General features: G+C 43.5%; 1 pseudogene; it reads right to left on the bottom strand.

Annotated features, from left to right (window-relative positions):
- Positions 1–34,381: 34,381 nt before the first annotated feature.
- LOC126355384 (uncharacterized) lies at positions 34,382–165,846 on the bottom strand (annotated as a pseudogene).
- Between the last annotated feature and the right edge of the window lie 122,512 nt (positions 165,847–288,358).

A 288,358-nucleotide genomic window follows, 5' to 3' on the forward strand; every position in this document is an offset into this window, starting at 1 on the left:
AACGTGAAATTACCACTGACACCGGTCTTGACTGGCACATTTTTCCACTATCAGAGATCATGAACAGGGTGTTATGTGCTTCAAAATTAGGACTCCTACAAGAAACCTAGCAATTTCTGGAGCGTCAGTAGTTGGCACAGCTTTGTTGACAGTGGAGGTAGTCAGTGCAGACTATTATTCATGGATTCCTGGTTTTTGACACTGAAATCGTCCCCAAGTGGTTGATTCCAATCCTGTGGATTGGCATTGCTGCAGGCGAACTTCTTATCAGATAACTCATTGGTAATTGGGACATGTATTTCTGCTGCTGGTATTCCTTACAGTAGCTAACATAGCCACTGACAGTTCACTAGAGACCTGACCTGTGTTACCTGCATCTCATTATGTGTAGAGTCTTCACAAACCCCAGGTGACCAGACGCTGGAGAATCATGGAAATACCTCAGGACAGTTGTCTGTAGATGAGATGGGAGGATAAGCAACCATTTCTGCCCAGCTGGATCATAGTTCCTCTTATATAATATTCCATTTACTGCTATGTTCCACCAGATCGTTCCTTGAAAATCAATCGTGTCCCTGTTTTTCCATCTGCTTTTGTTTATCATTGTGACGTCATATTCCTGAAGCCGAGGCCCACGAGAAAGACAAGTCGCGACACGTACGTCACGAAGGCAGGCCTGAACTCGCTCGCTCGCTCAAATCAGCAGAGAAAATGTGGTTCTAAACCTGTTAACTCGCATCTGGGCAACGAGAATTTTATCTTCTACTGGCATCTGCTAATTTAAGATCAATACTCGATATAAATGGTGTAACGGCTTGTTTGTGACATTTAGTCTCTTCTGCTTAACAGTCTTCATTTCATACAAGAAGTGGTGCTTTATGCAACTGATAACCATTTTGGCGTGATTTTAATTTTATTGTACCCCAGTACAGCCGTAACAAATTACAAGTACGCCTATGGACTTCCGATTATTGTAGGACTAATAACAGTAAGACTCCATAATAGCGTATTCCAGTAGAAGATGCTGTTCTCGTTTGTACATACACACCAAGTTACGAGTTAACAGGTGTAGAAACGTAGTTTGTCTGCTGAGTTGAGCGAGCGCAGATCTACCTCCGTGACGTAAGCGTCGTGGTCTGTCTTTCTCGTAGGCCTCGCCTGTCGCCTCATTGCCCATTTCACCTGTTAGTCTTTCAGGCTAGTCAGCCAACAAAGAGAATGCTGGTCCAGCACAGTGGTGAGTAGTTTGCCAAACAGATACTGTCAGAACATGGTGATACCCAAACAGGTTCAAGGCACTCTTTTCTTGTTGTAGGATTGTTCATCTCTACCACATTTACAGCACCTTCATGAATTTTGCACTAAAATTACACCTATCCCATGTCAAGTAGCATCGGCATAAAGTTCTCGCCGTACTGTGTTAGGATTGAGCACGGTTTGTGCCTCTTTAGGGACAAGAAAAGAGATTTCTTACGGCTCATTCCTTGAAAATACGGTGTCTCCCTGAAGTATTTATTTCAAGAGATATGTCTTGAATGGATAAACAGAATCTAGACACCTCTTTGAATCTGTAGCATGAAGGAATCATTAACCAACAACAACTGTACCAAGAGAAAGAAGAACTTACAACAAATAACGAAAAATTAGATACGATGCAGAATAGTATGTACAGATACTCTTGCTCTCTACTTTATGGTTGGTTTGTTTGTCTGGAGGAGGGGACCAAACATCGAGGTCATCGGTCCCATAGGATTAAGGAAGGAAGGATGGGGTAGGAAGTCGGCCGTACCCTTTAAAAGGAACCATCCTGGCATTTTCCTGAAGCGATTTAGGGAAATCGCGGAAAATCGAAATCAGGATGGCCGGATACGGGTTTGAACTGTTCAAAAAAATGGTTCAAATGGATCTGAGTACTATGGGACTTAACATCTATGGTCATCAGTCCCCTAGAACATAGAACTACTTAAACCTAACTAACCTAAGGACAGCACACAACATCCAGTCATTATGAGTTTGAACTGTCGTCGTCTCGAATGCGAGTCCAGTGTGCTAACTGCTGTGCCACCTCGCCCGGTGCTCTCTACTTTATGCTTTTAGTAGCTGAGGGCTTATAATATCTAATACACACGCAGTAATTGCATAAAATTTGATTAATTAACAACATTTTAATTAGGTTTTGCCACTTTTTAATGTACTAGAGTGAGTAGAGGGATCATAAGGACGACTCTAACCGTCTGCAGCTGAAACTAAAATCGTTTGCGATTGACTGATTTGAATAGGACTGATGACCGATGTGATGTTTGAGGTCTTGTGGTGTAGTAATCAATCAAGTTTTTTTTTTATCTCTGCAGTAGCGCTACAACATACCTAGGACTTCCACAGTGGAAGCATACTTGCATGTTGTCTTCCACCTGCCAAATGTCTGTTCTTCTGTGGGGTTTTATACTTGACAGAGGAGTTGATTTTACATGCATTGGTCAGATTCCGGGATATCGTTTAATGATTGTGGCATGAATCCGAGTTGACAGAGTCCATCGTTACTAGTTTTTGGCTGGTGGATGAGACTGGTGCTAAAAGTCGATACACTTCTTCTTCAACATTCTCCTTTACTCCCTGGAGTATGAGGTCGACATCCAAGGCTGCATCTCTTATGTGACTTGGTCTCACATTTCTGGCTGCCATAAACTGCTGCATATCTTCTCGTACTACTCGGTATACGAAGAGGCGCGGTTGTAGTGGTCTTTCACAACGGCCGTAGGGACCTCTTCTGTCTGACTCCTTTCTTCTGCACATCCTCAATACACTGACACTTGAGGAATTCCTCTTTTATTGTGACGTCCTTAACAGAAGTGCTCGATACGCGTCTTCTGCGACTTCTTTAATCAATTGTGAGATTTCTGTCATATTCCCATTCGAAATCTGGCATAGGCCCAAAAGATTCTGTATGAAGCACTGTGCTGTTTCCTCACGATGTTGAACCTTGTTCTTCAATTGTTCTTCCCCTAAGTGAAATTGCTGTTTATTGTCACCAAATATTTTCTTCGGTTCGCTGTGCAATTCGCCCAACTATGAAGCTTCTCTTCATTGTTCTTCAACCAACGCTGGGCTGAGCTATCCAAGTGAAAGTATACATTTGCCAAACACATCATGTCATCCCATTTGTTGTATTTGCCAAATCATTCGAATCGTTTCAGGTATTTCGTTGGATGCCCAGCAGCGTCTCTGAAAAATGCTGTTTAATTTCTGATATGCAGACGATTCACTGCTGATTGGGAATCCACTGGTTTCATGAACTTATGGATTTTGGGAACTATGTACTGCTTGTACTCCAGTTCCCATCAGCTAGGCTTTAACGTTGCCAAATTGGAGCTACGGTGATGTAGATGTTTTAAGGTACCCAGGAACTCCAGTGAACGTTGTGAAGTCGTAACCACAATTAAATCCTTAGCATTGAAGTCACGTTTATTACGGGCACCAATGTACAGTACAAAGCTGCTGTTTATACAAACACATAAAATATAGTTACTTGCTGTGATCGGATTTGAAGTGGGGACCCTCAGCACACCAGCTCCGCTACTCCACATTGCATGCACCACTATGTGACAATGTTGTGGTAATGTAGGGCTGATGACATAAGGGAATTTATATTTTTTCTCTATAACCACTTCTCCAAGCTGCCTCTGTTTATTGCTCATTAAACAAGTGAAAATATACAGGGTGGTCCATTGACAGTGACCGGGACAAATATCTAACGAAATAAGAGTCAAACGAAAAAACTACAAAGAACGAATCTTGTCTAGCTTGAAGGGAGAATCCAGATGGCGCTGTGGTCGGCCCACTAGATGGCGCTGCCATAGGTCAAACGGATATCAACCGCTTTTTTAAAATTTTTCATTACTTAGCCGAGTAGTGCGTAAAGAAATATGAATGTTTTAGTTGGACCACTTTTTTCGCTTTGTGATAGATGGCGCTGTAATAGTCACAAACATATAAGTTCATGGTATCACGTAACATTCCGCCAGTGCGGACGGTATTTGCTTCGTGATACATTACCCACGTTAAAATAGACCGTTTACCAATTGCGGGAAAGATCGATATCGTGTTGATGTATGGCTATTGTGATCAAAATGCCCAACAGGCGTGTGCTATGTATGGTGCTCGGTATCCTAGACGACATTATCCAAGTGTCCGGACCGTTCGCCGGATAGTTACGTTATTTAAGGAAACAGGAAGTGTTCAGCCACATGTGAAACGTCAATCACGACCTGAAACAAATAATGATGCCCAAGTAGGTGCTTTAACTGCTGTCGCGGCTAATCCGCACATCAGTAGCAGACAAATTGCGCGAGAATCGGGAATCTCAAAGAGGTTGGTGTTGAGAATTCATTTTATTAACAGTACAGAGTAACCCACCACCTTGAAATGTAAGGTGGTTCGTATGCTTCTGAATCTAATAGCAAAGTCTTAATGCTACATCCACATCGATTCCACCCGCACCATATTTCTATGCACCAGGAATTGCATGGCCACGACTTTGAACGTCGTGTACAGTTCTGCCAATGGACACAAGAGAAATTACGGGACGATGACAGATTTTTTGCACGCGTTCTATTTAGCGACGAAGCGTCATTCAACAGAGATAACGTAAATTGGCATGATATACACTATTGGGCAACGGAAAATCCACATGGCTCCGACAAGTGGAACATCAGCGATCTTGGCGGGTTAATGTATGGCGCGGCGTTACGGGAGGCAGGATAATTGGCCCCCATTTTATCGATGGCAATCTAAATGGTGCGATGTATGCTGATTTCCTACGTAATGTTCAACCGATGTTACCACAAGATGTTTCATTGCATGACAGAATGGCGATGTACTTCCAACATGATGGATGTCCGGCACACAGCACGCGTGCGGCTGAAGCGGTATTGGATATATTCAGGTGGATTGGTCGTCGAAGCACCATACCACGGCCCGCACGTTCACCGGATTTCTTTCTGTGGGGAAAGTTGAAGGATATTATCTATCACGATCCACCGACAACGCCTGACGACATGCGTCAGCGCATTGTCAATGCAGAAAAAAATAAGGTAATAACCACAACAGAAATAAACGGTATCTAGGCCTAAATTCGTTAGAATAGTCAATACTTAATGCACGTTTGTATTTTACAGAGCTGAATAAAATTACGAATATGCTGTAACATGTCCAGGTTTTTACAAACACCAGTTGTTGCGTAATAGACGGACCAGAAATTCAGCATAGTATCAAACAATATTTAAAAATTAGAGTTTCTCAGGAGAATTTATGTGAAGTAGGGAAGGTAGGAGATGAGGTACTGGCAGAAGCAAAGCAGCAAGGGCGGGTTATGACTGGTGCTCATGTAGCTCACTTAGTGGTGCAGTTGCTCGCGAAACGAAAACGTCCTGGGTGCGAGTCCCGCTCCGACACACAGTTTTAATCTCCATGGAATTTTAGAGCCTGTATTAGATGATAAAACGAATGGTTGATATGTGTTAAAGAAAAATAGCATTCATATGGTTATGTCCTAGCTGATAGTGGAAGTCTAAGAGTGTTCCATAAATTTAGTAACATTACGACACCTTTTCGCATGAGACAATTCCAACATAACTCAGTTTAATAAACACAGACTCAAAGTGCGCAGTTTCTGTTATCTTTACATTTAAGCTAGTGTTACATTCTACTTTTCAGTGTTACATTTTACTTATTCCAAATTATTCTCTTAACGCGAATTTCTTGGCATCAGCTGTATACGTGTAGATGTATAACCCAATTATGACATATGGAAATTTGTGCCGGTCTGAGACTCAAACCAGGATCTCCCGCGTATCGCAATCGGTCGCCTTAACCATTTTGGTCCGGCACAAATTTTCGTGTTTCACAACTGGGCAATCCATCTACACTCACGGCAGCTGATGCCATGAAATATTCGTATTCAGGGAATAATTTGGAATAATATTTCACACAGCTACTGTTTTTCAAATCATATGTAAAGACGGTTAACTTCAAAAATACACACTATATTTTAGCAGCATCCACGTAAAAGGTATACAGAGTTCTTAGTATATTCTGGGCTGAAAAACAGCACACACATCTAACAAACAGAGTCACATTCACGTACTGTCAACATCAGGTTTTGAAACGGCGAAATCTCGTTAAATGACAGCTGCTGTCGAGCCGTTAATCCTGAATTATTTATCCTGTCGTACGTTTCTTGTAATTTTTCGTTTGTTTCTTGACCAGAGGAATTTGATGCCCTATGAGTCAGATGACGAGGGTCCAAGCGCTTTTTGACAGTGCTTAGACATGTAAACGCAGTTTGAGCCTTCAGTAGTATTGTTTCTAATGAAATTCGTATATGGCTTCAAAAAATTTTATTTCAGAAGATCCGATTCGCGGGGCAGTGTTGTTATTTTTAGACCTAGTTCCCGTGCTGTGCCGACAGGAGCCGCTATTTCATCACCGACGAATCGCAATAAGGAACCCATTAAGGCTGATAGACGTGAGAAAAATTAGGGCCCGATCAATTAAGCAATCTTGCACAAGTTTGTTTGCATCAAGCTAACTGCCTTTATGTCTCGAACAAATGCCTTCCCCGGTTGAATACTACGATGGTGTCAACAAACAACTGCCTTACTACAAACATTGTAAGTTAAAAGTTATACTTGAAAACCATTAAGGGCTCTTACTGGTTTAAATCTTTGTTACCTACGGGTTTACATCATCTTCAAGTCTTATAGAATTATTTACTGCTGCCTTTATGTCACTGTGGCGTCAAATATAGTAAAAAACATTCTGCTTAAGAGATGTCAATAGCAAAATGCATTAGGCAGCCAACATTGTATTACTGACGACAATGCCACTTGATGGATTTTATTTCTTTAACCACACTATCGTGGAGGCTTTGTAAATAAATGCATGAGAGCTGCAAGTTGATCCAAAGCGGTTATTAATATTTATTTCATCAATAACTCCTGCAAGTTCTTAAATACGACTTTCTTTAAACATATATTAGAGCTTGAGTATTTAAGTACACACACTGTTTTGTTGCATTATCTTTTCATGAGTCAAATATCACATTTACTTGTCATTTATGTTTTCTTTTTCCGTTAGTAGGTTACATAGGGCTTTCAGTGGATAGTAACAGCACTCAAAGCAAAATGTTAATTTTAGATACTTTCCTACCGATCTGATGATAGTAAATGATAGAAAAAGTGCAGTAACTAAGTTAGACATCGTTTTATTGCAACCTAAAATGGATTACTAATGGTTGCAGAAAAATTTATAAAAAAATTAAAAAATTACGAAATGAAGTAAAATTTATTTTTTCTGGAAGTAATACACTTTAATTTTCGAATCAACTACCATCTGAAAATTCGAAAAGTCAGAGCTCATTCAAAATGTTCAGATTTAAGTAAACAAACAACACCACTTAATTCATTTTAGACTGGTTGACAGTATTTGAGTAATCCAAATAACTGAACCAGATTCGCAGTGTATGGTTTTAATTTAATTTTTTCGTATGTGTAGACCCAAAGCAATAGTCCATTTGAGAAAGCTTATCTAAATTAAGTACACTGAACGACAATATTGCAGGAAATTATCACCTGTGTCATTCTTTCAATGAGGAGTAACATTTTTGCTTAATTTATGTCATCATCATAAATTCAATAATTGTCAGTACTGACGTTAGTATAAAGTGTGGCAGCTGGGAGGCACAGTCTTTTGTGCAGGAGCGCAGTTTGTGAAAGCTTTCAAAACATTAGTAAGCATAAAATAAAAGGAGAAGAGTAAGAGCTACACAGGATGGAGAAAATGAAGAAGTGGAAGAAGAAGAAAAGGATAAAAGTGAGAGGGAAGGATTGGAGGGCACTAAATTGGGATGGGGACTGAGATGTGTGAAGCAAATTATGATGATATTCGGATTAGACTGTGTTGAGAAAAAGTTCCATAAGAAATATTTCTCTCTATTACGAAGACGCTTCATATTTTTTTTCTGGCTGAGGTCACTCTCGTTATGCAATGGAAGCCAAAGCTTCGGAGGTGTGAAGAGCATATTTTGCGCGTGTTGTCTTGCTTAATACAAGCAATGTGATTTTAGAGTGTGTGTCTTCATTTTTTAATTGTATCTTACGAAAAACAATTAGTGAAATATGCACACTTCATTTCGTACTAAAACTATGTTGATCTCAGGTTAGACAGCAATGAGAGTGAAATAAAGAACGCGATGACGGCGTCCTGTGAAGCGGAAAGGGCGAGAAGTCGAAGCTTGTCCTGGGCACCGGTTGTCCATGTTAAAATCACTGATTATTACCAACTCGGAAGTACATTCATGAGCAACGAAATTACAGAGAACTACACCTTTGGACAGGGGGCGCAGATGTCAGCACGTCACCACGACGTATGGACTAGAACACCACGTCACGCGACTGCGATGTCAGGTACTGTACTCGCCATCGGCCAGACAGTCGAGCACGGAATGCGAAATGCTCTTGGCATCCATCCATTTGACTGTGGACGGTTCGTGAGTGTAGGTTGCATCGGACACTATCTAGGATGTACACAGTAGGGCCACTCTTCTTTACTAATTTCTCAATTTCTTGTAATTGTCCTTGAGCTATCGCCAGTTTCGTTCCATTCCTTCTAAAACTGTGCTGACTGGAATATGGGAGCAGAAGAATAAGGAAAATTGGTGCCCTTGGGTCTTCAAAGTTGTAAAACACAGAAAAAAGGAAAACTTTCAACTTAAAAAATTGTTACCTGTGTACGACAATTTTATTCAGTCTCCTTAATGGAAAGCGTTCTCATTCGACACATGGCATAGGAAGGTCGGAGTGATGGGTCGCTGACTGCAAGCCACGTAGAGAGAGGCAGAATGAGCCAAACTGTTCCTGCTTACCACCCAACTGGGACGACAAGGTGTCCTTCACTTTCCAGCGAAGGAAGCTGTCTGAGCAAGTATAGTGTCTCCATATGCACTTCGTTTCTGGAAGATAATTTAGTTTCTCGATTATTACGTTCTTGGAAGTAGGCATCCATTTACAAATATAACTTAATAGTTTCCTTTTACAATTTGTGGGTGTAAAATTAACTAGGCATCAAAATGTCTCTGCCTGTAAGGAAAGTGACGATTAGTTGGGAAAAAGTACGAAACCCAGCACAGGACGTAAGGCACTGCACACCAGAATTATAAGATGTGTATCAATAATAAAGGTTTTACAATAACTAAATAATCATTTTATGGTATCTATCTCCTGAATCAATAGTATTGGCATTCCTTCATCATAATTTACCTTTTGCATCGGGAATGCAAATGGACAGTTACAAAACCATCAGATGAAGTTATTAAAAGGGTTAACCAGGAACCGAGCAAATCCCAGATATTTTCAAAAATGGGATAGAGCTTTTGCTTTTAAAGTAGTTTCGGTATTAAAATTTGGAAAGAAGAGTTCCTTTCGAGTTATCAATTGCAGCCATTTCATAATGAAGATTTCTTCAATGTTATACACCCAGTTCACAAATAAATCTATAAATGATCCAGCTGACACACACGTGAAACTCATGGGGAACTACAATAAATTACTTGTATTTATAAAAAACCGGACAAGTGCGAATACGACTCGCTCGCTAAGGGTTCCGTACAAACTTAATTACGCATCTAGATGGTAATAATAATAATAATAATAATAATAATAATAATACAACCTTTACGTGTGGCTCAATGGTCCGGTGCAAATCTTTGTATTGGACGCCACCACTTTACCGACATGCATGTCATTAATCTTCCCCAGTTATCGTGGAATCCGAATGACTGGTTGTTTCTGGAGAATCCTCTCATCCCTAAGAGATGAAGGGTAAGTTACATCTAAGACTGTAAAATCCGCTTTCCGACCGAGATTCGACCCCGCACTCGCCTTACCGCTAGACCACGAGTATCGACATGTACACTCTGTGATCAAAAGTTTGCGGACATCTGGCTGAAAATGACTTAAAAGCTCGTGGCGCCCTCCATCGGTAATGCTGGAATTTAATATGTTGTTGGCCCACCTTTAGAATCGATGATAGCTTCCACTCTCGCAGGAATACGTTCAATCAGGTGCTGGAAAGTTTCTTGGAGAATGGCAGCCCATTCTTCACAGAGTGCTGCACTGAGCACAGGTATCGATGTCGGTCGGTGAGACCTCGTACGAAGTCGGCGTTCCAAAACATACCGAAGGTGTTCTATAGCATTCAGGCCAGGACTGTGTGCAGGCCAGTCCAGTACAGGGATGTTATTGTCGTGTAATCACTCCGCTACATGCCGTGCATTATGAACATGTGGTTGATCGTGTTGAAAGATGCAATTGCCATCCCCGCATTGGTCTTCAACACTGGGACTCAGGAAGGTGATATAAAACATCAATACAGGCCTGTTCTGTGATAGTGCCACACCATAACACCACGGCCTCCGAATTTTACTGTTGGTATTATACACGCTGGCAGATGCCGTTCACCGGGCATTCGCCATACCGACACCATGCCATCGTGATTCGTCCTCCATGAAAAACACGATCACACCATAACACCACCGCCTCCGAATTTTACTGTTGGTATTATACACGCTGGCAGATTACGTTCACTGGGCATTCGCCATACCCACACCATGCCATCGTGATTCGTCCTCCATGAAAAACACGACCACACCATAACACCACCGCCTCTGAATTTTACTGTTGGTATTATACACGCTGGCAGATGACGTTCTCCGGGCATTCGCCATATCCACACCATGTCATCGTGATTCATCCTCCATGAAAAACACGACCACACTATAACACCACCACCTCCGAATATTACTGTTGGTATTATACACGCTGGCAGATGACGTTCACCGGGCATTCGCCGTACCTACACCGTGCCATAGTGATTCGTCCTCCATGAAAATCACGACCACACCATAACACCACCGCCTCTGAATTTTACTGTTGGTATTATACACGCTGGCAGATGACGTTCACCGGGCATTCGCCATATCCACACCATGTCATCGTGATTCGTCCTCCATGAAAAACACGACCACACCATAACACCACCACTTCCGAATATTACTGTTGGTATTATACACGCTGGCAGATGACGTTCACCGGGCATTCGCCGTACCTACACCGTGCCATAGTGATTCGTTCTCCTTGAAAATCACGACCACACCATAACACCACCGCCTCCGAATTTTACTGTTGGTATTATACACGCTGGCAGTTGACGTTCACTGGGCATTCGCCGTACCCACACCATGCCATCGTGATTCGTCCTCCATGAAAAACACGACCACACCATAACACCACCGCCTCTGAATTTTACTGTTGGTATTATACACGCTGGCAGATGACGTTCACCGGGCATTCGCCATATCCACACCATGTCATCGTGATTCGTCCTCCATGAAAAACACGACCACACCATAACACCACCACCTCCGAATTTTACTGTTGGTATTACACACGCTGGCACATGACGTTCACCGGGCATTCGATGTACCTACACCATGCCATAGTGATTCGTCCTCCATGAAAATCATGACCACACCATAACACCACCGCCTCCGAATTTTACTGTTGGTATTATACACGCTGGCAGTTGACGTTCACCGGGCATTCGCCATACCCACACCATGCCATCGTGATTCGTCCTCCATGAAAAACACGACCACACCATAACACCACCGCCTCCGAATTTTACTGTTGGTATTACACACGCTGGCAGATGACGTTCACCGGGCATTAGCCATTCCCACACCATGCCATCGTGATTCGTCACTCCACACAACGTTTTTCCACTGCTCAATCGTCCAATGTTTACGCTCCTTACACCAAGCGAGGCGTCGTTTGTCATTTACTGGCGTGACGTGTAGCTTATGAGCAACTGCTCGGCCTCGAAATCCAAGTTTTCTTACTTCCCGGCTAGTTGTCATAGTACTCGCAGTGGATCCTGTTGCAGTTTGGAATTCCTGTTTGATGGTCTCGATAGATGTCTGTGCTGTACGTGCCCCTTCACGCTTCCATTTCACTATCACATCGGAAGCAGTGGACGTAGGGATGTTTAGGCAGACGTATGTCACAAGTGATACCCAACTACTTGACCACGTTCGAAGTCCGTGAGATACGCGGAGCGCCCCATTCTGCTCTCTCACGATGTCTAATGACTACTGAGGTCGCTGATATGGAGTACCTGGCGGTAGGTGGCACCACAATGCACCTAATATGAAAAACGTATGTTTCGGGGGGTGTCCGGATACTTTTTATCACGTAGTGTACATAGATAGCTCACCTTTGGCAGGGGCGAACAGATTTGCTGGTATCGCGAGTTGCGAGCCCCTCACTATTCATTACGTACACGTAAGGGCTGCAAGTTCAAAAATAAAGTGGCGTGAGACAACTTATTATTGCGAATTTGTATCCCCTATGCCCAATGCTAACTAGTGTGGCACAGAGGAAGTACTACAAGGAACCACTCTCTCCTATTCCAGAGGGAGGAAGATGATTAAAAGAAATCTTACAAGAAAAAAACGGTGAGGGGCGGGCTGCCATCAAATCAATGGCACGACGCATGTGGCCCGAGGGCAGCGGTCTGTGCATCCCTGGTCTATAAGTTTTGATGAGTGGATTTGCGACTGTCAAAATATGTGACGTATCTTTTGACAGCATTGACTTAAGAGGTTCAGCTATTTACATCTCCAAGGAAGCGTAAACCTTAGTATTTGACATAATTTTCAACTTGATATCTCTCTCCGTTCCTAAAGAAAGTGGGTCTTAACAGGCGGACAGACAGACAGAAAGATAACAAATGGCAGAAAATAGCATTTTTAGGATTTTGTTCCTGTACTTGCACTTGCTACTCGTCAAATTTCATGATTCTAGGTCAACGGTAAGCACCCTACAGGTTTCGATGAGTGGTTTTGCGAGTATCGAAAATACGACAAAAATGGCCGTGCCTTTTGATTGCATTAACTTAGAAGCTTAAAGTTTTCACATCACTAAGGGACCGTAGACCTTAGAATGTGATGCCAATTTCAGCTTGATATTACCTCCCGCTCATGAAGAAACAATGTCTTAACACTCGCTCCGACAGACAGGTCTTGTGGATTGTTGCTGGACACTTGCGCGTTTCTTGAGCACCACGACGATAAATTTTCCCGGACTAACAGTTAACAGAAACAGGGACGGCTGCAACGTTTGCCATGCTCCAGCCACTTAGAGGTCGTAAAGAGCGTTTGATGTCTACTGCTGAACAGGTTTCTTTTTTACGGAGTTTCAGAACAGTTTCTGCGAAACTTTCAGTACTGTTGGAGTGAGTTTTTACAATCAACACCCGGTATTCCGTACTGTATCTTTCCATGCTGATATTCCACAAACACTGACCTCGACAACGAAAGCACAATATCAAAACGTAACCTCTATGATTACTGATGACAAAACATACATAAATAATGTTGCCAACAACAATAGGTAAAAATAACAGGCTTTTCAAACCCGGCGTTGTTTTTGCGAAATCTATTATTAAGTCTCGCCATCACTGTCCAGCCAGCTATTTGGTTCCAGAAGCTTGTTTGAGAACTTATTAACATTGCCGGTCAACTACCATGTTTCTGCACGTACACACAACATTTTTCTGTATTGGTTGCACTTTATTATATCTGATTACGCTTTTCGGTAGTCAGCCATACTCGCATAAAAACTTAAAGAATTACGTCAAATAGACCATACGGATTATCTACATACGTGCAACCAGAAATAATAAAGTGGGACCAAAACAGAAATATTTAGTGTATAAATTGCTGTACTGTTCCTATTGAGCATGTCCACACCTGCTAGACGGCAGCACTCGTCTATAGAAAGTATAAACCTGTTGACCACTCCACACCCACGCACGGGCGATGCACAGAGGCCACGATTTAAACGACCAAGAGAGCTGCCACTCGACTTCCGAAATGATAACCATTTACTTCTACTCACAGGGCCCACAACTTTCCACCTCAAACTCACAGGAGCTGTCGAACCATGAGTTTTGCGAGTACCAAACAGCTCCATGAAATGAAGAGGTCTGTTCAAAGTTAACTTTCTACTGGCCACTAAACAAGAAAAAACAGAAAAAAGATACGTTATATACAGCCTGTACTTACATACTGACGTTAGGGCCTGCTTCTCCACACAGTCGCTACCCAAAGTCGAATGTATGTCGTACCGTAACACCGGCTTCTGTTTCTCTGCATCAAAGACTGTTGCATTCTGGTATTTCAGCCAGTTGTTGAAGGCATCCTTGAGCTCAGCATCGGTCATGAAGTTCTGCGTAACCAGCCAGGACTTCATCTTGGAGAAGACTGTCCGGACAGTGGAGAAGGTGGCGAAACTCTGCCAAATCCTTCGTAGCATTGCGCATACTTGTGAAGGAGAATGTTTCCTTTGGAATAGTCCTGCGCAGTCTGTTTTGGATTGACCTTCTGAGTTTCGCAGGAGTATCGTGCTAAATTTGTGGTATCTCTGTATTCTCACACGCTATTCGCAGGGGATCAGTTCTTAAAATTTCTTTCCGGTCCCAAAACACTATATCCCTTATTTTGCGTTTTCTTAGAGTCCACTTGATTTTTTTGGGTTTATTGGGAGCATGAGTATTCATCCACTATGTACACTGTTCCTTAGTTTGAGTTCACACACTGCTCCTATGTGTCTTCCCCAGCCATGATTCTGTTCAGGAATTCCTCCCCCTCCTTTGCAGCGCTGAATGTGTGTCCAGATTGAACCCATTCTTTTAGTTTTGTTGTAAAGTTCTTAGCTTACTTTTGGTATTCGATGAGAGTGATATGAGATATGAGTTTTCTTATTATTCAGTGAGTCATTCTTCATACTGGTACAATACATGCTTCCATGGAGGTAAAAAAAAGAACGGAAGTGGCACTACAGTCCTACGCTGTACGTTGTTTTGAAGCCAAAGAGGGGCCTACCTCCATTTTAAGTAGCCCAAAACATTGTTAGACTACTGTTTACGATTGCTTCTTGCACATTATTTCTGTCGTGTGCAAGCAACAACTGTCTTAGATACTAAAAATTACCGTGCTTGCTTGAATAACATACATCTACATCTACACTTATACTCCGCAAGCCACCCAACGGTGTGTGGCGGAGGGCACTTAACGTGCCACTGTCATTACCTCTCTTTCCTGTTCCAGTCGCGTATGGTTCGCGGGAAGAACAACTGCCAGAAAGCCTCCGTGCGCTCTCGAATCTCTCTTATTTTACATTCGTGATCTCCTCGGGAGGTATAAGTAGGGGGAAGCAATATATTCGATACCTTATCCAGAAACGCACCCTCTCGAAACCTGGACAGCAAGTTACATCGCGATGCAGAGCGCCTGTCTTGCAGAGTCTGTCACTTGAGTTTGCTAAACATCTCCGTAACGCTATCACGTTTACCAAATACCCCTGTGACGAAACGCGGCGCTCTTATTTGGATCTTCTCTATCTCCTCTGTCAACCCGACCTGGTACGGATCCCACACTGGTGAGAAATACTCAAGTATAGGTCGAATGAGTGTTTTGTAAGCCACCTCCTTTGTTGATGGACTACATTTTCTAAGGACTCTCCCAATGAATCTCAACCTGGCACCCGCCTTACCAACAATTAATTTGATATGATCATTCCACTTCAAATCGTTCCGCACGCACACTCCCAGATATTTTACAGAAGTAACTGCTACCAGTGTTTGTTCCGCTATCATATAATCATACAATAAAGGATCCTTCTTTCTGTGTTAGTGCAACACATTACATTTGTCTATGTTAAGAGTCAGTTGCCACTCCCTGCACCAAGTGCCTATCCGCTGCAGATCTTCCTGCATTTCGCTACAATTTTCTAATGCTGAAACTTCTCTGTACACTACAGCATCATCCGCGAAAAGCCGCATGGAACTTCCGACACTATCTACTAGGTCATTTATATATATTGTGAAAAGCAATGGTCTCATAACACTCCCCTGTGGCACACCAGAGGTTACTTTAACGTCTGTAGACGTCTCTCCATTGATAACAACATAGAGCCAGCAAGGCAATTTTGAACGTTTTTCTGTTCTTCAACCCGTGTTTTGCTCTAGTAATACGACACAGTCACAGTTAGGCTGGGGTCAGAGGGAAGTGTCAGCGCGGTTACCCATAGGGGTATGAATCTACATCTAAGTCTACATGGATACTCTGCAAATCACATTTAAGTCCGTGGCAGAGGGTTCATCGAACCACCATCACAATTCTCTGTTACTCCTATCTCGTACAGCGCGGAAAGAATGAATGTGGTGAACCTGATGTGTTGGGCTAGTTATGATGACGGACATCGGCTTCAAGTTTGTGACGTAATGCCACCACTCTTCTTTTTTTACCTCCACGGATATTTCCCAGACAGAAGCCTTTAACAGTCGATATGTTACGCCATAGGGGATGTGAGTATGAACAATGTGATCTTTGGTTTTCAGTAATATTGTCGTTGCCTGTATAGCATCCGTGACTTAAGAGTCGGATGCTGGTCACGCTGCTGACCGGTTGAGAATAATTAGCAGGATACAGACATGCAAACGCAGAAGACGATTGTTTTTACAAATATAGTTGTAACTAGGCTGTTTAGGTTTTTTATTGGTAACGCCACGTAGCGCTCTGTATGAAAAATCACTGGCTGTGCTGTCTGCAGTCTGTGGCTGGGTGGCATTGTTGTAATACTCGCCATTGTAGCGTTGGGCAGCTGGATGTTAACAGCGCGTAGCGTTGCGCAGTTGGAGGTGAGCCGCCAGCAGTGGTGGACATGGGGAGAGAGATGGCGGAGTTTTGAAATTTGTAAGAATTGGTGTCATGAACTGATATATATATTATGACTATTAAGCTGGCAGTAGTGGCGCTCGCTGTATTGCAGTAGCTTGAGTAACGAAGATTTTTGTGAGGTAAGTGATTTGTGAAACGTATAGGTTAATGTTAGTCAGGGCCATTCTTTCGTAGGGATTTTTGGAAGTCAGATTGCGTTGCGCCAAAAATATTGTGTTTCAGTTTAAGCACAGTCTTGTATAATTGTTATAAGGGGACGTTTCATATGTCGACCCTTAGCCAAGGATACCTCACTGGAATCTTCTGATTTTTTTCTTGTAGTTTGTGTAATTAGTGTAGCTTTTGTTTATTGCTAGCGCGTAATCATAGAGAGAATTTCCTTTGTAGTTGCAGTCTTTCATTGTTGTACAGTAAAATTGTACAGTAAAACAGTTGTGGCATGCATGTAATTTTGCACGAAGTATTTCGCAGCTGCGCTTGCAATTAACTAGATATTATTTTTAGTGCTATGTTAATGTGTTCTCTTATTTTTGTTCTTCAAATTGTGGTTTTCTGTGTTATCGTGTGAAATATTGTGACAATAATGGCGTGTGAAAAACGTAATACTAGGCTCCAAAGTAAACTGAGACATGACAGTGACGACGAATGCAGTGTGTTAGCGCCACCATGTAATGAATTAGCTAATGTTCGAAGTAGTAATTTGGTAACTATGCATAGGGAAATGGAGAGGGCGTCAAATAATGGTGTAGACAGTGAAACAGTTAGTGAACAGGGAAGCATTATCGATCGATCAGTCGGCAACAGCTCGCCTCAGGAATCGGGAATGACAGGACACAATCTTGCAAATACTGCAGATTCAGGTTTTGGGTCCTCACAGTTTTCTAAAATAAGTCAAGACACATTTTATTCTTGTCAAAATGTGAATGTTGCCGGTGCAACTTCGCTGCCGAAAAGCACTGAGGAACATGTTTCAGACACCAGTGCACTGTTATTACAGTTAATGCAACAAATGGGACAAAGGCTACAAAAGTTAGACCCAACGCTTGAACAAAATCAGAAACAAATGGGACAAAATCTTCAAAAGTTAGACACAATGGAACAAAATCTTCAAAAGTTAGACACAATGGAACAAAATCTTCGAAAGTTAGACGCAATGGAACAAAATCAGAGACAAACACAGCAAAAGTTAGACGCAATGGAACAAAAGCTTCAAAAGTTAGACTCAGTGGAACATACACTTGACAAACACGTGAAGATTTAACTAATGAATTACATAAAATCGAATCGAAATGTCAAAAAGTCTGTAATGACGTAAAAACACAAATTTGTGAGCATTTCCAACCTATTTTTTCGCGGCATGAAAATGCGTTACAGAATCACGAAGCAGCCATAAAAGAACTGCAAACTATTGTTCATGAAAATCATAAGACCTTGCAAGCTAAAATTGACTCAGTTGCATCTACCGATTCGGTTACGCAACTTGCAAAAACCCAAGAAAACTTAAAGGACACAGTAGATACTCTGAAAATTGGTTCAGAAATACACATGGAGGAAATTAGTTCATTATCAGAGAAAGTAGTTGAAGTTTCGGATCAGCTAAATAATTTATCTACGAAGGTAGATGATAATCTGAATGACACAAAACCGGTAGTCTCTAATGACAGAGAAGAGTGCGAACAAATTAGGAAATTCAAACAAAATCTGAATCAAATTAATACGCAACACCAAAGAGAAATCCGGGAAGTACAAGATCAGCTGACACAGGTATTACAAGAATTACGCATTCCAGAGGACACTCACACTCCAATACGGGAAGAGGGACATAGAAATACGGAACTGCCACAAAATAACAACACAGGGCACTTCGGAGATTATGAAAGACATTGGCAAGGTGCACCGAATTTTGAAGTGGAATCGCAGACACCACGTAACAATGACCGATATGCTACTCGCCGACACTATGATTTTGACTATAAGCTGTTCATTACTACACGTAAATTCACAACATTTAAGAATTCTGGCAACGACATTCATCCACAAGCGTGGATCCATCAATTCTCTCATTGTTTTCCTCCTAGCTGGTCATTAGAGCACAGATTAGAATTTATGTGTGGCTACTTAGAGAATGAACCAGTTGTAAGAATGCGATCGGTCATTCACGATTGCTACAGTGAAGGAGAATTTTACCATGCCTTCCTCTCAGCATATTGGTCTCAAGCCACACAAGACCGAATAAAACATGGCATCATAATGATGAAACATTTCGAACAATCTGAATTTTCCAGTCTTGTGAAATATTTTGAAGACATGTTACATAAGAATCAGTGTCTTTCAAACCCATACAGCCCGTCAGAACTCATCTGCATTTGCTTAATGAAATTGCCTGAACATTTACGGCATATTATTTTGGCAAGCCGTTGCAAAGACGACATTGAAGCTTTTCAGGCACTCTTACAAGAATTAGAAATTGACACTGACAATCGCGGAACGCGAAAACAGGAACACAACAATTACAGGTCACATCCGACGCTATTCCGCGATGAAAGAAATATTAACTGGACACGACAAGGCTATTCTCACAATACAAATCGTGACCAAAACAGACACCACCCGTATGACAACCGTTGGCAGAGTAGTAATAATTACAGTGGAAGATCACCTCTCTGCGGTAGTGACTATCACAGAGACAATCAGAGAAACAGACAATATGGGAACCAAAATAATTATTATCAAGGGAGACAGAATAACTTAAGACGCAACGGTCTAGCGTGCAGTTACGATACAGAGAGAAATTCTCCACCACGTGACCGACAAGAAAGAAACTATGGAATCTACCGACATGACAGACTATATGATCGTAACGACAGACCTGAATTGCAGCAGAACTGGCGGGATTCAAACAGAGCAGGGCCCTCTCGACAAGGTGAATTTGTAGAGGTTAGGTCTCCAAATCCCAATAACGACGCGTGCCAACAAAGACACAATAGGCAATGACTCATACCGCTGGCAGCTACAAAACGTACTTATGAAACTGACGACTCAGCTGTCGTAGCTAGTAATTACATTAAAATGGAAGACATTAGGGACATCTTACTCCAGGAACACGACGTAAAACATAACAACATTGCATATCCTGTGATTCACATTACTGTAAATGACGTAAAATTTACGGCAGTACTTGACTCAGGCAGTCCCATTTCAGTAATTAGTGAAACAGCTTTTAGCAAATGCAACAAATCGAAAGATTGCCCCACACTTCCGTTACGCAAGATTAAATTACAAGGTGCAGTCATTGGAAAAAGTGTAGACGTACGCCAACAAACCAACTTAGAATTCTTTTGTCAAAGCCACAGCTTCTCTATGAACTTTCTTATTGTTCCATTATTGTCGACGGAAATTATACTGGGAGTAGACTTTTTGAATGAATACTTTCACGATGCTGAAATAAGTTTAGAGAAAGAAGGTAAGTCAATTGCTTTGAAATTTGAAGATTGGCTCTCAAACCATGACGAGGAAATTAATCGGCTTTACCTTCTGTTAGACAACAGTTCGGAATTTTCTACAGAACTAGATACTAACAATCGCTCTGCAAGTACTGACAAGGATGATATTGACGGCATATTTGAAACTAATGAGTTAATTCAGAATAAAATTCAAACAATTGAGAACTGTAATGAAACTGATAGGCAGGACCTTTTTGAGATTTTACAAGCACATTCCACAGTTTTTACTCACAAAACAGGAACAATCAAGGGATTTCAATACCAATTTCGTGTTCATGAGCATACTAAATTTAGTGTTAGACCATACGTAATTCCAGCACATTATAGGGACCGTGTTAGAACAGAAATACAATCTATGTTTGACGAGGGCATTATTGAGCCTGCAGTAAGCTCATACAACAATCCATTACATGTTGTTGAGAAGAAAACTGGATCGATCAGGCTTGTCTTAGATTCGAGACAAATCAATACTATCATTATTCCTGAAACAGACAGGCCGCAAACGTTGGAAGAACTTCTTCAAAATTTTAATGGTGTATAAGTGTTGTCTTCCATTGATCTCAGATCCAGCTTTTACCAGATCGAACTTCATCCAGAATGTAGAAAATACACAGCTTTCCTTTGTTTCGGCGTTTGTTATCAGTTTCGGAAACTTCCTTTTGGTTTGAACATTTCTTCGGCAGCATTCATTCGCGGGCTAAATTCCATATTACCTGAGCTCTTAAAACGTCACATCACCTTATATGTGGACGATATTCTGATAGCAGAAGCCTTATGGGAACAACATAATCGCATCCTCAACAGCGTATTACATATTTTTGCAGAATCTGGAATTACAGTTAACTTGGAAAAGTCTGAATTCGGTAGGAGAAAGGTGAAGTTTTTGGAACATATTATTTCTTCTGAAGGCATTCAGCCGGATCCTGAAAAGTTAGAAGCAATCAGAGCCATTCCAGTTCCATCCACAAAGAAACAAGTCCGCAGTTTTCTAGGTCTCGTAAATTTTTATAGTCGTTTAATGAATATGCAAATTCTAGTTACACCAAAACTTTGTTCTCTCACTTGAAAAAATACTATTTGGAACTGGGACGAACAAACACAGTTGGAATTCAATTCTTTGAAAGAATCGCTACTTAACGCGCCAATACTAGCTCATCCAGATCTGTCACAAGATTTCTGCCTTAGCACGGATTCTTCTAAAGTCGGTCTTGGTGCCCATTTATTTCAAGAAGCCATAGAAAATGACACTACCGTTCAGAAAACCATTGCTTTTGCTAGCCGAGTGCTAACAAAATCTGAAAAAAATTATTCCGTTACTGAATTAGAAGCTTTAGCTATCGTTTGGGCATTTAACAAATTCCGTTTCTTTCTTTATGGTAAGCACGTAAAAGTATACAGTGATCATCGTGCATTACAATTTCTTATGTCTTCAAAATTAAATCATGACAGGTTAAAACGTTGGGCATTGTTTCTGCAAGAATTCCATTTCACCATAGTCTACATTCCCGGCAAGGAGAACATTGTTGCGGACGCACTGTCACGTGCACCGGCTGAGCTTGAGAAAAGTAACACAGAAAGCAACCTCGAGAAAAATTTCAGTATTTTTTACATTCAGAAAGTCGCCTTTGAAAACTTCATCACCACATCTTTAAAGGACATTACTCATGAACAAGATAAAGATCCGATTTGGAAAGACATCAAAAGTAAATGGCATGAAAAGACACAGACACAGATTCGGCATTATTATCTGGTTAGAAACAACATACTGTTCAAACGATGCACTGTTGATGACAAGCTATGGGTACTTTGCATTCCAGACGATTTTGTTAATAAGCTCATTTGGTACATTCATTTCAGCTATGCACATTTTAGTCCACGAAAATGTTATCATATTCTTCGAACGACTTGTTATTTTAACAATATGGAAAAGAGAATTCAAAGAGTCTTGTCTATTTGTAAACTTTCTCAAAAGGCGAATCCATCTACTGTCTCTCATCGTGCTCCATTGTTTCCTATCATTGCTTCTAAATTAAAAGAATTTGCTGCTGTTGATCTCTTGGGACCGCTTGTCAGAACATCTAATGGATTTTCGTACGTTCTAGTCGCTGTTGAACTTACTTCAAAAATTTGTTCCTTTCACTCCATTACGTAAAGCCACTGGACGGTCTGCATCCAACGCCTTTGTTAAAAATTTCTTACGTGAAGTTGGACACGTTAGTAAAGTAATTTCAGATAACGGACCGCAATTCAGATCTGCTGTTTGGTCACGCATGCTTCGTAACCATAAAATCAAATCTGTTTTTATTTCATTGTACTCACCACATTGTAACCTGTCTGAACGGATTATGAAAGAAATCAATAAGCTTTGCAGACTTTATTGTCACAGAAAGCATCAGCATTGGGACAGATATTTACTCTTATTTCAAAACGTGCTGAATGAAATGCCTCATGACTCCACTGCTTTACCACCTGTTCTTGTACTGAAGAATAAAGAACCATAGAACAGAATCAGAGAGCTTTATGTGACAGCTACACGATTTTATGACGACGCTACTAATGAGTGACAATTTACAATGTTGCTTTTGCACTGTATATGTTTTATATCTGCACAGTTTTTCTGTATTATTCTGGAAAGTAAAACATGTCTTAGTAGTAACGTTTGTGGTATAGCTACAATGAGACAGCCTTTTCTGTAGCACAACAATACGTACAGTACAGTACTTACTTCATCACGGCAATAAGCGTAATAACTAAGATATCTATACGCAAAGCATTTCACTTTCGTTTATCATGAGGTAAGTACATTGACTTCTACAGAACTTAGCTTTCGGAGGACAATAACTACGACACTTCCACAGAGATTGTCTTACAGCAAGACGCACATTTAGCGCTACAGGACACCCATTAAACCATTTATTTTTCAACATATTTGAATTACAAAGAAAGTTTTCCGTGATACATTTTATTCCATTGCTGTAATCTGTAACACCTGAGGATATAATTACATTAGTCCTCAGGGGGGTACACGCTTACTTTGTGTACCATGTGTATGGCAAGCGCAAGGAGCCCTAGCTAATATGGTATTTGCTTATACAACTTTACACATCGGTACCATATTTCTCTAACACATAAATTACACAGCTATCTGATTATTTAACTGAGAGAGACAAACATTTATTTTACTACATCAATGACAGATGTTTACGTAATTACACCGTTGGATAACTTCACACTTATGAAATTGTATTTGTCTGTACTTTGTGAACTGTTCATATTTTTTCGGTTCCGTTGTGATACTATCAGAACTTTGAATGTCGTATTTGGTATGAGATCATGAGTTTTAAAGTACGCTTGAGGTAGATGACAATATTGAAATGAGCAGAGAATTTTTTAGGTTTTGACATTATTCCAGAAAGCTACAACGTTTTTGAGAATTGACTGAGATGTTATGATATTATTACGACGACGATATGTATTATGCTGTTGAAATATGTTTATGATAAATAAGATGATGCTACCGTATGAGTTATTTGATTATGCTACGTATCTGTTATGATGAAATATTGAAGAAGTGTCGACGAATAAGGTAAGGAATAATGAGTAGTGGTTAGGGACTCTGGTCTGTGAAAAAGGTTGTTGGAAACCAAGAATCGTACTTTAAGAGTTATGAAATGTATGTAAATGCGTGAAAGTATCACAATGCCGACGAAATTTTTTTGGACACTATTATATTTATAGGATTTTGTTTCTACAGATTTGTAACGCAAATTCTTGACCTATGAAATATTTTTATATGAGACTGCAACTGTAGCGGAAAATGGTGTCGTTAATATTTCGATAAGACAGTTAAGTGACCACCTGCACGTAATGCGTCGTGGGCACCCAGCTGCGCGACAACCACCTGACAAAAGAAAGCCATTAGTGTTTGCCTGTCAAAGGCACAGGTGAAGAGAAAAAAAGAGGCCATTATCCTCGCTATTGACATTCCTTTGTAGAAAGCATCGCAAATAGGACACCCTCAAACTTGAAAACATGATTACACTGTAGAGTTCTTAATTTATGATATTTACTGAAATGAAATGATGAGAAACGTTTCATGTCTATTGTCTTGGTAGTTGAAAGATTGTTTACTGCACTATGAAACGCCATATGGCTAGCAAATGACGTTTCACGCCTTGCTTTGCCTATTTTGTTTAATATCTAGTTTCTAGCTGCACTGTAGCATTGGTTACAATAAAAATTAATGGATGTACTAATATAAATATTTTATGCCTACAGATCCAGTAAATAGTAACTTTATGATGTACTTAAAAAAAACGAAGGAGCTCAAAAAGACATTTCCCTTGGCAGGAATTGCACACAGAATTTTCTTTTCAAGTACCTGGTAATATTTTTTTTTTACAATATGTTTTTGTGGTGCACCACTTTAATCATATAGACATTAAGATGTGATTATACATTTCCCTTATCTGCATTGTTATCTTTAGTGTAAAATTTTTTCTGCTTGAGCTTTGTCATGTTTAGCTATAAGTTATTGTATTTGCTGCTGCTGTTTGCCAGGCATAGTGCTGCTAAATTTCATTTTGTATTACTCTGTTAAGCTAGTTTTACTACTGATTTATTTTTCACATCTGGACATTGGTTCATATCAGTTGTAATGTTGCATTGCTTGGTAATTTAGATTTACTGTAGCTTGCTATGCCAATTGCCATTTTTTTTATCATTGTGTTAATTGTTTTGTGCTGCTGCATTGCCTCATCCCTTAGTTTAGCATCTGAGCTCAGTAGGTTTAAGTTAGCTTAAGAGGGGGTAGACTATAAAAAACTAACTATGATGAATTGGAAGAAAAGCATTGAGAAGCTATAAGAAAATGGTTTGGTTAAAAAAAGTAGTGTACAGTGGAGAAAAACTATTTTTGAAAGAGAATGAGAACAGAATACAGAAAGCATGCTTGGATAGGATTTTTTTGGCAGGAGCAAATGTTGAAATAAGAGGGACGATCTATGGTATGAAGTTTTGGGTTGGACTGTAGTACCAAATGTTACCCTGAAAACAAACCCTGTTCTTTCCTTTTGTGTTATCCCACTATGTGTTTGTGTACCCTTGTGTATTTGTTTTCTTCCTGTCTCTGTGTACTGTTTCATAGAATTTTTTCTCTTCTAATACTAAGCTACATTCACTATGATGAGGAATACTGTTATCCTCAAATATAATTTGCATTAATAATTTGTTATTTACTGCGTAAAGATGCTTAGACATTATTTATTATGTTTTGTTTTAATGCTCATGTGTGAAGTTGATGTTTCAAAAGTTAATCTGATCGTTTATGTATTTACTAATGTCATAATTCCCGTAACACTGATGTGTATGTTAATTTCTATTGTTTTGTAAAGCCTGTATTACTACAAATGTTATCTGTATTGTTATGTTCTTTAATGATGTATTTTGTACCTTTGTTATTGTATTCTCATGTTATAAAATTGTAATTGACACCAGTTCATTAAATTAAGTAACTTGTAAGCTACATTTCACTGCACACGTTTCTGTTGGTTATAGTATATGGACAATGTGTGAGAAGTAGGGACTGTTAGTGTTTGCACGTGTGTTGATAATTCACCAAGGGACTGGTTAACAGCATTGCTGGTTCTAAGGACAATTCCAAAAACTTTGTGAGTGCACAAGTGGTGGTTTATAAACTTGCTATATTCTCCGCAAGACTCTTCGATGGTGATTGTGCACCTGCACAGTCGCAACAGTTGGCTGCTGGCCGTCTCTACAAGGACTACAGTGGGTCTGCATCTTTGATGACTCACCCATACCATTATTTCTACAAGGACTGCAGTGGGTCTGCACCTTTGATGACTCACCAATACCATACTCTCTACCAGGACTACAGTGGGTCTGCTCTTTGATGACCTACCTACCAATATTCTTCAAAACTTCGACTGACTCTGCTGTGGGTTTGCTCTGTTGTGGCCCATTACCTGTCAGCATGTCTTTCCATTGGAAGGACAACAAGACTTCTTCAAGACTGCATGGAAATCCACTACTTCTGTGTGCATTTTCTTTTACTGTTCAGACTTTGAAAAAAAAAAAAAAACACTGCAATTTTACTCTGATGAATGATCAGGACTGTCTTTATGGACTATGAGAAAATTTTAGCTTTTAACCAACATTGTATCAATAAGTGTGTGCATTTGATATCTTTGTTATTGTAATTATGAAAAATTTTAGCAAATCATTATTGGCCAGTGCCCAAAACAATTTGTAAAATTTTTTGTGGGGAGCATGGGGGCTATGGAACTAGGCTGTTTAGGTTTTTTATTGGTAACACCACGTAGCGCTCTGTATGAAAAATCACTGGCTGTGCTGTCTGCAGTCTGTGGCTGGGTGGCATTGTTGTAATACTCGCCATTGAAGCGTTGGGCAGCTGGATGTTAACAGCGCGTAGCGTTGCGCAGTTGGAGGTGAGCCGCCAGCAGTGGTGGACATGGGAGAGAGATGGCGGAGTTTTGAAATTTGTAAGAATTGGTGTAATGAATTGATATATATATATATTATGACTATTAAGCTGGCAGTAGGTGTGGCGCTCGCTGTATTGCAGTAGCTTGAGTAACGAAGATTTTTGTGAGGTAAGTGATTTGTGAAACGTATAGGTTAATGTTAGTCAGGGCCATTCTTTCGTAGGGATTTTTGGAAGTCAGATTGCGTTGCGCCAACAATATTGTGTTTCAGTTTAAGCACAGTCTTGTATAATTTTTCATAGGGGACATTTCATATAGTTTTGTAAAGATTGAATTTTGAGGTATGAAGATATTCACGTAATATTGTCGCTGCATTGCTTCCCCGCGAGCAAGGGCGTTCCAGGATCTGAACTGGGGAGGGGGGGGGGGGGGCAGGTCATACTAGTCTCAGGAAACAAGGAGTCGAGACAACATACAGCACTTCTTATTAAATAAAACAGTAAACTAGTGAAAAACTGCTTTCAATAAACATTTTAAATATAAGAATGCACTTGTTTAAAAATACAACTTTTTAATTCAGTAACAATCTTCTAGGATTTTCCGACAGTAACGTGCCGAAGACGAAAAAATTACTCCCAGATCTGCGCGAACGAGTTCGAATATCTTCTATGGAGGGCGGGGGGGGGGGGGGGGGGAGCAGCTGACCCTCCCCCCCCCCTTGCCCCTCGCTGGGTACGCCCATGCTCGCGAGTAATTTATAACGAGTATGTGAAAGACAAATTTCCTGTTTTTTTATAATTGCTGGTGGTTAGTTCGATTGTCGAGATGAGATTAAGCAAATTTATCTGCTCACATGGCTCAGATTCAGTTATAGATTCACCACTGCTTTACCACTTCATTAACGACTTACATGACAGAGTTATATTTTATATATATGAAGCTAATTTTGTAAAGATTGTTTTAATAGATAAAAGTCAGTTTCATAATACAGTTTCTAAGTGCTAGTCTCTTCTTTATCATTCAGCATTTCAGTTTCTCACCCCATCCCCTTAATTTTCTTGTAATCGTGTGTCACTGCACTTAGCAGAACATGTTACTCGGGCAAAACGTATGATGTTTTTATCATAACTGCTTTCCTTGCACTGCACTTGGGCAAAGTTTTCTTTAGCTGGTTTGCTGCTGCGCTGCATTTCAACCTTCGCCACTTTCGAGCAGTACCGAGTTTCCGTTGCCACATGATACGTTACGAAAGATTGTTAAAGCCAGTTTAACATCACAATAAGATTGCTTACAGTTAACGATTCAGTTTTAAAATTACCATCAGGGTGAGCTATAGTTTGATTCAGATCTCATTTCTTTTGTCAGACATTCCAACACTTACAGTATAGTGTTACATATTCGCGTGTGTATCATTCTGAGTTCGGAATTTTACTTAGTTTGAGTATGTAATTTTGCAGGACATTTTAACAGCAGCATTTTGGACGTTTATTATTTCAAAGTTCAGTTTGTAATTATATGCAGGGTTTTTACTCTCTTAGTTTTCATACCCATGCACATGACATAATCGACTCCGAATGTTGGCAGCGTTGGCTCTTTCTGCTTGCACGAAACGAATGACAGAACGTACATTCAAGTGGCGGGAGTCGCAACAGAGTCCATTTCAATCGCTGCATGCTTACACACAGCCGAGCGAAACAGACAGCTGACTGAGGCTACGTGATCTTCAAAATCTCCTTTTCCAACCACGAAAGTGCCACGAAGCTTCATGCATTTATTTATTTTTAACAGCTAATCGGAGGCCAGTTTATGAACAACCCTCATGTTTAATACATATATCATAAAAAGTTTTGCATCACCCCAGTTCCCAGAACTCCTGAAGATAGACGTACACTGTGGATATTGTATCACAGACAAAGTACCTTTGACTGTTCAGAGATGTCACTAAACCCGCCCAAAGATGTGATCAGCCATCCATGGAAACTGATATGAGCGTTTGGCGTCATTGGCCAAGAGACTTCTTACGGGGCCGGTCCGGCTGCCTTGGTGCAGGTCTTATTAAACTCTACGCCACATTGGGCGACCTGTGCGCCGGATGGGGATGAAATGATGATGAAGACAACACAACACCCAGTCTCTGAGCGGAGAAAATCCGCGACCCAGCCGTGAATCGAACCCGGGCGCGTACGACGGCAATACGTCACGCTGACCACTTAACTATCGGGGCAGACAACGACCATGCATGAGCAGCGCCTATTAGACGGAGGGGGTCCGACAGCCGATCAGTTCCAGTCATTCCGCCAGGAAGGAGGTACACAGCTCGCATTGTCTGTAGTTTAACCATGCGTAGACGGTCTATACCGCGGTTCGATTGCGTCCGCATTGTTACTTTGTGCCAGGAAGGGCTCTCAACAAGTGAAATGTCCAGGAGTCTCTGAATGAACCAAAGCGATGTTGTTCGGACATGGAGGAGACACAGAGGGACAGGAAGTGTCGATGAGAAGCGTCGCTCAGGCCGTCCAAGGGCTACTACTGCAGAGGATGACCCTACCTAAGTATTATGGCTAGGAGGAACCCTGACAGCAACGACACCATGTTGAATAATGCTTTTCGTGCAGCCACAGGACGTCTTGTTATGACTCAAACTGTACGCAATAGGCTGAATGATGCACAACTTCACTCCCGACATCCATGGCGAGGTCCATATTTGCAACCACGACACCATGCGCCAAGGTACAGATGGGCCCAACAACATGCCGAATGGATTGGCTTCAAATGCTCTTCACCGATGAGTGTTGCATATGCCTTTAACCAGACAATCGTCGGAGACGTGTTTGGAGGCAATCCGGTCAGGCTGAACGCCTTATACACGCTGTCCAGCGAGTGCAGCAAGGTGGAGGTTCCCTGATTTTCTGGGGTGGCATTATGTGGGGCCGACGTACGCCACTGGTGATCATGGAAGGCGCCGTAATGGCTGTACGATACGTGAATGCCATCCTCAACCGATAGTGCAACCATATCGGCAGCATATTGGCGAGGCATTCGTCTTCACGGACGATATTTCGCGCTCCCATCGTGCACATCTTGTGAATGACTTCCTTCAAGTAACGACATCGCTCGACTAGAGTGGCGAGCATGTTCTCTAGACATGAACGCTATCGAACATGCCTGGGATAGATTCGAAAGGGCTGTTTATGGACGACGTGACCCAGCAACCACTCTGAGGGATCTACATCGAATCGCTGTTGAGGAATGGTACAATCTCGACCAACAATGCTTTGATGAACTTGGGGATAGTGTGCATCAATGCAAGATGTACCGGTGTGAACAGCAATCTGGACCACCACCTCTGAAGGTGACGCAGTATGGTGATACAACATGCAATGTGTGGTTTTCATATAAAAAGGGCGGAAATGATATTTATGTTGATCTCTATTCCAATTTTCAGTACAGGTTCCGGAACTCTACGAACTGAGGTGACGCAAAACTTTTTTTGATGTCTATATTTGGACCTACCAGACAATCAGAATCAGTAGTATAATGTAAGTGTTTTCACTGGCTATTTTCTGCTTCTGCCTACAGCACTTCTGGAAGGCCAGGGCTTACAGTAGTTTCTCTGCAAAGTGTGTTGGAAAACACCTGCCGTTATAGGAAAAATACTCGCCCTTGAGATCAGACTAGTCGTTGCTTACCGCTACCCAATTAAGAAGACTGAGGAAAACAGACTTACCATCTTCAAGCCGAATAAAAACGTCCTTTTCACTGGAACTTGCCGCGACAATGACGAACAGGACTAACACACAAACGCGGCTAAGAAATGAGATGTTAGAAAATCAGTGCGCTCCCATATCACTCAAGAACTGTGTAATAATGGTTTGAGAAACAACCCAGATGCATAAAGCTACTTACGCTAGTCGCCACTTCCCCTGATCGCACTTGTTTTAAGCACACCTGTGTGCGCCTTGGATCCATCTGGGATTAAGCGCAGAGAAGTTACGGCGGGGATTAAGCGACGATGGCTCATTGTGGCTCCCAGGCGGTGTGAGTGTATGCGTCAGTGCATACACTCACCCCGCCGTCATTCTGCAAGGTAAGCGTTTCTAATTATATTATTCAATAACGTCCTCCGAGAGCGTAATTGAACAAATAGTTCCATTATTACTCTACAAAGCGAACCGTAGACCAGGCCGTAGTGGAAATGAACATGATCACGTGACCAGACACATCTACATCGACGTCCACATCTACTGAAGTTTTCCGCAAGCCACCATACGATGGGTGGCTGATGGTCCCTTGTACAACTGCTAATCATTCCTGTTCCGCTTCCAGACTGAGTGAGGGAAAAACTGTCTATATGCTACCGCGTGAGGGCTGATTTCTTTCAGCTTATTTTTGCGGACAGTGCGCAAGATGTATGTTGGTAGCAGTAGGGTCGTTCTGTAGTCTGCCTCAAATGCCGGATCTCTAAATCGTCTCAATGGTATTTCGCAGCACGACTCTGAATTTCTTCGTTTTTTTTTCACTTTAATCGGGACTGGTGTGGCCCCAAACACTCGAGAAATACTCAAGAATAGGTCATACTAGTTTACCGTACGCTGTGTCCCTTATAGATGAGCTACACTTTCTAGAATTCTTCCAATAGAATGGAGTAGATCAGTTCCCCACCCCTAGAATCAATCTTACGTACTCGTTCCATATCCCGCAACTTTCTAACATTACGCCTAGATATTTAATTGACGTGACTGTCAAACATCCTCCACTAATACTGTACTCGAATATTACAGCACTGTGTTTACTACTCATCTGTATTAACCAAGATTAATACACATTCACAACAAGGGGAATCTGATCTGTATGTTGGGACCTTCGCTAAGAGTCTGCAGTGTGATGCTGGGTTGAACGCTTTTCGAAAATCTAGGAATACGGAGTCTATCTGTTGCCCATCAGGCATTGTTCGCAGGGTATCGTGCGAGAAAAGGACAAGTTGTGTTTCGTACGACCGATGGAGACGAAGAAAATACAGATAACAAATATCCCCTTGATGATATTGGTAAATGAGTTATTAGGCAGCAATTTCTGCGCTATTTTGAACGATACAATGAAATATCCACTTTGCAAGAACTTCACAGTTTTATCTTACACACGTGGATTTCAACATTACAAATTCTTCCTTCTATGCAATTTAGTTCAAAAAGATAGCAAAACGACTCACGCTGCAGCTCAAAGTACTGTGTATTGTTACTTCACAGTGCAAGCATGCAATGTGAACGGGAAAATTGTCTCCGTGGGCAGCTTCGACGGCTTGCTGCTAACGTCGTTAAGCTTACGAAAGACAAGACGGAAAAATAAGTGGCATCGACCGACAAAACGTGTAAAACTAATTCTCTAAGCTAGCAGATGTGACCAATCACGAAAGGAGGAACATGATACCGAAAATAGTAGGATTTCAGGACACAGTGGGAAAAAAACGCACACAAGAAACATCCCTTTGACGACATTGATAAATGTGTTGTTTAGGATCAGTTCCTGCGATATTATGAGCAATACAAAGAAACACCCGCCTTACGAAAACTTTGCGGGTTTTATCGCACAGAACTGGGCCTCGAGCCTAGAAATGAAACGCCGAGAGAAATAGTTATTTCTGTGGGATTTAATTTTAAGACGTGCCAGAATTAAATCGCCATCATGTGTGAACGAAAGCAGCACTCTCAACCAACGCCCTCAATTATTTGTTGAGCATATTCCAATCTCTGTTTTCACCTACAAATTTTACCTTCTGCTGATCCTTTCAGTAACGCGGAAGTTAGTCCGTGATGTTTCAAAACATGCCTTATCATCCTGTCCCTCCTTCTTGTCAATGTTCCCCGTATGTTCCCCTCCTGGCCGATTCTTCAGAGGTCCTCTTCACTTCTTATCAGTCTATCTAATTTTCAATGTCCTTCTATAGCACCACTCCTGAAACTCCTCGACTCTCATCTTTTTCGGAAATCCTACAGCCCATGATTCACTACTATACAAGCTGTGCTCCAAACGTACATTCTCAGAAACTTCTTCCTCGATTTAAGGTCTATGTTTGATGCTCTTAGCCCCTTACTTGTGCTATTGTGCTTTTTATAGCACCCATACTTCGTCCTTCAAGTGTTATTTTGCTTCCAAAGTAACAGATTTCCTCCACATCATCTTAGTAAAATGTATCTGTTGTTTTTAATACTAGCAGAAATAACTGACAAACACTTTACTGCTCAGACACGTATGGTAATATTTCACAGAGTGCTTACTGCACACGGACAGACGATAGAGATGCGTAAAAATTTTATGCCCCATGTATGAAGTAAAAGTAAGGGGCAGGAGCGCGAAGGAGGGGGAGTGGGGAGGGGGGGGGGGGGAGGCAGTAAGCAGCACTCAGGTTTATGCTGTGTTCCTTGACTTCAGGAAGGCACTTGATACCGTCCCGTACTACCGTTTTAGCGTAAAAGAATGCAAGCCTACCGGACCAGATTTGTGGCTGGATTCATGAGTTCCTTGCAGATAGAACCCAACACGTCAGTTTCTGGAGTATTTCAAGGAAGTGTGATAAGACCATTCCTGTTTACTACTTATATAAACAATCTTGTAGAAAGTGTAGTAAGTTCCTTAAAACTGTTTGCAGATGACGTGGTTGTCTATAAGAAAGTAGCCACGGCAGAAGAAATTATCGATTTTGAGAATGGCATGCAGAGGATTAATGAGTGTTATACGGACTGTCAGTTGACCCTGAACGTAAATAAATGTTTGAATAGAAATGAAAACATTGGCCGCCATTGGACAGTGAAACAAATTCCGCGGTGACAAGTGAAAATTTGTGCCGGACTGAGACTCAAACTCAGATTTCCTGTTTTACCCGAGCTATCGCCTTAAGCCTTAATCGCCTTTTTTTAAAAATTAATGAATACAAATTTAATAAGAATAACAAAATATCTGCATGGATCAGTATGTGTATATCGAAATTTGCAAACAGGGCATATCATAGGTTTTAGTGCTCCTTTTTTTATTATTTTAAATGACAGTGTCTACAAAACAAATGCTTTCAAGACAAAATATATAGAAGCTGGTTTCCATAACAATCGATGCTTGCAGTTTTTGTGTGCTTCGCAGGCTTATCACAATTTACAAATGACGGACGATTCGCTAATGCTAACTTTACAAATGGCTCTGAGCACTATGAGACTTAAAACCTGAGGTCATCAATCCCCTAAACTAGTTAAACTTTACTAACCTAAGGACACCACACACATCCATACCCGAGACGGGATTCGTACCTGCGACCGTAGGGGTCGCGCGGTTCCAGACTGAAGCGCTTAGAACCACTCGCTAACTTTACAGCTGCATTTAGTTTCGATTCCAAAATCTCATCAAATGACACACTTCCTTTTCCTTCTCCCATCTTCTGCCCCTTCTCATTATTTATTTGTGTTTTTATCGTGTTTGCTTTTTCAGAACAGACCTTAAAGGTGGCATCATTAAAACTGGTTGGGAAATAATTAACAGGGGTGTTAATTGCTGAGACTAGAACAGTCTCCTTGTCAGTAACTGCACATGCTATTTGACTTAAATAGTGTGCCTTCCGTCTTCCATTGGCTACTGGTACTAGCTACTGTAAACAGTTCCTGGCAATGTGCATTATCTACAAGAAATTCGCCAGTTCTTGCTTTTAATGCTGGAGCTAAAGCTGGATGACTGTTATTTGAAAACAGTTTACCAGTGAAAGGGTCATTTGGTGGGCGGCCCCATCTGGCTTCATGTATTTCATGCTTTTCAAGTGTGCTTTGAGCCATAATTTTTCCACATGCTAAAATCATTGGAACACTCATTATATCTACCGTAATTTCGTTCTTAAAGTCGTCTGGTATGATTAATCCACTTGTGTCTGCAGGAACTGCGTGATGATGTTTTCCACCTTGTAATTTGCATAAATTCACACAACTTCCTGAAATTTCGGTTAGTTTCCTGTCTGTCCGTTTGCTATATGATTTCCTGACTTTCTTTTGTCGACTGACTACACGAACCGCTGACTATTCTCCACACTTCAATGCTACATTGCTGCAAGAGTGATACGTTTTATAGATCTTGATTTTCAAGCAGTCAGAATTGGAAGGTACGTTCTGTTTGTTTATCCAAGGAAGTGTAACAAACTGTGTTGGAACTGATAACTCATTATCACCACAGTCCCTTCTTAAAAACGCGATGCCAAAGCTACGCTTTCGTGTTGTAACAAATCCATCGACTCCTTTTCCATTGCTGTCCGTTATCTCGATTTCAAACCCACACGACTTTTGATTGCCGACTGTCGGCCGGATACAAATATGACTCAAATTAATGTTACATGTAAACTGCCGTTATTTCAACCGGTGGTTTTACAGCACTATAAACCATAAAGACTCTTCACCTTTCCTAAGCATCTGATGATGGTAAGTTTGTTGCTTCGTATCCTTCACTGCATGCTGCATTGCATGAAACATCTGGTAACTGTGTGCCTCGGCCATCCGGATCCGCTTCCCATCCCACCCAAACTGAGCTTGTCACATGCTAGCAGAGTCCACTGTTCACTACCCCCTTTGCTCGCAGCTTTGGCAGAGTACCACAAGAGGTAGGACATAGAGTGCATTGGCATTGAAATTACCGTGAGCCGTCTGTGCTCGTAGATATTACTATACAGATTTGTGATTCCGCTTCATATCTTGTGTATACATACGGATACTGCATAACAAAGTGATGTCTGTTCTGTCAATAAATGTAAATAAGTGTAACGTATACAGAGTGGTCAAAAATTCCAGTTACAGACTTCTACAGCTTGTAGAGGAGAGTGAGTACATCGTATTTTCAATAGCAACCCATGTCCGGAAACGTCACCCAACGAGACCACAGAGCGTCAAAGTTATAGGCGCAGGCGTCTGTAAATGTACATATACACGGGGTAATTCCGTGATGAAGTTAAAAACTTTCTAGGATGATGGAGAACGATAAATGTATTAATTTGAAGTAAGGATCCCTCTACCGGAAACGAACGAGTCGAACGTCATAAACGAAAACCGTTCCTATACCTCTGACAGTTGAATACATGTACCGGTTCTTTTGTTGCGAAGAGTGTGGAATTGGTAACTTTCAGAGGTGGTAGTATGGACAAAAAATGAAAAGAAAACTGTTCAATAAACGTGGGCTCTAAAGTGCGTACGTTAACAGCTGTAAACACTTGCTCAGTAGAGGAGATTTGTTTCACTTTAATCAAAATGAACGAATGGTCATAGCTCCTCAGGTATGCAATTTAGAGCCCACGTTTATTGGACATTTTTTCTTATTTTTGTCCGTACTACCACCTCTGAAGCACTGAAAGACCTGAGTCGAAACAAGGCCCCCGGAGTAGACATCATTCCATTAGAACTACTGACGGCCTTGGGAGAGCCAGTCATGACAAAACTCTACCAGCTGGTGAGCAAGATGTATGAGACAGGCGAAATACCCTCAGACTTCAAGAAGAATATAATAATTCCAATCCCAAAGAAAGCAGGTGCTGACAGATGTGAAAATTACCGAACTATCAGTTTAATAAGTCACAGCTGCAAAATACTAACGCGAATTCTTTACAGACGAATGGAAAAACTGGTAGATGCGGACCTCGGGGAGGATCAGTTTGGATTCCGTAGAAATGTTGGAACACGTGAGGCAATACTGACCTTACGACTTATCTTAGAAGAAAGATTAAGAAAAGGCAAACCTACGTTTCTAGCATTTGTAGACTTAGAGAAAGCTTTTGACAATGTTGACTGGAATACTCTTTTTCAAATTCTAAAGGTGGCAGGGGTAAAATACAGGGAGCGAAAGGCTATTTACAATTTGTACAGAAACCAGATGGCGGTCATAAGAGTCGAGGGGCATGAAAGGGAAGCAGTGGTTGGGAAAGGAGTGAGACAGGGTTGTAGCCTCTCCCCGATGTTATTCAATCTGTATATTGAGCAAGCAGTAAAGGAAACAAAAGAAAAATTTGGAGTAGGTATTAAAATTCATGGAGAAGAAGTAAAAACTTTGAGGTTCGCCGATGACATTATAATTCTGTCAGAGACGGCAAAGGACTTGGAAGAGCAGTTGAACGGAATGGACAGTGTCTTGAAAGGAGGATATCAGATGAACATCAACAAAAGCAAAACGAGGATAATGGAATGTAGTCAAATTAAATCGGGTGATGCTGAGGGAATTAGATTAGGAAATGAGACACTTAAAGTAGTAAATGAGTTTTGCTATTTGGGTACCAAAATAAGTGAGGATGGTCGAAGTAGAGAGGATATAAAATGTAGACTGGCAATGGCAAGGAAAGCGTTTCTGAAGAAGAGAAATTTGTTAACATCGAATATAGATTTATGTGTCAGGAAGTCGTTTCTGAAAGTATTTGTTTGGAGTGTAGCAATGTATGGAAGTGAAACATGGACGATACCTATTTTGGACAAGAAGAGAATAGAAGCTTTCGAAATGTGGTGCTACAGAAGAATACTGAAGATAAGGTGGATAGATCACGTAACTAATGAGGAGGTATTGAATAGGATTGGGGAGAAGAGAAGTTTGTGGCACAACTTGACTAGAAGAAGGGATCGGTTGGTAGGACATGTTTTGAGGCATCAAGGGATCACAAATTTAGCATTGGAGGGCAGCGTGGAGGGTAAAAATCGTAGAGGGAGACCGAGAGATGAGTACACTAAGCAGATTCAGAAGGATGTAGGTTTCAGTAGGTACCGGGAGATGAAGAAGCTTGCACAGGATAGAGTAGCATGGAGAGCTGCATCAAACCAGTCTCAGGACTGAAGACAACAACAACAACAACCACCTCTGAAAGTTACCAACCCTACACTCCTCGCAACACAAGACCCGGTACATGTATTCAGATGTCAGAGGTATCAGAAAGGTTTTCGTTTATGACGTTCGACTCGTTCGCTTCCAGTATAGGGATGCTTACTTCAGATTAATACATTTATCGTTCGCCATCATCATAGAAAGTCTGTAACATCATCACGGGATCATCCCGTGTATACGAACATTTACAGACGCCCGCGTCTGTAACTTTGACGCTCTGTAGTCTCGTTGGGTGACGTTTCCGGTCATGGGTTCCTATTCGAAATACGATGTACTCACTCCCGTCTACAAGCCCTAGAAGTCTGTAACGGGAATTTCCGGCCATCCTGTATGTGTTTTAAGAAATTTCTTATAGAATGTAAATGCTTTAGAATTAAAGGAGACCGCTCACCGAAAAGCAGAAGCGCCGAGTTGTTGATAGTCACACAAAAAAAGAAAACTTGGGAACTTTCGGACATATCCTTCGATGAGCTAGAGTACACAAACAGACACGCACTAGCAGCCAGCACTTTGTAAGGGCATAAGCGCCTGTATGCGCGCGCGCGCGCGCGCGCGCGCGCGCGTGTGTGTGTGTGTGTGTGTGTGTGTGTTAAAGGATAATTCCTAAAGCTTGAACGTTTTCGTTCTTCTGTGTGTGCCTATCGACGACTCGACGCTTGTGCTTTTCGATGAATGGTCTCCTTTAGTCCTAAAATATTTACATAAATGTAACATACTGCGGGTACATAGGATAAGAAATCCACTACTGTACAACACGCTATTGAGACAAATTGCTGGGAAGAGTATGTACGATAAAATATCTAGAGCGAACTTAAGTGGAATGACCACATAAAAGAGATAGGAGGAAAAACAGGTGCCGGGCTGTGACTCATAGGAAGAGTCTTACGGAAATGTAATTCGTCCACGAAGAATGTGGCTTAAAGGGAGCTCGATCGACCTACTCATCAGTCTGGAATCCTCACCAGGTGGGACTCATAGAAGACACAGAGGAGGTCCAACGGAGAGTGGCGCATTTCGTCACGGGATCGCTTAGTCGGAGAAAGGACGTTACACGAATGCTCAACAAACTCTAGAGGCTGGTGTTACAAGAGAGGCGTTGTGCATCAGAGAGAGAGCACTTTCCGGGAAGAGTACGAAAGTATATTACTTCCTCCCACGTACATCTCGCGAAATGACAACGACGAGAAAATCCGAGAAATTAGAGCTAATATAGAGGCTCACTGGCGATCATTCTTCCAAAGTGCCGTTCGGCAGTAGAAGAGGGAAGGGGAAACAGTTAGTGGTATCAGAAGTACTCTCTATCACACACCGTTAGGTGACTTGCGGGGTATGATGTAGAAATAATGGCCTTCATGCGACAGTCACAACGGGTCAGCAGTTACCAGCATATGGGAAGTTACAAATGTGGCGAACGTAATAAAAAGTTGTGGTTCTCATACTCATTCACAACGGTCTGTGACAAGAAATTTATGTCATGGTAAGATGCGGCGTGAGTACATCTCATTGCGGGATGCATTAATTATGAGCTTGTAGCAGCAGCGAGAAGCAGGTTCGCGCTGTTTCGCAAGGCCCGTGGGAAGAGCGCGCTCAACTCTCCCAGCCCGTATGGCACGCAGTGTGCGCCGCGGAATCGCCGGCTTGCGAAACAGCCCGGCCGGAGAAGAGCTGCGCCGCTGCCGGCTACACAATGAAATGTCAGCGCAAGGCTGATAAATACTGTGATGGGAGTAAACCGACTGCTTCTGAAATAGTACGGGGGGATGTATCGAGGACACTGGTGGCAGCATGCGACTTCTAAGCTTTAGGGCAAATATAAAGGGTCGGTTACTTGAAAGTCCGATTTTACAGAATAGTAGAACATACCGTAATCCTGATTTGACTTAAACGAACTTGATTTGTAAGACAGTCAGCACAAAACGTATTATTTTCGGTAGCAGTATTAACCCTTTCGTTGCTACACTCTCTGCATTCCGGCTTTGTCATAGCCGTACTGCTCTCCAAGCGCTGCTACCTGTGCGGCGTTCCGGCCGCTACGAAATATTATCAGATTTTAAGAAAACTATTCGTTGAAAAAATTTGATTTTTGTAAATTTTACAGTCTGATATCTTCGCTCGATAAGTGACTGAATTTCGTTTCGTTACACGTCATAGTTACTGCGTTGCGTCAAATTAAGTAAAACATTGCACGAAATTTTGAAGATAATTTTTTTTGACACTTAGCCAACTGTCATTTAGTCAAGATGGTATACACAGTGAAAAAACAAAGCAGTAAGCTTTACTAGAAATATCGACCCTTAGACAATGTGTCTGGCAGTGTATTTTAAATACGACAGTAGGCTATCTTAGGCACTGTATAACACTTAAAACACTTGATAAGAGCGCTTTGCGGCCGAAATCATGATCGTGTAAATGTAACACTGAAAATAAAAAAAACAGTCTAATGGCGGTACTGACATTAAAGAAATTTTGAAGAATTTGCAGACGTTAAACCGCATTGCCTAAACTTTGCGTGTGGTTTATTTTATCTCATTTATTGCAGTGTACGAAATAGAGATAAGATAGCACAATTTTGTTCAAAATTGAGAGCAGTACGATATCTCATTTCATCGTCGAATTACTGGTTCTTATATCCAATAAAGGCCGGCCGGAGTGGCCGAGCGGTTCTAGGCGCTACAGTCTGGAACCGCGCGACCGCTACAGTCGCAGGTTCGAATCCTGCCTCGGGCATGGATGTGTGTGATGTGCTTAGGTTAGTTAGGTTTAAGTAGTTCTAAGTTCTAGGGGACTGATGACCTGAGAAGTTAAGTCCCATAGTGCTCAGAGCAGTTTGAACCATTTATATCCAATAAACAGTCGCGCAAAGCGACCATTATTGTCCCTGTGCATCGCATATCGTGTAGTCATAACAATATATCACATTTAATAAACGGTTTAAGATATTGAAACGAGGTTTTTAGCAAACGCTGACATGCAAAGAGCCGTGTATGTTGCAAGACAAATACTCGAAACTATTTTATTGACCGAGATATGGAACTAAATCGTCGGCAGCAGTGCGAGGTCGACAGAGTGGGATACGTAAACGTGTCAGTAGCCCAGGGGCCGCTTTTAAACACGTACTCAGCACCTGGAAAATGGCGGTGCATAACAATTAACGCATCCACAGCAGTTAGGGGTCTAATTACAGAGATATCGGAACAAAGTCTTTTTTCTTCATTTTGCAAACGGAACAATAGTACTTTCTACTGCTATTATCATAGATCTGAAGAAGATGAATGCAATGAGGTTCCATTGTTTGAGAGGTTTATAGAACTTATTCGTAAAACTTCAATTCGTTTTCAACATCAGACTGATGGCTGTTATATCCGCTTGTTCATGACATCATACGGAATTGCTGTTTCCGATATAGCTAAAGTCCTGGTATTCAATGAGCCTCGGCATGATGACCTCTGATTCAAATGATGGCTGTCAAAATAATGTCATACCTCAGAATTCCATTGATAGTATAAAAAACCTGGAAGAGCAGAGAGATACAATATTCAATGTACACAAACGTTGTCCCTAACAGATGACTTCGATGAAAGAGTTTTCCCGTAAGTAAATGGGTTAAATGCCCTACTAAGTAGCGCGTTTATGATAACACTGGCGTCACACGAAATAAGACTTGCACTCGGCGGCTGAACTGCCGCGGACGTGGCCTCCCGGCCAACAGAGCCGCATTATTTCATTTCATCACAATGTGACACCACACTACCCAGTCGTGTTCATTCAATGGATGCACTGAAGACCCAACTCATGCTCCGTTTGGAAAGGAGCTGGTGTGTGCGTAGAAAGAAAATCTTTTCGGGTTAGATAGCTTATTTCTCCTAAACCAGACACAATAGGAAAAAATATTTGCATTCAAAGTTTCTTATATAATATGATAAAATATAATCAAAAGCGAAGACCCTACGAAAAACAAGAATCTGAGGCATATTCGAAAAATAATCGGCATTCGATCATAAATTTATTCATTAGAAAAAAAAAATTATTTGTGGGTTTAGTTTCATAAAAACCTACTTTATCAGGTTATATTCCGTTCAGAAGGCTGTTACACGCAGCGACTGTTATCTTGACTTGTAAATAATAGATTTCAGCTATCAGTTGTCCTTTTGAAATTTTATTGGCAGATCTAGATTTCAGCTAGAAACTAGCCATTCTCAATGCACTATCATTTTTGATCAGTGCATGTAATGTCTGTTGGTCGGGTTTCATCCACAGTTCATTAAATTAGTATTCAATGAACTGTGGATGAAGCCCGACCAACAGGCATTACATGCATTGATCAAAAATGATAGTGCATTGAGAATGGCTAGTTTCTAGCTAAAATCTAGATCTACCAATAAAATTTCAAAAGGACAACTGATAGCTGAAATCTATTATTTACAAACCTACTTTACTTTTCCGACAATCGTTTTTCACTTCGAAGCACATCTCGCAACGTTGCACCGCCTTTACAACCCACCTGCATACGTGTTCTGCTCTTAATAGTCGCCGGGTATGCGGTCGAGTTTGTAGGGTGGGCGACTGAAACGCTAGCAACGGCAACGAGAGATAGAGGATGACAGAGAGAAGGAATAAATACTAAACTTTTTTCCCAGAAGTGTTGTGCTGAGGAACACGTAACTGCAGTTCCTCCTTTAAGCCAGACCACGGGACAGCAAACTGGGACCTCAGCTCGCACTTCTTGATTACTGTCAGGTTTCCAGACGAATCTAAAACAGGCGAAAATATAAGAAAGGAATTTTTGAGACGGTTTATCTTCCTTAGTGTTCACGAAAACAGTCTCAAAGATGTGTCTTCTACGACTGATGAAGATTCCAACATCATTGCTGTTCTTCTTACATTTCTAGACTGAATTATTTCTGTCAGATGCTGAACACAGTGCTAATAAATGCATTTAATTTTCAGCACATGTCATCCAACTGTCGGCAGCTTCGTTTTGTTCTGACTTCAGTGAAGGAACTTGTGACATTTGTAAGGAAATATGGCCTTGTTCATAGCCTAGATGGAACAATGATTGCCGGCCTGGGTGGCCGAGGGGTTCTAGGCGCTACAGTCTGGAACCGCGCAACCGCTACGGTCGCAGGTTCGAATCCTGCCTCGGACATGGAAGTGTGTGATGTCCTTAGGTTAGTTAGGTTTAAGTAGTTCTAAGTTCTAGGGGATTGATGACCTCAGAAGTTAAGTCCCACAGTGCTCAGAGTCATTTGAACCATTTTTTTACTCTCATATCTCTAGCAACGAACTTTTTTTTTTTTTTTTTTTTTTTTTGGAACAATGAATCAGTGGAACGACGCTCGCTGAAACACACGGTTCACCATGCTTGAATCGGCAAAAAGGCAGTATTCGGTATTGTGTGAAATGTTCTCTGAGGAATGAGAAACAGAGTAGGAGGAATTGACATCACGTTGCCAGACGAATCGATTTCTTTTCTGGCGGTATGTATACTGTTGTGTTTTTACATTAAACTGATATAAGTTAGCACGTAAATTATTTCAGGAATTGTAAATCAGAGATTTACATTACAGCCCTTCAAGGAAACCTCAAAAGTATTGGAAACGAAGAAATCGCCCACACTGCACCTCCTGTTGCAATGGAAGATGGCGCTCCTGAAGAACTTAAGTAAAGAACGTCAGCCGGAGAAGCTTTTGCAATTTCGCGAATTCACTTGAAAAATTATGTAGAGAAAAAGGCATCACGGGGTAGCAGCTTTCCTGCGGGCACCATTTCGCCATCCGAAGATGATGTCTGAATCTCAGAGGCGTGAAGTCACGGGACGGCTGAAACATAAAATCCGCTAACTGCTACGTCAATAATTTCGAGTGGCCAGTCATAAAAGGAGGCTGTCTCGTCAAGCAAGTGTTTCAAAGAGAACTAAATTCGTCCGCAGAGAAGACGATCACCTCAGGTATATTCTCACATAAACAGTAGCCAGACACATGTGAACTATTTGTCAGATTGTCCAGGTAGAATCTGAGAGCGACTTTGGCGTCGTCCTGAAATGCAGAAAAATAATTCAGAAAATTTTGAATAACGGAAAATTTAGTTTTGTTTTCAGTAGTTTGTATTCTGATGATTTTCCAAACATCTAATATTCCGCGAGCCTCTAATGGTGTGTGGTGGACGGTACTTTTTGTACCCCTAACTGTGCACTCCAACCTTATTTCACTGGCGAACAGCGCGTGGTAAAAATAATTGCCGGTAATTCTCTGTATTGGCTCTAATTTTTCGAATTTTCTCCTCATGACGTATGCAGGAGGATATAATATGTTCTCCGACTCTTCCGGGAAAGTGTTCTCTCGAAACTTAAATAATAAATCTCTCCGCGACGCACAGCGCCTCAATTTAACGTCTGCCAATGTAGTTTGTTGAGCATCTCCGTAACGCTATCGTGCCGACTAGACGATGCCGTGACGAAACGTACGCTCTTCCTTGGGTTTCTCCATATCTTCTATCACCCCTATCTGGTAGGGATCCCAGATAGATGAACAACACTCAAGAATGCGTCGAACAAGCGCCTTATAAGGTACTACCTTCATGGATGACTTACAATTTCGTTACGATTCCTCCTATGAATCTGACTCTGCTATTTGCTTTTCCCAACTACACTCCTGGAAATTGAAATAAGAACACCGTGAATTCATTGTCCCAGGAAGGGGAAACTTTATTGACACATTCCTGGGGTCAGATACATCACATGATCACACTGACAGAACCACAGGCACATAGACACAGGCAACAGAGCATGCACAATGTCGGCACTAGTACAGTGTATATCCACCTTTCGCAGCAATGCAGGCTGCTATTCTCCTTTGGAGACGATCGTAGAGATGCTGGATGTAGTCCTGTGGAACGGCTTGCCATGCCATTTCCACCTGGCGCCTCAGTTGGACCAGCGCTCGTGCTGGACGTGCAGACCGCGTGAGACGACGCTTCATCCAGTCCCAAACATGCTCAATGGGGGACAGATCCGGAGATCTTGCTGGCCAGGGTATTTGACTTACACCTTCTAGAGCACGTTGGGTGGCACGGGATACATGCGGACGTGCATTGTCCTGTTGGAACAGCAAGTTCCCTTGCCGGTCTAGGAATGGTAGAACGATGGGTTCGATGACGGTTTGGATGTACCGTGCACTATTCAGTGTCCCCTCGACGATCACCAGAGGTGTACCGCCAGTGTAGGAGATCGCTCCCCACACCATGATGCCGGGTGTTGACCCTGTGTGCCTCGGTCGTATGCAGTCCTGATTGTGGCGCTCACCTGCACGGCGCCAAACACGCATACGACCATCATTGGCACCAAGGCAGAAGCGACTCTCATCGCTGAAGACGACACGTCTCCATTCGTCCCTCCATTCACGCCTGTCGCGACACCACTGGAGGCGGGCTGCACGATGTTGGGGCGTGAGCGGAAGACGGCCTAACGGTGTGCGGGACCGTAGCCCAGCTTCATGGAGACGATTGCGAATGGTCCTCGCCGATACCCCAGGAGCAACAGTGTCCCTAATTTGCTGAGAAGTGGCGGTGCGGTCCCCTACGGCACTGCGTAGGATCCTACGGTCTTGGCGTGCATCCGTGCGTCGCTGCGGTCCGGTCCCAGGTCGACGGGCACGTACACCTTCCGCCGACCACTGGCGACAACATCGATGTACTGTGGAGACCTCACGCCCCACTTGTTGAGCAATTCGGCGGTACGTCCACCCGGCCTCCCGCATGCCCACTATACGCCCTCGCTCAAAGTCCGTCAACTGCACATACGGTTCACGTCCACGCTGTCGCGGCATGCTACCAATGTTAAAGACTACGATGGAGCTCCGTATGCCACGGCAAACTGGCTGACATTGACGGCGGCGGTGCACAAATGCTGCGCAGCTAGCGTCATTCGACGGCCAACACCGCGGTTCCTGGTGTGTCCGCTGTGCCGTGCATGTGATCATTGCTTGTACAGCCCTCTCGCAGTGTCCGGAGCATGTATGGTGGGTCTCACACACCGGTGTCAATGTGTTCTTTTTTCCATTTCCAGGAGTGTATTTGTTTTATATGGTCACTCAACTTAAGGTCGCTCCGGATAGTTACTCGGCTCCGGAGCATGGGTGTATGTGCTGTGCTTAGCATAAGTTAGTTTAAGTAGTGTGTAAATCTAGGGACCGATGACCTCAGCAGTTCGGTCCCTTAGGAATTCACACAGATTTGAACATTTTCAGACTGTTGTTCTTATTTTTGTTTTTCTGTTCTTCGGAAGAGGGTAAACAAGGCAGCCTTTTGGCAGGTTCAGTTACTGCAAGTATTGGGGCATTTCATCCAAATAGTCAGTTTGTTTTCGAATTCGGTTCTGGATGTGTCAAATCTATTGTGTGTCCATATTTAATTTATGTGTTTAATGTCTGGGAAATCTGCATGAATACAAGACATCTTTTCACTGAAAATGGAAACATTCGAACTGTAAAGAAAGGTATCTTATCAGATGCATTAATAACTGCATGTGTACATTTTAGAAGCATATAGCATTTCACAAAATTACACTATTGGCCATTAAAATTGCCACACCAAGAAGAAATACAGATGATAAACGGGTATTCATTGGGCAAATATATTATACTAGAACTGAGATGTGATTACATTTTCACGCTGTTTGGGTGCATAGATCCTGAGAAATCAGTACCCAGAACAACCACCTCTGGCCGTAATAACGGCCTTGATACCCCTGGGCATTGAGTCAAACAGAGCATGGATGGCGTGTACGGGTACAGCAGTTCATGCAGCTTCAACACGATACCACAGTTCATCAAGAGTAGTGACTGGCGAATTGTGACAAGCCACTTGCTCGGCTACCATTGACCAGACGTTTTCAATTGGTGAGAGATCTGGAGAATGTGCTGGCCAGGGCAGCAATCTAACATTTTATGTATCCAGAAACGCTAGTACAGGACTTGCAACGTGCGGTCGTGCATTATCCTGCTGAAATGTAGGGTTTCGCAGGGATCGAACGAATGGTAGAGCCATGGGTCGTAACACATCTGAAATGTAACGTCCCCTGTTCAAAGTGCCGTCAATACGAGCAAGAGGTAACGGAGACGTGTAACCATTGGCACCCTATCACGCCGAGTGATACGCCAGTATGGCGATGACGAATACACGCTTCCAATGTGCGTTCACCGCGATGTCGCCAAATACGGATGCGACCATCGTGATGCTGTAAACAGAACCAGGATTCATCCGAAAAAATGACGTTTAGCCATTCGTGCACCCAGGTTCGTCGTTGAGTACACCATCGCACGCACTCCTGTCTGTGATGCAGCGTCAAGGGTAACCGCAGCCACGGTCTCCGAGCTGATAGTCCATGCTGCTGCAAACGTCGTCGAACTGTTCGTGCAGATGGTTGTTGTCTTGCAAACGTCTCCATCTGTCGACTCAGGGATCGAGACGTGGCTGCACGATCCGTTACAGGCATGCTGATAAGATGCATGTCATCTCGATTGCTAGCGATACACGGCCGTTGGGAACCAGCACGGCGTTCCGTATTACCCTCCTGAAGTCACCGATTCCATGTACCGCTAACAGTCATTGGATGTCGACCAACGCGAGCAGTAACGTCGACCTACGATGAACCGCAGTCGCTTTAGGCTACAATCCGACCTTTATCAAAGTCGGAAACGTGATGGTACGCATTTCTCCTCCTTACACGAGGTATCACAACAACGTTTCACCAGGCAACGCCGGTCAACAGCTGTTTGTGTATGAGAAATCGGTTAGAAACTTTCCTCACGTCAGCACGTTATAGTTGTCGCCACCGGCGCAAACCTTGTGTGAATACTCTGAAAAGCTAATCATTTGCATATCACAGCATCTTCTTCCTGTCGATTAAATTTCGCGTCTGTATCACGTTATCTTCGTGGCGTAGCAATTTTAATGGCCAGTAGTGTACTTGGAACGTATTGTTGAGCATTTATTTGGCTTGCATCGTGTAAAATGAAATTCCTTTAACAGAGAGAAGTATTGCGGCCACATCAGTTTCGTGTTAGATGCTTTTCACGGTACATAGGGAAATCCCTCACTGAGAGAAGGTGGCAGAACGTCTAGAGCGGTAGAACTCGGTAAGCAGAGCGGAATGTGCAGAGTGTCTGACAGTCAGCTCAGCCCACTCAGCGCGGCGGGCTGTGCAGCACAGTGCTGCGGGCCGTCAGTGGAGTATTTGACCCGAAATCCTGGCCAAAAAGGCAACCATTTAAGGTCGCACAAAAACGTTAGAAAATGCATTTTGTATTAACTGACCAATTGGTGAGTCGATGGGTAAATTTTCACGAGCTCCTGCCTAGCCCCTCGCTGCGGTCGCACGTTCGAATTCTGCCTCGGACATGGATTTGTGTGATGTCCTTAGGTTAATTAGCTTTAACTAGTTCTAAGTTCTAGGGAACTGACGACCTCAGATGTGAAGTCCCATAGTGCTCAGAGCCATTTTTTTTAGCTCCTAGCCTCGTTTGAAGATCGGCTTTTTCTGCCAGACGTCACGTTCCTTGATTGAATTCTCAGTTTGAATCTCAATTTTTTGCCGCTAAAATGAGGGTTCGAATTTGAAACAGGTTTGCGTGGTAAGGAAGATATTAGCTTCTTTTTAAACTTATGTATTAATTTAAATTCTTTTATCGTAACCTTACAACAACATTTCAAAGTTCAGTTAAACAAGATTTTTCGATCGTGTACCATATTGACAAGCGTTTTTAAAGGTGTGTGACATCTTGTCGCGCCATTTCTAAATTATAGTCGCAATTGGTGTAGCGTTGCGAGCCCATTTCAGAAATAATAAATTGCGCAAACTTGTACCATTTTTATTTATAATTTTTTAAATGCCACGAAACTTTCGTATCTTCCCTGTACTTACACTGTGTTCATGTTGAAAATTAGCTTACTATTAAACATATAATATGCATAGCTGATGATAACAAAGTAAGCATTAAATATCACTACCTTTAGAGCTGTAAAAGAGATTCTTTTTTATTTTACTACCATACGTTACTGTTGTGTGTACTGTGACGGCTGCCATTGAGAAACGGATTTAATACGACCGTTTATCGTTTTTTTTTCTCTTGAGTGTAAGCTTTGTTAAGTTAACACATTGTTAATATTTTCAAATGATCTTTAAGTTGCGTGCGTATTATAACAAAAACCTATTAAAGTTCATTTTTGTCAATAATCAATCTGCACTTTATTTTGATAATCTCATATTTGAAGTGGCCTTAGCAATATTTAAATGTTTTACATTTTAACCACCCTTTCTGCAAAATATAAGTTAGAATTTTACTTATGTTTTGCAGGTCAGCATTCTTTCGTTTTGCAACCTTTGAAAATGGAAAACCAATTTTCGAACCTCGCTTTATTCCACCTCCTTAAGGAATCTCCAGGCAGATCATTTGTTGAGAAACTTCAGTTTATGGATAACGAACTGCCCTGGGCTGAGAGAACTTTACTCAGTCGTTCACCCCAGTATTTCAAAACGAATTTTAAAAAGAAATGGATGTCTGCAAACAGAGAGGAGGAGAGGTTCCTGCAGAAGAATCGTGACTGGTTGGCAATAAACGAAAGAGTACCTGTGTTTTGTTTCACTCCTGTAGGCACAGGCTGCCCTCAGAAAGATTTGAGTGGGTCAAGTGAAAGGAGGAAACGCAGGAATACTGAAGTCCTACGACAATATTCAACTCACGAAGAGCTGACGTTTGCTGCAACTATGAGTCCCAGAACGGCACGAAAGGCTAATGTGGCCGATATGATTTAAAAAAAAAAAAGTAGAAACTTCAACAAGTGCAACAAAAGTAAAGCAAAAGCTTTCAACGTCTGGAGAGAAGAAGATAATAAAACATACTCCTGAGGAAGCATTGACAATTTTTATTATTGCAGAGCTGACAAGGAATCAATATGGAGTCATCCATAGTGCAAACAACGCTGTATGCCCGTGCTATTCATTGCAAAGAAAAGCGAAAACGCAAAACTATCCTAAATAAGACTGAATTACTGTAGCTGAAACTTCAGCACAAGTAAAGTTGTAAGGATTGTTAGATCACACCACATTAAGATTGTGTAAGTATTTTGAACTGTTGTAGGTCATAGATTTAGAAGAAAAGCACAGCTTAGAGTTAATATCAAAATCAAGTTGTTATGGCTCTCAGCAAATCACAATTTAAACAAAAATTTCAAAATTTAAGTGACAGTGATACTAATATATTTCAGAATTCATTTGTACCCATTAAATTATTCAGCAATGTCAATGAAAAAAAAAAAAAAAGATTCTCTAGACCAATCTGCAAAAGTCAGCTCGCTGTAGGTGATTACCTCGTTTCTTTCATACTGTGGTTGTTCCTGAGTGCCTCCCCTATAATCTCCTCACTGTACTTTCCGACGTACGCCCGCAAACGTTTCTGAATAGTGCGGGAAGTAAGAATAATAGCTGAAAGTGGTGTAAAGAATGGAATACTACAGGATGTAGAGGTCGTAAGCAACCTTGTGTCGCAAGATCTGAAACACCAAGTCTTCATAACTGAAACACAATATGCACTCTCACAAATAGAGTTCCCACAAATATCAACTCGTAAACGTCCCTTTTCCTTGTTCAGCCTTATTTGTCAGCCGAGCATTATCGTCCTGCAGTGCGCAGCCAAGTTTATGACACCGACTGTAAAAAACATTTGTGTCTCGGATTGAGTTAACGTACAAAATGAGTTCTAACTGCGTATGTTCTACAGTGGTATAACAGAAACTGTATTTTTCTCTCTTGTCTCCTGAAGAGTGGCAGGAAGCTATGCTGTTCATTACCGGCCAAGCATATCGTACGGAAATGAAACGCAGCGGACGGCCGTTTCATCACCAGGTGAAAGTGATGAGTTTGAGAATTCCTTCGAAATGGGAACAGAAGGAAGCTAAGAAGCATCGCCGGTCGGCTTAATATCAGCTGTTTGTATGACAGCACATCCAGGCAAACTGAATACGGAGTGCTGACATCCTACGCCTCGCCTATTGTAGATACGAATTCAAATATCCCCGTCTCGTGGTGGCCTTCCGTGTTCCATAGAGTACCACTAATTATATAATTATCTAAATTAGATCAAATAAAAAATTGCAATAACTCTAAAATGTTGTTCAAAAATGGCTCTGAGCACTATGGGACTAAACTGCTGTGGTCATCAATCCCCTAGAACTTAGAACTACTTAAACCTAACTAACCTAAGGACATCACACACATCCATGCCAGAGGCAGGATTCGAACCTGCGACCGTAGCAGTCGCACGGTTCCGGACTGCGCGCCTAGAACCGCAAGACCACCGCGGCCGGCTAAAATGTTGTAGCTGACACTATAGTTGGGTGTGTGGTTTTCAAGAACTGCGGCTAATAACTACGACCAGTGCTGCAAATTGCTTGCGTTATATGTGAATAGCACACAAGTCTACGTTTAAGAGCAGGAAGGTAGTTGCTGCTGTGGGAACGAAATACACCCGCCATATTTTGAGCTAGCTCACCAACAGCAAAGGAGGTGCATATACAAACTGCTGACAACTCCAAATAAAAACCGAGCGGCGTAGAGCAGTGATTAGCACACTGGGTTCGCATTCGGGAGGATGAGGGTTGAAACCCCCGTCCGGCCACCCTGATTTAGGTTTCCCGTGATTTCCCTAGATACCTTAAGGCAAACGCCGGGATGGTTCCTTCAAAAGGGCAAAGCCGCTCTCCTTCCCCATCCTCCTCTAATCCGAGCTTGTGCTCCGTCTCTAATGACCTCGTCGTTGACGGAACGTAAAACGTAATCTCCTCCTCTTCCTCCTCCTCCTCGTTCTCCTGTTCCAAATCAAAGGCAGCTTTACTGTGACAGCTAAAATACGTACTACATCTAAATACATGGTCAGAAACCACCATACAATGCGTGGCGGAGGATACTTTTTACCAGTACTAGTCATTATCTTACCTGTTCCACTCGCAAACGGAGCGAGGGAAAATGTCTGTCTGTATACAGACATACGAGTACTAATTTCTCTTATCTTGTCATCACGATCCTTATGTGAAATGTACGTTGGAGACAGCAGAATCGTATCGCGGTCAGCAATCAGTGTCGGTTCTCTAAATTTTCTCAATAGTTTTTCGCGAAAAGAACGTCATTTTCCCAACAGCAATTCCCATTTTTTACGAATTAACTCCGTAATACTCGCGTCTTTGTCGAATCTACCGGTAATAAATCTAGCAACACGTCTTTGAAATGCGTCAGTGTGTTCCTTTAATTCGATCTGGAAAAGATCCCAAACATTCGATCACTATTCAAAAATTGGTCGCAGTACGCGATCTCTTTTGTAGATAAGCTACTCTTTCCTAAATTTAGCCCAATAAACGTAAGTCTCCATTAGCCTCCACTGCAGCTTACATACTGGTTCCGTTTGACACCGCTTTCCTATGGTACGCCTAGACATTTAATCGTCGTGGCTGTGTCAGTTAGCACACCCGCCATCAGTACTGTATTTGAACATTCGATGATTGTTTCTCCTACTCATCTGCATTAACTTACATTTTTTCTACACTTAGAGCAATCTCTCATTCATCACACCAAACAGAAATTCTGTCTAGACCATCCTGCATCCTCCCCACACCACGGGGACACTTTCCCACACACTACAGCGTTATCAATAAACAGTCGCAGATTGCTGCTCACTCTGTCTATCAGGTCACGTATGTACTTCCCAGGTACTGCATGCGTTCGCAATACGGAAGGTTAAGTCGAGGTCGTCCAAACGTTTCGCCGCCCTCCGATGGCCAGCAGTTGCTAATTTGCACTCGAGGAGTGCGACATAGACTCCATTCCAGCCTACTTTGGTGCAACCACTGGAAACGTGAAATCGTAGAGTACTTTATTTGGGAAGCCTCACGCTAGTGGTCTACACATGGGTCACCTGTAAACTGGACACCGTTCGTCACTGGATAGAGAGCCTTTGAGTTGCAGGACAAACTGAAGCTCTTTGTTACACGGTTACTTCTCGTATCACTTGTAAAGTTTCAGGGGCACTTGTTTTTAACACAATCCGAAACCCGATATGATCCACCGAATATCCGTGGACAGGGTGCCATCGAAAGAAGCAGGGTCAGGACGCAAAGCAATCCAGAGTAACAACGTGAGCACACAACAGTGTATTTCCATGTGGGACCCTGATCATTAGGTGCATGAAGAACCAAGGAACAGACTCTACCTACATTAGTTTGTTGAAGAATGTACATAACAACGCTACATAAACAGCATGAAAAATTACAAATTGCTAAAGCAATTAGTCGAGGTGACTATTTGATCAGAACTATTTTCTGCAGCGTTGCTACAGATCCTTAGATTATTGAACTAATATGAAGGAGAAATATGCACAAACTGATCTGTCTGAATTACTTTCGGTTTCCAGATGCCTTTATTTTGTACACATCACATCCAATTGACAGAAATTACAGCAACAGTTGATGATTTTGAAACGTCCACTTAGAAAAATTATACAAGACTATGCTTAAACTGACACACAATATTTTTAGCGCAACGCAATCTGACATTCAATAATCCCTGCGAAAGAATAGCCCTGACTAACATTAAACTATACCTTTCACAAATCACTTACCTCACAAAAATCTTCGTTACTCAAGCTACTGCAATACAGCGAGCGCCAATACTGCCAGTTAAATAAAAGATTCAAACTACTGAAGGCACTAACTAAGGCATAGTTAGCAAATGAAAGATTTTGATAGAGAAAAAAACAATGTGTGTATATATATATATATATATATATATACTCCTGGAAATTGAAATAAGAACACCGTGAATTCATTGTCCCAGGAAGGGGAAACTTTATTGATGACACATTCCTGGGGTCAGATACATCACATGATCACACTGACAGAACCACAGGCACATAGACACAGGCAACAGAGCATGCACAATGTCGGCACTAGTACAGTGTATATCCACCTTTCGCAGCAATGCAGGCTGCTATTCTCCCATGGAGACGATCGTAGAGATGCTGGATGTAGTCCTGTGGAACGGCTTGCCATGCCATTTCCACCTGGCGCCTCAGTTGGACCAGCGTTCGTGCTGGACGTGCAGACCGCGTGAGACGACGCTTCATCCAGTCCCAAACATGCTCAATGGGGGACAGATCCGGAGATCGTGCTGGCCAGGGTATTTGACTTACACCTTCTAGAGCACGTTGGGTGGCAAGGGATACATGCGGACGTGCATTGTCCTGTTGGAACAGCAAGTTCCCTTGCCGGGCTAGGAATGGTAGAACGATGGGTTCGATGACGGTTTGGATGTACCGTGCACTATTCAGTGTCCCCTCGACGATCACCAGAGGTGTACCGCCAGTGTAGGAGATCGCTCCCCACACCATGATGCCGGGTGTTGGCCCTGTGTGCCTCGGTCGTATGCAGTCCTGATTGTGGCGCTCACCTGCACGGCGCCAAACACGCATACGACCATCATTGGCACCAAGGCAGAAGCGACTCTCATTGCTGAAGACGACACGTCTCCATTCGTCCCTTCATTCACGCCTGTCGCGACACCACTGGAGGCGGGCTGCACGATGTTGGGGCGTGAGCGGAAGACGGCCTAACGGTGTGCGGGACCGTAGCCCAGCTTCATGGAGACGGTTGCGAATGGTCCTCGCCGATACCCCAGGAGCAACAGTGTCCCTAATTTGCTGGGAAGTGGCGGTGCGGTCCCCTACGGCACTGCGTAGGATCCTACGGTCTTGGCGTGCATCCGTGCGTCGCTGCGGTCCGGTCCCAGGTCGACGGGCACGTGCACCTTCTGCCGACCACTGGCGACAACATCGATTTACTGTGGAGACCTCACGCCCCACGTGTTGAGCAATTCGGCGGTACGTCCACCCGGCCTCCCGCATGCCCACTATACGCCCTCGCTCAAAGTCCGTCAACAGCACATACGGTTCAGTCCACGCTGTCGCGGCATGCTACCAGTGTTAAAGACTGCGATGGAGCTGCGTATGCCACGGCAAACTGGCTAACACTGACGGCGGCGGTGCACAAATGCTGCGCAGCTAGCGCCATTCGACGGCCAACACCGCGGTTCCTGGTGTGTCCGCTGTGCCATGCGTTTGATCATTGCTTGTACAGCCCTCTCGCAGTGTCCGGAGCAAGTATGGTGGGTCTGACACACCGGTGTCAATGTGTTCTTTTTTCCATTTCCAGGAGTGTGTATATATATATATCAGTTCATGACATCCAGCCTTACAAAGTTACTGTCTCTTCCAGATCATCCGCTCTCACAACTCCGCCATCTCTCTCCCCACATCCACCACTGCTGGCGGCTCACCTCCAACTGCGCAATGCTATGCGCTGTTAACAGCCGACTGCCCAACACTACAATGCAAACCAGCCACAGACTGCATGCAGCACAGCCAGTGATTTTCATACAGAGCGCTACGTGGCGTTACCAATATAAAAACCTAAACAGCCTACTTACAATTTTATATACTTACTATTACTGATGGCAATGACACTCGAACAAATAAAAGGGAGCGTACAACTGATTTGGAATTCACTTGCCAAACACAAAGCAGTATTTAAAAGTTAATTCACACCATCCATTAAGCAGAAAGTCTTTAAATGGGATATACTAAGAGGGATAGCTTGCTGTAGTGAAACAGCCATGTAAAAATCGCGAACAGTACAACAATTAAAATTAAATTTTGCTAGAAGAGAAAGCTGAATGTTCAAGTAACAAGAGGCACATAAAATCGTGTAAATGGATAAGAGAAAAGACGAGAGTTGAGGAAATGGCAGTGATTGTTATGAAACCGAAAAAGAATTTGGCTGGATATGCACAGACATGAAATTTTGAGAGACAGACGACAGAGATTCCCTGTTAAATTCCTGACGATAAGAAACGACCTAGAGATCGATAAATAATGGACGATGAATTGACGACAGTAAGAAAGTGGAAGGACAGACGTGGATGTGAAGAGCTGAAGATTATAATGTATGGACAAATCTGGAGGAGGCTTATATCCGGCAGTGGATGATGATGATGATGACGATAATGCTATGTCGCGTGTCAGCAGAAAATGATGGCTAATAGACGAAAATTCGCTGTGCATCATACCATACTATTACTCACTTAGTTAACTACCTGACTAAAATACACTGTTTGACAAGAGAAAAAAACAGAAACATGGAAAAAGGGGGGAGGTAACCAAGTGAAACTTCACGGTTTGAGAGGGTACGTGATGTTTTTTCTGTGAATATAAAAATGAGTCTAATTTACAAAGAACTTGGAAGTATGAGCCCCCTTATCAGTGTGACGTTGCACTCCTCTGGCCGAGATATAAGCATTGAATTGGTTGGGAAGGATTTCACAACGTAGTGGTATCCTCTCCTGAGGCCTGCAAGCTGGCCCACAACTGTTGTAACTGGTTCTTGATATCCTGAATACTGGCAGTGGGACGGTGTTGATATCTGAGCTGGTTCCACCCATGTTCTATTGGGGACTCAGCTGGGATTCTTGCTGACCACAGAAATACCTCAACATCATTCAGACAGTTCGAGAAACGTGCATTTGCGCATGAGCATTGTTCCATCGAAATGGGGCATCAAAATCATGTCGAATTAGAGGTAACATACGAGGACCGTACCGTTGTCCTGTCAGAGTTAACTGACTACTAGCCGTGACCTAAAGTCGTACCCTATGGCTCCCCATACCAGCACACCAAGAGTAACAATGCTGTGCCTCTCCAAAACACCGGAAGAGTGGGATCTCGACCCAGGTCGCCACAATACTACCCGACGATCATCGTCCAGAGGCGAGATTCATCACTGAACAACCTGCGACTCTATTCATCAGTACTCCAAACTTCCCAGACACGACACGAACCCCCGGAAGCTACACATCGGGCAGTAATTCCCTATTCTGCCTGCTGCTAGTCTCTGACCAATGGTTTGGGATGACACAGAATGTTAGAGAGAGTTCACTACTTGTTATCAGGTGGCATGCGTAGATGTGAAGCAGTTGCAATGTTAATGATGCACAAAATGGCGTCACTCCCTAGTGATGGTAAGATGTAGTCGACTGGAACCTTGACGACGAGTATGCCTCCCACCAAATTTCTGTGCCTTCCAACATCACTCCGCTGTTACATCCAGATGACGAGTCGTTCAAATGGACATACAGAATCAGGCCCCTTTCAAACTGTCAGGTGCTGATAACGTTGTCTCATACGAGCACGCGACATGTCCTCGTCATTTACAGTGATCACTCAATACGTGACGCTCTTCACGATCTTTATACACTGAGGTGACAAACGCCATGAGACACCTACTAATATCATGTCAGACCTCCATTTTCTCGGCGTAATGGAACAACTCGACGTGGCATGGACTCAAATCGTTGAAAGTCCTCTGCAGAAATACTGAGTCATGCTGCCTCTACAGCCGTCAATAACTGCGAAAGCGTTTACAATACATGATTTTGTAAACCTTCAACATTGCAGCGCGTCAGCAATCGTTTGTTAATATATTAATGGACTGAGATCCGCCTCGATTGCGAAAAAACACCTAGTGTTTACCTAGGTTTCGGTGTAGATAACTACACCTTCTTCAGGACAATAAACTCAAAAGTGTCTATAAAGACCTTTGTCAATAATTAAAAGCTCAGCATAGCTATATATTTATAAAAGTAAAAGATGACACATAATAGTACATGTGAACAAAGTCAAAAGAATAACTTAACTTAATGGTGTACACTCCACCTCACATCAGCATGTGTTCGATGGGCCGTGTCCCGTCGCAACCTGCGGCAACCAAACGGTCGCTCGCTTACCAGCTAGACACGCTATCTATGCACATGCGCAAGAAATAGGAAGTTACTTAATGCGCATGCGCATAAAAATACGAGAAAGCCCGTATATTCCCAAACGTGGATCAACGTATACCAAAATTAAAATGGACATAACCCGAGACGAGCTAAATACAAGATAAAACTTAAAGATCAGACAGGGTTACTGTATCTCGGAAGAGTAACATACATGATTGCTGATTATGACAATTTTTTTTTTTTTTTTTTTTTTTTTTTTTTAGAAGCTGTATGAGAAGTCAGTAGTTAGTCAAATGAAGGGGGGGGGGGGGGGGTTGAGGGGACGTAGTCTAAAGACGTCGTGGAGATAAGGATATAGGGATAAAGCGTGAGATGTTCACCGGGCTAAAACCACCTACATCGTAAAAAGAATAAAAAGATAAAGAAGATGAACAGCTTGGCCAACCGCGCTCGCCATATCATCAAAACTACGAGTGAAAAGAACGAAGTAACGGCGCAAAACCATCAAAAAAAATTTTTTTTATTTCTTAGTAGGAGTTGGTCATTGAGGATATTGTCTCTATCATGTTGCAGATGCTTAAAGATCTGCATTTCTTCTAAGATATCTAATTTTAAGCCCTTGACCTCAGCATGAAGTAGCTCAATGTTAACTGGAGGGCTCGGCGCATGAGCCGCTTGCACAAGATGTTCCGCATAAGTAGAGCCTTTAGTACCGTCACCGCTTCGCGTAGGAATATGCTCTTTATATCTGAGACCCAGAGCTCGCCCTGTTTGCCCGATGTAAAATTTTGGACAATCCCCGCATGTAATTTTATATACTCCTGATTTGGAAAGTTTATCGCTCTTCCTCTGCAAGGAGTGAATTAAATTCCTATGTGGACTGTTGTTAGTAGAATAGGCGATTCTGAAATTATGGGCTCTGAGTAAACGCCCCAATTTGTAACTTATATTGCCTATGTAAGGGATAGATATTGTTGCCACCTGTTTGTCATCTACCGCATCCCCTAGGGTGGAAGACGTAATATTTTTTTCCATTTACTTTCTTATTATACATCTGTCTTACCAACTGAGGTCTATAGCCATTATTTATAGCAATATGCGCATGCGCATTAAGTAACTTCCTATTTCTTGCGCATGTGCATAGATAGCGTGTCTAGCTGGTAAGCGAGCGACCGTTTGGTTGCCGCAGGTTGCGACGGGACACGGCCCATCGAACACATGCTGATGTGAGGTGGAGTGTACACCATTAAGTTAAGTTATTCTTTTGACTTTGTTCACATGTACTTTTATGTGTCATCTTTTTCTTTTATAAATATATAGCTATGCTGAGCTTTTAATTATTGACAAAGGTCTTTATAGACACTTTTGAGTTTATTGTTCTGAAGAAGGTGTAGTTATCTACACCGAAACCTAGGTAAACACTAGGTGTTTTTTCGCAATCGAGGCGGATCTCAGTCCATTAATACATGATTTTGTGCATGAAACAACCTCTCGATTGTGTCCCATTTCGAGCGATATTGGTGGCTAAATCATCCGTTCGAATTGTCCTGAATGTTCTTCAAACCATTCTCCATCGATTGTGGCTCAGTGACCTGACATCGTTGTTTGGGAACATGAAGTCCATGAATGGCCGAAAATGCTCTCCAAGTAGCTGTACATAATCATTGCCAATCAATGATAGGCTCAGTTGAACCAGAGGATCAGTCCACTCCGTGTAAACATAGCCCACACCATTATGGAGCCACCACCAGCTTCAACAGTGCTTTGTTGACAACTTGGCTCCACAGCTCCGTGGCGTCTGCACCACACTCGTACCTTACCATTGGCTGTTACCACCTGAAATCGGAACTCATCTGAACATACTACGGTTTTCCAATTGTCTAGGGTCCAACCAATACAGTCTTGAGCCCAGAAAGGAGGTTCAGGTGATGTCGTGCTGTTACGAAGTCACTCGTGTCGGTTGTGCGCCGCCAAAGCTCATTAGCGCCATATGTCGCCACACTGTCCTAACGGATACGTTCGTCGTATGTCCAACTTTGGTTTCTGTGGTTTTCACGCAGTGTTGTTTGTCTGTTAGCACTGACAACTTTACGCAAACACCGCTGCTACAGGTCATTACGTTGTTCATAGTGTGAGGTAATGTCTGAAATTTGTTGGCACATTATTGACACTGTGGATCTCAACATATTGAATTTCTTAACGATTTATGAAATGGAACGTCCCATGCGTCCGGCTGCAACCTCCATTAAGCGTTCGAAGTCAGTTGTTTCTCTCCTGCGGCCATAATAACGTCGGACACCTTTTCACATCAATTACCTGAGTACAGATGACAGCCTCGCCAATGCACTGCCGTTGTATACGTTGTGTACACGATACTACCGCCATCTGTACACGCGCATTACGCTATCCCATGACTTTTGTCACCTCAGTGTACACTCTACCAGGCATGGTAACAAAAACAAACACGGATAACACTAATACAATCTGGTGGCCTTTCCGCCTGTAACAGAGAACAGGTCCTCTTAATTGATCAGTTACGTATTCACTAGTTGTATGAAACTGAAATCCGACCATGTCTTAGGGTGCTACGCTTCCTTTGTCAGACAGTGTATTTCAAATATTCGTGATATTTGTGATCTACACTGTATGATCGAAAGTATCCGGACACCTGGCTGAAAATGAGTTATAAGTTCGTGGCGCCTTCCATCGGTAATGCTGGAATTGAGTATGGTGTTGGCCCACCCTTAGCCTTGATGACGGCTTCCACGTTCGCAGGCATACGTTCGATCAGGTGCTGGAAGGTTTCTTGGCGAATGGCAGACTATTTTTCACGGAGCGCTGCACTGAGGAGAGGGTACTCGATTGTGTTGAAAGATGCAATCGCCATCCCCGAATTGCTCTTCCACACTGGGAAGCAAGAAGGTGCTTGAAACATCTATGTAGGCCTGTGCTGTGATAGTGCCACGCAGTACAACAATGGGTGCAAGGACTCCTCCATGAAAAACACGCCCACACCATAACACCACCGCCTCCGAATTTTATTGTTGGCATTACACATACTGGCAGACGACGTTCACCGGGTATTCGCCATACCCACACCCTGCCATCAGATCGCCACATTGTGTACCGTGATTCGTCACTCCACACAACGTTTTGCCACTGTTCAACCGTCCATTGTTTGCGCTCCTTACACCAAGCGAGGCGTCGTTTGGCATCTACCGGCGTGATGTGTGGCTTATGAGCAGCCGCTCGGCCATGAAATCCAAGTTTTCTCACCTCCCGCCTAACTGTCATAGTACTTGCAGTGCATCCTGATGCAGTTTGGAATTCCTGTGTGATGATCTGGATAGATGTCTGCCTATTACACATTATGACCCTCTTCAACTGCCGGCGGTCTCTGTCAGTCAACAGACGAGGTTGACGTCTACGCTTTTGTGCTGTACACGTCCTTTCACGTTTCCACTTTACTATCACATAGGAAACAGTGGACGTAGGGATGTTTAGGAGCGTGGAAATCTCGCGTACAGACGTATGACACAAATGACACCCAATCAGTTGACCACGTTCGAAGCCCGTGAGTTCTGCGTAGCGCCCCATTCTACTCTCTCACGATGTCTAATGATTACTGAGGTCTCTGATATCGAGTACCTGGCAGTAGGTGGCAGCGCAATGCACTTAATATGAAAAAACGTATGTTTTTGGTGGTGTCCGGATACTTTTCATCTCATAGTGTATGTTTCTTTAGCTAGTCTTCGGTTGCGTCACTGTACTACTCTTAGCACATTCATGTCAGTAAGCTACATTATCTTGAAAAGTGCGGAAAAAAATTGTCGCAGGGGGTAACAGTATGGATTAAATTGTGGTTGAATAACATGGAAACAGTAGACAGACGCGTCACGCAAGCCTGTGCCAGCTTAAAATATATTGTGAATACTGTATCTCACTGCATCTTGTGCCCACTTTGTGCGCAATATTCGATGTGGATGTCTATAGGACACAGTTGGATGACAGTAGGCGTGGCTGGAACATTGGCTACTTAGAGGTCAGCCGCAGACAGTGAGAGGATGCTGAAGATACACAGATATCCATACCCTGTAAAACACTCTGTAGTGCATGGAAGAGGGTACTTATCATTGAACCACCATGAAAGTTTCTTCCCGTTCCATTGGCTTATGGATGGTGGGGAGGAATGTTGTATAAATGGCACTGTATACGCCGTAAAAAGTCTGATCCTGTCTTCGTAAGCCCAATACGAGTCATACGTAGTGGTGTCTGTCTTCAAGAGTCTGCTATTTCAAGCTTTTCAATACCTTAGTGACACTCTTTCTTCGATTAAACGAACCTGTGACTATTCCAGTCGTCATTCTTTGAAAAAGTTCAATATCCCCTGTTAGTCCTTCTTCGTACTGGTTCCACACATTTGAACACTGTTGTAGGATGAGTCGTGCGAGTTATTTGTAGGAAATATTCCTTGTAGCCTGATTGCATTTTCTGAGTATCCTGCCAACTTTCCGAAGTCTGCCAACTGTTTTATCTACGACTGACTCTATGACATTTTTCGTTTTGTAAAGTGCACAATTTTGCATTTCTGAAGACATAAAGTAAAATATCAGTCTTTGCACAACTTTGGAATCTTATCCAGATCTGGTTGAATATTCGGGCATCCTTTTTCAGACATTCTTTCGTTATAGGCAGCTGCATCATCTGACAAAAGTCTGAATATACTACTTATACTGCCTACTTGATCATTAATACACATCATGATTAGCAAGCATCCCGAAACACTTCACTGGGACACTCCTGAATCTATTTCTACATTGCAGATGACTATCCATCCAAGATAAAAGGCTGGTCCTCCTAACAAGAAATTCTCAATCCAGTCAGAATTTCGTTCCGGACTACATATGCACATAGTATGGTTGATAACCTACCTGGGGTGCTCAGTCAATTGCTGTTCAGAAGTCAATGAATCCTGCATCTACTCCACTTCCTTATTACATGGCTTTCAGGGAGTTATATGAGACATGGGCGACTTGAGTTTAGAATGATCGATGCTTTTATAATCCAAGCTAGATGAGATCTTTCTGGTCGAGAGACGACACTACTTTTGAGGTCAGAATATGTCCTAACATTGTATGACACACAGATAGAAAATATATTCCACAGTAGTAATGTGAATCACTTCAGCTACGCTTCTTGTGAACGGGTGTAACCTGTGCATTATTCCAACTAATGGTCACAGTCCCGCCTACTCCCTCCACCCCCCCTCCCCCCCCCCCCCCCCCCCACCCGAGGGATATGGGGATTTATTATTCCACGTAGGATAATGTCACAGCTGTGTAGAAGATTTCAGGAGAAATATTCAATGGAGGTACAGACAATGTTGCTTCCATACGACACATCAGTTACAGGATAATTCTTCCTGAAATGTACAGAAAGGTCATAGAAAAGGCCGTGCGCAGTCTAGAGACCTGACGGCGGTCACTGGGTCAGACGTCTTGATCTTTCTCTGCACGCTCTGGACCCCGTCAGATGCGTTTCCCTCACACAAGGGATTGCATGAACTGGAGAAAGAGTTTAGTTGTCCCACCCAAGAACAGCGACGTAGTACCCTGCCCGCAGCTGGCACGCGCGTTACCTTCGAAGGTGACTGTCACCAACTGTTAAAATGGCGCAACTGTTAACATACCTAGGTAACATGGGCACATTACGACCCTGCTGATAATGTAAAAGACCAATATCACACTTCTGTTCTCATTTGGAGAGGCATCTAATTAGGAGAATGTAAAAGACCAATATGACACTTCTGTTCTCATTTGGAGAGGCATCTAATTAGGAGAATGTATACTGCTCAAGGTGTTTCCTTATTCTTTTTCTTCTTCTTCTTCTTCTTCTTCTTCTTCTTGCCTATTATCTATGACTGGCTCTGCATCTCGGCTCCCAGTCTTGACTTTCCTCAACATTCATACTCCTTGCTTGCATTGTCTCCTTCACATCCTTTTGCCAGTTACATCGTAGACGATCTCTTTTCTTCCGCTGCGGTGGTATCCGTCGTAGCATCCTATTTGGTATCCTATCTTCTTTCATGCTGTTCACGTGGCCAAACCAGATCAGCTGTTTTTATTGGATGTCATTACAGACATCCCTATTCATTTTCACACTATGTCGGGTTAAATCATATCTTATCCTATCCATCGTAGTAAAATTTGAGTTTCGACTTAACTGGCAAGGAGTTTTATTTCTGCTAACGTCCCAAGTTTCTGCTCCATACAAAACTATACTCAGGATTGGGGTTGGGTTGTTTTGGGGAAGGAGACCAGACAGCGAGGTCATCGGTCTCATTGGATTAGGGAAGGACGGGGATTGTAATCGGCCGTGCCCTTTCAAAGGAACCATCCCGGCATTTGCATGGAGCGATTTAGGGAAATCACGGAAAACCTAAATCAGGATGGCCGGACGCGGGGTTGAACCGTCGTCCTCCCGAATGCGAGTCCAGTGTCGAACCACTATACACAGGACTATAGTCTTATAGATTCTCTTCTTCGTTGTTCTTCTTATCTTTTTGTTCCACGGAAAGGAATTCATTTCCCTTGTTACAGCTCGTCCTTTATTAATCGTACTAGCGAGTACATCATTGCTTGTGCTGTGTTTATGAAATAATACCCCAAGATATTTTGCCTTTTCCATACCTACAAATACTTCTCCACCTACCTCCACATTATTTAATTTTTCTCTTCCAACAGCCAAGTATTCATACTTCATCTTCAGGCCAGCCTTATCGTACTCCTCTTTAAACTTTCTTATCATATAACTCAGATGATCTTTATCTTCTGCTAGTACAAACTGGTCATCTGCAAAGTGCAGACTAAATATCTTGCTATCCTCTGCTGTCACTCCTATAACGTGGTACTGTCTATGCCAAGTCTGCAGGATTGCTCCCAGATGCAGCTTAAATAGGGTCGGTGACAGCTCACATTCCTGCCTTCGACTCTTATTCACCTCGAATTCTTCTGTTCAACTCTCCCAATCCTTACCCTAGCGTTATTTTCGTATAATTTCATAACAGCCTTTAGCAATCCTTAATCTCACTCTATCTCTTTCAGCTTTTTTCACAGTTTGTGGGTGGATTCATTATCGTATGCTTTCTGTAGGTCAATCAATGCAGCATGCATCTGAAGTCCAACCTTTGTTCTTTTTTCACATATTAGTATCATTGTGAATAAGTTGTCCATTACTGATCTTCCAGCTCGGAATGCTGCTAACTCATCTTGCTGCCTGTAACTTGTTTCTTTCTCTACCATATCTTCCAGTACCTTCGAGTATAGTCTTACAACGAAAGGGATCAATGCCAGTTCCCTATAATTATTTGGATCATTGCGTGACCCTTTCTTATGCACCGGTCTTATGCAACATGTTTTCCATTCCGATAGGACATCTTCTCCATTTAATACTCTTTCAGATATCCTTCTTAGCATCTCCAACAATTTTGACAGATGAAACTTCACCAACTCTGGTGCTATTTGATCCATATTTTGGTGCTTTCTTCATCTTACAGCTCCTCATACCCTGTTGAAGATATAAAAGCTTTTCAAGATGTTTCCAAAAGTTTTCTAATGGCAGCATTCTATACAGGGTGACATTCTGCTACGGGATGTGTGACTCTTGTCACTTTAATTTGGTTTCCATCAGACAAATGATGATACACTGCCAAACAGGATCTGGTGGATGAGTATCTGCATGTATATTGCGTCTGTAGAGTCGCCGTATCGCTCTCCAGGACGGATACCGATGTGGGCCAAGAGATACGCCGCGGAAATACACTCATGTTCCAAAACTTTACAACCATTACCGTCTGAAAGACAGAATACCCCCTGGCGGCTTTCCGGACACCTAACTGTACGCACAGATATTTAGTCGGCGTGGCTGTGTGAAGCAGCATATTACTGATACTGTATTCGAACATTATGGGACTGTTATTCCTACTCATCTGCATTTACCGAGCGAGGTGGTGCAGTGCTTAGCACACTGGACTCGTATTCGGGAGGACGACGGTTCAGTCCCGCGTCCGGCCATCCTGATTTAGGTTTTCCGTGATTTCCCTACATCGCGTCAGGCAAATGCCGGGATGGTTCCTTAGAAAGGGCACGGCCGATTTCCTCCCCCATCCTTCCCTAATCCGAGCTTGTGCTCCGTCTCTAATGGCCGATTTGTTGACGAGACGTTAAACAGTAATCTCCTCCTCCTCCTAATCTGCATTAATTTACTTTTTTCTACCTTAGAGGTAGCTGCCATTCATCACACCAGCTGGAACTTTTCTCTAATGGTAAATCATTTGGATCATCCTACGGTCGCTCGACGACGTCACCCTCCCGTACACCGCTGCATCATCAGCAGACAGTCATAGACTGCTGCTCTCCCTGTCTGTCAGCTGATTTACGTGTATAGAGAAAAATAGCGGACCTATCACACTTCCCTGGGGCACTCCTGACGACACTCTTGTCTCTGATGAACACTCGCTGTCTAGGACAACATACTGGGTTCTATAACTGACAAAGTTTCTGAGCCACTCTCGCATCTGGGAATCTATTCCGGATGTTCGGATCTTTGTTAGCATACTGCTGTATGATATGTGTCAGATGCTTTCCGGACTTCTAGGGATATGAAATCCATTTCCCTTCATTCATGGTCCCCAGGGTATCATGTGAGAAAAGTACAAGCTAAAGTTCGCAAGAGCGGTGCTTTCTAACACAGTGCCGATCTGCGGCAAAATCTTTCCTCTCTCAAAGAAATTTATTGTATTTGAACTGAAAACATGCTCAAGACTTCAGCAGCAAACCGATGTTAAGGATACTAGTCTGTAATTTTTTGGGTCCGTTTTACCCTTCTTATATACAGGAGTCACCTGCGCTTTTTTCCGGTCACTTGGAACTTTGGACTGGGCGAGAGATTCGCGATAAATGCAACTAAGGTAAAGAGTACTCTTTGTAAAACCGAATGGGGATTCCTTCCCGACCTGGCTACTTATTTGTTCCTCGAGTTTGGACCATGGATCAATGGAAACGTTTCCTTTGGTTGGATGAATCACGTTGCTTGTTACACCATGTCAACGGTTGTGTCGGGATACTTCATCATCCACGCGAACGGCACTGCGCCAGGGGCGTAGCTCAGTGGGGGCAGTGTTGTGCTATGGGGACATTCACCTGGGCTTACGATAGTAATCGATGGCATCATGACTGCTGTGGACTACGTGAACATTATTGTGGGCCACCTACATCATTTCATGCATTACGCTTTCACCGACGGCGACTGCCTCTTCCAGCTAGATAACTATCTGCGCTGCAGTGGTTTCAGAAGCATGATAGTGAACTCATATAGTCTTGATCTGAAACCAGCTAAACACATCTGGAATGCTGTCGCGGGCTGACTCCGTCCCCACAAACAGCAGGCTCGTAATTCATTGGAATTGCATGACTTGTGGATAAAACATGTGGTGCCACATACCTCCGTAAGTCTAACAACGACTTGTCGATTCCATCCCACACAGAATCGCATCTCTCTTAAAGTTCCATAGGCGGGCCACCACGCTATTAAATAGGTGATTGTAATGTTTTTGCTCATCAGTGCAGCAATGCTGTTTGGTGCCAAACCTGCCTTACATGCAGACACGGGAAGCAGGACCACATGGTCACTGAACAAGGTAGCAAAATTCCTCATTGGGCTCTGATGTCTCAATGTATGCTGCATAGGTCCAGTGACTAGACGCGCACCTTGCAGAGCTTCGCGGCTTTACATGACCAACCAAACAGGAGTGTGCTTTCAGAAGTTGTTGACAGTTCTAATAAATAAATAACAGATGGTGCTTGGCTCCCATCCTGGAACAAGCGTTCCTATCTATTGCCATTCTGGCGGATTTCGTGTCAGTTTCGTTTAATTTATCAAGAGGCTGACGATGCTGAGCGCAAAACCGTCCCAGACGTTTCCACCACAGAAAAATCTGAAATGATCACCGGTCACCGGGAATCGAGCCCAGGTACATCACAGTGATATTGTAGTAGCTAAACCACGGAGGATCAAATAGCGATGTCAATAATATTGTTAATTTCTGTACGATTAATTACATTCTGAACGTTCCCTTGGCGTAAAACGTGTACATGCACAATACATGTAATATTAACCAGGATAGTGCCGTTTTGGGGAGTGGTCGGTGGCTCACCGTTTTTTCCTCATTAAGAGTAAATAGTGGTGTTCAAAAAGATTTCGGGCTTGTACCTGGTCCTCGTAAACTTCATTGCACGATATTTCGGCTGGACATCTGCCAGCCATCTTCATGTGAGCCGAACGAGGACTGACGAAGATGTTGTGCGCTCCAACTTGTATAGTGAGCTGATAGTACTGCCGCGCATGCGTTGCAGTCGCGGAGACAGAAGGGCCACACCGCCCGGCGACAGCGCCCTCGCTGGTGGAACTGCAAGACTCAGCTGCCGTCGGTATTGTCGCTGGCCACAGCTATCGAAGTCTTCTGGCGTCTTCGACTCAAGCAAATTTCGAAGATGACGGGATTCCATGTATTATTTAATTGGTAAGCACTGTCACGTATCATTAGATTTTCCGCAATGCGTATTTCCATGGATTCTTTGATAATGGAGTCTCTACCGTGCCTTCGTCCACACGCGTGACCCGGACACACTACGACGCCACCGGCATCTCCAACGACACATTCGTAATTTGCTCGCGGCCAAGAAACGCCGGGACTGGCGACAGACATGCACCCGTTTAAATGCTACCCTCATCCAAGTTCTGGTCCGCCTTTCGTCGCCTTACCGGAACTAAACCCTCCCCCTACTAACTTCTTCTCCATGATGATCACCCCTTCCCTGACCCCCTAAGTAAGGCCAATCACTTTGCCTCCTACCTGTCTGATGTCTTTTCCATCCCTGATGATCCCCAGTTTGATTACTCCCTCTTCCCGGATGTCCGCGATCGAACTGACACCTCTATCCCTCCCCTCGCACCTGGTTTCCAGTACTTGGACAACATTACACACACGGGACTCAATGCCCAATCACTACACAGGATCTAATATCTACACTCCGCACAAAACGCAACACCGCTCCTGGTCACGATCGTGTCACCTATTGTCACCTTCGCGAAGCTCCTGCCTCTTTCCTCTCCACCTTGCCCAGGCTCTACAATGTAGTCCTGTCCACCGGTTACTACCCTGACCTGTGGAAAACCTCCCGTCTTCTGATGTTCCTTAAACCTGGCAAACCGCCGTCTGCCGTCTCCTCCTACCGTCCTATCAGCCTTACCTCGGTCTTCAGCAAGGTCCTGGAATCTATCCTCCCCCGCCGCATCCGCCAGCATCTTCGCCAGCACCGCCTCCTTCCGGTTACCCAGTGTGGCTTTCGGCGGTCCTTCTCTTCCGACGACCTTCTCCTTCACCTCACTCATCTCCTTTCCGACCAGCTTAATTCCCGTCGATCCGCTATCTTCCTCTCCCTGGACCTCGAACGAGCTTATGACCGCGTATGGCATTCTGGTCTCCTCTTCAAGCTCCAAACTTTCGCCCTTCCCATTAACTACGTCCATCTGATCGCCTCCTTTCTCTTCCACCGTCCTTCCTACGTCACCATGCAAAACACGGATTCCTACACCTTTTTTCTGTCCGCCAGTGTGCCCCAAGGCTCCGCCCTCTCCCCCCTTCTGTACCTTTTGTATACGGCGGACATGCTGCCGGCGTCACTACCCCGTCCACCTTCTCCAGTTTGCTGATGACACCGCCATCCTTGCGCTTGCCCCCACCCTGCAGCGCTCCCAACACCTTCTCCAATCCCATCTTGACCGGTTCACCGCTTGGTGCAACCAGTGGTTGCTCAAGGTCAATCCCTCCAAAACCCAGGCTATCATTGTAGGAAAAAACCACCCCTTCCTTCCGTCTCCTTGATTTCTATCTCACCATCTATGGCCGTCCTGTCGCCCTCACTCCCACCCTCAAGTACCTTGGCGTCACCCTCGACCGTCGCCTCTCCTGGACCCCCCAATCCAAGCCAAGGCACACTCCCGACTCCGCCTCCTCAAGCTCCTTTCAGGCCGTACGTGGGGTCTGGACCGCTCCACCATCCTCCACACATATAAATCCCTCATCCGCCCTATCCTCTGCTATGCCCATCCGGCCTGGATCTCCGCCCTCCCAACCTTTTATAAATCCCTTCAAATCCTTGAACGCCATGCTCTCCTCCCCGCCTATTGCAACCGTCTCCCCTCCCCCACGTGGATCCTGTACGATCTCATTCCTTTCCCCCACCTCCTCCTTTTCCTTGAAAGGATACGGATCCTGTACACCTCCCGCAAACTCGACCCTCCTCACCCACTTGTCTCGCCCATACTTCCCAACCCCGCCCACTGCCACACCTGTATTCCCATGTCCCACCCGGTCTCCATCTCTCCACCCTCCTTACCCTCTCCCAAGGTGGCTTCCAGCAGCTCCCCCACCCTGATGAAGTCCTCCTCCCCTCCATCTACTCCTCCTATCAAATTTGATCCTACCCGCCCCCACTTCCTGTGGCCTCTCCACTTGGCACCCTCCCTCCCTTCTCTTTCCTTTTCCCCCCGTCCCCTTCCTCCACCCCTCTTCCCCCGGGCTCCCCCCATTTTTTCCTCCCCTCCCCCTGTCTCCCTTGCCCATGGCATCTGCCCTCCCCTCTCCCTGTCCCACTCCCCATCCTCCACCCCCTCCCTTGGCAGGTCCCCAGACTCGCAGACGCTCAGTGAACATTCGCGCGCCGGAGAACATTGCCATCAGTGTCTCGTGTGTGTGCCTTTGTTTTGTGTTCAGTGTCCTTTCGCCGTCACGCCACCACTGTTCACGTGTGCCGTCGGAGTCATCCATGTTATGTGTCAACAAGTGTTAGTGTTTTTCCTCATCCAGCGTGAACGGCTTCATGTTTACTGTTTTTTGTATCTACATTTTTTGCCCGCCGTTTTTATTGTATTGTCTGTCATGTTATTGTACCACTCAAGGCTGAAGAGCAGGGTAATGTGCTGCTGCCAGCCCGCCTTGTATGAGGTGATTAAAATTACAATAAAGAAAAAAAAACCTCTTCGTCAGTCCTCGTTGGGCTCACCTGAAGATGGCTGGCAACTGTCCACCCGAAATATCGTGCAATGACGTTTACGACGACCGGCTGCAAGCCCGAAATTATTTGAACAGTTGGTTTGCAGGGAAAATTTCAAATTTTACAGTAAATAGTGGTGTTTAATGTGTAGCCGTAGAGAAGCTCTGCTCTTTTCTTTCCTGTCGGCCTCTCTTGGTCAACTCTTGCTCCTGACGGTATTAAGCTGCGAGGCCCGAGGGTGTCTTCCATTTTCATTCTCTACTCTTATCTTCCACGGGGGAAGAAGGACTCCTCAGGCGTGGCGAAGCCAGCCTTCCTAGGGGAAAACCATTATGACAAAGCCTTGTCCTCCAAGTTCGAGTTACGTCACAAGGCTGGTAACCTATCCATCTGAAAATCTTCATATTCACAAGCCTCAAAATAAGCTTCGGATAAAAGCTGGAAACCATGGAAAACGACCAGGCAAGGAAAAGGTTAAGTATTACTGAGTAAGACATACTCTATGTTTCCACGTGAAACGTACAGTGTCTGGGACAAATAAGACCAAACTTAACATAACATTCAAAGACTATATATCAGTACATCAGTGATTACAAGACCAAAAAGTGTTTGAAAGGTACTGAATATCTAGAAGGTTACCTTATGTGAATGATGGAGTGGCATCTGAGCGAAGAACGAGTAGTGGACTGGCAGTACTGATAGACAGAAAATGGGAAGGTGACGTACGGGAGTATATACTTGTAAATGAAATGATCATCTCAGTGAGACTGAAATTTGATGAAGGACATTTAAGATGTATAGGAACTTACGCACCAGAGGAAGGAAAGAAGGAAGAAATAGATCAGCACTACGAAAAATTACAGGGCCACGTGAATAAAATAAACAATACTAACCGCATCATCTTGGCAGGAGGCCTAAATACAAGAATACGTAAAGGAACCATTCACCAGTTGATCGACAACAATGGAGAAGATACCGTTAATAATAACGGAATAAAACTAAGGGAAATTTCTGTCTTTAATGAACTGAAAGTTACCAATACATTTTTTTGAAAAGAAAAACACACTTAAATAAACATGGTCTGCACGAGGCCATAAATCTCTTATTGATTACATAATAGAAAATAAAAATATAGTTTTAAGGACGATGGACACACAAGTACGTAAAGGGAGTGTGTGTGTGTGTGTGTGTGTTGTGTGTTGGGGCTTATGGGCGCTCAAGGTCAACATGAATATGGAGCATTATCTTGTTATGTCAAAAACGGGACGTGAAGAAAAATAAAAGAAACTCAAACAAAACTTTTAAAACGCATCTGCTTCAAGAAAGGAGTCAACATGGATATGGAACATTATCTTGTTACGTCAAAGACGGGACGTGAAGAAAAATGAAAGAAACTCAAACAAAACTTTTAAGACGCGTCTGCTTCAAGAAGAGAGCTTAAGGAAGCTATATCATTGCAGGTTAACGAAACTACTCCACCAAATACCATCAAGTGAAGACGTAACTGAAGAATGAACAAACATAAAAAATATAATAATACAGATCGCTAAAGAAGTACTAGGTGAAAACTCAGAAAGCATCGAAAAAGGGGACTTAGAATTTGGAGTTCTCGCAGAAACAGACTGAGGAGTCCAAGTACAATAAAATCAGAAATGAAATCAAAAAGATCGTAAGGTGATCACAAAGATCTTCATGGGATACGTTTATACGCAGAGCTGGAAACAACATCCATGGCAGACAGGAAATAGCATATGAACCTGTCTAAAAAGAACTGATAAATAACTGCAAATATAACTATCATTCCTTCAGAAGGCTTTGTAAATCACTATAAGAAATTATGGTGTAATCCACATGCAAAATAACCAACGAAAGAAAAAGCAGAAGAAGGGGCAGATCTAATGAATCTCACAGCATTAAACGGTCATTCAAGAAATAAAAAAATTGGGAAAACACCTAGATTACATTGAACTAACGCAGAAATGGTACTATTTGCTGAAACGTATCTATAAATCAGAATGCTCTGTTTCTATAACGACTGTTGGCATAGAGTTAAAGTACAAGAAGAATGCAGATGCAGTAAAGTTATTTCATTCTTAAAGAAAGGATACAGAAGTAGCATAAATAATTAAGGGTAATCAGTCTTCTCAGCGCTTCTTATAAGATACTGTGTCGACAATATTTTCACACTGAAACAAATTATACAAAAAAGGCGAGAATTCAATTTGGAAACAAACCTAGCATCAACTACTAACTGACAAAAAGGGCATTACCTGGCATTCATTTTGTCAATTTTCTATGAGGAACGATAACAAAAAATCAGCTGTGTTTGTAGTTAAGTTCGAAGAAGCGTAATTTCCATATTCTCATGAAAACACTTGTGAAATTATGAAACAATCGCACAAAGAATTATGCCTAATGTAACAATGTGTAAGTACAGTATCCAGATTAAGAAGGATGACCCCGAATAGTTTCTGTACTCTGAGCACAGATGCTTCGGGTCTAGTGAAGCACGGGATGCAACCCGTCAGCTTTGACCAACGACGTCATACATTACTCATAGATAATAATGTCTTCACTTTCAGCCATAGATAATAAAACAGTTCTGCGTTCTGGATCAGCGCTATCATTGTACATTAAAATAATTATTCGTAATGACATTGAGGTAATTTTGAGTATTACTTTGTTATTGTGGAACAATTTTTAGTGTATTATTTTCGTTTATAGGAATGGATTTGTCTGTTTGTGGGTATGTAATTTTCGTTACTGCCTGTCTAGGCGAGCTTCGGTCATTGCTCGATATTTCCGTGTGGTAAGTTCACTTTTCCATTTACTTCTTTCACTGTATTTCACTATTTTGACATATTTCACTGTTTTATTCCACCAATATGTGTATTTTCGTGTTGTGAAATACGTAATAGAAATTTCTCAGCTGTCGATCTTCTTTCGTTTCACAGTACTAGTATCAGTACGACATTTTCGAATGTGTACTTGCTATATTACAGGCGAAACCCCCGACACAGTTAAAATTAGAATCCCGTCCTTCACTTCGCCTTTACCCCGACGACACAACTAAAATTCGTATCCCGTCCTTCACTTTGCCTTTACACTGACACTATATATGTCAATTGGTGAGCAAGATACAAGTGTCGCGTATAGCTATATAGCTCAAGTAACGAATGGGATACTATTAGCATCCAAGGCAACAAGAAAACTTTACCCCATAGCGAAGTACGGGATACAAATTGTACATGTGTCGTTTTCTTGTCTCCGTGTAGATCAATTGAGGTAAGGTTGCAAATGTAACGTACGTCTATTTCCACCTTTTCGTTACCAGTGTACATATATAGAGGTCAACGGAAGTCCGGTATACATATATTACATACGAAGGTCCTTCTGTCATCAGTAGTACTGATATGTACGTAAGAAAAGACTGTTAGTAATAGCGGACACGAAATAAACAACACATCTACTATTTGTATCCCGTGTTACTCTTAAGGTTTACTGAAGCGGAGGATACATCGTTCAAGTGAAGAACAGGACAGTAATGTTAGTGAAAACGAAGAAATCGAATTATGACAAACTCGTATTCGGTACTGTACTTAGGCAACACACTTCGAATGAGCTTTTAATTTGTATCGGGTGTTTCATTTACGGTTTAGTAAAACAGTGGATACATAGTTCAAGTGAACAACAAGACAGCAATGCTAGTCGAAACTAAGAAATCGACGTATGCTGAACTTGTATCCCGTACTGCACTCAAGGAATACAGTTCGAAAGAGTTTCGAGATACACGTGACATACATGTAACGTGATGTATTCTTTACTAGTAATTTCATTCATTTCTTTCCATTGTATTTTGCGGAGAAATACTAAGATACAAACACTCGATATCGTTAACGTGAAAATACTACTGACCCTTATGTATGGAAGTACAGTTTTTCTCTCTTGCATTCCTTTGTTCCTGAACATTCTTCTCAGCTCTTTCATCTTTGTAATACATGCTCTCTGGCCAATTCTGACGTCATTGGTCAAAGCCGACGGGTTGTATCCCCTGCTAAACTAGACCCGAAGCTTCGGATGTCTACAACGCAATTTTGTAAACGTCCCTATGGCAACGCTTCTTTGCAGCTCTATTGACGGCTATCGTTTCCGCCTTCAGCCGTTTGCGCTTCACAGCTCAAAGCTGTCAAAAGCCCTGCCACTTGTCAGGGATTTCATCAGAATGAGATTTTCACTCTGCAGCGGAGTGTGCGCTGATAGGAAACTTCCCGGCAGATTAAACCTGTATGCCGGACCGAAACTTGAACTGGGGACCTATGCCTTTCGAAAGCAAATGCTCTACCAACTGAGATACCCAAGCACGATTCACGCCCCGTCTTCACAGCTTAACTTCTGCCAGTATCTCGTCCCCTACCTTCCAAACTTTACAGAAGCTCTCCTGCGAGCCTTGCAGAACCAGCACTCCTGAAAGAAAGGATATTGCGAAGGAGTTCGAGTCTCGGTCGGGCACACAGTTTTAATCTGCCAGGAAGTTTCATATCAGCGCACACTCTGCTGCAGAGTGAAAATCTCATTCTGGAAACATCCCCCAGGCTGTGGCTAAGCCATGTCTCCGCAATATCCTTTCTTTCAGGAGTGCTAGTTCTGCAAGGTTCGCAGGAGAGCTTCTGTAAAGTTTGGAAGGTAGGAGACGAGATACTGGCAGAAGTAAAGCTGTGAGGACGGGGCGTGAGTCGTACTTGGGTAGCTCATTTGGTAGAGCACTTGCCCGCTAAAGGCAAAGGTCCCGAGTTCGAGTCTCGGTCAGGCACACAGTTTTAATCTGCCAGGAAGTTTCAGGGATTTCATCAATCTGACTCGACTGTAGGATTTTCTTAGTAGTAAAGAATGAAAGTACTAAAACTCCACGCATGGTGCGGCATTTTTTCACGTAAATCAGCGTTTATGAAGTCGTATCTCTAAAACTATGCGTCGTGCAATGATATATTTGGGTAGGCAAGCGGCATAGTAGATATCGTCAGCGAAATATGTTTCGAATAGAGCTAGTAGCAAAGAAGCAATACATTTAAACGTCATGCATGATGCGGCAATTTTTCACCATCTCTGTGTTTATGAACGCTTTTCTCCTGAACTACGTGTTGTAGCATGATATACTTTCGTAGTTGCATTTAACGACATATATGGATACTGCCGGCAATCCGTTAGTACCACAGAAATAATACATTTAAACGTCATGCCTGGTGTGGCAGTTTCTCACGCATCTCATTGTTTATGACGTCAAAATGGTTCAAATGGCTCTGAGCACTGTGGGACTTTACATCTGTGGTCATCAGTCCCCTAGAACTGAGAACTACTTAAACCTAACTAAATCCCCGAGGCAGGATTCGAACCTGCGACCGTAGCAGTCGCGCCGTTCTGGACTGCGCGTCCAGAACCGCTAGACCACCGCGGCCGGCGTTTCTGACGTCATATCTCCTGAACTATAATAGGTAGGCGTCACTTACTCCCACGGCGATTGCTACCTGAAAGTAAGGGATGTACAAGGATACGTCAAGTATTACCCGCAAAGTAGTTTAAAATTTTATTGTAATCAAACAGGAAACTTACAAGAACATCATTTTTCGACATAGTGTCTTTGCGCTTCAACGCACTTGGTCCATCGTTGTAGAAGCTTCCTGATGCCCTCATAAAACAAGGTTCTCAGTTGAGCTGTGAGCCAGGAATGCACCGCTTCTTTCACTGCTTCGTCCGAGACAAATCGACGGCCCATTAATTCCTTTTTGAGTGGACCAGGCAAGTGATAATCAGTAGAGGCAAGATCGGGAATATATGGAGGATGAACCAGTACTTCAAATTCGAGTTTCTGGAGCGTTTCAGCAATATGGGCAGCAGTATACGGACGGACATTGTCGTGCAGCAACACACCTTTTGACAGCAATCCTCGGCGTTTGCTTCGAACTGCAGGCTTTAGCCTGGCAGTAAGCATCTCACTGTAACGTACACTGTTTATTGTTGTGCCCCTTTCCCTATAATGTGCCAGTAGTAGACCCGTAAGCATCAGTTTTCCTGCGGACGGTTGGGTCTTCAACTTCTTCTTGCACAGCGAATTTGAATGTTTCCATTCCATACTCTGCCGTTTACTCTCCTGCTCGTAATGATGAAGCTATGTTTCGTCACCAGTAATGATCCTGTGTAAGAAGTTGTCCCCATCGTTACCATAGCGATCCAAATGTTTTTTTTTTTTTTTTGCAGATGTCCAAGTGCGTTTGTTAATGCAGCTGCGTGAGTTGTTTTGCGATCCACCGTGCACAAACTTTATGAAACCCAAGTGTATTGTAGATTATTTCATAGGCAGAACCGTGACTAATTTGCAGTCGATGTGCCACTTCGTCAACAGTTAATCTTCTGTCTGAGAGAATCATTTCACGTAAACGCTCAATGGTTTCTTGTGGCGGTAAAAGTTCGTCCGGCACCTTCATCTTACGTAACATTTGTGCGACCATTTCGGAATTTTTCAATCTATTCGTAGGCACTCCGTTGTGGCAAAACACTGTTCCCGTACTGTACCGAAAGTCTTCAATGAATTTCGGCCCCTGATACGCCTTCCGACCGCAAAAAGCGGATCACTGAACGTTGCTCTTCTTTGGTGCAAATAGACAGCGGGGAAATCCATGATTAACAGCACGGCAGCGATAACGAAACTAACCTATCAGCTTGAACTCTGCAGAGATATAACAACAAATAAATAAAGCATGCGTCATCAACGTAAAATGACAGTACTACCAAAATAAACAAAAATATAAGTGAATTGCCGATAATTATTAACATACCTTCATATGTACCAAGGTTGGTTGCACCACACACACACACACACACACACACACACACACACTTTCATTTTTATAATATATGTGAATGAACAAGCATTTGACCACATCCACAGAAAAAAGTTCTGGTCAGTCCTGAAGAAAACAGGTTTTCCCGGCATCGGTAAAACTATGCCAAGACATATATAAAAACACTAAAATAACAGTAGAGACTGGCAAAGAGATGACACCAGAAATAGATAAACCAGGGGCTAAGGCAAAGCTGTAGTATGTCACCTACATTGTTCGATACTACATTGCGACCTTGTCGAGAAATAGATGAAGGCCAAAACATCTTAAGGTATAAGAATTGTGGTACATAGTTTTTTTGCTGAAGAGTAGGTAATCTCACAGGACAGTGAAGTCAAATTGCGAATAGGATACCTACATACAACAATATAAGCTTAAGGTGTAACCTGAGGATAACTACAACAAAAACAATAGACTTTTCAGGAAAATACCACATAATGTCCAAGATAGTCAACAATAGCATAACAATAGAACAATTTTACCATTTGCAGAGTATAGGATGTTACATAACTTTTGGAGAACAGAAAGATGTAAATAAGAAAATTAATACCCATCGATATATATGTGGCAGGATAAGAACGTTGAAGGGTAAAACGAGAAGAGAAACTCAAACGACATTGTACAGTGATAGCACTACCCAAGGTACTATATGGAAAATAATGTTGGATACTAAGACCAAAAGAACTAAATTAACTTGAAACATCAAAAATAAGTTTCCTTAGATCAGCAAAAGGCCGCCTAAGAGAAACAAAATAAAAAATGAGGAAATAAGGAAAGACTTGTGGGGTACAGCCATTAAGAGAAAAAGCAGTCCAACGAAACCAGGATTAGAAGGAACGTGCACTGTGTATGCCACTCAGAAAATCCCTCGACAATTGATGGAATACAGTCCCCATTGGAAAAAGGAACTTGGAAAGGCCGTGGAATAGATGAGATCGGAAAAGGCCTACTGCTGGATTGGCAGAAGAAGAAGAAGAAAAGTTCACTCATCTTTCCTTCCAGGGTCAGAGCGTATTATTCATGGATTCTATTTTCATATTAGCCTAAATAAGATAGCTTTAGAGATAGGGATGACATGTTTACATCTAATTTAATTCATGACTGAATGACAACCCTTTTACAATTTTAGTTCTAACGTTCCACTACTTGCCTTCAGCAGCTACATATTCCAAATGGTAGGTACCATCCACTTCTATATGATTACCCTGCAGTTCACGATTAAGAGCCTGGCAAAGGGTTCATGGAACCGCCTTTAAGGTAATTCTCTATCGATCCCCTGTCGGACAGCGCGCGGGAAAAACGAATACTTAAATCTTTCTGTGCGAGCTCTGATTTCTCTTATTTCATTCTGACGATCATTTAACCATGTCTCCCTATGTTTGTCGGCGCCAAGAAAATATTTCCACACTCTGAGGAAACAGTTGCTGATGGAAATTTTATGCGAAGATCCTGCTGCAGCGAAAAACTCCCTTCCTTTAATGACTGCCACTCCAATTCGTGTATCATATCTGTGGCACTCTCTCCCCTATATCGCGATAATACGAAACGAGCTGTCCTTATTTAAAGTTTTTCTATGTCCTCCGTCAAACCTATCTGATGCGGATCCCATACCCCACAGAAATGGCAGTTGTTATTGCTTCGAATTCTGGAATTGTCACTTCGTCTCCTTTTGTAAAGGAATTTCGGAAAACCGTATTTACACTCTGCTTTTGTCGCGCTGTCATCAATAACATTACAATTGCTATCGTGCAGTGAAGGTATTGATTGCGTCTTACCACTGGTTTATTTTACATACGACCAGAATCTGTTTGTGTTTTCTGCTAGATTTCTAGAGAGAGTTTCATTGTAGAAACTAATAAAAGCATCTCGCACTGGTTTTCATGCTGAATTTCGAGCTTCTGTAAAAATTCGTCGGTCATGGGGATTTCGCGTTCTGTTAAATTTGACTTGCTTTTTCGGACACCAAAACAATGTTCTTACCTGTTTTGTGTACTATGGGGAGGGAGAGGTGGGGAGAGATCAGAACCATCTCTTATAGATTCTGTATATATCTCTCAACAGCCGTAGACGCAATTTCTTTGGATTTAAATAACACCTGGTCAGCGCTTACATATTCAGATTTGAAGGAAAGGGGACTGTTTATTATGAAGGTGTCAAGTGAATTTTTATCTTTTTTTTTGAAACAGATGTCTTTAGCGTTTATTTTGGTGGGTTTGAATGTTGTAGTATTCTGTTTGGCTACAACAACATAGACGTGACTAATCCCTACAACTGTCAAGACGCTCATTATTTGGACAGCGTTATTTATTGCTAAGACTTCAAGTATTTTTTCGTAACTATTTACACATCAAGTGGGATTGTAAAACAATAGTTCAAACTAATTTTATGAGAACGCGTTTAGAACGATTTCGGGCGACGTAATATGGCTACCATCGACTTTAAATATGTTTTTCGCCAGTGTATCGAGGGAAGACTAAGGGGTGAAAATAACCAGTTATTAATTTATCCCACTTGTCAAGTAGAACCTCTACCCATACTAACTCACAATAAATATCTATTTCAGTTTCACTATAGGGTAAACTACTTCTGACAGCAGTAAACTCTTGACCAGTAACTGTGTTTAATCTGTCCTTTCTGAACACGGTTAAGTACTTTGTAAAAATTTCAACCGAATACATTTATGACTTATCCAGATTTCTGTACGTATAAAGATCTGAGATTCTGTGCTTTCTGTTAGCTCTTGGAGCTCTATTCTTTCCCAACACAACTACGACAGTTATAATAACAATATTGGCTGTTGCTACGTCTACTCTCCGCCTCGCGTCGCTCTGCACCCTTTGAAACTGTAGCCTTTTGTGCACTTTCCTGAGGCTCTCGAACTTAAAAAATTTCCCACTCTCCTCCACACAGTCCTCACTTCGTGTCTGTAATGGACCCCTGATCTATTCAGCGGAACCTGAAAATCCACCGCCCTATGGCGAAGTCGAAGAATCTGCAACCTGCATGGTCGCAGAACCGCCTGAGCATTTGATTCACTCGGATCTGTATCAAAGGACCACAGTCAGTTCTGTCGATGATATTGTAGATGGTGAGTTCCGCCTTCATCTCGCAGTAAAGACTGGCAGTCTTTACTCCTTCGGCTATCCGGTCAAAATCAAAGAGAATGTCTACTGATCCAAAACGACACATATGATTAGTATTAACATGTTCTGTGCTCTTATAGACGCGCGGAAGCAGACATCCCACATCTGGAATGACTCTTACCGGTATTCACACACAGTGTACATTGGATTCCTTCTCCTCCTTCGCAGCAGTTTCTGAATTGGGCCCCATTACCCGCCTAATGTTGGAGCTACCAGCAATCCCACCTGTCTGAATTCCCATACCTCTCAGACCAAGAGGATTTCCCTGGAACAGGGCGAGCGACTTCTTCTGCCTCAAGGACTTAGTCAGCCACAGATAGCGCCGGAAACAAATCTTTCGCTGCCAGCCACACCTTGGAATGACCTTCCACTTCACCACAGGTGAGGGGTCAACCTCAGTGCGGGCAGTACCCAGGGCGTCCACAGAAGTGGACCTATCGGGAGACACGTGGGTAGTGCTGGACATCACACCATCTGGCTCCCCATAATGATGCCCCTAGCAAAGGCTTCAAGCTACGTGACCAAAGCCAATGCCGCCTGAAGCTGTGAGCGAAGGGTCACCACCCAGCTCACATCTGCACAAAGATGTCACAATTACTATCCATACTAAAGACAGCCTGATAAATACACAGGCACGCACGAAATATGGGAGCTGATGCTAAAGAACACCGACGAGACACAGACTGTCGTGTGGCCGTCCAACGCAGATGTAAATCGTAGCAATGACGTGGCGTGTGTTTATCAGTCGGGCGTATACAATCAGAAAGATGTCTTGATGTGGAGGCGTGACAGAACGGCAGAAAGGAGCTATCATGTCTGAAAGTGCCCATGAGCACATCGTGAATGAAGTTGCTCGATTTGATGATGTATCAATGCGTACTGTCCCACGTGTCGACGAGGAATGTCGCATCCATATAACGAAGCTTAACAATAGTTGTCGTAAAAAGACTCCAACCGACAGGAGAAGGACAGGAGTTGCAGCTATCTGTGAGTGCAGGCACATCTCAATCAGTTTCCCAGCGAACATTGTGAAGGGAACTGCATGTACACTACTGGCCACTAAAATTGCTACACCAGGAAGATGACGTGCTACAGTCTAGAAATTTAACCGACAGGAAGAAGATGCTGTGATATGTAAATGATTAGCTTTTCAGAGCATCCACACAAGGTTGGCGCCGGTTGCGACACCTACAACCTGCAGACATGAGGAAAGTTTCCAATGGAATCTCATGCACAAACAGCAGTTGACCGGCGTTGCCTGGCGAAACGTTGTTGTGATGCCTTGTGTTAGGAGGAGAAATGCGTACCATCATGTTTCCGACTTTGATAAAGGTCGGATTGTAGCCTATCGCGATTGCGGTTTATCGTATCACGATATTGCTGCTCGCGTTGGTCGAGACACAATGATTGTTAGCACAATATGGAATCGGTGGGTTCAGGAGGGTAATACGGAACGCCGTGCTGAATCCCAAGGGTGGCGTATCACTAACAGTCGAGATGACAGGCATCTTATCCGCATGGCTGTAACGGATCGTGCAGCCATGTCTCGATCGCTGAGTCAACAGATGGGGACGTTTGCAAGACAACAACCACCTGCACGAACAGTTCGACGACGTTTGTAGCAGCATGGACTTTCAGCTAAGAGACCATGGCTACGGTTACCCCTGACGCTGCATGACAAGCAGGAGCTCCTGCGATGGTGTACTCAACGACGAACCTGGGTGCACGAATGGCAAAACGTCATTTTTTCGGATGAATCCAAGTTCTGAATGCAGCATCATTATGGTCGCATCGCTGTGAACGCACATTGGAACCGTGTATTCGACATCGCCATACTGGCGTATCACGCGGCGTGATGGTATGGGATGCCATTGGTTACATGTCTCGGTCACCTCTTGTTCGCATCGACGACACTTTGAACAGTCGACGTTACATTTCAGATGTGTTACGACCCGTGGCTCTACCCTTCATTCGATCCCTGCGAAACCCTACATTTCAGCAGGATAATGCACGACCGCATGTTGCAGGTCCTGTACGGGCCTGTCTGTATACAGAACATGTTCGACTGCTGCCGTGGCCAGCACATTCTCCAGATCTCTCACCAATTGAAAAGGTATGGTCAATGGTGGCCGAGGAACTGGCTCGTCACAATACGCCAGTCAGTACTCTTGATGAACTGTGGTATCATGTTGAAGGTGCATGGGAAGCTGTACCTGTACACGCCATCCAAGCTCTGTTTGGCTCAATGCCCAGGCGTATCAAGGCCGTTATTACGGCCAGAGGTGGTTGTTCTTGATACTGATTTCTCAGGATCTAAGCACCCAAATTGCGTGAAAATGTAATCACATGTCAGTTCTAGTATAATATATTTGCCCAATGAATACCCATTTATCATCTGCATTTCTTCTTGGTGTAGCAATTTTAATGGCCAGTAGAGTAATTGGCATTTGGAACTGGGTACTTTGTAAACAGTAACACTTAAGGCTGCGTAACCTCAATGGGCAAACAACACAGAAGCTGAAATGCGTGACTTTAACTGGATATGGTATTGCTGAAGAAACTTGTGGGCCGTCTTCCTCGCTGAGTTGAGGCTAGGTGATGTGTCATGGGAATCGTTCTCCAGTTTGGTTATTCCCCTGTTACGCGAGGTCTCTCGGTCCGCCACACAGTCGTACTGAGGATTGCGCTGGAGTGTGACCTACCAGCTGGACTCGTTGGTGCCACAGGCAGCGGCCAGCGCGGCGTGAAGAGCGGACGCCGACAGACCGCAACACGGCGGCGCTGCCTGCCAGACACTGCTCTGGGATTCTGGTGCTCTGGGCCTGCCCTTCAAAGAGCTCCACCTCTCAGAATACGTACGACAACGCAAAAGATGTATGCCAATGACAAGCTGTGGTTGACATACGAGGCTGCACTGGCTTACCAATTCCACTTTTTGTTCTTCTGATGAAACTTACGAGAGGGTAAAGACACATTTTGTAACCGAAAAACGCTCACACAGTAATTGCATTCACTCACTCGCTTTTTTATCCTTACTATTTAGATATTCGTATTTTTATACGACGATGAAAGGTAATACATGAGAGATTCCTTTTTAGGTTTCAGAATGGCTTGATGCGACACACCATGTAATCCACCCCTGCGCCAACTTATTTATCTCAGAGAAGCACTTGCACCTAACGTCTTCAATGGAAATGAGCGTTCTGCGCCAATGGCCGGGAGGCCCCTTGCGAGGCAGGTCCGGCCGCCTTGGTGCAGGTCTAATTACATTCGACGTCACATTGGTTGATATGCGAAATGGGGATGAAATGATGATGAAGACAATACAACACCTAGTCCCTGAGCGGAGAAAACCTCCAACCCAGTCGGGAATCGAACCAGGGCCCGTAGGACGGCAATGCATCACGCTGACAACTCAGCTATCGGGGCAAACAACGTCTTCAATTATTTGTAGCATATATTCCAGTTTCTGGTTTTTCCTACCATTTTTACCCTCTACATCTCCCTTAAGTACCGTGGAAGTTATTCCTTGATGTATTAACAAATGTCCTAACATCCTGTCCTTTCTTATCAATGTATTTCACAGGTTGCTCTCCTCGCCGATTTTGTGGAAAACCTTCTCATTTCTTATCTTATCAGTCCACTGACGATTTATATTATGAGACGACTTCAAAAATAAGTTACACATTATTACAGTCATAAAAAGCAACTTTTTGTAACGCTGCACTAGTCTACAAAGTGTCGCACATACATTACACTATTTTTCAATAAAGCCACCAAGCGTCTATCAACAACGGGCAGACGTTCAACAAATTGTTCAGTTCTTCGACGAGAGAAATGCGCTCGTTGATTACATAGCCATTCATTGATCGTTGTGTGAGCGCCCTCATCCTTGGAACCATTGGAATATCTTGCCAAAAGATGGAACTCGCATGGCACAGGCTCGTCTTACCTTCCTGACCAGCATCACCCACTTCTGTACAGCCTTAGTCAAATTCCTAGCACCGTTGCAGTACGGATGGACGCAGCATTGCACCTGTTTCACATACCGCCAGAACTGTACAGTGAATCTGTTTGCAATATAAATTTACTTTATGAAGCCCCTCCTTATAATAACTAGCTCAAATTGTAATATCTACCTTACTTACAAGAACTCTGATTCTATCAAAGTTCACAAAGAGAAGAAGATAATAATGAAATAAAAAATAAATATAGATATAAAAATAAGTCAAGGAGTTAAATGTGCTAAGATTTTGGTAACAATATTGACACTGAAAAATGTATCGTTCCATGTGGGCTCAGAGTGAACGGAGAGGTACCATTGTTTATATGTGGTAAACCTTTCGTACAGTCTGCAAACTGAGAATATTTGTAAATTCTTGGGATTATCGAGTGGTTGCATGACAGGACTTGACATATGTACTTGTAGTATGACGAGGTGCAGTAGAGCGGCTCTTGGGACTCTTCTTAAAACTCAGGACACCGATGTCGGCCTTCAAAGACCCTTGCACGCCAGTACCATGTGTACAAAATACACTAATGTTATTATCCTCTTAATTGCGTGATTATTTTTCGAATTTCAATTTAATTTTTCATTTTACATTGCCAGGTCTGGCCTTAGAATCCCGCGCTTTTGAATCCCTAAGAAAATTTGTGGCTGTCACACGTTTGGAGTACAATACTAAGATTGTGGCAGGCGTAGCCGAGAATTTTGTAGATTTCAAGACGTTCTAGGGTGAAATTTGCTTACTGGAAAACATTGGTCAAAGTGTATTCGACTAGAAGCGAACTACGTCGAAAAACATGAGCTTTATTGGTCTAAATTACGCTTCTACGGGGGACCAACTGTGAGGAATATTTCCACAACATTCAAGGAAAAGTGTCGAGCTTTCCGGTTCAAAGTTAATTAATCTGTCGAAAATAGATCACAAAATTGACAACATGGAAACAGACTTAAAGATAACCATGTTCAAGTCCAAGGCTTCAGACCAGATGTATTCAGACCCATAGAAATACAGCTCGTGTCACACCCTCACTCCATCCTGATTGGAAATAAATCCGGTGGAGCCCTAGCAATGTTCCCGCGTGGCACTGCCTCTCTCGTGCTATCCAATCACATTACATATATGAGTATATTACTAATAAACACTGTTAATTCCTCATACTCATAAACGGTTATTGCATGTTGTATAAAAGGTTCGTGCGTATTGTATTCCTGCACAGTACACTAGTAACAATGAAATCTACATGATTGTCTTTTGTTAACTTCCATACTAATACTCATATTTAATTTCAACTATTGAAAGAATTGACGATATTGTTACCTTTTCTGTAAAATATGTATATAAAAGTGTTAAAAGTTTATATTGTGTTGTATAGCGTATGAGTTATACCCTGGCAGTCCAAGATATTTCGAGAATGGATTAATAAAAACAATGCAGAGACGTTAAGAGGGTAGTTTTAGTGCTTCAGATGTTCTAAACAATCTCTTTAGCCGGCCGGTGTGGCTGTGCGGTTCTAGGACCTTCAGTCTGGAACCGCGTGACCGCTACGGTCGCAGGTTCGAATCCTGCCTCGGGCATGGATGTGTGTGAAGTCCTTAGGTTAGTTAGGTTTAAGTAGTTCCAAGTTATAGGGGACTCATGACCACAGATATTAAGTCCCGTAGTGCTCAGAGCCATTTGAACAATCTCTTCCACTTGAATACAATGCACAGAAGGTTCATATAACCACGTGAAATGGTCAGAAAAGTCCTTCTTTGTGACCTTGTCCAGTTCGCGCATCACAATGATTATGTCGTCAAAGCTTCGATCCCTCAAAGTCTCGTCATACAGAATGATTTTTTCCAGAAAAGAATTGAATACAATTTGCATTTAAATCAAATCGCAGCAGGCGTTCACTCATCGTCGTTTTTGTTCGGGATAAATTTTGCATACGCTTTACTCTTCTTCCAAATATTCTGGAGAATATATTAACTCTTGATTTAGAGATGCTACATTGCGATTTGTGGCGCAACAAGGTTGACACACTACGGCCGCAACACCCATTACTTAACATTGCCTGCTTACAACTGACTGGTCGAATGCATGTCTGTTGTTTACTTTTGTTAGTTCAAGCTGCTGCCATAATACTGCGCTGACGTCGCTCATACGCCATGAACAGAATAATTATCGGAACGTTTTGCCACTATTAAAGTTCCTACACTCGTATATTATCTGGCCATATTAGTGTCCATGTCTGTGGGCTCTGCGTTTTTAAACGCCTGTTCTACATGCACAATAAAGACAATGGCTGATAATGCGCACCGTCGTCGGGGGCCTTCTCGTATCTGCGCTTCTCCTTACTTCGTTCTTTCATCAGTAACAACTGTCTCATATTTGTAAATGTTCCATATTACTTTCCGACCTTTACAGCACATTTCTGCTTTTTTCAAGACTTGCAACATTTTGTCCCATTTGTCATCATCAAAGGCTTCCTCTGCATCATAGAAACCTATGTTTGTAGGTAAATTCCTTTTCAGTCGTTTCCCTACAGTTAATTGTAGGGCTAGTATTGCTACTTTGGTTCGCCCGTTTTTCTGGAATCCAAGCTGATCTTCTGATCTTCAACTTACTGCTCTGCGCGGTTAAGAGCATTACGCGGCCCAGTCACATTAATGTGACCACCGTCTGTGTTCGACGTCAATGTGAAATAACCACTCACATAGCTCAGGTGACACCACTAGCAGTGGAGGATATATAAAACTTGTAGGGGGATGAGGAAAACAGAGCAGCCGTTGTTTTAATGCGCAAACGAAGCTATTTATCTGACGACCGAAGAGACTGATCCTTGACTTTCAGGCCAAGGGTAGAAGCATTTCCGAAATGACTACTTTTGTGACCCGTTCGCTTGCCGCCATGGTTAAGGTATACCGCGCGTCGCAAAATGGCGCTATCCAAAACCGGCGCCGAAGCAACTGTAGTGCGCCACGGGCTGTAGACGCTAGGGGTGAGGGACAGCCGCGGAGATGTGTGCGGGCGAATAGAAGTGTAACTGTTGATCAACTGACCGCTCTGGAGAACCAAGGGACTACCAACAATGTCTCCTTAACAATCGTTCAACGAACGTTGCTGCGTATGGGCCTCCTTAGCAGGCTCCTGGTTCACGCATCCATGCTGACTGCTGTTCATCGGGGCGACGAAGGCTGCAATTTGCGCGCCAGTACCTCAACTGGACGTTGTGGTCTAGGGAGCTTTTTCGTGGCACTCCTGGGTGAGCCGGCCAAGGGGCCGAGCGGTTCTAGGCGCTTCAGTCTGGAACCGCGTGACCGCTACGGTCGCAGGTTCGAATCCTGCCTCGGGCATGGATGTGTGTGATGTCCTTAGGTTAGTTAGGTTTAAGTAGTTCTAAGTTCTAGGGGACTGATGACCTCAGATGTTGAGTCCCATAGTGCTCAGAGCCATTTGAACCATTTTTTTGCTCAGAGCCATTTTAACCATTTGAACTCCTGGGCGATCTCGTCATTCTCGAAGGAGCTATGGATCAACCCAACACATGCCTCTGTCCTTGGGGACCACCTTCGCCCACACATGCAGTCTGTTTTCCTCGCCACTGTGGCAGGACCAGCAGGATAATGCAACATGTCATACAGGTGGTGGTGTCTGTACGTTGTTCGAAGAGGAACAGAATGAGTTTACTGTATTCCCATGGCCACCAAATTCCCAAGGTTGAAACCCCGTCGCGAATTTGTACATCCACCTCGATCTGGTTGTTCAGGCCACGGATCCTCAACCGAGAAACCTGTGGCAGCTGGTTTGGTTCCACATACTGTCTGTACCGTCCAGAACCACTACCTGCACTTCTCGCAGAGATTCGCGCTGCAAAAGGCGGTTTTTCAGACTTCTGAAAAGTGTTCACATTAATGCAATTGGGCAGTGTATTTTGTATATACGCTACTACTATCAGAATCCTACAGCCTCCACATTTTATCGCTTTCTCTTCTTGGGGACGAGTATCACAATATTTTTCTAAAAGTCCGCCCACGGTAGGTGAGTGGTCAGCACGACAGAATGTCAATCCTAAGTGCCCGGGTTCGATTCCCGGCAGGGTCGGAGATTTTCTCCGCTCAGGGACTGGGTGTTGTGTTGTCCTAATCATTATCATTTCATCTCCATCGACTCGCAAGTCGCCGAAGTGGCGTCAAATCGAAAGACTTGCACGAGGCGAACGGTCTACCCGACGGGAGGCCCTAGCCACACGACATTTCAAATGGTTCAAATGGCTCTGAGCACTATGGGACTCAACTGCTGTGGTCATTAGTCCCCTAGAACTTAGAACTACTTAAACCTAACTAACCTAAGGACATCACACACACCCATGCCCGAGGCAGGACTCGAACCTGCGACCGTAGCAGTCGTAGGGTTCTTGACTGTGCGCCTAGAACCGCGAGACCACCGCGGCCGGCACACGACATTTCAATTAATTTCTAAAATCCCGTGGTCCTCTTACAAATTGCACAGTAAGGTACGCATTTCATTTTTCATTTCAGTTCATCAGAATTTCTTAAACAATATAAACTGGATGCAATCGCATTTGGCGCGATTAAGGAAGTTCAGAGACTGTTTGCTGGCGCCAGCTGACAACAGTTTTTTAGCGCATTCGGTTGCTGGCGCCGCTGTGGCGCGACGCACCGCCTTAAGGATGGCTCGCTTATTCTTACGACCCGACGCGGAAATCCGGGCCCGCTTTCCCAGCTGCTCGCTGTTACATCACGTCACGTCCCACGGAGGAAACAGTCGGCGCGTGGCCATTGTTCTCCGCCTAGGAGGATCTCAGGCGTTTCTCGGTACTGACCCAGAGATGATCCTCCTGCCCGACTGACTGCCAGAAACTCTGCCTGCGAGACTTCCTCCAACCAAGGTCCAGTAAAATCAGTTGGTCTCCCAAAATGCGAAAAAGAATTTCTGGTATGTAAAGCGGTAGTCTAACAATCGTACCACAACAAAGATCAAAAATTAATTATGATTGTAGTGTTGCTCACGGTGCTAAATATTGCATTTTCGGGCAACAACAAAGTTACATTATGTGGCAGGTGTCATTAGAGCACAGTTAATAAAGTCATTTCTTGAAATAATGGATAAACTAGGCACTCATCTTTTCGTGTTTCCCATGCTGGTCTCGTTGTGAACTCATGGCTCAATCGTCGAAAATCTAGGTAGTGATGATTCCAAGCTCGGATGCAAAGAGGCCTAGGTGTTATTCTGCGACATTCAAAAGTTTTATGGATGTGTTTCAAAAACCATTCTTGAAGATTAAATCTTTGCAAGTTAGGACAATGGTGATGTAAAAAAGTAACCAGCACTCCGAATTGAAGTTACGCTTCTTTTTTTATTACTTTTGTTGCAACATCACTTCACAATAGAAAACATACTTGAAAATATCTTCCTCACTGTTAAAGTTCACATTTCATAAGCTGACTACAATTTGCGTCTTTTCAACATGACGACCAAGACTTGACTCTCTAATAACCGCTTACGCGCCCAAAATTCAGAGTTGCAAGTATGTCAAAGAGTATAGTGACAAAAGAAAGAATACACATAAGAATAATGTCATTGAAATATAAACATATTTATGTATCAAAGTACCTCTACATTAAGGAAATCAAATCTGAATGTTGTCACAGAAATGAGAATGTCCCGTACTCCAAGGACCTTTTCTCAACTTAGGTCATTGAGTGCTTCTTCCAGTATCGTATCTCTCATATTATCTGGATTTACTTCCTCTTACCTTCCATAATATTGTCTTCAAATTCACTTCTCTTGTACAACCCTCCCCTTCTTTTCTTAGTTTGGCCTAGCCATTTGAGCTCTTGATACTCAGACAGCAGTTTCTATTCTATCCCAAGATATCTTCCACTTTCCTATCTTTAACCTTGTTTTGTTTCTACAACTTGGCATTTGTCTTCTAGTCATTCCTGCTTGGCCGTTTAGTACTTTCTGTCTCTGTCACTGCCATTTTTCAGACGTCTGTATTCTCTTTCTCCTGCTTCATTTGCAGCCTTCCTGCATTTTCTACTTTCGTCAATAAAATTCATTATATCACGAGTTATCCAGTGATTTTTTACCAGGCCTTGTCTTTTTACCAATGTGATCATCTGCTGCCTTCCCTATTTCATCTGTCAGAGCTACCCATTAATCTTTATTGTTTTCTTTCCCGTGCTTTAGTCCTTCGTTGCCTAATGCCCCTTGTAAAACTCGCAACAACCTCTGATTCATCGGCCGCGGTGGCCGTGCGGTTCTGGCGCTGCAGTCGGGAACCTCGGGACTGCTACGGTCGCAGGTTCGAATCCTGCCTAGGGCATGGATGTGTGTGACGTCCTTAGGTTAGTTAGGTTTAAGTAGTTCTAAGTTCTAGGGGACTTATGACCTAAGATGTTGAGTCCCATAGTGCTCAGAGCCATTTGAACCTCTGATTCCTTCAGTTTATCCAGGTACCAGCTTCTTAGTTTCCTACGTTTTTGCAGTTTTTCCTTTTTTAGTCTGCAGTTCAGAACCAATAACTTACGTCTAGAGTCCTCATCTGACCCTGGACATCTTTTGCAGTTTACAATCTGGTTTCGAAATCTTTGTCTTGCCATTATATAATCTGAAAAATTCTGGTGACTCCAGATCGCTTATACGTATGCAACCTTCTCTCATTATTCTTATACCAAGTGATGCCAGCAATTACATTATGCTGTGTTCATAAGTCTATCATGCGGCTTCCCTTTTCATGCGCTTCCCTCACTTCATGTTCTCCTACTACAGTTTCTTGCGCCCTTTCCCTAGGTTCGAATTCCATTCCCCATCCCATTTAAATGTTCACCTCCCTTAACCATCTGCATAATTTATTTTATTTCATTGTGCATTGTTTCAGTCTCTTCGTCATGTAGCAGGTGTATAAATTTGTACTAATGGAGTTGGTGCTGGCTTCGTTTCTATCTTCGTTACGACGATGCGTTCACATTAACTTACCCTCATTCTTATTTTCTTATTCATTGTTAGACCCACTCCAGCGTTACTGCTGTTTAATTCTGTATTTACAGCGCTATACTCATCAGGCAAGAAGTCACATTGTTTCTGCTACCGTACTTCCCTCATTCTCACTACATCAAACTTCAACTTATTAATTTTCCTTTTGAGTTTTCCAACCCATCTACCCATAAGGAATCCATCATTTCACGCTCCGATCCTTAGAACATCAGCTTTGTTTCTCCTGATGAGCATTCTGCATCTGGAGATCCAAATGGGGGACTATTTTACCTCCGCAATATTTTACTCAAAAGGATACCATCATCATTTAACCATACAGTAGAGTTGCATACGCTAGGGAAAAATAACGTTTGTAATTTCACCTTGCTTCCAGCCGTTCGTAGTACGAACAAAGCAAGGCCATGATGGCTAATGTCACAAGGTGAAATCTGTCAACTATTCAACCATCCCTCCCCCACGGACCACGCATATTCATACGGTGTGTGGTCTGTGTGCTTCAAACGTACAGCTAGTCAAACCATACGTGCAATTATGAACAATTTTTGTACGGAATTTGTGGAAAGAACAAACCAACTTAGCCTTCCTGAAGGTGTGGCAGCAGTCTTTCCAGTAGCTGCACGGGCAACTGGCCAGAAACAGTACCCATCATGGCTTTGCTACAGAAACTGGACAAAAATATGGAAACACCGCGAGAAATGCATGCTTCAGCATAAATGAAGAAGCTAGGCAAGCGTGCAGGTTGCGCAGTTGTATCTGACCACGAAATGACCTGTACAACGTTCTCGATACGATACAACTGTCAGTCGTGGTTAGAATGGTGCTCTGTATAGTTGTGAGTGCTTTATGTGGGAGCTAAGTGACTTCGAACATTGGAAAATTGTTGCTGCTCGTAAACAAGGTTGTCAGTGTTCTTGGTGTTTCAACTTATCGACGACGAGAAAGGGATAAATATCAGCCTCGTAGACGTCTGTTGTGGTCGAGCGGTTCTAGGCGCTACAGTCTGGAACCGCGCGACCGCTACGGTCGCAGATTCGAATCCTGTCTCGGGCATGGATGTGTGTGCCGTCCTTAGGTTACTTAGGTTTAGGTTGTTCTAAGTCTAGGGGACTGATGCTGAGTCCCATAGCGATAAGAGCCATTTGAACCGTGAGCCACGTAGTCACACCACGGACGAAATGTGGGTTGAGTGGTCGTGACGGACCGTCATTGAACAGAATGAAGACGAAAAATAAGAGGATGGCAGATGCAAAAGTCACTTAAAAACAGAATGTCGCAGTCGCTAAACCTGACAGCGCCGAAACATCACGAAGGTAGCTCCATAAGCAGGGAACTGCAAGGCAAGCTGGAACTCCAAACCCAGTCATCGGTCATGCAAATGCCCTTAACAGGAAAACATGGCGCCGAAGCTATAAAAGCTGGACTGTGGAACAATGGGTGAAAGTCATTTGGTTGGTTGGTTCTTGTTTCCCACTGTTTCCAACTTCTCACCGAGTTTACTTGCCAAGAATGAAACACAGCGGGGGTTGGGTGATGAATTGGACACTCATATCGTGGTAGTCCATGGACCCCACGCGTACTCTGCAAGGTCACGCTGCTGCCGAGGATTATGTGACCACTTCGGATGATCAGCTCCATCCCATGTTAGCATGTTTGTTCCCCAATGGTGATACTGTGCTCCTTTTCACCCATATGTCATCCAGGACTGATTTCGTGAATACAAGGTTACCACTGCCACCAGATATCGATATTATTGAGCCTTTGTGGTCTCCTTTGGAGAGAAGGACGCATGACCGTTAGCCACTTCCATCGTCGTTGCCCTTACTAGCCACTATTTTGCAGAGATAATGGTATAAGATTCCCTTGAAAACCATACGAGACCTGTATTTATCCGTTCATAGACTACTGGAAGCAGGTCTGAATGCCACTGGTTTTATTACACCGTATTAGGAATGGTAATATTTTGTGTTTTTTGGCGATTCCATGTGCAGGGTAGCCGCATGGTCTAGGGCACCTTGCCACGGTTCGCGCGGCTCTCCCCGTCGGAGGTTCGAGACCTCCCTCGAGCATGGCGTGTGTGTGTGTGTTGTCCTTAGCTCAAGTTAGTTCAAGTTAGATTAAGTAGTGTGTAAGCCTGGGGACCGCTGGCCTCAGCAGTTTGGTCCCATAGGAACTTAACACCACCACCACCACCGGCGATTTCATACTTTTCTTAATCCCTTATATGTTGATACTGTGAACGGCGGAAAGCAAGGGGGACTATAGCCGTTATATTTACCGAGTGCATGTAACTCTACAGTATGGATTAACAATGATGGCGTGCTCCTAAGTAAAACATTTCGGAGGTAAAATAGCCACCATTCGGATCTCCAGGCGGGAACTACTCAGGTGGATGTTGTAAACACAACAAACAAATCTAGCATTATAAGGCTTGAAAAGTGTGATGTTAGATCGCGTTTATTGTGTAGAGACAGTTGAGGTCCTGAACAGAGAACGGGCAGGTTAAAGTTAGATACACTAGGATGTAGTGAAGTGCAGTGACAGGAAGAACAGTACTTATGATCGGGGATGTAAAAGATTATCAACACAGTGTCAAACAGAGTTATTACAATTTGAGTTATAAGGATGAACGATAAAATAGGAACGTGAGCGAACTATTATAAACAGAATAGTGAACGGATTGTCATATTCAAGGTCACGTAGAGATGCGGCCTACCACATCAGTATCAGTGTCCATGCTAATGCATCTCATTTCGTGCTGGATGCCAAAATATCATGCTTGTAATCGCTGAGATAAAATCACGTGTCTGTTGAGGTGCCTTCCATACACAAATGTTCTTATTAAATGAAAAGCTCATTGGGGCATAAAATTACGTGACACTTAATTCGTATGGGATTGACGAGTTTCTTGGGGTGGCTATACTTCACAGGAAATGAATACAAATTGCGGTAGCTTGCAAGGAAAAAGCAATTTCCATGGCGTACATTAACGTTTTTTATTTGTGCTCCGCGCAGAGTTTCTTCTTGTTAATAAGTCATCTTCAGTATATGTCCTGGAATGTTGTTGTTGTTGTGGTCTTCAGTCCTGAGACTGGTTTGATGCAGCTCTCCATGCTACTCTATCCTGTAAAAGCTTCTTCATCTTCTAGTACTTTCTGCAACCTACCTCGTTCTGAATCTGCTTAGTATATTCATCTCTTCGTCTCCCTCTACAATTTTTACCCTCCACGCTGCCCTCCAATGCTAAATTCTAGATCCCCTTACGCCTCATAACATGTCCTACCAACTGGTCCCTTCTTCTTGTCAAGTTGTGCCACAAACTCCTCTTCTCCCCAATTCTATTCAATACTTCCTCATTCGTTATGTGATTTACCCATCTAATCTTCAGCATTCTTCTGTAGCACCACATTTCGAAAGCTTCTATTCTCATCTTGTCCAAACTATTTATCGTCCATGTTTCACTTCCATACATGGCTTCACTCCATACAAATACTTTCAGAAACGACTTCCTGACACTTAAATCTATACTCGATGTTAACAAATTTCTCTTCTTCAGAAACGCCTTCCTTGCCATTACCAGTCTACATTTTATATCCTATCTACTTCGACCATCCTCAGTTATTTTGGTCCCCAAATAGCAAAACTCATTTACTACTTTAAGTGTCTGATTTCCTAATATAATTCCCGCAGCATCACCCGATTTAATTCGACTACATTCTATTATCCTCGTTTTGCTTTTGTTGATGTTCATCTTATATCCTCCTTTCAAGAAACTGTCCATTCCGTTCAACTGCTCTTCCAAGTCCTTTGCTGTGTCTGACAGAATTACAATGTCATCGGCGAACCTCAAAGTTTTTATTTCTTCTCAATGGATTTTAATACCAACTCCGTATTTTTCTTTTGTTTCCTTTACAGCTTGCTTAATATACAGATTGAATAACATCGGGGAGAGGCTACAACCCTGTCTCACTCAATTCCCAACCACCGCTTCCCTTTCGTGCCCCTCGACTCTTATAACTGCCATCTGGTTTCTGTACAAATTGTAAATAGCCTTTCGCTCCCTGTATTTTAGCCCTGCCACCTTTAGAATTTGAAAGAGAGTATACCAGTCAACATTGTAAAAAGCTTTCTCTCAGTCTACAAATGCTAGAAACGTAGGATTGCCTTTCCTTAGTCTTTCTTGGTTCTAGGCGCGCACTCCGGAACCGTGCGACTGCTACGGTCGCAGGTTCGAATCCAGCCTCGGGCATGGATGTGTGTGATGTCCTTAGGTTAGTTAGGTTTAAGTAGTTCTAAGTTCTAGGGGACTAATGACGACAGCAGTTGAGTCCCATAGTGCTCAGAGCCATTTGAACCATTTTTTAATCTTTCTTCTAAGATAAGTCGTAAGGTCAGTATTGCCTCACGTGTTCCAACATTTCTACGGAATCCAAACTGATCTTCCCCGAGGTCGGGTTCTACTAGCTTTTCCATTCGTCTGTAAAGAATTCGTGTTAGTATTTTGCAACTGTGACTTATTAAACTGATAGTTTCTTTGGGACTGGAATTATTATATTCTTCTTGAAATCTGAGGGTATTTTGCCTGTCTCATACATCTTGCCCACCAGATGGTAGAGTTCTGTCAGGACTGGCTCTCCCAAAGCCGTCAGTAGTTCTAATGGAATGTTGTCTACTCCCGGGGCCTTGTTTCGACTCAGGTCTTTCAGTGCTCTGTCAAACTCTTCACGCAGTATCGTATCTCCCATTTCATCTTCATCTACATCCTCTTCCATTTCCATAATATTGTCATCAAGTACATCGCCCTTGTATAGACCCTCTATAGACTCCTCCCACCTTTCTGCTGTCCCTTCTTTGCTTAGAACTGGTTTTCCTTCTGAGCTCTTGTTATTCATACAAGTGGCTCTCTTTTCTCCAAAGGTCTCTTTAATTTTCCTGTAGGCAGTATCTATCTTGCCCCTAATGAGATAAGCCTCTACATCCTTACATTTGTCCTCTAGCCATCCCTGTTTAGCCATTTTGCACATCCTGTCGATCTCTTTTTTGAGACGTTCGTATTGCATTTTGCCTGCTTCATTTACTGCATTTTTATATTTTCTCCTTTCATCAGTTAAGTTCAGTACTTCTTCTGTTACCTAAGGATTTCTACTAGCCCTCGTCCTTTTACCTACTTGATTCTCTGCTGCCTTCACTACTTCATGCCTCAAAGCTACCCATTCTTCTTCTAATGTATTTCTTTCCCCCATTCCTGTCAATTGTTCCCGTATCCTTTTCCTGAAACGCTGTACAACCTCTGGTTAGTTTATTCAGGTCCCATCTCCTCAAATTCCCACCTTTTTGCAGTTTCTTCACTTTTAATCTACAATTGATTGTTGTCAGAGTCCACATCTGCACCTGTAAATATCTTACAAATTAAAAGCTGGTTCCTAAATCTCTGTCTTATCATTATATAATCTATCTGATACCTTGTAGTATCTCCAGGATTCTTCCATGTACACAACATTCTTTTACGATTCTTGAACCAAGTGTTAGCTATGATTAAGTTATGGCAACAGTAATCCAACCATTACCCGTCTCTTGCACGGACATAGCCAAACTAAATCTTGCAACAAAACCCATCCACCTGTGGGCACCAGAGAGTATAGAAGCCTATATTCACCTACTGAGTTTCCTTCTCTCCCTTTTCCTACTCTCGAATTCCGGTCTCCCATTACTATTAAATTTTCGTCTCCCTCCACTACCTGAATAATTTATTTTCTCTCATCATACATTTCTTCAATTTCTTCGTCATCTGCAGAGCTAGTTTGCATATAAACTTGTACTACTGTAATAGGCATGGGCTTCGTGTCTATCTTGGCCACAATATTGCGTTCACTATTTTGTTTGTAGTAGCTTACCTGCACTCCTGTTTTTTTATTCATTATGAAACCTACTCCTTCATTACCCCTATTTGATTTTGTATTTATAACCCTGTATTCACCTGTTCCTTCTGCCACCGAACTTCACTAATTCCCACTATATCTAACTTTAACCTATCCATTTCCCTTTTTAAATTTTCTAACTGTTGTGGTTGGCAGGAGAGCCAACACAGGGTTACTAAAGGAGGCCGAAATGCACGCGTTTTAGCTCACGCAGGCTGGCGTGACGTCTGGAACATGACAAGGGAATTAGAATTGAGAAAAACGGGCGTAGCTGGTGGAATACTTAACTTTAATCCATTAATGACGAACGTCGCTCTTGACGGTACATGATTTACAATATCAATAGAAACTGATCATGGCGCCTTGCTAGGTCGTAGCAAATAACGTAGCTGAAGGCTATGCTAACTATCGTCTCGGCAAATGAGAGCGTAATTTGTCAGTGAACCATCGCTAGCAAAGTCGGTTGTACAACTGGGGCGAGTGCTAGGAAGTCTCTATAGACCTGCCGTGTGGCGGCGCTCGGTCTGCAATCACTGATAGTGGCGACACGCGGGTCCGACGTATACTACAGGACCGCGGCCGATTTAAGGGCTACCACCTAGCAAGTGTGGTGTCTGGCGGTGACACCACACTAACCTACCTGCCCGATTAAGGAATCTGACATTCCACGCTCCGATCCGTAGAACGCCAGTTTTCTTTCTCCTGATAACGACGCCCTCTTGAGTAGTCCCCGCCCGGAGATCCGAATGGGGGACTATTTTACCTCCTGAATATTTTACCCAAGAGGACGCCATCATCATTTAACCATGCAGTAAAGCTGCATGCCCTCGGGAAAAATTACGGCTGTAGTTTCCCCTTGCTTTCAGCCGTTCGCAGTACCAGCACAGCAAGGCCGTTTTGGTTAATGTTGCAAGGCCAGATCAGTCAATCATCCAGACTGTTGCCCCTGCAACCACTGAAAAGGCTGCTGCCCCTCTTCAGGAACCACACGTTTGTCTGGCCTCTCAACAGATACCCCTCCGTTGTGGTTGCACGTACGGTACGGCTATCTGTATCGCTGAGGCACGCAAGCGTCCCCGCCAGGTCCATGGTTCACGGGGGGCGGGGGTGGGGGGTGGGGGGGGGTCGGGGTCCTGTAATATTACATCATTCTTTGTTGTCTCATATTGGTTATGGTTTAAAAACATTTCATAGAAGTTTTTTTACAATAAAATGGAAAGATACTACAGTACAGAGTGTAATTCATCACCTGAAAACGATGCAGCTCTCGCTCTCATCTGGCAAAAAGGTTGAAAGCTGCCTCTTTTTCATGTAGTCACTGTGGACTCATAACATAAATTTTAAGTTGCCGTTTCTGTGTCATTTGTTTCTACAAGTTTTGCCAACTTTTCCAGTTTTGCTTTCACTTGTTTCTTGCTGACTGTATGCATACATATACGGTATATGTAGGAGGATGAGGCCATACACTGCCGTAGAGAGCTTCTGCCACTACCCGAAAACACACCGCTACCTGCGTGTGCACGTTGCCTTGTCCCAAATCTTGTAAGCTTAAACAACATCTATGTCTGGTGTTATCCAGAAAAACCATCGCGGGAGAATCATGTTTTCTGACCATCCACCCAATATTTCTTTTCCTTAGTCATCCATTCAGTCGTAAAGATATTACCATTATGAAAATTTCTGGCAGATTATAACTGTGTTCCGGACCGAGAAAGCCCTTGCCCGCGAAGGTCCGGGGTTCGAGACCTGAGCTGGCACACCAGTTTTAATCTGTCAGGGAGTTTCATACCAGCGCACATTCTGCTGCAGAGCGAAAATTCATTCTGGAAACCATCCTTCAAGCCGTGGCTAAGCCATGTTTCCACAATTTCTTCTCTTCCAGGAGTTCTAGACCAGCAAGTTTCGCAGGGGAACTTCTGTGAAGTTTGGAAGGTAGAACATGAGGTGCTGGCGGGGGTAGCGGTGTGTGAAGGGGTCGTGAGCTGTGGTTGAGTCGCTCAGTCAGCAGAGTACTTGCTTGCCAGGAAGTTTCATGTCAGCACACATTCCGCTGCAGAATGATAATTCATTGTGAATATTATCCTTCTGTTTTGCTCGTTCCAGCAGTAAATACATAGACTTATCAAGATTAACACTTCATTGCCTGATACCTCTCATTACTGTATTACATTCCTAACACCTCTTTCACGATCCTACAGACAGAGCAGAATGTTTTCACTGGCCGTAATAACCAGCCTGGTGCCCAGATCAGTGAACTGATTGAACCTCCTAGGCATAAACTAATCGCACCCACCCTTACACACACACACACACACACACACACACACACACACACAGACAGACACGTGCTCTAGCCTTTGCCGTGTATGCTTTCAACACGTATATTGATTGCATCTCTTCCCCTTCTTGCACTTTTCCTCCCACTACTGTCCATCTGATCCTCGTACATCTCTCTCTTCCTTCCCTCTGTCTTTTCATCTCTTCCTCCTCCTCTCTCTGACCTGATCTTCTTACTCCCCCCCCCTCTCTCTGACCATATCCTTCTTCCCCTCTCTCTTTCCAACTCTCTCTCCCCCTCTTCCTTTACCACTGGCCCATTACCCACCAACACCTTCCAGCTGTCTCATACATCTCTCCCTCTTCCTCCCTCTCTTTCCACTTCCTCGTCCCCCTCACCCTATCTATACCATCCTCTAACTATTTCAATCTGTCCCCAGCCATGCTGCTCGGCACATGGAGCCCCTGCAATACAGTTCAATAAAACTGGCCTATACTACTTCCACAACACACCTGTCATGCCGAGCAGGTAACAAGTCAGGGACTTGAAAAACATATGTTTGCCTCTGATATACAGACCACCATGGAAAGTAGGTCGACAAAGCAGGCCAATACTAGTTTAACACAACATGCCTGTCATGCAGTGCAGCCTACAAGTCAGGGACCAGAAAACCATTTCCTGTTCCTGATGTGTAGGCTGACCATCAAAGCAGATTGACTTAACTGGTCAACACTGTTCCCGCATGATTTGTCTGATATTAAGGGCAGCCTATATACAGGGTGTTTCAAAATGACCGGTATATTTGAAACGGCAATAAAAACTAAACGAGCACCGATAGAAATACACCATTTGTTGCAATATGCTTGAGACAACAGTACATTTTCAGGCGGACAAACTTTCAAAATTACAGTAGTTACAATTTTCAACAACAGATGGCGCTGCAAGTGATGTGAAAGATATAGAAGGCAACGCAGTCTGTGGGTGCGCCATTCTGTATGTCGTCTTTCTGCTGTAAGCGTGTGCTGTTCACAACATGCAAGTGTGCTGTGGACAACATGGTTTATTCCTTAGAACAGAGGATTTTTCTGGTGTTGGAATTCCACCGCCTAGAACACAGTGTTGTTGCAACAAGACGAAGTTTTCAACGGAGGTTTAATGTAACCAAAGGACCGAAAAGCGATACAATAAAGGATCTGTTTGAAAGATTTCAACGGACTGGGAACGTGACAGACGAACGTGCTGGAAAGGTAGGGCGACCTCGTACGGCAACCACAGAGGGCAACGCGCAGCTAGTGCAGCAGGTGATCCAACAGCGGCCTCGGGTTTCCGTTCCCCGTGTTGCAGCTGCGGTTCAAATGACGCCAACGTCCACGTATCGTGTCATGCGCCAGAGTTTACACCTCTATCCATACAAAATTCAAACGTGGCAACCCCTCAGCGCCGCTACCATTGCTGCACTAGAGACATTCGCTAACGATATAGTGCACAGGATTGATGACGGCGATATGCATGTGGGCAGCATTTGGTTTACTGACGAAGCTTATTTTTACCTGGACGGCTTCGTCAGTAAACAAAACTGGCGCATATGGGGAACCGAAAAGCCCCATGTTGCAGTCCCATCGTTCCTGCATCCTCAGAAAGTACTGGTCTGGGCCGCCATTTCTTCCAAAGGAATCATTGGCCCATTTTTCAGATCCGAAACGATTACTGCATCACGCTATCTGGACATTCTTCGTGAATTTGTGGCGGTACAAACTGCCTTAGACGACACTGCGAACACCTCGTGGTTTATGCAAGATGGTGCCCGGTCACATCGCACGGCCGACGTCTTTAATTTCCTGAATGAATATTTCGATGATCGTGTGATTGCTTTGGGCTATCCGAAACATACAGGAGGCGGCGTGGATTGGCCTCCCTATTCGCCAGACATGAACCCATGTGACTTTTTTCTGTGGGGACACTTGAAAGACCAGGTGTACCGCCACCAGAAACAATTAAACAGCTGAAGCTGTACATCTCATCTGCATGTGAAGCCATTCCGCCAGACACGTTGTCAAAGGTTTCGGGTAATTTCATTCAGAGACTGCGCCATATTATTGCTACGCATGGTGGATATGTGGAAAATATCGTACTATAGAGTTTCCCAGACCGCAGCGCCATATGTTGTTGACAATTGTAACTACTTTAATTTCGAAAGTTAGTCTGCCTGAAAATGTACTGTTGTCCCGAGCATATTGCAACATACGGTGTATTTCTATCGCTTCTCGTTTTTGAAACACCCTGTAAGAGGAGCTGAAAAAACAAATTTTTGTTCATACGTCCGGCTCTATGGGATGTAGGAGGTTATAAACTGCACAGTGCTGATACTTGTGAGCCCTGCCATCTGCATGCCAGATTTGGTTGAAATCAGTCTAAGGGTTTGGGAGAAGATCCTCAACATACACACATGCACTGTGCTTCATATATAACAATATATATATGTATGTGTATACGTAGCATGTATGTATAAGGAGCTGTCCTGACAGACTCATAATCCCTCAGCCAAAACTGCTGATGGTAGAAACGTGAAATTTGGTGAGGATGCTGATCTTATACTGTAGGCCTCGTTTCAGAAGAATTTTCCAAAATTCCACCCCTAAGGGAGTGAAGTAGGGGTTGGAATGTTTTTTGAGAGTATGTCGGTAAAGAAATGCATTGCAAGCCTTCCTTTGCTTTAATCATAAATATATGTCTGATTGATGCTAAATGTTATGGTTCAAATGGCTCTAAACACTATGGGACTTAACATCTGAGGTCATCAGTCTCCTAGACGTAGAACTACTTAAACCAAACTAACCTAAGGACATCACACACATCCACTCCCAAGACAGGATCCGAACCTGCGACCATAGCAGCAGCGCGGTTCCAGACTGAAGCGCCTACAACCGCTCGGCCACAGTGGCCGGCGCGAAATGTTATCTTTACACAAAGACAAGTATTATCTTCTCAGTATCCTGCAAGTCATGAGCTACACCCTTAATTTTTATATATGAATTCAGTAAATTTACTCATGGCACTTTTGTTGCTATGCCTGCAGTCACTTTCAGAATTCAAATTAATAATCAAATGAATTAATTTAATAGGACAGAACCTTGAATTGCTGGTGCACACATGTACTACAAAATAAAATAAAAACACTGAATAGTTGAGGGAGTATGAGTCAGAACAATGTTGTATTTAAGTCTGCAAAAATAATGACAAGTTTTATTAATCCTTCTATAACTACAAAAAGCTGATAAGACCATAAAAAATACAAAGAGAAATCAGAAAAGGCGTGGTGCTGTGTTGGCAAAGCATTCATTGGGGTGAAAGCTATAAAAATTCTCCCCTGAATTAATTCCTCTTACAACACAATCTGACATTGTTCACATGAATCAACTGTGAGGCCCAACTCTATTCAAATGGAATCAACTATGACCACATATACCACAAACTATGGTTCACTGGAGAACAGGTAGCCGTGAATCTCATCTAGCAACCCTACAGTGGAGCAGCAGTAGTCTACCCTTTCACCTTTATTCCAGCAGCGACAGAAAAAGGCATGCTGTGGGCGAGGAGCGATGCGCTGCAGCAGCTGTTATGTTCTGACGTGTCAATGAAAATTTGCAAACTATGCTGACCGGTGTTCTGATTATCGGAATGAGGAGAAACTTCACGATCAGAGCCCTGTCAGGTGCACACGTTCGCTGGTCTGACCAAACCAATTTGACTCACAGGCACAGTGATGCATACTGGATTTGTCAAATGTCACACGATCAACTCAGGACGAATAAGATCACCCTCATGACATACTATATGTCTGAGATGATACCAGTGGCACTGTCAGTACACTTAGAAACTGACACTGGCTCTTAGTCCACCACAAGATACAGACCACAAGTCTGTCAGGGAAAGACCTGAAGTTCTCCTGGGGAGGACCAGAAGACAAAGAAGGCAAAGAACCACAACCACTTCCCACCAAGTCTCAGTACAGGAGCTTAGTAAAAACGAAATCACCCCCAGATTGTACAAACCAATCAAACTATCCTCATTGAATTTCCCTTCTTGACTTTTCTGTTGGCCTGGTAGCTAATAGAGATATAGAACTGGAGCTACCACACTGGGAAAGCAAGCCTCTACTTTGAATACCTTAAACAGCAACTCAAAATCTCTCTTGTCTGAAAAAGAAGATTTTAGACTAGAGGGGCCTCGTTCTTTACGTAAGCATGGCCAAGTTATTGGCAAAGAAGATGGAAGCACAGTCTCTCATTTACGGAGAGATCTAATCTTTCCAACTTCCCAGTTAGTCACACCGATGAAATATATATATATTTGCTACTTCCTTGGCAACTTCCTTGGGTCAGGACTGTGAAATTCTTGCCTCCCCTAAACATGTGCAGCAGCCACTCTGTCTGTATCATCCCAGCTTTTAACATGGGAATGTACAGAGCTTTACGACCTTACCACCATTTGCACAAAGGCTCAGTTTACAGCAGCCGCTCTTAAATGCCTTCCTAAATAAAGGTTCAAATGGCTCTAAGCAATATGGGACTTAACATCTGAGGTCATCAGTTCCCTAGGCTTAAAACTACTTAAATCTAACTAACCTAAGGACATCACACACACCCATGCCCGAGGAAGGATTCGAACCTGCGACCGCAGCAGCAGCGAGGTTGCGGACTGAAGCGACTAGAACCTCTCGGCCACAGCGGCCGGCTAAATGGCTTCCTCCACCCACTCACCGCTAACCTGCCACCTTCACGACGGACTGCCGCCTGGCCCAGGTAAAATGTTTTGCGAGCCAGCGCCCTCTTGGTCTAACCCTAAGCGGAGAGAGGAGAGTGCTACAGCCACAAGCCCCTCTGCAGGTATCATCCACAGAGCGCTGCTTCCCAGAGTCACTCACACAGCCTAGTCGCTGCACTCGGCATTTATGGCCTGCAATCCACGTCTCTTCCTGTTCTCTGTCGCCTGCACTATAGCCCATTGGGTACACGTTCTCTACAGGCTGCACATGCACTTATATGAACATTCTGCCCACAGTTTCCTCATGTAAAAAGTCATAAACAACACAGAGATCAAGACCTAAAATATGAATGTTACTCTAACTGACAATTTTGTTAAGCTGAGAGAGTGGGATAGCACCTCTTACTACCTCCCTGTTATCCAATCATTTCTCCATGGGGAGTGTCACAGTCATACATCTGTCTCTCTCTTTCTTCCCACTCTATCTCTTTATCTCTTCCTCCTCCTCCTCACTCTGACCTGATCTTCTTCCTCCCCCCACTCTCTTTCCAACTTTCCCTCCCCCTCTTCCTTTTCCACTGGCCTATTACCAACCTACACCTTCCAGCTGCATCATGCATCTCCACCTCTTCCTCCCTCTCTCTTTATTTCTTCCTCTCCCTCTATTATGAATATTACTCTAACTGACAATGTTGGTAAACTGAGAGAGAGGGATAGCACCTTTTACTATCTTCCCATTATCCAATAATTTCTACATGGGAAGTGTCACACTTCAATAAAGATCTTAGTGTGACTTGGAGCAGAAGAAATTACAACACTCTAACTGGGTTTTTGAGAACAACATGCCAGACCATGACAGTTTTGCCAACCAAAAACAAAACAAAAATACCACACCCTGTATTGACCTCATTCAACACACTCACTGCTGCATGCTTGCAAAAGTTTTGTGATTTACTGGGTGTCGGAATTGTTCCTGCGCACCCTGAGGTCTTTGGCAAACACCCCCGGCCATAAACACAATGACTGAACAGTTAAAAGGTAATACAGACGTTTACCTAACTTATTCACACCAAACTGAGGTCAGAGATGATTGTTTTCCCTGACCCAGTGATCGCTATACCACCTGGGTGTAGATCCCCGATCTCAGAGCATTAAATATCGGCAGGCCTGTATTTTCTAGTCATCTACATAGTTTACCATGTTGGAGTTAGGCAAAAAAAGTTCCACCCATCTGAACACGATGAAGAGTTCTTTACATCTTTCTGTCCTTGAACATTATATCAATATGCAAAGTAATAAGCTGATGGAGCAGAATCAAAAAGTAATTTCATTTTTCATTGTTGTAACATTGCTTGGCAGCCATGTTGTAATTAGGCGAAATGAAATACGCCTTTGGTCAACACGTTCAAACAGATATAGTTTGACATCCCTATATATGGAGATCAGTGTCCTAACCACAAAAAATATCGTTGAGCAACGAGCATTTTCTGCCGCAGAGATTTTGTTACTCCTGCTCAAGCATTTCAATGAATCTGTCTTCCCTAGAGTTAAAAATATGACAAATTCTATCCAAGCATTCAGCAAACCTAGTTCTTTTAGTACAATGGAATAAATGGTGTTAACACAAAATAAACAACATTTAAATGACATGTGTAACATAGGGAGACTTTACACAAATGATAAAGACAAAATAAAAACTTTAGTCAGTTTCAAAAAATGGTTTCAATATTAGTGTGTTTGTTGTGTGTTTTCTTTCTTCAACCTTAGATTTTAGATGAGACTGACGTTTTACCCCAGTAAACATCTAAAGATAGTGTTGTCCTTCACGACAAACATAGTATGAAAGAAAAGTAAAATTATTACATTTAACCTAGTAAAATAAACGCAGCAAAGCACACAAAATAAAAGTTAAAAACATAAACATATTCAAAATCTCCTCCCACTCTCTCCTCAAGAGTCTTTAGGGAGTCCAAAAATTAGCTTTAACATTATATACACAAATAGACATAGCATTACACTCAATAGGTGTGTAAAATATTGGACGTGGCAGGTGCAGTGAGTGAGTTGCCGCTAAGAGAAGAGTTATCCTTTTAGTTAACGTTAACGGCTGTGATAGCGGTGTAAGGGGCAGAACCTGTCTCCAGGCTATGGCAGCAACAGGTAGGCATCTGTACTATTGACAGATCAGAGATGGGGCAGCAGATGACGAACTGTTGCTATTGTTGAAGACAGTCTTCCAGCAGCAGTTGTGAGTGTGGCACCAAGTGTCCGGAGACGTCAGTCACTTAGTCCGGCACTCTCTAGTCCCTCCTTTATGGTCGGCAGTGACTTTAAATTCATGTCAGGTGCCTCAAGACACATCAAATAGCGGTGGTCCCAGGTGGTCGTGTGATGTTAGGGACGAGTCTCCGTTACCTGATAACTGTAGGTGAGGCACCCCTATGCTTGCACTCTCCAATGGCATGAGTGAAAGGGACGAGCAGGACTACGTGTGCGCCTCCATCGCCCTTGAACTGCCCCAGTGTTATCACGTCAGCGGCTGACTGCCCTTTCGCCTCAGGGTGGGGGACAGGTCGCCTTTAGCCGACAGCTGCTGATGTAGTCATGCGGTAACATCACATCAGCTGGTCTCTCAGCCGAGGTGGTTCTGCTATGACATCATGACAGCAGCTGTGTCTCAGGTAGCCGAGTGACATCAGGTGCGGGCCACCGATAGCTACTGGCTGCCTTCCCACCATTCAGCCACGTCTACTTCCTAGCTCAGTATTTGAAACACTGTAGTCCTCTGCACAACACTAAGGTCACAATTTAGTGCCGCGTTTTTACAATGAATGTTTACAAAAAAAAAAACAGAAAATCGCAGTAAAATTATGACCTGTTTGTCATTAAACTTCACCATATTGTTAATGGAAAAAAGTGCCTAATTGCTTTCTTTCATTTAAATAATGTTGCTACTACTGTTCTTTTGAGGAAAACTCCAATCGTTGAAAATTAATCGCTTATCTAAAAGACACAAACTGATCATTTTCTAGTTGTGAAGCCATGTTGCTGTTGTGTATGTCAGTGTTTTGTTAGTTCCCCAACACCACGCATGCATCCCAATGCGCTAAGCTGGCACAGCCTGCACATTCGTACTTCAAGCACTCTCACACGAGGCTACACTTCTAATTATTCTCCCACCACCAAGTTTAGCTACCTCTAACCCTCTCTACTTTACGCTACTCTGAACTTTGATACATCTCCTGACGCCATCTTATTGGATGGTCACGCTGATGCGGATATCTGGCGTAGAATCTGGGTCGAATACTGCTCACCGCCGTCTGTACACTCCACTCTGCGCTCTCAGGATAGATGAGACATCGGCACGAATTCACCTTTATCTCTGAAAGCGACCAATAACGCTCAGAAATCGACTTACAGATATCATCAATTAATAGCCGCTGAAATGACGTGCAGTACCATGTTTTTTAATAATATTTAGCGCAGAGGCATTTATATCTCTCTTTTTCATCTGGCTCCATTCGCCATTTCCTTCCTATTCATCTAAAAACATACTACCGTGACACGCAGTCCACCTGTTGACGGCACATAACACAAAACATTGTCGTTGACGCACCTCTGGGGCTGACAAACCACAATCGAAATAACACAAAGCAAACATCATCGCACCACTGGAGATAAACGATAACCGATAATCAAGACGAAAAAATACCACCAGCGAAAAATATCGCACCATAGGCGATTACCCATGAATATAATCACACTCCAAAAACCACGAAAGAGAGCATATCGGCCCACTGGCGACAACCCTAATGGAACCACAGCGAGAAAAATAACCACACCCGAACGTCAACACGCCTCTAGCACGGACAATCAATCTCCATATCGCAAGATCCCCCATCGGTATCGGTGGCAAGATCCAAATCACGCCAAGATCCACTATCGGACCACAACTCAACTTCTGCGGCACCACTACCGCCTCCTCACTCCGAATGGCGGAATAGACCGTGCATAAGCCAGGCCAGCAATGCACACAATATCAACGGAAGAAACCAAACCATTACTACATTCCAAGATGAAATCTGAGAAGAATTTTGTCTCCAAGACTAAGCCAATGTAGCGTCTCCTGGGCAGTCGTCATAAAAAGCGTGTGTGCAAGACCAGTTAACATGTATCGGCAAAAGAGAAATAGTTCAAACACGAATAAACATGACCAAGTGAAGCAATAAAGCAAGACTGTGAAAACATTTCACGAATATATTATGTGTATATGCAGAACATTCATAATTATTTGATGTTTTATGCATTTTTTACTTTGAATCCATGGCATATTACTATCTTTGAAAATTGTATTCTTGTTAAATGAATTAGTGATAATGATCTGTGCCTCAGATAAAAAGGACAATTCAGTATATGTATAAATAGTAAAAAGCATTGTAATAATCTCTCTGTTCTCTTTGGGTTTCCTTACGAGTAACACTTGCTTGTTAAGCATATGTATATGCTGGCCGTGAGTCTTTTGTTCATGAAGCTTGAGATCCGCCATTACGCGAGTTCTTGTAAAAAGGTGTGTAAAATTAATGATTTTTGTTTGAATATATAATGATTGAGCAAATACGTTTTTAAAATAATTTGTAAAGTTGCCAGCCATTCGTCCCATAAATAATTTAGACATTTTCAGCATTTAATTTAGCGGAAGCTGCTGTACCAATCTGAGAGGGTAACGGCCGCAGACGCGGCACATTTAAAAAAATATTTATTTCAGGCAACGCAGTCGCCTCGCCTGTAAAGCGAGGTAACATAATAATATTTAACATTTTGTTACAGCTTCCAGCAGTGCCGGCAGACTATATTATATTATTAAGTGCAGTTCTCAGTTTGATTTGGAAAGTACTGTGCGACATGTTCTATGCGGACAAAAAATATAACGAATAACTGTGTTACGACTTAAGCATTTTCACATTTTGTGGCAAGGTCTGCTCTGTGAAACTAAAACAATATTTTACATTTTTTTCCCTGAGATTAAGAGAACGCGGGCTAGCCGCGCGCCTGTTCTAATTAACAGTATTCAAAAATCCACTGCATAACGTAACCAACATTCAGTGCTGTAACGATCATTTGAATTTCATTACTGACTTTTCTGAATACGATGCAAGGTGGTGAGTTCAGAAACAGTTTTCTTTCTTTCTTGATTACGTTACAGTAGCAAGTGAATGTTCCCTACATGATTATCGAGAGCAGATGTGGAAAAGCAATAATTTGATCCACGGTGTGCGACATTTATGATAAAAGTGCTTATTCCCTCTCCCACTCCATGTTTGAACATATGTGTGCTAGTGTGACTCATACAGCCAAAGTGAAATATTTACTCAACATGAATCAAAGTTACTTGCTTTTATGAAGAAAGAATTACCAAGTAAAGATAGTGTAATAATATTGAATCAAAACCATAGCAACTCGTTACAAATAATTTTGTGTATTGACATCAGCTCTCAGTTTCAGTTTTATATCAGTCTGAACATTGCAAATCCAAACTTTAATATCGTAAAGCAAGGTTACTAGTTACCATGTACCAACTTACTTGCTGCTACACATATATAATCATATCTAAATAAATAAAACCACAAGCTGAATAAAATCCAGTAGTAAAAAAGTGAGAGGCGGAGTAAGGGAGACGGAATAGCAATTATTTCTGAACCAAAAACGTAATTTTAATATTGTTACAACACATACCTTTGCTGTGGCGTACAATGTGAAAGTGTTGAAGCAACCAGTTTTGTCATATACTCAAGATGATTCCGCATTCCTGTCCACGAAATGAATTTCTGTGAAACATGAGGGGACACCAGTACAAATTTGCGGTAAATTATCAAAAGGCAAATGCTGAACATGAAACTACCAACGCCAAATTCAGTGATCAGATGTAACAGGAGAAGATATTATCCACTAATTTTAATAATAAATAACCGAAAAAGTGTAACTACAAGAAAATAAAGAACAATACAGAAAGTGATTACCTAAATAAATTGTAAACAAATGATTCTTAGCACTACCTTCACGATATAACTGTAAAAGGTTGTCTGCACCGATATTATGTGCGCCTTAGTCTAGGGGCTGAGACCGCAGTGGCTGGCCGTCAGCTCCTATGCGGACCTCTTCTGCTATTTCTGTGTGAGGGTTAGGTGGTTTGACTTCCACTGCGTTATACTGGTGATCACGTTTCGGCCTTCGCCTACCAATCCATGCAATATTCCTTGTTTGCCCCGAGTTCCAGACCAGCTGCATGAAATGGTTAGAATTTTGCATTTCTCTCCTGTTGCTAGGCCGACCGGAGTGGCCGTGTGGTTCTAGGCGCTACAGTCTGGAACCGCGCGACCGCTACTGTCGCAGGTTCGAATCCTGCCTCGGGCATGGATGTGTGTGCTGTCCTTAGGTTAGTTAGGTATAAGTAGTTCTAAATTCTAGGCGACTGATGACCTTAGAAGTTAAGTCGCATAGTGCTCAGAGACATCTCCTGTTGCTAAGTCTATTTTCGTGAAAGTTACCACCATACGACCCCCATGTGTTTCTATCATTCCACTGACTCCCATTATTCAATCTTTGACCTTGATATTGATTTCTTGTTGCACTATTTGTATTCTCCCCGTCATTATTTCTACCAGATGCTCCTTGTGAATTTCGTTTTTTATGTCTCATTAGCTCCCACGCGTTTTGTGCTTTCTTGACAAAGTTTAACACTCTTAGAGCGCCTTTGAATGATTCTATCGTATCGTTACATTTTCCAGTGAGCAGTTCCTGGTATCTCAATGGCAGTTCCATGTAGCAGTGTGGTATTATCGCCTTATCACTATACGGCAGGTCCAGGTAACTGTTATTGTTGACAAGCGTCTCGAAAGGCTTTGGCTCAAATGGCTCTGAGCACTATGTGACTTAACTTCTGAGGTCATCAGTCCCCTAGAACTTAGAACTACTTAAACCTAACTAACCTAAGGACATCACACACATCCATGCCCGAGGCAGGATTCGAACCTGCGATCGAAGAGATCGCGCGGTTCCAGACTGTAGCGCCAAGAACCGTTCGGCCACTCTCGAAAGACTTTACCGGACCGCAGAACATTGATACTTCGTAGTCCTTCCCTATCATAATCTTCTATTTAGTTCTTTCTTGTGCGTCCTGTGACCAGTACCTACACTACTGGCCATTAAAATTGCTACAACACGAAGATGACGTGCTACAGACGCGAAATTTAACGGACATGAAGAAGATGCTGTGATATGCAAATGATTGGCTTTTCAGAGCATTCACACAAGGTTGCCGTCGGTGGCGACACCTACAACGTGCTGACATGAGGAAATTTTCCAACCGTTTTCTCAAACACAAACAGCAGTTGACCGGCGTTGCCTGGTGAAACGTTGTTGTGATGCCTTTTGTTAGGGGAAGAAACGCGTACCATCACGTTTCCGACTTTGATCAAGGTCGGACTGTAGCCTATCGCGACATTTCTGCTCGCGTTGGTCGAGATCCAATGACTGTTAGCAGAATATGGAATCGGTGGGTTCAGGAGGATAATACGGAAGGCCGTGCTGGATCCCAACGGCCTCGTATCACTAGCAGTCGAGATGACAGGCATCTTATCCGCTTGGCTGTTACGGATCGTGAAGCCACGTCTCGATCCCTGAGTCAACAGATGGGGACGTTTGCAAGACAACAACCATCTGCACGACAGTTCGACGACGTTTGCAGCAGCATGTACTATCAGCTCAGAGACCATGGCTGCGGTTACTCTTGACGCTGCATCACAGGCAGGAGCTCCTGCGGTGGTGTACTCAACGACGAACCTGGGTGCACGAATGGCAAATCGTCATTTTTTCGGAGGAATCCAGGTTCTGTTTACAGCATCATTATGGTTGCATCCGTGTTTGGCGACATCGCGGTGAACGCATGTTGAAAGCGTGTATTCGTCATCGCCATACTGGCGTATCACCCGGCGTGATGGCATGCGGTGCCATTGGTTACACGTGACGGTCACCTCTTGTTCGCATTGACGGCACTTTGAACAGTGGACGTTACACTTCAGATGTGTTACGACCCGTGGCTCTACCCTTCATTCGATCCCTGCGAACCCCTACATTTCAGCAGGATAATGCACGACCGCATGTTGCAGGTCCTGTACGGGCCTTTCTGGATACAGAAAATGTTCGACTGCTACCCTAGCCAGCACATTCTCCAGATCTCTCACCAATTGAAAACGGCTGGTCAATGGTTGCCGAGTAGCTGGCTCCTCACAATACGCCTGTCACTACTCTTGATAAACTGTGGTATCGTGTTGAAGGCGCATAGGCTGCTGTACCTGTACACGCCATCCAAGCTCTGTTTGACTCAATGCCCAGGCGTATCAAGGCCGTTATTACGGCCAGAGGTGGTTGTTCTGGGTACTGATTTCTCAGCATCTGTGCACCCAAATTGCGTGAAAATGTAATCACATGTCAGTTCTAGTATAATATATTTGTCCAATGAATACCCGTTTATCATTTGCATTTCTTCTTGGTGTAGCAATTTTAATGGCCAGTAGTGTATTTAGGTAAGCCTCTCTGAATTCGTCGTAACTGCGGCAGTTTGCTGAAACGCTACGCATATGATCTGCTATTGAACCCTCCAAGTATTCACAGAGAAATTCCATTTTGTATGCTAGTGGCCATGACTCGGATAGTACCCTATGATACTGAGCAATTCATGACTTAGTGTGTAATGAAGTGTGGTTCTCTTAGTAAACCTGAAAAGTTTGAATTGAGAGGAAAGTTGTAAGTTGAAATGTCTATAATTTTTCGCCACTGGACTTTGTCTAAATTCTGACTTTCGTGCGCACAAAATTTCATAGCTAGCTGATCCCTCAATGTCATCAGAGTCATGTAGTAATGTGTCCGTACGTCTGACAAGGGAATGGTCCGATAAGACATGTCGAAACCCACCCTGAAATATTTTACACAGGAAGAAGACAACGAAAGAAATGCACTGCCAAAATTTTATCTGCTAAGAGGCACTGCAAGTATTTTGCAAAAATGTTGAAGTTACAATTTTTACCGCGCGAAGAATAGCTTATAACAGCGGTTTGTACAGCCCTGCCCGCCTAGCGGGACTCCGGAATTATCCAAGTTCACAAACACGAATTTTAAGCACCTAAAGCCTGGTTTACAATGTATTTAATGGAAGCGAACACGTGTGAATGAGCAGAAAAGTCACTACCATTCGCTTCCATATGGTTTGAATCGTTTATACTAGAGGGAACGGAAGAGAACACGAGGTAGGGAACATTGTCTATTAGTGCTGTGTCATTAGATTTTGGAGCTAATATTCGGCATACAGAACATAACCCTATCTTGTTAGAGCCACAAACCGAAATTTTTCTGTTCACTGAGGATTATTTTCCATGGCGAGCGCACTGTTCTTGACGGAGTATGCCAAATCGCGAAGGTAGGAAAAATTCGAACTGTCACAATCTGTGCACTTTACACAGAATTGCATCTTCATCTCTCCTTAGCACTGGTCCAAAATTTTTCTTGTATGTCGGCTGCCACTTTCCCTTGGCTTCTCGTTACCATTGAGGGCAAATTTATAAACAGAACACTAATTACCGACGTCGAGCATCATCTCAAGAGGTGACACGGCTAACTTTTATACTATGCGTTAGGGTCTAATGGTCATATTCTCCGCTTTTTTCTATCTTTCCTAGCACAAAAAGGGCCTAGTGGCGAAGCACGCGCTTCGTGATCCAGAGAGCGCAGGATCAAATCCTGTTCAGACCACAACAGTTTCACTATCGTTTTTAACCGAGCATTCACTTCTCATGACAACAGCCTTGCCGCAGTGGTAATACCGGTTCCCATCAGATCACCGAAGTTAAGCGCTGTCGGCCTGGGCTACCACTTGGATCGGTGACCATCCGGTCTGCTTAGCGCTGTTGGCAAGCGGGATTGCACTCAGTCTTTCTGAGGCAAACTGGGGAGCTACTTGATTGAGAAGTAGCGGCTCCGGTCTCGTGAACTGACATACGGCCGGGAGAACGGTGTGCTGACCACATGTCCCTCCATGTCCACATCCAGTGATGCGTGTGGTCATGAGGATGACGCGGCGGCCGGTCGGTAACCTTTGGGCCTTCCAAGGCCTGTTCGGACGGTCTTATTCACTTCTCACAGATGTTGGAATGGCCACGAAAGACATGTGGTTCGCATTCCACATTAAACTGCAGGTTCTCCATTTTCCGATTAGGTAACTGGGGAAGGTTAGGGACACGCAAGTAGTTGCAGTGGCGTTCAGTTGAAAGACCTGCCAGAGGTCTACCGGGTGCACCAAACAGAATTCTCTTTTGTTCGTGCTTGTTAGCTTGTGTGCTCTGGTGAAAACCTGACTTAAACTATGCAAACATTTTTTTGAATAACTTCATATCGAGAGTTCAATTCTTGCACATGTAATTCTGATAAAAGTAGCTAACAGAGAAAATAAAATCTTGGCATTGTCTGATGTCACAGACGACTTCCATCAATGAGGACTTGTAATTTGTTGAAATGAAATGCGACTTGAAGTACTACATTTCATAATAATTCTTGTAGGCGATTCCTTATAATAATGTTTGAATGTTGTGTATTTGACTATCAGTGCTACAGTTCCTTTGTTTATTCCCTGTAGTGATCACAACAACGCTGTCTACTGAGTGACAAAAACAAACATTTTTCTGGCACCAGGCATATCGGACAAAGAAAAAATCGATGCAGTCAGGCACTTCACAGTAATCACTAGTTTTATTTAGACAGAACTGGGATGGAGTCATAAATGGTGTCGGCCCTTGTTCTGCATATTGTGCTGCATACCAGGCATACTTGATCAAATTCGTGAAGCGTGGCGAAGGAAACTGGTAATGTACAAATGACTGGAGCTGAAGAATACTAGTCCGTTGATAAACCTGAAATGAGAGAGAGGTAACGGAAATTATGTTGTCTGATAATTTCCTGAAAAATGCTTTCCACCCTCGAAACAATTCTTTATCGAGAGGTTGAATCGCACCAGTAGTTCCAGGTGGAATCCACATTACATCTATAGATTTTTCGTCTCGTCCACAAAAACAGAGGCGTCATTATGTCCAGACCATGAATCCAACAAAAGCAATGAATTAGTTACTGCAGCTGGTAGGAATTCGTTTCGAACTAAGTGTTAAAAATTATTCTTTCCCATTTTTTCAGCTTTTGATATGTCGATTACAAGATTTTTACAGCTAAACAGTCCGTTTTTTATTTGTGGTCCTAATTTGCCTCGTGGTTATTGAAGAAAGATACACATCTGCAGAAACAGTAAACCGCACATACTTATCTCTGGCGTTATCATATATGAATGTCTCATCCCATTCATTGCTTGGACAGCCGACTCGGTATTTTTTCGCCCCGGAACCATAAAGTGCGGTGTGCACGCATTTCTTTCATGAACCCTTACGGATCAGCTTTATAAACAATAGTTGCGGGGATAACACCAAGTTTCGCCTTTATGTCAGCTATGAATTTCTCTATAGCATTGTCTATCCCTGGCAGTTGCTCTACACGTTATGTGACGTAAACTTGGTAATTTTGCGACTTCCTATTCTGTACGATTTCTTGAACCTGCGTAGCCAGGTCGACCAAGCCTGGAAATTAGCAGTGTTCTGTCAGATGCAATTCGGAGGGCTCGGTCTCGTAGGTCTCCATTCGTAACGGTGCATAGCCTCTCACGAAAAGTTTTAAATCTTTCGAACAGCTTTTCTTTCAAATGGTTTCGGGTTACCGTTCGGCGCATATTTTTTACTTCATGTAATTCAAAAAATGGCTCTGAGCACTATGGGACTTAACTTCTGAGGTCATCAGTCCCCTCTAACTTAGAAGTAAGTAAACCTAACTAACCTAAGGACATCACACACATCCATGCCCGAGCCAGGATTCGAACCTGAGACCGTAACGGTAACGTGGTTCCAGACTGTAGCGCCTAGAACCGTTCGGCCACTCCGGCCGGCTCATGTAATTCATTCTTCCATTTGTACCGGTCAGCTCCGATTTTACGAAATGAAAACGCCTTTGCACACTCTGTAGCTTCAAGTGTTTTTTCCCTCCTTCGTTTAACCAATATTTCACTGCCTTTTCTTCATCGCTGAAAGCTCTTGCAGTACCGGATTGCGTTTTTTTTTTTTTTTTTTTTTTTTTTTTTTTTTTTTTCTTGGATATATTCTTCTTCAGAACTGTTACTGGCACAACTGACGTCGTCGACCCACAATTCATGGAATTATTTCGTATTTCTTCTAACGTATCTACAATTTCAAACGAAATGTATATATCATTCGAATGAATGTCAAAGAAATCAAATAACAAATTATACATATGTACATCCTCAAGAGACGTAGGTTTACATAGAGAACAGTATTATCTTCTCAATAACTTTCAAATCGTGAACTACACCCTTAATTTTTATATATGAAATTACTGAATTTACCCATGGCACCTTTGTTGCCTACGCCCTCAGTCACTTTCAGAACTCAAATTAATAATCAAATTACTTAATTTAATAAGATTGCTCCTTGAATCGCTGGTGTAACCATGTCCCACCACAATAACATTAAAACTTTGAATAGTTGAGAGAGTATGAATCAGAACAGTGTTGTATTTCATTTTACAAAAATAATTGCAAGGTTTATTTATCCTTTTATAACTACAACGAGCTGATAAACCTTACACAAAAGAAGTAATAAACACAAATCAGAAAAGGGATGGTGCTTCATTGGCAAGGCATTCGTTGGGATGGAAGCTATACAAATTCTCCCCTGGATTGCCCCTTACACAACGCAGTCTGGCTTTGTTTGCGTGAATCCACTGTGAGGCCCAACTCTGTTCAAATTCACACCACAAACTATGGTTCACCGGAGAACAGCGAGCTGTGAATCTCATCTAATGTTCTGTATTTAACTCCCCGGTGCTACTGGTCACGGGAAAAAGTTCCTTCTACGACGGCGAGGTTCCCGTGGACTCGCTGTTTTCCAGTGCCGTCTTTGGCGCCTTTTGTTCTGCGATGTTGCAGTCGTTCTCCAGAGACTGGCGTTTCCTGCGAGCAAGTGGATAACCTAGGGTTTAGAGAGGTATGGCGAGCCATCTGCAGACACAAAGTTAACGGGAAGCTCTCAACAAGACTTCATTTCCTCGTAACGGGAACCCTTCCTTTTTCGCTGTCTCTTGTTGTGAGCTAAATCGTAGACTGCATCTACACCTTTGTATTGAGTCAGATCACACGAGAATATAATCACCATCATGTTGAACACTTTACTCCTACATTTAGTACGTAATATATACTTTTCTGTCACAGGAAGACAGAATTGCTTCAGTGCTTCACAGATAAGAATGTGTTAGAAAAAAAATGAGTAACGAGAAAAACATTATATATTATCTTAAGAGTGCAAAAAGTAAATGTTATGAAGTGACTGGAATTGGCTAGTGGTAAAATAAAAAGAAGGGGAAATAGTGGAAGAATGTGGACTTAGGAAAAGGCAGGCCACTAGGTTGAAATTTACACAGACTACAAATTAACTCTTGTCAACTCTTGGATTGACGATCAGGAAGGAAGTCTGTATACGTGAGAGAGACCCAAAGACGCTGGTAGGCACGAAGTAGATTTTATAATTGTCACAATGCAAAATACCTGAAAGATTTCTAGCCACAGTTCATTAAATGCAGACTAAAGTTCAAGAAATTTGCAAAAAGGTACAAAATTATGGAGAGGGAATCTGCAGAAGTTGAAACGTCCCGAGATTGTTGAGAGTTTAGAAGTGAGCATGGAGCAACAATTAACTGAAGCAGGAGGCAGGCATACTAGAGCGCCTCTAAGAGTTGACGTAGAGAAGACAGAGGGATGAAGTCAAAATATCAAGTGTCAGTAGCAATTCTTGGATGACAATGAGATGATAAAGCGATACTGAGAAAAGATTTTGACAGATCGATTAAAGACCTAAACTGAATGAAGGCACCTGGAGTAGAAAATATTTCTTCAGAATTATGTAAATCCTTGGTGAATTGAACCATGGAAAACTATTGCACTTGCCAAGCAAGCTGTATGAGACAGGAGAAATATTCTCATAATTAAAGAGAAATTAAACAACCCCAGTACCAAAAAATAGGTGCTGACGGGTGTGAGTGTTACCGTAAGAAACTGTTGTGTAATATTAACACGAGTTATGTATAGAAGGATAGAACATATGATGGAAATCGGTCTGGGGCAAAACTGGTTTTCAGAGAAATGTGGGGTTGAAGAAAGGCAAGATCTCGTCTATAGCATTTGTACTTTTAGATAAATATTTTGACGACACTGACGAGAATATATTCTTTGAAACTCTGGAATTATGAGGGATATAACACAGGGAGCGACAGGTTGTCTGCAGCTTGAATAGAAACCAGACTACGGTTACAGAACTCGACAGAAGTGAATGGGAGGATGTACACTCCTGGAAATGGAAAAAAGAACACATTGACACCGGTGTGTCAGACCCACCATACTTGCTCCGGACACTGCGAGAGGGCTGTACAAGCAATGATCACACGCACGGCACAGCGGACACACCAGGAACCGCGGTGTTGGCCGTCGAATGGCGCTAGCTGCGCAGCATTTGTGCACCGCCGCCGTCAGTGTCAGCCAGTTTGCGTGGCATACCGAGCTCCATCTCACTCTTTAACACTGGTAGCATGCCGCGACAGCGTAGACGTGAACCGTATGTGCAGTTGACGGACTTTGAGCGAGGGCGTATAGTGGGCATGCGGGAGGCCGGGTGGACGTACCGCCGAATTGCTCAACACGTGGGGCGTGCGGTCTCCACAGTACATCGATGTTGTCGCCAGTGGTCGGCGGAAGGTGCACGTGCCCGTCGACCTGGGACCGGACCGCAGCGACGCACGGATGCACGCCAAAACCGTAGGATCCTACGCAGTTCCATAGGGGACCGCACCGCCACTTCCCAGCAAATTAGGGACACTGTTGCTTCTGGAGTATCGGCGAGGACCATTCGTAACCGTCTCCATGAAGCTGGGCTACGGTCCCGCACACCGTTAGGCCGTCTTCCGCTCACGCCCCAACATCGTGCAGCCCGCCTCCAGTGGTGTCGCGACAGACGTGAATGGAGGGACGAATGGAGACGTGTCGTCTTCAGCGATGAGAGTCGCTTCTGCCTTGGTCCCAATGATGGTCGTATGCGTGTTTGGCGCCGTGCAGGTGAGCGCCACAATCAGGACTGCATACGACTGAGGCACACAGGGCCAACACCCGGCATCATGGTGTGCGGAGCGATCTCCTATACTGGCCGTACACCTCTGGCGATCGTCAAGGGGACACAGAATAGTGCACGGTACATCCAAACTGTCATCGAACCCATCGTTCTACCATTCCTAGACCGGCAAGGGAACTTGCTGTTCCAACAGGACAATGCACGTCCGCATGTATCCCGTGCCACCCAACGTGCTCTAGAAGGTGTAAGTCAACTACCCTGGCCAGCAATATCTCCGGATTTGTCCCCCATTGAGCATGTTTGGGACTGGATGAAGCGTCGTCTCACGCGGTCTGCACGTCCAGCACTAACGCTGGTCCAGCTGAGGCGCCAGGCGGAAATGGCATGGCAAGCCGTTCCACAGGACTACATCCAGCATCTCTACGATCGTCTGCATGGGAGAATAGCAGCCTGCATTGCTGCGAAAGGTGGATATATACTGTACTAGTGCCGACATTGTGCATGCTTTGTTGCCTGTGTCTACGTGCCTGTGGTTCTGTCAGTGTGATCATGTGATGTATCTGTCCCCAGGAATGTGTCAATGAAGTTTACCCTTCCTGGGACAATGAATTCACGGTGTTCTTATTTCAATGAACCGCTTGATCAATGACAATTTAAATGCAGCTCTGCTCTTGTCTAAGATAAAAATCGAGCCAAATATCAAAGAAATTGTTAAACCAATGAAGTGTCGCGTTCCAAATTAAATTGTGTACATAATGTTTCTGTAGAATTACATGTAATTATATTTGTCAATTAAAGCGTCTTTTTATTAAAAAAATGAAATTAATATACATAAACTGGGTGAACTAAAATTCTGGGTATGGGACGCCACATTGCGATTCCTTGCATAGTTCAAATGGTTCAAATGGCTCTAAGCACTATGGGACAGTCTCCTAGAACTTGTTGTTGTTGTTGTGGTCTTCAGTCCTGAGACTGGTTTGATGCAGCTCTCCATGCTACTCTATCCTGTGCAAGCTTCTTCATCGCCTAGTACCTACTGCAACCTACATCCTTCTGAATCTGCTTAGTGTATTCATCTCTTGGTCTCCCTCTACGACTTTTACCCTCTACGCTGCCTTCCAATATCAAATTGGTGATCCCTTGATGCCTCAGAACATGTCCTACCAACCGATCCCTTCTTCTGGTCAAGTTGTGCCACAAACTTCCCCAATCCGATTCAACACATCCTTATTAGTTATGTGATCTACCCATCTAATCTTCAGCATTCTTCTGTAGCACCACATTTCGAAAGCTTCTATTCTCTTCTTGTCCAAACTATTTATCGTCCATGTTTAGCTTCCATACATGGCTACACTCCATACAAACACTTTCAGAAATGATTTCCGGATACTTAAATCTATACTCGATGTTAACAAATTTCTCTTCTTCAGAAACGCTTTCCTTGTTATTGCCAGTCTACATTTTATATCCTCTCTACTTCGACCATCATCAGTTATTTTGCTCCCCAAATAGCAAAACTCCTTTACTACTTTAAGTGTCTCATTTCCTAATCTAATTCTCTCAGCATCACCCGACTTAATTCGACTACATTCCATTATCCTCGTTCTGCTTTTGTAGATGTTCATCTTATATCCTCCTTTCAAGAAACTGTCCATTCCGTTCAACTGCTCTTCCTAGAACCGTTCGGCCACAACGGCCTGCCTTTGCATAGTAAAATTACGAAAATGTCTCCACCAAACTTTCGTTCCGTGCACATTTTCGGTGGAAAATGGACGTTGAAGACAGGCAATCAGGCAACACTGTAATCCCATATAGGCCAAGTATCTTGATCAACACTGGGTAGCTATGCTGCACGCTTGTTAATAGCGCCATGATAGCCGGTAAGTGCGGTTGGGAATAGATTGTTTACACAGTCATGAGTACACCTAGCTTTGCTTAGCACGAAGACAGAAATTCCAAGAACTGTATTGCTATTTACGAGGGCGTAATGAAAAGCCACGCCTCCGAGTTTTTTATGGGAAAACTATTCAAGATTTTTTAATAAAAAGAACTGTCTTTATTCTTCGTGTCTACATATTTCCTTCTCAACATAGTCAGCCTGGCGATGAACACACTTCTCCAACGAGAGACTAGTTTGATTCCGACACTGTAGAATGTTAGACTTTCTTTACGTCTGCTTGCACATCTTCGTCACTGTCAAAGTAAAATCCTCGGAGGCGTTCTTTAAGTTCTGAAAACAGATGGAAATCGAATGGAGCTAAGTCTGGACTGCATGAGGACGAACTATTACTGTGAACCCGTGGCGTCGGGCTGTTGCAAATGTCGCTGCACTCATTCGTTGTTTGGCGCTGACAAGCTTAAGGAGAGGGTGCTCCATGTGTGAACGAACTCTTCGAATTCGAAACTAGATTATGGAACTATGTTTTTCACGCACCCTCATAGTTATGTTACACACCGCCATGTTATACGCTACAATCCGGAACCCTCCGGAGGCAGAGATATGAAGAACAAATATATAAAACGTTAATAACGTTTGTGTTATATGATACTGATAAGTGGCTAGCAGAAGAAATTCATTTACAGGATTCACAAGTTTCAGGACTGACGTACAATGTTATGCAACGAACGTACATTCTTAGAAATTTCTTCTTCAAATTAAGACCCATGCTTGACACTAGTAGACTTCAATACCTTTGTGAGAACTTTCAGCAGTAGATTGCAACCTATTTAATCTCTCATTTAATCTCAAATTTTTTGGCCTTATCAAGCCAGCGCGTCGCCTGTCGTTGGTAGTAAATAGTTTAGCTGAATACAGAGATCTAGTACACCTAACTTGAACGTGTAAAATTAAACTAGCGATGGCTTTCGAGATTTTGATAAAGTCTGTAACCGGATTGGTCATCAATTTTTGTTAGTAATGAACCACATGGGCCTTTGTCTGTCACTGTTAGAAGCGATAAGAAATTGTGTTGCTGGAACATATTTTAGGATCAATATTAGTGGGCTCCTGAAAGTACCAGTAGCTACTACGCTAGCGACACGAGAAGGCTGTGTGCTTTCCGCAACACTGTACGCTGTGGCCACAGAGCCCCACCTTAGAAGGCTACATGGGACATCATTAGGGGTTCAGATACTTAGCACCAAGACATTACGTCAAGTTTATGCCACTGTCGGCCTGCTTCTAACCAGCGACGAAAGAGGTGAAGTCACCAGGCGAATCATAAATGAACATACAAATAACATCGGAGTCGGAGATAAAACTGAAACTGACCATATCGACACTTCTTCCTCTAGATTCAGACACACAGTTTAAAACCATCCTTAGGTCCCGAAAGTAAATGTTAGGAAACAATTGGGCATGTTCATACCGCCAAGCCCACAGGACCAGAAAAAACAATCGATTACAGCGACGATTGTGGAATAGAACATATGGGAGCTGGATCACATGCATAAAGTGTTTTACGCCAACAATTATTGCATCATACTGTGCCATAATCCTGCACTGGCAGTGATCGCACAAACTGTTCGAGTAGCGTACTGCTTGTCTACATTTACATTTTTGCAAGCAACCGTACGTCGCGTGGCGCAGAGTGCCTCGAAGAAAAGTTTCCGTTACAACTACAGACATTGCATTCACTGTTGGAGGATAAGTATTAAAGAACATAGCTTTTTCCCGAGACATACATGTATAGAACACCCATAAGACCATTTCGGAAAACCAAGACTCCCTGGGCGAAAGACTCTATGAAACACTCCAGCTCCAGAGTAAGAGCCCACAATCAATCTTGCATTAATTAGCCAACCTCTTATATGTATCAGAATGTACTTTTTTAGAATTCAGTTATATAGAAGACGCAGATCTGGAAGGGGAAAAAACACAGACTTACTAACACCTCATGATGCATGCAGCCTCAAACAAAATAGGATCAAAATACCGGAACAGAGAGTGACCATCTATCCAGAGCAACACACACAACGAACTACCAGTAGAACTGTGAAAGTCGTTTGGTATAAAGTTGTAATGCAAACTATCCCTACTGGGGAACGAGTACACAAAGTAAAATTACGACCTAACCTCACAGTGAAAAGTGCACAAAGATCGAATTCATAGCTTCTATGAAACAAACAATAATAAATATAACTGCACTGTGGCGCATGAACTACTTAGGTGGGAGCAAGCAAATTTCTACACAAACTAGTTGTACCCGTCCACACTTTGCTGTGACTCAGTCTGCTTAAACGGAGAAGGAATAAAAGAGAAAGCGCACGTTTGCAGTATGTATGGCAACTGGATGTACACCCTAATCTCCTTCTCTCCCCTGTACCTGTCCATCTCCCCCTCCTCCTTTTTTGTACTTCTCCTCCTCCTCCTCCTCCTCCTCTTCCCCCTTTCTCTGTCCATCAGCTCCTCTCCCCTTCTCTCTACATCTTCTCCTGCCTTCTCCTCTTACCCCCTTTCTCTGATCTGGCGTTGAGCCTTGTATATTGTCATTGCAATTTCAGATTCTGTAATGGTATTCTAATCATCAACCGATAAGCCATAAGTGCAACTTTCCATTTTGTTAGCAACATTTTACCAAAATTTAAAAGTAGTCCACGACAAACTTCAGAGATTTGTGATTCTGAAGAAACGAACATCTGCGTTTGTACTTATATGGAAGATGTAGATATTCCTAATGACAGATCTCCGAAACTTTTTGGTCGCTTACTTTGAAATTTTGACACAACGTTGCATTCGAACACGCGTGTTTTATATGCTTATTTTATATATATATATATATATATATATATATATATATATATATATATATATATATAATTTTTCATAAATTTTGTAATAGGCAAACGTTGATCCAAAAAGTCTCACAACATTACACACACACACACACACACACACACACACAACACACACACACACACACACACACATCATATATATACACACGTTTCTAATATGTATTAATTTGCATGGTAATTGGATGTATATCTAAATCTCCTTCTCTCCTCTTTGTCTGTCGATCTTCCCCTCCCTCTTTCCTTGTCCATCTCCTCCTCTTACTCCTCTCTCTGTCCACCACATCCTCCCCCTCTCTGTCAGTCCTCTCCTGCCCTTTAAGTATACATAATAGATGTAGGAAGACTACTTAAAACACTTCTGCGTTAAAATGCAACCTTGTGTCAGAATTTCAAATCAATCTGTCAAAGAACTTTCGGAGGTACACAATGTTGAACAGATGAATATTTACATTTTTATTTATATGAATTGTGTGTGAGTGTGTGTGTGTGTAGGGGAGGGGGAAGCAAAAATTCATTGATATCGCGTAATGTGAGTCAGATATACATCTTGCAGCAAAACATTTAAGCAGTTAGGCATTGACATAGCAACAGTTTATTAATATTAAAAGTAGTAAACATGGCCCGGGGTTGCAGGTAATGCTTCTTGGAAACTGTTTCCTATCCTTATTTTTTTTTAAATACTTTAGGTTTGTTTTTCCCTCAGACCAAGAACAATAGATCAGATTTGCTGTAGAAGGCAATAACAATTGTCCATTCAAAAATCTCTTATGATTTTTGTTATTACTATTTTAGAAACACTGTGCACTTCATCATAATGAATTTGAAAAAGAGGAAGGCATTTATTTGTTTCTTTTTACACTCCAAAAATTTTACCTTACCTTTCCACAGTTCGCGAAATAAATTTTTTCATGGCACGCGTAAGATTAATTTTCTCAGTCCTGTCTTGATGAAAATGAAGAAGCTACAGCTGGCTAACTCTCAAATCTGTCTGTGTTGAGCTGAGGCAAGTTTAAATCGTCGCAAGGTTTTGAATGCCCGAGGGGCAATGTTGGCAATGTTATAATCGGAATGCTCAGGAGAATAACCTCCTAAACAGTTTCTTCAGCCTGCCGCGTTCAACATGAAGTTGTCTTCGAAGATGGGGCTCATTACACGGTTGTAGACCAAGCGTAATAGTTCACAGCATCTAGAGCTGTGTGTAAAGGTCTGTGCATGTTAAATCCTGCTGCTTATGTACTCCAAACATCTCTTTTACAAATCATGTAGGTGGCGGAAGTGTTTGGGAGGACGTAACAAGTGTCTCTTATAGATGGAATAGTTGCTCTTCGATCAGTCTCATTCAGAAAGAGATCAAGAATTTCAAAAATACGTCTCTTAAAGTTCTTCCATGAGTCTTTCAGATTCAATTACTTAGAGTAATCCTTGTCATTCTCTAACAACATATCAAAAGATTCTGCAGTCCTAAGATTCGCAAAGAACTGTTTTTCAAAGTTTAATTAACGTATCACTGCATCTGCATTAAAATCTGGATTTTCTAGAGATCTGTCCAGTTTTTCACATAGTCCAAACACTTTAGTACCGAATGTCTTATACAAAATACACTCCTGGAAATTGAAATAAGAACACCGTGAATTCATTGTCCCAGGAAGGGGAAACTTTATTGACACATTCCTGGCGTCAGATACATCACATGATCACACCGACAGAACCACAGGCACATAGACACAGGCAACAAAGCATGCACAATGTCGGCACTAGTACAGTGTATATCCACTTTTCGCAGCAGTGCAGGCTGCTATTCTCCCATGGAGACGATCGTAGAGATGCTGGATGTAGTCCTGTGGAACGGCTTGCCATGCCATTTCCACCTGGCGCCTCAGTTGGACCAGCGTTCGTGCTGGACATACAGACCGCGTGAGACGACGCTTCATCCAGTCCCAAACATGCTCAATGGGGGACAGATCCGGAGATCTTGCTGGCCATGGTAGTTGACTTACACCTTCTAGAGCACGTTGGGTGGCACGGGATACATGCGGACGTGCATTGTCCTGTTGGAACAGCAAGTTCCCTTGCCGGTCTAGGAATGGTAGAACGATGGGTTCGATGACGGTTTGGATGTACCGTGCACTATTCAGTGTCCCCTCGACGATCACCAGAGGTGTACGGCCAGTGTAGGAGATCGCTCCCCACACCATGATGCCGGGTGTTGGCCCTGTGTGCCTCGGTAGTATGCAGTCCTGATTGTGGCGCTCACCTGCACGGCGCCAAACACGCATACGACCATCATTGGCACCAAGGCAGAAGCGACTCTCATCGCTGAAGACGACACGTCTCCATTCGTCCCTCCATTCACGCCTGTCGCGACACCACTGGAGGCGGGCTGCACGATGTTGGGGCGTGAGCGGAAGACGGCCTAACGGTGTGCGGGACCGTAGCCCAGCTTCATGGAGACGGTTGCGAATGGTCCTCGCCGATACCCCAGGAGCAACAGTGTCCCTAATTTGCTGGGAAGTGGCGGTGCGGTCCCCTACGGCACTGCGTAGGATCCTACGGTCTTGGCGTGCATCCGTCCGTCGCTGCGGTCCGGTCCCAGGTCGACGGGCACGTGCACCTTCCGCCGACCACTGGCGACAACATCGATGTACTGTGGAGACCTCACGCCCCACGTGTTAAGCAATTCGGCGGTACGTCCACCCGGCCTCCCGCATGCCCACTATACGCCCTCGCTCAAAGTCCGTCAACTGCACATACGGTTCACGTCCACGCTGTCGCGGCATGCTACCAGTGTTAAAGACTGCGATGCAGCTCCGTATGCCACGGCAAACTGGCTGACACTGGCGGCGGCGGTGCACATATGCTGCGCAGCTAGCGCCATTCGACGGCCAACACCGCGGTTCCTGGTGTGTCCGCTGTGGCGTGCGTGTGATCATTGCTTGTACAGCCCTCTCGCAGTGTCCGGAGCAAGTATGGTGGGTCTGACACACCGGTGTCAATGTGTTCTTTTTTCCATTTCCAGGAGTGTAGTTCCAAATTTTTTGGGTCACGTCGCGTAGTCCCGCGGTGCCGATCGTCTTCCGTCTCTGAATTTTGTGCATTCAGCACTTGCGCCACTGTTTTCTGCGCTTGGTCATAGTTTTCTCTGAAACATTTGAAAGAGTGTACCCTTACGGTTATCGTCGAACACCTCAGTTTCAGTTGTAGACGTCAAGTATCAGGATTCGTCTAGTCGACACCGGAAACCACTTACACATTTCTCATGTTCGTGGATTCCATAATTACATTTGAGACGTCTTTCACATGTACCAAGTCATCACACCTTAAATCACAGAACATCGAAACTTCTGTAGTGCAACAATGATAATCGCAGTGGATGTAACAGCTGTTTGGCTGGTACTGAAGAACGATTTCCTTCAAATCTTTGTTCCGCCAAGATACATTGACTTCATCAACGAAACCGTGGGCACGTAGATACCCGTTCCTTGCTTAGAGTCTTTGAAGGATGTATTTGACGCCAGTGTTTGTGCCCTGCTATCTGGCGGGTACAAACCCAATAAAAGTTATTGTTCGAGCGTCTCAGGGTTGACGGAACATCCGTCATTGAATCTGCCACAATACCGTGAGATGAAGAATTTTAGTTTTTGTTTGTTGCATAAAGTCATATGTGAGCCATAATTTTCAAAATTACGTTTTGTTTCTCACGCGCCAAGCAGGTGTCGTGGCACATAAGCCAGATTTTCATTTTTGTATTCATCGTTCTTCCTCTCATCGACAAGTTTCAGGTTTCCAAAGATCGTTTCATGACTTCTCAGTTCACCTCCTGTTTGATCCGGGAACCTGAGTGAACTGATAGTTACTGGTAAAGCGGATGTTGCTCTCTCCTGAATTGCCAGCAGATGTTGCGCCAGTTCGCAGATCACGGGGTGCTACTTTCACACTGCTGAAAATCCTGACAGATTCTCGATAAAAAAGATTCTCTCTTGTGTTCTGTGCTTTTCTGCAAATTTTTCTTGTTACAGAAATCCTTCTGAAAAAAAAGTGTCGTTTGTTCTGTGGACTTCCACCGCCCCACTATGTGGATTGGCCAACTGCAGTCATGGCAGATTATACTGTCAGTCTTTTATTTGTAACGTAGCCACGGAAGACATAAACCATTCCGATTTACAAGACATTCCATTACTTCGTGGAAACGTGTGACAGGACAGAACGGAACGTAGTTGGAGTTATAAGAAGTTTAACATTATCTGATACATACTAGCTTCTAGGATACGACAGACTGATGCAGTGATACACTGAGGTGACAAAAGTCTTGGGATACCTCCTAATATTGTATCGGACTTTCATTTTGTCCGGGGTAGTGCAGAAGCTCGATATGGCATGGACTCGTTGGAAGTCCCCTGCTGAAATACTGAGCCATGCTGTCTCTACAGCCGAGCACAATTGCGGAAGTGTTGCACGTGCAGGATTGTATGCACGATCTGGCCTCTCGATTATGTCCCATAAATGTTCGACGAGCTTCATATCAGGCGGTCTGAATGGCCAAATCATGCGCTAGAAATTTCCAGAATGTTCTTTAAACCAAATGCAAATAAATGTGGCCCTGGACAATGGCGCACTGTCATCCATAATAATTCCATCGTTGTTTGGTTTCAAGAAGCCGAACATAACCGTTTACAGTCAATTGTCATTTCTGCTGGAGCAGAGGACCCAGTGCATTCCATGTAAACACAGCCCACGCCATTATGGAGCCACCACCAGCTTGCACAGTGCCTTAGTTGAGCCCATGGCTTCGTGGGGCGTGCACCACACTCGAACCTTACAATCAGCTCTTACCAACCGAAATCGAGACTCATCTGACCAGGAAACGGTTTTACAATCGCCTAGGGTCCAAACAATATGGTAAAGAGCCCAGAAGAGGCGTTGCAGGCGATGTCGTGCTGTTAGCAAAAGCACTCGCGTCAGTCGTCTGTTGTCATAGCCTATTAACGCCAAACTTCACAACGTTGTCCGAACGCATTCAATCGTCTTACGTCTACATTGATTTCTGTGGTTATTTCACGCAATGATGTTAGCACAGACAACTCTACGCAAATGCCGCTGTTATCGATCGTTAAGTGAAGGTCGTCGTTGTCCGTGGCGAGAGCTAATGCCTGAAATTTGTCATTCTCGACATTCTCTTGACACTGTGGATCTCTGAAGTCCCTAACTATTTTCGAAATGGAATTCCCATCCGTCTAGCTCCAACTAGCATTCCACATTCAAAGTCTGTGCGGCCATAATCACGTCGGGCACCTTTTCACATAAATCACGTGAGTGCAAATAACAGCTTCCTCAGTGCATTGCCCTTTTATACCCTGTGTACGTGATGCTACCGCCATTTATATATGTTCATTTAGCTGTCCTACGACTTTTGTCACTGTAGTGTAAGTAAACATTGCAGTCAACCAAAATAATAATCACGTATATGCTGACGTACCGCGTAATTTATCCAGAAAGGCACGTGGATCTTTGGGGAAAAAACATGTTTATTTAGTACTTGGAATTGCACGCATGGACTGGAGTCGAGCTCGCGGCCGCAGATTATATGTACCTGGCGCGCCAACGTTCATGGGCTTTTCCGCGGTGATTTCCGGTCTTCTCTTGCAATCTGCAACGGTCGTTCGCTGCAGCATGGGAATCCAGGATCCGTTCACCTTGAGGCTTTCTTCTTTCTTGTTATAACTGTTCTCAGATTATGTATTTCTATAGCTCCTCTGAAAAAGCGGGTGTGATAGCTCTTCTCCACAGGCAGAACTTCCGTGTCGGCGCATTTTACTATGTGATCGGCCTCATACAGAGCGTGCTCTTTCACGACTGATTTCTCCATGTGCTCCAACCTGCAACGCCGTTTATGTTCTGTGATCCTGGTGTTGACAGATCGCCCAGTCATTTCAACATAAACTTTCCTGCGTGTGCGTGATACGCGGCATATTCCCGACATTGCAAGTAGGTCCCGTTTTTTCCTTTGCCGATCTGAGACCATATTTGATCTTCTTTGTCAGTTTATAGTCTTCACGCCGTTTTTGCACTATATACAGCCGATTCTGTCCGTCACTCTGCGAATGTATGGCAGAAAGGCCGTACCCTACATTTCTTTTTCCGATGTGTCACTTCGCCGAGTGTTTGACCCTGTTACACTTATTATAAAACGTGGGGAACCCGTTGCTCCTTAGAACGCTTTCCGGGCGTCGCAGCTCGCGTCTTAAGGCGCTGCGGCTCACATATTCGTCTTACTCGCGTCATAGCGTATTAATCATGCCTCTTTTCTGACTCTGGTGGTGATCTGACAGTTTGTGTACGTATCTGCCTGAATGTGTGTCTCTTTTCGATATATGCTGTGCCCCAGGTTTTCTCCATCCTTTGTGATCAGCATGTCTAGGAAGGGTAGCTGTTTGTGCTTTTCTACCTCCATGGTAAATTTAATGTTGGCATGGAGGCTGTTCAAGTGTCTTAAGAAGTCAGCGATCTGTTCCACAACATGACTCCCCACAATGAAGATATCATCGACGTATCTGTGCCACACCTTAGGTTTACAAGTTCCCAATTCCAGTGTCTGTGCTTCGAAATATTCCGTAAAGAAATTGGCCATGAATGGACTTTGGGGATTACCCATGGCGACGCCTTTCAGCTGTTCTTAGAAGTTGCCATTCAACGTGAAATAGCTCTTGATGAGACATGGATGAAAGAGCTTGGCGATGTCTTGCAGGAATATAGAACCGATATGTTCCAGAGAGCCACACTCTGGTAAACAAACAAACATTAAAGCTGACTACGACGTCGTTTGGTCCAAGTTGTAGTTTCTTCAGCTTTTCAATTAAATGTCCTGCGTCCTTCATGCATGTGTCAGCTTTCCTTACGTGAAGCTGAAGCAGTGAAGCCAAGTGTGGCTTCCATGCCACGACGCGTCGTCGCTGTTCAAATGGTTCAAATGGCTCTGAGCACTATGGGACTTAACATCTATGGTCGTCAGTCCCCTAGAACTTAGAACTACTTAAACGTAACTAACCTAAGGACATCACACAACACCCAGTCATCACGAGGCAGAGAAAATCCCTGACCCCGCGGAAATCGAATCCGGGAACCCGGGCGCGGGAAGCGAGAACTCTACCGCACCACCACGAGCTGCGGAAAAGCCAAGTGTTTTTTCAGTTTATAAGCCGATGAACCAGACGGCTAACAATAGGTCTTAATGGAACGTTATTCCTGTGGATCTTCGGTAGTCCATACAGCCCACGTGGTAGGGCTTCTGTGTTGCGCAGGTTCCTCTGTATGTCCACCGAGAGAGCAGACCCCTTAATGAACCGATTCGTATTCCGTGTGATCCCCTGCGTTGTATCTGCACTTAGTTTTCAGTACGTCGTCAGATCTAATAGGCCCAGGATCTTCTGCACATAATCTTCGGTCTTCATTACAACGGTCGCCTTTCTCTTACCGGCAGACTACCAATCTATTCTTATAGGCGTTAAGACTCTTGATAGCTTGTACCTTTTCTTTCTTCTGGTTGTAAACTGGTGGTTTTCCTCGGCACGGTATCCTGACTGTTTCAGCGCGTATTTCCTCAGCTCCTTCGCAAGGAAGGGTCAGAATGGCCGCTTTGGTATTAGCAATTATGTCCTCCATGGGTATAGTTATCGGGATGATAGCGAAATTCTCTCCCTTTTGAAGGACAGACTGTTGCTTTTAGGTTCGTTGAAGATGACCACTGTGCTCGACGCGGGAATCGCCTGTATCGAATTGGAGAGCAAAGGTATTTATGACACAACTTGACTAAAAGAAAGGATCGGGTGATAGAACAGATCCTGAGACAGCAATGAATTGTCTATTTGGTAATGGAAGGAAGTGGGAAGAGAGGAGGGGGGGGGGGCAGGGATTGTAGGAGACCGAGGCTTGAATATAGTAAGAAGGTTATAATGGATGTAGGTTTCTGTAGTTACGCAGAAATGAAGAGGTCCGCAATAGCATGGGAAAGCTGCATCAAACCAGTCTTCGACCTGAGTACCATAAAACCCAAAATCAGTGACGGCCTCTCAAAGGATAAAAAAAAGCATAGAGGAACTTTAATGCGTGGAAGAGAAGAGAATAAACGTTTTCAAGGTAAAATTTGTCTTTAAAAGTAAAATAATGGAAAGTATTGTAATGTACTCTCATTTCTGTGTTAATATAAAATAACTGCACGTATTTGGTAAAAGACCTTCTGCAACTGCTGTATAACGATTATGGAAACACATACAATGAAACCTGAAACCGAACTCGAGCGTGAATGACGATACCTGTGCACGCTATTACAGTGTTGCCACATTGTCTTTCTTCGACGTCTAACTTCTACTGAAAATAAGCATGACACGAAATTTTGACGTAGACATGTTTTTGTTCTGCCATTGAGCACAGAATCGCACTGCGGCGTCCGAGTCTTCATTCTTTCGAATGATTGCTTCAAGGCAAGCAGCGTTCCCTTTTCTTCAGCAGGTAAATTTTCCTCCGTCATAAAATAGCTGCTAGATTCCTATTCTGTATATTTTCTGTCCAACTTGTGTAGTGGTAGTCTAGTGATAGTCTGCTTCAAGTCGTCCGTCTACGCGCCCGTTTCACTGAAAAAGAAAGGACAATTCTCATCATTCAGTTTCTGCTTTCCCCGCGGATTTTACGCCATTGAATTCATAAAAAAACCGTAGGCTGAATTTCTCTTCTACCCTAATTATTCACTGAAGCTCTCGTTCCGAATCACCAGACAATATTGGAGGAGAAAGACGGCTGAATGCACGCCAGATGTCCGAGGAAAAAGTGCGTTACGGTGTTAACGTTCGAAGAGTCGTGCTGCAGCAATAAAGGAGCCTGTTGGTAGGTCTGTAAGCGAAGGTTTGTTTCTTGCTTTATGTTTCGTCTCGAAGCTAATGATATGCGGAAGAGTTGGCACGTAAAAGCGGCCGGCAAGCTAATAACAAGTAAAGGAATATTTCTTTTTGATTTACGACTGTAGCATGTAGTCTTCCTCAGATTTAACCTGGTTAAAAAGCTACGAAATCAAAGGAAGAGACTCCTTCATAGACAGATAGTGATACTCAAGCAATAGTCTCGTAACCTGGAAGAGATAAATGGACTTCTTATTCTTCGCTAAGCTACACGTAAACGAGACTACGGCGTAGTAGAATAAGTACAGAAACTAATTATAAGTATAGTCTTTCACATTGGGTGAATCATTATATTCACAAAAAAACGTAATGGAGTAATAACCGACAGCCAGGAAAGCGGCCTTGAAAAACAAGTCGTATAGTTTATCAGAATATTTCTGAATTCCGCTTAGCCCCAATGTTCATATTAATCAGATTTTTACTTTGCCGGTGTACAGATATGCTTTTGTTTTTATATGTAGAATGCTTTTGTTTTAAATATTAGATAAACACTGCAGCTGAGTGGTACAACAGGGTGAGCAGTGGCTTTTTTTTTTCAAACTACTCGCGTTTTCCCTAATGTTCATAATTTTTTCCTGCGTATAATAATTCTGCTTCTACCTGTCGATGTGTAGCCTGAGTCGTTCACCATCTCCAATGGCTCATTCTAATGGTGAGATTTATGGAACACGAAATGCGAATGAATGAATGAATAACGAACATCGTACAGCACTTGACTTGCATTCTATTGGCCGGACTGCGCTTCTAGTCTTGCAGGACTTGCTAAGACAGGCGTTACGTCAGACAACATTAGTCCGCACTTTACTTGTCTGGAGAAAACGTGTCCAAAATTCATTTCACTAACAATCATCAACATCGTCAGAGGTCTTGATGGACACAACTGTCTGCTTTCAGTTTGTGCTCTGGAGCTGTGGGTTCCTGTTTCAATCCTTTCCTGTGCGGCAGTGAACATAGCAGTCTCTCTCTGCCGTGTGCACACGTAGCCAGTAAGTTTGCTTTGGGAGTCATTGTCTGCCTGAATGTGTCTTTCCCTGGCTAAAATTTCCACGGTTCTACCATGAGTCAGAGGGAGATGATTCGAATGAAGACAGAGGTTTCCCTCCGTCTTTTATTTATTTATTTATTTATGTATTTATTTACTTTGAGACAGAGGAAAACCTCTGCCTTCATGCGAACCATCTCTCTCTGGCTCATGGTAGCATTTTATTATATTAACGAAAGTTGTGATCAGTTTGAGTAGCGAAGTAACCCAAGACGGAAATTCTTTCATCAGAGCAGAAAGTCAGAGCAAACAGCGAGGCAGGGTCGAAGAGTGACATACAAAGTCGAATCTTAGCAAGCGACAGGGGTTATAAAGACTTACTTCACCATTCACTGCTGAGCAAGCGACAAGTTTTCGGCAGTTCATGGAATGGGTAAGAACTGATACTGACAACGATTCACTACTTCATCGTTTATGGGAACTGGAGAGGAAATTGAAGATTATTCCTATTCCACTTTATGCGGGTATTCATTATTCTCTATGCCTGTGAATGTAAATTGTGGACGTGAGTTGTGATATAGAAGTAAGTCACAAATTTCGATAGAGTTCTTTAGGAGCTTTCAAGTATTTCTTTAAAAAAATAATGTTTATAATCCTGATGATGACGAAGTTATTAGGGACGAAGCACGGGCTCTCATTTGGAGAAGAACCCATCCAGTTATGACGTTCTGATGCACTCTGAACCACAGGCGTCCAGAATGGGAGTCGGACAAAATAAAATCTGGTCAGTTACTGCTTATAATTAATCAGTTTTTACATGTGTACTCCAAAAGGAGTGCACGCTACGCCGCAAAAATACATTTTTTATTGCAACAACCAGATAAAGAATTCATTTGTCAGTTTTAAATTACAATGAATATTTTCTGCAAATAACTTTTTGATAAACCAAAGATTGCTGATTGTAACAGTAGAACCATCAACAAAATTATTAGACGAATTCGTAAAATATGCAAATTACAGCTTAAAACCTTAATTCAAAACGGGTTTTACAACTGAGTTTAACTAAGTCCTTCGCAACAAGTCTTAGACCTGAGTTGAAGTTATGTGTCGGGAAGCTTTAAAAATATAAATCGATTCCAAAGTAATCACATTACGTGTTAAAACATTTCTTTACGTTATGAAGTAGCTGTAAATATTATAGTCAACACAATTGCTCTTGTAATATATACTTAGCACTTACTAACAAGTTCAGTTTTGAGTGAACGGGCAAAGCGATATGGGATGTAAAGATCAGTATTCACACAACAAAGAGAATAACGGGTTGTCCATGTGACGTGGGAGAAAAACAAAACAAGGTCTCGGTTCAGTATATGTGTGGCTTGTAGTAGATGAAGACTGGTGTAACCGAAACACTGTTCATCGTTGCCAAGTGCTTCCACACGTTCTCATTGATTTTTCTCGTCTGACTGGATCTTTCCTATATAGTAGTTCATCAAAACGTCATTTATAGTTTACTCACTTCACGAAAAGCTGGCCCGACCTTCTGCCTTACTCCTTCATAAGGGGCATGAGTTCTTCAACCTGGTAGCACCTGCTTTCTGAAGATCGTATGTCTATTTTTGTCCCACAAAGCGTGAATCCAGAAAGCACGTTAATCATATTTTGTTTGGTTTCCCGCAACCCGGAAGATTTATTTTTGGGCTTCTGCGCCAGTTTTGCAGTTGCAGTGCATCAGAGCATTGTTTAGCGCTGTCGTAGTTTATTAACAGATTAACCCACATATTTCCACGGGACTTCTTAGATCTTCTAAGTTCTTAATTTTTTTTGTCATCGATCTTCTGTCTGATTTGATGCGGCCGCCCTCGAATTCCTCCCCTGTACTGATTTCATCGCAAAGTACACCTTGTACTCAAACATCCTCAGTCACTCGTTGGGTCTCTGTATTTCCCTACAGTTTTTTCGTTCCTTGGAAATTATTCCCTGATATCTCAACAGATGTCCTATCATCCTGTCCCGTCTTTTTTTTCTTGTCAGTTTTCTCTAGAGCTTGGTTTCCTCACCCACTCTTCGGAGAACCTCCTGTCTTATCCACCCACCTACCTTTCAAACCCTTTCCATAGCAGAATGCCTCAAACGCTTCGATAACCTTTCTCCGATTTTGCCACAGACCATGATTCACTGTCATACGATGATGTGCTGCAAATGTACGTTCTCAGAAATTTCTTCCTCAAATTAACACCAACATTTGTTACTAGTAGACTTCTTTTGTTCAGAAATGTCCTCTTTGCCCGTGCTTGTCTATTTTTTGTTTCCTCCTTGATTCACCCACACTGTGTTACTTTGTATCCAAGGTAGCAGAGTTTCGTCACTTCAATCCTTCGTGGTCCTCAATTCTCATTGTAAGTTCATCGTTAATCCGTTTTCTGTTACTCCTCATCAATTTCATATTTCTTCAGTTTACTTTCAAACCGTAATCAATAATGAGCGTTTGGCATTGGTGGCCGGAAGACCCCTCGCGGGGTCCACAAGTTCTTTAACGCCACTACGGCGACTTGCGAGTGAATCAGGATGATGAAAGACACACAACACCCAGTCATCTCGAGGCAGAGAAAATCCCTGGCCCCGCAGGGAATCGAACACGGGACCCCGTGCGCGGGAAGCGAGAACGCGCTATCCCTCTCGGTCTCGAATACTTCGAGTTTCACATATTTAAATGCTGTATAATATAGGGTGGACAAATAAAAGTGGCCCGGAGAACAGAGTTCCAGAATACAAGCAGATGAAAGGGTTGGGTTGTTTGGGGAAGGAGACCAAAAAGCGATGTCATCGGTCTCATCGGATAAGGGAAGGACGGGGAAATAAGTCGGCCGGGTCCTTTAAAAGGAGTGTGTGTGTGTGTGTTTGAGGTTTACGGGCGCTAAACAGCGTGGTCATCAGCGCCCAAGCGCATAGAAACAGGAACACAGGCGGTGAAGGGACGAAGACGGACGCCGAACAAGGAGAACGGCTAAAAGACACAGGCCTAACGCAGTTCCAAATGCGCACATACAGAGGCAAAACAAGAGGAGAAGAAACACACTAAAAAAGGAAAGGAAACACAAGGAAAAGAGAATAGATACCGAAGTGAAAGAAGGAGGTAATCGTGACTGGCGGACCTCTTACCTAAAAACTGGGTGAGCCAGTCACCCAGCAGCACATTAAAACCTTCTCCCTAAAATCCGAGGCAACAGATTGGACAGGACACAAAACCGTAAAACCTTAACCACAGTCGCTGCGTCGTCTTGCAAAATAGAGGGCAAATCCGGTGGCAAGGAAACCACCGCCCTCTGGTCAGAGAATAAAAGACAGTCAAGTAAAATGTGGCGGACAGTAATCTGGACGCCACAAGCACTGCAGATTGGGGGGTCCTCCCGCCGGAGTAAAAAACCATGCGTGAAGGGACTGTGTCCAATGCGGAGGCGAGTGAGGAGGACCTCATCCCGCCTGTATGACTGGTAGGACGTACGCCATGGTCGCGTAGTGGCCTTTACCAGACGCAGCTTATTGTCAGAAACTGCCAACCACTCCTCTTCCCATTGATGCATAACACGAAAACGCAAATGGGAGGTTACAGCATGGAGGGGGACGGCACATTCAACAACGTGAGGGAGGGAACATGCATCTTTTTTAAAAGGAACCATCCCAGCATTTGCCTGGAGCGATTTAGGGAAATCACGGAAAACCTAAATCAGGATGGCCGGAACCGGGATTGAACCGTCGTCCTCCCGAATGCGAGTCCATTGTGCTAGCCACTGCGCAACCTCTCTCGGTAGCAGATGAAAGGAAATACAGTGCTAAACTATTATAGCAAATGCTAAAAATGACCACCATTCATCACTTGGCTGTTTTGGGCCCTGGTCAGCAAGTTGCTGAAGGCGGATCGAAGCTGGATTGCTGGAATTGCTGCAACGTCATCTGAAATGTTGTGCTGCAGTTCCTGAAGACTATGAGGATTGTTGCGAGACACCTTAGACTTGAGGGCTCCAAGCACAAAGTAATCGCACACTGACAGGTCAGGTGACCTGGATGGCCATCTGGGGCCGCGATCAAACTGACTTGTTAGTCGTGAAGACTGTAAATGTGCTCCAAGGTTTAGCCAGCTGTATGAGTAATTGCTCCATCCTTTTGCAGAGAACTGTAGGTCTTTTCCTCCTCCATTAATGCTGCCTCAAATGGTTTCAAAATGTAGGAAATGTAACGCGCCGAGGTCAGCGTCTGATGAAAGGATGTGGGACCAATAATGTGGGATGCAGACACTGCACTCTATATCCAACCTGCTGATCATGCAATGATGTTTCGTGGAAGTTGTGTGGATTCTCCGCTGCCCGGAACCTGTGATTCTGTGAGTTGACATAACCACTCAGATGAAACCACGCTTCATCAGACATAAAGAACAGACCCACGTCCAAGCCGCTCACAAAATTGGAGGCGCTCAGAAGCATCCGCTGGTTTTCATACTTCAGCAACAGATGCTCGGTGGGGATGCACGTGCAGCTCCAGGTGTAGTATTCCGCATAATCGACGTGACATGTCGGTCTCTTGCGACAGGCGTCAGGCTGATATGATAGGACTCGGAAGAATTTTCAGGTGAACTGCTGCCACATTTTCTGATGTGCGGGCACGTTTTAGATTTTTTTTGACTTGTTCAAAACAGATCCTGTCTGACGCTATCTTCGGACTAAGCGTTGCATGGCACTCTTGCTGGCACTTTGACACCATTAAACTTCTCAACAAACAACTGATCTCACCGTTCCCACGTGTTTGTTGTCGCTTAACTTTCCACAATGAACACCTGCTGCTCCACTGTGAGTACCATCGTCCCCTTTGCACTGCTTCATTCACGCTGACAAGGAAGTCCTACGCTCTGAACCGGGGTGGATCACGTGAGGGGCGTACATGTAGGGTGCGCGTCACGGGATGTCATTATATGGATACATTCACGTCCAAATGTACCCACTTGTCCGGGCCATTTTTTTGCCTCGCCCCGTATGTTGGAGCTATTTGTAATATTTTGTTAATTCTTCGGGAAGAGAATAATATGGTAAGTCTTATCCTAAACATTTTTAAAACTAGTTATATCACGTATGGACAGTTAAGCCATACTTCGTCGGTCGTGCAGCATCTTGTACCTTGAAACGAAAAATGTTTTAGCATGGAACATGTGATATTTACAAATTAACTTAACTTCGTGAGTGTCTATATTTAAAACAAAGATTTTGTCAGTCTCCAATACCCACAATTTCAAAATGTTTTTAATTCGTAACTGATTTTTTATGACAGTCCTGCTTAATTTGATTTCACTTACTGAATATAGGTGTGTAGTAGAGTAAAAATGTAACGATAGGCGACTAAATACCTTATTTACAAGTTTTCTCGATTGCAACGCTTGTAAATTTCAATAGAACATTTGTTCCTAGGTACTGTACATATTCATGTTGAAACTTGGAACAGGTTTTGAAATATGGCGAAACCGCAGTTTTCCTGAGTATTTTTTTTTTTTAATTTCAAAATAAGAGTCGAGTACATAAACAGTGAATGCCATCATTTAGGAATGGGACAAGAAAATATTTTTAACGTCTGTTACAGAGCTGACTAGGAAGGAGAGTCTGAAAACTGTCTCGCGGCACGCCACTCCTCCCTACTGCATTCCTATGTTTCTTTAATACTTTTGTACTTCCTTCTTTTTCGAACAATTTAAGTACTTCTCCTGTTAACTGAGGCTTTTCATATTTACCTTCTCTGTATCTATATTTGTCTGCCGAACTGCTCTTTTGAGAGGTGTCCGTCCCTCTTCAACTGATCTGCATACTGTAGAATTCATTATCTTAGTATGCACTAAACTCCATGGGAACCGGCCTCGAAAAGCCCCGTGGTACGACCGGCCGCCATGTCACCCTTTGCCGATAGGTATCACTCGATGCGGATATCGAGAGGCATATGGTCAGCACACCGCCATCCCTGATGTTAACAATTTTCGTGACCAGAGCTCCTCAATTGGCTTCACAACTGCTGAGTGCATTCCGCCAAGCGCTGTTGGCGAACAGCGCTCGGCAGACCCGGGTGGTGACCATTCCAAGTGCTAGTCAAGACCGACGCGCTTAATTTCGGTCTTCTGACGGAAACCAATGGTAACACAGCAGAAAGGCCATTGGTTTCAGTCTAAGAGAAATTCAAACGGACCTAATCATACTTCACTACCCGAATAACCCACTTGTTTCCACACTGATATTCTCCCAGGCGATTTTCATTACTAAATTTTGGTCTGAGCCTATGTCTATTCCTCAGTACGCCTTACATCCTAATGTCTAATTTCTGGATCTCTGTCTGATCCAGCTAGAATCCACCCATGTGTCCAAGCCTTTTTCAAATATACCTCCTCCTCTTGTGCTCCACTTTAACCACTCACGCCGACGAAAGATATTTCTGCAAACCAGAAACATTTCTTAATGTAGTTGATAAGTGTGGAAAATTACACTGTGCGCGATCTGATTTTTGATATGTGTAGATGGGGTGTAAATGACGTCAACTCCAGAGATCGACAAGGCTCGAATGCGAGTAAACCTTTCCACCTGCTGTGTTCTTTGGACGTCGCGGCTTGGCGTTGCCTTGAATGTCGAGGATCAAAGGTCACAGTCGACAATTAAACGCCAAAAAAATTGAAGATGTGGAGGAGACCTGAGTCTCGGTTTGAAATATCATGTCAATACAAACACAGTTTTTGACCTACTGAGACCTACACATTACGAAAAGTATGATCACCGCAAATTCTACTCAAGGTTCTAAGGTATTAAGATTCTGCCGTAAATACAGAAGAGATCTCGCAGACGGGTGGTTCATCATCTAGTAGCTTGGAAAGATCAGAGCTCACTTCTAACATCGCGACAAGGTGAAGAAGTCGAATGGCTCGCTTCAGTGTCACAACATAGCAGGTCTTCTTGAACGAGTAATTTCAAGGACGGCGACCGAAGGCTATTTCATAAGGTACAAGTTGACTTACACCTCCGAAAGGTGACAAATTGCTTTTGGAGTCGACGTCATCATACCGAAAAACCACATAGGCAACATTCCAGGCTCAGTCACGTACCACAATGTAAAACCAATAAAACTGACACGTTTCGAAGTAGCGAGCCTTCAATATCAGAGTAATTATGCAAGAATTTATAAAAGCGATAAAGATACAAATATAAATAATTTTAATATTTTTATTTATATTGTTATCTTTATCGATTTTATAGGTCCATGTACAATGATTGTGATGAAGAAAGCTTGCTGCTCCGTAACACGTTAATTTCAATGCTTTTACATTAACAAAGTTGGTTGAGCCCACCATTTAACATTAGCATACAATCAGTCTTTCTATTCTGTCATTCCAGCAACCGAAGTCATATCCCCAAAACCTGTTTTCTATTCCTAATACTGTGAGAATTAGTTCGTGCAGTTACGTATGCAGAGAAAGGGCAGTAAGTTCGCGTCGTCTACCGAGTGCACCCCGCATTAATAACCGGTAAGCAGCCAATATCATATAAAGCCCCACTGCTTGCTGAATCATAGTAATCCCTAATTATGTAAATAATTGCAGCCAATAAGTGGAAAACGACGACCTTTTTGTGTTACGTGAAAGTCATGAGTCGATTATGATGTAATAATACGTGCGAGGTTAACAACTCTATCGACATTCCTGCCAGATAAAAACGTGCGCACACACGAGAGCCCGCACATACGGGTAAGCATATCAGAAAAGGGAATTACGCCACCATAACAGAGTTGTTAACAGAACGCACTGGATGGAGAGGAGGAACACGAGAGTAAAAAGGCCTAAATTTTTAGCGTTGCGTGCTTGTCTTTTGCGGTGTCTACCTAACTGGTTATAACCTCGTGCAACACTTAAGAATATACAGGGTGTTCTATGAGAAATGGTAAATATTCAGGGTTATGAGAGGTACTCTCATTTGAGGCAAAAAACTTCATCTGGACAAATGTCCTATTCCGAATGGTTTCCGAGGTACAACACATTTAATGTGCAATTGTTTTTGGGCTAGGGGCACCCACGTGTTTGTCTTATCCAATCTATCCTCCTTTATGTTTTATCCTAATATACCGATGCCTCTTCTTTAGTCTTTTTCTTCTTCTTGTCTATCACGGCTTCTTCAGATCTCTTGTGAAGAGACACGATACAACAAGTACCGTAGTGGTATAGGACAATCAATAAAGTTACACAAAAGTTAACAATTTAACTTTTGAAACTGCCGGTTTATTGGCATTTATGGAAAGAAAAACACTCTCATACGCTCATGCGGTCAGCAAACTTCGTGCAGCATTTTGTGTATGTAATGGGCCTTACTACGTTGCAAATCATTCTAATGAATTATTGAAGCTGCTTTACAGTGTTGCTAGGCAAAGTAATCAACATGGTAATATGTGTCTCAAATAAAACTGGATCTCGATATTTGGAATAAACTTTCAGTTCATTTTTTGTCAAAATAAGCACTCCTCTCAAAATTAATTTCCAACTTCGTTCATTAAGTCCGAACACATTTGCAACTATTGTACTCGATTCACTGGGCAGCTCGATCACGTACAGGCGTGTAACGTATTTCGAATCGAGCGCGCAGGTTTCAGTTTTTCCTACTGGGCTAAACGACTCTTTTTTAATAACGTGATATGTCTATCTCCCGTAAAGTTTAAGTGAAACTGGATTTATTCTCCATTCGGGTCAAGATCACAAAATAAAATTCACTACATTGGTCAGTGAACTGTATACGCGCAGTTTTAGCACCCTAGCAAGGGGAAGGCCTCAGACATGGCCAACCAATTTGGTTCAAATTTGGCAGATCGCTTGTGTAAAACCTAAAATGAATGTACGATATTTTGGGTCAACGACCCCGAGATTTTGAGAAAATCACCCCTAAAGGTTATGACGAACAATCGACTCAAAATTGGAGGGATCGGTAGATAATTGTAAATAGAGCATTTTTCGTCATGAGGTATGGAGTCTTCAAACGCAAACTTTTCCAGAAATCTAGGAAAGAAACTTTTACAGCTGCCGCTTCTGTACCAACATGGTAAACGCTTTTCGCCGACAGCGCAACGGCCAAGGTAACTGGCTGGGAATAGTAAAATCCGTGTTCGAATCTCGAAGAAACCTTGCGGATGTTATTCTTTTCGTTTGTATTTTTGGAACTGACGAACGAAACGACTTTTCTTGATACGATGAAGACGAAGCAGAAGGCGATTCAGTGGAAGATATCGCCACTAGTGAATCGCGAAATGGTCATAACACTTTGGAAATCTCCACGTCACTGGGAATATGTGCTTCATCTGTTCCCGATGAGTATTACGAACTGGTTACTAAACGACTGAACTACGGCGCTACACCCCTTGAAGTAGAAGTAAAGGCGGTAGCGCTAGCCAGCAACCATCCAAATTGGAACTTACAAACACTGCAAAAGAATGGAGCAACAACAGCCCTGAAAAGGAGGAGGACTTGAAATTCTGCGAAAGTGATATTGTTAAAGGAGGGACAACATACGACAAATACCAGGTGATAAATAAGTGGACATGCGATCGATTTGTCGAATCTCGATGTCGTAAAAAAAATGGTTCAAATGGCTCTGAGCACTATGGGACTCAACTGCTGTGGTCATTAGTCCCCTAGAACTTAGAACTACTTAAACCTAACTAACCCAAGGACATCACACACATCCATGCCCGAAAAAGGATTCGAACCTGCGACCGCAGCAGCAGCGAGGTTGTGGACTGAAGCGCCTACAACCTCTCGGCCACAACGGCCGGCTAAATGGCTTCCTCCACCCACTCACCGCTAACCTGCCACCTTCACGACGGACTGCCGCCTGGCCCAGGTAAAATGTTTTGTGAGCCAGCGCCCTCTTGGTCTGACCCTAAGCGGAGAGAGGAGAGTGCTACAGCCACAAGTCCCTCTGCAGGTATCATCCACAGAGCGCTACTTCCCAGAATCACTCACACAGCCTAGTCGCTGCACTCGGCATTTATGGCCAGCAATCCACGTCTCTTCCTGTTCTCTGTCGCCTGCACTATAGCCCATTGGGTACACGTTCTCATCAGGCTGCACATGCACTTATATGAACATTCTGCCCACAATTTCCTCATGTAAAAAGTCAGAGATCAAGACCTAAAATATGAATATTACTCTAACTGACAATTTTGTTAAGCTGAGAGAGTGGGGTAGCACCTCTTACTATCTCCCTGTTATCCAATAATTTCTCCATGGGGAGTGTCACAGTCATACATCTGTCTCTCTCTTTCTTCCCACTCTATCTCTTTATCCCTTCCTCCTCCTCCTCTCTCTGACCCGATCTTCTTCCTCCCCCCACTCTCTTTCCAACTTTCCCTCCCCCTCTTCCTTTTCCACTGGCCCATTACGCACCTACACCTTCCAGCTACATCATGCATCTCCACCTCTTCCTCCCTCTCTCTTTATTTCCTCCTCTCCCTCCCTCTAACTGACATTGTTGTTAAACTGAGAGAGAGGGATATCACCTTTTACTATCTGCCCATTATCCAATAATTTCTACATGGGAAGTGTCACACATCAATAAAGATCTTAGTGTGACTTGGAGCAGAAGAAATTACAACACTCTAACTGGGTCTTTGTGAACAACATGCCAGACCATGACAGTTTTGCCAACAAAAAAAAAAAAAAACCACACCCTGTATTGACCTCATTCAACCAGGGGTATACACACACTCACTGCTGCATGCTTGCAAAAGTTTTGTGATTTACTGGGTGTCAGAATTGTTCCTGTGCACCCTGAGGTCTTTGGCATACACCCCCGACCATAAACACAATGACTGAACAGTTAAAAGGTAATACAGACATTTAACTACTTTATTCACACCAAACTGAGGTCAGAGGTGATTGGTTTCCATCACCCAGTGATCGCTATACCAACTGGGTGTAGATCCCCGATCTCACAGCATTAAATATCGGCATGCCTGTATTTTCTGCCGGTTCGTTGTCGTAACGAGAATGTAACAACGAGAATACTTCAGGAGTGGGCTGCAGGTGCAGCGCTTCAATATACGGCCAAAAAGGATTTTACGTTTGCTGCATCATTATCTTGGGCAAGAAATTTCAAATCGGTGTATATAATTCGTCAACGGCACGTCACTAAATACATCTCTCATAAGGAGGTACAAAATATAGAAGATATACAGAAAGTAGCGGCTCTTTTCAACAGAGCAAATGGCGTCCCTTATGACCGATTTTAATCGTGATTACGTGATCAACACCGATGAAACAGGATACGAGTATAGGGTAAACATTCGACGCACGTATCGCATAAGGGAGATAAAAGAACCCTTGTCGCAGTTGGTAGTAAAAACAAACTAACACATCCGTACACGGCGCAATATGACATCACAGCCTCTGGAAAAGTGTTGCCTAAGGTTTTCCTGTGTTTACAAGAAACGAATGTTACATTTGGTCCTCGGGTTTTAGAAGAGGTCAGTCGTTTAACCGATTCGTTGAAAAATGTTTACATTACCTGCGCCAAATCCGGGAAATTGACGAATGCGATTTACAGAACATTTCTTGAGAATGTTTTAAAACCATACGTTTCTGATAACAAGTTCTGTCTAATATTGGATTCCTGGAGTGGACAAATTAATACTACAATATATGACGCAATGTTTATAGATGGCGAGGGTCAGCCGACGTGCACAGTAAAAGTAATACCGCCAACTGCACACCTGTGTGCCAGCCGTATGATGTTTATTTCTATCACCAGGTTAAAAACTTTATTCCCAGGCTTCAGAATTGCAGTGTACTTATGGAAGCCCAGCGGGAATTCCACAACCGCACGGATGCTATAACTGTTCACAGCATAATTCATAACCAACTTTCAGCACCGATTTTTCAGGCAATGATATCGTATGTGTGGTAAAATTAATTCCCGAGAAAGACATATTTTAAAATGTAAACCGAGTTTGTTTTCCTCCGACTCTTCGGAAGGGACAGTGTAGCTGTCGAAAGATTGCATTCATTAAGTGTTGTTGGTGCCATGAGTATATTTCTTTCGAATGTTTATATGACAAGTGCCACCCATCTAGTTGTTCGAAGAAGAGTGATGACACGTAACAGTGACTGGAAGAGGCATTGTAAAGTGACCTGGAGTAACATTGTAGTTGTTTACTATCCCAAGAGGTTTGAGAAATTTATTTGCCTACCTTATTATTATCATTCCTTATTGATTTACTTACCTTATTAATCCTCCTATCCCTGTCAATTGAGATATGGAAAACTACAAACGAAAAGAAGAACATCCGCAAGGTTTCTTCGAGATTCGAAAGCGGGTTCTCGGCTTCCCACCTAGCTACCTTGGCCGTTGCGCTATCGGTGGTGCCGGCGAAGAGCGTTTACCATGTGGTTACAGAAGTGGCAGTTGAAGAAGTTTCTTACCTCGATTTCTGGAAAAGTATGCGTTTTCCGACCCCATACTTACGATGAAAAATGCTCTATTTGCAATTATCTATCGATCCCGCCAATTTTGAGTCGATTGCTCGTCATAACCTTTAGGGGCGATTTTCTCAAAAACGCTGTGGTATTGACCCAAAATATCTTAGATTCCAAATTTGAGCCGAATCGGTTGGCTGTGACCGGCCGTGGTGGTCGTGCGGTTCTAGCGCTGCAGTCCGGAACCGCGGCACTGCTACGGTCGCAGGTTCGAATCCTGCCTCGGGCATGGATGTGTGTGATGTCCTTAGGTTAGTTAGGTTTAAGTAGTTCTAGGTTCTAGGGGACTGATGACCTAATACGTTAAGTCCCATAGTGCTAAGAGCCATTTGAACCATTTTTTTGGTTGGCTGTGTCTGAGGCATTAACCTTGTAAGAGATAACTCGTCTCAGCCGCACATAAATTCACACTTTTTTTCCTTATGCACACAAAATTCACATCACCTTTAAACTTCAAGAACTTGTATTTCATAATCAATAAAATTTTATTGCCTGAGAGAAATTATTGGTTTGCTGAAAGGGATTCAGATTACAGTCAACTCGTGTCTGGACTATGACGTCACGAATCCACCCTTGCTTGAAACGAACTAAATACCTGTACTGAAAAGTACTGTCCGTTGAGTAATTTACTGACTTTCATAACAAATTCGGTGTCACTTGCATCGCTACTCTATCCCAAGCGATCTCGTTGCTTTCAACATTTTTGCTCGCTACATCTTTCTGCCATCAAATTAGCCAACTGAACGCATATTTGTTCATGGCGTGTTATGAGTGCAGTAGTGCGAAGGACTGAGAGTGGATAAGAGAGAAGCAATGGTTAACTGTGACTAAAATGCCGCACATTTGCACTAACGGAGGATGTGCAGGTATGCTGTATGTTTACGGCTCCCGGACGGTACTGCTCTTGTTGCTGTCATAAATACTGTGGGCGCTATCCCACGTTCAAATTCCTGGTCTAGAGTGTTTACCACAGGACTTAGTTTATTGATACCTCGTCAAGTGACTGTTGTACATGTTTAGACAGGAATAGGGCACACGTCCATATGAAGTTTACTGCTTGAAACGATCGCTCTTGTCACATCCGTGCTGAATATTGGCCAGTCGTCCAGGGCGCCCTGTCTACGTGAAAGGCGTAGTCGTACAGCTTTATTATCACCTCGAAAAAGTCGATCTGTGATCGTAAAACTTGATCACTGTTAGTTCTTTATACATTTTCAGCCTGCAGTGAGACACATTTTTTTTCCAACGATGGATGAATTGATAGAGAAGTTCGTTGTAGAGGTCTGCACTTTGGGTGTTAAGGTAACGTTCCAGCGAAAAAATCATCCTGTGGTCATTCTAAAAATGCCTGCCACGCAAGACGAAAAAGTCACAGGGTGCCTTTTCAAGAGATTATGGGAGGGAGAGGGAGGAGAGACGCAACATCTAACAGCCGAAAGAAGCAACACGTGCGACTGTGCCCAGTGCAGAATTAGCAGGAGCACCGTCGTGGACCGAAAACACTGCTGTAGTTTGGAAAGATTCCTGCTACGCTTCTTATTGACAGTCTCCTGTAGTCTCGTCAAGAGATTTCGGTAGTATGCTCCTGTGACAATTTGCACCTTACCAAGCATAGCCACTGCACGCCATCTTGGCAATCCGCCTCCTACCCCTCCTCTCCCCCCCCCCCCCCAAAAAAAAATAGCGTCAGCATCACGTTGCACAATTATGGCTGGATCTTCGCCTTCCTCGAAAGTTGTGAATCCACGTGTTACCGCTGCTATTTCGCTCGTTTTCTGCTGCTGCCTCGGTTCGACGGAGTTTTTGAATGGGTTTGAGCAGTCGTGCAATCCAGCGGATAGGTATATTTGTCATGTTCAAAATAGAGATGTTGAAAACGATCTAGTGTCATGCTCAAAATGAAACATGTTGAAAATTTATCCATGACTGCTTTTCACATTTTCCACTGTCACGTCGATTGTAATAGCGCAGTCCCCGAGCACCAGGACCTCCAGTTCTCAGGCAATACTCATATCTCCACAGAGCGACGGTCAGCCACTTCTCTCTAAGTTATTCAATCTTGTCTGACCACATTCGAACCGTCTACGTCACCTAACCACTCTGCCATATGTTGGCGTACTATTGTCGTACACTTCTACCAACGTAGAACGCATTGTTGCTGCGATGTTCCTCTTCAAATGCAGGAAACAAATTACCCCACATGCCGCGCGGGATTAACCGAGCGGTCTAGGGCGCTGCAGTCATAGACTGTGCAGCTGATCCCGGCGGAGGTTCGAGTCCTCCCTCGGGCATGGGTGTGTGTGTTTGTCCTTAGGATAATTTAGGTTAAGTAGTGTGCAAGGTTAGGGGTTGATCACCTTGGCAGTTGAGTCCCATAAGGTTTCACTCACACACACATTTTTAAATTACCCCACATTACTCAACTTCATCAAGGGGTTGTGGGAGTTTGTTTTGGTACCTCTAGCGGCGTGCTACGGTACTGTGGCGCGGTGCTGTGTACCAGGACTGTACCTGCAAACAAACAGAAATGTGTTACGTAATTTCATTTTTTCGCGCTGACAGTTAAAACTGCAATTATATATAAAAAAAAAGGCTCTGAGCACTATGGGACTTAACATCTGTGGTCATCAGTCCCCTAGAACTTAGAACTACTTAAACCTAACTAACTTAAGGACATCACACACATCCATGCCCGAGGCAGGATTCGAACCTGCGACCGTAGCAGTCGCGCGGTTCCGGACTGAGCGCCTAGAACTGCTAGACCACCGAAGCCGGCCTGCAATTATCCGCCATATGATTAATGTTTTTAGAGATAACTGCTGTGCTGGGGATATAGGACTATTTTCACCGTAGAAAACAAAATAGTCTGTCGGTGTAACGTGCTTGAGTATCCACAGAAATTTACCCAAGAGGGGGCAAGATTTCAGAAGTTCCATTTTTGGCACAACACATTAGTTGAATTTTAGAGCGTGTCGTGCCGCAGGAAATAAATAAAAAGAAGTATCAAAGCTTATTGTGTTTTAAACATTTCATACTTAACCAATCAATATTCTTGAAGCTACAATCCTGGAAATGGAAAAAAGAACACATTGACACCGGTGTGTCAGACCCACCATACTTGCTCCGGACACTGCGAGAGGGCTGTACAAGCAATGATCACACGCACGGCACAGTGGACACACCAGGAACCGCGGTGTTGGCCGTCGAATGGCGCTAGCTGCTCAGCATTTGTGCACCGCCGCCGTCAGTGTCAGCCAGTTTGCCGTGGCATACGGAGCTCCATCGCAGTCTTTAACACTGGTAGCATGCCGCGACAGCGTGGACGTGAACCGTATGTGCAGTTGAAGGACTTTGAGCGAGGGCGTATAGTGGGCATGCGGGAGGCCGGGTGGACGTACCGCCGAATTGCTCAACACGTGGGGCGTGAGGTCTCCACAGTACATCGATGTTGTCGCCAGTGGTCGGCGGAAGGTGCACGTGCCCGTCGACCTGGGACCGGACCGCAGCGACGCACGGATGCACGCCAAGACCGTAGGATCCTACGCAGTGCCGTGAGGACCGCACCGCCACTTCCCAGCAAATTAGGGACACTGTTGCTCCTGGGGTATCGGCGAGGACCATTCGCAACCGTCTCCATGAAGCTGGGTTACGGTCCAGCACACCGTTAGGCCGTCTTCCGCTCACGCCCCAACATCGTGCAGCCCGCCTCCAGTGGTGTCGCGACAGGCGTGAATGGAGGGACGAATGGAGACGTGTCGTCTTCAGCGAGAGAGTCGCTTCTGCCTTGGTGCCAATGATGGTCGTATGCGTGTTTGGCGCCGTGCAGATGACCGCCACAATCAGGCCTGCATACGACCGAGGCACACAGGGCCAACACCCGGCATCATGGTGTGGGGAGCGATCTCCTACACTGGCCGTACACCTCTGGTGATCGTCGAGGGGACACTGAATAGTGCACGGTACATCCAAACCGTCATCGAACCCATCGTTCTACCATTCCTAGACCGGCAAGGGAACTTGCTGTTCCAACAGGACAATGCACGTCCGCATGTATCCCGTGCCACCCAACGTGCTCTAGAAGGTGTAAGTCAACTACCCTGGCCAGCAAGATCTCCGGATCTGTCCCCCATTGAGCATGTTTGGACTGGATGAAGTGTCGTCTCACGCGGTCTGCACGTCCAGCACGAACGCTGGTCCAACTGAGGTGCCAGGTGGAAATGGCATGGCAAGCCGTTCCACAGGACTACATCCAGCATCTCTACGATCGTCTCCATGGGAGAATAGCAGCCTGCATTGCTGCGAAAGGTGGATATACACTGTACTAGTGCCGACATTGTGCATGCTCTGTTGCCTGTGTCTATGTGCCTGTGGTTCTGTCAGTGTGATCATGTGATGTATCTGACCCCAGGACTGTGTCAATAAAGTTTCCCCTTCCTGGGACAATGAATTCACGGTGTTCTTATTTCAATTTCCAGGAGTGTAGATTAATGCTCTACCTTAAGGTAAGCCTATCTCATTAGTATATTCAAAGTTGATTTCTTTATATTATTAATATTAATATGTATGAAGGAAACTTTCGAAGATAACCATCAGATTGGTCGGTAGCCCCAGCTCGTAACAGCCACGGATCCGACCAAAATGATCATCTTCGTCGTTTGGCACGTTACTGCGTAGACGTGGCAACTGGAGAACAGAACTCCTAACTCTATGACTCGATGTCGAATAGGATTTTACCCGACTAGATTAACAAATTCTAACCATTTTTTCCGACTTGATATATCATCATTTTTTCTACTCGTCGAGAGCAGAAAATTATGTTCTGTATTTGGGCCCGCAGTAAGATATAGGTGAATATTACTCGACCACAGCATTATTACACCTGGTACTGAGGGCGCTTCGGTAGGCTTATCGTGAGTTTTTATCGTGATATTTGACGAGGGCAGGCTGATTCACTTGATAAGATATGCACAATCATCTTTAAATCATTCACAATGCGATGCTTTTTCCTTAGTCACCACTGCACTTGTGTACAATAACGTTACCTCGTGTTACCTATAGCGGCCACGGGAGGCCAAAAAAATGGTTGAAATGGCTCTGAGCACTATGGGACCTAACTTCTGAGGTCATCAGTCCCCTAGAACTTAGAACTACTCGAACCTACCTAACCTAAGGACTTCACACACATCCATGTCCGAGACAGGATTCGAACCTACGACCGTAGCGGTCGTGCGGTTCCAGACTGAAGCGCCTAGAACCGCTCGGCCACACCGGCCGGCACGGGAGGCCAAGAGCAATAATATTTTGGCCGAATAGTACACCTACATTACAATACGGCCGTGTTATTCCTGCTCTGCCACTCAATCACGTAAAACTGAAACAGTGTCAGCAAGCCTTCACGCGAAAAATACAAAGATTTCTGTTGAGATAAAGATGTGTGCAATCGAAGGGGCTGTTATTGTGGAAACTGATGATGGATGGTTCAAATGGCTCTGAGCACTATGGGACTCAACTGCTGTGGTCATTAGTCCCCTAGAACTTAGAACTACTTAAACCTAACTAACCTAAGGACATCACACACATCCATGCCCGAGGCAGGATTCGAACCTGCGACCGTAGCAGTCGCGCGGTTCCGGACTGCGCGCCTAGAACCGCGAGACCACCGCGGCCGGCTGATGATGGATGTCGGGCAGGTATACTGCACCCATGTACTAAGTGTTGGTACTGTTCCTTTCTGCAGCTCGCGAAGGACTGTACAAGAGAGCGACAGAGAGAAGATTGCGTACTCTGTTTCGCTAATGCAGTGCAAAGATTCACTTCTGCCAAGATTACAAAACCACGCCGCAACCGCCGCCACGACAAGAGAAACGATATAATTTCCCGTGAACAACCTGACAACCAAGCACTGTAGTAAACGCAACTGGATTATGGAGTGTGGCACAGCGGCTCGTCTAAGGGTTATAAAAATAGTATACAACAGACGTTATGTTTAAAGCTTTTTTTTATATAGGCTATCAGTTCCGACTTCTCAGAATTCATTTCATGCCCTGTACCATGGACGACAAAAAGGATCCAGTCGTACAAGTACATAACAGGGAACCAATATCTGCGACTGGTTTCCGTAGAAGAGCAATGTAGCAGTTCCTAAATCCACTGTGTCACCGCTTGCATGCAGCTGACTGGAATCAGAGACAATCACTTCTACAAATACGAGGGAATTTTTCAATTAATACAGTGTCTACTACAGATTCCGGTAGGGGACAAGTGCCCATTTTGTCCCCCTCTGCGGACGCCTATGACCACCTGAATGGGACATGGTGAAGACTTGCACTGGCCGTCAGCGGAAAAGCGTGCGCATGACGAGCGATATCGGCGCTTTTCATCACACCCCGGCAGCGGCAGCCCATCACAGGCAACACTCAGTCACAGAGATCGTACAGGAGTAACCTATTCATATACAAAAGTGCAAAGGGTATATCGTTAGCAGATCGATTCAAAGAAAACCTGTCGTCTTCAATCTGCCGTGGGCAACAACATTTGAACATCATCGTTACCGTCAATAATTGCTGCTATTAATCTCTTATAGAGGACCCATGGAGCAGCAAATCTCTCGCCAATTCTGTTCTGCATCACAGCAACAGGTGAAGTTTCCTACACTGAAGCGCCAAAGAAACTGGTATAGGCCTTCGTATTCATTACGGCGCTGCGGTCGGCAACGCCTATGTAATACAAAAAGGGTATGGGGCACTTGTTAAATCGGTTACTGTTGCTAAAATTGCAGGTTATCAAGTTTTATGTGAGTTTGAACTTGGTGTTATAGTCGGCACACGAGCGATGGGACACAGCATCTTCGAGGTAGCTATGAAGCGGAGATTTTCCCGTACGACCATTTCAAGAGTGTGCCGTGAATATCAGGAATCCGGTAAAACATTAAATCCCCGACATCTCTGCTGCCGGAAAGAGATCCTGCAAGGATGCGACCAACGACAACTGAAGAGAATCGTTCAAGTGGCTGAAGTGCAACCGTTCCGCAAACTACTGCGGATTTCAATGCTGGGCCATCAAAAAGTGTCAGGGCGTGAACCATTCAACGAAACATCATCGATATAGGTTTTCGGAGCCGCAGGTCCACTCGTGTACCCTTGATGACTGCACGACACAAAACTTTACGCCTCCCCTGGGCCCGCCAACATCGACATTAGACTTTTCATGACTGGAAATATGTTGCCTGGTTGGACGAGTCTCGTATCAAATTGTATTGAGCGGATGGATGTGTACGGGTATGGAGACAACCCCGTGAATCCATGGACCCCGCATGTCAGCAGGGGACTGTTCAAGCTGGTTGACGGTCTGTAACGGTGTGTGACGTGTGCGTTGGAGTGATATGGGAGCCCTAATACCTCTAGATACGATTTTGACAGGTGACACGTACGTACGTATCCTGTCTGATCACCTGCATACATTCATGTCCATTGTCCAGTGGCCAATTCTAGCAGGACAATGCGACATGTCCAGATTGCTAAGAGTGTCTCCAAGAATACTCTTCTGAGTGTAAACACTTCCACTGTCCACCAAACTCCCCACACATGAACATTATTGAGCATATCTGGGGTGCCTTGCAACGTACTGTTCGTAAGAGATCTCCACTCCCTCGTACTCTTATGGATTTATGGATAGCCCTTCATGATTCATGGTGTCAGTTTCCTCGAGAACTGCTTCAGACATTAGTCGAGTCCATGCTACATTCTGCTGCGGCACTTCTGCGTGCTCTCTGAGGCCCTGTGAGGTATTACGCAGGTCTACCAGTTTATTTGGCTGTTCAGTGTATGATCCGATAAATCCTTTTTGCTGTGGTGGCCAGAAGCCACTGCACCACAAGCCCACCTATGCTGAGCACATGACACAGAGCACAAGATGAGCATGAATTTAGAAACATAGCCAGTAGCCCCTACAGCGACTGTGATATGCTTTGGTTACAGAGCAAGGGTAGTACGAAACCACATAGAAGATGTAATCCGATTGCCAACAGAGCACTGTCCCCATTTTTAGTGGATGGTACTCTCGGTAATTGTCGTTGAAGAGCGATTAAATGGGGTTCTGATAGCGTATCTCAGTCCTACAAACGATTTTAGAACCTTCTGTCCGATCTTGTGCGATATTTTATTTGTACAATACCTCACAAACAATGTACCATCCCATAGTTGTCGAATCAGAATGGTTTGATAAACATGTGCGTGTATGGTCCACATGCTCACCTGGCCTGAATCGTATTTACCACATTCGAAACAAAACCGAGAGAGATGTACACGTCGTGGAATCATCTGCGAATAGACCTTCCACCACTTCAATTATCGACCGCAGACGAAGACTTCGAAGATTTGGGACAAATTTAGGACACTGACTATAAATTTTGCGATCGCTAGTGATTGCAGTGATGTAACGAATTAGTGCTAATTAACTGTGACGGTATTCTTACCCTCATATCTCTAGTAATGGATTAGTAGGTACAATGACAGAACTGTGGAGACTATACTGAATATCTGTGGAATTTGAAACTGTTTTCAGAATAAACCTCATGATTAGTGAAACTGATTTCCAATTTATAAATTCTCATTTCAAGTTTTGTTCTCTTTGATGTTATACATATTAAGACAGGAGTTTAACCGAAAAAATTACAGTAAAGTCGTATGTCATTGTCAGCAGGGAGACTCCGAAAGGTAGATTCAGCTGCTTAAGTGGTAAGGTTTTCCTATCTTTCGCATACAGTGGCACTTTTTCTTTGCGAAGTTTCAAGTTGTCTTTGTTGGCATTTTCATTTAATCCCATCATACAAGGGGCACTGAAATGAAAACGAGACTCATGGGAAAAAAGTAAGTAGACGGTTTATTTTTTCAAAAGTAATCGCCATAACTGCTAATACATTTATTCCTCTGTAACACAAGACTATCCGTACCTTCACGGGAAAAAGTTTGCGGTTGCCTATGGAACCATGATTGTACCCAGGCAGGCACCTCCTCGACAGAAGCAGATCTAAGGCCACGAATGTTTTTCTTCAGGGGTCAAAAATATAGAAATCATATGGGCAGAATTGAGGACTGTAAGGAGGACGTGCAATTGCTTCCCAGCGACACTTCTGCAGCGTAGTTGAAACAAACTGCTAACGAAGTGCCCTGCGAACATTTTTACGTGAAGCTGTTGACACTCTTGTTTCAGTGGGATAAATGTATTAACAGTTATTGCGATTACGTTTGAAATAACAAACAGTTTACTTACCTTCTTCCAGTGTTATTTCCATTTGACTGCCTCTTATATTTTATTTCTAGCAGATCGTGATAACTATCTTTACTCAGTTCTGTGGGATTCCGCTATATTCAGCTTCGACTGACCGGTAGAGAGCTGCAGCAACCTTTTTGTACAGTTACCGTAGAGATACTACGTCCTTCGCGAGTCATTTTGTTTTCCGACCAATAGGATTTGTTCGCGTGTTTTGGAACCTGTGGCTCAGCTCGTTTGAAAGAGATTTCAAAGTTCTAGTCTTGACTCTATTTCCAGTATGTGCTCTGTCTGGAAGACGATGATTCTGGTCTGTTGTGATGTTGAGAGGAAGACTGCGATTACCCCGGTAGCCAATACGGTGCAGTGTGCAGTAAAATGGATGCTCATAAGTTGCACATGTTTAACTGAATGTTTTTCGTCGTGTTGTAAATTAAATATTGCCGCCTTCTCTTGACGTAAAAATAAGTTTTTTGCTTGTTAAAGAGTTATCAGATTCGGTCGTGTTTCGTTTGTTTGTCGAGAGTCAGAATGTCGTATTTGTGGGTTTGACTGGCTGTGCTGGTCTCTAAATTTGTTTACTCGTATGCTGAGTTCGTTAATGTACTTCTTTCGGATTTATTTCAGAATACTTTACCCTCCATTGTTATTTAGTGCGTACAATCTGTGATCTTGTGGTAGCGTTCTCGCTTCCGCTCACGGGGTCCCGGGTTCGATTCCCGGTGGGGTCAGGGATTTTCCCTCCCTCAAGATGACTGGGTGTTGTGTCGTCTTCATCATCAACATCCATCCCCATTACGGTCGGAGGAAGGCAATGGCAAACCACCTCCGCTGGGACCTTGCCTAGTTGCCGGTGCGGGTCTTCCGCATCGTTCCCTACGCTCCTCGGAGTATGGGACCTCATCATCATCATTATCATCAATCTGTGCCGCGCCGCATGGCAGCCATCTTGGTGCTTTACGTGAGCTAACTACACTACCCACATGCACTCTAATCGGTAGCCAATCACCTATTGAGCTGCCATTAATAAATATATGTAATAAGCAGTTCTTATCTGCACGCTATTAGATTGCAAATACTGATGAAGGTAGGTCGACAGGCGCTGCAAGACACTGTCTAAGAAATCCCGTCCACTATTACGCTTTTACCTAAAAACAGAGTCACGATTTAGATAATTATTCAAATTACATAATTATGTTTGCATACCAAATAGATGTTTTCACAAATGAGGAGACAGCCTCAATTCGAAGCTGGGCGTTCTAAGCAGAAAGCGAACGCCAGTTCAGTGTACTCACACTGTCTTTACGAACCAATACACTCATTGTGCAATGTACAAGTATTGGATTTGCAGACCGAGTTCTTTTTCGTACGCTGAATTTTATGTGGTCGTTTTCTGCTACATTTCTGGTCAGATCGCATTTCCAAATTGTTTTTTCTGAGGCATTAGAATTATGCATATTACATATCTTAAAAGTATCAGGGAGTGATTACCTCTTCATGTGGGACTATTCTGTGCTTTTAAACAAGCACGTCACACACGAAACTTTCAAAGTGTATCTGAGAAGTGTAGTTTGTAATGGGTGTGTATAGTGTGTTGTCGTGTTTGTGTTGGGTGACGATGAGAGAAGGGAGCGGGCGAAACCCGGTGCTGCCACATAGCCTTACCCTCTCGAATGGCAGCGAGGCGGCCGCACAGCTTAACACTCCCATCCGAGGACGGATTACAGTTTCACACGCCCTCATTTCATGAGACACTGCGGAGAGATTTGGAATTTAATCGGGGACACTGGCGCAGACTCTGGTGATCAGGGACGAGTGTGGTGATCATGGACTTAAGCAACCCTCCTCCCTTTTTCCGTACAGGCAAAGATAAAACTGCCAACAGCATGCGACGTACCAGGCGGTTACCCATACAACAACTTGCCACGCTGAACGTTGATTAAATTCGGTGATCATACAAAAACCGGAGTATTCAACGAGGCAAAGCCGTTGGCAGTATAGCCGAGATATTATTTCTCAACCCATAACGCTATTGTTAGCAACCAATAGCACCCCACAACTAACCACTCAGCCCGATGCCTAAATTTTAACGAACTTTAAAAGTTAAGGCTGGGAGGGAGCCTATATACTATATTAATGATTATACCTGGAGTTACAACCTTCTTGTGCACGGCTACTGTATTATACTGGTTGCTACATTTGAGATCCAATTTATTTAGTTATATGTTCGAGCGCCTTAAAGATCACACCTGCATTGTATGCAAAGTAAACTTTCTGCTTATCTCTTAGCAGTTGGAGCGTGTGCGAGCAACAGCCCAAGCTGCACCGTGCTTAGCAATTCGCGTTAAACTATTGACTGTTGTTAAGCTCACAGTGCGAAAAAGAGCAAAGGCATTTCTCCGCAAATATAATAGATCGTAGTAAATAACTGTTGTTGTTGTTGCTCTGCGCCTTTTGAGCGTAAAAGAATGTGTGCTGTAGTTCGTCTCGTTGTATCGCGAGTCTCCACGATTGTGGAAATGAAGAGCAAAATGTGGACAAGAAAAATAGAAAAAAGCCATTACAAAAGTGGAAGACTTATTAAGAATTTTTTATCCCATTACAAAAGAGGAAGAAGTAAAGAAAAAGATAACTTTTTACGCATGACTTACAGGCGTAAATGCAACAAAATAAGGAAAGCGAGGCTTTTCATTTCTTCCACAGATAGGTCTATCTCGTGTGTGCCCACTATTTGTGACTGTAAAGATGTGCAGTGTAGGATGCAAACTGTAAATCTTCGCAATTGACTCCAAATGCCAGATATCTCAAAGTTATAGATAATCGATGACCAATTGGAATAGATTTTCGCATAATTGTGTCTCCTTTTTCTATAAAAGGCAAAGCAGTTCTGAAAATTCATGAAAAGCTTGACAGTCCTTTCGGGAAAGAGTCCATGTAATCATCAGGCTCTGTCCGTAATATTTCTTCTAGCAGATTTTCATGAGTATATTTATCTCTCAATTTCATCCATTTTCTCGATCAGCATCTTGTTTTTAGGGTTCTGTACCTCAGGCCATAAAAATGGAAGCCTTACAGGACCACTCAATTTTCTGCCTGTCCGTCAAGCTGACAATTAAGAACCATTTCTTTCGGAAACTAGTAGGCGTATCAAGTTGAATTTCTGTCACGTACTGAGGGCTATAGTCCCTTGGCGGTATAAAACATTGAACTTTTCAAGTCAATGCAATCAAAGAGTGCGGCCATTTGCGTCACATATTTTGATACCCACAAACCCAGTCATCGAGACCTATAGGATACTTATTGTTGACCTAGAATCATGAACTTTGGCAAGAAAAAGATTTCATAGCACAAGTAGAGGAAAAAATCCGAAAACTTTCAATCTGTAGTTATATGACACGAAAAAATATTTCTTTCGGCATTTGTTATCCGACGTCAAACTCGAAATTAAAACAGTCAGTAGTTATATATTCAATCTGACTAGGTCGCAATGGTAAAAGTCAAACATAACGCAAGTAATGACTTTACTGCTCATACGACGCGCTTCGGAATTTATCCGTCATCAGATTTCCAGGAACGATTACTGCTCGTGGATATGCCGTTTCAACTTGAGATAAACATTCGAAAACTAGTCTGCAAAAGATTATTTCAGATACAACTTGAAACGCCGTATCTGCGTTCAGTAATCACTCGTGGATATCTGATGATGGATAAATTCTGAAATTCGTCATATGACCAATAAACTCACTCCTTGCCTGATGTTTGACTTCTACCATTTCGACGAAGTCAGGCTGAATGCAGAACTACTGATTATTATAATAATTGTCTTCTACCTCCTGCATGACTTCATGCCACATTTATGTTATTGAAATTAAAGCAATCTCGAAAATCCTGGACTCCTTGGGAGCGATGTCTTACTAGCACAAGTGTCGATGACAGTCGAAAATAGGCGAGAGTCTCGACTCCCGGAATGGGTGAACTGTCTTTATACATAATTAAGTTCGTGTGCAACCCTCAGAGAGCGAGCCCTACTCAAACCTGGCCACTTTTTCTTTTTCTGCACAGCGCTAAAGTCAATGTAAGAAAATCTTTGCCTGCCCTGGAACACATTTCTGTGCTGGCGTAAGCTGTCGCCAGCGCACTGGTCAGCAAAGATGAAGAGCGAAGATCGATAGCACGCGCTGGATCAAGCGCGCCTATCACGAGAGGCCAGAGACACACTGACAAGCAACATGCCGCCAACGCCCTCTCGACAGCGTGTATTTAGGCCGCCGTCGCTGACTGGAGAGCAGCCTCACTGAATCACTCCTTCAGTTTGGCGTCTGTCAGTACATTCACAGAGTGGGTTCACTTCCTGTCACAGCGACGACAGTACATGACGGCCAGATTAGTGACTATAGTAGGATTACCGATATTGTCTGCAAAAGGACTATTACTAATGAGCTTGTACCGCTACGCATGGACTCTATTCCAGTTAAGTAAATGTTCATGTAAATAAAGAATCATATTAATCCACATGTGCATTTGTGTTGCAAAAAGAGGATATCGGCCACCCATAACATCATCCTCTCCCTTGCTTGCTTGCGGTGCGAGACTCAACAATTTCCACTTTTGTCCAAATACAGTGCTCTTCGAAACTTAAGGCGAGATAAATAAAGTGACATCAGATATTAACAACTCTGCGGAAATGAATGAAAGTGCAGTAGCATGTTGCCGTAGGTCTCTCGGTCGTGCACAGAAAGTTGGGTCTCAAATGGTGTGAGGTCAGCGTTACTATAGCGCAAAAGGGGGCTGGCAGGTAACAATAGGCGGTTGAAGGAACTGGGAGATCAGTGTGTTTCAATCAGCGTGTAGTTGTGGTGCACTGTCGCGGAGTTCTTTATTACAACATGGCTAGGGGACAACATTTCGATGTCTTCCGAAGAGGAAGCAGGAGGAACGATGAAGAGTGTAGCCCAGGGATTTAGTGTTCCTCGCAACATTGTTGTATGGGGAGCGTGCATAGGCCACTGTTGCCCGAAAGAGAGGAGGCGGTCGACCACGGTCAACTACACTACTGGCCATTAAAATTGCTACACCACGAAGATGACGTGCAACAGACGCGAAATTTAACCGACAGGAAGAAGATGCTGTGATATGCAAATGATTAGCTTTTCAGAGCATTCACACAAGGTTGGCGCCGGTGGCGACACCTACAACGTGCCGACACGAGGAAAGTGTCCAACCGATTTCTCATACACAAATAGCAATTGACCGGCGTTCCCTGGTGAAACATTGTTGTGATGACCCGTGTAAGGAGGAGAAATGCGTACCATCACGTTTCCGACTTTGATAAAAGTCGGATTGTAGCCTAACGCGATTGCGGTTTATCGTATCTCCACATTGCTGCTCGCGTTGGTCGAGATCCAATGACTGTTAGCAGAATATGGAATCGCTGGGTTCAGGAGGGTAATAAATCCCTCGTATCACTAGCAGTCGAGATGACAGGCAACTATCCGCATGGCTGCAACGAATCGTGCAGCCACGTCTCGATCCCTGAGACAACAGATGAGGACGTTTGGAAGACAACAACCATCTGCACGAACAGTTCTACGACGTTTGCAGCTCGGAGACCATGGCTGCGGTTACCCTTGACGCTGCATCACCGGCAGGAGCGCCTCCGATGGTGTACTCATCGACGAATCTGGGTGCACGAATGGCAAATCGTCATTTCTTCGGATGAATCCAGGTTCTGTTTACAGCATCATGATGGTCACATCCGTGTTTGGGGACATCGCTGTGAACGCACATTCGAAACGTGTATTTGTCATCGCCATACTAGCGTATCACCCGGCGTGATGGTATTTGGTGCCATTGGTTACACGTCTCTGTCACCTCTTGTCCGTATTGCCGGCACTTTTAACAGTGGACGTTACATTTCAGATGTCTTACTACCCGTGGCTTTACCCTTCATTCGATCCCTGCGAAATCCTATATTTCAGCAGGATAATGCACGACCGCATGTTGCAGATGCTGTACGGTCCTTTATGGATACAGAAAATGTTCGACTGCTGCCCTGGGCAGCACATTCTCCAGATCTCTCACCAATTGAAAACGTCTGGTCAATGGTGGCCTAGCGACTGCTCGTCACAATATGCCAGTCACTACTCTTGATGAGCTGTGGTATCGTGTTGAAGCTGCATGGGCAGCTGTGCCTGTACACGCCGTGCAAGCTCTGTTTGATTCAATGCCCAGGCGTATCAAGGCCGTTATTACGGCCAGAGGTGGTTGTTCTGGGTACTGATTTCTCAGGAACTATGTACCCACGTTGCGTGAAAATGTAATCACGTGTCAGTTCTAATATAATATATTTGTCCAATGAATACCCATTTATCATCTGCATTTCTTCTTGGTGTAGCAATTTTAATGGCCAGTAGTGTAAGTACCAGATGACAGCTACATTGTGCAACAGCCAAGAAGGGACCCACGCCGAACACTAGGTGCAATTACAACCACATTTAACAGTGCTACAAGGCATGGCGACTGCATGAGGGTGGTCTCTTTGTCTGACGACCGGTCTGTTCCGTTGACACTCGTACATCAGCGGCGCCATTTGTGGTGGTTCAAAGACCATAGGCACTAGACCAACGAAGAGTGGGGTCGCGTGTTCTTCTCGAATGAGAGCTGATTCACACTATGTAGCGATTACTAAATCCCCTTAGGGCGAGAAGCGGGAACAGGTGTAATGCACCTAGGAACATCGTAAACGCGTTCGTTTTGGTGGTCCAGGTGTTATGGGGATGGGAGGCATAATGTTGCATTCGGCGTACTGACTTCCAAATCTTTGCACACGGTACACTCGCTGGTCGACGTCATCGTGACACTGTACTCCTTCCCCATGTCTTGTCTTATCAAGGGTGCTTTCAACTTTGACTCAGTTTTTAGGAAGACATTTCGCGACCGCCTCTAACAGCGTAGGTGGAGGTGCTCTAGGAACGAGCGGAGGGACTGGCCCGCCAGCTCCCCCGACAACGACCATCCAGCAGTGGAACGCCCTACCACAAGAACTCCTTACCACCTTGCAGCGCCACGGTCGCAGATTCGAATCCTGCCTCGGGCATAGATGTGTGTGATGTCCCTAGGTTAGTTAGGTTTAAGTAGGTCTAAGTCTAGGGGATTGATGAACTCAGATGTTAAGTCCCATAGTGCTTAGAGCCATTTGAACAGTCTTGCAGCGAGCTATGTTACTTGGCACTGACACATCACGTGAACGTTACTTTCGTCCTAAAGTTCAGTACACCAGCGTATTCCGCGACGCCATGATTACACAACGCGAGAAGTGTCCGATAAGCAAACAAGATTGATCGTTGATAGGGGCCTCTGCGGTAGGGTATTTAGTAATAACAAACCATCTCCAGCCACACTATGTGTGTTACTCTATTTCTAGTGTGTACGACGCGCCTCGTGAACAAATTCCGTTTTCAAAGATTACTATTTGGATTTCCAGCTTATGTTTCAGTTTTTCATCATGAGATAAACAAAATCTATACGGTTATTACTTTTCTCACAATGACTTTCTTGGTGAGACATAACGTACAGATTATTTAGGAATGTGAATCTACGATGTACATTTTTCTCCTGCCATGGAAGTTGATCGTCTCAGATGCTGAGAAACTGACGTAGCTGCGCTTCTACAGTACTTCGAAAGGGTTACAGTACAAATCAATACACCTAATATCTGAGCTGTGGGGCTAGGGGATGTAATTCATTAGATTGGAGGATGGGAGAAAGGGTTGAGGAAATGGAACACAATTACTTACAAAATAAACTCAACACTTGTGAAAACTGTGTTTATGATCTTTAAACCTAATAATACTGCCACTATACAACAGCGTCAGCTCTGTACAAAGCGTTTAATTGACATAGTGTCGATTTTGTGAGAGTGGTACATATTGTTTTGCTGTCAGACAAGAAATAGTTTAGTGTTTTATGGAATTGGCTGCTAACATAAGAAAAAGAAATGCGAATAGCATGAATAATGCTAGTGGAAGATTTAAGAACCCTGAGCTGTTTTGAGCTGTATGGCCTTTTCATTTGCAAGGAGAAAAACGGCGAGCAGCAAAATGTTTTTGAGTTTCCACTACAAGTATATCTAGGTGGACTTAGTACTAGGCAATGTTTATTACATATTATAATTCCTTCAAACTAATTCTTACTGAACTTAGGTCCGCAGCTGCAACAAAATTTGTCAATGGTACACCCTATCTGCAAATGTCAGTTTTACTGGTACACATTTGATGCGTCAGGCTGTAGGGGGAGAGTGGGTGAGGTAGGTGGAGAAGGGTCACTGTTCTCTCATATCTGTCGCCAGGTACGCTTGTGGTACGGATGAAAAGGTTTCATGCTGATGCAGTCGCCAAACATTCAACAACAGAAGCAGTCTCCCTAAATTCATATTCACAAACTTTTACACTGTCTTCTTTATCGGAGACTTGAGAGCTGTCACACTTTACTTTCTTGTTTCTAGGTGGTAAACAGAAACAGGTATTAGCTGAAAACTAATTACGGTCATTGAAAATGGAGTTAGCTACGAAACAGTTAACGTATTGTGACTGAAACTCTCCGTCCGAACAGGTCTCGGGAGGCCCAACGGTACCAACCGACCGCCGTGTCATCCTCAGACGATAGGCGTCATTGGATGCAGATATGGAGGGGCATATGGTCAGCACACCGCTATCCCGATCGTTGTCAGTTTTCATGACGGGAGCTGCTACTTATCAACCAAGTAGCTCCTGAATTGGCCTCACACGAGCTGAGTGCATCCCGCTTGCCAACAGCGCTCGGCAGACCCGACGGTCACCCATCCAAGTTCTAGCCATACCCAACTTCGGTGATCTAAAGGGAACTGGTGTTACCACTGCGGCAAGGCCGCTGGCGTAGTCATTGAAGACGGTTTCTTGTTATTAAATACCATAATGAAGCGCAGTTGGATTTTCTTCGGTTAGATTGTCAACGTTGCATGGGAGAGTTTATGTTTACTTAATGCAGCCCTCCCTCCTCCCACCGGCGGTCCGTTTGCGAGACTTAGCAACTGCCCTCCGCTCTCTTCGCTCCTCTCTCGGAAGAGCAAAAGAAATCTAGAACAAATAGCACTTACACGTTCGTGTTCTAGCTGTGGAAACCGGAGTTAGTCAAAGAGTCGAGTGGACTGGCAGAAGCAGCGGAAGAAGCCCGAGAGGTGGGAACCTGAGCCCGGACGCAGCCGGCTGCGGTTCGCCACGGCGTGGCGCGGGGTCGTCGACCGCCGCTTTCCAACAGTTTTAGCCGCCTGCAGCCGCGACGCCGCGTGCGAATATTTGCGTCCGTCACTTTCTCCGCACATCTGGACTCGCCTCTCGCCGCAACGCCCTTTCCTGGCGGTGCTCGCGCCTGCAGGCCTGTCTTGCCGGCTGAAGCTGTGCTCGCCTTCGACAGTGTCCGCTGTGTTTCTGCCACAGGTGCGTCCACCTCTGAGTTCTATAAATCGAAAAGGTCGGAAAGTGGTGTAGGAAAGAAGTCGTTGTGCCTCTCGAAGGTACTATTCTGGTATTCTCTTGAACAAATTCAAGAAGATCCAAGGATAGCCTGAATGCAGGTCGCCAAAAGGGGAATTGAACTAGGTTTCAAAATTATTAAGGCTTTCGTGGCCCCTTGTTGTCATATTCGCTGTTGGCTTCTGTCTCGGGTTCTTCTGGCGATATTCGCTTGATAATTTTTCCTGACGTTTCCTCAGCAGAGCTCCAACCTCCATTGCTGGTGGTGGACTGGAGTCGAGCTCGCGGCTGCAGATTATACGCAGATCAGCCAGAATATTATGAGCACAGATTTACTATCTGTGTAAACCCGTCCAGAGCCATCTGCCGAGGAATAACTGCTATTCAGACACAAGCATGGTGCATGTAGTGGGAGTTAGTGTGCTGTCCGTGTGTAGAATGGGGAAGCCGCGCGATCTATCCGAGTGTAACAGAGGACAGATTGTGATGGCTGGGAGGCTCGGCACGAGCATTTCGGAAACTGCACGACATGTCGGGTGTTCGAGGAGTGATGTTGTGAGCGTCTTCAACACGTGGCGAAACAAAGGTGAATCCACGATCATTACAGATTTCGGACTTCGTAGGCTGGGCAGACTGGTAAAACAGGACATACGGCAAACTGTGGCGGAACTGACATCAGACTTTATTGCTGGGCAGAGTACAAGTGTGTCTGAACACACTGTGCCCCGAACACTCCTAACGATGTGCCTTCGCAGCCGACGACCCACGCATAGGCAACGTCATGGGCAACTACGACTGAAATGGGCACGTGACCATTGGCACTGGGTTTGGCGTAGTGACAGAGCGTTGCATGATGTGATGAATCGAGATACCTTCTCCTTCATGCCGATAGGATACCGTGAATCCTTCGTCTTCCAGGGGAACAACCACTTGACACCTGTATTGTGGGACAGAGACAAGCTCTGGGGAACATTCACGTGGGCATCCATGGGTTCACTGGAGCTCGTGCAAGGCACCATTACGGCCAGAACGTATTGCACATTGGTTGGAGACTACGTAAACCCCTTCTTGACGATAAAATTTCCCGATGGAAGTGGTATTTTTTATCAAGATAACGTGACATGTCACAACGCCAGGAGTGTGATGGAGTGGTTCCAGTAACACAGTGGCGAGGTCCAATTGATGCGCTGGCCTCCCAAGTCTCCAGATCTGAACTCGGTCGAACACATCTTCGATGTGATTCAACTTGGCATCAGACTCATCGCCCCCTCGCCGGAATTTACGGTAATTAGGTGATTTGTTCGTGCAGATGTGCTGCCAACTCCCTCCAGCGACCTACCTAGGCCTCATTGCTTCCATGCCACGACGCGTTGTCGCTGTTGTACGTATCAGAGGTGGACATACCGGCTGTTAGGTAGGTATTCATAATGTTCTGGCTGACTAGTGTATGTACCTGACACGCCAATGTCCAAGGGATTTTCCGGGCCATGTCCGGAGCGGTTGTCTCTTGTTACCTGCATTGGTTTTTCTCTGCAGTCCAGGAATCTAGGATCCGATCACCTTGAGGCTTTTTTCTTTCTTGTTGAACCTATTGATATGTCTGTGTACTTCTATTGATACCCTGAACAAGCAGATGTAATATCTCTGGTACAGCAAGAACTTCCGTATCGGCGAATAGTACTATATAATTGGTCTCAAACAGCGCTTGCACTGACACGGCCGATTTCTCCACCTGTCCCAAACTGCAATACCGCTTATGTTCGGTGATCCTGGTGCTGGTTGATAATACAGTCATTCCAAAACACTTTTTCCCATGTACGTGATGTTCTGTTTATTTCCTACATAGCAAGTGGGTCCGTTTACTGCTTTGCCGATCTGAGACACTACCGAACTTCTTTGTCGCTCGTAAACAGTTTTTACGCTGTGACGTTGTGTTTCCGCACTATTGGCCCATTCCGGGAATGTATGGCTGAAAGGCAGCACCTGAAATTTCTTCCTCCGATGTGTAATTTCACCCATTGTGTGATTCTGTGAGATTCCTTGTATAATTGGCGGAGTATCCATTCCTCTTCAGGAAGCTTTCTAGGTACTGCGGCTCACGTATTCGTCTTGTTTACGTTACGAGTATGTTAATCATGCCTCTTTTCTGGCTCGGAAATAGATTTGATAGCTTGTGCCGATACTGGTTCGTGTATGTCGGTTTTCGACACCACGATGTGTCCCTGATTTTCACCCGCCCTCGTGACCAGCATACCCAGAAAGGGTAGCTGTTGTTCTGCCTCCACGGTAAATTTTATGTTATCGTGGAGACTATTAGTGGTCTTAGGAAATCATGCAGTTGTTTCTCTCCAAAGTTCCACACAACGAAGGTATAGTTGACGTATCTGAAGCACACCTTTTCAAGGTGCCAAGTCCAGGGTCTGTGCTTCTAAATTTTCGATGAAGAAGTTGGCCACCACTATATTAAGTGGGTTACGCATGACGAAGCCCTTCATAAAACTTGCCATTCCACATGCAACAGTTCCAAGAAAAAGCTTGGAGATGTCTTGCGGGAAAATGGAACAGATATACTTCAGAGAATCAGTGAGTGGAACTTAGGTAAACAAAAAAACAACATCGAAGCTGACCAGAATGTCGTCTGGTCCAAGTTTCAGTTTCTTCAGCTTCTCTATGAAATATTCTGAGTGTATGTGTGGCTGGAGCAGAGACACCAAGTCTTCCGCAATTTATACATCGGTGAGCCAAGAGTGTTAACAATCGCTATTATTGAGATATTGTTCTTATGAACCATTGGTAATCCATGCAGCAGAAGTGGCAGTGGTTCTTTGCACAACCCAAAAGCCATACCACGTCAGCCGTATGAATTACGAAAGATCTTTAGTACGTTGGGCAAACGAGGCGTAAAGACTATTTATAAACAGAGAAACAAGATCAAAGAGAGTCTCAGATCGGCAAAGGAGAAAAGGAACCCTCTTGCTAAACACAGAATACTTTGTACATGGAGTACCAGTCAACACCAGGATCATCGAACATAAAGCGGTATTGCAGGGTGGGGCAGGTAGAAAAATTGGCCGTGGCGGAGCACGCGCTGCATACACCCGTTTGCTCAGGGAAGCAACAGAAATACACAAAGATGTCACTAGTTTCAACAACAAAAAAAAGAAGGCCTCAAGGTAAACTAATCCGGGATTTCCGTGATGCAGCGAACGACCGTTGAAGGCAGCAACGGGAGAACCGCACTGGAAATGACGGAAAAGCCCTTGGACGTTGACGCGCGAGGCACATATAATCTGCACCCGATAGCTTGACTCCAGTCTACCACCAGCAATGGAGATTGCAGCTTTGAAAAAGCCAGTCACTCATACTGACGAAACGTTACAGAAATTGTCAAAAAAGCGTCGGCCGAAGAACCCGAGACAGAAGGCAGTTTGAAATAGCTCATTCGCGAATTCGAAACATAAACCTTAACCGATGCGCCACTTGGCCCGGAACTACACTAATTACACTGTCGCCTATTACAATGTGAGACGCCCTGCTAAACCCGCAGGACAGGACAGGTAGTTTAAACTGTGGCCAAAATAAGCGGCTATCAGTTACTCTCGAACATACAACTTTATTTATTAGACCAAACATTACAAGAGGCAAGAAAATTAAAAAAAAACACAGCATTAATTTTTGGAACTTAATTACCGGTTGAATGCGCCATACAATCTCATACCTTAAGGGCAAGACCACTTTAATTTAAAATCGGCTGAAAGCCAATAACTTTAGACTCAAACCAAAATCAGAAACTTAGAAGGCAGAAGGCCTTGTCTTAAATCAGTTCTTTCAAATCGGCTGAAGGCCCATCACTTAAGACTCAAACCAAAATTAAATTTTTAAAAGGCAAAAGGCCTTATCTTAGAACAGTTCTTTAAATTATGCTGAAGGCTCAAACAGTCTTACGCCTTAAGTGCAAAACAATCTTAACTTAAAAATCGGCTATAAGCCATACAAATAAGAAAAGGCAGTACACCCAACGGCGCTCAGAAGTTTCTGAGGGTCGGCCTGGAGTTCAAACACTAACGCACACTTAGAGACAGGCAGTCGGCCCAACCATTCTCGATCCGACGACAACCCAACCGACAGACAGTCAACGGACTCACCGATAAGATAACTTCCCCTCCACCCAATCAGCTCACAACAGGGAGTTCATTGGAACAACGTAGAAGGTATTGGCACCCACAACCAGTTATACATTGAGCTGTCAAACTACACATCGTGCCGGACAGCGACAACACGAGGAGGATAATACACGGCCTGAATTTACGTGAACGGCCTGAGCAGGTAACCGGAACGTCAACGGCCACAAGGCAGAAGATTCCGGTGGTGCACTTCAATTCATATTAACCAAGTACAGTTAAACTCCACCGGACGGTGGCTAAAATTTGCTAACTTGATAACAGCCGACAATGAAATCCAAAACGACACAATGTGAATAGTCGTGGCTTGCTGGTAGATTAAGTCAAAATAGATCTTTCGTGTCTAGGATCGGTGAGCCACGGACCCCGTAGCAATGGGAACAGCCCCACACACTCCGAACGCGAGTGGGCGCCGCCAGCGGCCTCGGCCAAAGAGCGCACCGCGGAGATTTGCTCGCTCCTCCACGCCGATCCACCAACTGTCCGCACACAGCACAGCCGGAAACTGTAAGCGCCAGGTCAAAGATAGTACAAGGTGCGAATATCGATACACACCGCTGCTGCCACTCGCGGAGAGAGACCATAACAGCATAATCATGATAACCGCGGGAGATTAAACACAGAATAGCAATCAAGGTTGAAGCCAACGCATAACATGAGCCAGCCACGGCTCACAATGTAACACCACACAGGTGACATGTTGAAAGCGTCAAATTGCATTACAACAGCATCAGAAAGGCGGGAGGTAACACCACTCTAACTGAAGTGTACTACGTACTTGGATATGCAGATACAATGGTGTGCAGAATTTAGGGCCGAAAATAACCTCCACATGACGAGTCACTGCCAAATAACACAGTTCGTCGAAATTCGGACTATACATAGAAAGAACTGCTACAACATAGTACAGATGGAAACTGAAAGAAAAACGCAAGGAAACGAAAAGAAATGAAACTTTTATTCAAAGACAATATTTCCTTTGAACACACCGCGATTTATGATGGCTCCCTAGACATTACAAAATGAAGGAAGTTGTTTTTAATAGAATGTGTTATCACCGTGGACCGTAATGCATGCTCTGAAAATTGCCCTGGCTGCTAGATTACTAAGGTGTTCATTTGATATGGCATTGCATGCCTCCACCAGCACGTTTGACAAATGTTGGATAGTTAATGGTGTGCGTGGACGTGCTGCAGTACGTCTGCCAAAGACATCCCAAACTCTCTCGATGAGATGTAAGATGGAAGAACGGGTAGGCCAGTCCATTCGCCGAATATCTTCTCCTTCCAAAAGCTCCTCCACCTGCGCAGTTTGAAGCGGTCATGCATTGACGTCCAAAAAAAATGAAGTCAGGACCGAATGCACCCTTGAAAAGACCCAAGTGGCGAAGGAGTACAGTGTCACAATAACGTTGACCGGTAAACAAACCATATCTATGATTTGGAGGTCAATATACCCACGCAACATCATGCGTCTTCACACCGTAGTACTTGGACTACCAAAACTATCATGTTCGACGATTTCCCTGGGTGCATCATGTGTTTTCAACTCTCGGCACACACTGGTACGTCCAGAATAACTATTCTACATCTACATCCATATTCCGCAAGCCACCTGACGGAGTGTTGCGTAGGGTACCTTGAGTACCTCTATCGGTTCTCCCTTCTATTCCAGTCTCGTACTGTTCGTGGACAGAAAGATTGTCGGTATGCCTCTGTGTGGGCTCCAATCTCTCTGATTTTATCGTCATGGGCTCTTCGCGAGATATATGTAGAAGGGAGCAATATACAGCTTGACTCCTCGGTGGAGGTATGTTCTCGAAACTTCAACAAAAGCCCGTACCGAGCTACTGCGCGTCTCTCTTGCAGAGTCTTGGACTGGAGTTTATCTATCATCTCCGTAACGCTTTCGCGATTACTAAATGATCCTGTAACGAAGCGCGCTGTTCTCCGTTGGATCTTCTCTATCTCTTCTATCAATCCTATCTGGTACGGATCCCACACCGGTGAGTAGTATTCAAGTAGTGGGCGAACAAGTGTACTGTAACCTACTTCCTTTGTTTTCGGACTGCATTTCCTTAGGATTCTTCCAATGAATCTTAGTCTGGCATCTGCTTTACCGACGATTAATTTTAAATGGTCATTCAATTTTAAATCTCTACTAATGCCTACTCCCAGATAATTTATGGAATTAACTGCTTCCAGTTGCTGACCTGCTATATTGTAGCTAAATGGTAAAGGATCTTCCTTTCTATGTATTCGCAGCACATTACACTTGTCTACACTGAGATTCAATTTTCATTCCCTGCACCAGGCATCAATTCGTCGCAGATCCTCCTGCATTTCAGTACAATTTTCCATTGTTACAACCGCTCGACTGAATCTGCTCCCACCCGAGAGCAGGCGAGCCCGCCCCTACATCTTTGGGAGCATCTGAAACTGCGCCTCCGATGTGTGGATGTCAACTGAACACAGTGCACTGGCCGTCGGGCAAAGAGACCACCCGCGTGCAGTCGCGCGACATGGCGTGCCTTGCAGTCCTGTTAATAGTGGTTGCTACTGCACCCGCTGTTTCACGTGAGTTCCTTCTTGTCGGTTGCGTAGTGTAGCGGTCATCTGCTGCTGTAGCCTGCAGATTCACATTTAAGTGTGTGGCAGGTCAGACAGAATCAATTTCAGACTTTTTCTCTGCCGTTCCACTCTCGAACAGCTCGTGGAAGAAACGAAAACTTAAATCTTCCCATACGAACACTGGTCTCTTATGTCATCATTGTCGTCATTTCCCCTAAGTATGTTGGGTGTCAACAAAATATTTTGACATTCAAAGAAGAAAGTTAGTGCTTATAATTTTATGAAAAAATCACCTTGCAACGAAAAACACGTTTGTTTTAGTGACTGACGCTCCAACATTCTTACTATACCTATGACACGCTCTTCTCTACTTCAAGATAATACAAAACTCCAAAGAGTCGTGAGATCCCCACCAATGCAAGCACCGGCCGGGGTGGCCGAGCGGTTCTAGGCGCTACTGTCTGGAACCGCGCGACCGCCACGATCGCAGGTTCGAATCCTGCGTCGGGCATGGATGCGTGTGATGTCCTTAGGTTAGTTAAGTTTAAGTAGTTCTAAGTTCTAGAGGACTGATGACCTCAGAAGTTAAGTCCCATAGTGCTCAGAGCCATTTGAATCATTTTGAACCAATGCAAGCAGCAATAGCGCTGAACGATAAACCGCATCTTTATAGGCAATGATTCTGCCCCTGTCTAATTGAGATACCTGCTGGTAGATGTTTTCCCTTTTTACATGAGGCATAACAAGACTACTCAAAACTGTCAACATTCAAATGCTATTTCTGCCTGAGAGACATGCTCCTTATACAGAGAACTGCTTTTCGCCTATGTACTTTCCACCGTTGCTCTGAAATGCTAATCATTTGCCTATCGAGGCATGCAGTACATTTGATACCAGCCTGACGATGGTTAATGATAGCTGCAGTTTCAATAGCGAGCAGAGGATTTCATTCCAGTTGTGGCAGAGGCATTGCTTCCGTTTAGGAGGTGGTGGGACGCTGTCTTGGGGCTTTCCTGGAAATAACCGGTGTTGTTTTCACTCGGTAAACAGCTTCGTCTAGCAGCTGATACGCGGGCGAGAACTGGTTGTGTGGAGGGGATCGGGGCGAGCAGTGGTCGCGCCCGTTACTGGCTGGCGCCACGTCCCGCGCGCCGGCTTTCTACTCGTGCTCTTCACGGCGAGCGCCCTTTACACTGGTTCTGCGAGGCCGGGACAACACGTCTGTTTGTACTCCCACCAACACTGTCTCGCTTTTCAGACGGACATTCAGTACTTGCAGATCGCTGCAGCATGTTAGGCGGTATCCGTCAATATGTAAGGATAAAGGTGAACTACTGGCCACTGTCATATGCTAAAACTCCTGTAATTCCTATACTAGACATTGCGTAAGTGACGGTACTGTGCGTGGGGGAGGGTAGTTTGAACCACTGCTAGTTATTTTCTTTCCTATTCCTCTTGGACCGAGGGAAAAACGATTGCCTGTACAGCCTCTAATCTGTTCTAATCACTATTATCTTACGATACTTAGACGGATTGTAGTTTAGAGGCAGTAATATCGCTCTGTAATCTGTTGCAAATGCTGGTTCTATAAGTTTCCCCAAAAGTGCTCCTCGAAAACAATGTCTGCTTTCCTCGAAGGTTCACTGTTGAAGTTCAACAAGCATTCCTGCAACACACTCAAGCAGACCAAATCGACCAGCAATATAGGTAGTAACCAGTTTCTATATTTTTGAGATATCTTCCTTTAATACACCGTGATGGGAATCCCAGACACTAGCAGCATGCTTCGGAATGGGTAGCACAAGCATTCTATACACATTCTGTTTAATACAGGGAGGAAAAGAAAATCAGCTTGAGATGAGTTCAAATGGTTCAAATGGCTCTGAGCACTATGGGACTTAACATCTGTCATCAGTCGCCTAGAACGTAGAACTACTTAAACCTAAGGACATCACACACATCCATGCCCGAGGCAAGATTCGAGCCTGCCACGGTAGCGGTCGCGCGGTTCCAGACTGAAGCGCCTAGAACCGCTCGGGCACAGCAGCCAGCGCTTAAGATAGGCCGGCCGATGTGGCCGTTCGGTTCTAGGCCTTCAGTCTGGAACCGCGCGACTGCTACGGTCGCCGGTTCGAATCCTGCCTCAGGCACGGACGTGTGTGATGTCCTTATGTTTGTTAGGTTTACGTCGTTCTAAGTTCTAGGGGACTGATGACCTTAGATGTTAAGTCCCATAGTGCTCAGAGCCATTTTGACCATTTTTTAAGCTTAAGATGGGCAATGCAGCTTAATAACATGATTAAAGTGCTTGAAATATTTTGTGGACTTTCCCAGAAATCATACAGCAAAACGAAGTTGCTATTCGCTTTCCTTAAAATTGCTCCATTAAACGGCCATCCCTACAATTATGCCGGCCGTTGTGGCCGAGCGGCTCTAGGCGTTTCAGTTCGGAACCGCGCTGTTGCTACGGTCGCAGGTTCGAATCCTGCCTCGAGCATGGATGTGTGTGATGTCCTTAGGACAGTTAGGTTTAAGTAGTTCTAACTCTAGGGGACTGATGATCTCAGATGTTTAGTCCTATAGTGCTCAGAGCCGTACAATTACTCTTAGATACACTGGTGTCCAAGCTTAAAGCAGCGAAAGCAAATTTTGCAAGTTTGCGTTTATTCTGCCACAAAACAGTATAAACAGGTGATAGTAAAGGAGAAACAATGCAAAGAATACAGAGCGCAGACAATTCCAACATGCATAAAGGATGACAAGTATGTTCTTCGTTTTTTTTTCAGCCTACCTTATTTGCACACACATGCCGAGAGCTGATTACTGTGCTCAGTGTTGGGTGTGACCACCTCTGACAGCAATACAGGCCTACGAAACGACGGGGCATGCTGTGAATGATGTCATTTGTCTCATGTTGAGTCAGTAACACCCATTCCTCCAGCAGAGTTTCTCGCTGTCCTGGAGAGTGGTTGGTGGATGCTGAGGTGATGCAAGCCGCCTCGCTACTGCATACCAGACATGCTCTCTGGGATCCAAATCGGGAGACCGAGCAGGCCACGCCATGCCTACAATATCTTCCGTTTCCAAGAAAACATCAACCACATGTGTTCTATGAGGTCGAGCATTGTCGTCCATGCCTGAGCCCACAGCACCTCGCAACAACCGCGAATGAGATCCCAAGATCTCGTCACGGTACCTGATAGTAGTTAGACCTTGCCGTACGATTTCATAAAGGGGGGTTCGGGAGGTAAACACAACCTTTTGCCTACACCAGTAGGGATCCTCCTTGATCTCAGTTTCTTTCCACAATGTTGGGTCCCAAAATCGTGTTCCAGATGCGAATCCATCGAGAATCACTCTCCAGACTAAACTGGAAGTCATGTGTGAAAAGAACATTGGCCCACTGTTCCACCGTCCAGGTTCACGACTCCACTCTAGACGTTCCTTCTCTGAAGACTCGTAACAGGTAGACAGTCACACGAGATCGGCCCACTCCTGTTCTCCAGCATACAGTTTCGGTCCCTATAAACTGTCACCTTATCCGAGAATCAACACAACGATTCACATTACGTCATCGGGCTAAATCAGTTTGCGACTGTCCTGCTTCCTTTCTGTCTATGGCCCTCCACCGCAGAGAGTCTGGTAGGCAACTTCTCTGTGCCGTACCGCACCGTATATGACTGTGTGCACAGCGATTGTGGATGTGGGGCAACCCGGCAAACACTACCTCGTTTCATAGGTGACCCGAAGTCACCTTTGGCATGGTTGTTCGTTGACCGGAATGCCATCTTTCGATCAGAACAAGATCGTACCGACATCTGGTTGACATTTTGTATGACGATATCGTGAATTGGACACAGGACGGGGAAATAGCGGTTTGTTGTTTTAGTTTTGGAAACCAGAGTTTTTAATCGAAGTGACTGAGTTAAGCACCATAACATTGATACTATACCTGGACATTACATGAATGTTTCTCCTACTCATCTAAGTTAATTTATGTGTAGCACATTTAAGAGAAGTTGCCATTCAGAGCAACAATTAGAAGTTCAGCACAAGTCATTCACAGACCCCTATAATCACTTAATGACGACAGTGTCCCATATACAACAGCATCATTAGCAAAAAGTCTCAGCTTGATGCGCATACCATCTGACAGTCCGCCTCCGGACTCTCATGCAGCGGGCCCCGAGTTCGATTCCAGTCGGGTCTGAGATTTTCTCCCCTTGGGAACTGGATGTTGTGTTGCCATCATTTCATCGTCATTGACACAAATGTCGCCAAATGTGGCGTAAACTGAAAAAATCTGCAGCTCGACCGTCGATCTTCCCCAGGTGGAGTCTCCTGGCCATCAATGCCATAAGATCATTTCATTTCATTTCACCCCATCTGACATACCGTTTATTGATATAGATAAAAACAACGGTTTAGTCTCACCTTCCTGTAGCATTCCTTCTGCTACCTTTGTTTTGATATTGGCCGCAGGACCTTACAACCTGTTTTTTTTTTAATTCTCTTTCAGCCTCATTTTTTACGTAACAATAGAACTGTAGGCTCTTAGTTAACTTCCACCAGTCAGAAAACCCAGATGCGTCAGCACTACCGTTACTCATGCCATCGCTAATCCGCACAGCTATTTGAAAACTGCAACGTCACGACAGAACCATCGCAAATGAGTGAAAGTTAGGCTGCATAGGAAATACAGCTCTCAACAACCCAGCAGTGTGGAGAGGCGGCAACGTTGATCTTTTGAACATCATTCAGAAGGTGACCGAGCAATTATGGTGTGAACTTCAACAACAAAAAATCGAGTACACAGTGGAGAGCGTTGTACCTGGAGGATAGTGTACCTAGGTACACATTAAGTTTCCTGCTCGGTGTTTCAAAGTAGTGACAGATTTTAAAATCACGTAAAGGACTGTCCACTAGAAATCACCATAGGCATTTTCTGGTATTTTCTAGTTTATGTTGTTGTGAGACACAAAGTTATGTTTTGTGCAGATTGCGTAAACATGACGAGTTCTACATATTTAAGTGCTATATAACATATTAAAGCGATTTGGTGAATGCTGTTAATTCTTCAGTTTCAGAGTATCTCTAAAACTAGTTACATATTGCAGTTTTGTCATATGACGACATGATGGAGACCGTGGCTGTTCTTTGAAGACAAATGTTGATGGTGTTAGGACAGGACAACAACCAGCCACAAATTTACTTTGAGTTCCTTTATTCAAAGGAAACCGTTACCGGTCTCGAATCGTTGTGATTCATCATCAGACGATTTACACGCTTTCTTTATGACATTTAGTGTGTTTTTATAGATTAATTGTCATGAAACGTCGATTTCGAGTGTTTGTTTTCATAACATTCGTACAGCCGATGTAAATGCATTCCCACTGATTCCTCGTTGTTGCACACGTAAATAGTTCTCACTGTACACTTTATATTTGTCGCTGAGATCATTTCAACCACTTACCACATGTTTTGATACATACCTTTGAATAAAGGAACTCAAAGTAAATTTGTGGCTGGTTGCTGTCCTAACACCATCAAAAGTTACATATTGTGTGCATAATTAAACCACACTGCATCGGTCGTGCAATGTCTTGTTTCTTGAACCTCCTATACCACAGAACACGTGAGATTTGCAAACGAACTAGATTTCTTTAATCCCTTAACAATTTTCGCTGTCTTCAAATGGAACTTAGTTTCATTTGCCAACAGCTTCTATTTCAAAATTTTCCCACTTGTAACTGGAGTTATAAATTTCTTCTTAATTTTATTTCACTTTCTGATTATAGGTGTGTACTGAGTTAATGATGTAACACACAGTCTATTACCAGTACTGGAAAGATTCCCTTGATTGCAACACTTCTGAATTTGGATAGAGTATTTGTTCCCAAGTACACGACCACGTTGTACTTTGGAACAGTTTTTTAGATTTGGGAGAACCTTAATTTTCGGAGTAATTTATGCGGTTTCAGATAAAGTCTGCGGCTCACGTAAAGTGAATGATGTCATTGAAAAATGAAACTCTGAAAAGCGTTGTGAGGGTCAGCACTCGCCCCTACATGCGGGCCTCCTCTTACAGGAAGCAACGCATGTCAGGCACTTACTGGTCTCCGATTTCGGTGCATCCGGCCACGTCCCTCATCTTGAAGCATATAAAGCATGGCAAGAATGCTAGGAAATATGATTGCAGAGAAACCAGGTTGCTACGATGTGCAACCAGCCACTTTCTCTTCGCCGCGGTAGACTGTGGCTTACGGTCTGCACCTGTGGCAGAGGTTACCATTGTCAATAATATGGTTGAGTTCGTGACATAGAAACTTTCGTGCCCCACTCACAGGTCATCGCCTGAGACTCCCCACCTCGTTATGTGAGTTGCAACGTAATTATCCATTTGTTTCATTATCCAGTTACTAAACTTTAAAATATTACGTAATTTCATTTGGCGGGTGTTTTTAATGGTAAAACATCGCAATACATTTAAAAACATGCCAATGATGCAACGGATATCGTTAGAACAATAATAATGATTAACTTGAACATTGAATAAATAGGTTCTTAAATCAAAGAAATGACATGACTCATAACCCACAACATTTGATTTACTCTTTCTGGACGCGACAGATAAATACAGAATTTTCGATGATGGGCGATTTCAGTTTGCATACAAATTCAAGTTCAATCCAAACCATTATAATTCAGTTACAAATCACAAGTAAGTAACAAAAATCTGAAGTGAATTGACCCACCGCGGTCGCAGCCGCGTTTGTGTATGTAACATCATGACAATTAACTTAAATAATTCTTAGTTGCAACTTATGATGTAATTCGATTTCTACAATTCAATTAACTTAACAATATTTTTAATGATATATTACTTGACATTTTTAACCCATCAAAATTCCTTATTGACATTACTTTTTTTTCTTACAAAACTGCAAAACCTTTCACCCCACTCTCTCGCTTCTTTCCAATAAACACTTATTTTACTTACTAACAGCTTTGACATTCACACGCAATTATTACAACATTAATTAAGCCCTAGTATGTTCGTCGTTCCAGTAAATACAACTTTTACAAAGCAGATCCCCTTTTTATGAACATTAAATTAGTCAAACGACTTTAACATAACGTTAGGTCACACATGCTTGTTATTCATTTCCATTATTAATTTCTCAGTTCACTGAATAACCAGTACAAAAAGAAAGAAAAACTGCAGAGAAGTAATCAAAATTAGAAATACCAATGCCAAACTGAAAAAAGGATTAAAAGAAAACTTATGAATATCAAACATACCTGTGTATCTTGTTCTTCATTCGTCGTTTGCATCGTATTTTCTAATACCACACAACGTTGTTGCTTTCACTACAGAATCAATAGCAGAATGTGACTTGAATCACGTATTTGTTTCCTGCAAGTGGTAGCACGACTTGTTAGTAACGTTTTACTAGTGACTAACCAAACTGAAACGCGAGTTTTTCGCTACTGTCCTCGAGAAGTACGAAATCGTAGTAGACATTTTACAGAGTTTACACTGCAGACATAGTAGTACTTTTCCTATAGGTAGCTTCTATGCATTATACAACAAGGTATAGTGTCATATCTACGTACACTGACGGAAAAAATAGCAACATCACAAAATAACTAATGTAAATTAATGTAATCCGGGAATCCATCTGTCTAGGTAACATATTTAAGCGATTGACATTGCAAGATTACAGCTTAATGTAAACGCGAGATAAGCCATTGCAAATATGAAATGTTGGTACATTAACAATCGGTGTAGCCGCCAGATTGTTGAATGGAAGCATGCAAACGTGCATGCCGTGTGTTGCACAGGTGCCGGATGTCAATTTGTGGGCTGAAGTTCCATACCTTTTACACTTGGTCGGTCAATCCAGTAGCGGTTAATGCTGTTTGTTGTAGATTACGCTGGATCTGTCGTCCGATGACGTCCCATATGTGCTCGACTGCGGGCAGATCTGGGGATCAAGAAGGCCAAGGCAAGAAGTCGACTCTCTGTAGATCACGTTGGGTTACAATAGCGGTATGTGGGCGAGCGTTACCCACCTGGGAACAACCCCTGGTACGCTGTTCATGAATGGCGTCTCGACAGGTCGCACCCCAGACCATAATTCCACGTGTAGGTCCAATGTTTCCAGGCTGCTGACATCTAAATCCACATCTACATCTACATGGATACACTGCAAATCACATTTAAGTGCCTGGCAGAGGGTTCATCGAACCACCTTCACAATTCTATATTGTTCCAATCTCGTATTGCGCGCGGAAAGAATGAACACGTATATCTTTCCGTACGAGCTCTGATCTCCCTTACTTATCGTGGTGATCATTCGTCCCTATGTAGAAGATCCCACCGCAACAAGAAATGCCTCTGTTTTAATGATGTCGATACCAAATCGTGTATCATGTCCGTAACACTGTCTCTCTTATTTCTCGACAAAACGAAACGTGCTGCTCTTCTTTGAACATTCTCCCTGTACTCCGTTAATCCTGTCTGGTAAGGATCCCACACCGCGCAGGAGTACACAGAAGAAGACAGACAAGCGTAGTGTAGACAGTCTCTCTAGTAGATCTGTTACATCTTCTAAGTGGTCTGGCAATAAACCGCAGTCTCTGTTTCGCCTTCCCCACAACATTTTCTATGTGCTCTTTCCAATATAAGTTGTTCGTTATTGCCGTTAATGGGAATGTAGTTGAATTTACGGCATTTAGACTTGATTGATTTATCGTGTAATCGAACTTTAAAGGATGTTTTTAAGCACTCATGTGGAGGAATTCGATCTTACAGATATCTTTTCTAAATTCTTTTGCAATTTGTTTCGCTCTTCTAATAACTTTTCTAGATGATAATCCACGGCATCATCTGTAAACAACCTAAAACTGCTGTTCATAATGTCTTCTAAACCGATTATATGCATAAGAAACAGCAGGGGCGCATATAACACCACCTTGGGGAACGCCAGAGATCATTGCCATTTTACTCGATAACTTTCCGTCCGTTACTACGAACTGTGACTTCTCTGTTAGGAAATCATGACTCCAGTCGCACTGCTCAGACTAATCAATCTGAAATCTTTTGTCAATAGCACTCAACACTTCGTGTAAGTAAAGAGCTAGATTTCTTTCACAAGAACGATGTTTTCTAAATCTGTATTTCTGTTACACTGCTTGCTTGCGCGTAATTTATGTGTTTGGAAAATGGTACTTTTAGTAAGATTTTTCTTTATTGGTTTGGATCAACTACACTCCTGGAAATTGAAATAACAGCACCGTGAATAACATTGTCCCAGGAAGGGGAAACTTTATTGACACATTCCTGGGGTCAGATACATCACATGATCACACTGACAGAACCACAGGCACATAGACGCAGGCAACAGAGCATGCACAATGTCGGCACTAGTAAAGTGTATATCCACCTTTCGCAGCAATGCAGGCTGCTATTCTCCCATGGAGACGATCGTAGAGATGCTGGATGTAGTCCTGTGGAACGGCTTGCCATGCCATTTCCACCTGGCGCCTCAGTTGGACCAGCGTTCGTGCTGGACGTGCAGACCGCGTGAGACGACACTTCATCCAGTCCCAAACATTCTCAGTGGGGGACAGATCCGGAGATCTTGCTGGCCAGGGTAGTTGACTTACACCTTCTAGAGCACGTTGGGTGGCACGGGATAATTGCGGACGTGCATTGTCCTGTTGGAACAGCAAGTTCCCTTGCCGGTCTAGGAATGGTAGAACGATGGGTTCGATGACGGTTTGGATGTAACGTGCACTATTCAGTGTCCCCTCGACGATCACCAGAGGTGTACGGCCAGTGTAGGAGATCGCTCCCCACACCATGATGCCGGGTGTTGGCCCTGTGTGCCTCGGTCGTATGCAGTCCTGATTGTGGCACTCACCTGCACGGCGCCAAACACGCATACAACCATCATTGGCACCAAGGCAGAAGCGACTCTCATCGCTGAAGACGACACGTCTCCATTCGTCCCTCCATTCACGCCTGTCGCGACACCACTGGAGGCGGGCTGCACGATGTTGGGGCGTGAGCGGAAGACGGCCTAACGGTGTGCGGGACCGTAGTCCAGCTTCATGGAGACGGTTGCGAATGGTCCTCGCCGATACCCCAGGAGCAACAGTGTCCCTAATTTGCAGGGAAGTGGCGGGTCCGGTCCCCTACGGCACTGCGTAGGAACCTACGGTCTTGGCGTGCATCCGTGCGTCGCTGCGGTCCGGTCCCAGGTCGACGGGCACGTGCACCTTCCGCCGACCACTGGCGACAACATCGATGTACTGTGGAGACCTCACGCCCCACGTGTTGAGCAATTCGGCGGTACGTCCACCCGGCCTCCCGCATGCGCACTATATGCCCTCGCTCAAAGTCCGTCAACTGCACATACGGTTGACGTTCATGCTGTCGCGGCATGCTACCAGTATTAAAGACTGCGATGGAGCTCCGTATGCCACGGCAAACTGGCTGACACTGACGGCGGCGGTGCACAAATGCTGCGCAGCTAGCGCCATTCGACGGCCAACACCGCGGTTCCTGGAGTGTCCGTTGTGCCGTGCGTGTGATCATTGCTTGTACAGCCCTCTCGCAGTGTCCAGAGCAAGTATGGTGGGTCTGACACACCGGTGTCAATGTATTCTTTTTTCCATTTCCAGGAGTGTAGTTTCATTGTTCAGACGTGATAAAGTAAAGTTATCAGTCCACATGGCTTGCAGTCAGGATTTGCAGGTTTATCACTCCTTCACTATTTCAATAATTAATATCATGGCACAGTAATACTTGGTGTAAAACGTAACTTTTGTAAACATGATTGCAATTGTCAAAGAATGATTTTCAGCATTCACAATACAGATTTAAGTATTTGGTCAATCTTTTAGAGAGTTTATATTCTACTACCATCTCCTCACAAGTTTTATTTTTCGCTTATGTGTGTCAGCGCATTGCTCTTTGCGGAACACAGTGATTGAAGCTTGCTCTGCTTAGCGTAGCTGCACGTACTTGCAGTGCTCTGCGCAAGGCTTTCTATCTCACTTCGAGTAGTACCGAGTTTCCATTACCACAGGCAAGCCATGAAAATTCGTTAGGGTCAGTTACTTCACAGTCAGAACACAGCAGCAGTAACATTTACAGTTAGCTTTGTATTTCAGCATTATCATCAGGTCCAATTTAGGTAAAGTCCATTTGAGGTTTCACTTCGTGTGCATACAGTTTTATTCCAGCTGTGCAGCGTTACATCTGCGTGTGCATCATTTAGCGCTTTGGAATTTTTTATAGTCAGTTTCCACACGTAAATTTAAAGGAAATTTTAGCAGTAACATTTTGGTTTTTATTCTTTACAAATTCAGCTTATAATTTAATGTAGCGTGTTTCATTCTCTTAGTTTTGTGTGCCTGAATTGCAAGTCATGTACTGTAACCTTACGCATTGTAGCACTGCTATCGTACTGCACAATCAGTTTCACAGGACAGCTTTTTTAGCTTTAAGTTTTAGATTTTTTAATTGCAATTGAAGAACACATCTATATATTTTCAGACAATATGAGGATCATTTTACCCTGTTTTACAGCGTTTCGTGATTCAAAAATGTTCAAATGTGTGTGAAATCTTATGGGACTTAACAGCTAAGGTCATCAGTTCCTAAGCTTACACACTACTTAACCGAAATTATGTTAAGGACAAACACACATATCCATGCCCGAGGGAGGACTCGAACCTCCGCCGGGACCAGCCGCACAGTCCATGACTGCAGCGCCTTAGACCGCTCAGCTAATCCCGCGCGGCGTTTCGTAATTATACCGCTTGTGTTGTTCAGGACAACAACACAGACACACGAAGTTAAGAATAGGATATCAGTTCAACTCCGATTTAGTTCACAAAAAATAAATACAATAATTCAGGTACGTTACATAGATCAGCGACGTAGCGCCAGGCAGCTGAGTGGTGTCGAAATGGTTGGCTGTCACACTGGCTCCTAGGAATCAGTGAATGGCTGTCTCTGTACAGGAATATTTTTGAAGTGCCCAAGAAAGGTACTGAAAACACGATTAAAGTAGAACTGTTGTCCAATAATTTTACGATAGTGTCCGTGTAAGATTAGATATAAAAATAGCAGCTTTTTGTATCAGGACATTCTTGGTGAAAGGAAATTGTTGTGTTTGTTGTTCCAAATGCAGATGCTTTATTTCACAATTTAGAAACTGAAGGAAACTTTCTTTTCCGGTATCACACGTCCATAAGTGAGTGCCAGCAATGACGGGGCATCAAGGCATCCATTAATTGCCACGATAACTTCTCATTTACGTCTAGTTGATGAATAGCTGATGATCCCAGCATTTCCCGTATCGTCGTCACATGCTGTTTATCACATGTTCTATTGCGATAAAATTATTTACCATGAAAAAATACAGTTGCCTCCAATTCAGTTAAATCTTTGTACTGGATACTAGAACACATCACACCACAGCAATACACTGCCCGAAAAAAAGTTAACCCTAAGAATACTTGGTCCGACGTCAATGTAATTGTTCAAACCCGCGTCCAGCCGTCCTGATTTAGGTTTCCCGTGATTTCCCTAAATCACTTCAGGCAAATGTCGCGATTGGTCCTTTGGAAGGGGACGGCCCACTCCCTCATCCTTCCCTAATCCGATGGGATCGTGATCTTGCTGTTCGATCCCCTCCCCCCGAATCAGCCAACCAGTCTCTGTCCAGATAGAACGGCCACCAGAGTGCATTAGTGTTGTTCGTATTTAGTGCTATTACAGGTCTGGTAGCGTATGTAAGAAGCGTGAACACACGCATAAGTTGAGTGACCACAGCGAAGGGCACGGAGATCCCACGTACTCGTACGAGCTATCGTTATCCATACCTGACACAGTTTGAAAGGAGCATCATAGTGGGTATTCACTACTTGGTGGACAGGTCGAATAGTGCAGATTTGGAGACATTTGCATGTGACGCCCGAAGTTGGACTGCGCGGGTACGAGAGGGGACGTATACTCATCGTCGAGTTTCCTGTCGACCACGTCTAACTGCTTAAAGGGACGATCGCCGTTCTGCGCACTAAACACGTTGTAGCCCCTTGACTTCTGGACCTGTCATGCGGGAACAAGGAGACGATCAGCAGCTGAACTACAGAATTACCCTCCCCTGCATAGGCTGCGTTAACACAATAACACAAATTGCTGCATTGGGAGTGGTCCCAAGTCTACTTAGCATGGACTAGTCATGAATGGCATCGACCCACCAGGTTAGCCGAGAGCGTTAATGCGCTGCTTCCTGGACTCGGGTAGGTGCGCCGGCCCCTGATCGAATCCTCCCCGCGGCCCAACGATGGAGGTTGGTGTGCCGGCCAGCCTGGATGTGATTTTTAGGCGGTTTTCCACATCCCACTAAGTGAATACCGGGCTGGTCCCCACATCCCACCTCGGTTACACGGCTCGCAGACATGAGAACACATTCGCACTATTCCATGATTACACTAGCCACAGACAGTTGGGGTACACTCATTCCGTCCTGGGGGTACAGGGTGATGGCAGGAAGTGCATCCGGCCACCCCTTACATTAACCTTGCCAAATTCGATTAACCTTGCCGACCCTGCGTCATTGCGGGAAAACGGCACAAGCAACAGAAAGAAAGTCATGAATGGCATCACATTGTCTTCAGTAATTAATTGCGGTTCTGCACTACCCTGACGATCATCGTTGTTGAGTACGGTGGCGACCTGGTCAGAGGTCCCATACCTCCAATGTTTTGAAGAGACGTTGCGGTGTTACTCCTAGCATCGTGGTGTGAAGAGCCATCGAGTATGACTTCAGATCACGGTTAGTAGTGACAGTACACCGGTACATCATGGACGTCCTGTATCTACATTTATTACCTCTCGTGCCATAAATGTCGTGGCGCCAGTTTTCAACAAGACAATGCTCTCCACACTATGGAAGTGTCTCTATGAACTTCAATCATGATGTTGAGGCACCCATATGGTCAACAAAGTCCCTCCCAGGTCGGACGTTAACTTCGTCCCAGCACCCAGAATATCGAGGATCAGTTACAAAATTTGTGTAGCAGCTTGCTTCAGGAAACGATATAACAACTTTATGACACCTTTCCCAACTGAACCATTGCATGCATCCTGGCCAGACGGTATGGAATCATACTGATAATTGGGCTCATACTGCCAAGTACTTCGTAAATTTGACTCGATTTGTAGTCATGAAATAACTTGACATACCGTTCCAGCCCTTAAATTTTGTTTTCTCCTCCATTTCCGGGTGCTTCACTTTGTCAGGCCGTGTGGAAAAATGGTTCAAATGGCTCTAAGCACTGTGGGGCTTAACATCTGAGATCATCATCCCCTAGACTCAGAACTACTTAAACCTTACTAACCTAAGCACATCACACAAATCCATGTCGGAAAAAGGATTCGAACCTGCGACCGTAGCAGCAGCGCGGTTCCGAACTGAAGCGCCTAGACTCGCTCTGTCACAGCGGCCGGTGACGTGTGGAAACAAGTGTACAGTGGACAGAAATGTTTTGGTCGCAAATGGTTAGGCTACGAGTTGTTTACACTGAATGATAAACGGCCAACGGTCTTGCCGCAGTGGTAACACCGGTTGCGGTCGCATCGCCTAAGTTAAGCGCTGTCTGGCTGGGCTAGCACTTGTATGGGTGACCATCAAGTTTGCCGAGCGCTGTTGACAGGTGGGGTGCACTCAGCCCTTGTGAGGCAATCTGAGGAGCTACCTGCTTGAGAAGTAGCGGCTCCGGTCTCGTAAACTGACATACGGCCGGGGGAGCGGTGTGCTGACCACATGCCCCTCCATATCCGCATCCACTGACGACTGTGGCCTGAGGATGACGCTGCGACCGGTAGGTACCGTTAGGTGTTCCAAGGCCTGTTTGGACGGAGTTTAGTTTTTAGTTTAGAAGGTGTAATTATGTAATAGGCGTATTTAAACTGTTTTAGCATGTAATTATCTGAACTGTTTCTTATTTAAATTGTTTTGTTAATTAAATTGCATTGTGTATTATTGAGAAAGAGCGGGAAACCGCGCATAGATACATTTTGAGAAAGAGCGGGAAACAGCGCGCAGTAATACATCTGTAATGGTAGCAGGGATTGTCTGCACCAAAAACCATTGTTGGCGGCGAGACCGCACTTTTGTAGCATTGAGCGTTGGAAGCGAGCAGTTGCGAGTAAGATGTGAGACGAGGCAGTCGTAGCTAGTGAGACATGAGAGGAGGTCGCTGTAAGCGAGGTATGAATTAACACTTTGAAAGAAGCGGTGTGCTCGCCAGCCACTCGCTATATGTAGCGCAATGCTAGTTTTTAAGAATTTTTGTAAAGAACTATGCCCCTTTAATTGTTTGTCAAGATCGTTCTCAGAATATAGTTAACTTCTACCAGATTAAATGCATTATGAATTTTCTATCCCAAAATCATTCACGTAAATGCTTTACGGAATTTATTGTTATCTTAAAAGAAAAGTCTAAACTGAGCTTCAGCTTTTATCAAATCTAAATTAACTTCAACTTAAAGAATTCCAGTCACAAAGTATTATGAAACTCCACCAGCAGCTTATAATTATGTTAAAGAGAAGTAAGTATATTCATTCCACAGTTTGCTGTAGCAGTCAGATGGCGATCCAGTATAAATAATTAAAGGTAAGAAACAGTCTTAATAATTTCAGGTAACGACTGAGGGCCACGGCGACAACACATTTTATGTTTCGTCGTAATAATCAGCAGGTAGTCTTGACAGAGCAGCAGTTAAAAGATTTTAAGAGGCGCAGCGTTCAGTCAGCAAGCAAACGTTCATCCAATATTAGACGGGAAGGTTTCAAAGGACTAAACGTCATGGGACGACACTGCATGTTGTATCGGTTGTCGGCTGCCGAAACACATGCTTTTGTCTCGCTACAGTTCTAGTAGCTGTGAGTTCCTGGTGCCTCACATTGAAATCTGACTCATATCAGACCGTCATTCGCTTCGTACGACTCTGTGGAGACGACTTGATGTCCGTTCGTCACAGACTTGTGGACATCCCTTGCAGTGGTTTACGCCTTTTGAAATAACGTCTCTGCTATACTGGAGATCCAGCCCTGACCATTGTCATTTGAAACTTGTATTTCTGTGTAATCTCCATCACGCTGTGACCCATCCGAATGCATACATTATCATCTCACTCACAAAGTCAATTAACTCGCGACGTGCTGTCAAGTTCATTACATACTTGTTTGTAACAGACTGCTCGGATGTCGCACCTAGGCGCAACATTCGAGAGTCATATACGGTTTATCATCAACTGCGACAACCCTTCCCGGGACGTTTGGCTACTCAGTTTATATCCCGTACTTCTGCCCATCAGAAAATTCTCTCCTGATGAATCCTTCCGATCTCACACTTTCGCTCGATACTTCTCAGTATCATAGATTTTTCTGACGTTTCGTATAATTCGACTTAGACTCTATAGCCTCTTTTAGGAATCGAATACTCTTTGATCTCCCAGGTCTTCACTATAGACGAATCGACAAAATTTTCTTTATAAATAGCAGTAAAGCAGTTTGTCATCTTCACGGTAATGCCAACAGAACTTACAGACAGCGCCAGTGCGTCGTCCAACTACGCTCACATAAGCAGCAAGATGTGATGATTGATAGTTTCTTCTGCTATGACTTTCATTAACTTCCGTTTACTTCATTGGATTGTATCTGTCAAGTCGTCAGCAGTACTTATAGCTTTCATTATAAGGAGCTAGAAGCGAGTTCATGTTTGTGGGCGGACAATCCTGGTGTACGCCTGGAATAAACCGATATGACGTTGTCGACGGTAATCAAGACCGCTGTCTCTCGCTGCAAGCCATTTTCATCCTCTAGAACAACTCGTTTCGTAATAATTGACCGATAAAGGTGGCACAGTGATAAAGGCACTTTCGGGAGCATAGGATTTCAGATGTCCGCCCGTCCATCTAGTTTGAGACTTTCCCTCGTTTCTCTAAATCACTTGAGGAAAGTCGTGCCGGCCAGTGTGGCCGAGAGGTTCTAGGCGCTTCAGTCTGGAACCGAGCGACCGCTACGGTCGCAGGCTCGAATCCTGCCTCAGGCATGGATGTATGTGATGTCCTTAGGTTAGTTAGGTTTAAGTAGTTCTAAGTTCTAGGGGACTGATGACCTCAAATGTTGAGTCCCATAGTGCTCAGAGCCATTTCAACCACTTTTGAACTTGAGGAAAATGCCAGGATAGTTCCATTTCAGAACTTTTACACTGACCTTAACATAGGTATGCTGCATAATTTCAAATATAACTAATTTCCTTGGAACAGAAAAGCTTCTGTCAACAAATCAGCACGGATTTAGAAAGCATCGGTCGCGCGGGACTCAGTTCGCCGTTTTCTTACATGGTATCCTGCCAAACGTGAATGATGGGCAACAGCCACTTTCAGTATTCATAAATTTCAGAAAAGCCCACACACAACGTTGATCTGTACGTCCACGGTATTGGTGATAAGTTGAGAGAGCCGTCCCGAAACACAAATGCTATAAAACGCACTGATTCCTGCGCATGTACCCCGACATCAATATGGCATATGATCACCATGCGAACGTACACAGGCCACACAAAGGGTTGGCATACGCTGGATCAGGTGATCGAGCAGCTGCTGGGGTATAGCCTCCCATTCTTGCACCAGTGCCTGTAGGAGCTCCTGAAGTGCCGTAGGCGTTTGAAGACGTGCAACGATACGTCGACCGAGAGCATCCCAGACGTGCTCGATGGGGCTTAGGTCTGGAGAACAGGCAGGCAACTCCATTCGACTGATATCTTCTGTTTCAAGGTACTCCTCCACGATGGCAGCTCGGTGGGGCCGTGCGTTATGATCCATCAGGAGGAAAGGGGGACCCACTGCACCCATGAAAAGGCGGACATACTGGTGCAAAATTACGTGTTACAGTTCCTCGGTCATAGACATGCAGCACTGTACGTGCTCCAATCATAATCCCACCCCACACCATCAAACCACGATCTTCATACAGGTTCCTATCAAGGACATTAAGGGATTGGTATCTGGTTCCTGGTTCACGCCAGATGAAAATCTGGCGAGAATCACTGTTCAGACTGTAGCTGAATTCATCCGTGAACATACCCTGGGACCACTGTTCCAATGACCATGTACTGCGTTCTTGACGCCAGGCTTTATGGGCTCTCCTATGACCAGAGCTCAGTGAAATGCACCTTGCCGGTTTCCGGGCGAATAAATCATGTCTATTCAGTCTTCTGTAGACTGTTTGTCTGGAAACAACTGTTCCAGTGGCTGCGGTAAGCTCCCGAGCAAGGCTACCTGCAGTACTCCGTGGCTGTCTTCGAACACAGATGGTGCGATATCGGTCTTTTTGTGATGTTGTACACTGTGGACGTTCCGTACTATAGCACCTGGACAAGTTTCCTGTCTGCTGGAATCGTTGCCATAATCGTGAGGCCACACTTTGTGGCACAAGGAGGGCCCGTGCTACGACCTGCTGTGTTTGACCATCCTCCAGTCACCCTAGTATTCTACCCCTCATAACGTCATCAATACGTGTTTTTGAGCCATTCTTAACACACAGTCACCATTAGCACGTCTGAAAATGTCTGCACACTTACTCGCTGCACCGTACTCTGACATGCACCAACACACCACTGCGTATGTGGCCTGCTGCCAGCACCAGCGTCGGACGACCGCAGGTCAAATGCACGGCATGGTCATACCCCGAGGTGACTTAAACCCGCAAACTGCCCAGTAGACCGTTGTTTCACCATGTATCAGCATTATCCTTAATTTATGAGCATGAGTGTACATAAGTGACCTGGCAGATAGGGTGAGCAGCAATCTGCGACTGTCTGCTGATGACGGTGTAGTATACGGGAAAGTATCCTCGTTGAGTTGCTGCTTGAGGTTATAGGATGACGTAGACACCTTTTATATTTTGTGTGATGAACGGCAACGTGCTCTGGATGTAAAAAAATGAACGGCAACGTGCTCTGGATGTAAAAAAAAAGTTCAATGAAGATGAGTCGGAAATACAGTCCTGTACTGTTCGAATATAGTATGGGTTGTGTGCGACTTGTCACAGTCATGGCGGTGGAAGATGTAAAAGTAACGTTGCAAAGTGATCCCAAGTGGAACGAGCACCTAAGTACGGTAGTAGGGAAGGGAAATTGTCAGTTTCAGTTTATTGGAAGAATTCTAGGAAAGCGTAGATCGTCTATAAATAGACCACGTATTGAACACTAATACGACCCATTCGTGAGTACACCTCGAGTATTTCGTATTCACACCAGGTCGGATTAAAGAAAGGCTTCGAAACAATTCACAGGCTTGCTGCTAGATTTGTTACCCATAGGTTCTAATGACGCGCGGCTATTACGGATGTGCTTCGCGAAGTCAAGCGAAATCCCTGGTGGGAAGACAACGTTCTTTTCGAGAAACACTACTGAGGAAATTTACAGAACCGTCGTTTGCAGCTGACTGCAGAACGATTCTACTCCCGCCAACGCACATTTCATGTAAAGACAGCAAAGACAAGATTAGAGAAATTAGAGCTCCTACGGATGCTTGTGGACAGTCGTTTTGCTTCACTCCATTTCGGAGTGAAACAGGAAAGGACGCTACTAGTAGAAGTACGTGGTACCCTCCGCCATGTGGCATTCAGTGGCTTCCGGAGTGCCTGTATAGGTGACGATGTCGATGTAGACTCCATTGTCGACAGGACGTTGAACTCTAATCATCCTCCTTTAGAAGTTAGTTCCCCTCTATTGTTAAGATCAGAGCATCTCGTGCGCTAAATAAATAAACTATTATATCTCATTCTGGAAACTATTACATTGTTTGACTGCTCCGTCGGTTCTTTGTACAATATTTTATACATTATGAATGAAAACCCACACAACACTGGTGTAATATTCTACAATAAATGGTTCAAATGGTTCTGAGCACTATGGGACTTCACTTATGAGGTCATCAGTCCCTTAGAACTCAGAACTACTTAAACCTAACTAACCTAAGGACATCACACATATCCATGCCCGAGGAAGGATTCGAACCTGCGACCGTAGCGGTCGCGCTTTTCCAGACTGTAGCGCCTAGAACCGCTCGGCCACTCCGGCCGGCATTCTACAATACTTATTATGTATTTCACTAACCTGTTTTTGGCTGTTACGCCATCATCACCTACAAAGATAAGTATGTGGTGCAATGAAATTTGGTTGGATCAAAGATTTTAAACTAGTGCATCTACAGAATATTTCCGGTTCCAGTGATGAAAAATGTTCATGTGAGATTAAGGAATAAAACAAAAGGGATTATTTCAGTGTAAATGTGACGTAAGATATTTAATTAAGGTAAAATATGTGAAACATTAACTGATCGACTTCATACAAATTAAATCAGATGTTCATAGAAGAAAATAAATTGAACAATTAACTTTGGTTACTTGTTCCAAAAGGTGTGACTGAACAAAATAATCTTCTCTTTAATAGGTCTTAAATTACAGACAGATATAATAGTGAGATTAATGAGATTAAGCTGGTAAGTGAGGCAGCTGTCATTATACAAAGTAAAATTTTTAATACGACTAGAGAAATTAAAGGAAGTGAAACAAAGGAAAATGAGGCATGTTAGAGGGCTAATTCACGTGGTCCGGGTGGGATTTTGTGTAGTACCTGTATTTAGAACTGGCGAGTATGGGTACTGTGTCTAGTCATTCAGTGCTAAGCCTGGGCTGATAGACGTACGTATATCTTGTTTGTTTGTAATTTACGACCTATTAAAGACAAGATTATTTTGTTCAGTCACACTTTTGGAACATGTCACTGAAGTTTATTGTTAAATTTCTTTTCTTTTCAAGCGATTGTTGTAACTTATATGTAGTCCATTAGTTAAAGTGTCACATATCTTAGTTAAATGATCTTATATCGCATTTATACTGAAATAATCCCTTTTGTTTTAGTCCTAAATGTAACGTTAACATTTTTCGTCTCTGGAAACGGAGAGTCTCTGTAAACGCAATAGCTTAAAATCTTTGATTCGACAAAATTTCATTGCAGCACATAGTTATCTTTGTACCTGCTGTTTCTGAAATAAATAATAAATATTGTAGAATATTACACCAGTGTTGTGTGTGTTTGCATTCATAATAAATAAACTGTTTTACCAGCTTGATAACGTACTCAAACACCGCTGCGAAGACTTTTAGTTAGGATATAAGCAGTTTCCTTTAACAGTGACTGATGATAGCTACAACCAAGGTACATTAAGTTGGTGCCGAGAAATTAACCGATTGCTGCCAGATGCAAATACAAGTAGACGAGTCACAGTTTCTCCCTCCGTCCCTCGCAACAAGGACAGGCTAATGTACCACGCCGGCTGCATACGTCCTAGCACGCCTCGTGCGCTAAGCACATTAGTGACGCTACGGCTACGCTACGTGTGTGGAAAGAACTGACTCCAGGGGAGGGGTATAGCAGTCTCCAGTGCAATGGCCTCGGATTCGCTGTCTGACGACTTTCAACTCTGTGTTTTTTAACGAGTGTCTCCACCTGCTTAGGGCTAACAACTCTAGCGTTTTAGGTTATGAAAATCATCAGAAGCAAGAAGAATAAAAAATTTCAGAGCCTAGGAACGCTTCTTGAAGCACATTCATTTGTTCTTAAAAGATTTGATAGCCCATAAATGAATACTGTTTTTTTTTTTTTAACGTCATCTAAATCCGTACTTCGGAAGATGTTTCCCGTATGGATGCTGCTTTTTAAACTGCCACACATTTTTAAGTAAAAGAACATTATTTCCTAAATATTCCTTACAGAATGTAAATTAACCGAAGATTTCGTTCTGCCTGCGCATAGAGTCACTTCAATCCATTTATTTACCCACCACGACTAAATTCTAAAAATTCTGCGATGGTAATTGCTTCCATAATATGTTGTCAGCAGCTTGTTTATTGAAGAGTTTCCAACCCTGAGGCTAGATCAGTACTAATTGCTTCCTGTTAATGGGCAATGAGTGAAGGAACTTTGATACCTTTGTTCAAATGGCTCTGAGCACTAAGCGACTTAACTTCTGAGGTCATCAGTCGCCTAGAACTTAGAACTAATTAAACCTAATTAACCTAAGGACATCACACACATCCATGCCCGAGGGAGGATTCGAACCTGCGACCGTAGAGGTCGCTCGGCTCCAGACAGTAGGGCTTAGAACCACACGGACACTCCGGCCGGCTTGATACCTTGAAAGCGAAAGTACGCACGTCGGGCAAAGTAAGGAGCACATAGAAAGAACTTTAGTATGACCAATGAGAGCATTACTGGTGGACAGAGGAAGTGCACTAGTATATAACGTCAGCCTTAATTTGAGGAAGATATTTTTGTGAATGTACGTCTGGAGCACAGCATTGATCCGAGGATTGAAAAGGGTCAATTCTAAGGGAATGAAAATAATATGAACATAAAGAAATTATGAAAGCAAATTCCGAAATGCTATTTGTTGTAGCCTAGATCCAGTGGTTGCAATGAAGAGACGGGAAGAACCAAAACGAAACTGATAACAAGTAAAAATAATAATGGTAATAAGAGTAGTGATATGATGATTTGAACCAGACTTGATGAGAATATACAGTGAGTGACAAGTCTAACCTCGTACCAGTCCGGGACTCCCACTTTGATGTGCTGCACATGGCGACCAATCGCCTTAAGTTTTAAGCACGTCTGCAGGCCAAACTATTTTCACTGGTGTTTCCACCAATGAATTCCGAACACTACTATCAGTGCTTCTCGTGCGGGTGTCTGGTACCAACTTCAGTGTGGGAAGGCAGTCGGAAGTGAAACGAATGAATCGTTGGGATGAATATGGAGTGACATGAAATGTTCATTGGACTACAGTTAGAGCGTGCCCGAATGGTTAACACTATATCATTTCAAGTCAATACGCGGTTTTTGTTTTATTTGGGTTCTAGATCTTGTGCCCTATTTGGACATCTAAATCATATGCTTACCTTGTGCACTTAATTGTACGGAGAAAATATATAAATGCATATTTATGGAACTAAAAGCTTAAGCTGTCATAATTTTTTCCACAAAACTTTTTTAACAAGTAGCATGATACGTAAACTAAAATATTTCGTGATTTCAATTTACACTATTTCTTAAATTTAATCTTAAGCAATACAGAGAAATGAAACATGAATCCTATTAGAAACCACAGTTTCCATACAAGGTTAAGGAAATTAAGTCACTTAGCAAACGCAGATGTCTTTAGTAAGAAAAACAGAAGAAGCTGATTGAGGGAGGTGGTATCTCATATTCGTCAATGTCTACAAAATTTTCTGTCTTTCACAGCCAAATACGTACATGAAAAGAAGACGTACTTTACATCACCTTCTGAGTCAGATTCACACTCACTCGCACGAGAACCGTAAATGTTGACTATAATTAGATGTAGAGGAAACCAGGCAAGATTAAAGTAGGACCGAATGATGGTAGAAATCTTGATGGGTCCAAATGAGACCTCGTAAATCATGGCCTTGTAGGAATTTGAGGTTGTAATGTCGGGCAGTTTTTCATTTGTTTGGACACGTTCCACATCTCTTGCCACCGATGCTTTTTGTGGCTCTGGGCCTCACGTAAGTAGTCTGTATACGACAATTTCAAACGGAGGACAGTTCCTATATAAGCGCCTTTATCCATTTCGCCCTCATGGATCCAAACGTTTCATGCCAGTTAAGTTATTTCAAAAATGAAATACTCTACCGGAAAAAAAATAGTACACCCTTTTAAAGGTTTCCAGTTCACTCAACATTTATTGTTTCAACAGTGCATATGGGGTACACGAAATTATTACATTTACTGAACCACAGCACAAGCGTTTCTGAGGTACCAGGTACCGATCCATGCTTAAACACCCATATTAGTACGTGGTGTAGCTTCCAGGAGTGTCAATGCAGGCGCTGACTCGGGGCCACGCGGGGAAGCCGTGCGATCTAGGGGCGTCTTGTCACGGTTCGCGCGGCTCCCCCCGTCGGAGGTTCGAGTCCTCCCTCAGGCATGGGTGTGTGCTGTCCTCAGCTTAAGTTAGTTTAATTAGTGTGTAAGCCTAGGGACCGATAACCTCAACAGTTTGGTCTCATAGCCCTTACCACAAACAGAACTGAATTGCTGGCTCTGGAATCCAGTCGATGTACAGATGGCGAATTCTGCCTTGTAACACGTTACGTCACGTCTGCTCGACCTGTTCACGTAGTTCTGTAAGCGTTGTTGGTTGAAGAGTCGCACAAGTCATTTCTCGTTCCAGCGTTTCCCACACGTGCTCGATTGGATCAAGTCCGGAGATCGTGCTGGCCAGAGAAGTAGCTATACATCATGTAGAGCACGTTGAGTTTCACGGGAAGTGTGTGGGCAAGCATTACCTGTTGGAAAATTACATCATCTTCTTGTTGCAAGATAACAGGTCTAACAACATCCTGCACCTACCGAGCACTGATTAGTGCCCCCTCCAGAAATACAAAGAGTGAACGACTGTTGTAGCTTGTTTCACCCCAGACCATAAGGCCTGGTGTGCGGCCAGTGTGTCTTGGACAAATGCACTCTACGACGCAGCATTCACTGGGTCTACATCCTACTTGCAAACAACCATCATTTGCTTGCAACCAGAAGCTGCTTTCATGGCTGGAGACCAATGCGCGCCATTTCATCTTCCAACTGATCCTCTGATGGGACCAGTCGAGCTGTGCACGTAAATGCTGTGGCGTGAGTGGAAGATGGACTAGAGGCGTACATGCCTGTAGTAATACCGCTAATATTGGTTCACAAAAGTTCGTGTTGACATGTCTGTGCCCAGAAGCCCTCTTATCTGAGCTGTGGTGGCTGTGCGGTATAATACTGCTGCCCTTAATAACACAACGATCCTGGCGGACGTTTATGCTACATAGGCGTTCAGTACCTAGTCCACAGGTGCAAAAATATTCACGAGACCACTGATACTAGCACTGTAAGACGTCGTGGTCTCCTGACCTTCATTGCTTACATGTTCTGCCCTCACAGTCGTTTTCCGCACATTGGGATGCTTCATTCAAGCCCAGGCTTGATAGAATAGGGTCAGTGTTGTATGAATTCATGTAAACGATATGCAAATGACAAGTAAGTGGTAGGTGCGCACCGGGGTTGGAATACTCGAGGCTTGCGTCCACACACAATTCAAGACAGGACGGTCACAAAAGCTTTTAGTTCAGGAGAGGCAAACCGCATGCCAGGAGGCCGAGTCCTTCAGAGGACAAGTCAACCTATCTATGTCGGCCGGCGATCGCCCATAGAGCAGACAGTGTTTGCCCGAGTGAAAGGGAGAACGACCCCATGTTTGGCTTAAAAGCAAACTCCGCTACATTGTGAGGGAGCGCCAAGCCTAAGCATTCTTTACAAACATAGCACGCAGTTTCAGAGGTTTTCACAGGGAGACAGCAAACGCCAAACGCCAATGCTACAGATTTCCAGATTGGTCGCCTTAAATGAAACATCATTCTCCCGTTTTAGAAGAGCAACACTGATTGGCAGACGATATTCCTGATGCCTTGAGCTGAAGGAGTAATGGGAGAGACCGAAAGATATACCCCCTTCACGTCTGGCATGGAGAGGGGCCGTTCCGTTGTCGCTCTTGGAGCGAGAACACGTAACGAGAGCATGTGCGCTCGTACGTGTACTCAAAGAGCGAGGAACAAGTCTCTCCTCAGTACTTCACTGCAAGAGCACATCTGTCAAGAGCGAATCGGAGTCCGACTCTGTATTGAGTCCTTGCAATTAAGCATTGTTCACTGTGTTGGCCGCCACACTTATTGTGCGGTGTGAACGGACAGAGTTATAGTTTAACGCCTGCAAGCGAAATTTTCAGTGGCATCGCGGTGGACTGGGTATCTGACCGGTGTACCACGCCAATAGTTAGACTAGAGTCGAATATGAGTCCTTGACTTCATCAAGGCGTAGGGAGAGTTTGATTGGCGAATGTCAATCCAGATAGAACGAGAGTTATTTTATTTGTCAGCAGCGAGCGGCGCAGATAGCAGTCATCGCAGCTTACAGTATTGTGCGCTACAGCTCTTGCGAACCCCATATTTGCTCCACAATAGTACACTTCACTGCATTTCACACGCGACAGCCACGACCATACCTACCAGCATTGTAACAGATAATTATTCAAGTTGAGTAGGAGCGGCTCTCAGCCATTCTGACAAGTCAATAACAATCTTAAACTTTGTATAGAAATTTCATTAGCGAATCCTATCCTTAAGAGGTAATTTCACATTCCGAAAAGAACCCGGAAATAACTTGTTCAGTTCATAACTAAAAGTGCCATTGTGATTTCTCAAAATTTTTGCAAAACAAATAATATTTTTTCGTTAGTTTCATGTTTTTATTACACTAACTCTCACTACTCCAGTACCCAAGTATCCCACTAGTTACGTAAGAAATTTTGTGAATTTTTGTGTAATTTCCTTACAGCGGACGACTCCAGAAGATATTTATTGCTGAAAGTTTTTCAGGCATTTCTCTTTAGAACATTAGGAGCGTCTGTCTGACTTGTGTAGTAGTGTGGGGGCGGAAATTGCATCTTGCAGGAGCCACAGGGTAAAGGGTATGTATCAGATTAATCCGTTGCACAGAATGACAGAATAGCACCCGTTCGCTCACAGCATCGTTGAAGAACTGACGCAGCACGTCCAATTTGTGTGGCAATTATCCGAAATGACCATCCAGCCACTCGGAAGGCCACAATTTGACCCATTTGAAAATCTCTCAGTTGGCTGTAGCAAGCACGAGTGCGTCATCGTGACATGAATGCCTGCTACGTCTGGACCACACCGAGACTTCTGGCCGTGAGCGTTATCAATTAGAGGGTAGACACATGTGGCACTGTTGTAGCTATGCCACTACGCTGTGTGTTGGCGGACAACGTTGAAACCATTATCAGAACATCTGCTATTCCCCAGATGACATATTCCGTCATTGGATCAAAATCGACGTCGTCTTTACACGTGTACTAATATTTTTATTATTATTATTATTAATTTTTTTTTGTTTTTTGGTTTTTTTGCCGGCAGTGTATATTTATAGCACCAGTGCCATGTTGATGTACCTGTGCTTGCTGACTTCTCGCTTCTTGGAACGCTGCCATGTATCAGTTATTCTTGTGTCTTCTTCTCACAATATCCACACATCCACCACTTTAATGGCATTGCGGTCGGGACTTGTGGTATAGCGGTAAAGCGCGAGAGATCGCGGGATCGAATAGCGGTCGAACACGGACATATTTCAGTCTGCCTTTCACCCAGCCTTCACCTCATATGAAGGTCCGCCATCAGTAAACGTGGTTCGGATTCTATGTTAAGCTGTAGATCACTTTCTCCCGGGTGGATAACTGGGGTAGGTTAGGGACACGCAAGTCGCCGAAGAGGCGTTCAATAGAAAGTCTTGCAGTCGGCAATTGAGCTACATAGTTCTTATTAGTACGGCTTTACGCCCTGTAAGGGCTGCAGTTAGACGACGCAAAAGCCATATTTACGGTAGCTGACGACATCAGACCGCCTTGTACGCCGTTAGTTTCCTCTAGACGTTGGAAAAAAATCGTGATTTCTCACGCAACGTTTGCCACAAGTAGAAAGTGACTATGTTCAACATACCTCTACAATTCTTCATCAACACAACGAAAATATGAAACCATAAAGTTATGTAGTTCTAATTATTTGCATTTCACTTCTTGCTCTGGGTGCTTTTGTAGCCCTAAGGTGTTCTTTTGTTTATAGGTTGATGCAGTTACCGTTGACAAAGTTTTACTCTATATTTTTAGTCCTATGATTGCTGCTTTCATACCCACAGCACCGCGTCGACTCACACATGCTACTCTTTCTCTTGTACACTCCTGGAAATGGAAGAAAGAACACATTGACACCGGTGTGTCAGACCCACCATACTTGCTCCGGACACTGCGAGAGGGCTGTACAAGCAATGATCACACGCACGGCACAGCGGACACACCAGGAAGCGCGATGTTGGCCGTCGAATGGCGCTAGCTGCGCAGCATTTGTGCACCGCCGCCGTCAGTGTCAGCCAGTTTGCCGTGGCATACGGAGCTCCATCGCAGTCTTTAACACTGGTAGCATGCCGTGACAGCGTGGACGTGAACCGTATGTGCAGTTGACGGACTTTGAGCGAAGGTGTATAGTGGGCATGCGGGAGCCGGGTGGACGTACCGCCGAATTGCTCAACACGTGGGGCGTGAGGTCTCCACAGTACATCGATGTTGTCGCCAGTGGTCGGCGGAAGGTGCACGTGCCCGTCGACCTGGGACCGGACCGCAGCGACGCACGGATGCACGCCAAGACCGTAGGATCCTACGCAGTGCCGTAGGGGACCGCACCGCCACTTCCCAACAAATTAGGGACACTGTTGCTCCTGGGATATCGGCGAGGACCATTCGCAACCGTCTCCATGAAGCTGGGCTACGGTCCCGCACACCGTTAGGCCGTCTTCCGCTCACGCCCCAACATCGTGCAGCCCGCCTCCAGTGGTGTCGCGACAGGCGTGAATGGAGGGACGAATGGAGACGTGTCGTCTTCAGCGATGAGAGTCGCTTCTGCCTTGGTGCCAATGATGGTTGTATGCGTATTTGGCGCCGTGCAGGTGAGCACCACAATCAGGACTGCATACGACCGAGGCACACAGGGCCAACACCCGGCATCATGGTGTGGGGAGCGATCTCCTACACTGGCCGTACACCTCTGGTGAAAGTCGAGGGGACACTGAATAGTGCACGGTACATCCAAACCGTCATCGAACCCATCGTTCTACCATTCCTAGACCGGCAAGGGAACTTGCTGTTCCAACAGGACAATGCACGTCCGCATGTATCCTGTGCCACCCAACGTGCTCTAGAAGGTGTAAGTCAACTACCCTGGCCAGCAAGATCTCCGGATCTGTCCCCCATTGAGCATGTTTGGGACTGGATGAAGCGTCGTCTCACGCGGTCTGCAATTCCAGTACGAACGCTGGTCCAACTGAGGCGCCAGGTGGAAATGGCATGACAAGCCGTTCCACAGGACTGCATCCAGCATCTCTACGATCGTCTCCATGGGAGAATAGCAGCCTGCATTGCTGCGAAAGGTGGATATACACTGTACTAGTGCCGACATTGTGCATGCTCTGTTGCCTGTGTCTATGTGCCTGTGGTTCTGCAGTGTGATCATGTGATGTATCTGACCCCAGGAATGTGTCAATAACGTTTCCCCTTCCTGGGACAATGAATTCACGGTGTTTTATAAAATATAATATTTGTATCTCTTCTGTTGGTTGGTTGATTTGGGGGAGGGGACCAGACTGCTAGGTCGTCGGTCCCATCGGATTAGGGGAGGGAGGGGAAGGCAGCCGGCCTTGCTCTTTCTAAGGAACTATCCCGGCATTTGCCTCAAGCGATTTAGGGAAATCACGAAAACACACATCAAGATGGAATTTGAGTGCACCGGTTCCGGTGAGATCACCGAAGTTAAGCGCTGTCGGGCGTGGTCGGCGCTTGGATGGGTGACCATCCAAGCCGCCATGCGCTGCTGCCATTTTTGGGGATGCACTCAGCCTCGTGATGCTAAGTGAGGAGCTACTCGACCGATTAGTAGCGGCTTCGGTCAAGAATACCATCTTACGACTGGGAGAGCGGTGTGCTGACCCCACACCCCTCCTATCCGCATCCTCCACCAAGGATGACACGGCGGTCGGATGGTTCTGGTAGGCCACTCGTGGCCTGAAGACGGAGTGCTTTTTAGATATTTCAGAAAAGACTTCTTAACACTCAATATTAACAAATTTCTCTTTTTCAGAAAAGTTTTTCTTGCTATTACCCGTCTCCACTTTTTACCCTCTCTACTTCGGGTGCCCACAGTGTTACGTGCAAATCTAAGAACACGGGAAAAAATATTAGTCAGGCCCAAGAAACATCACCCTAATGTCGTGCAACGAGGATCCATTCTTGATAATGACCTCGATTCGGCAACAAAGGTGGTTCAGTAATTTCTTCATATATGTCACGTCGAGCTGAAGCAACTTGTTGATTATATGCCATATGGACATGTTTTTCAAATAAGATACCTTTTGGCACAGTTCTATGAACGTGGCAGTTGTCACCTCGGAAGACGGAAGAATGCACACCATAGCTGTGCGAAGACGTAGAGGAAAGGGAAACACTTGGTTGCAAAGAATGCTGAAATAACATCCTAGTTCATTTTCATGGTAACGTAAACGAGTGATTATTTTCACCGTGTTTGGAGAGCGCTGCTGTCCCTAAGTTGCGTATTGAATTGATGAACAGCCTCTCCAGCAACTAAAAACTGCTGTTAATTGCATTTACAATGTCAGTTCAAATTCCACTTGTGGCTTCAATACAGAAGCCGTAACCGGTTATGAAGTACAATAAGGAATCTTTTAGCCACTGGAGCGGTTACTCATCGATGAATGAGTAAGCCCAAGTCCTGCTACGGAAAATACCCCCAAAATACCACAGAACCATATGTACCCTACAGATTAAACCTGTGACTGTGACGTAGGTGCGCTCGGCACCTATCAAAAAATGGCTCAAATGGCTCTGAGTACTATGGGACTCAACTGAGGTCATCAGTCGCCTAGAACTTAGAACTACTGAAACCTAACTAACCTAAGGACGTCACACACATCCATGCCCGAGGCAGGATTCGAACCTGCGATCGTAGCGCTCTCGCGGTTCCAGACTGTAGCGCCTAGAGCCGCAAGGCAGCACCTTTCATTATTGGAAATGTTCGCTCGGAAACTGTTCGAGAAGGACCTGTATTCAATGACAGCAGTAGTTCCTCCGGGGTTTGCCGTTGACTAGGCGCTACACACATCTCCGGTCCCTGTGACTATTATCTTGAACCGTGAGGTTTGCTCGATGTTCCAGTCGTCGCTGGTAGGCTAAACTACTTTTGGAAGGGAAGAGACGGCGGGGAGAGCGCGGCCGCAGCCTCCCTCGACTGGTGGACCGGGACCGGAAGCCAGGGGCGGCGCCGGCTACATTACGGCAGGCGCAACCTGATGCTGGCGGCGGCGCGGCTCCATCAGCTTTCTAGCGGGAAGAATCACCGCTGATGGCAATCTGCGGACGAGGAAATGAAAGTCGACTGTGGCAATCCGCGCGGTGGCGGCGCGGAAACGCGTGTTCCAGCGTCTCTCGGTGGTTGCCCACACGGTGGAAGGGTGCGGAGGGAGCTGATGGTTTAGCTTTCTGTCGGCGAGTAGGGGAGGCGTCAGCTCGGACAGGACGAGGATGGTCTACAAAATCGACCGTATCTTTACCAAAGAAGAAACAAAGCTCTTTGAGATATTTAGAGAAACGACGAGAAACCTACACTGAAGCGCCAAAGAAACTGATATAGGTATGCGTATTCAAATACGTGAACAGGTAGAATACATGCAACAACTATCTCTCGTTAGATCGGCTACTGCTGCTGCAATGCCGGGTTATCAAGATTTAAGTGAGTTTGAACATGGTGTTATAGCAGGCGCACCAGCGAAGCGACACAGGATCTCCGAGGTAGTGATGAAACGGATATTTTCCGGTACGACCATTTCACGAGTGTACCGTGAACATCAGGAACCCAGTAAAATATCAAATCTCCGTCATCGCTACGGGCGGAAAAAGATACTGCAAGAACGGGACCAACGACGATTGAAGAGATTCGTTGAACCTGACAGAAGTGAGACCGTTCCGCGAATTGCTGCAGATTTCAATGATGGGCGGCCAAAAAGTGTCAGCGTGTGAATCATTCAACGGAACATCATCGATATGCGCTTTCGGAGCCAAAGGCCCACTCGTGTACCCTTGATGACTGCACGACGCAAAGCTTTACGCCTCGCCTTGGCCCGTCAACACCGACATTGGACTGTTGATGGCTGGTCGGACGAGTCTCGTTTCAAATAGTGTCGAGCGGATGGACATGTAAGGTTATGGAGACAACCTCATGAATCCATGGGCACTTCATGCCAGCAGGAGACTGTTCAAGCTGGTGGAGGCTCTGTAGTAGTTTGGGACGTGTGAAGCTGGAATGACTGGGACCCCTGATACGTCTAGATATGATTCTGACAGTTGACACGTACATAAGGATCCTGTCTGATCACCTGCATCCACACATGTCCACTGCGCATTCCGGCGGACTTTGGCAATTCCAGCAGGACAATGCGACACTTCACTAGTCCAAAATTGCTAAAGAGTGGCTCCAGGAACACCCTTCTGGGTCTAAATACTTCCGATGGCCACCACACTCCCAAGATATAAACATTATTTAGCATATCTGGGATGCCTTGCAACATGCTGTTCAGATGAGATCTCTACCTTCTCATACTCTTACGGATATTTGGACAGCCCTGCAGTTCCCTCTAGCACTACTTCAGACATTAGTCGAGTCTATGCTACGTCGTGCCGCGACACGTCTACGTGCTCGGGGCGCCCTTAACGATGTTAGGCAGGCGTACCAGTATCTTTGGCTCTTCAGTGCATGTCAGAATGGCCATACCCGAACTTCAACCCCGTTTCTTCTAGGTTCTTCTCACCCAATGTGCAGAACTGCTGGCTGTAGAACTCTCACAGAAAGAAGATGTATTCTCAGATTAGATGACATTCTGGATATTAAATCCAAATGCTATAGTAGATTTTTCTCAGATTATATGAGATTCGGGGTTTTAAACATAACTGTTGGAGTAGATTTTATCCAGACGGTACCCCATAGCTTTTTTTAATATTTAGAGAACGTCTTAATCACTAGGTTAAGATGCTGATTGAAAAACGTTAACTATGGTACGAGCAGTTTCGAATTCAGTACTTCATCAGGTTATATACAAGGGGCCTTCAATAATTGCTACAACACGTTTTTTTTTTTTTTTTTCTGAAAGCAGATTGGTTTTGTTCAGGATGCGAATACACGATAGTATTCCCCACCTTTTTTGGCTACAATACCTTATCTTTCATTAAAATCTTCGCTCAGTGCCACAACCTTACGCCTCCTTACTGGGATGGATTGTATGCCCACGTGGTACCACTCTACTGATCGACATCATTGCCAATGTCTTGCTGCATCAATCATCAATAACCTCCTCATCAACCACGTACTGCTTCCCGCGAAGTGTACTCATCATCAGGCCAAACAAATGAATGTCGGAAAGTCTGAGACCTGGACTGTAGGAAGGATAGGGATGAACCGTCCAATGAAGTTCTGTGAGCACCTCTCGTGTGGGCAGATTCATGTGAAACCTCACGATGTCATGCAGAAGGAGAACTTTTTTTGCATCTGTCGATCACCTCGAATGAGGAGTCACAGACGTGTGTGGCCGGCCGGCACATGGGAGATTAGACAGGTTTGCGCGACCTTGTTGCGATGATGACAGACGCCTCGCCCAACGACTACCTGTGCTTCTGTTCACTGTCAGGTCTCCGTTGAGATTCCGTAAGCGCCTACGAATATCTGCGGGTGGTCTCGTTTTCCGCCAAAAGAAACTCAATGACGCTCTCTGCTTGGAATGTACCTCCGTTGCAGACGCTACTTTGAAGACTACGTATACCGCCGCCATCTATCGGAACTTCATGAAACTACAGGAGATGAAGCGGGATTATTCCACGATGTCCCACAACAAATTCCGCATTTTTTTCAATTCAAATTGGCCGATGAAAAAAATGTGTTGCATTACTTATTGAATGCACCTTACATAATGTCAGTTCAACATAAAACAATTCTAAGATGTCGAAAACAATTATGAGTCACCAAATTGTATTTATTGTTAACTGCTACGGTCGCAGGTTCGAATCCTGCCTCGGGCATGTCCTTAGGTTAGTTAGGTTTAAGTAGTTCTAAGTTCTAGGGGACTGATGACCTCCAAAGTTAAGTCCCATAGTTCTAAGAGCCATTAACAACCTAAAGGTATTTGTGATGAAACTGGTAGCAAATAACTTTTTTTCAGTCAGAATGTTATATTCGTGATTATGATGTTCTTCAAGTGGTTTGAAACGTAGGCTGATAATTTTGGAGTAAAAAAAATGGTAACGCATTGTAGTAGCATTAAATAATCTGATGCCAGGGGAATTAAATTAGATGATGAAGTAATAAACGATTTTTTTCTGTTTGGGAACAAAATAACGACGATGACACAAGGAATAAGAATAGAAAAACAGACTTGCATAAAAATAAATTGAAGCACTTTTGTAAGAAAAAATGTAAACATCGAATATAAAATGTCTTCCGCAGTGTAGCCGTGTATGAAGTGAAACGTAGGCTATGATCAGTATAGGAAAAGAGGACAACAGAATCTTTCTAATCAAGCTGCTGAAGAATTTTGACGAGTAGATGAGTAGATCGAATAACTAGTAAATAGTTACTGAATTATAGGGTGTGTTGAATGGAATGGGGTGAGACTAAATCGAAGAAAGGAGAAATTAATGAAACGTATCAGAAATGAGAACAGCTAGAAATTAACAACAAAAATGGTGATGACGAAATAGATGAAGTTAACGAGTTCTGCTACCTGGGAAACAAAATAATCTGTGGCGACGGAAAAAGTATATAGAAAGCAGACTAGCACTGGCAAAAAGGCCATTCCTGGCCAATAGAAATCTACTAGTATCAAACGTACACTTTGATTTGAGGGAGAAATTTCTTAGAATGTACATTTTTAGCAAGGCACCGTATGGTAGTGACACCTGGATCATGGGAAAACCGGAACGGAAGAGAATCGAAGCATTTGAGATGTGGTGCTACAGGAGAATGTTGAAAATCGGGTGGAGTGATAAGGTAAAGAGTGAGGTGGTTCTCCGCAGAATCGGCAAGGAAAGGAATATATGGGAAACACTAAAAAGAAGAAGGGGCAGGATGACAGGACATCTCTGGAGGCATCAGGGAATAACTTCCGTGGTTCTAGAGGGAGCTGTAGAAGGTAAAAACTGTAGAGGAGGACAGAGTTAGGAATACATCCGTCGAATAATTGAGGACTTAGGTTACAAGTGCTACTCTGACAGAAAAAAGTTGCCAAAGGAGAGCAATTCGTGTAAGTCACATCAGAGCAGTCAAAGGACCGATTACTCAAAAAAATAAAAAAGTACTGAATCGATTCGGGAAGGAAAGAAATGTGTGGCACAACGAGATTAAATGGAGGGATCGATTGATAGCACTCATGCTTAGACTTCAAGCAATCGCCAATTTGTTAATAGAGAGACGTTGGGGGCGGGACAGTCGTGAGTAAGCTGGTTCACACGGATACAGGTCATGCAGAGATGAGGAGACGTGCACAGCATAGGCTAGAGTTGAGAGCTGCTTCAAATCAGTCTTCTAATTTTAGACAAGACCAGAACCCAACAATTATCTGTGTGCAGGCCGAGTAACGTCCTCTTACCGACCATGTTAATGAAACTTGAAATATTGTTTACTGTCTAATGATACGTTGTGTGTCCTATCACTATGCCTTGTCAAGTTGCGAAAATTTAATTTGGGCAAATGCAGCGCACTGGTGAATATGGTTTGAGGTACCGTTGTGCTGAAGCGCATACGAGTTGGTTCAAATGGCTCTGAGCACTATGGGACTTAACAGCCGAGGTCATCAGTCCCCTAGAACGTAGGACTACTTAAACCTAACTAACGTAAACACATCACACACATCCATGCCCGTGGCAGGATTCGATCCTGCGACCGTAGCGGTCGCGCGGTTCCAGACTGAAGCGCATAGGCGTGAAATGCAATTTGAGTGATGTACGATCTAAGTATCCGGAAGCCCTACGTAATGCAGAATGATTACGAGAGGCGGAAAATGGTTCAAATGGCTCTAAGCACTATGCGATTTAACTTCTGAGGTCATCAGTCGCCTAGAACTTATAACTAATTAAACCTAACTAACCTAAGGACATCACACACATCCATGTCCGAGGCAGGATTCGAACCTGCGACCGTAGCGGTCACGTGGTTCCAGACTGAAGCGCGTAGAACCGCACGGCCACACCGGCCGGCTACGAGAGGCGGACCTGTCAGAATAAAGGAAGCGGGGCGTATTGTGTTGTCGGTAGAGGAACAATACCAGTAGAATGGGCCGGTCAGTAGAGTTCAGTGAATTCGAACGTGTATGGATGTCTGAGTAACAAGACCACCTGGGACATTTTAAGCCTGCTAAAGCTGCTCAAGTCGTCTGTTAATGATGCGATTGTGAAGTGGAAAGACGAAGGAACGCCACAGCTGATGCAAGACAAGGCATATCTCATATACTGACAGACAGCGACCGTCGAGTATTGTGCAGGGTAGTTGTAAGAAATCTTATTAAATCTGTGGGAGCAAACTCATTAGTTCCAAAGTTCAGCTAGCAAAACGACTGTGTGCACAGACTTCGAAAGAGTGAGCTACAGTGGTCGAGCAGCTGCTTATACGCCATACGTCTCAGCAGTTATTGTTGAGCGATGCTTAAGGTGGTGTACGACACCGCACGACACTGCATGGTTAGACACGAGTGATTTGGAATTGGGATTATGAATCACGCTAACCCTGTGGCAATCCAATGGAAGAATTTAGGCTGGCAAATGCCACCGTTACCTGCGACCATTTGTTGCGTCAACAGAAGTAAGGACGAAGTGGTGTTACGCTAAATGAGGACGGCTATGAACACGTTTTACAGCATCGTATACAGAAGAGGAACAATTCGGAGACGCTCATTGTATCAGCATTACAGTGCACCTTGTGATAAAGCAGCATCTTTGAGGTAATGTACAGGTATTGTGGACAATAAAGTTCCCGATATGGACTGGCCTGCCCAGAGTCCGGTCCTGAACCCAGTGGAACGCCGTTGGGGTGAGTTAGAACGTCGACTTCACTCCAGGTCCCGGTGTCCAACGACCTTCTCTGGTTTCAGTTCTTCCTCCACAGACATTGAGGCAGCTCATTGAAAGTGACCGTAGCAGATTTCACGCTGACATAAAGGTGAAAGGTAGACACATCCCAAATTAAGTTCCACTAACAGATGTCCTGATTCTTTTGATCAGATACTGTAAGTGGAAGAAATTGGTACAAAAGAACCATGAAATGGGTACTAGAGGGCGAAATGGGTCGCCGGAACTGGGGTGACGGACATCCAATCTGTAAGCCAGTGGGAAATTTGGACATAAAATGTCTTCAGTGTGACTTGACAGATAAGACCTTTAGTAAGGTAGAGGGTCGCAGAGGTGAACCTTGGACGTCGTCACAACACCGGAGCTCTGCCAAAAGTTTTCCGCTGTTTACCCTCGAGTTCACCAACATCTTAAGGCTGTTAGTTTCGAATGTCTCCTTTGGACCAGATAATACTAAAGTGCAGAGGCCACTCCTCACAGATATGATTTGACGGTTGGCAACAATCTAGTGTTAGAAATCCGTGTTAGCTACAGAGAAGTTCTCGATTCGAATGTGAACACGTCATTTTCTAGAACCGACGTCTCTTCATCTCGCATTATTACTGCAACACATGAACCTGGTTAGTGTTCTCAGATCTTGGACTCCCTGCACAGTTTTTACTCACCAAGTGTTCCGTATATGTATGGTTAAAAGGTGCAGGTATAAATATAAAAATGGTTGCCGATTTCGCAATGTATTATCGAAACTGAATTAATAACCTTGTCCCAAAAAACAAAAAAAGATACTTTACATAGATCTTACCAAAGGCCGAGTACCGATCCTTCTTGGTGTTGTAGCTCTCAACTAACATAATAAAATTCGTTGTACTTTGACAGACGATCTAAGTATGCGAAAGCTGGGAAAATGTGGCATGTCTTACGTGCGGCAAACTATCAGAGCAGTCGAGCAGAGACGCAAGGAACATCAGCGAAACAGACGACTAAAACAACCAAGAAAAGCAGCTGTCGCCGAGCACTGGCTCGAATACGATTACGAAATGAAATACGGTAAGGTCGATATCGCGGTGCAAACTCCAAGTTTATGGGACAGCGTAATTGAATAGTCTGCTGAAATAAAGGTCAAAAAACCAATTAAACGGGGCTTAGGGTCCAACACTCATTTCATTAAATCACAGTTACTAAGCACGGAGCCGGCCGTAATGGCCGAGCGGTTCTAGGCGCTACAGTCCGGAACCGCGTGACCATTACGGTCGCAGGTTCGAATCCTGCCTCGGGGATGAATGTGTGTGATGTCCTTAGGTTAGTTAGGTTTCAGTAATTCTAAGTTCTAGGGGACTGATGGCCTTAGAAGTTAAGTCCCATTGTGCTCAGAGCCAATTGAACTAAGCACGGAGAATTTGCGTTTCGCGGAATACATGTGTGGACACTGGAGAATAAGAGCATCAGAGGAACCAAAGGGCGTAGAGGGAATCGAACTCAGCTATAAACAGCAGCGCAAAACCAATAGTGTCTCACAGCCTGGTTGGATTTCAGGAGGCGACTCCGCGTAACAGCAAAACCTGCAGCAGCTGAAGAATACCAATGATGCAGAGAAAACCTAATAGATTATATCGTCTGGATGTTTGTCATGCGTCCAGTGCTGAGCTCACTGAACATTTGTGAAAGAAGAATAAGAATTCGGATCCTACATCTAACTGGAAGAAGTGCAGCGGTCCATGTGCGTGCATGTAAAAGATACACCCAAGTAAAATCAGATGGTTCTTTTGGAAATATAAGCGTTGTGATTTTCACGTAAGTTGAAATTCAATTTTTCTGTCTTTATTCGTGTACAGCAGAGGTCGTCAAACTGTGGGCCGAGGGCCGCATGGGGGCCGGTTCAAATATAGTGCGGCCCGCGGTTCTCAGGCTGTTTTATAATAATATGTATCTAACATATAACAGCTGAACCCAAAAGAACTGAGTTCTTCATAAAGTAGTTTCCGTGCTCAGTAACAACCAAAAGAATTTGTAGAGACAGTTGTACCTTAAGATGTGCTATGTTTTAATTGAAGCTGGTAAATTTGGCCGTTAGCTAAGTAAAGCTGGCTGCCTACCTCAGGGACATAGGGTAAGCAGCGTGGCCATTGCGGTATCAGAGACGTAAGAGGGGCAATGTTTTATCGTTTGTCTTCTATTGCTGACAACTGACGGGCGTGCGTGATTCGTTCCGATCCACTGGTCCGATATACACTCTGTCATGGATTCCTCGACTGCATTATAGGTTCAGGTTAAAATGTGGTACGTACTTGTAGCAAGGAATACGAAATTAAATTAAGGTTGCCATAATACCACACAATGAGTAGAAGAAAAATGACATTCAAAACATTTGGTAAACATTTGAGACCGTTTGTCACATTCAATAGTGCATTTAAGTATAAGTAGAACCACTGTTACTAGTCAATCATTTACTCAGACGAACAACAAAACAGCACTTCGTCAGGCCACTACAGTACTCTGGAGTCGCTGAGATTGGCAGGAATCAAAACAAAGAATAGTATCGCGCCCTTTCTAGACCTAGTCTATTGGCGACTCACAACTAATTTGTGTAGGTTACTCATTACACTTGTGACCAAAATTAAAGTAACAAAGGAAAATTTTGCAAGGTTGTGTTTATTTTGCCACAAAACAGGATAAACAGGCGCCAGTAAAGAATAAACAATGTAAAGACTACACAACACAAACGACTGCAACATGCATAACGGTTGACAAAAATGTTCTTCGTTTTTTGCAACTTAACGAATTTGCACATAACAACTCCGACAGCTCGTTAATGTACTCAGTATGGGATGTGACCACCTCTAACAGCAGTACAGGCCTGGAAACGACGGGGCATGCTGTGAATGATTTCGTCAGTCTCCTGTTGAGGCAGTAAAGCTTATTCTTCCTGCAGTGCTGCTCGCAGTCCTGGAGAGTGGTTGGTGGATGCTGACGTGATGCAAGCCGTCTCGCTAGTGCATCCCAGAAAATCTCTGTGCGATTCAAATCGGGAGAGCGAGCAGGCCACGCCATGCCTGCAATATCTTCCGTTTCCAAGAAAACATCAACCACATGTGTTCTATGAGGTCAAGCATTATCGTCCATCAGTGCCAAGCCTGGGCCCACAGAGCCTCGCAATAACCACAAATGAGATCCCAAGATCTCGTCACGATACCTGACAGCAGTTAAACCTTCTCGATTCATCCGTACGATTTCATAAAGAGGGGTCCGATTGGTAAACACAATCCGTGCCCACACCATTACGGATCCTCCTTGATCTCGGTCTCTTTCCATAATGTTTGGTTCCAAAATCGTGTTCCACGTTCGCTCCATATACGAATCCATCGAGAATCACTCTTCAGCCTAAATTGGGACTCATCTGTGAAAACAACATTGCACAACTGTTCGACACCCAGGTTCAAAAAATGGTTCAAATGACTCTGAGCACTACGGGACTTAACATCTGAGGTCATTAGCCCCCTAAAACTTAGAACTACTTAAACCTAACTAACCTAAGGACATCACACACATCCATGTCCGAGGCAGGAATCGAACCTGCGACCGTAGCGGTTGCGCTGTTCCAGACTGAAGCGCCTACAACCGCTCAGCCACACCGGCCGGCCCCAGGTTCGCGACTCCACCCTAGACGTTCCCTTCTGTGAAGACTTGACAGAGGTAGACAGTCACATGTAGTCGGTCATGCCCTGATCTTCAAGTGACAGTTTCGGTCGCTATAAACCTTCGCCACATCCGAGAAACAACCGAACGATTCAAGTTAAGCCATCGGGCCAAATCAGTTTGCGACTGTGGTGCTTCCTTTCTTTCTATGGCCCTCCACAGTAGCGAGTCTGATAGGCATCTTCTCTGTGCCATACTGCACCGTCTGTGATTGTGTACACAGTGAGTTTGGATGTGGAGCTACCCGGCAAACACTGCCTCGTCCCATAGATGCCCTGACGTCATTTTTGACATGGTTATCCATTAACCAGAATGCCATCTTCCGTGCAGAACATGATCTTATGGACGTCTGGTTGACAGTTTGTACGATTATACCGTGAATAAGGAAGGGGAAATAGCGGTTTGTTGCTTTAATTTTGGACACCAGTGTAATAATAAGATCGGTACATATGCGACACGAGGTGGCGCCCCACAATGTCAGTACTGGCTCTGGATCACAAAAAGTTTGATGACCGCGGATACAGGGAACACCGTGTTGTGAGGTCATCAACCTGTGTGTCCGGTGTGCATAATTTGTAGTGGCGTTTAGATTTAATCGTTGGTTTGTGTGACTCCAGGTCATAAGTACACTAAATGTCTTTCGCCTCCTTTTATTTTTTGCAGTTTTTGTAGACCGCGGTGTAACTTCCGAGACGCTGTAGGGGCAAGTAGCATACAGCGCGCGCTGGAACAAGAGCTTGCGCGTGCGTTGCCTGCTGTGATTAAGCGCAGCGGGGAGAAAGCTGGAGCAGTCGGTCAGGTCGGGAGTAGGCAAGCTGTGAAGGCGGGCGTGGGTGCGCGGGAGGAAGGAGGCTGCAGGCGGCGAGAGGCTACAGGCGCCAGCTGCACTGTCCCACCTGTCTGCTTGCCTGGCACCCGGCGCACGTGAGCAGAATATCTCCTCACAAAGAGGGCTTCTCCGTCATCTCTTTTGTCTGACATATGCACATTACGACTAACTACGTGCAGGCCGGAGTGGCCGTGCTGTCGCAGGTCCGAATCCTGCCTCGGTCATGGATGTGTGTGATGTCCTTAGGTTAGTTAGGCTTAAGTAGTTCTAAGTTCTAGGAGACTGATGACCTCAGAATTTAAGTCGCATAGTGCTCTGAGCCATTTGAACCATTTTTGAACTAACTACGTGTTATCCGATTTGAAAGTTATTGATTCTAAGTTATTGTCTACAACAGCGTTGACTCGGATTTAGCTGCCATTCACGATGCAGGGCATCGTAGTTTTGGCGACTTTCTGACGGCCATTTTTCGTCATCCTTAAACGGCAACGAACATGATGAGCTGTGTTGAGACGTAGCATGATAAAAAAGACTTCTCTTTAACAACAGCAGAGCTGTTATAATCACTTGAGAATCATATACTATGTGGTCATAAGTGTCCGGACAGCTGGGTGAAAATAGCTTATCAGTTCGTGGCGCCCTCCATCGGTAATGCTGGAGTTCATTATGCTGTTGGCCCACCCTTAGTATATTCTTGACAGCTTCCACTCTCGCTGGCATACGTTCAATCAGGTGGTGGAAGATTTCTTGCGGAATGACAGCCCATTCTTCACGGACTGCTGCACTAAGGAGAGTTCTCAGTGTCGGTCGGTGAGGCCAGGCACGAAGTCAGCGTTCCAAAACATCCGAAGTGTGTTCTATAGGATTCAGGTCAGGACTGTGAAGGCCAGTCCATTACAGGGCTGTTATTGTTGTGTAACCACTCCGCCACAGGCCGTGCGTTAGGAACAGCTGCTTGATCGTGTTGAACGATGCAACCGACATCCCCGGATTGCTCTTCAAGAATGGGAAGCAAAAGAAGGTGTTCAAAACATCAATGCACGCCTGCGCTCTGATAGTGTCACGCAAAACAACAGTCGGTGCAAGCCCCCTCAATGAAAAACACGACCACACCATAACACCACCGCCTCCGAATTTTACTGTTGGCACTACAGACGATGGCAGATGACGTTCACCGGGCATTCGCCATACCCACGCCCTGCCATCGGATCGCCGCATTGTGTACCGTGATTCGTCACTTCATACAACGTTTTTCCACTGTTTAATGGTCTAATGTTTACGCCCCTTACACCAAGCCAGGCGTCGTTTGGCATTTACTGGCGTGATGTGTGGCTTATGAGCAGCTGCTCGACCGCGAAATCCAAGTTTTCTCACCTCCCGTCTAACTGTCATAGTACTTGCAGTGGATCCTGATGCAGTTTTGGATTCCCGTGTGACGGCCTGGATAGATCTCTGCCTATTACACATTACAACCCTCTTCTGCTGTCGGCGGTGTCTGTCAGTCAACAGATGAGGTCGGCCTGTACCCTTTTGGGCTGTACTTGTCCCTTCAGAAACAGTGGACCTAGGGATGTTTAGGAGTGTGGAACTCTCGCGTATAGGCGTATGACACAAGTGACACCCAATCACCTGACCACATCTCACGATGTCTAATGACTACTGAGGTCGCTGATTTGGAGTACCTGGCAGTTGGTGGCAGCACAATGCACCTGATATGAAAAACGTATGTTTTGGGGGGTATCCGGATACTTTTAATCATATAGTGTAATTTAATGCCTAGTGAGTAACAAGAAACGAAACATAGATATCAGTTCGCGTGAAAACAAACATAGAATGATGATGCTCTGTCAAAAATAGGTAGATATTATATACATAAAACAGTTTCTAAAATACAGTGGTACAACTGGCGTCCAATAGGCAGTGCAAAGCATGTTTTCGATAATCTATGTTACCATCTTCAGATCTCAGCAAACAGATTATTGCATGTTTTCTAGTCTGTTACGTACCTGCCAATTCATGAGAAAGAATACTCCTACTGCTATTTTAAGAAATGTGCAATAATCTTTTTGTCGATTTCTGAAGATGGTGACAATAATTACCGAAACCTGTTATCGTGAATAATGGTTATTACTAGCGGTTTTGGCAAATAAGTTTATGTTCTCTCATCTGTTATCACACATCGCCCATTGCGGCTCAAAATAACTAAACAGAAAGCAGGTTGATTGTATTCAGTATTCCAGTACACCATATTATTGCCCACTCTTTTACGTATAAAACTTATTTTCAAAATAATTTCCGTTCAGTGCAACGGCCTTAAGCCACCTTACTAGGAGGGCTTGTGTGCCCGCTTCGTATGGCTTTAACGGTCGCCGTCGGAGCGAACGACGCCTTGCTGCATCAATGACCTCCCCGTCATCCACGTACTGCTTCCAGCGAAGTCCATCCTCCATTGGGCCATACAGGTACAAATCGGAAAGTGCGGGATCTGAGTTGTAGGGTGGATGAGGACCAATGAAGTTCTGTGAGCTCCTCTCAGGTGCGTAGACTTGGGTGAAGGCTGGCGTTTTCATGGAGATGGAGCAGTTCGTACGCATTTTTGTGGCGACGAACACGCTGAACTCGTTCTTCAGTTTCCAGCATTGCAGCAGTCACAGCTCCGTGCGGCCGTCATGCAAGCGGGAGGCCGGACAGGTTTGGGCGACCTTGCTGCGATGGAGACAGACGCCTCACCCAACGACTCACCGTGCTTTTGTTCACTGCCAGGTTTCCATGGACATTCTGCGAACGCCTATGAATATCTGCGATGCTTTAGTTTCCCGCCAAGAGAAACTCAAAGACAGCTGTTTGCTAGGAACGCACCTCCGTTACAGAAGCTGTTTTGAAGCCTATGTGCAACGCTGCTATGCTTCGGAACTTCATGAAACTATAAGGGCAGAAGCAGGAACATTCCACGATGCACCCCAAAAATACTACATTTTTTTGAAAGGAAACCGGACGAGAAAAACAAAGTGTTGCATTACTTACTGAATGCCCCTCGTAATAAACTATGGGACCACTTCGGGTTAAGCCGCTGGATTCACATATGGAAGGGACCAGGTCTAAATCCCTTTCCAGATACACAGCTTTATATTTTCCGTGGTTTACCTAAGTCACTAGAGATTAATGCCGAGACGATTCCCAGCGCATTCTAGGGCGCTGCAGTCATGGACTGTGCGGCTGGTCCCGGCGGAGGTTCGAGTCCTCGCTCCGGCATGGGTGTGTGTGTTTGTCCTTAGGATAATTTAGGTTAAGTAGTGTGTAAGCTTATGTACTGATGACCTTAGCAATTAAGTCCCTAAAAAAATGCCTTTACTGCCCCACCTTTATCCAACTGAGCTATTGGCGACCAATCTGTCGGTACATTCACAACCGGTAAATACCAGTGCTACTTAGTTTATACTGTCTGTTCCTTTAGACACGCATACATTCGCAATCTGAGAATAAATTTCGTAATACTAATACAGCTTCTCATCATTGCCACTGTCTCTTCCTTTAGAGCCACGCGGGGTAGCCACGCGGTCTCCGGCGTCGTGTCACTGCCCGCGCTGCTCCCCCCGTTGGAGGTTCGGGTCCTCCCTCGGACATGGGTGTCCGTGCCCTCCTTAGCGTAAGTTAGTTTAAATTAGGTTAAAGCTTAGGGACTGATGACCTCAACAGTTTGGTCCCATAAGACCTTACCACAAATTCCCAAAAATTTTTCTCCATTCACACACTGTAAAACAAGTACTATAAGCATAGACGGCCAAAACGACGGTGATGATATAACGTTGGACATGTTTGTCTCATTATACTGGTTGCGCCAACCCAGGTAATGTTGTGAGCAATAGGTGTGTAGACAGCGTGGCATATCGAGGTTTCAAGTGGTTCGGGAAGCGTGCATCAATATCCAAAATGGCTAAGGTGATCACTCCCCGTAAGCACGAAATCCGATTCGCGTCTCAGTCCGGCAAAGATTCTCAGGTGTCATCAGTAGGTAATATTTATATACCTAATACAGCTGATTTCAAAGAATTCGCAGTTGGTGAATAAATTTCGAATTATCGAGTAATATGCATCTGGAGCGATTTAACTCTAAGGACTACATAACACTTGCTGCTAGACTGGCAAACACCAGACGGAGATTCACGAGAGTCCGGAGTGTTAACGTAAGATTCAAAGAAATTCCTTCCACTGATGAAACTTGGTAGTAGATTAAAACTGAGTGTTAGAAGTAGACTCGATACCAGAAGCTTCCCATTTGCGGCCAACTCTCTACGGATTGAGCAATATTTTCTTTTTCAAAAATTACCACAGAATACATGTTATCCTAAAATAATACTGAGAATGCCATATTTGTATTAACGATTTGTCCAATTTTGTTGTAGATGACAGTCATTTGTCCAAAAATTTCTTAAGTTAGATTATACATAATAAAATGTGGGCATGAAATTTTCGCTCTCATGAAAAAATCTAAAACACTATAATGAGGTGGTGTAGTTTGAAAACAGTCTGCGTTTTAAATCTATTTTCTTCGTAATCTTTACAAGATTTTCATAGCTGCCTTACATCCTTAGCTGTTTGTTATCTCTTTTTTCATTTCTTAACCTCTCTCGAGTCACAGATAATTCTGCACCGAATATCCACATCTGCCCCTGGATGAGATCTGAGACTGCGATAATGCAGGAGCAGAAAATCAATATATTCATGGTACGTTAGTGTCTTTGAGATTGGTGGCAGAAAATGTAAGATGACCGACAGGTCAGGCAAAGGCGTTGTGTTAAGCGCCCCTGAAAAAATTCCGATCTGGTCACAAAACTTGGTCGACGTTCATCTTGTTTATGGCAGTTCTTGTTATGAGACATACTGTGACCAATATTCCAAATGGTAATAGTTTTCTTGCTGTCCAGGCACTCGTCACGGCCCACCTTCACGGTCTTTCTTCCACCAGTACCTCCATCCCACTGCCCGCTTCGTTGCACAGTGAAATTTCATTCTGAGACACAAGTGCATAATTAGACTGGGGAAACTTCAACAATGCCCCGGGTTCTATGAGAATAAGGAACTTCCTAGCACCTGAAGGAAATAAAGGAAAAAAATAACGAGATATTAAAATGGAGAGGAGAATTGGAAAAAAACTGTAAAAAAGATCAGTTGAGTGATTCCTTTTTGTCCCAGTACAAGTACCACTGCTGCTACACATGACACAATTTCCCCACACAATGGCGTTCGAAGTTCTGGTTGAAACTGCCTGGTAAATGAGAGCGGGCCAGTGAATTATATCGGGTGGTCATAATTAAAACGCAGCTACTCACAGAGATCCAGCGTGGGCTGAAAATATCGTATAGGGGCGAAACTTGGTAAGTATTCTCATGCGTTAATGCTCAATCGATTTACACCGGAAAAAATTAGTTCAAATGTTGGCCACCAGGTACAAATTAGGCGCTATGAATGCAAGAAGAAGGTATTGTGACGTTACCACATACAATAGATTAGGATCGGGACATTGGCAGATAAGGTCAAGCAAGTGAGAAAACCATAATGTTGATTTTGTGTTCAACCACCACTTAATTTATTTAATACGAGCACTGGAGATGTCGACAAGATGCTCAATCTGCAGAACGACCTGATCAAAAGTTGCTCGCAACAGTTTTGGTGGAATCTGTGCAATGTGTTCCTATACACTGGTCTTCAGATCGGGTAGAGACCATACGTGTCCCTGGTAACTCATTCTTTTAGATGACACGTAGATTTGGATCAGGTGATCATGCAGGCCATGAATCTGGAAAATCTCTGGAGATAACACATGTGCGGTCAGTTACATTAAGGATATCTTTCACTGGGCGAGCGACGTGGGACGTTACCCGTCTTGCATGAAAACTGCTGTTTCTACAGAGTTGCGCCCTTCCAAAGCAGGAAGCACATGCTTTACAAGGAGGTCTCGATAACGCGCAGACGTCACGTTGCACATGACAGGCCCTCAGGGTGTATTCCAGTGGCGGATCCAGGATTTTGGTTTGGAAGGGGCTTGTCGACGTAAACGCTACAAAAAAGCACACATTTTATTTCACTCATTTAACGCATAGCAAGTCTCCTCGGAAATTCTTCAATGACTTCGACACGTTTTAGGCTGTCAGATATATATCTCGGTGAGTATAAATAACACCCAAACCGTTCAACCAGTCTTCAGCCACTGTCGTACAAAGGTACAGTTACACAGAGTAGCGCAAATGAAAGTAGACCCTGTAAGTATAAAGAAAATGCATAAAGGAAGAGCTAAAATTTACTTGCTATTTATTTACAATGAATGTAAAGAAGATATTGAGTGACCCCCTGCAACATCAATACACAGCTGTGCACGTCTAAGCATGTTCAGGTACACCAGGCGTAAGGTTCGGATATCGATGGCGGGAACTTCACGGTTGATGCTGTCTTTCAGTTCCTGTATTGTGTGTGAATTTGGTTCATAGACATCGCTCTTTACGTGCCCTCACAGGAAAAAAATCATATGTTGTTAGATCCGGGGAACGTGGTGGCCATAAATGTTTGGTGACAGTTCACTCCTGAGTGAAGACATCATGAACTAGTTTCAGGGATACCTTATACGTGTAGCATGTTGGTCCATCTGACTGGAATAAGCAGTATTGTCTTCCATATTCAGTGAGTTGAGCACAAAACGTATCAAAAACTTTCGTATATGCAACGTATTGAAGGTAGTGTCAAAAAATATCGGTTCAATAATGCGCTTTCCTGCCATACCACACCAAACCCCTATATTTTCATCATGGAGTGGTTGGTGACGCACGATATTAGGGTTCTCCATTGCCCAGTACCTCGTGTTCTGGGAAATTACATGACTGGAAAGATGAAACCAAGCTTCATTATTCATGATGTAATGGAAAGAGTCTCACAAACCATCGTTGATGTTATTCAAATGGCACATGTAGTAATCTACCCGTTTCTGACAGCCATTCACCCGTAACTGCTTGCACAACCATCACACTACATGGCTTCAAATTAAGACTTTTCAATATCCGCTGTCAATTCCTCGTACTTACATGGGCCTCTTAGGCCGTTTTACATGTAGATTTCTTTGGGCTCTGAATAATTCTTCGGCGAATGTCTACAGTGACTTCTCGTGCGCTGACTGAAGGAATTCATTGTCGTTTAACATTTTGCACAGATCCGCAGGTGCGCCAGTTTTTATACAGACTCTGTATTGCTCTCCTCTGTCTGGATACTTGACCCCAAAAATTTCTCGAGCTACCTTAATCGAACCTGTTTTCACATAAACTTCCTCAATTTTAATTATTTCTTCCATCAAGAAAGTCATTTTGCAGACCGCAAAGAGAAAGTCAAACTTCATTGATGAAGTAAACTGAAAATGCTGACAGAAGAATGCTACCAATCGAATATTGCATAAAACTGTCCGTTTTTGTAGGGGTTTATTTCAAAAGTCGAAATATTGCATTTGCATTCAAAGAGGAGGCAGGCTACTTTTAACTGCGGCACCCAGTATTAGTTTAAGCGAAGAGAAACTGCGCTCCGCACTGCAAGTGGATACTGGTAATGTAGCGAGAATATATAAAAGAATTTTCATATTTGGGAAAAATTCATTTGTCTCATTAAGCGCCTCTGCATCTGTTTGGGGGGAGATGTTCCCTGTCTTTCCCAAGCTGCTTCCAAAGAGTTATTTCTCTCGATGATGACAGAGGATGAGGTAAGTCGTTGCAGCTGCCACAACCGAGTTCAAATTTTCTGTTTTTACGATGACGGTATAAGGCTGAACAGGTCGAGAACTGAAGAGTGCCATGCTCTCTAAAAGCGACTCAACTGTTGTAATACAAAATGATGAAAAGAAGGAATATATTCAGTCTGAAACAAAATACGACAAGACATTATCCTCGAAATCGAAAGAACACAACAAAAAGAAAGAAATGCTGCACAAAGCAAAATGCGTATGTATGTTTTACTGTTTATTTCATCTGTAGTATTCTTTAGCATCTGGTGCCTCTATATTTGAGTGAGGAGTTACACGTTTGGCACCTCTGTGTGTCTGCACTGGAATGTCCACAGGTTCTACAATACGACACACCTTTTGGAAAATTTCTTGATATTTAGTTTCTCATGTCAGATGATCCATGGACTGTTACTTGTGCACAGTGAATTGAGACGTCAGGACGACTGTATATTTGTTTAATTAACTTCGTTGTTCTGGCCCTCAACCATAGTACATCAGGGACAGCTTGGTAAGGCGTCCAGTTGTCTTTCTTTCATGTGAAATTGCTGACAAACCAAGAGCGGGACCCAGTGCGGCGTCACTCGAACGTCGGTATAAGCAACATCCCCTGCTGTGACCGTGGTAACAGTGTGGCAGTGCAGCTGATGGTTTATTTTTATTTTTTTAGCGTGTGGCATCTACAGGGTAAAATTGCACACATACTATTAATTAATGTAATAAGCGAATTACAAATATATAATTAAATGATTGTTTGCAAACAACAACATGCGAAAGATTAGGGGGACAGCCACTGCAACTATTACAAGTCCACATCTAATCAGGTCACCCACTGAACAACCCGTGGAGTAGCACTCATGATATCCCTCCATTCCCTTTCAAACCTCCTCGCAGGACATTCGAAGATCAGGTGAGGGATTGTTTGTTCTTCTGCACCACATTCGCATCGTGGGTCATAAGTGAGTTTCGATTTGTGGAGAATGGCCTTACACCTGCCGTGGTTAGTCCTCACACGATTAAGTCTGCACCAAGTTCTTCTGGGCATTTGCATTCCTTCTACCGGTATCGAAGAATCAAAACCAGTGATGAGAGGATGGTGATTGTTCAGCGACCAGTATTGCCTCCATTCCCTTGTTATGTCGTACCTTTCTGGGAATTTGAGGACTTCTCATATAGGTTTCCTGGATTTTAGGCGGGTAGTTGGTAGATGGTCCAATATTTTTCCGATATATCTTCAGAGACAGAGGGGTCATTAATTTTCTTCCATTCTCGGATAGCTGCTTGTTGCTTTCTGAGGGAGGGAGGAGCTATATTGCAAAGGCCATGAAGCCAGGGAAGTGGAGGTGATTGCAGAGTTCCTGAGACAATCCTCATGGTGGTATTAAGCTGGACATCTATTTTCTTGGTGTGCGTGCTTTTGTACCAGATTGGGGCGCAGTGTTCTGCCACCGGATAAACAAGAGATTGTGCTGCGTTGCCTAGGGTGTTAACTTCAGCTCCCCGGGAGGTTCCATTCTTTTGACTGGTTATTTCTAGGTGTTTTTTATAGGTTAGTGACCGGTCAAGAGTGATTCCTAAATATTTTGGATGGCTGTTGTGTGTCAATCGCTCATTGCAGAATGTTACTTGTAACTCCCGTCTTGCTTCATGATTGTTCAGATGGAATACGTGTACCTCAGTTTTATTAGGATTTGGGCAGAGCCTCTATTTCATATAATCCTGGTTAAGAAGTTGAAGGTCCGTTGACAGAGTAGCTTCTCCCTCCTCGAATATCTTTCTCTGGGTGGCTATTACAATGTCATCTGCATAACAGAATTTTTGCGATTTAGTTGTTGACATGTCACTCGTGTGTAGGTTGAAGAGAAGGGGGGCCAACACTGATCCCTGTGGGAGCCCATTGTTTATTGAGTAGGATTTACTCGTAGGTTGACCTACGTTCACTCTGAAGTAGCGATTTTTCAACATGTTTTCCAGAAGCTTAGTTGTCTTGCGGCAGGGGATCGCTTTTTTCAGCTTGAGTATGAGTCCGTCGAGCCAGATGGTATCATAGGCGGCCGAGAGGTCCACGAAAGCCACAGAGGTTTTTTGGGCCCTTTGAAGGCCCAACTCACTGTATGAGGTTAAGGCAAGGGCTTGGTACTGTGGAGGCAGCCGTGACCTCCCTCCAGCAGATGTTCTTGTAACTCAGGGCAGGCTGCTCATTCTGTGATCGAACAGTGGACCCCATAATGCATTCCAAGATATCACTCCAGGTGTCATAGGCTCATGCTGTAGGTTCTGATACGGAGACGAGTATATTTTAGTACACGAATAGATGAGTACTCATACACTTCAGACGATATTCATTTAGGCCTTTAGGCATGTACTCTAAACACTTCTGTGGTGGCAAGTGATGAAAGGCTTCCATCCTTCTGCTAGAGTATTGCACCGTCGGCTGCTGCTATACCACGCCCAGCTGGCTCTGCTTTGCCACATCTGACAGCCATCTTTTGGTTTGTGATGCATAACATTGTCGCCTGCCCGTGGCTGGCTTTGTTGCAACTCACTTCTGCTCTGACGTACTCTTTGATCGAATACTGTCGATATGCTACATTTTCCTCCTTTTTATCGACACCTGGTCCCTTGGGTTGACCAAATTAGATTATCATTTACACTAAAGTTTCTGGTGACTGGCACTTTTAGACCTGTTTCACCTTTTAAGAATTATTCTAACAACTTGTCTCCTTAACCCTATCACTTAATCTTACATATTTCTGCAAGTCCCCTTGCCCTGCCCCTTAACGCAAATACCATGGAACTTTTCATTACTTGGCTTCTTGCACTATAATGTCTAACTCTCTGTTCCTAACTTACAAGCTAAAGTGAATCAATAATCCTTAATTCTAGACCCCTAGTGCGTTCATCTTCCTTCTCCTACTTTTATGTTTGGGGTATCCAATACATCGGACGATGGTTGGGTCTCAACTCAGTCTTTTGCGTACCAAAACAAGGATTACTTTCAGCACAACAAGTGTCGCTGTAGTGGTTGAATGACAACAGTCAATGTTGTCACTTTCTGGCACAGATTTTCCCGATATAAATTTACATGCTGTACTAAGGTTTCGAGATGGACTCGTTCCTCTTGCTGGTTCAGAAGCGTATTTATAGACTGTATAGACTCCAGACTAAGAGTTGATTTAAGCTCGTTAGATCTGCGACAGGTAGCACTTCCACGAGCTCCTCTGGCCAATACAAACGAGGCAGCGATGTATCCCTGAAATCATGGCCACGGATGGAAAGTAGGTCCCATTATCTTGCATGCTATCCTGTTTAATAACAAAACACTCCAATTTGATTCTAGCCTCTTTGCTGACGTAAGCTTCCCCTGCTCAAAATAACTAGCTACTACTACCATCTTGTCAAAGATAGAGTACAACCAATCCACCTTGACCTGTTGTAAGTGCAATTCCGGCACGATCACTTTTTTTTTGCATTATCTTACCTCGTTTCGTCCCATTAGCCATTTCACTATGAAGTAATCCTGTTCCTCTCTTATTACACACATCAAAAAAAGTTTTGCATCATCTTGGTTCCGAGAGTTGCGGAACCTGTACAGAAAATTAGAATAGAGATCTACATAAACACCGTCTCCGCCCTTTTTATTGCTCATGAAAACCACAAATTGCATGTTGTACCACCATACAGTGAGACCTTCAGTGGTGGTGGTCCAGAATGCTGTAGACGGAGGAGGAGAATAGTGTTTAACGTCCCGTCGACAACGAGGTCATTAGAGACGGAGCACAAGCTCGGATTAGGGAAGGATGGGGAAGGAAATCGGCCGTGCCCTGTGAACGGAACCATCCCGGCATTTGCCTGAAATGATCTAGGGAAATCACGGAAAACCTAAATCAATGTGGCCGGACGCGGTATTGAACCGTCGTCCTCCCGAATGCGAGTTCAGTGTGCTAACCACTGCGCCACCTCGCTCGGTGCTGTAGACACCGGTACCTCTAATACCCAGTAGCAAGTCCTCTTACATTGACGCATGCCTGTATTCGTCTTGCCATACTATCCACAAGTTCATCAAGGCACTGTTGATCCAGATTGTCCCACTCCCCAACGGCGATTCGGCGTAGATCCCTCAGAGTGGTTGGCGGGTCATGTCGTCCATAAACAGACCTTTTCTATCTGTTCCAGTCATGTTAGACAGTGTTATTGTCTGGAGAAGACGCTGGCCACTCTAGTCGACCGATGTTGTTATCCTGAAGGACGTCATTCACAAGATGTGAACGATGGGGGCGCGAATTGTCGTCCAATATACTGCCGATATGGTTGCACTATCAGTCGGAGGATGGCATTCACGTCTCGTACAGCCATACGGCGTCTTTCGTGACCACCAGCGGCGTACGTCGGCCCCACATAATGCCACCCCAAAACAGCAGGGAACCTCCACTCTGATGCACCCGCTGAACAATGTGCCTAAGGCGTTCAGCCTGACCAGGTTGCCTCCAAACACGTCTCCGATGACTGTCTGGTTGAAGGAATATGCGACACTCATCGGTGAAGAGAACGTGATGCCAGTCCTGAGCAGTCCTTTCAGCATGTTGTCAGGCCCATCTGTATGACGTTGCATGGTGTCGTGGTTGCGAAGATGGACCTCACCATGGACGTCGGGAGTGAAGTTGCGCATCGTGCAGCCTATTGCGTACAGTTTGAGTCATAACACGACGTACTGTGGATGCACGTAAAGCATTATTCAACATGAAGGCGCTGCTGTCAGGGTTCCTCCGAGCCATCATCCGTACGTAGTGGTCATCCATCGGAGTAGTAGCCCTCGGGCGGCCTGAGCAAGGCATGTCATCGACAGTTCCTGTCTCTCTGTATCTCCTCCACGTCCGAACAACGTCGCTTTGGTTCACTCCGAGACGCCTGGACTCTTCCCTTGTTGAGAGCCCTTCTTGGCACAAAGTAACAATGCGGATGTGGTCGAACCGCGGTATTGACCGTCTACGCATGGTTGAACTACAGACAACATGAGCCGTGCACCTCCTTCCTGGTGTAATGACTGGTACTGATCTGTTGTCGGACACCCTCAGTCTAATAGGCGCTGCTCATGCATGGTTGTTTACATCTTTGGACGGGTTTAGTGATATCTCTGAACAATCCAAGGGACTGTGTCTGTGATACAATACCCACAGTCAACGTCTACCTTCAGGAGTTCTGGAACCGAGGTGACGCAAAACTTTTTTGATGTGTGTACCATATGTGGACAGACTTATTCCCCCTCGGCAGAATTTTTGTAACTTTGCTTTCCCCATTTCTACATATCTTCCTTTCTTTTTTTTGCAATTAATAATTGTCGCTGCGTCTTGCTCTTACTTATTTCAGTGTCCACCACTTGATAGGATACGCATGAACTATGTAGCACTTGTAACGTTTTTGTTTCCCTGCAACAGGTATAGAAAAGGAAATGTAAACTTTCGCTCCCTCAGTTCTCACTTACACTGTGGCTACCTTGAAATAAAAAGGCAAGTTTTGTGCTCAGGTTCTAAAACCAACTCCAGCCGTAGTTCCTTCTGTATTTCCCTTACAACCTCTAAATACTGCTCTGGCGACAAGTTTACCTCTAGCTGATCTCTTACAGCCTGCTGCACAGCCTCCTGTAGTTCTGTTACTTTCCCTCGTGCTTCCCAGACACTAACTTCTACAGGCTGCAATCATTTTGTCATTACTACTTCCCTATCTAAGATTTCTATTTAGGTTTGTAGTCCCCTGGTATTCTGATTAACAGCCTCTTCTGTAGCTCTGACATTCCGCATTACTTCTCCAGACAGTTGTCGTAGTAGTCGCGTGTTATTCAAAATGTCATTCTCTGAACTTGCGTAATCTGCCAGTCACTCACTGCTTAACATCTTCTACGGTGTCGTTCACCCTTCGAATGTCTTCCTCATTAGCAGCACCAAACATGTTTTCGTAAATCAATCTTCAGCATCGATCCAACCCTCTTCCTTCGCATTTGCGGAAGAACCCCCAGTATCTGGGGGCAATAATACCTATAATTCCCCCCCCCCCCCCCGTTAAATTCATTGCTGCTCCGCAGTTGCTTGTACTAATTACATTAAATCTATAACTAACCTAAAAAAATATTCAATGACTATCTCCTAGGCCTTAAGCCAAACGGGATCTTGCTAGCGTTTCATTTACAACCTCTTGTTTATCTTCCGATACATTTCTCCTCACTCTCCTTTTCTAGACCGCATCTCCCATTTCTATAAAAACTTCTGAACTCCCGTGAAATGGTTTCAAGCGACCTACATGCACAATTGTCGTTCTCGTCGTCAACTGAATCTTGACATTTACTGGCGATGTAGTCACTGCCACTTGGTATGGCCCCTGACACTTCGCAAAAGCTTCCTTCCCTTCGGCGTATATGAAGTTGATAGCATCACCCACTGACCAACATTATACTGTGCCATTCTTGCCGTAGGGCCCACTGCTTCTTCCTGTTTCTCCAGTGCTCGTGTATTTGTTTCAAATTTCTATAGTCACTCTGGCGTAACAGACTGTCCAGCCTTCCCTCTCTTCATTTTCAATATGTCGAACGGTGATGGCATTTTACGTTCGTAAATCATATCATAATAATGTACCTTATAAACTATGAGTGGATAATGATAAGTCGCTAACACTGTTTCTATGTAATATTGGTTCATTTTCGCTCACTTCGTCCTCTTCTTTCTTTCGGAAAAAAACTAAGGAAAGTCTCGTTGTTTTGATATCTTCCCTTTTTTAAAAAAAAATTGTCCAAATCAAACAACATTGTTTCTATGTAATACTGGTTCATTTTCGCTCACTTCGTCCTCTTCTTTCTTTCGGAAAAAAACTAAGGAAAGTCTCGTTGTTTTGATGTCTTCCCTTTTTTTAAAAAAATTGCCACAATCAAACAACATTGTTTCTATGTAATACTGGTTCATTTTCGCTCACTTCGTCCTCTTCTTTCTTTCGGAAAAAAACTAAGGAAAGTCTCGTTGTTTTGATGTCTTCCCTTTTTTTAAAAAAATTGTCAAAATCAAACAACATTGTTTCTATGTAATACTGGTTCATTTTCGCTCACTTCGTCCTCTTCTTTCTTTCGGAAAAAAACTAAGGAAAGTCTCGTTGTTTTGATGTCTTCCCTTTTTTTAAAAAAATTGTCAAAATCAAACAACATTGTTTCTATGTAATACTGGTTCATTTTCGCTCACTTCGTCCTCTTCTTTCTTTCGGAAAAAAACTAAGGAAAGTCTCGTTGTTTTGATGTCTTCCCTTTTTTTAAAAATATTGTCAAAATCAAACAAAAGAACGCCAAGACAACAATCAGAAAACACTCGATAGTTCAGTCCATTGTGTTCGATTCGACAAACCGTACGTCAAACGGCTACTTGTACAGCGGCTCAGCGCACGCCCTCGCAATCACACACTCGCGCTTCAAGTACCAGCACGACGCCATGGCGGATGGGCGGCAGGCAGGTGGTGGCAGTGGGGAGTGGGCAGTGGGTGTGATTGCATCTCGGATGCGTGCCGTGCGGATTTGAAAACTAGTCATGTTAACAGCTTCTTAGAGAAGTTTAAAATCTGGGAACATGTTATACCTACTTAAAGTAGATTAAGTAAAGATAAGTTGATAATATTGTACTGCAGCTTGTATAGAACTGAGACAGCAGGATAATATCAAGTGGGAGAGTTTTGAGGGATTGGCCTAGATGCTTTTCGGGGGGGGGGGGGGGGGGAGGGGGGAGCGCTTGCTTGAGAACCTTAGTGCCCCCCTCTCTTTGCCTCGATATCTGCTACTGGTGCATTCTCCTCAAATGAGAAGAGGCTGAGAATAAAACAGCTTGAGAATTCACGCGATAAACTCACATATGGCGAGTGAATGGTTCTCCGTGCACAACACGCGGTTTAACAGCACCAAAATAATTCTGTGTATTCACTGCACTCTGTACTGTCAAATATGCCTCGTCACTCTATATAATATTGCTTGGTCACATGTCATCGATTTCGATCCTTACCAGAAACCGAAGGGAAAATTCATAATGTTGCTGCGGATCGTGAGGTTTCAGTTGCTGCACCGTCTGGATCTTGTATGGATACCAGTGTAAAACAGACAGCAAAGCTCTCTGTGCTGACTGACCATGGGATGGATAGTTCTCGTGACACTGAGTGAGTACCAGCACTACCCGGGACACGTACACTAACAGCAACCTCGTCAAATAACGTCCACCGACATACGACGCCTTCCTCTTCCGGGTACCATATCAGGCTCACCCGTGTTTTCGAATTTCATTATCATCTTCTTTAAACCATTTAATGACATATGGCCTCATGTCGGACCTTTCAGTAAGCGATACCCTCTCAGTGAAGCACTGTAATTGATGCCGTTCACATAAAACAGTTTCACAAACAGCCAACCTTTCTCTCTTCTCGATACCCATACTGTTCACTCACTTTGTGGCTTTTCAAATGACAGAATGGAGGTCATATTGTCATAAATGGTTCAAAATGGCTCTGAGCACTATGGGACTTACCATCTGAGGTCATCAGTCCCCTAGAACTTAGAACTACTTAAATCTAACTAGCCTAGGACATCACACACATCCATGCCCGAGGCAGAATTCGAACCTGCGACCGTAGCGGTCGCGCGGTTCCAGACTGTAGCGCCTAGATCCGCTCGGCCACTCCGTCCGGCCGTCATATTGTCATACAATCAATGTGCAGCGCCAGGTTTCCACCTGGTGGCCACAAGCGGAACTAACTGTTTTCCCACCGTAAATCGGTTCCGCATTAACGCATTAGCATATCTACTAAGCATTGCTACCATACAATAATTACAACCAACCGGTAGATGGTATGTCGGGTTCTTAATGAATTCGTTATCGATGGAACTGCTTGATTTGAACGACCAGTAGGTACACAGCCTTGTAAGAGATCAGGTACAAATGCTACTTACTGCTATAAATTACTTACCGCCGCTATAAGATACAGCATTATAAAATGACAACCACCGTGCCACCCCTGCTACGCAAAGTATCGCTTGATCGACGAAGTTGACAACGACCTCTACCTACCCAGTATCAGACAAGAAATCAAGAAATTATAGATTCATCAGCTGGGATTGGTAATACGAACTGCACTGAGATAAAGACGATAACTGTGTTTATTTTCAGCAGAAGTAATCATTTCAAATGGCACCTCACTCCGTTGATAGCCAATCATTTTAAGATGCCTGTGGTTTAAAAGGATGAATTTGTTTTGTGAGAAAAAGAACAGCTGAATGCAAGAAACCCGTCGATTATGCGATAGAAATTCGTATAAAATCTTATTTCTTGTGACCTATGCATGACAAGTAGGAGTTTTATAACACCATAGTGATGCACACGGTTGGTCGAACATGTATGTAGAAGTGCATTTCGTAGGAGAATGGATAATCTGTAGTAGATTTATCAAGGTCAGTCTTTTCCAACACAAAATGTTCCAGATAAGCCGTGATTTGAACCTTCGGAGACTGGTTTGCAAAATCAGACTAGCCTGAATACAACTGTTGTGTCCAAAAACTTCAATTCATTACACATATGCGCCAGTAATAACGCATGTTGTGGGTTCACAAAAAGGTGCAATCGATTTGACACCTGTAGTTTGACCGTCAGTGATAGGTAGAACTCGAATGTTTGTTGACGGCTTATCTTCTGGCTTCTATCATTGCTGTGTGCTGTCAATGTATTTCAGGATTTCTTTCTGTTTTGACTAAGTACAGACACGTTAGTGTAACTCGCCATTCATTGCGTTTCAAATTGGTGCTTAGCAAAGTTGTGGGCGATTGCAGAGACCCCTGTACTGTTGAGAAATTCGTTTTTTGAAGTTTGTCAAAGGACATATAATGCTAACATAATTTAGAAAACTCTCCAACGATAACATCAGGACATGATTAGGCTGCGCCAAGCGGAGTAGTGTCCACGGAGCTTCGAAGAAGTGGGGTGCGTGGTGCACGAAGGAAACAAAGAAGAACATAAAACGGAATGCAAAAGTGAAAAATTAGTGAATTCGATCAATCAAGGGAATTCTTTCGCTATGTTAAAGTAATGAAACATAGTTCTGAAAGTCCGTCAGAGGTAAGCATATGCCAATTGTTACTTCGATGGCTCGGTGGTGAAGTGTCACACAACGGAGTCATAGGTTTAGGGTTCGATCTCCAATCAGACCTAACATTCTTTTGCCACTTAACTTTTTTCACCTCTGCCAATTTTTGTTGACGTGAAAAAGTGCTGAGTTCCACCGTGGTTCGAAATCTAAGTTAAACTTATAAATCCCGATATAAATGGGCGCGAAAGTCAGTTAAAAGTTCCGAGGTACGCAACGGCGTACCAACTCCAAAAGGTCCTGGAAAAGCACTGTGGTATTCAGACCAAACTTAGGGTTGAGAACACTTTTTTTTACCTTTTAATTTAGCTAAAAAATAAGTCTGCCTCTGGAATGGAACGTCAGTTAACTGAATATATAGAACGAAAGGAACGAGATGTGGCCATTGCTAAGAAGGAGCATCCATCATAAGTGGTAAATGCAACTGCGTGCAATATATATATATATATATATATATATATATATATATATATATATATATATATATATAACCAAATTTAAATTTAGTTATTGAAGGTGCTGTAGAGGCTGGTCAAAAAACAATATAGCCCCAGTATCCAGGAAGGCCAAGGAACCAAGGAAGACTTCACGAGGCGTTCAACCATAAGTCATCATGCTGTCATCCAGGCTAGACAATGTACCCTGCAGATGGAGAGAAGATAACTGAGGTCGGCGAGCACCGAATGAAATGCTGTCCCAAGAATCTACATTGCGTTGGTGCAAGTGATCATGGAAGTGAGGACTTTACAAAGTAACAGGGATGGCTGGACTTACTTGCTATACTGGAATCGCTGCTGACGTGCGTCCCGACGCCCAAGGAATCCAGCAGACTATGGCTGCTCACAGAGGTAGTATGGCGGCGGATCCAGTAGCGGAGACACCTATCTACAAGTAAAATGCATCAAAAATAAATGAACAGACAGGGAAGAAATTCTGCAATGTTTGTAGTAGATTAGCAGCTGGTTAATTGGTTAAGTGTTTAATGTAGTTTTGTAGTAGCGGCCTCTGTCGCCAAGCGGTTCTAGGCGCTACAATCTGGAACCGCGCGACCGCTACGGTCGCAGGTTCGAATCCTGCCTCGGACATGGATGTGTGTAATGTCCTTAGGTTAGTTAGGTTTAAGTAGTTTTTAAGTTCTAGGGGACTGATGACCTCTGATGTTAAGTCCCATAGTGCTCAGAGCCATTTGAACCATTTTCAAAGCTGACAAGGACATAATTTAAAGTATAAATATTGAAACTGTCTGGTATAAGAGGCTTAGAACAACTGATATCGAGGTATCCTAACGTATCGACAACCGTCGTGATGTATGTAACAGAACCAACAGCTATTTCAAAAGCTGAGCGTTCTTTTTCCAAGATAAAAACATTTAAAAAATACTTACAGTCTTCACTGAGAGAGGAATGATAATATAGCCGATGGCCTGGAGATGGGTGGTGGGTATGGTCACGTGTTTGCTTGACTGGTGAGAGAATACAACAGATACGTTGAAAAATCTTAATGAGTAAAACTCGGATCAAGCAGTCTCACGAGAACGTGCTGTGAGAGGTGTGGAGGAGGCTCTGATTGAACGCACTGGTTGCACCCGTCAGCAAATCGTGGCTCATGTTGGCCTGCCGCCTGGCTTCAAATGCCACCCTCTGTTCGTACGGGTGGCTGGCTCCTCTCGCGAAGAAAGCTAGCCTGGCGCATCGTGTGAAAGCAAAGCTAGCGTTCGGCAGCATCTTTCCCAGAACCGAACGCGGCCCTCTGCTTTGGAGCTGATTGGGATGCTTAAACCAAGGGCTCAGACGATTCTGTGGCAATCTTGGATGAGGATTTCTCGACCTGTGGTATTGGTTGGCGTGCACTACAACGCAGGAAGACGCTATTAGGATTGTGGAGTATATGTGTTGGCATGTGCTGGTATTTTAGGATAGATAAATCCCTCCACATGTCCGATTAGGTACATTCTAGCGTCAGGCGGGAAGAATTACTATCCCCATTTATTAAAGAGAGTAGATTTCTTCATAGCAAATCAGAGAAAGAAAATGTTACTATAGCAATAGTTAACTGAAGCAGCGTCTACGGAAAAGTCGTAGAACTAGTCGCGCTTGTAAGCGATAACAATCCCCACCTAGGACTACGGACAGATGTTAGTAGCAGTTAACTTATAAATTCCGATTGGAATGTTCACTGCCTAAAAAAGTGAAGTAACCAGAAGTCTTGGAAGAAACGAAATGAAACTTCATGGATTGGGAGGATATGTGGTGTTATCTCAGTAATTACAGATTCGAATCATATTTAAAAAGAAATTTGCAATATGAGCGCATTGATTAGTATCACGTTGCACCACCTCTGTCCTGTTTGTACGCACTAATTCCGTTCGGAAGGGTATCTTAAATCCGTTTTTTTTTCTTTCATAATACAAGTTGGCCTACATTTGTAACTGATCGTTGATATCCTGGATACTTGCACTAGGACACAGTTGACGTTTCAGATGGTCCCACAAATGAAGGGCTTTTTTCAATAGTGGTACAAGTCCATTTTTGTTCATATTGAGAGAGTCCTAAAGTTAAATGAGCGCTGAAAAATCTGCATTTGAGAGACTAGAAATATTCAAGCATATGGCTTCTTGCTAGAGGTGAACCTTTCTTTTTGTTTGTTTGGCTCGTTAATTTCAGAAGCATTATAGACAGAAAAGTGAAGGTAATGGACTTGTACCACTACTGAAATAAGCCCTTCAAATGTTCTATGAGGGACTGGTTTGTGGACTTCGTTGGCCACAGGAATACCTCAAAATCACGCAGGCAATCCAAGGAGACACGTGCCATGTGCGGACGAGCCTTGTCCTGTTGGAACATGACACCATGATACTGCCACATGAAAGTTAACACATAAGGACTCAAGACGTCTGTGACGTACCATTGTGCCGTAAGAGTGCCTCAGTCGCTAGCAGTCGTGACCCGATGTCTCCCACATCATAACTCCAGAAGTAACTCCGATGAGCCTCTCCAAATATTGGAAGAATGAGACCTCTCGAGGAAAGGCCGAGAACGTAAAATTATAGAGACTCATGCTGTCACAGTGGCTTACCGTTAACCGTTCTTCTCGCGAAACCATTCGCAATTGGAACAGGAAAGGGGTGAAATGACAATGGTACACACATACGCACCGCCACACACGGTAAGGTGGTTTGCGGAATATAAATGTAGGGGTGTAGAAAGCTATATATCAAACAGTCAAGTAAAGGCAGTACCACGTGACTTTCAAATGAGATTTGACACAGTAGCACACCAATACTTATTAAGGAAAGTACGATCATACAGGAGTCAAACGAAATTTGTGACTGTATTGAGGATGTTTTAGTAGGGAGGATGCAGCATGTTATCTTGGACGAAGAGTCTTTTACGGGCTTAGAAGTAGATTCAGGCGTATAAGAACCTTCAACATCGCAGCGCGTCAGCAATCCGGTTAATATATTAAAAAACTAGAAACCCGCCTCGATTGCGTAAGAAGCACCTAGTGTTAACCTAGGTTTCGGCGTAGATAACTACACCTTCTTCAGAACAATAAAACCCACAAGTGCCTAAGAAGACCTTTGTCAATGATTAAAAGAACACCATACCTAAACATTTATAAACGAAAAAAAGGAAAACACAAACAGTACATATGTACAAAGTCTAAACCACTACTTAACTTAATCGTGTAACCTCCACCTCACACCGTACACATTTTTCAGTTTATTTATTCTTAGTCTGTAAGTTCCCCCTTCAGCATAATTTGGTCTTAAAATTATTCTGATTACTTTTTGTTCTCTCGTTCGTATTTCTTAAATGCCTTTTTCTTTAAACGGTCTTTTCAGTCCGATAAAGAAGACATTCTGGTTTCGTGACTGCGCTTTAGTGTCTTACTTTGTTTTCTTTTGACATGCATTTTTTTGTAAGACTCCTTTATAAGCCTGAAGGTTGTCTCCATTTCGTAACAATGAATTTCGTAACCAGTCATTTCTAGACCAAGCTCATGAATGGCCTCGCCTAAATATTTGACTGAGAAACTCTCTTTAATCTCCTGTATTTAGTTCGTAGAATTTTATTTTTTTAAATGATATTTCTGCTTTTTTTCAAGAATTTCTCTTTGTTTTGGTGCAGGTCGACTGTCCTGACGTAGATCTGACAAATCGTCTGTAAAAGCTAAGTAGTCTGTTCTGATACTGGTTCCTTTTAATTTGATTGGTTCGTCTATTTTAAGTTCTGATTTTAGATTTCGCAACTCTTGGATTACTTTTCCTAAGAAACACAACTGCTCTAAAGTAATGTAGAGTTCCTCACTTTGTCTTACTCCTGTTTTATTTTCAAAATGTTCCGAAATTTCTCCCCTGAATTTTACCTTATATTTTATACCATTTAATTTTTCACTAATAATTTCTGTGGTTTTGAGGACCAAAGGTTTTTCTTTCGAAATTTGGAAAAGGGGCTTATATTTCACTGAACCATAAGCTTTTCTAAAAGTCTACAAAGGTGCAAATCACTTCCTTACTGCAATTTTTTTGATTTCAAGAATTATTTTCGTAATTAATATTTATTTTGGGAAAAATCCATTTAGTCTGAAATCTGCTGGATATTCGCTATGTTTGCATTCACCTTGTTGTTGTGCTTGGTCCAGGAGACATTGAGATTGAATTTTGTGTGGAACAGGAAGGAGGGAAATTTCTCTACAATTTTCAACATCAGTAATGTCTCCCTTTTCATGTAGCACATGTATCAACGTAGTTTTCGAGTAATCTGGAATTTCTTGGTTTTTCAAGTGTTCTGCATGATCAATGCACTTTTGAGGTTTTGGGCCAGCTAATTTCCGAAGTTCAACAATAGTTCCACCATCATCAGATACTTTGTTATTTTTAATCTTTCTGTAGAGCTTGTGAATCTGTATTATCTTTTAGGTGAAATTGCAGTGAAAATATTTCTATTTGTACAGCGCAACTTAAAAGGTTTTTTAAAAAATATTTGCGAAGTTGTCTACGGTTTTCTTAATTGTTAAATGCCAATTGTCCATTTCCTTCTCGAACAAGATATTTTGGAATTGGAAATCATTTAGTTTTGTCCTAAATGTTTTATAAAAAGTTCTGCTTTTTCTCTTTTTTGTGCTTGTATTTGGTCGAATTCATTTGCTAATAGCAGTGGGTGGATTTTAGTACTATCAAATTTAGGTTATTTGACATCCTTTTGCTGAATTTTTGGGACTTTAAATTTGTTTTCGATCGGATAGGTGGTGATCTGTGTCAACATTTACTCCTTTGCGTACTAGAACGTTTGAAATATCTTTGTGATGTGGGTATGAGACTTAACAATAATCACATCTCTGTAATTCATCCACGAAAGGAGTAGTTTACAAATCACTCGTTCAACCGATTCTTGAGTACTGTTCGTAAGTTTGGGGCCCATACCATGCAGGATTAATAGGAGAGGCAGGGAAGATCCAACGAAAAGCGGCCCTTTCGTCACGAAATCGCTTACTCGGAGCGTGAGCTTTTGGGTATGCTCAAAAAACCCTATTGGCGGACACTACAAGATGGGTGTGTGACGGTTCCCTTTTTTAAAACTTACACTTACAAGTGTTTGAGTTCAGCCTAAATGTAACAACTTCGTTTTGTAATTTTCCTTGGGGTAAGTACCATATTAACGATTCTAAATAAAAATCTCCTGGGAGAACCTTCTGTCAGCGTAGACATCACAAATGGGACCCTATTTAAGCACCTGATTGCAATAAAAATGTCCCGCCGCTACAAGCGCGTCTCATTACACAACTGAATACAAAATCTTTGTTGGAAGCATCAACTTGCGACAACGATTAAAAGCATTAAAAGTATTAAAAGTGTATATATTCTTTCTCTTGGTACTTTGTCAGTTCCTTGTTTACTTATCGTTGTCGAAGAGGATTTTCGAATCCTAAAAATAAAATCAGTTTATTCGGTTACTCGGATATTAGTGAACTATTCATTATTGTGTGTATTATGGAATAATTCCATACGTTAATCCACGGGATCAATAGTTGTAGATCAGCAAACGATTAAAAAACAACAAAAGGGAATAAATAATGCGGATTTAAATCGCATACACTTTCAAGTCAATTTATTTTGCGAAGGAAACAACTGACTGCTAAGGGCCGAACAAAATATATTTTTTTTCAGTAAAACTATAGTGATTGCGCGTCGTAGAACTAAGCACGGTGTTTGGATCACGATAATAACAGCAGTAGCCCTCGTCTCGAGCAAGTTTGAACTCGTGAGTCTAAGATGATTAGAAAACAAAGATTGCCTACTTTTCAACCAAATTTTAATATTTTTTCTTAAAATAATATTAACATCTTTTTTTCGCAGAACTCTGAAAGAACATAAGTGCATAGATTTATTATGTTTCCATCTTTCCTCGATCTTTTATAAACTCAAACTGGGGCCGAGATTGTAATTCACAAATTCCCAGCCATAGATCAAGACGATTTTTGATAAGTCTTTGAAGAGTTTTCTCACTCAAGAGGACAAAGTAAAGGAATGAATATTTGAATTTTTTCCAGGTTTCAGTATAGGCGTCATAATTTGCGTAGTTCAGTCCTCCCTAAGTTCTCCACTTCCCCACATTTCGTTTAATATCCACAGAAGCAGTTCCAAAGCTTTAGGGAGTAGGTTTCTTATCATATCATCGGCGTAGTAGAGGATGCCTGTAATCCGTTACATGTGGGAAAGCCATTTGGGCTTCAGGGCAAGACGGAGGAGACGCTCTGGCTATAAATCCTAACCACACGGGATCCACAACAGGATAACCAACTGCATTAACTTGTTTCAGAGATAGAACTGTCTTCTAGATCTTTGCAATGTTGGAGATCTTATTCAAGCTGCAACAGTAGTTGACCCAAAAATTCTGTTTTGCTTTCTTCAGGTATCTGCTGTTGTTCGCATCCAGTCTTCTGTATTCCAGGAATCGCTCCAGCGCTTGTCCCTGCGATATTTAGCCACAGCTTAGAAGCAGTGAGTGTTCCACCAGAAAACATGCGTTTTCGCAGAATAAAACTCAGTTTTCCGCTGGGGTATTGAGTTTCTTCCCGCTAGATCTACGGCAGATATAACAGTGGCGTAGGTTGCCCTAGGCGACCATGGTGGAGTACTTTTTTCAAGCATGTCTTGTATGGTTTATTGATATTTTTTTCCTGAAGGCGTCCTCAGTTCCCATGGGCTGTTTGAGTAGTCTCTCTTTCTCACACTTATCACTAGGCACAATGACTTTTAATGTGGTCTTATCCCGTGGATTATCTTAAGATTCTCACTTAGCAATTTTATGAAAGTCGTGAGGCACTAGACTACATCCACTGTAGATGCTCGTTTAAAACCAGAAGGTGTTGTTGTTGGAGAGCTGTCCCTGAGAATGACCAAATCTTGATTTTCAATTGCACCTAAAAGAGGACATACTTCTGGGTCACTTACGACATTGCCCCAAACATGGTGGTAGGAATTTAAATATCTACAGACAATAAAATGCGGATTAAGTCAAGTAAACAGTTGGTGCCAGACATTGCTACTAGTCATGGTCCTAGGGGATTTATAAATGGACATAATGCTGAGGTCCACAAACTGGGTTTGTATTTCTGTAGCTTAAATGTGTGAGTACTAAAATTTATTTGTTCATTATTAACAGCGCCGCTCCACCTTTACCGTCTGGTCCATCTGACCTCACTAAATTGTATCGGTTGAAATGAACTGTTATCTGTGGCTGGAATCACGTTTCGTTAAGAGCCGCCATGGAAAATATTATGATTATTCAGTTCTTTTTCCAAAATACCCCGTTCAATATTGCCGGTTTAATATTCCACTCTAATAACTTAAAGACCATTTTGGAATGAGGTGATGTTTCTTATCTGGTTCCTGATGTCATCTTTGTTAATTCTAGTCTCTGACTTCGAGCTTTCAACAACTATTAACTACTTCTATATAAAAGACTCATATACTTCACCTTCCGACACTATTTCATCTGAGAACAGAGGCGAGTAATAGTTGGTAACATAAGTAGGCTATTTATGTTTTTATGTTGGTAACGCCACGTAGCGCTCTGTATGAAAATCACTGACTGTGCTGTGTGCAGTCTGTGGCTGGCTGGACTCATTGTTGGAATATTCGCTTACGCGCTGTGCAGTTGGAGGTGAGCTGCCAGCAGCGGTAGATGTTGAGAAAGAGATGCCAGAGTTTTGAGAGGTCACTATAATCGGACGATCTGGACGTGTGTCCGCCGCAAAAAGGAAAGTTATATATAACTTTTGAGCATTATTAAGGTAAACACATTCTTTGTTCTCTAACAAAATCCTTCATTTGCTAACTATGCCCATCGGTAGTTAGTGCCTGCGGTAGTTACAATCTTTTATTTAGCTGTCAGTATTGGTGCTCGCTGTATTGCAGTAGTTCGAGTAATGAAGATTTTTGTAAGGTAACTGATTCATGAAATGTATAGATTATTGTTAGTCACGGCCATTCTTATGTAGGGATTATTGAGAGTCAGATTGCGTTGCACTAAAAGTATTGTGTGTCTGTTTAGTGATGATCATAATAAGTAAAGAGAAAACTATTTTGAGTACGTTGAGTAAATCAAATAACGTAAGAGGTTCACCAGCACAGCAATACATAATTTTTCTAAGGGGATGTTTCAGTAAGAATTGTCCGAAATAGTTTACCTAGACAATCGTCTGGAGTCATATTGTGAAGAACAGTGAACTGCGACCCTAAAAGGGTGACTGGGTGTTGGTAGTAGCTCTTTAAGATTCTGCTAATGATACACCCACTCCTTTAATTACACCTTGTTTTCTGATCATGTGTGTAGGAATAGGAGCTTTTATCTGAAGCTCGTCGCCGGCCGCGGTGGCCGAGCGGTTCTAGGCGCTACAGCCTGGAACCGCGCGACCGCTACGGTCGCAGGTTCGAATTCTCCCTCGGGCATGGGCGTGTGTCATGTCCTTAGGTTAGTTAGGTTTAAGTAATTCTAAGTTCTAGGGGACTGATGACCTCAGAAGTTAAGTCCCATAGTGCTCAGAGCCATACTTTTGAATCTCGTCAACCACAGTTTACGTAAGTTCGTTCGTTATGACAGGGTTGCCCATTTCAGTTTTGATTATGTTCTTAGGTACCGACAAAATGTTTACTATGCAGCTCCTGAGTTCTGGGATATGGACGTGAAGTATTTTCCCAAGATGCATGGGATGTAATTTACCGCTATTTTAATCCTTATTTTCAACATACAGATAATATAGATTTTTTGGGTGAAAATACCTTACTCTGAGTTGATGCTCAGTATGAGCACTCGCTGGCAACGATAAAGGTCTTGCAACGCTCAACTGCCCCGCCCCTAACGAGCCGTCTGCCGGAAGCAATGCAGCGACACTAATCCCCTCTTATGTAAATTGAAGAAAGAGAGGAGAAAGGAAAGGAAAGGAGCTGTTAATTTCAGCTGTTGTAGGTCTTTATGCAGAATCAGGAGCAACCAGTGAAAATATATCTCAGACTGGGATTCGAACCCAGCACCTCTTGCTTACTGGACAGTTATGTTAACCACTGCACCACTTGGACACATCATTCATCACGTTTGCGCGGACTGTCTCGTCACGCATCCCAGACAACCCACATTCCCACCTAGCGCCACCTATCCACAGTTCCTGTCCACGTCTTCGATGCTCACTACTTTGAGGTTCCCACAGGAGGTCCACATTTTCATACAGCATTCATCAGTAGGACAACGACCTACATATTTACTGTAGCCCACATTCACACGTCGTTCACACAACTAAAAGCATATACAAAACTGTACGAACATAAAGAAACAAAAAGGCCTTCAAGAAGTAAACAGAACACTTCATAAAACATTTTCTTGAACTGTTTATTGAATGTTTCTGTGCACTACTGGTCTCTGGTGGTCAAAATTTTTAACTACATTATAGTTTCTTCTGTTTAGTCGTGTCCGCTACTATTCTCTCACAGATGAAAATTAGAACTACATACTCCACTGAACCCACTTCAGACCATTTGTCATTGAGCATGCATGAGTCATTCTCCCGATACACAGGTTCAAGACTTTAAAAAAAAAGAAATTGTTGCTTTTGAAAACATAACTTAAAGTTTTTCTTTACTTTAACTCAAATTGAGAACATTTAATAGTGAAAAACACATTTCACACAAAGCAATTATTTACAAACATTTTACAATACATAGCTACCACTTTTATGCAGCGTCTCTTTGCATCACTTCTTCTTAATATTTTTATGACTATTGAACAGAAATCTTTTTTAATTACTATATATATATATAATCTCCACATTCATTCATATTCCTTTCATAATAAATGTTCTTCACCTTTATCCAGGTATTCTTTTTGCCATATTTGTTGAATGTCCTTTTAGTGTGTGGCCACTGTACATCCCTTTTCGTCATTACAACATGCCTTTTCCTGACCACTAGACTTTAGTGTTCATCATCAAAATCTCTTTTAGTAACTGCACTTGTCACATCCTGTTACTTTCATTTCCCTACATTTCAGTCAACTTCCAATTATATATATATATATATATATATATATATATATATATATATATATATATATATACTCCTGGAAATGGAAAAAAGAACACATTGACACCGGTGTGTCAGACCCACCATACTTGCTCCGGACACTGCGAGAGGGCTGTACAAGCAATGATCACACGCACGGCACAGCGAACACACCAGGAACCGCGGTGTTGGCCGTCGAATGGTACTAGCTGCGCAGCATTTTTGCACCGCCGCCGTCAGTGTCAGCCAGTTTGCCGTGACATACGGAGCTCCATCGCAGTCTTTAACACTGGTAGCATGCCGCGATTGACAGCGTGGACGTGAACCGTATGTGCAGTTGACGGACTTTGAGAGAGGGCGTATAGTGGGCATGTGGGAGGCCGGGTGGACGTACCGCCGAATTGCTCAACACGTGGGGCGTGAGGTCTCCACAGTACATCGATGTTGTCGCTAGTGGTCGGCGGAAGTTGCACGTGCCCGTCGACCTGGGACCGGACCGCAGCGACGCACGGATGCACGCCAAGACCGTAGGATCCTACGCAGTGCCGTAGGGGACCGCACCGCCACTTCCCAGCAAATTAGGGACACTGTTGCTCCTGGGGTATCGGCGAGGACCATTCGCAACCGTCTCCATGAAGCTGGGCTACGGTCCCGCACACCGTTAGGCCGTCTTCCGCTCACGCGCCAACATCGTGCAGCCCGCCTCCAGTGGTGTCGCAACAGGCGTGAATGGAGGGACGAATGGAGACGTGTCGTTTTCAGCGATGAGAGTCGCTTCTGTCTTGGTGCCAATGATGGTCGTATGCGTGTTTGGCGCCGTGCAGGTGAGCGCCACAATCAGGACCGCATACGACCGAGGCACACAGGGCCAACACCCGGCATCATGGTGTAGGGAGCGATCTCCTACACTGGCTGTACACCTCTGGTGATTGTCGAGGGGACACTGAATAGTGCACGGTACATCCAAACCGTCATCGAACCCATCGTTCTACCATTCCTAGACCGGCAAGGGAACTTGCTGTTCCAACAGGACAATGCACGTCCGCATGTATCCCGTGTCACCCAACGTGCTCTAGAAGGTGTAAGTCAACTACCCTGGCCAGCAAGATCTCCGGATCTGTCCCCCATTGAGCATGTTTGGGACTGGATGAAGCGTCGTCTCACGCGGTCTGCACGTCCAGCACGAACGCTGGTCCAACTGAGGCGCCAGGTGGAAATGGTATGGCAAGCCGTTCCACAGGACTACATCCAGCATCTCTACGATCGTCTCCATGGGAGAATAGCAGCCTGCATTGCTGCGAAAGGTGGATATACACTGTACTAGTGCCGACATTGTGCATGCTCTGTTGCCTGTGTCTATGTGCCTGTGGTTCTGTCAGTGTGATCATGTGATGTATCTGACCCCAGGAATGTGTCAATAAAGTTTCCCCTTCCTGGGACAATGAATTCACGGTGTTCTTATTTCAATTTCCAGGAGTGTATATCATTCCTTCCTATCTGCCATTATTTTAACTGATATACTGATGCTTTGTACACTTTCACATACCATAGAACAACTTTGCATATTACTAAGGACAATCCTTATTGTCAGCCTTCAATGGGATAATGCAGCTTTTTTCTACTTTTTCTTTACATCATCACCTCATATCTTAATTATTTTCCTACATCAACATACTTATGTTGTCACCTAACTCCATTACAATTTGACCCACATTTCTCTCACCATAAAACTTATTTTGCCATAATACATCATAATGCCTATGAGGCTCTCAGACACTTTACCTCCACTGATAGAGAAGAAAATTAAAGATGATAGATTCAGCTGAGAATGGCACAAGAGGAAGATTGACAATAAAAAAGAAACTGAAATAGCACTGTCAATAACTCGAGCACCTGGTGTCCATCAAACACCTAGCATTGCATAGGTTGCAACACTCTCTGAGACCTACAAGATTAGCTCACAGCCTTTTCAACAATTCCCCATTTAATCACATTCTGCGTCAGATCTCTAATCGTTTCCCTGTGTCGTTCAGCGATGGGTATTGGTTTTTTTGAAAAAAGAAGTGTTATCTTTTACATTTAAGTAGCATTCATATACCATGATTAAGCCAGGTTGATCAGAAAAAAACAATTTTGTGATCTAATAGCACTTCTTTTAATTTTTCCCTGTGATGCTCCGCTAAATTTGGCACCTCTTTTACTTCTTTTTCTATTTTTTCCTTGTACACCTTCATTTCCTTAGGGTCCTACCCCCATATCATCCCCATACTCATTGTAGCTCTCTAAATCTTCCATCATTCTACAATACCTTGCTATACTGGGTATTTAAAAAAAAAATGGTACAACCACATCTTACCCATTGATTTCAAAAATTACTACATAAAATTTAATCTCCCTTTGTACTGGTTAAATAAATCTACACCAATTAGCATTTTTATACACAGATCAGGGATTATAAGGAAGTTATGGAGTACTTTCACGCCATACATTTTTACTGGAACAGAACTTCGTGTTTAACAGGTTTTTAACTTTTCCTATAGCTGCAAATATTTGCACCTCCATTACTCGCATTATTACAAGTTCATTTCTATTAGGCAACGATTCTTACCCACTTTTACTCACAGCACATAAATCACTGCCACTATCTGCTATCACTGTACGTCTTCGTTACACACTTGCAGGCTAATTACTGGCTGACTCAACACCTTCCTTTCATTGCTAGTGTCAGAACCCTCCTCCAACAAATCGTTCTCAACCTCCCTTCTATCTAAACTTTTCTTGTTTCCAGAAATTACACAGATTTTTACAGGATTACCGTCATCACTTTCCTCCCCCATACTATTCTGTCCACTAATGACAGCTCAAATTTTTTTCCTGAGTTTCGCCATTCTCCCTTTCCTCTCTCTCTCTCTCTGTCTGTCTCTCTCTCTTTCTCTCTCTCTCTCTCTCTCTCTTCCCTTTTTACACTATTAATTTACTGATCCCCATTTTGGTCACCATTTTACTGCCTCCCCTTATAGCGTCACAAATGCCGTCATTTATAGACTGTAGTATTTCTTCTACACTGACATCACTTATTTCCCGAATTGTGCAGCTTCTGTACTTTCTCCTTCCCCAGAACATGACTTGACTTCAACTTGGTTGCTAAAGACTTCTTAGCAATCAGGTTCTGTCACATTTTCCACTAATACATCACCCATTTCGTCTGCAATACGGTGCTTATTTTGTTTATATCTGTACAAAAAAATCCCATAAACCTCCTTTAAATGTACAGACTTTTATGTAGCTCGTTTTGTCTGTTGTTACTGCCTTCTTCTGCTCCTCATTTATAATCGCTGTATGTTTAGTGCCAACTAGTACAAAGGGTTTTGCTAGCGGGTTCAAATTACTACTTCCAGTCTTGTAAATGCCAGCCCTTTCACAGACAGCATTAAGTTTGACACATTCTGGGATTCTGTATCATTTCTTTCGTTTACCCCCATTTGCTGTCGCCTTGGCGCAGTATCATCCTCTCGTTAAGGAAATAGCTGCTTTAAAGTTCCAGCTGTAAGAGCTGATGAAGGTGACAGCCTGTTTGGATATTCTGAAGACTTTTTTATAATGATGCTTTTAAAAAATTCAAATTAAAATTATAACAAAAACGAAACTCTCTAAAGGATGCTTTCTCAACCCTTAACTACAATTTTGTTTATTTTATCTGTAGTTGATAATAATTTACGAGCAGATAAAATCTGTCCTTTATAATGCATCATACTAATACCATTGTATAGTAGCTGCCATAAACAGTAAAAATAATATACATTTTCTTTTACTTTAAATTTATTTAGAAACGTTATACGACATGTAATTTTACGCAGGATAATCATACTGTCTTAACGAAAATTGTAAAATTATTCTCGATTGTGTACTACGATGAGCGTTCAATAAGCAATACAACACATTTTTTTCTCTGAAGGCAGACTGGTTTTATTCGGGATCCAATATACTGTATTATTCCCCACTCTTTTAGCTAAAAAAACTTATTTTGTAACATAATCCTTGTTCAGTGTGGCGGCCTTGTGCCTTTATGCCCACATGGTACCACTGTTGTCAACGTCGGAGTCAATGTCTTGCTGCATCAATAACCAAGACTTCCCCGTACTGCTTCCTGCGGAAGGCATCCTTCGTTGGTTCAAATAGAAAGTGCGACGTTAGGACTGTAGGGTGGACGAGGCGGAACACTCCAGTGACGTTTCGTGAGCTCCTCTCTGGTGCGCAGACTTGTGTGAGGTCTTTTGTTGTCATGGAGAAGGAGAAGTTGGTTACCCTTTTTGTGGCGACGAACAGGCTGAAGTAGTTTCTTCAATTTCCTGATGGCGGCACAAGACGCTTCAGAGCTGATCGTTACACCATGAGTGGGGACAGCAAACAGAATAACCACTTCAGAGTCCCAGAAGACAGTCACCATGACTTTACCGGCTCAGGGTGAGGCTTTGAACTTTTCCATCGGAGGAGAAGTGGCGTGGCGCCACTTCATGAATGGCCGTTTTGTTTCCGATCCGAAATGAACACATGTTTCATCCCCTATGACGATGTTAGACAAAAATTGTCACGCTCAGCCTCGTTACGCGCAAGCAGTTCCGCACAGATCTTCCTTCGTTGCTCTTCACGGTTTACCGTTAGGCGCCGAGGAACCCAGGTGGCACAAACCTTTGAGTACCCCTACTGGTGGACGAGTGTGGCAGCGTGCCAGCACTACCAACAGAGATGTCCAGCTGAGCACCAAGGTAACTGACTGTGATCCGTCGACCATCTCGAATGAGAATGTCCGCACGTTCAATCACTGCAGGAGTCACAGCTGTGTGCGCCTGGCCGGCAGGCAGGAGATCGGACAGGTTTTCGTGGGCTTGGTGCGATGATGACAGACAGCTCACCCAGTGACTTACAGTGCTTTTGTTAATGCCAGGTCTTTGTAGACATTCTGCAGTGTATATGAATATCTGCGATTCTTTGGTTGTCCGTCAAAGTGAAAGAACACACCCCAGTTACAAACGGCATTTTTAAGACTACGTGTAAGTAGGCTGTTTAGGTTTTTATGTTGGTAGGGCCACTTAGCGCTGTGTATGAAAATCACTGACTGTGCTGGGTGCAGTCTGTGGCTGGTTGGACTCATTGTTGAAATATTCACTAGTGTAGTGTTTGGCAGTTGGATGTGAACAGCCCGCACCGTTGGGCAGTTTGAGGTGAGTCGCCAGCAATGGTGGATGTGGAGAGAGAGATGCCAGAGTTTTGAGAGATTACTGTAAGTGGACGATCTGGACGTGTATCCGCCAGAAAAGAAAATTTGTAAAGATGGCTATATGGTTCATATGGCTCTCAGCACTATGGGTATTAAGATCTAAGGTCATCAGTCCCCTAGACTTAGAACTACTTAAACCTAACTAACCGAAGGTCATCAGTCCCCTAGACTTAGAACTACTTAAACCTAACTAACCGAAGGACATCACACATATCCGTGCCCGAGGCAGGATTCGAACCTGCGACCGTAGCGGTAGCGCGGTTCCAGACTGAAGCGCCTAGAACCGCTCGGCCACATCGGCCGGCTTGTAAAGATGGATGTCATGAATTGATAGATATATATAAGATGACTTTTGAACATTATTAAGGTAAATACACTCCTGGAAATTGAAATAAGAACACCGTGAATTCATTGTCCCAGGAAGGGGAAACTTTATTGACACATTCCTGGGGTCAGATACATCACATGATCACACTGACAGAACCACAGGCACATAGACACAGGCAACAGAGCATGCACAATGTCGGCACTAGTACAGTGTATATCCACCTTTCGCAGCAATGCAGGCTGCTATTCTCCCATGGAGACGATCGTAGAGATGCTGGATGTAGTCCTGTGGAACGGCTAGCCATGCCATTTCCACCTGGCGCCTCAGTTGGACCAGCGTTCGTGATGGACGTGCAGACCGCGTGAGACGACGCTTCATCCAGTCCCAAACATGCTCAATGGGGGACAGATCCGGAGATCTTGCTGACCAGGGAAGTTGACTCACACCTTCTAGAGCACGTTGAGTGGCACGGGATACATGCGGATATGCATTGTCCTGTTGGAACAGCAAGTTCCCTTGCCGGTCTAGGAATCGTAGAACGATGGGTTCGATGACGGTTTGGATGTACCGTGCACTACTCAGTGTCCCCTCGACGATCACCAGAGGTGTACGGCCAGTGTAGGAGATCGCTCCCTACACCATGATACCGGGTGTTGGCCCTGGTCGTATGCAGTCCTGATTGTGGCGCTCAACTGCACGGCGCCAAACACGCATACGACCATCATTGGCACCAAGGCAGAAGCGACTCTCATCGCTGAAGACGACACGTCTCCATTCGTCCCTCCATTCACGCCTGTCGCGACACCACTGGAGGCGGGCTGCACGATGTTGGGGCGTGAGCGGAAGACGGCCTAACGGTGTGCGGGACCGTAGCCCAGCTTCATGGAGACGGTTGCGAATGGTCCTCGCCGATACCCCAGGAGCAACAGTGTCCCTAATTTGCTGGGAAGTGGCGGTGCGGTCCCCTACGGCACTGCGTAGGATCCTACGGTCTTGGCGTGCATCCGTGCGTCGCTGCGGTCCGGTCCCAGGTCGACGGGCACGTGCACCTTCCGCCGACCACTGGCGACAACATCGATGTACTGTGGAGACCTCACGCCCCACGTGTTGAGTAATTCGGCGGTACGTCCACCTGGCCTGCCGCATGCCCACTATACGCCCTCGCTCAAAGTCCGTCAACTGCACATACGGTTCACGTCCACGCTGTCGCGGCATGCTACCAGTGTTAAAAGACTGCGATGGAGCTCCGTATGCCACGGCAAACTGGCTGACACTGACGGCGGCGGTGCACAAATGCTGCGCAGCTAGCGCCATTCGACGGCCAGCACCACGGTTCCTGGTGTGTCCGCTGTGCCGTGCGTGTGATCATTGCTTGTATAGCCCTCTCGCAGTGTCCAGAACAAGTATGGTGGGTCTGACACACCGGTGTCAATGTGTTCTTTTTTCCATTTCCAGGATTGTACATTGTTTGTTCTCTATCAAAATCTTTCATTTGCTAACTATACCTATCAGTAGTTAGTGTCTTCAGTAGTTAGAATCTTTTATTTAGCTGGCAGTTTTGGCGCTCGCTGTATTGCAGTAGTTCCAGTAACGAAGATTTTTGCGAGGTAAGTGATTCATGAAAGGTATAGGTTATTGTTAGTCAGGGCCATTATTTTGTAGGGATTTTTCAAAGTCAGTCACTTTAGCGATGATCAGAATAAGTAAAGAGAAAACTGTACGTTTAGTTTTGCGCATTTGTTTGAAAATCAAATAACGTAGAAGTTTAGCAGCGCAGTCATTCATAATTTTTCTAAAGGGACGTTTCCATTTTGAAGACTACGTATAGCTCCGCCACCATCGGAAATTCATGAAAGTACAGTGATGTCGCACAAAAAATTCCGCATTTTTTCGACTAAAATTGGTCGACAAAAAATGTGTTGCATTAATTATTGAAAGGCTCTCGTACAGCGTCAGGTAACAATCACGAAGACGTGTAGTACGGAAATTCCGAGAAAGTACATTCTATGAAGAGACGTGAAACGTATTAGTTCCTCCCACATACGTCTCGCGAAATGACGACGACGAGATAATCAGTGAAAGTACATCTCTTACGAAGTTTTACCGACAATCGTCCTTCCCCCGCTGTCATTCGCGATTGGAACGGGAAACAGGGGGGGGGGGGGGGGGGGGGGGGGGGAGAGAGAGAGAGAATGTAGCGGAACTAGAAGTACCCTGGTCCACGCGTTATAGTGTGACCAGCAGTGTGTACAGGGAGAGTCTGTGATGTTACATACTTTCAGGGATGAAGAAGAATGGTAAATGCATGAAGGGTAAAGGTCCGAAAGCGACCGAGTCGAAAGTTATAAACGACACTCTTTCTGATACTTTCGACAGTTTACTACATAGCACTAATGTTGCTAAGATTATAGAGCAGGCAACTTTCAGAGATTAGTATGGACCAAAACATGAAAAAAATGTGTAGCAAACATGGGCTCTATGATGCCTATCTTAAGAGCCAGGAGGATTGTTCATCTTCGCTATTGTAAAACACATCTCTTCTACTGAACAAGTACGCATCGCTCTTAATGTATGCATTTCACCCTTACGTACTGGACTTTTTTTTTTCTTCTTTTGGTACGTACTGGCACCTTCCAAAATATGGGAAGCAATGAGCATGAAGTAGAGGAGATTTACTTCACAGTATCGAAGATGAAGTACTCATATCTCTTAAGGTATGCATTTGACAGGCAATGTTTACTAGACTCTTTTGCTTCAAATGATCGTTCTGTCATATCCCTGAATATAGACCATTCCTTCTGGGACACCAAGTATATTTTTACATAACGACTCACTAATTGTTACAGGTGGTTTCCTGTGTATCGTTTGTGAATGCTGTATGTCCTTAAACGAAATTTTCATTGTCTTATCAAAAGTATCTGGACACAACTTATGAAATGCGTAACTGACCACTAGATGTCATGAAAGGTGGACCCGCCGGTCTACTACTGTGTTATCAGTAGAGAATCAGTAACACCAAACCGGATCAGTAAATTCGAATGTGTGTAAGTAGGCTGTTTAGGTTTTCTTATTGGTAACGCCACGTAGCGCTCTGTATGAAAATCACTGGCTGTGCTGTTTGCATTGTTGTCTGCCATTGTAGTGTTGGGCAGCTGGATGTTAACACCGGTGGCGTTGTGCAGTTGGAGGTGAGCCGCCAGCAGTGGTGGATGTGGGGAGAGAGATGGCGGAGTTTTGAAATTTGTAAGACTGGATGTCATGAACTGCTATATACATTAACACTATTAAGGAAAATACATTGTTTGTTCTCTATCAAAATCTTTCATTTGCTAACTATGCCTATCAGTAGTTAATGCCTTCAGTAGTTTGAATCTTTTATTTAGCTGGCAGTAGTCACACTCGCTGTATTGCAGTAGTTCGAGTAAAGAAGATTTTTGTGAGATAAGTGATTTGTGAAACGTATAGGTTAATGTTAGTCAGGGCTATTCTCTTGTAGGGATTACTGAAAGTCAGATTGCGTTGCGCTAAAAAAATATTGTGTGTCAGTTTAAGCACAGTCTTGTATAATTTTTCTAAGGGGACGTTTCATATGGCGACCCTGCCAGGGGGGTACACACTTACTTTGTGTACCAAGTGTCTGGCAAACACAAGGAGCCCTAGTTAATATGGTATTTGCTTATACAAATTTACGCATCAGTAACATATTTCTCTAAGACATAAATTACACAGCTATCTGATCATTTAACTGAGAGAGACAAACATTTTTTTTTACTACGTCAGTGACAGATATTTATGCAATTACACAGCTGGATAACTTCACACTTACGAAATTGTATTTTGTCTGTACTGTGTGAACCCTTCATATTTTTCGGAACCATTGTGATACTACGAGAGCTTTGAATGATATATTTGGTATGGGATTATGATTTTTAAAGTACGTTTGAGGTAGATGACACTATTGAAATGAGCAGAGAATTTTTTTTAGGTTTTAAAATATTCAGAAAGCTACGACGATTTTGAGATGTGATTCATCTGTTATGATGTTATTATTATGACGACGATGTGTATTATGCTGTTGAGGTATGTTTATGACCAATGAGATGATGCTATATTAGGAAACTGATTATGCTATGTATTTATTACGATGAAATATTGAAGATGTGTTGATGAATATGTATATGTGTAGTAAGGTAAGGAATAAGGAGTAGTGGTTAGGGACTCTGACTTGTGAAAAAGGATGTTGGAAACCAAGAATCGTACTTTAAGAATTATGAAATGTGTGTATATGTGTCAATGTATCACTATGCTGGCGAAAAGTTTTTGGACACTGTTATATTTACAGGATTTTGTTTCTACAGATTTGAAACGCAAATTCTCGACCTGGTGTCGTAAATATTTCGGTATGAAAGGTAAGTGACCGTGACGTAATGCGTTGTGAGCGGCCAGGTGTGCCAGCCACCTTGAGAAAAAGTCATTAATGTGTGCCTTTCAGAGGCACAGGTGGAGAAAAAAGGAGGCCATTAACCTCGCTATTGACATTCCTTTGTAGAAAGCATCGCAAATACGACACGCCCAATCTTGAAAACATATGATTACACTGTGGAGATCTTAATTTATGATATTTACTGACATGAAATGATGAGAAACATTTCACGTCTATTGTCTTGCTAGTTGAAAGATTGTTTACTGCTTTATCAAACGCCATATGGCTAGTGAATGACTTTCACGCCTTGCTTAGTCTATTTTGTTTATTATCTAGTTTCTAGCTGCACTGCAGCATTGGTTAAAATAAAATTTTATAGATGTACTAATATAAATATTTTCTGTCTACAGATCCAGTATATAATAATAATGTGATATACTTCCAAAAAAATGAGGGAGCACAAAAAGACATTTCCCTTCACAGGAACTGCACACAAAATTTTCTTTTCAAGTACTTGGTAATTTATTTCATAGAATAAGTTTTTGTGGTGCACCACTTTAATTACATAGACATTAAGATGTGAATATACATTTCCCTGATTTGCGTTGTTGTCTTTAGTGTACTATTTTTTCTGCTTGTGGGTTTGTCATGCTTAGATATAAGTTATTACATTTATTGCTGCTTGCTTTGCTTACTTGCATTTTTTGTCATTGCTATTTGTATTAATTATTTTGTGCTGCTGCATTGCCTCGTTCCTTAGTTAAGCATCTGAGCTCAGTAGATTTAAGTTAGCTTAAGAAGGGTAGACTATATAAGAGAATGACTTACGATGAATCGGAAGAAATGCATTGAGAAGTTTTACGAAAAAAGTACAGAAATCAGGTATAGATAGCACTTTTTGAAATAATGAAGAACGAAGGGAGATCTCCAAGAAGTAAAGAAAGTTTTGTTTTCAAGATACTGCAGTAAAACAAACCCTGGCTTTCCCTTTCTGTTATTGCGCTATGTGTTTGTGTACTCCTGTATATTTATCTTCTTCCTGTCTTTATATGTTTAGCTAATAAGATTTACGTCGTAGAATTTTTCTGATACTATGTTATTTACTTTGTAAAGATGCTTAGACATTATTTATTCTGTTGTATTTTAATGCTCATGTGTGAAGTTGATGTTTCAAAAGTTATTCTGATCTTTTATGTATTTACTATGTCATAATTCCTGTAACACTGATGTATATGTTAGTTCGATTCTTTTGTAAAGCCTGTTTTAATACAAATGTTATCTGTATTGTTATTTTCTTTAATGATGTATTTTGTACCTTTGTTATTGTATTCTTACGTTATAAAATTGTAATTGACACCAGTTCATCAAATTAAGTAACTTGTAAGTTACATTTCACTGCACACATTTCTGTTGGTCATAGTATATGGACAATATGTGAGAAGTAGGGACTCATAGTGTTTGCATGTGTGTTAATAATTCAGCAAGGGGCTCGTTAACAGCATTGCTGGTTCTAAGGACATTTAAAAAAAATTGTGTGGGCACAAGTGGTGGTTCATGGACTTGCTATATTGTCCACAAGACTCTTCTGTGGTGATTGTACACCTGCACAGTCGCAACGGATGGCTGCTAGCCATCTCTACAAGGACTGAAGTGGGTCTGCACCTTTGATGGCCAACCCATACCATTATTTCTACAAGGACTGCAGTGGGTCTGCACCTCTGGTGGCCCACCAATACCATAATCTCTACCACGACTACAGTGGGTCTGCTCTGTGATGACCTACCTGCCAATATTCTTCAAAACTTCGAATGACTCTGCTGTGAGTTTACTCTGTTGTGGACCATTACCTGCCTGCATGTCAAGAGTCAGCACTGTCTTTCTGTTGGAAGGACAACACTACTTCTTCAAGACTGCATGGAAATCCACAACTTCCGTGTGCATTTTCTTTTACTGCTCAGACTTTGAGAAAAACTCTGCAATTTTACTGTGTTCAATGATCAGGACTGTCTTTATGGGTCTGTGAGAAAATTTTAGCTTTTGACCAACATTGTATCAATAAGTGTCTGCATTTGATTTCTTTGTTATTGTATTTGTAAAAAAAATTAACAAATATGTATTGGCCAGTGCCCAAAACAATTTGTAAATTTTTTTCTGGGGAGCATGGGGGCTATGTAAGTAGGCTGTTTAGGTTTTCTTATTGCTAACGCCACGTAGCGCTCTGTATGAAAATCACTGGCTGTGCTGTGTGCAGTCTGTGGCTAGTTTGCATTGTTGTTTGCCATTGTAGTGTTGGGCAGCTGGATGTTAACAGCGCGTAGCGTTGCGCAGTTGGAGCTGAGCCGCCAGCAGTGGTGGATATGGGGAGAGAGATGGCGGAGTTTTGAAATTTGTAAGACTAGATGTCATGAACTGCTATATACATAATGACTTTTGAACACTATTAAGGTAAATACATTGTTTGTCTCTATCAAAATCTTTCATTTGCTAACTATGCCTATCAGTAGTTAATGCCTTCAGTAGTTTGAATCTTTTATTTAGCTGGCAGTAGTGACGCTCGCTGTATTGCAGTAGTTCGAGTAACGAAGATTTTTTTGAGGTAAGTGATTTGTGAAACGTATAGGTTAATGTCAGTCAGGGCCATTCTCTTGTAGGAATTACTGAAAGTCAGATTGCGTTGCGCTAAAAAAAGTATTGTGTGTTAGTTTAAGCACAGTCTTGTATAATTTTTGTAAGGGGACGTTTCATGTGGACTTGTCATTACATTTCACCTGAGTAATAAATCCATCAGGAACATTTCAACCCTTCTAAAGCTGCCGAAATCAACTGTTGATTATGTGACTCTGAAGTGGAAACGCCAAGGACCAACCACAGCTAAACCGAGACCGGTCAGAACTCATAATATTACACTCCTGGAAATTGAAATAAGAACACCGTAAATTCATTGTCCCAGGAAGGGGAAACATTATTGACACATTCCTGGGGTCAGATACATCACATGATCACACTGACAGAACCACAGGCATATAGACACAGGCAACAGAGCATGCACAATGTCGGCACTAGTACAGTGTATATCCACCTTTCGCAGCAATGCAGGCTGCTATTCTCCCATGGAGACGATCGTAGAGATGCTGGATGTAGTCCTGTGGAACGGCTTGCCATGCCATTTCCACCTGGCGCCTCAGTTGGACCAGCGTTCGTGCTGGACGTGCAGACCACGTGAGACGACGCTTCATCCAGTCCCAAACACGCTCAAGGGGGGACAGATCCGGAGATCTTGCTGGCCAGGGTAGTTGACTTACACCTTCTAGAGCACGTTGGGTGGCACGGGATACATGCGGACGTGCATTGTCCTGTTGGAACAGCAAGTTCCCTTGCCGGTCTAGGAATGGTAGAACGATGGGTTCGATGACGGTTTGGATGTACCGTGCACTATTCAGTGTCCCCTCGACGATCACCAGAGGTGTACGGCCAGTGTAAGAGATCGCACCCCACACCATGATGCCGGGTGTTGGCCCTGTGTGCCTCGGTCGTATCCAGTCCTGATTGTGGCGCTCACCTGCACGGCGCTAAACACGCATACGACCATCATTGGCACCAAGGCAGAAGCGACTCTCATCGCTGAAGACGACACGTCTCCATTCGTCCCTCCATTCACGCCTGTCGCGACACCACTGGAGGCGGGCTGCACGATGTTGGGGCGAGAGCGGAAGACGGCCTAATGGTGTGAGGGACCGTAGCCCAGCTTCATGGAGACGGTTGCGAATGGTCCTCGCCGATATCCCAGGAGCAACAATGTCCCTAATTTGCTGGGAAGTGGCGGTGCGGTCCCCTACGGCACTGCGTAGGATCCTACGGTCTTGGCGTGCATCCGTGCGTCGCTGCGGTCCGGTCCCAGGTCGACGGGCACGTGCACCTTCCGCCGACCACTGGCGACAACATCGATGTACTGTGGAGACCTCACGCCACACGTGTTGAGCAATTCGGCGGTACGTCCACCCGGCCTCCCGCATGCCCACAATACGCCCTCGCTCAAAGTCCGTCAACTGCACATACGGTTCACGTCCACGCTGTCGCGGCATGCTACCAGTGTTAAAGACTGCGATGGAGCTCCGTATGCCACGGCAAACTGGCTGACACTGACGGCGGCGGTGCACAAATGCTGCGCAGCTAGCGCCATTCGACGGCCAACACCGCGGTTCCTGGTGTGTCCGCTGTGCCGTGCGTGTGATCATTGCTTGTACAGCCCTCTTGCAGTGTCCGGAGCAAGTATGGTGGGTCTGACACACCGGTGTCAAGGTGTTCTTTTTTCCATTTCCAGGAGTGTATATTGACGGACAGGGACCAACGAGCATAAAATCAGCGAAAGGAGTCGCTCTGAATTCCCCTAGTACCACCAGTAATCCAGGCAGCACAATGACTGCCTTAGGGAGTTAGAAATAATTGGGTAAAAAGGTCCAACAGCTCCTCATAAGCCACACATTACTATAGTCAGTGCAAAGCGACGGTTAAAGTGGTGTAAAGAGCGACGTCACTGGGCAGTAAATGTTTAGAAACGAACGATTTGGAATGATGAATCACGTTATATCCTGTGGGAATTCAATGGAAGGTTTTGGGTTTTGCGAATGCCGGAAGTTACCTGCCATCAGTTGTAGTGTCAACAATGAAGTATGCAGTAGGGTGTGGTATTACGGTATGGGGGCGTTTTCTGTGCATACATATGGTCCCCATATTGCCCTTAACAAAGTGCTAAGTGCAGAAAGATATGAACATATTTAACAGCACTATGTACTGCTTACAGTAGAGGAACAGTTCGGATGCGATGACTGATTGTATGAGCTCGACAATGCACCTTGCCATAAAGCAGCATCTGTTAGGTAATGGTAAATGGATAAGAACACTCATGCAATGCAGCGGCCTGCCGTAAGTTCCGACCATAACCCAACGGAATACCTTTGCTAGGGGTTACGACGTCGAGTTCGCACCAGACTCCAGCGTCCAATATCACTACTGTTAAATACCAGCCTAGTTGTCAAGTATGGGGTGTTTAGGAAACCTGCTTTCTCGAATCGCTAGACAACATTGAAACAAAGCGTATTACTGAGTTTTATTACAAAAAAAGGAAGAGAGTACAGTACTTTGACTATTACACAGAAGTTCAAATGGCTCTGAGCACCATGGGACTTAACTTCTGAGGTCATCAGTCGCCTAGAACTTAGAACTACTTAAACCTGACCAACCTAAGGACAGCAAACACATCCATGCCCGAGGCAGGATTCGAACCTGCGACAGTAGCGGTCGCGCGGTTCCAGACTGTAGTGCCTAGAACCGCTTGGCCACCCCGGCCGGCTACACAGAAGTGTCGCAAGTGAAGGTCGACATGCAAAATAAGCAATGTTCTTCAGTATAAACTATTCTAAGTCGCTGCTATACAAGTGCCTAATCTTGAAGCTACTCTTCTACCAGTCGGGCGCGGCGCTATGTCCTCTATACATAGGGTCGCTGCTGTCGCGTTGTCGCCCTTGCGAGGGGTCGGTCAGCGTGCGGTTGGCTGACGTCTTCTCACTGCCATCTCTTCTCTATCGTTTCCGACTGATGTGAAGGCGCATTAATTTACGCCGTAACAATAACCATCTCACGTTTTGGGTTATGAGAAAGAATATCCTGCTGTTCCACCACAGACAGTCAAACATTGTATTGAAAGTGTCCTCAGCAGATTTTATTCTGTTATAAATGCGAAGGATGGGTACGCCCCGTAATAATGTCCACTAACAGGTACCCGTATACCTTTGATCAGGCATATATAGCTTCGTTCTACAGCAGAATATTCCCCCAGAAATGGACATACTCGAAAATGGTCGTCTTAAATCCCGATAACAACATTACCTTCTACAATTTCTACATGTATGAATGTGACTCCTAGTATGCTGTATAGTTCTGCTTAACTGTGAGTGTCTGCATTACACGTTAAAATTCTCGATCGTAACATTAGTAGTGAGAGCAAAGACGTCAAGTTATAGGACGCTGTGAGAAACATTTTGACACAACATTTCTCTAGTGTCTTTTCTGGAAGAAAAACGGGAAGTGCGACCCACACGGTCTATTCTGCACTTACGAAAAAACACATTATTTTAACATGATCCTAAATTCTCTTCACCGCTGTCTTGTTTAAAGGGAGTCACGGTGTTAGAATATTATTACAATACACACAAGAGATTGAACATGGCGGACGCTTGTACAAAGAAAGGTCGCTGACCTTAAACATAAATATAACGTAGTTAGTATTATCCATGGTCTGGGTTCTTACTAAATTGCATTAACGAGAACAATAGCAAAAGTTAAATGATGATCTACCCACGTCGTCGTAGTTTCATTCTTTCTGAGTGAAAGTGTAACAGAGGTGCTAAAAATAATCCAGTGACGGATGCTTCGAGAAAGGCTCTACAGATAGCTGCGACTCTTACAGTCAAAATACCGAGAGTGCGTGTTCCAGTACTGTATTTTATCACTCCTGCTTTCGCAGGGCTATCGTCGACTGCGCAGATAGGAACGTCAGAACCAGTTTCTTCCAGCTGGTGGTAGTAAAGCGCTTTGTCCAGCCTGGAGATGAAGAATTATTCTTTCCCTCATGCGGCTGAGCGCTTTGTGGTTGGAGCGTACTAGGCTGCCTTAATGGGTTGTGAGTTTCCCATGAAGTCTGGTGTTTTCAGCACTGTTGCAAATAAACTTGTGTATAAAGTTCTTGCAGGAAACAATAATTGCTGTAGAGTGTTACTAGCAGGAGAAGGAAATGGCCAATGGAAGTGTCTGAATTTTGGTTTGGAGACTCACTGACTGGAAGGCCAGAATGTTGAAACAATTACGTAGAGCAGTTTTTGAGGTTATGAAATCAATAAGTCAGTATACAGTACTCTGGAGTACTGAAATCATGGAATTTCTGAACTGATGGTGCAGGTTCTAGCGTATCATTTCGGAAATTAGTGATTAGTGATGACGGAGTATTTCTTCCACTATGGGAAAGTAAAAGGATTTGCGGTGCACTTTTCATAGATTGATGCGGAGGCACATTTGCGTTTTAACGTGTCTACATGTAATTGCTAGGAGTCATTAGCTAATTGGAGGTGTGATTTCATAGAAAATACAGATTTGGTGAGGACTAGTGGAAGCCAAACATTATATTCGTTCCCGTCAGTACTAGAAGCGTCGTTTCTTGTGTGATTTGTAACCTATTGACTTTAAAATTGTGACTGTAAGACTCTGCTGAGACTGATAAGCAACGTGGAGAAGCATTACCGCCTGTCCACTCCCTTCCCTTATTAAGAAAAACTGTTTAGGTTAATGATAATATAATTTTAATTAATATTGTGTTTACACTGGTTGCTGGTGAGGAGGAAAGTTATTTATTAGTATTTTATTAATGATCTCATTCATAAGCAGGCATATCACAGTCGCTCAAAAAAGTTATAATTAAGCTTTACTTGTTTAATCAGAATCGGACGATGACTCTCGTTGTCCGCAGTCTCGATGATTCGAAACGATCTGCAATCCTGTGTAATTGAAATGTCTTGGTTTTCTTGCGTTGCGTAGTCAGTCGGGAAACCTCAGATCTAGCGGAAGGTTTGCTTTGATAGGGTTTAATTATCCGATGAAATAATGGAGCTCTTGGATGTAATAATTGCAGGTTTGTTTCCAATTCATCGGAAGTCCCCTTCTGATTACCAACGACCCGACACCTCTGTAATCTCGATAGCAAAATTACACACATTCAATGCGGCTATTCGGCACGGAGAAGATCCTAGAAGTCCTCTCAACACACCAGAAAGAATATTACAAAAAGTAATTATGTGCTCATGGAATAGTAATAGTACTGTACTACTTTGCGGATCGATTCTGCGAGAATATACATGGTGAAATAGGAAACGTCATTCACTCATAGAATTGTGCAGGGATAATTAGTAGAATATAAAGAGATATTACAATTATTGTGCATCCAATTAGAGATTCTTACAGTACACGAAGTCACGATCTCAACGATAGCAGTCACCGGAATATTGCTTAATTAGTTAAAAAAATCTCTCAATCAGTTTACGCATTAAAATCAGTTTTCCCCAGCCATCGGAAACCGAATGCTTGCCTAAATACTAGTATTTTTAGTTCACCTATCAATTAATATATAAAAGCCACACGGTGGAGAAAAATCAGTAGATGTTCTGGGCCATCGCGTTCAAATTTCGGCTGCAAACACGCTGTTGCATACGAATCCTAGTTCTTCCCACTTTCAGTTACATGACGCCAGGTCAAGCCAGTAAGTGAGCCGCGCCTTCTGCAGGAAGCAGCAGGAACCGTATTCTCTCCCATTCGCAGCAATGTTAGCTATAGCGACCCTTTTCTCTCAGAGGAGACAAACTGCAGTGATGCGACCGAGTCCCATTCCGTTGCAGTTCTTGGTCAGTATCACAATGTTCCTTCGCCTTGGAAGCAGCCTTGTGCTGAGTCAGTCCGTTTTAATTAGCATTGTCTGTGATAGAATTCTCGTAATTACTTTTCTCGTTTTTATTACGCGATTACGCCACTTCCACACCGAGCAGCCAGCACTGAGATTTCTTCAATGTTGCGCGCTAAGCTTTTTCGCGCTGCCTCTGTCTGTTATATTCGTGACTCCACATGGCTAATCAATTCCGAGAGTTCATCCAAACTCTCCAAATACCACTTTCTAGGGACTGGATGAGTTGTTATCTATTACTCATACACGATCCAGTCACAATAAAGTGACACCCCCCTATGTTCGACGTCAATGTGTAATAACCACTCACAGAAGGTAGGAGGCAGCACTAGCAGCGCAGGGTATATAAAGCGCGTCAAGGGAAGGTGGAGAACTCTGCTACACCCATCCTGCATTGGATCTCCGCCCCTCCTACCTTTTACAAATCCCGACAAATCCTTAAACGCCATGCGCTCTGCTTCGCCTATCGCATCCGCCTCCCTTCCCCCATGCGGATCCTGTATGACCTCATTCCGTTCCCACACCTCCTCCTTTTCCTTGAACGGATACAGATCCTCTACTACACCTCTCCCAAACTTGATCCCCTCACCTGCTTGTCTCTCCCATCCTCGCCCACCCTCATCTGCTCCCACACCTGTTTTCCCACGTCCCAACTGCTCTCCATCTCTCCACTCTCCATACCCTCGCCCAATGTGGCTTCCGCCAACTCTCCCTCCCTGATGATGCTCTCATCCCCTCAATCTACCCCTCCTACCAACTTTGACCCTCCCCTTTCACCCCTGTGTTTTTCCCAAGGGCACCCTCTCTCCCTTCTCTCCCTCCTCCCTTCCTCCCTCCCTCCTCTCCCCCCGGGCTTCCCCTACCCCCTACCATTTCTCCCTTCCTCCCCTCTCCTCTGCCACTGGCATCTACGCCCTCCCTCTCTCCATCCTCCCCCACCTTTTCCCTTCTGGCAGGTCCCCAGACACGAACAGTAAACATTCGTGTGCCGGAGATCGTCGCCAGTGTTTATGTGTGCTTTCGTGATAGTGATTCAGTGTTTCGTCATTTGTGCTCCATCGTTCATGTGTGTCATTTCTCTCGACATGCTCATGTGCTAATGCTGAACGTTTTTTCTTTTATTTCACTGCGCCTGTGAACAGCTCCATGTTTTTTAACTTTGTCTACTGTTTTTTATCCACCATTTTGTTTTGTTTTTTCTATGTCTTCTTTCTGTACTAATTGTAATATCTGTGGCCGAAGAGCGGCGTAGTTTGCCGCTGCCGGCCTACCTGTACAGGTATGAATATAACAATAAAGAAAAGACACGCAGAGAACAGTGCAGTCGTTGTTGTAATGCAGAAACAGAGCGATGTACCACTACATAAATTGTCTGAAGTCAAAAAGGGGCATAATAATTGGCTTTCGGGCCAAAGGTAGAATAATTTCCATTTGTTAAGCTGTTACCAAACTATCAGTTTAATAAGTCACGGCTGCAAAATACTAACGCGAATTCTTTACAGACAAATGGAAAAACTGGTAGAAGCCGACCTCGGGGAAGATCAGTTTGGATTCCACAGAAATATTGAAACATGTGAGGCAATACTGAGCCTATGACTTATCTTAGAAAATAGATTAAGGAAAGGCAAACCTACGTTTCTAGCATTTTTAGAATTAGAGAAAGCTTTTGACAATGTTGACTGGAATATTCTCTTTGAAATTCTGAAGGTGGCAGGGGTAAAATACAGGGAGCAAAAGGCTATTTACAATATGTACAGAAAGCAGATGGCAGTTATAAGAGCTGAGAGACATGAAAGGGAAGCAGTGGTTGGGAAGGGAGTGAGACAGGATTGTATCCTCTCCCTGATGTCATTCAATCTGTATATTGAGCAAGCAGTAAAGGAAACAAAAGAAAAAATCGGAGTAGGTGTTAAAATCCAAGGAGAAGAAATAAAAACTTTGAGGTTCGCTGATGAAATTGTAATTCTGTCAGAGACAGTAAAGGACTGGGAAGAGCAGCTGAGTGAAATGGACAGTGTCTTGAAAGGAGAATATAAAATGAACATCAACAAAAGCAAAACGATGATAATGGATTGTAGTCGAATTAAGTTGGGTGATGCTAAGGGAATTAGATTACGAAATGAGACACTTAAAGTAGTAAAGAAGTTTTGCTATTTGGGGAGCAAAATAACTGACGATGGTCGAAGTAGAGAGGATATAAAATGTAGACTGGCAATGGTAACGAAAGCGTTTCTGAAGAAGAGAAATTTGTTAACATCGAGGATAGATTTAAGTGTCAGGAAATCGTTTCTGAAAGTATTTGTATGGAGTGTAGTCATGTATGGAAGTGAAACATGGACGATAAATAGTTTAGACAAGAAGAGAGTAGAAGCTTTTGAAATGTGGTGCTACAGGAGAATGCTGAAGATTAGATGGGTTGATCACATAAGTAATGAGGAGGTATTGAATAGGATTGGGGAGAAGAGGAGTTTGTGGCACAACTTGACTAGAAGAAGGGATCGATTGGTAGGACATGTTCTGAGACATCAAGTGATCACCAATTTAGTATTGCAGGGCAGCGTGGAGGGTAAAAATCGTAGAGGGAGACCAAGAGATGAATACACCAAGCAGATTCAGAAGGATGTAGGTTGCAGTAGGTACTGGGAGATGAAGAAGCTTGCACAGGATATAGTAGCATGGAGAGCTGCATCAAACCAGTCTCAGGACTGAAAACGACAATAACAACAACAACAAGCTGTTCGTGTGCCGCCATGGTTAAAGCATACTGCGCATAGCAAACTGGCGCTATCCAAAACGACACCAAGGCAACACAGTGCATCGCAGGGCCATAGATGACAGGGGTGATCGAAATCTGAGGATATGTGTACGGGTGAGTAACAGACCGCGCAGATGAACCAAGGCGTCTCCTCAACGATCGTTCAGCTAACGTTGCTGCATGTGGGCCTGCATTGTAGGCCCCTGTTTCATGCACCCATGCTAACAGCTGTTCATCAGCGACTTTGGTTGGAATTTCGATGCCAATACCGCAACTGGACGTCAACTGAGTGGTGACGCATAACGTTTTATGATCCACTGTACATATGGCCGTTGGATAATTGGAAGGATTCAGGCCAAAGGAGGGTGCCTCATGGCTTGGAGGATGTTTTTGTGGCATTCCCTGAGTGATCTCGTCATTGTGGAGAGCACAAATGAGTATCTATCTATCCTTGGGCACCATGTCCGCCCTTGCATGAGGTTTGGTTTCCTTCGGCACAATGGCAACTGCCAGCACGACAGTGCAACATGTCACACAGCTCGTAGTGTACGTGCGTGATTCGAAGAGCAGTAGGATAAGTTCACCGCACTCCCCTGATCACCAAACTCCCCGGATTTCAACACAACAGAGAGGCAGTTGGCCCCGGTAGTGGATTCGGTGTGGCCCCACATCCCTGCCGGTACGTTCCAGAACCTCACTGACCCCCTTCTGCACGTCTCGCAGCTATCCGAGCTGCAGCAGGCTTTTATTAAGACCTCTGACAGGTGGTCACGTTACTGTGTAGTTTTTCTGTGTATTTTTTTAATCCTACAGGAAGATGGCTGCTTACCAAGAAATTCTGAATCGTGGGTTGATTTAGTTCCAATTGTGTAAAAAGTTTCCCTCATATTTGCTTTGTTTAAACACCAATACTGTACATCGATTTAGTTGAAATTTGCTGTCTGTTCCTGGTATGCAGTTTTCTCTTTCTCCCCTTCATTTTTTACATTGTCCATCCTGGCAACTGAAACGACTGTAGTAGAAAATTAAGTCCGATGTCTCCTCGGCAGTGGATAGAAGACTAGAGGCACGACTACCTTATCTGCAAATAGGGAAACAATGACAGGCAGTACATCTGTAAGTGGGCTGCTTCTGTGTTGGCAGCGCTGTGTAGCGCTTTGCATTGGATCTCTGACTGCGCTTTCTTTGTAAGAAGACTCTGTGTCTGGCTGGACTCGTTGTTGGAAGTTAGTCGCCAGCAGTGATGGAAGTACTGGTGGGCAGTTGGAGGTGAACAACCAGCAGTGATAGATGTTAAACGTGAGAAGTTAGCATTGATGGAGGGTAGAGGTGTGACGGGTCTTAGCGTAGACTAACGATCTGGAAGTATCCGACTTGGAGACTGAAACTTATTCATGATTATATACCTTTGTACTGGATGTCAATGACGATTTATATTCGTGTTTGAACTGGATGTCACATCATTAAGGTAAAAATACATTATTTGGTTTGCAACAAAATCTTTCCTTTGCTGACCACATGCCTATTAGAATTTAGTGGCTTAAGTAGTTAGAATATTTTATTTAGCTGGCAGTACGGAGGCTAGCTGTATTGCAGTAGTTCCCGTAATGAAGATTTTTGTGAGGTAAGTGCTTAATGAAATGTATTGATTATTGTTAAGATATCTTTATAGTTAGGGCCATTCTTTTGAATTAATTATTTTAGGTCAGGTTGTAATTTTTTTGAGCAGTCAGACTGCGTTGCGCTAGAATATTGTGGGTCAGTGCTGACAGGATGAGAAAAAGTAAAGAGATAGTAGGCTCAGTACGTTCAGTTTTACTTAGCTGTTGCAGAATCAAATAACGTAGAAGTTTCATCTTCTCAGTCATTCTGCAATTTAAGTCAGACACACTCATTTAAATAAAGAAGAGTCACAACGGATTTCTTTGACTAATTATCTATGGAGCTGAAGACACCAACGACAACTACAACCGATCTACAAATTGTTCCCGTTATGTCTTGGCGGTGACTTAGGAACCAGTTCGAGGCAGGGTACTGACTGTTAGGGCGTACATTTTCCAGTCCAAACATCGGATCTCATGATCTTTCTGAGCGCTCTCTCATATTTACAGCGCAATAATCGTTGGTTTTACAGCAGTGACCAGTTTACCTCTTTCTAGTGAGTCATGCGATGCTGGTGACCTTTATTTAGAGTACTTTTAATAAAGGAACAGTGCAGAAGATTAATCTGGGTCTATTGATAACCGTTTCCCAGTTAATTTTTCGAGCAACACGTCGCGTGATTTGCCTCGCACGCCACACATCGCGGACAGGGGAGGTGAAAGGGGCCGGGAGGGGGGGGGGGGGCAGACCTATCAGTTACAGATTTTGATGAGACCTAGGCACTAGGCATGTTTTAGAGGTACCTCTGCTGACGTGAGTACGTGGATAGCGGATTTTCATGCGATGGCCAATAATTCCCGAGAAATCTATGTTGAAGTTTTATGCATACCTTCTATTTCTGTAACGCTTGTTATGTCTCTACTAAGTGGAAGTGGCGCTGTGGTTAAGGTGGTTTTTTTTTTCAGTTTCTAGGCTTTCGGGTCGTACCTATTCAGACGCCTCAGTAATGGAAAAACGATACGACATTTTATTGGCGTCGATTTTCTTGTCAGTTACGACGATAAGAACGTAAGGACAACACAACGCACAGTCGCCGACGAGAGGAGAAAATCTCCGACCCGGCAGGTAAACAAACCCAGGATTAAGTTCAGGGTTAATACGATGGAGCTGCACGTTCAAATCCCGCCCGTGTATTTCCTTTCTTTTCAGTTCCATAGTACAGAATATCATTAAATAGAATACGTCAAGCAAAATTATTCATATGTAGTCATTTACGTCACAGTTATTTCATTGTAAAATCGATACTTACAGCACATTTTCTTCAAATCTGTATTTAGTTTAGTATAGAATGTATTACAGAATCGTCTTACTCGCTTTCGCTTGCATCATCTGCTCTGCTAAAGCAATTATGGATGACATTGGTCGCAGAAGCAACCGAAACACAAATTCGTAGACCACAACACTAATGTAATGAAAATTACTGCCTTGCAGGCGCATGGATTTTCCATGCGATTTTAAGCGATTGTAAGGTGTCAGGCAAATCCAACACCTTCCATGAAAACCCTGACATGATTAGCAAATCCAGTAGTATGTCACATAGCTCCGAATAAATCGTGACATTAAATTAACCAAAGTAATACAAGTAACGAGTGAGCAAATGGAATGCCACAGACTAACACAAGAATGCCTAAATGCATAACGTACCTTCCCACCGTGAGGAAGACGCAGTTCCGAGGGGAGAAACCACAACAGAAGCCGAGAGCAGAACCGTGTTAAGCTAGAAGGCCCTACGATAAGGGAGGGGCTGGACACACACCCACGCCGCCACACTACCTGTACGACTACACAACCTGCACGTTTTAGCGTGAGGCTTTTTCGCGTCTCAGGTACGTCAAGGACCACCCCCCAGCCCATGTTAAAAGCTAGAGCCCTCCAGAAAAGCAGTGTAGATCTTACGATAACACAAAAAGGGCCACTACCGCCCGCAAGTTTTAGCGTGAGACTTTTTCGCATCTCAGGTACGTCAAGGACCACCCCCCAGCCCATGTTAAAAGCTAGAGCCCTCCAGAAAAGCAGTATAGATCTTACGATAACACAAAAAGGGCCACTACCACCCGCAAGTTTTAGCGTGAGACTTTTTCGAGTGTCTGTTACATTAGGACAAACCTCCAGCCCATGTTAAAAGATAGAGCCCTCCAGAAGAACAGTATAGATCTCACGATAACGCTAAAAGGACCACACCAGCTGCAGGTTTTAGCGTGAGACTTTTTAGCGTCTCTGTTACGTTGCAAACTTTAAAAACATTGCCCCACCACGAAAAGTATAACGTTTCTCATTGGATAGACAGAATTTTGTAGGCGGAGCTTAAGGTTAACATTGAGACCCTGATTGGTCAGATGAAAACATATCGAGATAGTTTTTTAAACTAACTTCGGTAAATTGTAGTAAGGAGAAGTTAGAAGAGTTAGTTCCGAGACGGCGAGCTGGATGGCTGGTGCGCCGGCCGCTGTCGCCCTGACGCTGCCTAAACACCGACAAGGTAATGAACACACGCGATGCCGCATTTTTGAGAGCATAAGGCTTCACTCAGAACTGCAGAAGTCTCATCTGTTACACCCCTTTTTTGAGTAATACTAGTGTCGATCGTTAATTAAAACTCATGGTGTTCACATTTGCCACTTGAAGAACAGATCTGAAACGCGATGATTTTTCTTTTATATAGTTATTGAGAAGCCACATCAGCCACTGTAATTTACGACAAGTTAAATAAGTAATTAAAGATAATTGAGGGTCACTGTAGACCATTTTGATAGTTTTCTCTTTTGTGAAACTTAAATTAAACCTAGATTATAGATGTGATATGGCATAGGTCATCCTTCGATCGATTGTAGAACTTGGAAACCCATTCAGGGAATATTCGTTCACATTTTTGTTGAACGCAGTTGGTTTTTACCATCCTGTATTAAATCATTTCCTTTTATCAATAGTGCAATTTATAAACGATGTTTTGTGAGTAGAATAAAATTTCCAATGGTAAACTTAACTGCTTTTTCGACGTTATTTTACCAGCTAACTAAAAATAGGAAAGCCTTGAACCCTTTCCGCTATATTTAGTTAGTATTAAGTTTCTTTTACAGGGAGTGCAGCGGAGCTGACGCTGAGATCATTTAATATTTGGTTATATCATCGCTAGTCTCACTGAACTCTTCTGAATTCTACATGTCATGTGTGGTCTGGCGTCTACTTACCAGCAACAGGTCCCAGGTTCAAACTAGTTAATTCCCTAAAAAACACGCTCAGAGCGTTGTTGCGCGAAAGTGGTAGGGAGACACGATGTAGAACAATCAGACACTACCATGAATGTTTAAAAATGGCGAGCCTGCCAGGATGGTAAAATACCATGATTGAAGGTCGACCACATGCCTAACTAGGTCAGAAAAATATGTTGTTGGAAAATTTTTGTTATACATAGTCGAAAACAGTAGCTGCAGCGATAGGTAGTAAAAGTATTCAATAACATTCTAGCAGAGACAACAGCATAATTAAGTTATGAATTATAAAAATTGTTAGAATTAAGTTTTCTTCTCAATGCAAGCGCGCAGGTGGCGGATACATCGTTGACAAGTTGGTTCTGACCCAACAAGTAACTGAATGGATTGTCAGTCTTGCTAGTGTCAAGTCGTGTGAACAAAAAGTTTATAAAACGCGTGAGATCGTATGAGCGCATGTTGACGCGAAGTAGGGCGCGTGAATTGCTTTTAAAACAGAAAATAAGGGATTCGGAAAGATTAGCAACGGCAAATCGAGACCTTGACCGAATTTAGGTAGAGACCCAGCATGAAAATGGACAGAGAATAGAGGACAGTACAACAAACTATGCAGTATCGCGAGAAATAGGACAGATAACGCACCATAACGAGGATAATGTACGCCAAGGCACAGAAAACCTAGGTCAGCATACGACTGAGGAGCAGGAATGTAGAGAGGCAGTCGATGAGGAGTCTAACTTGCGTCTTGAATACGTAGAACCCATAGTACAAGTAATCAGAGCTCCCTCACCACATAGTACAAGGAATGCTAGCAGAAACGTGTCACAGCACAGGTCAATGCACTCGGTTGCGAACCAACATTTGGGCGAAAACACAAGGCGTAGGATGTCGGAAGAAAACGCAATAGCACCCACCAATCTGGCAGAATTATTACAACAAATTACGGAAACCATAACAAGGCAAAATAAAGATATAGTGAACCAAATTCAAATTCAGAATGCAGAAACCACGAGACAAATGCGTGAGATTAAAGAACAAAACAAAAAAATTCAGTTACACCTAAGTCATATTGAAGACGAGGCAAAAGAATCTCGAGAAGTGATAGGAAACTTAATAACAGGTTACAATCAATTGAGAACAGACATTGACAAGGTACAAGTGGACGTACAAACATTGCGTAGTGACACTCAGGACGAGATCAAAACATTACGTAACAACACCCAGGGAGAAGTCAAGAAACTAAAGAAACAGATAAACGAAATTACTAGACAAGCAGAAGGTACAGCGCGTGAAATTGTTGAAAAAAGTGTGTTACACAAACGTATCACAAAAACAGCACTGAAAAGATATGATAACCGCATAGTCAAAATAGAAGCGCAAACGAAGCGACAATTTCAGAAATTGCTAAGAGAGTTGTTCCAAACTATTGAAGAGCGTAGTGAACAGGATCGAACAAGCACTGAGTCTGCAACCACGTCCGTATCTGTAACAGCACCGGAGAAACAAGAAATTAACGAAAATATTACGCATTTGCAATTCCAATCACAGGAGGAAAGTAACATATGTGAAATCAGACAGCCTGCACCGTGGGTACGCGAAAGTTACAGTGGACAATATCCAATGGGTCTAGTACAACCGGAAAGAACGACGGGAGAAATGATCAGAAACGAAAGTGGCGAAGAATCGCGAATTTCATATGGAACTATGACGAAGTACGACAACGATCATTTCCTCACAGTCAGAAAATTTCAACACTTTCGAGAAGGAAACTCATTACATCCACGAACTTTTATTGATCAATTCCGAGTAGGATTACCAGAACACTGGACGCTAGCACACAAATTAGACTTTATATGTGCACACATGTCAGGAACAGTCGCAGAAACGATGCAGAATGTTGCAGCGACATGCTGATCGTACGAAGATTTCCGAGAGAAGTTTCTGTGACGATATTGGTCCAGCGAAGCACAGAACAGAGTGAAGTACGAATTATTACAGAACCCATATTTTGTAAATTCAGGAGAGAAGAGTCCCGAGAAATTTATCGAAGTAATGGCAAACAAAAATCAATGCTTAGATGTACCATACAGTGACGGAGAGTTAATTAAATTATGCGTGATGAAGCTACCATTGAGATACCAGCAATCATTAGTAGGTCGCGGAGGTAATGACGTCGAAGCATTTAAAGGTATTCTAAGGGAACTAGAGTTCATATTTTCGGAAGATGACGTAAGAAAATGACGAAGTGCACGTGAAAACGAAAGCAAAAAGCAGTGGAATCCACAAGACACAGTACGAAGAAAGAATAATTACGAACCACGTGATAACTTCGCACCAAGAAACGACAATAGATTTCAACAAAGAACCGGTTATGGGTTTAGAAGAGAATATGGCAATAACTATAATTCACTCAGGAACGGCAACAACTATTACAGAGGGAATAACGACAGCCGGAACGGGTACTGGAGAACCAATAGACCGACAAATTATCAACAAAGAAACCACTATCAACAAGCTGAACAAGAAAAGCGAATACAGATAGAAGAGGTGGAGATAAGTCCACCAAACCCCGATAAACATTCGAATTGACAGCTAAGCGCCCATGCCAAAGAGAATGACGCACCGACCCAGGACAATTGCAGCGCCTTGAACAGAGAAGTAAAAATCTTATTACGTGAGGAGAATGATGAAGAAACAAAATCCACAGGGACCAGAAGAAAATGAAGACAAGAAAATAAGAATATCGTGTTGGGACGAAATTAATTGGGAGAATACTGACGAGGAAGATGAATTACCAGAGGCATGCACAACGAATGTAGGACGAAGTAATGAGTATTGCAGAGCTATTTGAGATGAAAACCAGAGAAAGCGAATTCAATGAGGATAATGCGCAGTCGACAGAAGTTGAAAATAAGTTACAAGTGGCCACACAACCCAATGTATACAATGAAGGAAGTTATGAAGCGATAATTAGTGCATATAGATGCGATTATGTGGAAGTAGAGACGGAGAAGGAGAAGATAGACGAGGATGAGGAAAAAGTAGGCTATGTAGAAGAAAGCGTAAATGAAGGAAGAAATAGAGAAGAGGAAATAAAAGAGAGGGAAGTAGCAGTCGAAGCTTATCCTACAGAAAGTTCGAAATCACAAGGGAAATTCCTAAAAAGACTCATGTATGTTTCAGTGGAGGATTCGTTAATGCAAGATGGGACCTGTTACTGGTAAGGAGACGCCAGACCACACATGACATGTAGAATTCAGAAGAGTTCAGTGAGACTAGCGATGATATAACCAAATACTAAATGATCTCAGCGTCAGCTCCACTGCACTCCCTGTAAAAGAATCTTAATACTAACTAAATATAGTGGAAAGGGTTCAAGGCTTTCCTATTTTTAGTTAGCTGGTAAAATAACGTCGAAAAAGCAGTTAAGTTTACCATTGGAAATTTTATTCTACTCACAAAACATCGTTTATAAATTGCACTATTGATAAAAGGAAATGTTTTAATACAGGATGGTAAAAACCAACTGCGTTCAACAAAAATGTGAACGAATATTCCCTGAATGGGTTTCCAAGTTCTACAATCGATCGAAGGATGACCTATGCCATATCACATCTATAATCTAGGTTTAATTTAAGTTTCACAAAAGAGAAAACTATCAAAATGGTCTACAGTGACCCTCAATTATCTTTAATTACTTATTTAACTTGTCGTAAATTACAGTGGCTGATGTGGCTTCTCAATAACTATATAAAAGAAAAATCATCGCGTTTCAGATCTGTTCTTCAAGTGGCAAATGTGAACACCATGAGTTTTAATTAACGATCGACACTAGTATTACGCAAAAAGGGGGTGTAACAGATGAGACTTCTGCAGTTCTGGGTGAAGCCTTATGCGCTCAAAAATGCGGCATCGCGTGTGTTCATTACCTTGTCGGCGTCTAAGCAGCGTCAGGGCGGCAGCGGTCGGCGCAGAAGCCATCCAGCCAGCCGTCTCGGAACTAACTCTCCTCTAACTTCTCCTTACTACAATTTACCGAAGTTAGTTTAAAAAAACTATCTGGCTATGTTTTCATCTGACCAATCAGGGTCTCAATGTTAGCCTTAAGCTCCGCGTACAAAAATTCTGTCTATCCAATGAGAAACGTTATACTTTTCGTGGTGGGGCAATGTTTTTTAAAGTTTGCAACGTAACAGAGACGCTAAAAAGTCTCACGCTAAAACCTGCAGCTGGTGTGGTCCTTTTAGCGTTATCGTGAGATCTATACTGTTCTTCTGGAGGGCTCTATCTTTTAACATGGGCTGGGGGTTGTCCTTGATGTACCTGAGACGGGCAACAGTCTCACGCTAAAACGTGCGGGTGGTGAGCCCTAGTGGTTAGCTGGAGACGTGGGTGTCCGTCCCTTATCGTAGGGCCTTCTAGCTTAACACGGTTCTGCTCTCGGCTTCTGTCCTCGTTTCTCCCCTCGGAACTGCGTCTGCCTCACGGTGGGAAGGTACGACATGCATTTAGGCATTCTTGTGGTAGTCCGTGGTATTCCATTTGCTCACTCGTTACTTGTATTACTTTCGGTAATTTAATGTCACGATTTATTCGGAGCTATGTGACATACTACTAGATTTGCTTATTATGTCAGGGTTTTCGTGGAAGGTGTTGGATTTGCCTGACACCTTACATATTACCACCCTTCGAACTTAATTTTTGCACTGAATTTAGGCAATGATTGAATCGTTGTCTAAGTCAGTAAAAAATTATTCTGGTGTCTAAATTTTGTTGCTTACTGTTCAGCCACGTTATTCTGTTCTATGTTAGTTTGTATTACTAATTTATATTTTTATATTCTTCCACATTATATTTAAAAATGACAAGAGAAGAATATTTTTATACTATTATTAATTTTTAATTATTTTCTTTCTTTATTTAAGTGTGAAGTTTGTTTTTTAAGAAGTTTGTTATAGAAAGTGAGGAGTCTTTCACATCGATTTTCTTAGAAATATTGTTTTTGTAAACATAGTAATTAAGTAAAATCTATTCCTAACACATTTTCTAAATATCATGTACAAGTAAAGTGTTTTTGTTTCTAGACACGCATTTCAACATTGTGACACTAACAAATAAGAATTATTTCCAAGAATTGCTTTGACAAAGAAATATACATACACAATTATTGAGATATTATCCTACTAAATGGTACAAATGTTAAAAAAAAGGAAAACATCCAACAAGATAATTTTTTATTCTTTGTTTTTATGAGGAGAAACTCAGTAAAATATAGTTATTCTTTTATTTTTATGAGGAGAAAATAAGTGGCGTATCTAGTTTCTTTATATACTGTTCATTTCAAAACTAATGACTTATTTTTATCGATAGTCTATTCTTTATTTAAGTCCATAGTCAATGACTGTTATTTTGTAGTTTATTAGCATGTTTCTTTTGCACAATTCCTACATCACATAATTTGATTTCACGCATTCACACAATCCTATGAATGTTCAAGCATGAGGTTGGCGAATGTTTTTGCACAAAGGCGATGGACTTGAGCGAGATGGATGTGGGCAAGTATTTGATGTACAGCTTCGTTCGTCGTACCTTGTTGGCTTTGCAAGCGTGTGTTGTTGTTGTGGAGGTCCCATAATGGAATGAAGCTGTGAGTGCAGAATCTCGTGGTTTACTGGCTTTGTATGCGTGAAAGTGATCGTTATGTGTCGCTGAAAGCGGTCGCTTTTCGTTGTAATACTTCGCAGACGACTAGTTTACAATAGGATAGGGATTTGGGAAGGTATGTCTTCTATTCTTCACCCATCTTCTTTCTTGGTCTCAATCTTGCAAATCTTCAACTTCTGTTCTTCCCGCTTTTTCTCTGCTTCTTACTTGCTTCTTGGTTCTTCTCTGGGCAGGATATGGAAATATTTATTGATAACTAGTCGCTTTGAAGTTCTCCTCCTATTAACAGTTTGATAAATTGTTTGGGCGTGTCATTTTTAATTTGTGAAAATTCTTCTTCAGTTTTGTCCAGCAGCGTGCTGTTTAATAGCAGTAGTGTGACTTTTACGCATATTTTTTGCCAGCAGTGGTTTGCCCAAGCGGTCTTCTCGTCGGGCCGTTTTTTGCTCGCTCCTTTCATTCGGGGCTCGGAGACCCTTCCGGCGTTCGCCGTCCCAACGCCGTCCCGCCGCGTCTCAGCAGGGGTCTGTCACTGTGCGGCTCGGTGTTCCAGCCCAGCAGGATTCCTCCTAGTGGTTAAATTTATTGCTCACTTTCGCTACAAGGGCATTGTGTTACTTTCGCTGTCCTTTTCCTTATCTCGACGCTCATGCTATTGCTATGTAGGAATCGTGTCTTGCTAATTACATCCTTTTCTTTCTTGATACATCTCGCGTTGCAACTTGTGGGTCGCATCTCTTCCTTGCTGGAGTTTTTTTACAATGGTTCTTGCAAAAGTTTTACTTATAATCATCCAACATATATCTAGTATCTACTTGTTTTACGCCTTCTTAAAAAGCTTTACAAATTTCGGCCCCCTTTCCATGTTACAATTCTAAGATATTTAGAGTCTTAACGTCTACTCAAGAATCCTCAAATTCGTTTTTTATTTTTGTGTAGTGTCGTGGTGTATAGCATTTTAGTATTTCATGCTTTTAGACTATCTACGCTTTATCCCTTCACCTTAATCTATGGTACTATTGGTGTTATTATTGAAACTACTGTCTTTTTCCCACCTTCCTGTCTCTTCATTCTTCTTTCTCCTGACGATCTTATCTGCAACATAATCTTGAAATATTGTGCTGATTATTTACCAGTAATAAAATTAATCTTCAAACTTTTTTATATGGCTCACATGGTGAAGTCCTAAGGTTTTGCCCGTTTTTGGGTTCATTAGTTCCACAGCATTATCATGAGCAATTCGGCTAATTATGACAGGTCCTTTGTATGCAGCGTAAAACTTATGTGTGTTTTTACAAATACTTTCTGGCCTACTGAGAATGTTCTTTTAATTGCTGTTCTATCTCCTCTTTATTTTCTTTTAATGGCTACCTTTCTGATGTTGGAGAGTGCTGTTGCTATGATTTGTTTGTGCTGTCTACGTGGTACAATAGGAAATCTAACACTTTCTCTGATTATGTTTGGTGGTTCAATATTTTTAAGTACAGTAACTGGAGGTAGTAGTGTAGTGCTATGTGGCATTTCATTTATTACTTCTTGAAAATCTTTAAGGTATATATCCCAAGTGTTGTGTCTTTTGCCTGCATATAATCGACATAAAGTGCCTATGTCCTTCATAGATCGTTCTGCTGGATGTAGACGGGTTTTATTTTGTGTTGTTTTAACGTGTTCTGCCATTGCACTGATTTGTATTGTGGGCCATTATCGGAAATTATTCGTTCCACTCGACCTACTTGTCTGAGAAAATCTTGTCTAAATGCTTTACTTACTGCAAGACCTGTTGCCCGTTTTAATGGAGTCAAGGTAAAATATTTAGAAGTAAGTTCCAAAACGACAAATATGAAAATATATCCATTTTTTGTGCGTGGGAGGGCCCCCATCAAATCTGTTGCAGCTACTTGTTTTAATCTTTTAGGAATTATTGGAAACATAGGTGGTTTGGTTTGGAAAGTGACGTGTTTAGCCCTCATACATTTTTTGCATTTGACTAATACTGTTCTAATTCGTCTTTCCAAATTAGGAAAATGGCTTGTTTGTTTTATTTTTAAAAAGCATTTCTTTGGTCCAAAGTGGCCATTACTTAAATGTGTATACCATATGTACTTATTAATTAGTTCATCTGGGATATAAATTAGCCATTCATTCGTTGCAACATTTCGTCTAAAAAATAAAACATTGTTTTTTACGAGATAATGCTGTCGAATGTCTGGAAAATCCTTACTTCTCCACTTGTGTTTGATTCCTAGTATTTCGGGATCCTTGTGCTGTTCTTTGCCTATGTTTTTCAATGCTGTCGTAATGTAGTTTTCGAAAGGTACTTGTTTCATATAGTACATTGTAAACTGGTCTTCTGCTGCTTCCAAACCTATGTTTTTGGATGCACCCTGTGGACATCGTGATAAAGCATCTGCTAATACATTCGCTGGTCCTGGTATGTGTGTAATAGTGAAGTCAAATTCTTGTAGTATTAACATCCATCTGGCTAACCTCCCATGAGTTAGTTTGGCGGATAACAGAAATTCTAATACTTTGTGGTCAGTATATACTTTTGTTTTTATTCCGAATAGTAAGTATCGAAAACGTTGAAAGCCCCATACAATGGCCAATGCTTCCAGCTCCGTGACTGAATAGTTTTTCTCGCTTTTTGTGAGTACCCGACTGGCAAAGGCAATTGTTCTATATGATCTTAGCCCTTCCTGTTCGTATTCTTGGAATAACACAACTCCTAAACCTGTTTTCGCGCTATCAGTGGCCATACAAAAATTTTGTGTTAGATCAGGATGTGCTAAAATCGGTGCTGTTGTTAGTGCGCTTTTCACTTTTAAAAATTCTTCATTGGCTTGTTGATCCCATACCCATGGGGTGTTTTTTCCAGTCAATGCACATAGGCGTAGGGTTGCGATAGAGTCGATCCAAATAAATTTTTTATAGAATCCAGTGAGTCCTAGAAATCCTCTGAGAGTTTTCTTATTATATGGAGTACAGAATTCTTTGATAGCCGTTAGTTTTTCTGGGTCGGGCATTACCCCTTTCTCGGAAATTATGTGTCCTAGAAATTTGACCTCTCGCCTTCCAAATTTGGATTTTGTTATATTCACTGTGACCCCGTGCTCTTTCATGATCTGTAAAAACTGATTTAATGTGTCGTTGTGATGTTTCCAAGAGTGTTCTGCTATAATCACATCATCAACATAACAAGTAATTTTTTGTAAAATTTCAGGACTGAGTATAGTATTAAATCCCCTAATAAACGCGGCTGAAGATATGTTTAAACCAAATGGTAATCGTTTAAACTGGTAACATCTACCGAATACGATAAATGCTGTAAATTTTCTACATTCTGGGGCCAATTCTATTTGCCAGAAACTACTCCGTAAATCAATTGATGAAAATATCTTAGCACCGTGGAACTTTTGTATCAATTCCTCTAATTTTTCTGGTCGATCTGTCTCAGTGATTATGATTGTGTTGATCTGTCTGGAATCAAGCACTAACCTGATGCTCCCATCTCATTTTTGTACAATATGGAGCGGGCTGTTATATGTGGAGATAGCTGGTTCAATAATATCGTCATCTAACATTTTGGATATCTCCTGGAATACTTTATTTCTGTAGCTTAATGGGACTGTATAGGGTGGCACTCTAAATGGTTTGTGCTGTTTTACTTCAAACTTGTACTGAAAGTGCTTAATACTGCCAGTCTTAGGTAAAAATACCTCTGCTTTATCTCGTAAAATACCCTCTAATTCTCTTTTACCGTGTTCCGAAATACCTTGAACTTCTTGCAATTTTTCGTTGATTTATTTATGGACTTCTAACATGAGTTGAGGCGATTCCTCCTTTTGTGCATACCATTCTAATTCTTCATCCTCTTTATCTCGCATCATTCTTAATTGTTTGTTTATAACTGGTATTTCTTCTAATTTTAGCTTTTGCTCAAAGAGAAGTGTGATAATCCCGAATGTTACGCTACCTTTCCCCATATCTATTATCGCTCGTCTCTCATTTAAAAAATCTGCACCTATAATCAAATCTACAGTTAGTTTAGGTATAATCACGAAGTTGGCTTCGATCTTTTGATCTTGGCACGAAAGAGTTAACCTTGTTTGTCTCGTAACTTCCGCAGCATTGTTTCAAGAAGGACCTCTTACTTTAATCTTACGTGTTTCCAGAGCTGGCAATTCCTCATTGGCATTACACTGCATGAATAAATTTTCTGAGATTGCAGTCAGTTCACTTCCGCTATCAATTACAATATTGACTGGGATATGCTTCACCATGGCCTCCACAACTGGTTGAATTTGAAAGGGTTCGTTCTGTTCTAGGCACCGACTCGTGTTTCAGTAACTGTTGTTAAACATAGATTAGAATGGACAGGGACTGCGATTGCTGTGTTCGGATGAGGGCTGACTTGGCATCCCTTCGCTCACAGCTGCAATCGGCGCTGACTTCGGTCGCGCAGCTTGAGGCTGTTGCCAATGGGCACCACTGTGGGGAGCCGGACTCGGGTATCACAGGGATGTCAACCTCATCCCGTCTGTCCCCAGATCGGTCTGCCGCTGTGGTTGCCCCGGTTGCTGCCCGCAGTGGGGCTGAGCCCTCGCCTGTGGTTGATTGGGAGGTCGTTCCAAGGCGTGGCAGGCAGCGAAAGGCGTCCCCGGAAGCTGACCAGAAAGCCTCCCCGGTGCGTCTGACAAACCGGTTTCAGGCACTGTCTCTGGCTGAGCCAGATGCAGCTGCCTGCCCTGTTTCAGAGGATCATTCTCAGCCTTCAAGGTCCGGGCAATCGCAGAGGTTGGGCTTACTGGTAGTTGGGAGCTCCAATGTTAGGCGCGTAATGGGGCCCCTTAGGGATATGGCGGCTAAGGAGGGGAAGAAATCCAGTGTGCACTCCGTGTGCATTCCGGGAGGAGTCATTCCTGATGTCGAAAGGGTCCTTCCGGATGCCATGAAGAGCACAGGGTGCAGCCAGCTGCAGGTGGTGGCACATGTCGGCACTAATGACGTGTGTCGCTTTGGATCTGAGGAAATTCTCTCTGGATTCCAGCGGCTATCTGATTTGGTGAAGGCTGCCGGTCTTGCTTACGAGATGAAGGCAGAGCTCACCATCTGCAGCATCGTTGACAGAACCGACTGCGGACCTTTGGTGCAGAGCCGGGTGGAGGGTCTGAATCAGAGGCTCAGACGGTTTTGCGACCGTATTGGCTGCAGATTCCTTGACTTGCGCCATAGGGTGGTGGGGTTTCGGGTTCCGCTGAATAGGTCAGGAGTTCACTACACTCAGCTGGCGGCTACACGGGTAGCGGAGGCTGTGTGGCGTGGACTGGGCGGTTTTTTAGGTTAGAAGGCCTCGGGAAAGTGCGGGATGGGCTGCAATGTCAAAGGGTGCTTGGCAATTACAGGACGTGCTTGGATCAAGGAACAGTCGGAATTATAGTTGTAAATTGTTGTAGTTGCGCTGGAAAAGTCCCTGAGCTTCAAGCGCTAATAGAAAGCACAGAAGCTGATATCGTTATAGGTACAGAAAGCTGGCTAGAGCCTGAAATAAGTTCTGCAGAAATTTTTACGAAGTCTCAGACGGTGTTCAGGAAAGATAGATTAGGCAGAATTGGTGGTGGAGTGTTGGTGTCTGTCAGTAGTGGTTTATCTTGTAGTGAAGTCGAAGTAGATACTCTGTGCGAATTGGTGTGGGTGGAGGTTATACTTAACAGCCGAATTAAGTTAATAATTGGCTCCTTCTACCGACCCCCAGACTCCGATGATACAGTTGCGGAACAGTTCAGAGAAAGTTTGAGTCTCGTAACAAATAAATACCCCACTCATACGGTTATAGTTGGTGGGGACTTCAACCTACCCTCGGTATGTTGGCAAAAATACTTGTTCAAAACCGGTGGTAGGCACAAAACGTCTTCCGAGATTGTCCTAAATGCATTCTCCGAAAATTATTTAGAGCAGTTAGTCCACGAACCCACGTGAATTGTAAATGGTTGCGAAAACACACTTGACCTCTTGGCCACAAACAATCCAGAGCTGATAGAGAGCATCATGACTGATACAGGGATTAGTGATCACAAGGTCATTGTAGCTAGGCTCAATACCATTTCTTCCAAATCCATCAGAAACAAACGCAAAATAATTTTATTTAAAAAAGCGGATAAAGTACCACTAGAAGCCTTCCTAAAAGACAATTTCCATTCCTTCCGAACTGACTATGCGAATGTAGACGAGATGTGGCTCAAATTCAAAGATATAGTAGCAACAGCAATTGAGATATTCATACCTCATAAATTGGTAAGAGATGGAACGGATCCCCCGTGGTACACAAAAAAGGTCCGAACGCTGTTGCAGAGGCAACGGAAAAAGCATGCGAAGTTCAGAAGAACGCGAAATCCTGAAGATGGGCTAAAATTTACAGACGCGCGAAATTTGGCACGTACTTCGATGCGAGATGCCTTTAATAGGTTCCACAACGAAACATTGTCTCGAAATTTGGTAGAAAATCCGAAGAAATTCTGGTCGTATGTAAAGTACACAAGCGGCAAGACGCAGTCAATACCTTCGCTGCGCAGTGCCGATGGTACTGTTATCGACGACTGCGCCGCTAAAGCGGAGTTATTGAACGCAGTTTTCCGAAATTCCTTCACCAGGGAAGACGAATGGAATATTCCAGAATTTGAAACACGAACATCTGCTAGCATGAGTTTCTTAGAAGTAGATACCTTAGGGGTTGCGAAGCAACTCAAATCGCTTGATACGGGCAAGTCTTCAGGTCCAGATTGTATACCGATTAGGTTCCTTTCAGATTACGCTGATACTATAGCTCCCTACTTAGCACTCATATACAACCGCTCGCTCACCGATAGATCTGTACCTACAGATTGGAAAATTGCGCAGGTCGCACCAGTGTTCAAGAAGGGTAGTAGGAGTAATTCATTTAACTACAGACCTATATCATTGACGTCGGTTTGCAGTAGGGTTTTGGAGCATATACTGTATTCAAACATTATGAATCACCTCGAAGGGAACGATCTATTGACACGTAATCAGCATGGCTTCAGAAAACATCGCTCTTGTGCAACGCAGCTAGCTCTTTATTCGCACGAAGTAATGGCCGCTATCGACAGGGGATCTCAAGATGATTCCGTATTTCTAGATTTCCGGAAAGCTTTTGACACCGTTCCTCACAAGCGACTTCTAATCAAGCTGCGGAGCTATGGGGTATCGTCTCAGTTGTGCGACTGGATTCGTGATTTCCTGTCAGGAAGGTCGCAGTTCGTAGTAATAGACGGCAAATCATCGAGTAAAACTGAAGTGATATCAGGTGTTCCCCAGGGAAGCGTCCTGGGACCTCTACTGTTCCTGATCTATATAAATGACCTGGGTGACAATCTGAGCAGTTCTCTTAGGTTGTTCGCAGATGATGCTGTAATTTACCGTCTAGTAAGGTCATCCGAAGACCAGTATCAGCTGCAAAGCGATTTAGAAAAGATTGCTGTATGGTGTGTCAGGTGGCAGTTGACGCTAAATAACGAAAAGTGTGAGATGATCCACATGAGTTCCAAAAGAAATCCGTTGGAATTCGATTACTCGATAAATAGTACAATTCTCAAGGCTGTCAATTCAACTAAGTACCTGGGAGTTAAAATTACAAACAACTTCAGTTGGAAGGACCACATAGATAATATTGTCGGGAAGGCGAGCCAAAGGTTGCGTTTCATTGGCAGGACACTTAGAAGATGCAACAAGTCCACTAAAGAGACAGCTTACACTACACTCGTTCGTCCTCTGTTAGAATATTGCTGCGCGGTGTGGGATCCTTACCAGGTGGGATTGACGGAGGACATCGAGAGGGTGCAAAGAAGGGCAGCTCGTTTTGTATTATCGCGTTATAGGGGAGAGAGTGTGGCAGATATGATACACGAGTTGGGATGGAAGTCATTACAGCATAGACGTTTTTCGTCGCGGCGAGACCTTTTTACGAAATTTCAGTCACCAACTTTCTCTTCCGAATGCGAAAATATTTTGTTGAGCCCAACCTACATAGGTAGGAATGATCATCAAAATAAAATAAGAGAAATCAGAGCTCGAACAGAAAGGTTTAGGTGTTCGTTTTTCCCGCTCGCTGTTCGGGAGTGGAATAGTAGAGAGATAGTATGATTGTGGTTCGATGAACCCTCTGCCAAGCACTTAAATGTGAATTGCAGAGTAGTCATGTAGATGTAGATGTAGATGTTCTTCTTCTTCTTGCATCAAAGAATCCTCCACTGAATCATACATGAGGCTTTTTAGGAATTTCGCTTGTGATTTCGAACTTTCTGTAGGATAAGCTTCGACTGCTACTTCCCTCTCTTTTATTTCCTCTTCTCTATTTCTTCCTTCATTTACGCTTTCTTCTACATCGCCTACTTTTTCCTCATCCTCGTCTATCTTCCCCTTCTTCGTCGCTACTTCCACATAATCGCATCTAAATGCTCTAATTATCGCTTCATAACTTCCTTCATTATATACGTTGGGTTGTGTGCCCACTTGTAACTTATTTTCAACTTCTGTCGACTGCGCATTATCCTCATTGAATTCGCTTTCTCTGGTTTTCATCTCAAATAGCTCTGCAATACTCATTACTTCGTCCTTTCCTCCTACATTCGTTGTGCATGTTCTGCTAATTCATCTTCCTCGTCAGTATTCTCCCAATTAATTTCGTCCCAACACGATATTCTTATTTTCTTGTCTTCGTTTTCTTCTGGTCCCTGCGGATTTTGTTTCTTCATCATTCTCCTCACGAAATAAGATTTTTACTTCTCTGTTGAAGGTGCTGCAATTGTCCTGGGTCGGTGCGTCATTCTCTTTGGCATGGGCGCTTAGCTGTCAACTCGAACTTTTATTGGGGTACCTTCTCCAGTACCCGTTCCGGTTGTCGTTATTCCCTCTGTAATAGTTGTTGCCGTTCCTGAGTGAATTATAACTATTGCCATATTCTTTGCTAAATCCATAACCGGTTCTTTGTTGAAATCTATTGTCGTTTCTTGGTGCGAAGTTATCACGTGGTTCGTAATTATTCTTTCTTCGTACTGTGTCTTGTGGATTCCACTGCTTTTTGCTTTCGTTTTCACGTGCACTTCGTCATTTTCTTACGTCATCTTCCGAAAATATGAACTCTAGTTCCCTTAGAATACCTTTAAATGCTTCGACGTCATTACCTCCGCGACCTACTAATGATTGCTGGTATTTCAATGGTAGCTTCATCGCGCATAATTTAATCAACTCTCCGTCACTGTATGGTACATCTAAGCATTGATTTTAGTTTGCCATTACTTCGAAAAATTTCACGGGACTGTTCTCTCCTGAATTTACAAAATATGGGTTCTGTAATAATTCGTACTTCACTCTGTTCTGTGCTTCGCTGGACCAATATCGTCACAGAAACTTCTCTCGGAAATCTTCATACGATCGGCATGTCGCTGCAACATTCTGCATCGTTTCTGCGACTGTTCCTGACATGTGTGCACATATAAAGTCTAATTTGTGTGCTAGCGTCCAATGTTCTGGTAATCCTACTCGGAACTGATCAATAAAAGTTCGTGGATGTAATGAGTTTCCTTCTCGAAAGTGTTGAAATTTTCTGACTGCGAGGAAATGATCGTTGTCGTACTTCGTCATAGTTCCATATGAAATTCGCGATTCTTCGCCACTTTTGTTTCTGATCATTTCTCCCGTCGTTCTTTCCGGTTGTGGTAGATCCATTGGATATTCTCCACTGTTTCTTTCGCGTACCCGCGGTGCAGCCTGTCTGATTACACAAATGCTACTTTCCGCCTGTGATTGGAATCGAAAATGCGTAATATCTTCGTTAATTTCTTGTTTCTCCGGTGCTGTTACAGATACGGACGTGGTTGCAGACTCAGTGCTTGTTCGATCCTGTTCACTACGCTCTTCAATAGTTTGGAACAACTCTCTTAGCAATTTCTGAAATTGTCGCTTCGTTTGCGCTTCTATTTTGACTATGCGGTTATCATATCTTTTCAGTGCTGTTTTTGTGATACGTTTGTGTAACACACTTTTTTCAACAATTTCACGCGCTGTACCTTCTGCTTGTCTAGTAATTTCGTTTATCTGTTTCTTTAGTTTCTTGACTTCTCCCTGGGTGTTGTTACGTAATGTTTTGATCTCGTCCTGAGTGTCACTACGCAATGTTTGTACGTCCACTTGTACCTTGTCAATGTCTGTTCTCAATTGATTGTAACCTGTTATTAAGTTTCCTATCACTTCTCGAGATTCTTTTGCCTCGTCTTCAATATGACTTAGGTGTAACTGAATTTTTTTGTTTTGTTCTTTAATCTCACGCATTTGTCTCGTGGTTTCTGCATTCTGAATTTGAATTTGGTTCACTATATCTTTATTTTGCCTTGTTATGGTTTCCGTAATTTGTTGTAATAATTCTGCCAGATTGGTGGGTGCTATTGCGTTTTCTTCCGACATCCTACGCCTTGTGTTGGTTCGCAACCGAGTGCATTGACCTGTGCTGTGACACGTTTCTGCTCGCATTCCTTGTACTATGTGGTGAGGGAGCTCTGATTACTTGTACTATGGGTTCTACGTATTCAAGACGCAAGTTAGACTCCTCATCGACTGCCTCTCTACATTCCTGCTCCTCAGTCGTATGCTGACCTAGGTTTTCTGTGCCTTGGCGTACATTATCCTCGTTATGGTGCGTTATCTGTCCTATTTCTCGCGATACTGCATAGTTTGTTGTACTGTCCTCTATTCTCTGTCCATTTTCATGCTGGGTCTCTACCTAAATTCGCTCAAGGTCACGATCTGCCATTGTTAATCTTTCCGAATCCCTTATTTTCTGTTTTAAAAGCAATTCACCCGCCCTACTTCGCGTCAACATGCGCTCATACGATCTCTCGCGTTTTATAAACTTTTTGTTCACACGACTTGACACTAGCAAGACTGACAATCCATTCACTTACTTGTTGGGTCAGAACCAACTTGTCAACGATGTATCCGCCACCTGCGCGCTTGCATTGGAGAGAAAACTTAATTCTAACAATTTTCAAAATCCATAACTTAATTATGCTATTGTTTCTGGTGAATGTCTTTCTTGAATACTTTTACTATCTATCGCTGCAGCTACTGTTTTCGACTATGTATAACTTAAGAGAAAAAAATATTTTACTACGAAAATTTTTTGACAGGATATTTTGCTGACATAGTTAGGCATGTGGTCGACCTACAATCATGGTATTTTACCATCCTGGCAGGGTCGCCATTTTCTAAACATTCATGGTGGTGTCTGTTTGTTCTATATCGTGTCTCCCTACTACTTTCGCGCAACGACGGTCTGAGCATGTTTGTTTTAGGGAATTAACTAGTTTGAACCTGGGACCTGTTGCTGGTAAGGAGACGTCAGACCACACATGACATGTAGAATTCAGAAGAGTTCAGTGAGACTAGCGATGATATAACCAAATACTAAATGATCTCAGCGTCAGCTCCACTGCATTCCCTGTAAAAGAATCTTAGTACTAACTAAATATAGTGGAAAGGGTTCAAGGCTTTCCTATTTTTAGTTAGCTGGTAAAATAACGTCGAAAAAGCAGTTAAGTTTACCATTGGAAATTTTATTCTACTCACAAAACATTGTTTATAAATTGCACTATTGATAAAAGGAAATGTTTTAATACAGGATGGTAAAAACCAACTGCGTTCAACAAAAATGTGAACGAATATTCCCTGAATGGGTTTCCAAGTTCTACAATCGATCGAAGGATGACCTATGCCATATCACATCTATAATCTAGGTTTAATTTAAGTTTCACAAAAGAGAAAACTATCAAAATGGTCTACAGTGACCCTCAATTGTCTTTAATTACTTATTTAACTTGTCGTAAATTACAGTGGCTGATGTGGCTTCTCAATAACTATGTTGTTGTTGTTGTGGTCTTCAGTCCTGAGACTGGTTTGATGCAGCTCTCCATGCTACTCTATCCTGTGCAAGCTGCTTAATCTCCCAGTACCTACTGCAACCTACATCCTTCTGAATCTGTTTACTGTATTCATCTCTTGCTCTCCTCCTACGATTTTTCCGAATCGTGCTGCCTTCCAATACTAAATTGGTGATCCCTTTATGCCTCAGAATATTTCCTACCAACCGATCCCTTCATCTAGTCAAGTTGTGTGACAAATTTCTTTTCTTTCCAATTCTATTCAATACCTTCTCATTAGTTACGCGATCTACCCATCTAATCTTCAGCATCCTTCTATAGCACCACATTTCGAAAGCTTCTATTCTCTTCTTGTTGTTGTTGTCTTCAGTCCTGAGACTGGTTTGATGCAGCTCTCCATGCTACTCTATCCTGTGCAAGCTGCTTCATCTCCCAGTACCTACTGCAACCTACATCCTTCTGAATCTGCTTAGTGTACTCATCTCTCGGTCTCCCTCTACGATTTTTACCCTCCACGCTGCCCTCCAATGCTAAATTTGTGATCCCTTGATGCCTCAAAACATGTCCTACCAACCGATCCCTTCTTCTAGTCAAGTTGTGCCACAAACTTCTCTTCTCCCCAATCCTATTCAATACCTCCTCATTAGTTACGTGATCTATCCACCTTATCTTCAGTATTCTTCTGTAGCACCACATTTCGAAAGCTTCTATTCTCTTCTTGTCCAAACTAGTTATCGTCCATGTTTCACTTCCATACATGGCTACACTCCAAACAAATACTTTCAGAAACGACTTCCTGATACATAAATCTATATTCGATGTTAACAAATTTCTCTTCTTCAGAAACGCTTTCCTTGCCATTGCCAGTCTACATTTTATATCCTCTCTACTTCGACCATCATCAGTTATTTTACTTCCTAAATAGCAAAACTCCTTTACTACTTTAAGTGTCTCATTTCCTAATCTAATTCCCTCAGCATCACCCGATTTAATTTGACTACATTCCATTATCCTCGTTTTGCTTTTGTTAATGTTCATCTTATATCCTCCTTTCAAGACACTGTCCATTCCGTTCAACTGCTCTTCCAAGTCCTTTGCCGTCTCTGACAGAATTACAATGTCATCGGCGAACCTCAAAGTTTTTACTTCGTCTCCATGAATTTTAATACCTACTCCAAATTTTTCTTTTGTTTCCTTTACTGCTTGCTCAATATACAGATTGAATAACATCGGGGAGAGGCTACAACCCTGTCTCACTCCTTTCCCAACCACTGCTTCCCTTTCATGCCCCTCGACTCTTATTACTGCCATCTGGTTTCTGTACAAATTATAAATAGCCTTTCGCTCCCTGTATTTTACCCCTGCCACCTTTAGAATTTGAAAAAGAGTATTCCAGTCAACATTGTCAAAAGCTTTCTCTAAGTCTACAAATGCTAGAAACGTAGGTTTGCCTTTTCTTAATCTTTCTTCTAAGATAAGTCGTAAGGTCAGTATTGCCTCACGTGTTCCAACATTTCTACGGAATCCAAACTGATCCTCCCCGAGGTCTGCATCTACCAGTTTTTCCATTCGTCTGTAAAGAATTCGCGTTATTATTTTGCAGCCGTGGCTTATTAAACTGATAGTTCGGTAATTTTCACATCTGTCAGCACCTGCTTTCTTTGGGATTGGAATTATTATATTCTTCTTGAAGTCTGAGGGTATTTCGCCTGTCTCATACATCTTGCTCACCAGCTGGTAGAGTTTTGTCATGACTGGCTCTCCCAAGGCCGTCAGTAGTTCTAATGGAATGTTGTCTACTCCGGGGGCCTTGTTTCGACTCAGGTCTTTCAGTGCTCTGTCAAACTCTTCACACAGTATCGTATCTCCCATTTCGTCTTCATCTACGTCCTCTTCTATT

Source organism: Schistocerca gregaria, chromosome 3, assembly GCF_023897955.1.
Source record: "Schistocerca gregaria isolate iqSchGreg1 chromosome 3, iqSchGreg1.2, whole genome shotgun sequence".
NCBI classification, from domain to species: Eukaryota; Metazoa; Arthropoda; class Insecta; order Orthoptera; family Acrididae; genus Schistocerca; species Schistocerca gregaria.